Genomic DNA, 288,358 nt, shown 5'->3' on the forward strand with positions numbered 1-288,358 from the left:
CTTATTTTGATGCATTATTGAAGGGGGAGCCAGCAGTGCAAAGAGAAGGCTGAAATGGTCAAAATAACAGGCTGAAAAAATGATCTTTGCAGCAGCATTCTGAACTGATGTAAGTGTGGCAAGATTATGTTTGTAAGTGCCAGAGAAAAGGATGATGCAGTATTTGAGACACAAGCTGATTGAAAGCTTGGATGAGTTTTTAGCTGTGTGGATGGATAAGGAGCTGCATCTTTGATACGTTATGAAGAAAATCTCATTACCTGGATCATCCTGCTTGACCTCTGGGAATATTGGCACAACATCAACACTCTTCCAATCTTTTAGAATGTTTTTGATATTCTAGGAATTAACATCAGCAGGCCAGAGTTTTGCCTTATAGGACTTTAGTATGCAACCTTGCAAGATATGTTTATTTTAAAAATGTTTAGCTCTAGATGTTTACTATTCTCCTTAGTTGCTAATGAACAGAAAGGAACTTCATTACTCTCCTTCCTTCCTCCCCCTTCCCACCCCCCCGCATCCCCCTTCTGTTCTGCAATGTGATTTGTCCTTTTCATATTTGTTCATTTTTTTTAATTGTATCCTTTGGTATATATGGTTGTGACTACTTTCTTCCACTATTTGATCTGAGGAAGTGGGTCTGGCCCACGAAAGCTCATCATCTAATAAACCATCTTGTTAGTCTTTAAAGTGCTACATTGTCCTGCATTTTGCTTCATTACTCTCCTGTCAGTCAAGTATTAGCTGCACCTTCCCCCCCAGCAGACCAGGGAGACGGGGGTGGCGGGACCGCCCAAGTCCTCCACGGCTTTGCTCCGTCTCCCTGGTCTGCTGACCTGGGAGACGCGGAGCAAAGCCGCAGAGCACGCGAGCAGCGGGACAGTCCAGGCGTGCCGCGGCTGTCCCACTGCTGGCGTGCTCCAAGGCTTTGCTCCCCGTCTCCCTGGTCTGAGCAGCAGACCCGGGAGACGGGGAGCAAAGCCTTGGAGCACGCCAGCAGTGGGACAGCCGCGGCACGCCTGGACTGTCCCGCTGCTCGCGTGCTCTGCGGCTTTGCTCTCCGTCTCCCTGGTTTGCAGGGAGACGGGGAGCAAAGCCTTGGAGCACGCCCACAGCGGGACAGCCCAGGCACGCTTGGGCTGTCCCGCTGCGGGCGTGCTCCACGGCTTTGCTCCCCGTCTCCCTGCAAACCAGGGAGACGGGGAGCAGCTTTTCTCGCCCCGAAGGACGGGGGCGGTGGACCGCGGAGCATCTGGGCATCCCGCCGCTCCCGTCCTCCGGGGCGAGAAAAGCCCCGTTCGTAACTGCGGATCCGACATAAGTCGGATCCACGTAACTTGGGGACTGCCTGTACAGAACAGAAATATTCACTGAATGCTTCTGCCTTTTCTGCATTATTGTTGTTACCATCTTCATCATTAGGAACAAAAGAAATTCTGACATTAAAAAAAATCCTCTTTCTTGTCCTTTGCCCTTTCAGCTATGTACTTTTTCAACTGATGCCACTTTCTTCCCTAATGAAGTACGGACAACATAGTGATGAATGTTAATTAGAAGTTATCTCCCTCCCCCCTTTGGGTAACTGGGTTTGGTTCTTTAAAGGATTTGAAACCACAGAGAGAGGAATACTTCTTTTTAGGGTCAAAGAAAGATTTTTTTATTTTTTCTATTTACTTTATAATCAATTTTCCATTTAAATCAATTCACTATTTTTGATTCTTTTAAGACAATATAATATACAAAGAAAAAATAGAAAAACAGTACAGTTAAAAAAACAAGAAATAATAACTTCTCCTACAGATATACCCTCCTGAGTTACCTTTAAACAATTTATGGAGTTAACAAATATATAATACTAGTGTTACGAGAGATAGAAGCATTGCTTAGATTCAGGAGATATTCTTTTCTTTATGTTTTTCCTTTCTTTGGATTTTTTCGTTGCAACTTACGACCAGTGTTCATTCCCCTTTCGGAGCTTATTTGTTCCCCTTTCGGAGCTTATGTACGGCAGCGAGATTCAGCGCCGGGGAGGGAGCCCTGGTTGATCAGACCTGGCTTTTCGGATTCGCAACCCGTCCACTCTTGGTCTGTTTCAGCCAACCTTATATACCCTGTTTTGGTATTTTGGCACTCTTCCACTCGCCTGACAATTGCTGACGCTAGATTTTTGTTGTCTCATTCTGCCCTTACAAAAAACTTTCGTCTGCTCCATTTGGGGTAATCAGCACTTTTGTTGCATACTGCTGTCTGAGTTACTTACTTCCCTAAAAGCGGGGATATTGTTGGTCAACCAATCAAATTTTGTTTTTATTTTTTATCTCCTGTATCTGACAATGCTGCCTTTCCTTTCCACTTACAATTAAACTGGTGCTCATTTGACACATTCTGGGTAGGCCTCAATACCTTCCTTTCACACACCCCTTCTCATTTGTTTATAGGTTTTTTAAATTTCTGCCTTCACTTTTCTAGTGCACCAGCATAGGCTTTAGCCAAAACTGTCCTCTTTCTTGATTATGGCTTTTTAGCCATCTAATAAATTCTTCTTAAAGAACTCCATTTTCAGTCCAAATTATTCTTCCTAATCAATTTTGCTCATAATTTTCCTTTTTGGCAACTTAGCCTTTCTCGGTGGATGAGTGTGTAAGACTGGTTGTGACTGTCCTGAACTTGCTCAGATTGAATGTAATCAGGTCATGATCACTGGTACCTAAACATAATGTATAATATAAATTATAATGTCTCTTTTTATTTGGAAAATTATCATTTAGTTTTTTAGAATCTTTAATGTTTCCTGCTGGTTGCATGAGACCTCCAGCATACATTTCGAAAGTTAAAGTCCACCAAAGGCATTTTGGGGAAACTTAATATGTAGAGTTAAACAGATGTCAATGTATCCTCTTAAATAATCAGTGGACCACATAAATGAAGGCATTTTGTGGCCATTTAGATGACAAGCTTCCCATTCCCTTGGGGTATCTGGAAAGCTAGCATTCCCTAATGGTATGCATTCTACTGCATTTTGACCCCAGAATGAAGCAAAAAAAGCTTTGAGGAGTTGCAGCCGACTTTCCTGGATTTGATGCAATAGAAAAGGGGTGGCAAAGTCAGAGGATGAAGGCTGCCTAATCAGCTGAAGATATTTACAGGAAATATGGGCGGGGGCCAGACCTCACATGCCAATTTTCAAACAATACAAAAGGAACGAGAGACAGGTGGCTTTCCCTGGATCTTGGAATGGAGTGTGACCATAGATACATGCTGGGTTTTCTCTGAACTTCTGTTGCAAGATGCTAAGGATGATTACAAAATTCTTTGTTAGTTACATACAGTTGACAGCCAAAAGTGTTGTCTTTGCATAACCATTTGATTAAACTTGCTGGGCTCACACAATTTCTTACAATATTTACTTGAATATTTGTTTCTATTAAGGTTTAATAACATTTCTGAAAATTAAAACCAGAATTTCTCACAGCTCTGATTAAAAAAAAATAATGGTGCCCTATGCTTTTTAACATGCATGAGTCAATAGCCTACTGAATGCATTACATAATTTATGCAGAACAATTTATATTAAAATCAAACATTTGTTGTGGTGATTTCACTGCTGTAGAGCTAATAGTATTAAGATTGCCAAAGCTATAGGATTAATTATTCAGACTTGAATAGCCAACTGGAAATATTAACAAATTCAGAAACATGGTTTGAACATATTTTTTAACACTCAATGGCAAGTCCCCAGCTGTTATACCATAACTCTGCTAACTGATGCTGAGCTTGGTAGCTGAGGATCTGCATTCTTGTGTTTAAAAGACATTAAATAACTCACTCTTCAGTAATTTGCTATGTTTTGAAGCGGTCCATATACGATTGCATACCATCTCCACACATGTATTTTGTTACTAATTCATTCAGTGGTTGGCAGCTCTACTTCTTTCTACCCAGTAAGTCTTTGGAATGGGGATGCAGTAGCACAAGCAGGATTGCTAATTTTGGTTGGCTGTATTACTGGAGGTTTCATCACAAAATATAATGTAAACGGGGGAATGGTCCAGCTATTGTGGGGAACTTTCCTGGCTTCTTTATCACCCCGGTGAAATGGACCAGCGAAAGGATCTGAGTCCCCGCTCCCACTTCCTTTATCCCACAGCCTCCCTGATCCTGAGGGGTCCCCTTCCACTCTCCTGAGTAGCAGAGTCCTCAAAACCCCAACATGCAGGAAACCCCAGGTTTCTTGGGGCTTAATCCCCACACCGAGGTGCTCTCTTCACACTGCATGCTTTCTTGGCCCACTGATCATTTCATAAGGTTCAAAGCAAATACAATTTATTAAACATCAACTGATTAAAGAGAAAAGAATAAGAAAAAAGGAGAATGGTTAAATGAGAACACACAGTCCTGCTCTGTAGCATGGGGACATCAAAACAGCAGTCTGCAGAGTGTAAGGACAGTTCAGTCTGGGTATGTCTACACTACCCTCCTAGTTCGAACTAGGAGGGTAATGTAGGCATTCCGTACTTGCAAATGAAGCCCGGGATTTGAATTTCCTGGGCTTCATTTGCATAAGCGGGGAGCTGCCGTTTTTAAAACCCCGCTGGTTCGAACCCCGTGCAGCGCGGCTACACGGGGCTCGAACTAGGTAGTTCGGACTAGGATTCCTAGGTAGTCGGACTAGGTAGTTCCGACTAGGTAGTTCGGAATGAGGTGTACCGGTAGTTTGGAATAGGAATCCTAGTCCGAACTACCTAGTTCGAGCCCCGTGTAGCCGCGCTGCACGGGGTTCGAACCAGCGGGGTTTTAAAAACGGCGGCTCCCCGCTTATGCAAATGAAGCCCGGGAAATTCAAATCCCGGGCTTCATTTGCAAGTGCGGTATGCCTACATTACCCCGCTAGTTCGAACTAGCGGGGTAGTGTAGACATACCCTCTCTTCCTTATAGGCCCGTAGAGGCCCTGGATGTGCTGCAGGGGGGCTGCAGGCTGGACACGCTTGCTCTGGCAGTGACCACACAGCCTCACGCTCTAGGTGGTCAGACCCCTCTCCCAGTCTGGCCTGCAGAGCCTCTTGGCTGGTGATATCTCCCTGTCCAGAGCCTCTCCCCCACACTTTGCTGGTCCCAGCGGCTCACCACACCCAGTGGCAGGCTATGCTGCTTTGCCAGTCCCCAGCTCCTTGCGTTGCTTCTCTGTCCCTTTTGGCTCTCTGAGCACTGTCAGTCTGCTGCTCAACACAGGGTCTATGCTCCTTGGACTGTGTGTGCCTGGCTCTGTTGCTGCAAAACTGCCCCTCAGCACAGCTTGCACTCCTTGGGCTGTGTTTGCCTGTCTCTGTTGCTGCAGGACTGCCTCGCCACACAGCTTGCTCCTCTTAGCTGTCTCTCAGCTCTCTCCTTGCTCAGAGAGACCCAGAAAAATCCCAGCTCACAGGGAGGACGGGGCCTGGCCTCTTACTTTCCTCGCTGGCCTGTCCAACCTGTCAATCAGGCCGAGCTGGAGTGTTGGCTGCTTTCCATTGTCTCTGGGGTCTGTCAGTCTCAGGGCCCTGATTTCTCATGGACCCTTTCCCTTTTGATACTGGGAGCTGGTGAACCAAAAACTCCCACAGAGTTTTAGTAAGGGGCTAACAGTCCCCTTATAATAATCTTTAATTAAAGATTAATATTTCAGTTCCTGGAGTTACCAGGGCAATCCTGGAGGACTGGCAACCCTAACCACAAATTCTCTTCTTAGGGTTCTGTTCTTGCAGACTGGAAGACGTGCAGAATCACTCCTCTCCTGAACGGCTGCTAGTGGGAGAGTTCTAGGGAGTCTCAGTAAAAAATAAATACATAAATGTGCTGTTCCCTGAAGAATCTAGCCTACAGTGGTTAATTGGTGTTTGTTAAAGCTGTGCATGAAAGGTAGTATTATATTTTCTTAAATAAGATTTTCTTAATGTCAGATATCCTTTCCTTACTTTTAGCAGAAAGCATGAATAAATGGTCACCCTGCAATCTTTCCTGTATGCCTGCTGCAGTGTGATGGTGCAAAGAACCACATTTTCTTCTGGAGTGTAGCCAAAAACACTGTTGGAAGACTAAATCCTGGATGAAATCCAGTTATTCCTAAATCCAGATTTCCCATTATGCAGTACAACATCCTCCTCTCATGCCACTAGCCCTAGGTTAATTCTGAAACAATATGTGCTAAGGCTAATTGATTTGTGGGGATGGAGATACTCAAGTCCCACTCAATTCACTTTATTCTGCATCTGAAGTACTTTTTGTCCAACTGCCTAACTGATTATGTGGATACAATTAAATTTTAGCATAGTTTACCAACAAAAGGACCTTATGTCAATTAAGAAACAAATTATCTTATCTCCTGTCTACATGAATGTTCCATAAACCAGATTAGAGGGATTTTCTCCTCTCTAGATAGTACATATAATTACAAGATTAATTTCTGGAGGACTCAAGGCTGTCTTTAGTGTGCATTTAAGAGTAAATCCTCTCTAGTTTTCTGTGGCAGTAGCACTTTATGCTGCCTTCTCTCCAAGTAGTCTGTATACCACCTTACTAAAATGGATACAAACCTTAATATACTATCAAGACCTGCTGCTCAAAGTCCCACCATCTTTCCTAAGACACTGTCTTTCTTTCACCCATCAGGTTGTTGTATCTGCAACACTCCAGTTATCTTCATCTTCCTATTGCAGTTCAAAGCTAACATCAAAGGAGAAGTCTAAAAGTGAAACTGCTCTGCTGTGGAAACTACTGTTTGAAACTGTCAGCCCACACTGGAGAAGTGCTTAATGTCATATGGGGCAGGCTTGAAAAAATGTAACAATGGGGGGGAGGGAGGAAGGAGGGAGAAACTTTTTTTAAAAGTCATCTTGATCCACAGGAGCACATATCACTGTGATGCTTTTTCAAAAAAATAGCTTAACATTCTTCTTCAGCTTCTGCAAGGGGTTACCATGTCCTTGTCTATATTTTGACCTGCACCCAGCCTCGCAACGGCACTGGACAAATAAAGAGAAGTGACAGCGATCCCCTTTTCAGAGGCGTAAGCGAGTCCCACATCTGACCTGCTCTTTTGGCCCTTTGAAAGCCTAGCGGAAAGGGCACGTCACATGCAGCAGCTGACCAGCCATTCTGCACTGGGAACGTGACCCGGCTCGGAACACGTTTCAGGGGCAATTAACGCCCCAATCAGCCCGTGCGGCAGCGGGTATCAGAAGGGCTGGTTAAAACCTACGAGCCGCGGTTGCTGGGATGGTGCTGCTGAGCAGTTTATCCTCGTCCACACATGCACTTAGTCCCCCCCCCCCCCACCTGCAGTTCAGCATCGCTGCGCCCCTACGCAGTTCCCCGCATGGGTAGGTCAGGCCTGGGCCCTGAATGTCGAGGTGCCGCTGCGGGCCCACCGGCGAGTCAACCGCGAGTGAGGGCTACGCCGATTTAGTGCAGCTCTGGGCCCCGCAGCGCTGCTCCTCGCAGAGCCCCTCGCTAGTGTCACCCTCCTTCCCGGGCGGGGGAGCGGGGGGCAGCCCGGCCCTGTCTGGACAGCTGGGCTGCGGCCCGAGGTTGGATTTCCGTCTTCAGTGGGAGCCGGACCGCAGCAGCGAGGAGCGTCGCGTTCCTCGCACCCTTCTTGTGTCTGGCAGAGGCCCAAGGCGCGGCACGTTCCATTTCTCCAAGCACAGGGGGAGACGGAACGGTCCGCAAGCGCCCCTTGCCTCTGGAAGGCAGGTCCATAGAGCAGCGTTAGTGGGGTCCGGAGCCTGCTCACCCCAAGAAAAGAGGGCGGCCGCAGTGGCCCCTTGTTGGCGATGCCGGGTGGGTGGAAGTTGGTACGTTCCTGGGGGCGGAGGTGGGGGCGGGGGAGTGAGCGGCGCTAGCGCCGCGACTGTCAGTTGCAAGCGGCAGCAGTCTCTCAACCGGCCCGTTTTCGGGGCGCGTGACCGCAGCGTGAGGCCGAACCCAACGGTCTCCCCTACCCCGCCCGGCCCAGCTCGTGCGGGGCCCCGGGCAAAGCCGCGCGGATCTGGAGTGGGGGCGGCGGCAGCGACAGGTGCCGAGCTAGGACGCAGGCAGCGGCTTCGCCCTCTCCGAGCCAGCGACGATGCCCGCGGTGCAGAAAACAGTGGCCGAGATCCGCTCCAGAGCGGAGGGTGAGTGCCGGGCGCTGGGCCGCGATTACGACTCCGTTCGGCTGCCTCATTGTTCCCTCGTATCTGGAGCTGAGCGGCGGCCACTGGAGCTGTGCTGGCGGGGGTGCGAGGGGGACGGAGATCCATCCGCTCCCCCCCGGCTGCGGCTTTTGCTCTGCGCTACAGTCGGGGACCGAACGGGCTGCGGCTGGAGCGGAGCCTTCTGCCCACGTCCAGTGACGCCCATCCCCGGGGTGTCTGGATTGATGCCCCCCGCTCCCCCACCGGCCAACCTGCCGCCCGTGCTCCTCTTTTGTCTCTGTCATCTGCCTGCCCGCCCCTCGGCTGCCCACTCACCTCATCCTCGCGTGTGCCTCCCCCCCTTTTCCACTGCTCTCTCCGCCTGCCTGTGTCCCACCCGCACACCTCGCGTCCCATGGCACAGATCACAGCTGAAGGACTCTCTGCATGTTGGGGCCTTCAAAGTATTGGAAGGCTTCAATATCTGAGACATAGGTGAGAGGATTATTCTAAGAGGGGTGGGTGAGATTCTGTGGCCTGCACTGTGCAGGGGGTCAGACTAGATGATCATAATGGTCCCTTCTGACCTTAAAGTCTATGAGTCTATGAGTCTTCCCCCTCCAGCGCTCACCGAGCCAGGGGAAAGCCCTGGGCCAGCTGTCAGATCCGCCTCCCTTCCATCGCCGAGTCCATTCCCACCTGAATACCACGCGGGTTTTATGATGCTTGTTCTGGGTAGTTGGCAAACAAGTATTCTCATGGATATTTACAACTGGTGTCTCTGTAACTACACTACAGCAGACAGTTCATGCTGCCATCATTGTTTCTGTAGTGGGCTTGATACCTGGTTAGATTGTGGAACTTTAGTGCAGTGTTTTTCTTCTGTGAATTATGAACTTTTTGATCAAGACTTTTCTTGTTCATTTCTGGCTTTTGCATTGAGCATATTGTCTACCCTTATCAGCACCACCCAACAGAAGATGACTGGGATTGGTGTTACCTTGTTGAAGAGTTATGGCTGCTTATCTTGACTTTCTTACTCTTTAAAGGATGTTGCATGCAATCTGTTAGTTCATACATGGGACAAGGAATGCAGTAATTCTTAATGCATTAAAATATATGAGAGGCATTTCTAGCACAACTTGCCCCTAATGCTGAAGACTGTAGATATTGAGCATCTTGCTTAGTTAGGATTCATAATCACTAGGTTTAAAAATATAATGAACTGATTTATAAAAGCAATGTTTCCCAAGAAAGATGTGCAGTTTTATTAGGCTATATGTGAAAATAATATTAATACAATATTTGAAGTTTTACACACAAGTCAAAATAATGACTTCTTCAGTAACTAATTTTGGAGGCAAATTATTATTTATTTATATTCTATTATATAGTGTTAGAGGCTACATTTCTTTTTAAGCAGTGAGACTGAATCATGATTGCTGTGAAAGTTATAACGTTGAGCAATAGTAAAATTTTATTACTGTAAGTTTGCATTTAAATTCTTTGAATATTTTTAATCAAAGTTTTGCACGCTGTGTGTTGGAGTATCTCAAATCCCTATTTTGCCATGCAGAGAAGCAAAGGTGCATCTACACTGCACCCTTAGCTTGAAATAAGCTATGCAATTTGAGCTACGCAAATTGCATAGCTTATTTAAAGTCACTGTTCTGAAAAGTCCCTTCATCCTTCTTGAACAAGGTATACAGGGATGTTGGAATAACGAGCCCATTATATTTTGAAATAATGAGTTGCTTTAAAGATAAAGAATAGCTATTTCAGGATACTTCCGGGATCCCTAAATAGCTTCACAGTGTAGACGTAGCCTAAGAAAGATTGTTAAGGCTCCACCCTTATTTCCCTGCATGTCTGAGTAAGGCCTTCTCAGATTGCTGCTGCAATAGAGGGCTGGGTTGAGGATGGGTTGGATGGTGTAGAAAAGGGATCTTTTGTCCTAATATTTCTCTCTCCCTGCCCTTTCTAGCAAGAAGCGGGGTACAAGTTATGGCTATATCTGGCCAGGCACACAGAGTAGGGAATAAGATGTAAAGTAACTTACTCCCATCCAAAGTAAAGGGGAAACAGAGGAAGAATTGTGATACACTGTGGCATAATTCCTTCTTGGGTTACGCCTGTAGTGGTGCAGGGTATGAGGTGAGTTTAGTGATACAGTTTAGCTCTCTATAACTTTCTAGTACTTATAGTAATTATTTCCACTTTTATTAGATATATTAATTTTCATCAAGTAATTACAAGTAAAATGTACAGAAAAGTATATGTTCTTTAATAACTTTGTACATGCTATACTTCTGATACTCTATACTCTATACTTCTCTTTTTTTTTTAAACCCTTCTTTTTAGAACTGTTCCTGTAGTTTCTTTGCCCACAACTGAAAGAGAAATTGACTATGCTTAGTATCTTTTCATTCTGTTGGTTTAGTGAAACTAATTGTAGAGCCATTTGTACTGATCTTTTAATATTGTTCGAGCTAACTCATTTTCCAAATATGCTTTGCTTGGACAGTATGGGTAAAGTTGAATGAAATTAGAACCTATACCAAACTTAGGTTTCTTAATAGGTTTTGGAAGCAAGCATTTTACACTATGATAGTATCCATCTATATTTGTAAAGAGAGCTTCCCAGCAAATCTAGCATGAAATATTCACCTTGACTCTGGCTACAGTATGCTTGTAATGGCTCTGAAAGCCCCACCTTCAGTCGTAGAAGGATTTCCTCTTCTCAACCACTGTAGAAGGGTTGAAATCCTTCTGAAAAGCCCTTGTGTAAAAAGGCAAAATTAGAGGGATGTATGTGGCTTTGGTAATTCTTGTATTTTAAGTTTCTAAAATTAAAAGTGATCCTAATATAAAACTAGTACATATAACATAGTGATTTAGTATCTAGAAATCACCTTAGTTAAGCCATGTCAGATGTCTTCAGCTATAAATCTATGGACACTGATTTGTCATTTAAGTTCAGTGGAACATGGTAAGTATAAAATCATGGAGTGTCATTTATCTGACGGTTCTTCATTCAGTCCTTGGAAGGAAAGTATTTTTATGCATGAAATTTTCATTGTTTTGTTTTTGTTGTTCCTCGTTCCTGCTTTAGAGGCATGTGATGGAATATTTGAAATTATTAATATTGATAAGGAAAACCACCGAATACTAATTTAACCATAAAAGACCAAAGGTTACAATATGAAGATGCTTTAAATATGTCTGATAGTTTAACAATAAACAGTTACTACATTCAGTATAATAACAACACTTTGTTATAAGCATGTGATCAACATACTTACAAAAAGGTAAACCAAGAAGTCTGTCTACTCCAGCATAGTCAGGCAGATATTAGCAATAGCCTTCTTTAAAAGTTGATTGTTTATACCCTATAACAAACAAGTGATGTCATTGGCAATTATTGAATTCAGTTAAAAATCAATTTGATACAATTCACCCTTATTTCTAGTCTTAATCCATAAAAGATTCTCGGTCTCTTTTTCCCCCAAGGTCTTCCTTTCTTATCTTCTTCTCCACCTCCTTGCTTATCAGTAGAACACTGAGAAGATTTGGGTTTGTTTATTTTAAGGCAGTTTTTCTTTATCTTATTACTGAACCTTTTTTACTTTATTAGTTACTTTTAGAACCATACATCCTTCCCATACTGTAAGTAACATTACTTACTATTCTCATGACCTTCATTTACTTGCAGATTGGAGCCTACCTGTGAACTATAAGGTGACGATATTTTCTTAACCAAGCATAGGTTAACTTTAATATTTTAATTTTATACTTATCCTATAGCAAGAGTAAAAGCATTCATCTTTTTCTAAGGGAGAAACATTTCCACATTTACCTTGGAATTTTTTCCAATGTTGTTTGGATTCCAAAGCAAAGCATTTTAAATTGGTCCCAACCTATTTGGGAACTCATAAGATTAGATAGTGGAATAGAGTTGCTCCACCTACCTTCTCCTTTTTCTCTTTCCTTCTTTCCATCCTCTTATATTTTGTCTGTCTTTATTCTTAAATTCTGAACAGGTTAAACTAAATCCTAAATCCACTCTGTCATTTCTAAAAGTTATTCTAAAATGGAGTGGTGTTCTCTTTCAGTCTGTCAACCAGATTTGCTGTTCAGTTTGTAAATAAGAAAATAAAACATTTGTGTTATTTAACTTCCACTTTTACAAACTAACCTGAAAGTCACATAGGGTTCTTTCTGTTTGATGCTTTGAAAACAAACTGTATTTTGGTTAATAGTTTTGTTGCTGTGATATCTAGCTCACTCTCCTTTAATGCAATGTTTTTGTAGTAGTAACTAGAATAATAAGTAGTAAAAAAAAGTGTTAATCAGAAAAGGAAGTAATTATTATTCTGAATATACAGGGAAAATTAATTTTAAATAAAAAGGTGCTATTTTTGCATGATACATTTTCAGATTAGCACTTGGAATTTACCACGATAATGTTTTCAGTGCATGTCACTGCACTTCTTTGTGGCAAATGCTTTTTCTTTCAGCTGAGGTATGTAAGGATGGGTATGAAAGGAAACCTTTGTTAAAAATGCATCATTCACCATTTGCTATGGCTATATTATTGCTGATATAGAGAATAAAATAGATGCTTCTTGCAGAAATGTATCTGTCCCCTCAGATTGCGCTACTATTGAGCTATGTCTACACTGCAGGCTTCTTGCGCAAGAACTGTTTTGTGCAAGAGTTCTTGTGCAATAGGTCTTCCACAAGATCACAGCCACACTGCCATGTGCTTTTGCGCAAGAGTGTCCATGGCAGTGTGGATGCTCTCTTGTGCAAGAAAGCTCTGATGGCCATTTTAGCCATAGGGTTTTCTTGCACAAGAAAATCATGTTGCCTGTCTTCACTGCCTTGTGGAAGAGCTCTTGTGCAAGAGGGCTTATTCCTCATGGGAAGAGGAAAAACTCTTCTGGAAGAAACCCTGTTTTCCTACGCTGTACTGTAAATTTACTTGCGCAAGAACACATGTGCAGTGTAGACACCCGTCAAGTTTTTGCGCAAGAACACTTGTTCTTGCACAAAAAGCCTGCAGTGTAGACGTAGCCTTGTAGTATCACAGCTTTCACTGTGAGTGTGAAAATTACAATGTTCTCCCTTCCTGTTGACTGTGAAAGCTTAGCATCACTTCTAAATTGAGCTTCACAATATTTTGTTACTTAGGGCATGTGGTAGAGTTCTCCCATTGGCATAATAAAGGCTTATCTGCAAACAGCAGAAGCTATGTTGGTGGGAGAAGCACTGCACACAAGAACACTTATGTCCGTGTAATTTATGTTGCTCAGAGGGGCAGTTTATTCATACAGCTCAGTGAAATAAATTATGTCAACATAGGCTGTAGTATAGATACAATCTTAGATAGATGTAAAAAAAAGAGAGAGATAGCTTTTCATTCATCCAAATTCTCCTTCAGTGATGAATTTCTTTTTTAATAACTTATGCTCAGATAAAATAGGAAGTAGGTTGCCTTAATATAAGATAGACATCTGTTTAACCATTATAACTCAGACTTCAATAAGCAGTTGGCAATATTTCTTTTTACAGGAGAGGATATGAGGTGATGGGGCACCAACTTATGTGGTGTAAGTTGTTGGGTTTTTTAATCTTTAGACTTTACTTGAATTCTCCCTGGAACAATAGAGTCTTCATATTCAACTGTATATTTGTTGGGTGCAAACTGTTTCAGTTTTACATTTTTTTTTCACTTCCATAATTTAATTCTTTCAGGGATTTTTGTAACTTGTTTGTTTTTACTTGGGTGGAAGGGTTTACGAGACAAGGTCACAGGAAGATTAATCTAGCTGGGGGAGGGGCTAGTGAGACGTAGAGGGCAAAGCATTTTATTTACCTCCGTAGTTTATTAAATGTATGAATTATACTTGCTTGATATAAAAATATTAGGCACTTTTAGTAAAGGATTATTTATTTATTTTCTCAGATTCCTAAAACCACTCTTTCTTTGTGTTTGTGAATCTTTGTAGATTAACTTTTCTTGATAACATTTGAGACTAACAGGCTTTTGATTATTTTATAATGAATTGTAAATTTATCTGGGAGTTGATTAGTAGCCTGACTTCCCTTGACATTAAATAGATTTTTGTGATCCTATCATGACAAAGGCACTTATTTAACAAAATAGTGAGAATGTCATATGTATGTCATAGTTTACGTCAATTTAAGATCTGTTCATAATATGTAACTGTGGTTTCATGCCATGTTGTATTGTATGCCAAACTCCTAAGAAAGTTTGTCTTATGAACTGTGCTTTCACAGCTTTTTTCACCTATTGCCTGATGAAAACCTGGTCTCTTTTGAGTTGGACAAGCCTTGATATATCATGAGTCCTTTAGAGACTTTGATCTTGAAAGACAATTTGCAAAGTCAACCTATATATAGCTCATTGAAGGACCTGGGTCTGAGAATGTTAAGAACATCAGATTTGTAATCCTGGAACAAACCCATAGTAATATTTAGGTATCCTGTCCTTGCATTAGATACTGACAGATGCTTTGAAGAAAGATGTAACTTCCCATGGTTCATCTATTCAGTGCAGTTCTGAATCAGGAGGAGAAACTTCTTGGCAGTCCCTTTCTGATTAGCTTATCCTGTATCAAATGCTTTATTGTATTACAATTTGTGCCTTCTTGGTCTGGCACCCTCAGGCCCTGGTTGATCCTGAACCAGGGAATCTGCAAGACCAGAGGAGGTCAGTACCAGCCTCTCTGCTGCTGCTGGTTGCAGGGCTTCACTCTGCTGGTTGCAGCACCACAGCAGAGGAGCTGGCATTGACTAAGCGGGGACTGGAGTAGGGGTGGTCAGGAGAACAGGCAGGGTGGCTGCCATAGAGTCTGTAGGTACAGATGGCGTTGCAGTGGTGGTTGCCTGTCACTGGCCAGGATGATCTCTTGAGATACGATAGTTTTGCTATTTGTGCTTCCATACCTAGAATTTGTGGGATATGCCAAATGAACCATAGCAGCACTTTGCTTGTATGCAGAGGGAGCACATGGCTCTCCCAATGGGTTTCACTTTTGCGATACCAAAAAAAGAAAGGCACTATGTGAAAGAAAACCAGCAGAATCTAGCAGACCTGTGCGTGGCTGTGCATAGAACCCTAATGGGCCACATGTGCCCCTTGGACTGCAAATTGCCCACCACTGATTTTGACCATAGCAGGAATATGACATGCACAAGGGCTAAGTTGCTGGACTGCATATGGGAGATAAATTTATGATAGAAGTTGCTGGTGTCTGTGGCACATAATGGGCAGATGGATTGGGAAATGATCTCTTCTTGGGTATGTCTACACTACAAAGTTAATTTGAACTAATGCACGTTAGTTCGAATTAACTTTAATAGGCGCTACACTAGCGCTCCGCTAGTTCGAACTTAATTTGAACTAGCAGAGCGCTTAGTTCGAACAGGCTAGTTCGAATTAAGGGGTGTGTAGCCCCTTAATTCGAACTAGTGGGAGGCTAGCCCTCCCCAGGTTTCCCTGGTGGCCACTCTGGCCAACACCAGGGAAACTCGTCTGCCCCCCTCCCGGCCCCAGAGCCCTTAAAGGGGCACGGGCTGGCTACGGTGCCCGTGCCAGGTGCAAGCCTGCCAGAACCCAGCCAGCAGAGCCTGCACCTGGCACGGATCGAGCCATCCACCCGATGCCCCCCAGCCCTCCCCCTCTTCCCGGGACCAGGCTGGCGGCTCCCGGGAGCTTGCCCGGGACCGCAAGAGGCGGGCACCCGCCTGGGCTAGTGCAGACATCGTGGACCTCATCCACAACCTCCGCACTAGCCACAGGAAAGTGGCCGTCTAGGGCAGGAGAGCTGCCAGCCTGGCCACCCAGGAGCAGGTGTACAAGAGAATCAAGGGGGTCCACTGAGACCCCCGACCCTGAGCCCTGAGCTTACAATGGACGTACTGGGTTAGACCAAAGGTCCATCTAGCCCAGTAGCCTGTCTGCCGACAGCAGCCAACCCTAGGGACCCTGGAGGGGATGGACCGAAGACAGTGACCAAGCCATTTGTCTCGTGCCATCCCTCTCCAGCCTTCCACAAACCTTGGGCAGGGACACCACTCCTACTCCCTGGCTAATAGCACTCCATGGACCCAACCTCCATGACTTGCTCTCACTTCCCTTTAAACTCTGTTCTAGTTCTAGCCTTCACAGCCTCTTGCAGCAAGGAGTTCCACAGGTTGACTCTGCTTTGTGAAGAACAACTTTCTGTTACTAGTTTGAAGCCTGCTACCCATTCCTTTCCTTTGATGTCCTCTAGTCCTTCTTTATGGGAACTAATGAAGAACTTTTCTGTATGCACCCTCTCCACCCAACTCCTGCTTTTAGAGACCTCTATCCTGTCCCCCTCCTTCTCCTCTTTTCTAAGCTGAAAAGTCCCAGTCTCTTTAGCCTCTCTTCATATGGGACCTGTTCCCAACCCCTGATCATTTTAGTTGCCCTCCCCTCTCCCAGCCTCTCTCTTCTCCTCTCCCACCTCCTTTTCCCAGTCTCCCCCAGTTTTGTTCAATAAAGACAGATTCCATTTTGGAATCTTTATTTTGTACATTAAGAAGAGGGGCTAGGGAAGGGTAAGTGGAAGGAGGTGAGGGAGGAATGGGGCACGAGCCCCCGATGGGGAGGACTGGGCTGGCTCTGCGGGCTTCTGGGGGTGGAAGCTCTCCTGCAGCCCCCCAATTGCCCCCTCTCCTCAGATGGCAGCCTGCGGCAAGTGCAGCCGGGCTGATGGCCGAGTGCTGTGATGTGCCCAATGTGGGTAGTCCGGGCAATCCAAGCCAGGACTGCTTTGCAAGCGGGGCACCCCTGAGAGCTGTCTGTCCGGGGTGGGGGTCGGGACCCTTTAAGCACAGCCCTCGGCGAGACTGCGACAGCATCTCCACGCTCTAAGTCCTCCTCTGATGCCCTGCCGGCACTGCTTCCAGTCATCCTTAAGCCCGGTTCAGGGTCCACTTAATGTGGACATGCTAGTTCGAATTAGCAAAGATTTGTAAATCTGCGCTTCATTTGCATTTTCAATTTCCTTCATTTACATTCCTCTTTTAAAAGAGGAGTGTAGTTTAGACGCACCCTGAGATTGGATGACAAATGTAAAGAGGAATAGTATCAGAGGGGTAGCCGTGTTAGTCCGAATCTGCAAAAGTGGCGAGGAGTCCTGTGGCACCTTATAGACTAACTGAAGTGTTGGAGCATAAGCTTTTGTGGGCAAAGACCCACTTCGTCAGATGCAAAGAGGAATACTTCATCAGATGCAGATTGTAAAGAGGAATACTGGCTCTGGAAGCCAGTGGAAACAACAAATGTGTGCATGGAGGTGACTGAAGGTGGGGGCAGGGGAAGAAAGAAAGAAAGATCAGTGAAAGTGAGGGAAGGAAGAACTGGGACTGACTAGCCATGTAGACTGGATACAAGAAATTGGGAGGGAAGACTGGGATGCGGAAGCTTGGACTGGCTGAGCAAGAAGACTGAGTCTGGGATGATGATTCTGAGGAGTGAAGTCTGGGACTGACTAGTTAATAGGAGTGGGACAAAAAGCCTGAGGTGGGGCAGCGATAGGACTTGAACAGGGGCAAGTTGGAGAGGAAGAACCAGGAATTTCACTTGGGAAGGAGGCTAGAATGGGCAGAGAAATCTATACTTTAGAGCATGCCCTCCTCCAGCTCTGGAAATGGAATCAGAGTTATTCTACACTACCACTTAAATCGATATAACTTGAGTTGCTCAGGTGTGAAAAAGACACCTCCTTGAGGGATGCAGGTTACATGAACCTAAGCTTTGGCCATATAGAGCATCTCAAGCCAACATTGCTTATACCTCTTCCTGAGGTGGAGTAATTATGCTGATGGAAGAGTGCTCTCCTATAAGCAAAACACATCTTCACCAGATGCAGTACAGCTGCGATGATGCAGCTGTGCTGATATAGCATGATAATGTAGACTAGCCCTAAGGTGCCTGAGTCTCACCTTCCCTCTGATGTCAGCAAATAGCTGCGAAACTCTCTGGAGGGCTCATTAACCTACCAGAAAAAGGCATAACAAGATCTACTTTTTGAAAGCTGATGCTAGACAAATTCAGACTAGTAATACAGCACATAATTACTCTCATTGTAAAAATAATGATTGGAACAATTTACCTTTCTAAAGTATATGCTAGAGATCACTCAGAAGTTATGGACTTTATGCAGGAAATCTTTCATTAAATTATATAGCCATTTTTTTGCAAGGTGTCATAGTAGATGATCATGCTGATCCCTTCTGTCTTTAAAATGCATGAATCTGTGAGCTATTACAAATCTCAACACTTGCACTCTTCCTTGGGTAGTAGAAAGAGAGAACTTGACCCTGTTGTGGATTTACTTGATTTGGTTTTGCCGAGCCAGGTAGTAATTCCATCAGTCTCAGAAGACTTTTTAACATTAATGGTCATACAAGTTCATCCCTTCATATATTTGTTACTAAGAGGTGTCAGAAATGTCTACATCTTGCCTTCTGAATTCCACCTCCACTATTACTTACTGTTGTCAAGTTTCACATCAGTCAGCATCAATAATTTTATGGAGTTGATGATAATTATGACAACAATCCTGAGCAAGGAAGTGTACTAATAATATTGCATCAGGATGAATTGCTTATGACAGACTTGCCACTAACATCTTACAACTATTTCAGAATTTTTCTTTAGAATGTCACAAACACAGATATGACACACACTTTTTTTTTACTGTGTTGTATTCCTGTAAGCAATGTTAATTCTACAGAGTCCGATGCGAGTTTTATCTTTTCATACATCTTCACTAGGATTGTAATGCTACATTCTAATTCTGTACTCCTGTGTAGACACTGGGTCTACAAAGATTTCAGACCATGATTTGAAGATAAAGGTATTTGGGACAAATCTAATGGATGGCCTCATTTGACCCAATGGATTTCCATTACCTATGTCTGATAAGAAGCTGGAGATCATAGGTCTGGATTAATGTATTTGAAATGAAAAAAATATTAATGGGTAATAAATGTACCTTTAGTACATTTTTAGTCGAATGTGTGTATGCGCATTTTATAATTTTAGTAAAACATAATGAAGCATACTTTATGCTGTATTATTGCTTCCTGATGCTTTACTTCCTTATTCATGCCTAACAACGCTTCCTCTGTGTCTTATTGCTTAATTATCACCACTCAGTAAACATGGTAATTCCATTATTCTTGCTGTTTATGGATGTAGATTATATAGATTAGTTAGGTTAGTCTTCCATGTTTGCTCAACTGAAGCACCCGATATCCTACTGGATTTTTTTGGGGGGGGGGGGGAGTTAGGGTCATTTCACCATCAATTCTACAAATATATATATATATATATAGAGAGAGAGAGAGAGAGAGAGAGAGAGAGAGAGCAATGGTTAACCAAAATATTTCTTCTCTGGCATACTGCTCATAATAATTATAATATTATGGCTGTTTATACATTCTATAACTTTGTAAAGCTCAAAACTTTTCAGAAAGCAACATGGTTTTTGCACCAAAAAAATTACAGTTTGTAAATCAGGCAAAGATAGCCTATGAACATAGGCAGAGGAAGGGGAACTAGTAGTTATAATACTCCCTTTTGTACTTTAAAGTTCAATTTTACATTCAATGACAATGTAATGGTTAATGTTACGTGAAAGAAGAGTTTTGAAATTAATATGTGGGATGACTTATGTATTGTGCACAAAAACAATGTTTAACCATAATTCTGAACATTCTCTGTTTACAGTACTTGATTTGGAGATAATTACACCTTTGTAATATATTTTAGCCTAAATTCTGTTAGGTACTTTTAGCCTTAACTCAAATTTAACATAGAATTTGTATGGGATTTTTATAAGGTATGAATTTTTAATGAGTGAATGCTAAACAAGAAACCCAAGGAGAACTAAGGAATATACTTTTGTCTTTATAAAGTCACTTTGTATTACTAAATACGTTGTTTTCATTTAATCTTAAGAAGATACTTGAATGATAGAATATAATGGAAATTATTTTATATTTTAAAGGCTATGAGAAGACAGAAGATATTTCAGAGAAAACTTCACTCGCTGATCAAGACGAAGTGAGAACAGTATTTATCAACCAGCCTCAGTTGACCAAATTCTGCAATAATCATGTCAGGTATTAAGTTTTTATAAAGTATTAATTTTTGAATATTTATTAGCACTATATATGTAGTACCATAATTTTGATTTCCTTTACAGAGACTAAATAAAGACAGTATTCTTGGTCCATTTAACAACTTTAAATAGAAAATAGAGTAAACATATACAGGAAATGGTAAAGAAGAGGAAGATTAAAAAAATAAACATCTTTGCAAATACAAAATTGGTATTCACATATGCATCTTTTTCTGCATAATTTATCCACGGATATCCACAACCACATCCGCAGATGCGAATATCCACAGATATAAAGTGGATATCCACAGATTTGCAGGGCTCTACAAATTAGTCTGATTGTGAGAGAATTTTTAGGTCATGCCTGCAGAGAATGACTGTAGTACCATTGATGTACTTGTGCTAGCTTAGGTATAGCTGGCTCAAGTAACAATAGCAGTGAAACCCAGGCAGTATGGGCTGTGCAAACCCTCTCCAGATCTTGGATTCTTACAACAGTAGCTAGCCTGTGCTTCCATGACTTCTCTGCTATTGTTACTTGAGCAAGCTAGACAGCAGCTAGCTCCAGTATGTCTACACATGCAACAGTCACACTTCTGATTGCAGTTTAGACTAGTGATATGAAATTTTAACTGGTTAACCAGTGGGGCTGGAGCAGCTCCCTACCTACTCCAGGTAGGGGGCTTCTCCAACCCTGTGTGAGGCCTGCTCCAGCACAGTCCCGGCCTGCAGCGGGCAGGAGCACCCCTCAGGCAGGAGCTGCTCTGAAAGAGTGAATATACTTGAAAAGAGATTTGTTTCAACCTGTGTAGAATAGTATGAAGGATAGAATAGGGAGATACAAAAAGAGTATTGAGATAAAAGTGGGTATAGCACAATATTTTGAAACTCATTAGAAAACTACTTTTGGTTATTGGAAAAAAAGGCTTTAGATTCTAACTTTCACTTTAAATTTACAGTGCAGTGAAAAATCTTTGAAAGAGAAGTATTCTGAATACTATTGTGAATTGCTAAATACTTACAAAGAATGCTGTGGGCACATAAAAGTCCCAAATTTTGTATTTGTTTTCAGACTACAGACTAGAAATCTGCATTGTAACAAAATAACTGTTGGATATTTGAATGCAAGTGACCATGCTGGCCATCCTATTTTACAGAGATGGGCAAATACCGGCCTGCAGGCTGGATCTGGTTCACCAGAGTTAGCTCCTTATGGACCAGTGCTGTTGTAGTTGCCTGTGCTTCAACAGGCCTGGGCAATTTCAGCTCCATTTGGTAGCTGATTGCCATTTCTGGCCAATGGGAGCTGCAGGAAGCACTGTCCCAGTCCACGTTGGCCAGGAACTGTAATTTTGCAGCCAACTGGAGCTGCAGTTCCCTGTATCTGTGGAGGCACAGGTATATATAGTGGTGACAGGCCACTAGAGACTAACCCTGGCGAACCACCACTGTTTTATTACCCATCCCTGTTCTTTTACTATACAATCTCTAGCTTTAGTATTGTCACAAGGAATAGTATTTTAAACTGAAGTAGAATTTACCTACGCCAGTATATGTAGCCAGTAACATGTTTTCTTTGTCCCATGCCTTATCATTGTATAGATGGATGGGATAATGAAAATAATGTTGGGTATGTGCTCATAGTTACAGGATGCGCTGGCCCTTTAAGGTAATCTACAAACCCAGGGTGATGCTGTTCTTTGTTTGGCCCATAACAAGTGAATTTGGGGAAATGTAGTTCTCGGGAATGAGAAAAATTAGAAGCTGTTTCTGCTAATAATGTTTGGAAGAAGGAATATAGACAGGTCCATGCATTAGGAGACTAAGAGATCCTGAGGCAGTAGGAGCTGTTTGTTCATTTTTCCACACAAAGTGTTGTTGAAGAAATCATATGACCAAGAGGATGGAATCTCATGGAAGGGTGAAAGTTGGATTATTATAGGATCTTGGGTTTTTTTTATTTTGATGTTTGAACCAATGGCAATTGCTCCTTACTGAATTGGTCCACAGAAACAGTGGACAGACAGATTGGGACCTTACTGTGAAAGAAGGGTCTGACATTATTTTACAAGGACAAAGTTTCTTTCTGGCTACACCCCAGATTTTCTCCTAAAGTGTCTTCTGTATTTCAGTTGAATTGGGTCATTTTCTTGATGGTTTTCTTTCCAAAACTATATAACTCCAACCTGGAGACTGCCCTCCAATACTCTATGGGTATGTCTAGATTACATGTCTCTGCCGACGGAGGCATGTAAAATAGGCTACCCGACATAGTCAATGACACCTTCTATCTGTATAAGACTAAATCATTTGAAAATCTTTTAGACTAGACTTTTCATTTCAGCTGTGGACTGATCTAAACAGTCTGCTATTTCTAGACAAAAGAGTGTCGATCAGAATGTATTGTAGCTTGCCAGCTTTGCACCCCCGTTGGTCTGTCATCTCACTTGACAAAACACAGTCTCCATCTGTGGCTATAGTTAAAAATGTCTCAGTATCTGAAATCTCCAAAGATGCTACCTTGTCCTCTGTACCTTCTCCAGACACTGTTCCTTAGTCTGTGCCACTAGATCTGATGCAGCAGTTGGCAGTGTAGTTGTTTCCTATATGCTGGTATTGCTTCTAAAAGCTCTGTCATCACTATCTGGACAATGCTCGAGCCTCTGAAGTGAAGCACCCATAGGGACACTATTCAAAGAGAGGTTACTCACCCTGTACAGTAACTGTGGTTCTTTGAGCTATATCCCTGTAGGGGTACTCCACGACCTGTCATCCTTCCCTCTGCTTCAAGATTCCTTATGAAACTCAATGGTGGAGAAAATACTGTTTACCCTTGTAGCCTGATATAGCTTTTTGAGGCATGAGATTTGTCAGCAGGATATGTGTGGTCAAATGGACACTGCTAATTACCATCTCCAATCCACGGGGGGTGCAAATGCAGCTGAAGTGGAGCACCCATAAGAGTGTGCATCTCAAAGAGTCACAGTTACTGCACAGAGTGAGTAACTTCTCTTTCTCTCATGTTCTCTAATGGATATAGAACTCTTGACTAGGGATGTTTTAGAATACATGTTTACATGGTTAGCCGATGAGTCTGGGCTCACTGGTTAACCTTCACGGTTACACGCAAGCCCCCTCTCTCCACCATGCTACTACCTCTGTATCAGAGGCAGCATTGGGGCAGGGTGGGGGAAGAGGTGGGAGCCAGTGCTTGCAAAGATCCCCATGAGCGCTGCCACCTGTCACCCCCCCATACTGCCTGATAAAGAAGTAGCAGTGCGAGGGGGAAGGTGGTGCCTCTGTGGGAGCCAGTGATGATTTAAAAACTGGCTTCCCATACGCACTGCCCTCTCTCCCCCGACATGTAAACATATAACTATGTATGGTTGTGGCTAAGCCCATCATCCTCAGAAAAAGAGCCTTGAAGAAGGAGTTTCTTGTTACTCTATCGGTAAATCTTGTAAACTAACTGTAATGTAGGTCTGTACGGAATGAGAGTTGACGCTTCCTAAATATATTCCAGTTCCAACATTTTCCAGCAGCCATTATTTTCTTTTAATCTTCCTTAATGGCTTGATGAAGATGAGTTAGAGTTTTATGATTCAGAAGCAGAATTCTTTATATCAGCTGCTTGGGTTTACTTTGAAAACAGGACCTACCACATTAAGGTCAGGTCTACACTAACGGAGAAAGTTGTACTAAGACACGCAACTCCAGCTTTGTGACTAGCATAGCTAGAGTTGACATAAGAACATAAGAACAGCCATACAGGGTCAGTCCAAAGGTCCATCTAGTCAAGTATCCTGTCTTCTAACAGTGGCCAATGCCAAATGCCTCGAGACAGTGAACATACCTTAGTTTAACTTAATATGACATCCCTGCTTCAGTAAGTTGACAGGAGAAACTCTCCCATTCACTTCCCTTGCTCCTTGCGACCCAGCGGAGTACCAGCGTTGATGGAGGCACAATTAGGCTGTGTCCAGACTCAGGGTTTTTTTCAAAAAAAGTAGCCTTTTTTCGAAAAAACTTCACCTGTGTCTAGACTGCAGCCGCGTTCTTTCGAAATTAAATAGAAAGAACGCGGCTTTTCTTTCGACGGCGGTAAACCTAATTTCACGAGGAAGAACGCCTTTTTTCGAAAGTGCTCTTTCGAAAAAAGGCGTTCTTGAATGCAAACGAGTTTTTCGGAAGAGAGCATCCAGACTGCCTGGGTGCTCTTTTTCGAAAAAGCGGCTTGCTTTTTCAAAAGTTCCGCTTGCAGTCTAGACGCTCTTTTTCGAAAGAGGCTTTTTTGAAAGTATCTTTCAAAAAAGCCTCTTTCGAAAGAGGCTTGCAGTCTAGACATAGCCTTAGTGGTCAGTTTAGTGGGTCCTTGCTAGTCCCACTAAATCGAATCCTGGGAAACCAATCTTTGTAGTGTCAATTTCCCAGTAAGTGGAGACAAGACCTAAGTATGTGTCCAGTATTATGAAAATTAAGTCTCTTCAATGAGACTTAATGCAGTGATGCATTTAGTTTCTTCATCTTTTTTCATGTGAAGAAACTTGCCTTTTTCAATAAATCAGTTCAGAATATTGTGAATTAATGTGTGCTTTCCTTTCTGTCTGTTCTTGTGAAATAGACTCAATTTTGTGCCTTGAACGTCTGTCTGTGATTGCTTGTTGTTCCCAAGGATATATGGAATATTCTGTGAATGTAGGTAGGACTGTGCTATCCTGTATAATGGACTGTGTGCTAGTTTTATTGTTGTATTTTAAAATTTTGTACTTTATGTCTATGATGTCTTGCTCTATTTTGAGGTTACCAGGCATAGAGTTTAACATTACTAGATGAATTAACTTGTCCTTTGTTCTCAATCTCAATTTTACATATACCTAAAATAATTGTAAACAACTGTAAATCTTCTTTAACGTCAACTGTTATCAGGTCAGCTGTCAGAATTCATCAGTGTTTCTTTACACAAAGCCTTTTGATGGTGATTGTTGTCCTCAGGGTCTATAGTATTATTACATATTCTGTTTGGACAGATTGATTTAACATTCATTCATAGTTCAAAGCTTGCAATTCAGACATTTACATTTTAACCTTTCCCCATATGTTCTGTAGGTCTCAGCTGCTGAACTGTCCATCAGACTTTCCACAAAATCCTCCATCCTGTTAATGTGGAACTGTGCTTTAGGGTTTAAGTTTCAACTCATTAAAAGAAATCTATCCCTCATGATTGTGAAGATAAACTGAAAATTGTTAACCAAATATGAATCAGCGAAGTGCTGTTTTCCTGAGCTCTGGTCTCCTCTATAGAATTTTTTTGATGTAATTATGTTGTAATTATGAGTATAAATAGTCCACAACCCTGAGCAATCCAGTTATACCATCCTAACCTCCACTCTAGATAATGCTATATCAGTGGGAGAGCTTCTCCTGCCAGCATAGCTACCACCTCTTGCCTGTCATCTTAGGCTTTGTCTACACTGGCAAATGTAAAATGCTCTGAGTTACAGTGCTGATTACAAAGCACAACAGTAAAACTGCTGGGCTGTGTCTAGACTGGCAAGTTTTTCCGCAAAAGCAGCTGCTTTTGAGGAAAAACTTGCCAGCTGTCTACACTGGCCGCTTGAATTTCAGCAAGAACACTGACGATCTCATGTAAGATTGTCAGTGTTCTTGCGGAAATACTATGCTGCTCCCGTTTGGGCAAAAGTCCTTTTGTGCAAAAGGGCCAATGTAGACAGCTCAGATTTGTTTTGCGCAAAAAAGCCCCGATCGCGAAAATGGCGATCGGGGCTTTCTTGCGCAAAAGCGCGTCTAGATTGGCACGGACGCTTTTCCACAAAAAATGCTTTTGCGGAAAAGCGTCCGTGCCAATCTAGACGCTCTTTTCCGCAAATGCTTTTAACGGAAAACTTTTCCGTTAAAAGCATTTCCGGAAAATCATGCAAGTCTAGATATAGCCCTGTTGTGTATCCATACTCTCAGCTGCCAGCACAGTAGTGTGATCACTCTTGCGGTACTTGCAGCAGCATTCAGAGTGGTGCACTTTGTGCAGCTATCTCAAAAAACACCTCTTCTGCTGCTGCTGAGGCTTGTGGGGAAATGGATGGGGGGAGTCAAGGGTCATAATACATTCTGTCTGAATGCTGTATGTTACATCACTTCACATCCTAGAAACTGCTGTGCTTCCATCCACAGTGGCTTTTGTGCTGTCTACATTGTCTCTCTGGGCTGTGGGAATGGATCCTGAACTGTTGAAGAAAATGTTGATAGGTCTCCCTAACACATCACAAATGGCAGGTGAATAATTCCTTAGGTTGCAAAGTGGTGATGTGGAGTAAGACACTGAGCTTGTCACATGCCATACATGCAACATAAGATTTCTTACAGCATTCACAGAAGTGCTGACCACAAGTGTAACAATGATTTTTGGGTTTGTGAAACAAGCACTGAGTGATGGAATAACATCCTCATGCAAGTCTGGAAGGATGAGCAGTGGCTGCAGAACTTTTATATGAGGAAAGCCACTTTCATGAGACTGTGTGATGAGTTTACTCTCACTTTCTATACAAGAACACATGGATGAGAGCTGTCCTGCCAATGGAGAAGCGCATGGTGATTGTACTGTGGAAGCTAGCTACTCTATAGACAGCTACCGATCAATTGACAGTCAGTTTGGAATGAGATAATCCACCATTGGACTCATGTTGATGGAAGTGTACAGGGCCATCAGTTGCATCCTGAGTGACTTTGCACAGATGGGTTTCTCTAACCACAGAGGGGAGATAAATGGCACACATGCTACAATTCTGGTACCAGATCACATAGCTTCTGAGTACATTAACCGTAAGAAGTATTTCTTCATGGTTTTCTAGGCACTTTGGATCACTGAGGTTGAGCACCTTGTGACTTGACTTTGAATAGCCTAAGACCAGGGCTATTAGATGAGCACAGCACTGGGCCATAAGGCTCAAGGATGCCTTGAGGCAGCAATATGATACTGAAAGCCAGTAATATTTGTTGCAATGTACAGGAGTGCAGTAACTGCAGTGCTAGTGGGGAACTCTGGTCCCTGCCATGCACTTAATACAGTAGTGCCTATTGCATTGTTGGGGGCATGCTTGTTTGTTTTCGTTTATTGGAATAAAGATTGCTTTCAAATTCAATAATTTCATGTATTAAAAAAAACATAGAACACATATGTAGCATGACAGCATTGGTTGCAGCACATTTACAGATTTGTGAATGTCCAGGTATCATGCTGCACGGCTGCTGCAGTTCAGCATGGGGACAGGGATTAAGTGTATTGGGTACCTATGGAGTCTTCAAGGCTGAACAGTGAAAGGGCAGGTTTGGGGACAGGATAATGGTCAAAATGTGCTGGTGGTGAGAAATGGGTGCCTGCCCCTGCTTGTCCTGTTCATTTCTTGTAGGGCACCTGGCACTCTCCCCTGTCAGAAGACAGAATATGGAGCTAGATGGACATTTGGTCTGACACAGTATGTCTGTTATGTTCTTAAAGTGAGAGGGTCACTGCCACCTAAACCATAGCCCCACCCGTTCCCCTCAAGACCCTGCCCTCCTGTCATCCTTCTTTGAGGCCCTGCACCTGCATTTCTCTTCAGGCCCCACTTCTGCACTGATTCCTCCCCTGATGCCTCTTCCTTCTAAGACCCCAACTCTTACTCGCTCCTGTGCTACTTCTCTTGACACTCACCCTTTCAGCTGGTAGAAAATGAGAGGGGCATAGCTCTTTCACTTGTAAAAAAAAAAATTTCTGAATCATTAGAGATGAGAAAATCCTTCTATCTTAGGGTATGTCTACACTACCCCGCTAGTTCAAACTAGCGGGGTAATGTAGGCATACCGCACTTGCAAATGAAGCCCGGGATTTGAATTTCCCGGGCTTCATTTGCATAAGCGGGGAGCCGCCATTTTTAAAACCCCGCTGGTTCGAACCGCGTGCAGCACGGCTACACGGGGCACGAACTAGGTAGTTCAAACTAGGCTTCCTAGTTCGAACTACCGTTACTCCTCATTTTCACGCGCTGCACGGGGTTCGAACCAGCGGGGTTTTAAAAATGGTGGCTCCCCGCTTATGCAAATGAAGCCCGGGAAATTCAAATCCTGGGCTTCATTTGCAAGTGCGGTATGCCTACATTACCCTCCTAGTTCGAACTAGGAGGGTAGTGTAGACATACCCTTATAACTTAACTCTTGACAATATTTACATTTTATATTTCAATATTTCTTTAAAATTCCCAGTGCCTATTTATAACCCATTTGCAGTATTGATCAGCTGCTTTTATGTTTGCTATAATTAAAGTAAGAAACAACCACTTAATAAATTCAGCAGTGCAAAGACTGAAAGTTAAAATGAGAAGACATAGCACCTGCAAAATACAGTAATTCCTCATTTAACACGGTAGATACGTTTCAGAAAATGATCGTGGTACGTGAAAACGTGTTATGCGGGATCAATTTTCCCATTGAAAATAATGGAAAAGGTGGGGTTGTGTTTGTGCTCATAGCTCCAGCCTGCACTTGTTAGCAGCTGGGACTGGAACTTAAGCTTGTGGGAGAAAGGGGACTGGGTTATAGCAGGGATGGGAAGTATTTGGCTCTGGGGAAGGAAAGGAGAGGAGAGGAGAGGGGAGGGGGCTTGCAGCCGGCGGCTGGGTTTCCCCAGCAGGCCGGTCGTCGGCAGCTGCAAAGGGCTTCCCCTGCCTCCTTGAAAAACGGCAGAGGTTTGCCGCTTGCCATGCTGTTTCCCAGCGACCCCTCCTCGCCGGACTCAAGGAGGCAGAGGAAGCCCTGCTCAACTGCCGGCGACCAGCCAGCTGGGGAAACCCAGCTGCCGGCTGCAAGCAGGGGGTAAAGGAGAGTGAGCGAGGACTTCAGCCAGAGGGGGTCGCTGGGGAACGGCACGGTGAGCGGTGAACCCCTGTCACTTTTCAGGGAGGCAGGGGAAGCCCCGCGCAGCTTCCAGCAATCAGCCGGCCGGTAAGGGAAATGGTGTTATTTCGGGGACAGTCGTGTTGTTTGAAAAATTTTCCCTAAAAAAAAAATCTTGTTATCACGAAAATGTGTTAAGAGGGCGTGTGTTAAGCGAGGAACTACTGTAGCGGTGAGATTTCTGGATGAAAAGACTAGATATCCTTTTTTAAAGGAACAGTTCTGTATTTAAGCCATTCTTCAGGAGTCCTGACTTTTTCTTAAAATTGGGCAAATAGTCCTATATTTTCTGTCTCTCGTGATGAGTACTAGCATGTCCTTCTGTTAGCTAAATCCCTGCTTGCCATTTGCCCACCCATCAGTGAGTGAATGGGTCCAGCTATTGGCTGGATCCCTGCTCACCAACCAGCAGGCCACACACCAATGGTGACTGGGGGAGGTGGGATATCCGGGGGGCAATGGTAGGGATGGGTGTGCAAGGGTCTTGACAGGGCAAAGCTGCAGCATTTGGGACCAGGTTCCTCCCTCTCCAGCTCAATCAGTGCAGCCACTGCTGCATGCTGGATCTTAAAGGGGCACGGGCTGGCTACGGTGCCAGGTGCAAGCCTGCCAGCACCCAGCCAGCAGACCCTGCACCTGGCACGGCTCGAGCCAGCCACCCGCTGCCACCCAGCCTTCCGCCTTTTCCCGGGACCAGGCTGGCAGCTCCCGGGAGCCTGCCTGGGTCCGCAAGAGGCGGGCACCCGCCTGGTTTAGTGCAGACATCGTGGACCTCACCCACAACCTCCACATTAGGCACAGGAAAGTGGCCGTCTAGGGCAGGAAGGCTGGCACAAAAATCAAGGTGGGCCACTGAGATCCCCGACCCTGAGCCCTGAGCTTAGAATGGCCGTACTGGGTCAGACCAAAGGTCCATCTAGCCCAGTAGCCTATCTGCTGACAGCGGCCAACACTAGGGACCCTGGAGGGGATGGACCGAAGACAATGACCAAGCCATTTGTCTCATGCCATCCATCTTCAGCCTTCCACAAACAGTGGCCAGGGACACCATTTCTACCACCTGGCTAATACCACTCCATGGACACAACCTCCATGACTTAATCTCACTTCTCTTTAAACTCTGTTCTAGTTCTAGCCTTCACAGCCTCCTGCAGCAAGGAGTTCCACAGGTTGACTCTTTGCTTTGTGAAGAAGAACTTTCTGTTGTTAGTTTGAAGCCTGCTACCCATTCATTTCATTTGGTGTCCTCTAGTCCTTCTATTATGGGAACTAATGAAGAACTTTTCTTTATGCACCCTCTCCACCCAACTCCTGCTTTTAGAGACCTCTATCCTGTCCCCCCTCCGTCTCCTCTTTTCTAAACTCAAAAAGTCCCAGTCTCTTTAGCCTCTCTTCATATGGGAGCTGTTCCCAACCCCTGATCATTTTAGTTGCCCTCCCCTCTCCCAGCCTGTCTCTTCCCCTCTCCCACTTCCTTTTCCCAGTCTCCCCCAGTTTTGTTCAATAAAGAGAGTTTCTATTTTTGAACACGTCCTTTATTTTGTACATGAGGAAGGGGGGCTAGGGAGGGGCAAGTGGAAGGAGGTGAGGGAGGAATGGGGTACGAGCCCCCGATGGGGAGGACTGGGCTGGCTCTGCAGGCTCCTCGGGGTGGAAGCTCTCCTGAGCCCCTCGATTGACCCCTTTTCCCCAGATTGCAGCCTGCGGCAAGTGCAGCCGGGCTGATGGCCGAGTGCTGTGATGTGCCGAGTGTGGGCACTCAGGGCACTCCAAGCCAGGACTGCTTTGCAAGCGGGGAACCCCTGAGAACTGTCTGTCCGGGGTGGGTGTCGGGTCCCTTTAAGCACAGCCCTCGGCTAGCCTGAGACAGCAGCTCCACACTCTTAAGTCCTAATATGATGCCCTGCCGGCACTGCTTCCGGGCATCCTTAACCTCGGTTCAGGGTCCACTCAGTGTGGACATGCTAGTTCGAATTAGCAAAATGCTAATTCAAACTAGTTTTTACGTCTAGATGAGCTAATTCGAATTAGCTTAGTTCGAATTAACTAATTCGAACTAAATTAGTTCGAATTAGTTCTGTAGTGTAGACATACCCAAAGATATCTTTTGGAATAGCTTATTTCAAAATAGAGTGTCCACACTACAGAGAAGCCACAAAATTAGTCCAAGGCAGGCTCCCCTAATGTGGATGCGCTATCTCGATTTAGAGTCCCAGGAGGCACTGGGGAAAAATAACTTAGAATGGCCCTGGTGAGGAGCTATTTCAACATAGCGGAAGAGGTATTATTCCTCATGGACTGAGGTTCACCAATGTTGGAAAAAGCTCTCCGTTATTTCCTTTTTTTTTTTTCTTCCAAAAACGCAATTGCTGTATAGATGCTATTCCGGAATAATGGTGCAGTGTAGATGCACCCTTAGATGTTTCCAGTGGGCATCTTGGGGGGCGGAGGAGTTTCTGACAACTCCTCTATTGTTTGGTTTCCCACCTTTATATCCCTTTTTCCCAAAGTGGGAATTCTTTGTGTTCAAATTTTTATCATCTTGTGTGGAAAAGTACCAGATCTAAAATGGCTTCCAAAATCAGTTGGGTTGACTACATGACTTCTGGAATCAACCACCAAACGGTTTAGGCTTACAGAAAAAATGAAGCCTTTTACAGATCACTGTCTTGAGCATGGGAGTCATTACGTCTTCGGCTCTCATTAGCACATCTAGAATTATAAACAGATCCATACTTTGTGGCTACGTCTACACTGGCCCCTTTTCCGGAAGGGGCATGTAAATTTCACTAGTCGTCGTAGGGAAATCCGCGGGGGATTTAAATGTCCCCCGCGGCATTTAAATAAAAATGTCCGCCGCTTTTTTCCGGCTTTTAAAAAAGCCGGAAAAGAGCGTCTACACTGGCCCCGATCCTCCGGAAAAAGTGCCCTTTCCTACTTTGAAGTAGGAATAAGACCCTCCGGAAAAGGGCACTTTTTCCGGAGGATCGGGGCCAGTGTAGACGCTCTTTTCCGGCTTTTTTAAAAGCCGGAAAAAAGCGGCGGACATTTTTATTTAAATGCCGCGGGGGATATTTAAATCCCTTGCGGATTTCCCTACGAAGACTAGTGAAATTTACATGCCCCTTCCGGAAAAGGGGCCAGTGTAGACGTAGCCTGTATTTCTAATTTCATATTCAGGAGTGATACATGCATGAAAATAGAATATACACATTCAGTATATTGTAACTCTAAAAGTAACACGTCACTTGATACATTTTGCCTAAAGCATCTTTGAGTTATGCACATTCATATTTATAAGCCATTTTTCATAAAGTATGAGGTGGCTGATTTATGTTGTTATTCTTTTTTACTGGGTCAGTCATATCAATGTTATTTGAATTTTTGTGCTGCAGGGTTCTGATTGATGGCTGTTGAACTTCTTGCACATGAGCAGTTTTACTGGGTGTCCCGTATTCAGCATAGGGAAATATAGTTGCCTATTTCTGGAGTATAATCCATTTGTAATGTTCTGCACAGGACATAAAGTCTTAAGGTAGAACAGTTATTCTGTCATAAGAATTCCTTAAATATTTATCTTGAACTTTAAAAACAAGCAAAAATGTAGCCATCTCCATAAGTTAGCATTAGAACACATTTGTGTTTTGGTTTCTTGAATTTTTTAAATAGTTTGTGCCTTAGTGGTGTAATCCTACATATCAAACAAAAGTCTACAAACAAGCTGGCATGAATATTTCTTAGTTTAGTTATTAGGAGTATATAGGCACAGCTGAAATTTAAATAGTATTCAATTGATTGTTGAGGCAACTTTTAGTCAGACACACACCATATTTTTCCTTGTGATAGCCTTAAAGTACATATTTCCAGTTCAAAATAACAGATAATATGAAACTATATAGATAAGTTTGAAATGGTATTATGTGCTAGCTTACTAATGAAGTTGTCTGATGCTTGAGAAGAGAAGTGGGTGAGGTAGCATATTTTATTGGATCAACTTCTGTAAGTGAGAGACGCATGCTTTGAAGCTACACCAAGTGGGCTGCAAGTAGGGATGCTCTCCCAAAAAATACTGAACATGCGGGCTAAAAATTTTTGTCGAGCAAAAAAAACCACCATGTATGTCTCCACTTGGCCCTCTGGCATTTGTCTCTCTTGCTCCCTGCCCCTTGATGCCTTCCCCTTTCTCTTGACCTGCCCCCTTCCCCTCAGCACAGACTCCTTCCCCTCTTCTACCTGGCTTCTGCTTCTGCTTTCCAGGTTGCGGGGCTGCCGAAGCCTTTTTGAATCTGGCAGTCGCCGGCCATGACATCACGACACCACGTCACGCCAGCGTCCTGGCATCTCCTGGCGTCCTGCTCTCCGGCTTGCACTCCGCCTCCTTGCGCCGGAGCTGCATGCAGGCAGCTTGGCAGTGAGAATCGCTGCACTTCCCCCTCCCCGGTGGCGCTCCGCTCCTCCTCCCGGCTAGCAGATTGGATGGGGCCGCGCTGCCGGTAGTCGGCACAGGCTGCACAGTGAGCCCTGCAGGCCGTATGTTGTGCAGGCCTGAGCTACACAGAGCTCTTTATCAGTATTACTTTTGAAATGGTTCCTCCTGCTACTTTGGTACACATAGATAATCTTCAAATGGTACTATGTGTGTGAGGAAGAGTTCTGTATTCCTTGAAAGCTTGTCTCTTTTACCCTGAGACATTGGTCTAATGAAAATACTATCTCACCTACCTGATGTCGCTTTCTTTGATAGGATAATGAGTCTTGTGGATAAGGGAGAAGTGGTGGATCTGGTATACCTACACTTCAGTAAGGCATTTGGTATGGTCTCGCATGATCATCTTATCAATAAACTAAGCAAAGACAACTTAGATGGGGCTACTATAAGGTGTGTGCATAAATGGCTGAATAGCCATTTTCAGACTGTAATTATTAATGGTTCACAATCCTGATGGAAGGGTATAACAAATGAGGTTTCACAGGGGTCTGTTTTGTTCAATATCTTCATCAACGATTTAGATACTGGCATAGAGAATACGATTATTAAGTTTGCAGATGATACCAAGCTGGGAGGGACTGCAACTGCTTTGGAGGATAGGGTCATAATTCAAAATGATCTGGACAAACTGGAGAAATGGTCTGAGATAAATAGGATGAAGTTTAGTAAGGACAAATGCAAAGTACTCCACTTAGGAAGGAACAATCAGTCTCATACATACAGAATGCGAAGTGACTGTCTAGGAAGGAGTACTGCAGGAAGGGATCGAGGGATTATAGTGGACCACAAGATAAATATGAGTCAACAGTGTGATACTGTTGCAAAAAAAGCAAACATGATTCTGCGATACATTAACAGGAATGTTGCGAGCATGACACGAGGAGCCATTTTTCTGCTCTACTCTGCACTGATCAGGCCTCAATTGGAGTATTGTGTCCAGTTCTGGGTACCACATTTCAAGAAAGATGTGGAGAAATTGGGCTTGTTTAGTTTGGAAAGGAGAAGACTGAGAGGGAACATGATAGTGCTTTTCAGATATCTGAAAGGGTGTCACAAGGAGGAGGGAGAAAATTTGTTCTCCTTAGCCTCTGAGAATAGGACAAGAAGCACCGGGCTTGAACTACAAGGAGTAATAAGGAAAGCATGTGTGTAAAACTTGCTGGTACTATAATGATTGTACATGTTTTTGTCTTTGTTTTTTAGCACTGCAAAATACAACATAATTACATTCCTGCCAAGGTTTCTCTATTCCCAGTTCAGAAGAGCTGCTAATTCATTTTTTCTTTTTATTGCCTTACTTCAGGTAAGCTCAACTAAAAAATTCTGAATTTCAAAATATTGAGTGCCGATACAGTTCATAAATTACTATTATAGCTATTTGAACAATTTACAAAAAATATCCATGTATCCTGCTAATTAAATCATATGATACAGCATTATTTAATTAAAAATAAAATACCAGATATTTTTACATCTAATTTTGTAACTATCCTTTTTATCAAAAATATTTCCTTACTTGTAATTTGTATTTCTTGTTATGGATGGACTCCTCCATTGGACTTAATTTAACTGATGGGCTATCAGATCTGGTTTCATTGTAGAAGTCCTCTATCATGAAAAATAAATATTTCAGACTAAAAAAGTGTGTTGTTTATCAACCTGTATTTGGTCAGCGCTGAGGTACATCCTTTACAAAAAGTGCTAGGAGATCTTTGATCACAGATGAACAGGACCTCACTTTGAAGTATCTTCTGAAAGACTGTGCTTCTAGATAATTAGCAGAATGCTGATTGAGAAGAAAACATACAACCTTTATAAGGCTAGGTCTACACTGCAAACAAAAGTCAGAAAAAGATACGCAAATTGTAAACTACAATTTGCGTATCTTTTTCCACTTTTCTTTCGAAAGAGGCTTTTCCAAAATTTGGCCCATCTACATGGCGCCAAATTTTGGAAGAACCTTCTCTTTTAGCACATCCCTTCTTCCTTATAGAATAAGGATTACAGGGTTGAGGAAAGAACAGATCTGCTTTTTCGGAAATTGTTCCGAAAAAGTAGATGCGTTCCTTGGACGCAGCATAGCTGAAAGGCTCTGCAGTCTAGACGTCGCCTCTATCACCAATACCACTTCTTGCAGAAAGATCTTCAGGAAGTGATCAGCCTTGAACCATCTTAGTCACCATTGCAGTCAAAGATGTTGACATTAACTACCAAGTGAAACTCTAAAATCGGGGGATCTTTGGACCATGGATAATGTTGATCCAGAGAGCTCCAGCTAGCCAGGTTCAGGAATTCAGCCCACCATGGGCTGGCAGTGGGGAGTGGCAGCAGGGCCAGCGTGGTGAGGAGCACAGCCCTAGCCAGGGCTGGCAGTGGGGATCAGGGCCGACAGCTGGAAGGGGCGCCTGGACCTCCCTTGGTCTGGAAAACTCCATGGTACAGGACTGCTCAGGTCCCAAGGGTGCTGGACCAGAGATGTCCCACCTGTAATTACAATACCAAGTGCAGCAGAGTGATATTTAATTCTTCTTTTACTTAACTGTTTGAACTCTGATTGGTTTAGAGAGAAGATTGTTTATATGCTTCATTCACCTGAAGGACTCAATACTTTTCAAATCCATTGATTTAAAATATTTCATACTTGTTTTAAGTTGATAATTTAAAAGCAAACCATATAATTGATGTGATACAGTGTATATGCCATATCTAATGACTGAAGTTTGAACTATGGAAAGAAATGCTGATAAATTTGCTTTTATTTTCAACATTTCTAAAATTCTCCTAAATCAGTGGTGATGTATATTAATAGTCAATGTGTACAATCAACAAAAGAGGAAAGATTTCCTCATCTTAGTGATATTGGCTGCAGTGTGTACCACGACACCACAGTTTGGACCTCCCTGTTCCAGCACCCCGGGACCTGAGAGGTGGTAAATTCCATCCCTCTGCTAATGGGACTCTCAGCTCTCTTGGGGTCCATCAGTAAACCTAATGGAGCCTGCTTGCCCCCATGCCAGCTCCCAGCTTTGCTGGCCAGTCCCTGCCACTGCAGCTGTGCTGCTCTGGGGCCATCAGGCTCCACTCGCCTCAGGGCTGCCACGATCCCAATGCCAAGGGATTGCTGTGACTCCGCTGTTCCAGGGCCATCATGGCTCTGCAGTCTGGGTATGTCTACACTACCCTCCTAGTTTGAACTAGGAGGGTAATGTAGGCATACTGCACTTGCAAATGAAGCCCGGGATTTGAATTTCCCGGGCTTCACTTGCATAAGCGGGGAGCCGCCATTTTTAAAACCCCGCTGGTTCGAACCCCGTGCAGCGCGGCTACACGGGGTTCGAACTAGGTAGTTCGAACTAGGAAGCCTAGTTCCACAACGTGTACCGGTAGTTCGGAGTAGGAAGCCTAGTCCGAACTACCTAGTTCGAGCCCCGTGTAGCCGCGCTGCACGGGGTTCGAACCAGCGGGGTTTTAAAAATGGCGGCTCCCCGCTTATGCAAATGAAGCCCGGGAAATTCAAATCCCGGGCTTCATTTGCAAGTGCGGTATGCCTACATTACCCCGCTAGTTCGAACTAGCGGGGTAGTGTAGACATACCCTCTCTGAGGTGCTGGGGCTACTGAGACTCTGAGGCTTCCAGGGCTCCGCTCCCTGGGGCTGCTGGGATCCATTATCCTGGCGCCACTGCAGCTTCCCAGTTCCAGGGCCACCAGGGCTCAGGACATTTGGGCTGCTGCGGCAGCTGTGGCTCCACTTTGCAGGGTTGCCAGGGTTCTGCTGCTGGGGAAGCTGTGGCATTGCTACCACGAAGCTCTGCCGTGGCTCTGCTTTCCCAGGACTGCTGCGGCCAACCCAGTGGGCACCCAGACCTCTGATCTAGAATTATCTATGAACCTGCCATGGAAAAATAAAGTAACACAAGTAAAAAATCTGATTTTGATTTTTTACCACATGATTTTTATCCTGCCTGAATATAGTGCTTTGTAATATACAGCCCTTCTTTGCCTAATTTACATCTCATTCCAAAGAAAATAGGGTATGTCTACACTACAAAGTTAGTTCGAACTAACAGACGTTAGTTCGAACTAACTTTCATAGGCGCTACTCTAGCACTCTGTTTGTTCGAATTTAATTCGAACTAACGGAGCGCTTAGTTCGAACTAGGTTATCCTCATTCCACGAGGATTAAGCCTAGTTCGAACTTACTAGTTCGAATTAAGGGGTGTGTAGCCCCTTAATTCGAACTAGTGGGAGGCTAGCCCTCCCCAGGTTTCCCTGGTGGCCACTCTGGCCAACACCAGGGAAACTCTACTGCCCCCCTCCCGGCCCCGGACCCCTTAGGCCCAGCAGACCCTGCACCTGGCACGGATCGAGCCACCCACCCGATGCCCCCCAGCCCTTCCCCTCTTCCCAGGACCAGGCTGGCGGCTCCCGGGAGCTTGCCCGGGACCGCAAGAGGCGGGCACCCGCCTGGGCTAGTGCGGACATTGTGGACCTCGTCCACGACCTCCGCACTAGGCACAGGAAAGTGTCTGGCTAGGGCAGGAGAGCTGCCAGCCTGGCCACCCAGGAGCAGGTGTGCATGAAAATCAAGGTGGTCCACTGAGACCCCCGACCCTGAGCCCTGAGCTTACAATGGCCGTACTGGGTCAGACCAAAGGTCCATCTAGCCCAGTAGCCTGTCTGCCGACAGCGGCCAAACCTAGGGACCCTGGAGGGGATGGACCAAAGACAGTGACCAAACCATTTGTCTCGTGCCATCCCTCTCCAGCCTTCCACAAACCTTGGGCAGGGACACCACTCCTACCCCCTGGCTAATAGCACTCCATGGACCCAACCTCCATGACTTGCTCTCACTTCCCTTTAAACTCTGTTCTAGTTCTAGCCTTCACAGCCTCCTGCAGGAAGGAGTTCCATAGGTTGACTCTTTGCTATGTGAAGAACAACTTTCTGTTACTAGTTTGAAACCTGCTACCCATTCCTTTCCTTTGGTGTCCTCTAGTCCTTCTTTATGGGAACTAATGAAGAACTTTTCTGTATGCACCCTCTCCACCCAACTCCTGCTTTTAGAGACCTCTATCCTGTCCCCACTCCGTCTCCTCTTTTATAAGCTGAAAAGTCCCAGTCTCTTTAGCCTCTCTTCATATTGGAGCTGTTCCCAACCCCTGATCATTTTAGTTGCCCTCCTCTCTCCCAGCCTGTCTCTTCCCCTCTCCCACCTCCTTTTCCCAGTCTCCCCCAGTTTTGTTCAATAAAGACAGATTCCATTTTGGAATCTTTATTTTGTACATTAAGAAGAGGGGCTAGGGAAGGGTAAGTGGAAGGAGGTGAGGGAGGAATGGGGCACGAGCCCCCGATGGGGAGGACTGGGCTGGCTCTGCGGGCTTCTGAGGGTGGAAGCTCTCCTGCAGCCCCCCAATTGCCCCCTCTACCCAGATTGCAGCCTGCGGCAAGTGCAGCCGGGCTGATGGCCGAGTGCTGTGATGTGCCCAATGTGGGTAGTCCGGGCAATCCAAGCCAGGACTGCTTTGCAAGCGGGGAACCCCTGAGAGCTGTCTGTCCGGGGTGGGGGTCAGGTCCCTTTAAGCACAGCCCTCGGCTAGCCTGACACAGCATCTCCACGCTTTAAGTCCTCCTCTGATGCCCTGCCGGCACTGCTTCCGGCCATCCTTAAGCCTGGTTCAGGGTCCACTTAATGTGGACATGCTAGTTCGAATTAGCAAAACGCTAATTCGAACTAGTTTTTTAGTCTGGATCCGTTAGTTCGAATTAGCTTAGTTCGAATTAACTAATTCAAACTAAGTTAGTTCGAATTAACGTTGTAGTGTAGACGTACCCATATTGAGTAGAATCCACTGGTCATGAGGCAATTTAACTTTATAAACCTGTTCCTGAAAGCATTGAAGCATGTGAATAGCTTCACTGATGGGAATAATTCCTCTGAATACTTTATAAAATATAACCACTCATGCTTTATTCTGCCAGGTCTTTTGAGTCTGTATGATAGCTCTCATAAAGACAACTGTCAACACTATGTTATTAAAGTACCAAACTATCCCTTATATTAAACAAAATAGTTTTACTAAGACACTGGAAAACTCATAGTTCTTCCCTAGGCTTGATGTTGAAATCAGATATAGCATGGGTCATTGTGGTGGGAAGATGGAAGGGAATGTTGTAAAATAACTCACCATAAATTCCTATATATCTATGCCTGCATTTTATAACTCAATTGTCCAAATAGAAATGTTTTTTCAGATTAATTTCATGTTGCTTCTCATTTTATGAAAACAAGCATACATGAAAATAGTAAGCAATTTTCGGCTGAGAAGTAAGAAGGATTAAAAAGTGTAGATGAAGAAAACAGAATTGTACATGAATCTGAATAAAGTGATATTCTTTTGCATTGCTAAGTTATGTTTATTATAATCAGACTGCACTTTGACCTACAAATATAAAATACATGTTTCTTTTTTCTAATAGCAAATTCCAGATGTGTCTCCAACAGGTCGTTACACAACATTGGTTCCTCTATTATTTATTTTAGCTGTAGCAGCAGTCAAAGAAATCATAGAAGATATTGTAAGTATCAAATACAATTACTTCCTAAATAAATAACTTTTAATATTCATGCATCTCCAAAATTAAAATTGACAGTAACAAATAACAAAATGTTTGTTAAGTACATTCGAAGCAGAAAGCCTACTAACCAGCCAGTGGGGTACCTGGATGATCGAGATACAAAAGGAGCACAATAAAGTCATTGCGGAGAAACTAATTGAATTCTTTGCGTCAGTCTTCATGGCTGAGGATGTTAGGGAGATTCCCAAACCTGACCCATCCTTTGTAGGTGACAAATCTGAGGAATTGTCACAGATTGAAGTGTCATTAGAGGAGATTTTTGGAATTGATTGATAAACTTAACAGTAACAGTCACTGGGTCCAGATGGCAATCACCCAAGAGTTCTGAAAGAATTCAAATGTGAAACTGTGGAACTATTAACTATGGTTTGTAACCTATCCGTTAAAACAGCGTCTGTGCCCAATGACTGGAAGATAGCTAATGTAACGCCAATATTTAAAAAGGGCTCTAGAGGCGATCCCAGCAATTACAGACCAGTAAGTCTAAAATCAGTGCCGGGCAAATTAGTTGAAACAATAGTAAAGAATAAAATTGTCAGACACATGGAAGAACCTTCAGGGGGTACCCAAGTTAGTCTGTACAGGATAAACTTAAAAAACAAAAAAAGGTTTGGTAGCACTTTATAGATTAACAGAACATGACTGGAGTTATGAGATTAGGATGTGCAGACCCAAAATAAAGAGGGGAGAAGGGAGAGGGAGGAGGGAAAAAGAGAAGGGGACAGGAAACAACTCATAACTCCGGTCATCTGAAGAAGTGGGCTGTGCCCATGAAAGCTCATGATACCATCTACATGTTTTGTTAATCTATAAAGTGCTACCAGACCTTTTGTTGTTTTTTAAGTCTACATAGAAACATAATTTTTTGGGCAAAAGTCAGCATGGTTTCTGTAAAGGGAAATCATGCCTTAATAATCTATTAGGGTGTGTTTACACTAGCTCATTAATTTGAGCTAGGTAGGCAAATCAGGGAACTGGGGTTGCAAATGAACCCTGGGATTTAAATATCCCGGGCTTTATTTGCATGTTCCTGTCCAGCTGCTATTTTAAATTCCCCCTTAGTCCGAACGAACTGCCCGCGGCTACATGTGGCAGTTTAAAGTTAATCCGAACTAAGTCCTTAGTTCGGATTAATTGTTATTCCTTGTGGAATGAGGAGTAACAGTTAATCTGAACTAACGACTTAGTTCGGATTAACTTTAAACTGCCGCGTGTAGCCGCGGGCAGTTCGTTCGGACTAAGGGGGTTTAAAAATGGCGGCCGGACGGGAACATGCAAATAAAGCCCGGGATATTTAAATCCCGGGTTTCATTTGCAACCCCGGTTCCCTGATTTGCCTACCTATTTCGAATTAACGAGCTAATGTAGACATACCCTTAGAGTTCTTTGAAGGGGTCAACAAACATGTGGACAAATGGGATCCAGTAGATATAGTGTACTTATATTTCCAGAAAGCCTTTGACAAGGTCTCTCACCAAAGGCTCTCACATAAATTAAGTTGTCATGGGATAAGAGGGAAGATTCTTTCATGGATTGAGAACTGGTTAAAAGACAGGAAACAAAGGGTAGGAATAAATAGTAAATTTTCAGAATGAAGAGGGGTGATCAGTGGTGTTTCCCATGGGTCAGTCCTAGGACCAATCCTATTCAACTTATTCATAAATGATCTGGAGAAAGGGGTAAACAGTGAGGTGGCAAAGTTTGCAGACGATACTGAACTGCTAAAGGTAGTTAAGACCAAAGCAGACTGTGAAGAACTTCAAAAAGATCTCACAAAACTAAACGATTGGGTAACAAAGTGGCAAATTAAATTTAATTTGGATAAATGCAAAGTAATGCACAATGGAAAAAATAACCCCAACTATACGTAAATATGATGGGGGCTAATTTAGCTACAGCTAATCAGGAAAGAGATCTTGGAGTCATTATAGATAGTTCTCTGAAAACATCCACGCGGTGTGCAGCGGCAGTCAAAAAAGCAAACAGGATGTTAGGAATTATTAAAAAAGGGATATAGAATAAGACGGAGAATATCTTATTGCCCTTATATACATCCATGATATGCCCACATCTTGAATACTGTGTACAGATGTGGTCTCCTCATCTCAAAAAAGATATACTGGCATTAGAAAAGTTCAGAGAAGGGCAACTAAAATGATTAGAGGATTGGAATAGGTTCCATATGAGGAGAGATTAAAAAGACTAAGACTTTTCAGCTTTGAAAAGAGGCTATTAGCAAGGATGGGTAAGGAATGGTGTCCCTAGCCTCTGTTTGTCAGAGGGTGGAGATGGATGGCAGGAGAGAGATCGCTTGATCATTACCTGTTCAGTTCACTCCCTCTGGGGCACCTGGTATTGGCCACTGTTGGCATACATGATACGGGCTGGATGAACCTTTGGTATGACCCAGTGTGGCCATACTTATGTTCTTATGTTAATATCTATATTCTCAAGTTACACAGGATTTAATGCTTGGTACGTGGAGATTCTCTTGAACAACAGATGAAAACCATGAACGATAGTGGAGATAGTTTTATGAAAATATATATGATACTGTGAGTTGGTATCCATTTGGTAGATTGTACAGGAGTGTGATAAATGTATTGCATACTAATGCATTTTTATCATATGCCTGTAACCTCATTACTTGCCACTAATCCAGCTCCTTAGGATTTATTCTAACTCTCTAAACAGCTTCAAACATAATTTTTGTGTTTTTCTTCTAGAGAAATATTTCCTTCTCCCTCCAAATGTAGAATCCCTTCTTCCCAAAATTATTTCTGAAGTGTGATGGTTTTAAAGTGTAATATCTTCAGGGCTAGAAATGAGAACTTTATATGTCTATAAAGAAGAAATGCCCTGCTTTCTAGTGTGTCTCAAACACCTTTCTGTCAGTATAATTATGTCCATAGTAGAGGAGATGTACCTGTGTAGTTAGAGCTTTGTAAAATCAGTGTGCAGACAAGCCTCAACTTTCCCTCAGTAATAAAAGAAGTCTTTAGTGGCTCATTCTACCCTAAGGGAAGTCTGCTGGAGGGTAGCTGGGAGCTGTTCTTTTCTTCCCTGTTAGGGTGGTATCATTGGGTGTCAGAGGGTAAGAATCTAGGGTGTGTCTAGACTATAAGGTTTTTTTTTCAAAAAAAGTGGCCTTTTTTCAAAAAAAACTTCACCTGCATCTAGACTGCTGCCGCGTTCTTTCAAAATTAAATCGAAAGAATGCGGCAGTTTTTTCGACCATGGAAAACCTCATTTTACGAGGAATAACCTTTTTTTGAAAGTGCTCTTTCGAAAAAAAGCGTTATTGAATGTAAACAATGCTTTTTCGAAAGAGAACATCCAGACTGCCTGGATACTCTCTTTAGAAAAAGTGGCTCTCTTTTTCGAAAATACTGGTTGGTGTCTAGACGATCTCATTCGAAAGAAGCTTTTTCGAAAGAGGCTTGTAGTCTAGACGTAGCCCTACAGTATAAGAGGAGCTGCAGAGTGAGATTAGTGAAAACTGCATGTTGAGTATCAGTCTGTCTTAATTCTTTGCATAAGGCCATCTTAGATCAGTACGTTCAGCCTGGAAGTCTTATGTGGAGTGGGAGAGGGAAGATCCTTCCCCATAATCCCTTTTTATTGCTTGACTGCTGCAATACAAACAAGCTTAATTTTATATCTTTCTTTGAGGTAACTTCTGCCTATTCCTACAAATACAGTGTGTCCCAGAGCTAAGAAACTAAGCAACCCCAAGCAGCCTCACTTCTTCCTTTCCACAGTTAGCTATAACTGTGGGCACCAGGATCCACAAAGTGGGGAAAACCTGATGGAGTCATGAGGAATGACTAGAAGTTCTAGGCTCAGAAACAAGAGAGTTAGAACTGAGATTCCAGTCCACAACAAGACTCCTGGTTCTTGATCTTATAATTGAGGCAACAGAAGAGCAGAACCAAAGCTACTTCAAACATATGACCCAAGTTTGATCACAGACCAAAGGACATTTGGGACATGTAAACCCACTTAGTTAGAACTTTTCTGGTTCCACAATGACCTGAAACTCAGATGAACCTTGTAATCTAAGATCCAGGATCCAAGACTTTGGCTTTTGATTTCCCCATATCAAACCTTGCCCTGACACCTTTTGTAGGAATAGGCAGATGCTACCTCAAATAAAAATGTTCTGAGTGCCCAAATACCTTCATGTTTCACATTGTGTCCACTGTTCACAAAAAGGATCAAGTAAAAGCTATCCTTCTGATCTGAAGTATGTACATGGGTTTTTTTTATTTGGAATCTTAGTTTCAGAGACTGTCCTTGGTGCCACCTGAGAATGGCTTGGAGGCTCACCTGGTCAGTTCCTTTGCCCTAGGGGTTACATTTTCCGTATCTGGCTTCTTTCAGGACCTTTCAGACTTCTTGAAGTACAATTATGCAGATTCATTTTCGTTCCCTGTAACTTATAGATAATGCATGGTGACGCCAACAAAATTCTGCCATCTGATAATGGCTAGACACAGTCATGAAGCTGTAATTATTGCTTACTGTGAAAATGTGCTCATTGTTATCCCTATCCACCATCTTTCCTTTCCTAATCCATGTCTGTTTTCATTCTCCTGTTGCATTTTGCCAGATATATATTATCAGATTTCTGTCCAAGATCAAAGAGAAAGAATCAGAAGATATCACTGTTGAAGATCACATGCTTGCTAAACTATCTTTCATACTTCATACAATGCATCAGATATCTATGTGAGAACTATGGCATCTGGTAGCATAGGACATTGGCTATTTCCATATTCTGAATGCCATGAGCATGTTTTTCTTTAATATAGGAGACAATTGACACTGAACTGTTTCTAAAGAAATGAGATGATTTCCTCTGTAGGTAGAGAATAACAATCTCTTTTTGAGTGATTGTTCACTCCAATTCCACTCTTGGTGTATGCAAAATAAGATTCTTTTTTAATTGTCTGTGCTCCTCATATCCTCTCTGCTATCATAGACGAGGACATAAGAAACTGGATGTCTGCAACCCTCACTCAATTCCTTCCTAAAGCTCCTGGTGGGAGATGGAAAACAAGCAGGCTATGTCTACACTCACGGCTTCTTACGCAAGTGTTCTTGTGCAAGAACTCTTGCGCAAGAAAATGTCCACACTGCCATGTGTGAGCTGTGCTTTTGCGCAAGAGCACCCATGGCAGTGTGGATGCTTTCTTGTGCAAGAAAGCTCTGATGGCCATTTTAACCATAGGGCTTTCTTGCGCAAGAAATCCCTGCTGAGCATCCACACTGCCCTCTTGCGCAAGAGCTCCTGCGCAAGAGGGCTTACACCTGTCAAAAAAGAGCGTAGCTATTGTGCAAGGAGCCCCCTCTTACCACGCCGTACTGTAAATGTACTTGCACAAGAGCAGGTGGGCAGTGTGGACGCTCTGCAGATTCTTGCGCAAGAACGGCCGTACTTGTGCAAGAAGCCGCGAGTGTAGACATAGCCGCAAGATTTGTTTTTTGTGCATCATAGCTTTTTGTACACACTTCATGAACTCATGTAGCTTTATGTTTTTATTTCTTACATTTATTTAGTTCCTTTTGTTTTTGTGGAAAAAAAGAAGCAACCTCACCTATGAGCTCTCTCCTCCCTGCCTCTTCTCCCCTCTCCTCCCCCCCTCCCCCCCCCCGCAGCCCATTCCAGGTTGATACTTTCACATCATTGTGGATTGCAGTTCTCCTGGCTTCAAGACCTGTCCATTGTTTGATTCCACCGTGATCATTAACAGTAACACACCAGATGTGGAGAAGCTAAATGAATTATTTGCATTTGTCATCAGTGTAGAGGATGTGACGGAGATTCTCACGCCTAAACCATTCTTTTTAGGTGACAAATCTGAGAAACTATTCTAAACTGTTCTAATCTGAGAAACTATTCCAAACTATTCAGTAGAGGAAGTTTGGGAACAAATTGATAAATTAAATAAAAAGTCATCAGGTTCATATGCTATTCACCCAAGAGTTCTTAAGGAACTAAAATTTGAAATTGCAGAGAACTACTAACTGTGCTATGTAATTATTGCTTAAGTCAGCCTCTGTAATACGTGACTGGAGGACAGCTAATGCTTATGCCATTTATTTAAAAGGCGCCCGAAACTATACTGGCCGTTACAGGCTAGCAACTTCATTAGCAGGCAAACTGGCTGAAACTATGGTAAAGAACAGAATTATCAGACACACAGATGAAAATAATATGTTTAGGAAAACTCAGTGCTTAGGAAGTGAATTTTCAGAAAGCCTCCTGATGAGTTTTCTCACCAAAGGCTCTTACGGAAAGTGCACAGGCAAAGGATAGGAGGAAAGGTCCTCACATTGATCTGAAAACTGGTTAAAAGATGGGAAACAAAAGGTTAGAAATAAATGGCCACTTGCACTGTGGAGAGAGATAAATTGTGGGATTCACCAGGGGTTTCTACTGGGACCATTCCTTTGAATGTATTCATAAATGATCTGGAAAAGGGAGTAAACAGTGAGGTAACAAAATTTGCAGATGTTACAAAATTACTCAAGATAATTAAGTGCAAAGCAGACTGTGAAGAGTTAAAAAGGGCTCTCACAAAGCTGGGTGACTGATCAACAAAGTGGCAGATGAAAGTCAGTGTTGATAAATGCAAAGTAATGTGTATAAGGAAAAATAATCCTAACTATACATACAAAATGATGGGGTTTAAATAGCTGTAACCTCTCAAGAAGTTGTCATGGAAAGTGCTCTGAAAACATCTCACTGTGCAATGGAAGTCAAAAAAGCTGAGAGAATGTTTGAAACCATTAGGAAAGGAATAAGTTGATAGTGCTTTGAATATTATAATATTTGTTTCTGAATTCTACTTTTTACCTGGTTATCAAAATAACTATTTTAACTCAATTAACAGTTGTGCATTTTTTATTCTAGAAAAGACATAAAGCTGATAATGTAGTGAACAAGAAACAGACACAAGGTAAGAACCATTTTTAAAAATCACTTAATTATACAACAACAAAAATGCAATCTGAATGCTATGTGTATTTTTTATGGTTCTTTGGTTTCAGATTTGTTGGTATTATGTTTCAAATCACAGAGTGTACAACTTTACACTTTTAGATGTTTAGAATATAAAAACCTGATTTATGTGTGTTCAAAATAATGTGTTCTAAATGTTCAAAATAAACACTTTGAATACAAGTAGTTAACAAATACTACTATGAAAAAAAAAGCTTATGCACAGTTCCAGACAGGATGACAGAGTAAGGAACAGCTAACTCATGGAACAATTATGGTTAAGAAGCCTTTTATAGGTCCTGACTCTTGATCCAATAAAGAGGAGTTGAAATAATTCATCATATCCTGTTATTCCTTTATTATTGCTTGCCTGGGAGAAACACATGGGCTGTGTCTACATTGTCATCCCTTTCTGGAAAAGGGATGCTAATGAGACACATCACAATTGCAAATCCGCGGGGGATTTAAATATCCCCCGCGGCATTTGCATTTACATGGCTGCCGCTTTTTTCCGGCTTGGGGATAAGCCGGAGAAAAGCACCAGTCTAGACGTGATTCTCCCGAAAATAAGCCCTTTTCCGGAGGATTTCTTATTCCTACTTTCAAAAGGGCTTATTTTCCGGAGAATCACGTCTAGACTGGTGCTTTTCTCCGGCTTATCCCCAAGCCGGAAAAAAGCAGCAGCCATGTAAATGCGAATGCCGCGGGGGATATTTAAATCCCCTGCGGATTTGCAATTGCGATGTGTCTCATTATCATCCCTTTTCCGGAAAAGGGGTGCAGTGTAGACACAGCCATGGACTTGTGGATCTGACTAAACTAGAGAAGCAGTCCTCTAGAAAGGAGGGCCCCATGGATAGATGTGGTCACACTCGCTTCATTGTCAGGATTGGACAATGCTGCATGGACTGCAAAACTTGTGATCTGGTTTTTTTAGAAGCTTCCTGGAGAGGTTTTGTGGGATGTTTTTCAGCTTGAATTTGAACCTTAGAGGACCAAGGAAATGAGGAAGAAGTGTTTTCCAATATCACCCTGATAAGAAACTGGACACACAGACACTGCAGACTGTCCAATTGAGCAGAGCATAATGTCCGTTGGCATGTCAGTACCTGAGCCAGAAGACATTTTTTTATTCCCCAAACTGCATTTCCTGATTCAATGAAGCTGGACAGACCAAGCAAACAAAAGAGCAGATCCCTTTTCTTCTCTTATGGTTAGGTCCACAGATCCTCAGTTTGAGACATTGCATTTTGTAACTGGTAAAAGTCAGAATCAAAGCTGAATTTATGGCTGATCAAGGGACTAGCCCCCATCTTCTGTAGCTCTCCCCCACTCAGTTTTGTTCTGCATTCTCTATCTATTGGCAGGGCTGTTGAATCCAGATTTACCGCAATAGAAAAAATGATAACACACACACTCTGTCTCTGTCTCTGTCTCTGTCTCTCTCGCTCTCGCTCTCGCTCTCGCTCTCGCTCTCTCTCTCTCGACAGCTGGAATGGTCACAAAGCTACTGTGCCCCTTTTACCTAACTGCTCATATGAAAAGCTAGTAGGATGGCAGAGAAAGTTCCAAATGGGACCTTTGTGGTTGTGTTCCTTCTTTTCTGTATTCTTGCCTGAGGATGTAGGAGAGGTTTATGACTTGTGCACATCAGCTATCTTGTCCACTGGATTGGAAAGGCTTTACTTTGGCTAGAATATATCACAGTGCATAGAGCAGCCAGTAAAATTCTTTTGGATGCTCACTCTCCTGCAATGCATATTTCTCATCATAACCCCCCTTTCTTGGTTGGGTAGTCCATTCTCCTTCTCTTAGTCCTGGAGGAAGTTAAGAATTCTACATGAGGGGAAAAAAAGGAAATCTTCCCCTCAGGAAGTAAATCCCCTCTGCAGCTCTTGATTTTGGTGTAAAAAGTGCCTACATCTCAGAGGCTGCCATCTTGTGAGTTCCAGGCAGCAGATGCAGCATCTCTTTCCAGGCATTCTATCTACTCTCAAAAGGATACAGATAAAGAGATGCCTATTAGCAGAAGAGGGTCATAGGATTCCTTATCTGATTCATGTTTCCAATTCACACCTTCCAAAAAGGAACTAAATTTAGAAAAATGGAAAAGAGATTCAAGAAATTACTTTCAGAAATTTAAGAGATGCTTGTTCTTAAACCTGTTTTTCTTGGAATAGCAGTTTCTCTGACTAAATACTGGAGGACACCAATGCTAAAAGCTCTGTGCACAAGGTTTTCATACATGGAAAAAACAGAATAATAAATGGAATAGAATTATTTGTGTCTGTTTTTTTTGTCTCCTCCTCCTAACATTAATTTTCATCTTTATCTTAATGGACATCACCAAAGAAAAAGAAGGCTAGGAAAACTGTTTAGTCGAAGTCCAATAGAGGAAAAAAGAAGTCAAAGGAAAGTCAGAGTCTTCTTTACAGAAGGAAGATAAATTTTTTGCCTCGAAGGATGAATCACAAGATGAAGTGAAGCAGGAGGATTTTTTTTCAGCTGAAACATTAAGATGTTACTTCAATATTCTGTCAGATGAGCCCATTAGAAAAGATTCTAAGGAGGAAGAAGAGAGACTTGGTACAGAAATTAAAAACATATGTTTTTTCTAACAGGTTCAAGATCTGAACCACTCATTCCTCTTCCTGTCTATTTGGAAAATGTAATGAAGATCAAATAGGAAATACCACCAAATTCTATTAAATTGTTCAGGCATACTAACATCTACATCATGCAACATAGCAAAGCACATTTTGTTTTTCTTCCTAAAGAAGACAGGTTGTTTTCAACACTCATCAGAAACATTGCTGTCCCTTTGTAAGGGGACTTTTTCTCAAAAGAATCCAATGACTGCAGAGAAGAAATGTCAATGTGCCAAATATTTGAAGCTGCATCTTACTTTCTGAGAGCAGCAACATCTTTTAGATGAGCAGTACTGCATAGACTGACAGTTTGGTAACAGACTGCCTAAAAAGGCTAGGAAATAATTGTGGTTAGGCTCAGAGTTAAAAAAAATGTCAGTGGCTTCAGCATTCACAGATAGTGCAGCTCCAGGGATGCTTTGATGTTTTCAATACATGTCCTGGCCTCCAGCATGGTGACCAGATTGCACCTTTAGTTATGATCCTGGAATGATGATATATAGATCAAAATCATGTAATCAGCTTCAAAATATTCTGGTTGTCAGTTATTTGAAGAGTCATTAGATGAAGGGAAGGGGGTAGAATCCTCAGATAATCAAAAAAAGCCCTTAGTGATTCATCCCAACTCCAAATTCAGGAAAAGGAATAGTCTGACTTATTAGGTCTAAATATCTTGTTTTGTGGCTACTCTAGCATGGAAAGTGAAACTACAGCAAAAATAAATGGAACAAGTCTAAGCTCAGAAATGGGAGAAGCCAATCTTCCAGTAGTGCAAATTTGAACACTATAAACAATACCTGTCTACAGTCAAGTGAGTTCCTATAAGCAACATTTGGTGGGGAGAGGAAACTATTAAAATTCAAGGAACAGTGGCCTGGAATTGTAGGACTGAAAGGAACCTTGAAAGGCCATCTAGACAAGTCCCCTGCAGTCATGGCAAGACTAAGCATTATCTAGATAATCCCTGACAAATGATTGTCTAACTTGCTCTTAAAAATCCCCAGTGATGAATATTCCTTAATTCCTGTCAGTAATTTAATTCCAGTACTTAACCAGCCCACCAGGAAGTTTTTCCTAATGTCCAGCCTAAATCTCACTTGCTGTGAATTAAGCCCATTGCTTCTTCTCCTATTCTCAGAGAGTAAAGAGAACGATTTTTTATCCCTTTTTTTGTAACAACATTTTATGTACATTAATGTGTCTCTCCATGTTGGAAGGTTGAAACCTTGAAGTAGTTCAACAATTATACATAATATTATCAAAAATATTGAAGTGTCATTTTCCCCCCTTTTCCAGTATCCTCAAATCCACAAAAAAAGGTTAAATATATTAAATTCTAGAGAACATGTGACGGCCCGGCCCGCGTGGGTGCGAGCGCCCCCTTCCGGCGGGGGAAGGGGGGTTCAGCGGACCCGCCGTCTGGCTGTTTGAGTGCGATCACCCGGCCGCGAGTCCGGACCGGGGATCAGCGAACTCGGGGTTCCTTTTTCTCGGGGCTGGCCCGGGGTTCCGGGCTGCCCGGGGTCCCGGCGAGGGGACGGGGTCGCCTCCGGCGGCCTGCCCGTAAGTCGGGTCCCCGTCGGGACAGTCCAAGTGACAGGGTCCTCGCCCTTTTATCTAGTCATCCCAGCGGGGTTCTGTGGGTTGGGGTCTCGTGGTAGGGAGGGGGGACGTGGGGGACCCGGGCCCGCCCTCTCCACTGGGTCCCAGCCCGGGGCCCTAAGTGGGGGGGGAACAAAGTATCCGTTCCTCCCACGACAGGCGGGGTTTATCCCCGTAACGCGCCTGTCCACGGGCGCCAGAAGGCCCCCGCCCCGGGCTGCTTCCACTCCCCGCTCCCCTCTTCCCCGGCGGGGGGAGTCCCGTAGTCACTTACCCCGCCCGAAGCGCCGGTCTCATCCTGCGGCCGTCGTGAGGGTTCAGGGTCGCTCCCTCGTCTCCTCCAGCGCGGGGGGGGTTCCCCTCGGCGGCTAGGTCGGCGGTGGTGGCGGCAGCTCTCCAGAGTGCCGCCTCGTCCTGCTCCGCCGGGCCGCTTTTCAAGCGGCCCGGGTGATGACGTCAGGGGCGCCCGGGCCGCCCCCCCGGCGTCCTGGCGGCCGTTGACGTCACGGCCAGGGCGTCCCGGCCTGACGCCGGTTCCGTGCGGCTCTGGCCGGGCGGAACGCCGGGCGGACTCCTCGCCCCTCCGATGGGGTTGTCCCTGACCCCTCCTTCCCCGCCGGGGGTTTAGCCGCCCCTCCCCCTGCGGGGTTTCTTCCCCGGACCGCTCTCCCCTGCTCTCCTGGCTGCCTGCCGGTCCGGCCGGTTCTAGTGCGGACTGATGGGGGTCCGTCACAAACATGTTTTGCAAATCAACAGAATAGCAAGAGTTCCTGAGCTAAAGATGTTCTCTTGTTTCTGGTACCCAGGAGATCTGGGGGGATAAGAGAGTTAGTTGTGTGGATTTACCACACAACTCGGAAGTTCATAACGGGGGATTAGATTCAAGATGGAAAACTTGAAGTCAGGAACAATGGCAATATGCCAGGGGATTACTTTACATTAGTCTATTTGAAAGAGGCCTAACTTCATGTTCCAGTTCACCATGGCCACAGGAAATAGCTGTGATTTGCTGATGATACCAATAATTCTCAATGCAATGCTCAGGTAAATAAAGTGTCTGGTGGCCTGTCAGGGGCTAACCCTGGCGAACCATGTCTAGTTCATGGCTGTTGATTGCCCACTCCTGATCTAGATCCTTAGTTCTTGCCTCAGCACAGGGAACTGGAATGATTGGCCTGTTGAGGTCCCCTTCATTCCTACATTTCTATTTTTCGATTATTATCTAACACTATAAAAGTCTTATAAAAATTAATTTTAATTTATATGGCACCTTTTATACAGACTATATATTATAATTGAAATGCTTGACCTGAAATAGGGGAGAACATATAGTGTTATGTAAAATACTGTGTGCATATACAGGTTGGACCTCCCTGATCCGGCACTCTCAGAATGAGGGAGTTTGCCAGACCACGGGAGGTCAAGGTTCCCCTGCAGGCTGTCCTGCTCCCAGGCTCCCAAGACTGGGGTTTCCACTCTGCTGCTGCTTGCTGCCGCCAAAGTTTCCTGCCTGGGTGCTGCTGGCCCTGCTGCCACTAGAATTCCCTGAGTTCCGTTTCAGGGTAACCTGACCACCGCCAGCCCCGCTCAGAAGCAGTCAGCCCCGCTGCTGGTGGGGATTCCCCAGGAATGCCCTGCCAAGACTTCCCTGCTGCCTAGCCCAGCAGGTACCAGAGGTTCTCTGGCCGGGGCTCTCCAGCCACTCCTGCCCTGCCACCACTGGGGATTCCTCAGGTTCTCTAGCTGGGGCTCCCTGGCTACCTGGCCCCATTGATGCTGGGGTTCCCTGGTCTGCCTGGGCCAGATAATGCTGGGGAGTTCCCTGGCCAGGGCCACCATGCCAGCTGGTGCTGGTAATTTCTGGGGTTTCGTGGCTGGGGCCACACGGCTGCCACTGTCTCTACTGCTAGAACGAGTCCTGCTCCTGCCAAGGGTTTCCCAGGATTTCCTGGCCTGGGGCTGCCTGGCCCCACTGCTGCAGGGAGTTCTCCAGCTGGGGCAGGGCTCCTCATTTGCCACCTGGTCCAGCTGACACCAGAGGTTACCAGGCTGAGGTGGGGGCTGCCTGTTTGCCACCTGGCCCTGCTGATGCCGGGGGTTCTCCAGCCGGGCCAGTATTCCCCAGCCGCCATCTGCCGTGCATTTTCCAGCTGGCTCCCACTCCCACCTCCAGAGATCTTTGGTCCAGCAACATCCATGGCCCTGACGGACCACAGAGATTGCTGGACCAGAGAGTCCTGGATTTGGGAGGTTCAACCTGTACTGCTATATTGCATACATATGATTTTCAGTAATAGGGAACACATGAGGAGTTTCACCTGTAAAGAACACTTTTACTGTTATGCAGTCTAATTATGTCTTTGCTTTTCAGTATTGAGAAATGGTGCTTGGGAGATTGTCCATTGGGAAAAGGTGTGTATGTGGTTTTAGGATGTAAATGTTGTTTGTTACTTCATTTGTTGCACTTTATGTATTTTATATCAGAGTATATGATTGTCATATGAATTAATTTACAACTAGGATGGAAAACATTAACATTTTCAATTTTAATAGCACTTTCTAGAATATTAAGTGTATTTAATAAAATGTACTTTTTGGCCCCAAAACAAATTCCCCATTCAGGCCAAATTATCATTTATTGTCAGCAAAAGGTCTGCCTGCATAATATTTCAATGGAAGATTTGAATGAATATTTCAGCTTTTGGTGTATTAGCATATGGCATCTCTGTAAAAGTACTTTAACATTATTAAAATTAATAGACAAAAAAGCAACTCAGTTTTTATATAGTGAGAAAAGATTAGAAAAAAATGTTTTTAAAGTTACATAATATACTTGCAAAGTTTGCCTTGTATTTAAAATACATTGAGACATTGTTGTGGAATAATACTGCTTTGTATTATTCCACAATAATACACTGTTGTATTATTATTGTATTAATAACAATAAAACTGGGAAACACTCAAAATTCTGTTCAAAGCGTTTTTGAAAATGTTTGTCAAAAAACAAACAAACAAAAAAAAGCCTTTGTAGATTTGAATATATCAGTCAGATCTTTTCCCCCGAGTTGAATCATCTAATTGCAAAAAGAAAGGATTTAACTTCATGACGTTCACATCTGTTTTCATGGATTACATACAGGTTAGCTGGAACCAGGACAGACATCTGCTGTGATACAACAGTACTCTGAATTTAGCAAAATTAATTTCCTTTTGTGTAATTAGGCTAAATATAAATCTCGCTATAAAATAATGAGAGTTCTCAATAACAGGAGAAATTAAAGTGGAATACATCCATTACTAGAAATGCACTGAAACAAGGCCTCATTTCAGTGAAATTTGCACCTAATACTTCTAGATCCTTTTGAAAATCATTGCCTAAATTTTGACTTTCTTTTTTGGCAAATTAAGATTTCACAAATGCATAAAAGTTAGAGATAGGTTGTGTGTTTGACTGTTAACCAATTCCCAGTTTTCTTACAGGTAGATGTTGGAGATATAGTTATAATAAAAGGCAAAGAGTATATACCTGCTGACACTGTACTTCTCTCATCAAGGTAGAGATGCCCACTGATGCTTACAATGTAGAGGCTGGTTTCTCTACCCTGCATTAATTTTGTGATTGCTCCAAGGAAATAAGAAATAAACAGAAATACTTTTTACCTCTACCATAATTTTACATTTAATATTGAAAAATAATCAATATTTGGGTACTTAAAATCTCAAAGCTTTTTCATGCTTAGCATATATAATAAATAAAAGAATGTGGACCTGTCAGTTTTCTTAGAATTACATTGAGGGTTCTGCTAATCACTGAGGGGTTTTGATATTACCAGGACCTTTAATGTATTTAAATTTTACTCTGTTGTTTGATATAATGCATGGATCTGTCTGTTCGATTAGAGGTCTACTCCTGCATTTATCCAGATTAACTTTCATTATATGCATAACAAATTCAGTCATTTTTAAAGATACATTGATATTTTGACCCATACAACACAAGTCTCTTTTTATGAATAGTTGCTCATTTTGATAGTTTAAATTAAAACAAAAGCAAATTTGAACATAACCAAGTAATCACCAAACTATCAATCATGAAACTTTACCTATGATTTGATGTTTTTATGAGCAGAGTATTATATAGATGTTGAATAGTATAGTCAAACCAAGATTTGAAATTATACAAAGCTTCTGTCTTCAAACATGAAATAAAAACTCTATTAATATTAATTATAACATCAAAAACATTGCATAAACAGCATAAACAGTTATTTTTATGTTGATGAATATTCTTAGAGGTGGTTTATCATCATTTCCTTGGACAGTTTTATTTATGAAATCCAGATTTTACTATGTAGATGATGCACTTTTTTCAGAATCTGTTTGATCAGGTCATACACTTTTTGTACTACCTATTCTAATGAATACTTTGAAATAAGAATTATTTAAATGCTGCAGAATAATTTATATGCTACTATAGCACCCTATATTTTCTTCATGCATGGGATCAGAACTTCAGAAGTAGGTCTTGCACAGAAGCAGTGACCTGATAAGCTGTGTGGGGCTCCAGTCTCTATCTTTCCCCTCCATCCATGCTCAGATGGTTAAATTCTCTCTTGTTTCTAACTCCATTTCATGTAGGACAGTGGGGTGGTTATTAAAAAACTGCTTACAGCTCTTTGATTTTATGGGCTGGTGTGGACTGGGAATGGGTATATGGATTAGGAAAAGAGCTCCTTCTGTGCTTCCTCCTTTAACTCATTCATTTGGGGATCCATTTTGAGACCAAGAAAGCCTTCCCTTCTTCAGAATGAATGACAATGATCAGGGATTGGATCCATAATTTCAAGTTTGTGTGCCAGAACACTTTCAAGTAGATTGTTTTTATGTTAATGTGGTTCTATAAGCCAAGATGTATTTTAGGTTGCTAAAATGTGGTTGACTCTCTAGAAAGTAGTAGTAGTTTCTGGAGAATTTGAATCAGAGTTCTTGATTACTTAGGGAATTTTTATCCCTGAGATGGTGAAAGTACTTTTCTGCTTTTGAGCCTCAGTGAAGAAGAATGGCCACTTAAGAAACTTCCTTTCCCCAAGGCCACCAAGGGCTGACAGACCTGAAGTTTCCCTCCATCCTGTATTTCTCTACCATGATACAATACTTGCAATCAAAACAAGTTATTTGTGTACTGAATTTCTTCAGAGTCCAGAGAGTGAGTGATGGTTGCACTGTATCATAAGAGAAAGAATGTGTGCCACATGCTTGACAGATATTCTGCCTTCCGCTGCATCTGTTTTTACAGAAAAACAACAATGATCTCACTAGAATAATAGTCTGAGTCTTATATCCAGTCTGTAGATTAGGATCTATGATCTTTTGACCATATTTTATTATTTTTCAAACTATCACATTTATTTTTATGGTAGCTCCCTAAAGGCCAAGGCTCTGCAATGCTGGGCACTGTACAAACATACCATGTAGATTCAGAGGGGTAGCCGTGTTAGTCTCTAAGGTGCTGCAAGACTATTAGTTATTTTTTAAGTTTTTTTCAATAACAAACTAACAAAAAATGTAGATGGTATCATGAGCTTTCATGGGCACAACCCGTGAAGGCACATGATACCGTCTACATTTTTTTGTTAGTCTCTAAGGTTCCACATAGAAACAGTACTCCATGTAATAGGTATTATAATATTTAGGTATCAGTAATACTTAGAATCAAATTTTATACATTGAGTGGATACATTTGATTTTTCTATTTACATTATATATTCTTATCCTCTTACCTTTTCAGAAAAAGTTGAATACTACTTCTAATGCCACAGTGATTTGAGAACATACGATACTCGCGTTTTATTTTAACTTCATTATCAAAGTTTTCTGAAACTTAGAATCTGTATTTTATGAAAAGCAAGCTGGATGAGCAGAAATTAATATATTATCTTCTGCTCTCTGACCTGATTTAAATGGATTTTGAAAAAATTGTTATCAGATATGTCTATTAACATGTATTGTTTTATATAATAATTTCAGACTTTGTCTCTTTTTGTCTTTTTGTCTCTTTGTCCATTTTGATTTTTTCCTGTTACTCATTTTTCTGTTCTAATCATTTAAATTGGGATATGTAGGTGGCAGTAGGGGAAATAGTGAAAGTGACCAATGGGGAACATCTCCCAGCTGATCTCATCAGTCTTTCATCAAGGTTAGAATAAACTGGTTGCACAGGAATTGTGTATGTGGGTCCTCATGTACCAAATTGGAAACATGTAGGTCAGGTTTTGTTTGCATAGCTGTGTTGATATTCCAACTGTCTTAAAAAACAAACATATTGCAGAGGTGAATTTTATAGGAGTAGAAAAGATTTAGTTGATAAATACATTTTACATTTATACATTTTAATAACATATATATATAATGTTATTAAAATATATAAAAAATGTGGTAGCAGTCACAAATACAGAAAATTTTTATCACTCCTCCCTAGTATATTTTTGTATTGTATTCACTGAAATTATTAAGCAAATTTTCATAAAACAGTCTCTTGAAGGCCTGGTAAACTTTGCATGTTATACTTTAGGCAAGTTTAGAGGAATAGATTTGAACCATAGGCAGAACAATAAATAATATAATTATATAACAAATTATTAACATTTGATACATATTTATAGGACCCTCTGCACAATGTTGGATGTTGCACATTCTAGACTGCATGCGATGAAAATATATCTCAATTCTTGTGTGTAGTGACAAATTGCATGTTATTTTGGTATACTTCACCTTTATATAGTATTTTTATTGTGATTGCGCCTTGTTTTGCACTAACAAATCAAACAGCCTGCCTTGCTCTAAATGTAATCTGTTTACTTTGCATTCTGCTAAAATGGTTGCAATTTAGCATGTCTCTTACTTTGCAATGTCTTTGCTGCCTTAGACTTTTCAAAGTGATTCATGAAAGCATTGTTTATCTTTGACTGTTAAACTAATGAAAAATGCTAGAATTTGACTCCTTCATTTATTGAATCAGCCATACAAAAATAGTCTAATTCGAAGTCTGTCATTTGCATTCTTAGAAAAGTTGCCCCCAAAAAAGAGCTGTATTTTTCAATCTTAAAATATAAGGTTTATGATAATTTAACGTCAGATTTTACTGCTAGCATATGGTCAGAATATGAAGAAGTCATCAATACAAATTTAAAAATTCAGTATATTTGCTTCCAAATAAAATACATTTTCTGTTATTCATCATTGACTGAAACTATGCTTTTAAACTTTCTATATTTATTTATTTAATTATAATATTGACATTCCAATTTAATTCTATAAAAAGGAGAATAAAAGCATTTTCTGTTAAAATCTAAACAATTGTAAATCACTGTAGAGATTAAATGCCCATTTATTTACATCCAGTATTTTTAATAAGTTTTTGGGCCCTTACAAAAACAAAGTGAAATTTCTGCCACAGATCTAAATTACTGATTCTGTGTTCCTGTCCAGGAACTGACAGCTGAGTAGAACATTTCAGAAATCTTGAACCATCATTCCTGGCTCTGCTACTTACTCGCCATGTGACCTTAGGCAAGTCACTTGATGTTTCTGTACTTCAATTTTCCTATTTGTAAAATGGGAATAATGTATCTGAAAAGGTCTTGTTAAGAATAAAAAATATTATTTTTTTAGCTAATATTTAAGAGCCTAAGTCTGTTGTCATAGGATATATAGTGTGATGGCAATACATGATGGGGTAATATAATATGAACCACTTATTAGTGTGTGTCTGAATAAATGCATGACTCCAGATGCAATATCTTGCACGAGCTCAAATTTATAATCTCATTCCTTGAGAACAGGACTTACATAAAAAAGAAGTAAGACATCTTTGGAAGCTATATGGTAGTTTTATATCAGTTTTGCATGTCTATTAAAAAGACATATAGTAAGAAACCATTTGCAAATGAACTTGAAATATCTGGAATATTCTGATCAGCTGTTAAATGTAAATTTGTGAGCACATGTGAATCTTGAACAGGTAGCTTTCTCAGAAAACTCCAATTATATATGCACGTTTCTTTATGAATAGATTTGATAAAGAATTATTGGCAGATTTTCTGAAAATGTGAATGACTTAATAATTTTGCAGAAATATTTGTTACTAGCAGATTTTTATCTGGAGGATTTTTTTTTAATTATATGTTAAAAGATTACAGAAAGCTTTTACATGTCAGTATATTTTATATTGTTGTCTATTTAAGATAATTGCTTTATTTTTTTTTTAAATAAGTGAGCCACAAGCCATGTGCTACATTGAAACATCAAATTTAGACGGTGAAACAAACCTAAAAATACGACAGGTAAGAATGTATATATATTTCAATATATTACTTACAGCTATTGTAAATATTTTATTGTGTACCTTTCCATGTATAAGACTAACAAGATGGTTTATTAGATGATGAGCTTTCGTGGGCCAGACCCACTTCCTCAGATCAAATAGTGGAAGAAAGTAGTCACAACCATATATACCAAAGGATACAATTTAAAAAATGAACACATATGAAAAGGACAAATCACATTGCAGAACAGGAGGCGGATGCAGGGGGGAGGGGGGAAAGGAAGGAAGGTAAGTGTCTGTGAATTGATGATATTAGAGGTGGGGAGAGTGGGATGTTTGTGAGTTAATGGTATTAGAGGTGATAATTGGGGAAACTATCTTGGTAATGGGTGAAATAGTTCAAATGTTTGTTCAGTCCTTTTTGGAAAGTGTCGAATTTTAACATGAATGACAGTTCAGAGGATTCCCTTTCAAGAGGCTTCCCTTGTCGACCGCCCTGGTAAACCTCATTCCACGATGCATAATGGGGTGGTCGACAAGGGCTTCCCTTGTCGACCGCGGAGCATCCAGACTACCACGCTGTGCCGCCAAACAGCTGATCGGCACAGCGCAGCAGGCATTTTGATGTAAATGAAGCGGGGATTATTTAAATTGCCGCTTCATTTCCTTTTTTCAAGTACACTCATCTACATGGCTCCGTCGATGGTCCTGTTTCCTTGGTTGGTTAGCTCTTCTGAGAGTCCTCTTCTTCCTTAAACCACTTCTTCCACATCTTTCAGGAGGAAAAAAACTTTTAGCTAAAGAGATGCCACCTTCTTTGGCCTTTACAAAGAACCTATTTCCACTGTCTAGTGAGGATGGATGTTTTGAGTTATGACTCTGTCTTTCATCCCCATCTTTTTCAAGAAGTTTGTGCTACTGTATTACTGGGCAAGATCTGTACCTATGCTACCTGATACCATTCTGCTGACATCTCTATGGACGCCAACATTGAAACTCCCTTCCCTGCTTTTGCAATATGTGCAGTGCCAGACGCAATCTATTGTATAATATATAGGTTAATTTACTATTTTATATTTTGTTTATTGTAAAGTAATTTTATAATATAATGTTACAACAAACTTTATTTATAGGGCTTGCCATTGACATCAGATATAAAAGACATTGACAGTTTGATGAGACTTTTGGGCAGAATTGAATGTGAAAGCCCAAATCGACATCTATATGATTTTGTTGGAAATATCAGACTAGATGGGCATGGGTAAGTAAACATCTGAGAAAAACTTACTCTCTCTCTCTCTCTCTCTGTCTCTTTCTCTCTCTCTCTCTCTCTATATATATATATAATTATTATTAAGGCTCTTGGATTGTGGAACAAATAGCTAAGTCTGTCCTCAGCTAACATAACTTCATTTTCAGCTAAAATTCTAATGTGAAAAGTTATATTTGTGATTCCAGGAACTTTAGATCATATAGTAATTGACTTTCATATAATAATTAATATAAATATAGGCAAAGCTAATTATAAATTCATTCCAAAATGATGTATTTGAAATTTATCTGAATCACTCATCCTACTAATGTCTTCCATTCCTTCATGTTTTACTTGGGGAGTCTCTCTTTTCGAAGTTGGACATAAAAAGGTCTCTCAGCTTGTGTCTAGAATGGACCAAATCCCTTGTGTATCTTGTTTAATTTGACAAAAACACATTAAGTAAAATTGTGCTCAAGAGATTTGTGTCTGTATGTCTGCCTAATTTCTGATTATTTCTCATAAGGTAGCCATTTAAAGATGTGAATTCCTTTTTACTCACCCGCAGCCAAACTCTTTGGTCGTTGACGCAGCTCTCCAAAGGGCTAAATGATCCAAAGATCTTTATGCAAATGAAGCCCGGGAAATTCAAATCCCGGGCTTCATTTGCAAGTGCGGTATGCCTACATTACCCTCCTAGTTCGAACTAGGAGGGTAGTGTAGACATACCCTCAGATATTTGCATTGTGACTTTTCATGTCTGGCATAATGCAAGCCTGGAAGTAGGTCAGACTTGTCCACCAGCTTTAAGGGCTTAGTAGTGCCCCTTTTGCTTTAGTGATTCCTCATAGGACAACTGGAGTGACAGTTTGATATTTTCACATTATCAGTTATAATCTCATCTTTTAACGCTGATTTTAGGGCATCAGTAATCAAAATGTTTTCCCTCATTTTCTCCTCTCCATTAGAAAAAAGAAAATTCAAGGACTCTAGTCCCTTAATGGGATATCCTGCTGTGTTCCTTCTTTCTGTTTGTTCTCCCACCATAGTAGAAGGCAAGGGCTGGCACTAAGAGGTGCTCCAACTGATAAGGAAATCCTCTCAATAGCCTCTGAAGTGAAGCTGTACCATAATAACTCTAGTCTTTGGACCCTTGCTATGCCTCAGGATTAGGCTCTGAGACTGATGACTTGTTAAGACCCCTGAATCCTCTTTTAACCAGAAGTACACCACTGAAGACACTTCCATAAGTGCAAGTCAGCCTTCTTCCATTCTTGGGATATACCAAAATACTGTGCCAGTCAAAAATTTGTCAGGGGTAAGTCAAAATGGTCTTCAAGCTGGTCTATAAAGGGAGATACATCTTACTTTCAAAAAAGGGAGTATTTGAAACACTTGAAAGGTACATGGCATATTTTCTCCCTTTCTTTTTTACGGTCCTAAGATCTAGGATCTTTGGGGATGTTTCCTTACATTTCCCTTCCACTTATGTATCAGATGGTGTGATATGCCATTGCCTAATGGGGTAAGAGCTAAAAAGGAACAACAGAAAAGAGACCAGTGACCTAACTTGGGTGACCCTGCAAAAAAAGGTAGAAGAAGGAAAAAAGCACTTCAGAAAATCTTCAAATTCTTCTTCGAATGGTCCCCATGGATGCTCCATTCATGGTGTCGGGCTCGTCCCGGCACTGCAGCTTGGAGACTTGCATATCTGTGCTCCACCAGACTGTGCATGCATGAGCAGTGGCTCGCACCGTTCGCGCCTTTCATCTGTTTCGTCTGGTCCAGCTCCACTCAGTTCCTTCCAACCGCCCTCGGTCGTGGACGGAGCTCCATCTCTTTCTCAGAGTTTCTCCTTAGGTTTAATCTGTAAATAGTTAATAGCATACCCAGTTACAATTAGTCTTAGCTGTATTATTGTTCATAGTTCTTTAAAAATATATTTCCTCAATGAGAAATAACCCTCTGTCAGAAATGCCTGGTTCCCCAGGTTTTAAGAAATGTATGCTCTGCCGGGAGCCCATGCCAGTGTCAGACAGGCATGAGGCATGCATACAGTGCTTAGGAGAAGCACATGTACCGCAAAGGTGTCAGCATTGTTGTAAGCTGACAGCCAGAGCCCGTAAAGACTGTAAAAGACGGTTAAAAATGCTTCTGATGGATAAGGCATTACAGTCTGCTGATTTGCCTATCCCTTCTGGGCACAAGCGCAGTACTACTGCCATTGAGGCATCTGCCCCAAAAAAGTCTAAGCCATCTCTAACCCGATTTCTCCCAGCGGCTTTTAGCACTGGACGGGGCTTGAAAGATGGTCTGGGCGTGTCAGGGACAACTGCTGCAGGGTCTCAGCGGACTCCGGCCTCCAACGGAAAAAAATCGCCACTGAGAGCGCAATTGGCATCGGCACCGTGGAAACCAACACGGGGCAGCCGGATCAGCGGCACCAGGTGCATCGGCACTGGCAGCAGGAACAGTCTAGATGGCTGCGGCACTGACGCCACCGGCACCGGCAACATTTAAACTGTAGACCACAACCTCGCCAGCGCCGGGGCAGGCACGCTCGGCACTGCATTCCCTTGCACCGCTGCAGGGGAATATCATGGCGGCACCAAAAGAAGCCCTAGCACATACGACTATGCATCCAGGGCTCGTTTCTCCTTCCCCAACTTTCCCTCCAGGGCCATCCTCTTCCCCACAGTTATGTCACCGGCACCACAATCGGGCACGCAGTGTCCCCGATCATTACTCCTGCTATAGGAAACCAAGATATAGAGAGAGGAGACTCTCTCTGTCATAGTTCCCATCTCCACAGCATTCACTGCATTATTCACGATCGCCTATCCGGTCACCAAGGTGTCATTACTATATAAGACTTAGTAGTATGTTATCTTCTTGGCACTCATCCCCAACACACTCAGAACGACACTAAGGTCATTACCATAGGACGTATTATGACCCTCCTTATCATGATCGGACCTCCCGATACTACAGGAGACACACATGTTGCTGTTCATTTCCCGATTCTCAACCCTTACCTCCAGAGCCTCAACATGAACATTCACTGCTTCCTCCTCCAAAGAGCCCAACGATTCAACTGGAGCAGTCGGAGTCAGAAGAGGGACAACTCTCCGATCCAGAGGACCCTCAGCAGGGCACATCACCAACTGACCACTCATCATCCTCTCCAGTTGAGGCAGTGATTCCAGACAACGTCTCTCCGCCAGATGACCTGAAACAATTTCAGGATCTCCTCAAATGCATTGCAGATAGCCAGGAGGTACAATTAGGAGACATTCAAATGAAACAACACCGTCTTTTGAAGAACCTACGCCCACAGCACCAGAGTAGAATCGCACTTCACATCAATGAGGCGATCATGCAGGTTGCGGAGGAAATATGGGAAACTCCAGCATCCGCTCCACCATGGAGTAAAAAAGTGGATAGAAAGTATTTTGTCCTTCCAAGGGCTTGGATTTTTTGTTTAATCACTTCCAGCCTAACTCATTGGTGGTCGACACGGTACAGCATAGATAGAAAGTACCACAATACAGAAATACCCAGAAGAAGAAAAAGATAAGTTAGATATCTCTGGAAGAAAAGTTTACTCTTCAGCCACATTACTACTGTGTATTGCCAACTATTCTGCTCTCCTTTCCAATCATAATTTTGATAATTATTCAAAATTAGCAGACCTTCTACAGCATCTCCCTGACTCAAAATTCATTGCTCAAATCCATAGTGCAAGAGGGATATGCTTCATGTAGAGCCACATTACAAATCGTCATGAATGTGGTGGACACTGACGCACGAGCCACCGCTACAGGGGTGGCAATGAGATCTTCATGGCTATCATCAGTGGTAGTCCCAAAAGAACTCCAGAATAAGGTTGAGGACTTGCCCTTTGACAAGCATAAATTCTTCGCTAGCAAAATGGATGAGGTCTTGCACTCAGGGAAGGATTCTCGAACTATACTTCGCACACTAGGGATGTATACACTCCCCTTCAGGCAAAAGCACTATTATACTTACCAAAGACGATATGATTTCTCCTTCCATAGGCAACAGCCTCGCACCCTGGAACATCAACGATTCCGGCAGTGTCCTCAGCAGAGGCAACAGCAGCCTGCCCGTACCTCTAACCAGCCATCTACAAAACAACAATTTGAAGGTTTAGTCGAGGATGCGAACAAAGCTCTATCTCACTCCTTTTTCAACATTGTCTAAGGCCGTATTACCACCATTGGTCTACTATCACCACGGACAAATGGGTGTTGGAAATTGTAGCTTCTGGTCTCACCATCCCCTTCATTTCAATTCCCCCAACCACCCCACTCATCCCATCCCTTTTCAGGGACCCATCTCACGAGAATCGGTTGAAAAAGAGGTCCATCGCATGCTCACCATTGAAGCAATAGAGAGAGTGCCCAAGGAATTCCAAGGAAAAGAGTTCTTTTCTCAATATTTCCTCACTCCAAAGAAGAATGGAGGATGGAGACCCATCTTGGACCTACGAAATCTAAACCGATACCTCCGGAAACAACACTTCAAAATGGTCACCCTAGCTACAATTATACCAACACTGAACGAGGGAGATTGGTTCGCAGTCCTCGAATTACAGGATGCTTACTTCCACATTGCAATGCATGTGGCACACAGCCGATTTCTTCGGTTTATAGTAGCAGATGAACATTTCCAGTAAAAGTACTTCCATTCAGGATGGCATGTGCTCTCAGGGTATTCTCCAAGACCTTAGCAGTGGTAGCAGCCCACCTACGCAAAGCAGCTGTAACGATCTTTCCCTATCTGGATGATTGCCTCCTCAGGGGTTGTACTTATGCAGAGACATGCGAGTCGGTGAAAATAACAACCCGAACATTCAATTCTCTCAGTCTCATTATAAACATACAAAAATCGTCACTGAAACCGACTCAGAACTTGATTTTCATAGGAGCGCATCTAGATGCAAAGGCAGCTCGTGCATACTTACCAGTAGAACGTTTCCAGTCAATCCAGGACCTAGTAGACATCATCACACATCCTTCAATGATGCTAGTACGCACCTGCTTATAGTTGATGGGCCACATGGCAGCTACCACTCTCATCGTTTGACACGCAAGGTTACATTTCCGATGTCTCCAGCATTGGCTAGCCTCTGTCTACACTCTGGTGAAACACAGCATCCACAAGTTGGAAGTGTTACCACCACACGTCGGGGGTCCCTCCAATGGTGGACCAAACCAGAAAATCTCTTGCAGGGTGTCCCTTTTCACTGCCCCCAACCATCAAAACAAATAACCACCGATGCCTCCCTTATGGGATGGGGCTCCCACACGGACAATCTAACAGTTCAGGGCAGGTAGTCCAAGGCAGAAATGTTCCTGCGCATCAATATACTTGAGCTATGGGCAGTATTTTGTGTATGCAAGCATTTCAAATTGCACATAAGGGGCACAACAATCAGAGTGCTCACAGACAATGTTGCAACCATGTATTACATCAACAGACAAGGCAGAGCCTGTTCTCGATCTCTTTGCACAGAAGTGATTCAGTTGTGGAACTGGTATATCTGCAACAACACGTTCCTCATAGTGTTGTACTTACCTGGAGTCAACAACCTCATTGCAGATTCACTAAGCAGGCAGTTTCCCCACAATCACGAATGGGAGATCCGAACCGACATTCTGTACCGGATTTTCCGCCGTTGGGGCTTTCTATCAATAGACCTGTTTGCAACACAAGACAGTGTGAAGTGTCCAAAATATTGTTCCAGAGCAGGAATAGGTCGTCACTCCTTGGGAGATGCCTTTATCCTTCATTGGGGAGCATCTTTACTTTATTCCTTCCTGCCAGTTGTCCTTGTACCCATGTTCATAGAAAAAATCAACATGGACGTGGCTTGTGTGACCCTCATAGCTACAGCTTGGGCTCGCCAACCATGGTATTTGATGCTTCACCAGCTGTCGATCAAAACACCATGCCATCTTCCTGTTGCCTCGAATCTACTAACTCAATGCAATGGCTCTCTATGGCACCCGAGACCCGAAATCCTGCATTTGACCGCTCGGATGCTAAGTGGTTCACAGCATTTGAGAACCTCTGCTCCGATTGAGTCAAACATGTACTAATGTCCAGCAGAAAGGACTCTACACAGGCCACATATTCTACTAAGTGGACTAGATTTCAGTCTTGGTGCACTGAAAATATCGACCCCCATACTTCATGGATACATAAGATTCTCGACTATATACTAATAACAGGGGTCTAGTATAGCTTCAAAGGGGTCTATCTGGAGCCTCCTTATGAATACATTTAGCAGCAATTACTGCCTTTCGCTGCGATGGATGGGTTTTCCTTTTTTTCTCACCCCATGACAAAATGGTTTCTGAGGGGACTTATGAATCTTAACCCACCACGGAGGCCTCCACTGCCTTCATGGAATCTCAGTTTGGTGCTAGATACGTTGACACATCCCCCATTTGAACCATTGGCTGCAACCTCACTACACCTGCTAACAATTAAATCTCTCTTTTTACTAGCCTTGACTTCAGCACGTAGAGTAAGTGAACTGGCGGCCCTCATGTCATCATCGCCTTATACCATATTTACAAAGGACTCGGTCATGTTAAGATCTCACCCAGCGTTCCTTCCCAAAGTATGCTCGGACTTTCATATCAACGAGCCCATTCTGCTTCCCTGTTTCTGCCCCAAACCGCATACCTCACCACGTGAGGCAACGCTGCATACCCTTGATATACGCAAGACTCTAGCTTTCTATATGGACAGAATGCAAGATTTCCGCAGAACGGACCACCTTATGGTTACACTGGTGGCTCCTTCCAAGGGGCAATCATTGTCCCCCAACACATTGCGAACTTAATAGTGACATGCATTACTACATGTTATTCTCTATGTAATAAACCACTCCCAGCTTAATCTAAAGCACACTCCACGAGAGCAGTGGCCACATCTACAGCTTTTTTAAGAGGACTACCATTTTGGGACATTTGCCAATTGGCAACGTGGTCCTCCAATGAGACTTTCATGAGACATTATGCAATACTGCATCATTTGACTTCAGACTCCTTGGTGGCAATGGCAGTACTCCCTCCTGTTAATAAACCTTAATTCCAAAGTGCATTTCTCTCTTGGGTACTGCTCCGAAGTCACCATGAGTGGAGCACCCACAGGGACCACTCTAAGAAGAGGAAGAAGAAGAAGTTACTCACCTTCGTGCAGTAACGATGGTTCTTCGAGATGTGTCCCCGTGGGTGCTCCATGCCCCGCCCTCCTCCCCACTCCGGAATTTGACTCTTTATCATTACAGATGCTTGGGTGGCTGAGAGGAACTGAGCGGGGCCGGACCGCGCGCAACAGATGAAAGGCGCGAACAGTGCGAGCCGCTGTTTGCACATGCGCGGACCAGGAGAGCACGGCTATGCAAGTCTCCGAGCCGTGGTGCCAGGACGAGCCAGACACCATGAATGGAGCACCCACGGGGACTCATCTCGAAGAACCATTGTTACTGAATGAAGGTAAGTAACTTCTTCCATGATCTTTGGTTCTTCCCTCAAAGAATTGAGGAGCTCTTGGCTTTGTATAATAAAATCTAGCTTTAGGAGCAGACCTTCTAGCCTCTTCTAAAGATTTCTTCCCCCAGACATTTTTGAAACCATGAGGGGGAAGATAGGGGCCACTGTTAAAATCTGGCCAGAAAAATAGGATGAGTGGGTTAAAATCACAAGCAAATGCCTGATAACGAAACCTAAAACAACTTTACCATTCCCCTTCATATCTCCTTTTAAGATCATTAGTTGGGGTTAGGAAATGCTTGATAAAAGGAAAAGGGTTGGTCAACCAAGCCCTGAAAATCTACAGGATCATAGAACCTAGCAGTTTCAACCTTGACAAAGACACAATTTCATCCTAAATAATCTTCTAGACAGGAAGGTAGAAGTGCCAGTTAGAAGTGACTTCAGAGATTCTTCAGCTACTTGATAGCCCTATTGGAAGCAATGTGCTTTGCCAGAGCTACCGTATCCTGTTCCAGTAACCAAATCTTAATCCCCAGAAATAGGACAAATTCAATACAATAGTAAAGAAAATATCTTTAGCTACTACAGTTACAATGGATGAATTCATAGACCTCATGAGGCTGTCAGTAAGATCTCCGGCTACTAATTTAGTTTTCAAGCCCCAAACCTGGTTTAACATCTCAACAATAGGTAACTATTCAAAGCAAATTCTTCTTGTTCAGAGTGAAGTAATCTTTAATGCATACAAATCAAAGTCTTTGCTCTTCAGTCCAAGTCTAAGAAGGACAAATCATTGTACAAAAGCTGAAGTTTCCTTCATTCATATGCAAAACAAAAGTATAAGAGAGAGAGAGAATGGTCTTCCATTATTCTATAGATAATACCAAGATCTGAAACAATTGAGAAAACTCATCTCAGGGAATAATTCCAAATCTATCTGTCTTCCAGTCCAAGCAGTATGATTGCAACAGTGACTGCCTCTGTCCAGAAATAGATCTCAGAGGCAAGATATTCCACATTTCATCTTATTGCATTCAAGTATCACAGATATCCTCTGGTGTTCTAAGCTCCCCCACATCTTTTCTTTATATGCTCTTCAACCTTGAAAAATGATGAGAAACATAAAATCATCCTGCTGGATATCTTGCACCTCCTGTAGCTGGAAGCAATAGAATCCAGCAGGGCCAATGGCCACCGCAGGACCTGGGACAAGGTGTGGCAGGGGGCTGGTTCTGCGCCCCTTGGAAGGGGTCGGGCCTTGGGCAGAAGGGATGGGATCAGGGCAGTCAGCCCTCAAAGCTGCCTGCACCGTGCCTCCACCCCACACCCAGAGCTATGTGGAGCAGCGCTCTGGTCCTCCTGTGGTGATTCAGAGGAGGTGAGGCAGTAGCAGAGGTGGCAGCCAGGAGTCCCAAGTCCTTTTGAATTGCTGGGCCCCAGGGCAACTGCATTCTTTTCCCCCTTGTTGGTGGGCCTGATAGAATCTGTTTATAGAAAGTGATTAGGATTCTGTTCCATAGTCTTCATAGTAAGAAAAAAGATGAGGAAGAGTCCATGTAGGTTTAAGTCTCTTAAGGCTTAACTAATTAATGAAGAAGATAGGATTCAAGATAGAGGCTCTGACTTCCATCACAGCTTGTCTCTTCAGCTGCTCTGCTAACATTGGTAGATCTGGCAGAAACATATTTTCATAGTTTAGTCAAGCCCTTCATTTTTGTGAAGGCATTGCTAGTGGAAATAGATTGAAGAATCTAGGAATTTTTTGGAAAAATTGTCATTGATTCATTCTCACTTGCAGCTCCTAGGCCTTCATGTCTTGCGTAGAGATTAGGCCTTGGGCAAGACTGCTTGGAAGAGCTTAGATGCAAAGTGAAGCAATATGCAAAGGAAAGTGTGGATAGATTTCCTCCTTTTGTAATCTGGACCCAAAAATCATGAACATGGACAACATCCTCTAAGGATGCTGGAAACATTTAGACTGCTACTGTGTAAAGGGAATGGAATAAAACAGGCTTCATTGCATCAGTTTTCTAGAAATGAGAGCAGAAAATTAGCAAGAGAAAATAAAAAATATGTATATTTTCATAATGCTGCTTTATGAAGAATACTATTTAACTGAAGTACATACATTAACCGATACAAATATTATCAATTTGTTTTGCAATCTGAAAGTAAAGAACATACAACTTAAAAAAAATCAGATTACTATACATTTTAAATAGAGGATCATGTGTATAAAGGATATATGTTTGTTTGATATGCTGTATTTGAAATATCCTAATGTGATAGTTCAAATAACATTATTAGAGTCATTTAAGAATTAATTTGGAAACTACATGGCAGAGCGGCATTGCTGTCATTTGTGTATCTATGTGGACAGAGCTGGAAATGGGATTTGTTGTAGGGAATGGTTTCTGGATTATTATTTTGTGTTGTGTGGTGCATAGTTGGTTGTGTCCACATATCTACCCAAGTGACACCATCATTGGACCTGGCCACATAAATGCCCCTCTGATCTATACATTGGCCAAACCGAATTGTTTCTACCCAAAAGAATAAATGACACAGATCAGATATCAAGAACAATAACAATCAGGAACAAGTAGGAGAACACTTCATCCTTTCTGGACACTCACTAACAGAATTGAAAATTGCCATACTTGAGAAAAAAATGTCAGAATCAGACTTCAGTATGAAACTGCAGAGCTGGAATTCATATGCAAATTTGACACCATCAGACTGGGTCTGAATAGAAAATGGGAGTGGTTAGCTCACTACAGAAAGTAATTTCCCCCTCTTTTGGTATTCTCACCTCATCAACTGTTCGAAGTGGGCCACATCCACTTGACTTGGCCTTGTTAGCATTGATCTTCCCCACAGTAATGTAACACTCCAATCTTTCTATGTGTATATATTCCTGCCAAATTGAAGTGTCCCATTTTATGCATTTGAATAAGTGGACTCCAGCCCACAGAAGCTTATGCCCAAATAAATTTGTTAATTTTTAAAGTATCATAGGACTTCTCATTGTTTTTGCTGAAACAGACTAACATGGCTACCCCTCTTAAGAATGGATGAATTTCAGTTTATAAATACATATGACTCTCTGAAGATATTTCTCATGCTATTATACAAAATAAAGGAAAATTTCTAATATTAAGTGTTATTTTCAAAATGCCCATTTAATAGTCTTGTATTTAGTGACGTAGCCAAGATTTTTAAGAAATAATGGTGATTTTGTGAATCCCTAAGTTTTTCAGCACTCAATCTGAGATGCTTAACAGGTGATAAATTATTTTATACTGAAAAAGTATAAAATGCTTTCTTCCAGTACTGTTCCACTGGGACCTGACCAAATTCTACTACGAGGAGCTCAACTAAGAAATACTCAGTGGGTTCATGGAATAGTTGTCTATACTGGACATGATACAAAACTCATGCAGGTTTGTCATTTAAAAATGCATATTTTATAAATTCTCTATTTTGTTAAGTTTTGATACAGTTCTTGTTAAACAGAAGCCATCTTTACTCTTTGTGTCTTTACAATATTTTAAGTTAAAGAGACCAAAGATCTATTTTAATATTGGCTTCAAGAAAACATTTAAAATATAGTCTATTTGTAACAAAGCTGTTTTTTGTGAGTTAGATCGAGTTTTCAGTGACAGGCACGTCCTGTTCCTTTAAAATTCATATTGAAATGGTGATTTTACCAATCTGGATCACTGTCGTTTGCTTGATAACCATTGTTTGATTTTAGGACTGCTTGCTAAACTGTCTTATTATGTGTCTTCCTCATAGCATAGAAGGAAGAATCCTTTTAGAAACAGTGTGAAATTAATTCATTTGAAAGTTGGGGGAGAGGAAAATGTCAAAATCCCAAAATGCTATGACTTTTTTCTGGTATTTCAAATATCACAAGTGATTTGTAGTTGTGAAAATAAATGAATACATTTTGTTTAGTGATATATTATCCTTGTTTTTATTACATTTATTCATTTTCTAATTTGCAAAGGTCAGTGATTTGAAATGGATTGATTCAACTTTAATGTCTGTAAACAAGTTTATTCTGTACTGAGATGATTTTTTGGGATGTTGTATTTTGCTACTAGCTGCTGTTATGATTTTTCTGTAAGATCAGACATAATGCTCAGGATACATATTATGAAATCTATGCTGACATGATCAGATATATAGAATGTGTAGAAAGAGACACAACAAGATAGTTTGAAAACAGTAGAAAACTACTCATGTACCACATTTCATACTTATTTACAATTTTCTTGTATTTCACAGAATTCAACAAGCCCACCTCTTAAACTCTCTAATGTGGAACGAATAACAAATATTCAGATATTAATTTTGTTCTGCATTCTTATTGCCATGTCTTTAATCTGTTCTATTGGTTCAGCTATATGGAATCGGAAGCATGCCCAAAGGGACTGGTATCTCAATCTGAACTGTAAGCATTAAAATAATTCTATCAAATATTTTGTTGTCCAAATCATACTTGCATAAGTTCCTTAATTAAAAAATGGGGCAGTAAAAGATTCATCTTTTGTATTTACATATTGATTTTTATAACATTATCAATTTTCATTTACCATATGTATTACCTAAAAAGATATCGAAGCTGATGTACAGTGTTTCTGGACCATTTAAGCCTCTTGCTAAGTTCAGTGAGTGTTGAAATCACCCCGGGAAGGGAAGTTGGTATTTATACCTCCACCATCTTTTAAGGGTCTATTAAGGAACAACTTTCCTTTCAGCCTCCTCTCCCCCATTCTGACCTCTTCCAGGCCCTTAACTTTTACTTTATTTGTGCCCTTTCCCCAGTACATAAAGTTGTCAGTTTATGCTGCATTATACCCTTCTGTATGAGGGTCTGATTATATCTCAGCCTTCAGCTGCTTGTAGGAAGCATGATCTTTAACAGGCTGCTTTTAGAGGAGGCAGGAAAGAGATAAATCTATAGGAAACCCTATGACACATTTCAATGGACAGCTGGCCTAGCAGCAGGCATGACAGTCTTGAGCCTTCAGTTCCATGAGCAAGAGTCAGAGTAGCTGACTTTAACAAAGGAACTAGATCTAAAGGAAGCCCTTGTGATGTATTATGGCGAGCAGATACTCAGTCAAATGTGCTTCAGACTCTCCTTTAGTAATCATCTAGCATTGCTGACCGCAGCATGGAAACCAGGGTAAAGAGGCAGCAAAACTTCAGTTCATCCTACCCAGATGACACCCACCTCTTCCCCCCTCTTCTTTTGAAGCACCAGACCGTGGATCTGAAATCAAAGTATAGAGCTTAAAGTTTGTCTTTGTCAATAAAGAAACTGTAGGAAAGTAAATTGAAGCTAAGCTCTTAAATTTTGATTTGACTCAGCAAGAAGCCATCTGGGGTTATGGAAAACCTTGATTCCCTTTGCCATTGTACTGAAGGATGAGAGGAGAACTGTTCAAAATGTTTTTAAGCCAAGATGTACATAAGCAGTTCTCTAAATCCAGGAACTCATGCCTTCATATTACAGAAAGTAATCTGAATCCAGCGGCCCTTGTTCTGATCAGTAAAGACTTTGTTGGTTTAAAATGAGGTATATTTTAATTGAGCAAGCAAGCATTGAGCCAGTGTTCAAAGTAGGAATGTAAAAAGTTGTTTAAAAATGTAACTGAGCAACTGCTAAAAATCCTAGCGGTGACATGGTTACATGTGCTGCGGGCTCTGCAGAACAAAGCTTATATATAAATTATGTCAGCCTCCTGCTCCCGGGGAGCCAGCGTGTAACCTGCAGCATGGCGCCCGGGCTGGGCCTGTCATGGACAGGGGCTGCTATGGGCCCTGCAGGTCAGAAGCAGCTCCTGCCAGTGAACCAGAACCAGTAAGCCTCACCCGTTAAGAGTGGGGCTTACCAATTTACCAGTTAACCATTTACATTTCTAGCTCAAAGGCCTGTTATTCATTCCCTAGTATGGGCATTTTTGACAGCTGCTCAAAATAGTCTTTTCATTGGCTTGAAAGACCAGTTACAAGATCAGTATGCTATCTAGAAGATCCATGAATCATGATTCTGGATCTCACATCTGTGAATCTTATCTACTCACAAAACATCCTGGAATGGTGAATAAGGTCTTCCCTTTGGTTACTGTTACTTCTGGCTGAGTCTCCTGATTCGTGACTGCTTCTTTGGCTGTTGGAACTGTACGGGTTGGACCTCCCTGGTCCAGCACCCTTGAGACTTAAGCTGCTTTGGACTAGGGAATTTGCTGGACCAGGGGAGGTCAGTGCTCCCTTGCTGGCTGCCCCCAGATTTCTTGTCTTTGAGGCTCCTTGACCTATTGCTGGTCCTGTTGATGCTGGTGCAGGTCTCCCCACTTTGCTGCCTGCCCACTGTCCCAGGGTCTCCTGGGGTTCCCCATGGGGACCGCTTGGCTGCTGCTGGCCCCAGTTCCGCAAAGTGTTTCCTAGAGTTCCCAGCTGGGGCCACCCGGCTATCCTACCCCGCTGCTAGGGCTGCCTCACTGCTGGTGGGATTCCGTGGGTTCCCCGGCCAGGGATGCCCACGTGGGCCAGCCCCACTTCAGCTTGGGGTTCCCTGGCGAGGGCTCTCCGGTCACCCTCGTCCTGCTACCTATTTTATCAGATGAATTGGAGTGGAAATTACAGAATCTGGGATATATATATAACGGCAAAAGTACTTCCTTGTCAATTGGAGGACCAGTGTTAACTAGCTTCATTAAATCAGGCTGCATGTATGCCAGAATATCTAGTTTATTAATGGGATACTCTCTTGAGAATTTGCCAAGAATTGAAAAGGAGGAAGAACAGAGATTATGGGGTCTGTGCCATCACCTTATACTTCTTTTGATTCTTCTGCTCGCTGTTTCTTCCTCTACTTTTGATGATCCTATGAATTTTCAGTACATGACAACTGTACTGCAACATAACTGGCTAGGAAGAGTTTTTCTTCATTTCTGAATAGGTTTGAGTTATTTTATATTCATCTTGCTGCCGGCATAGTAAATGTATCAGCTGCTTCAGAGAAAGATGGTGGTTCTAAGTTCTGTTAAGATACTGTGCATTGTGAATTAGGGGCATGATTTCCTTGCTTGATGAAAGCTACTGCAAGTTTAGAGTGGCATAGCTACCATGAGCAATGGCAACAGGGGCTTAGCTGAACTGTGCAGAGTATGTAACAACTATTTTCAGGTTGGTTTGTGTTCTGCACTCCGCAGCCTTGTCTCTGCTGTGCTACCTGTGCTACAGGTATCATCATCTGTTAAAGACAGATTACTAATTGTTTTTATTTCAAAGAGAAACTGTGGAGCTCTGACTTAGTGATGAGCATGATTATAAATGGGTGAGTAAAATTGTCAGGTATCCCTAAAAACTCTTCCGGAAAAAAATAATTTAAAAACTTAATTTGTCTAATCACTAGTGATGTAATTAATCACTGGAACTGATAACATGGAAAAGTAGTGCAAAACTGTTAATCAGTTGTGTCATACTATTATTCCAGACTTTGTATGCACATATGTCATGTAAGCATGCTTATTTATGAGATGTCTGGTAAAACCATATATCTGTGCCTTTTAGGGATGTAAAATCCCATTTAATTAGTTAATCCGTTAAATGTTAATTTTAACTGGTTAACTGATTAAATAGGGATGGGCGGGAGTGGCCCCCATGCTGTGGGCAAAGACTGCTTCAGCCCACTGCTTCTGGTCCCACTCTGGGTTGCTGGCTCCCTGCTCACGCAGGCTAGGAGTTGGCAGCCTCACACGGGGCCAGAAGCAGCAGCCTTCGGGGAAGGGGAGAGTTGCCCTCTACCTGCAGTGGGCCGCTCCTGGGTAATGGTTAACCATTTCCCAGTAAGCAAGAACCATTAAACTTAACTGGTGGTTCTTCAAGTAGTGTCCCTGTAGGTGCTCCACTGTGGGTACTGGTACGTACTCATGCCGGCAACTGGAGATTTTTCTAGCAGTGTCCACTGTGCACACGCCATGGCTCCCCCTCGTGCCATTGGTGTACATTAGGTGCATGCATGGCGCAGCTCTCTCAGTTCCTTCTCCACTGTCCATGGCAGCAGATAGAGCTTCTTTCCTTCCTGCTGTTCTACAGAGAAACGACAAAAAAAAAACCAGTTAATTCCACTTAGTTTCCTCACATTTCCAAGTTTTAAGCCCAACCCTATAGCCAAAAAAAAAAATTCTGTTGGCCCACCGCTTTTCATTGCACCTAATGCAGAGATCTCCCTGCCTTCAAGAGGCGTGCCAGGATGCTATGCCTGTCTCTGATGAGCATTCTGCATGTATAAAGTGCCTTGGAGTATTGCACCAAACACAGAAGTGCCCTCACTGCTCCAAATTGATGGCCAGAGCAAGGATATATCACGTCCCTCTATCTCTTCTAACAAGTCCGTCTCACAAATGAGACTATCTCTAGCCCAATCCTTACCCTCGGCACCGACTGCCTCGAGGGTCAGCACTGTGGACAGGCCCAGCACATCGGGCACGGCACTGCCCAAGATGTCGGCACTGAATAAGAGGGCACACTCGTAGCCCAAACAAAAACAAGCAGCACCAGCTGCACCAAACAGCCAATACAAACACTGCTAGACAGTGAAGCAGCCAACTCACTCGGCATCGGCACCCAAGAGACCCTGTGCCGATATGCCACCACCAGACCAATCAGCACTGCCTACTTCCATTGCACCGAGCAATATGAGAACCTTAGCATTGACGGCACGAAGCTCCTGTCAGGAGCTGCCCTTCACTGGCACCAGGGGCAGACTGGCCTGGCGGGATACCGGGAATTTTCCAGTGGGCTGTCCTCCGAAGGGCCGGCTGGCGGCTGCTGGAGGAAGAGGGGGATTGTGAGAGGGCACCGCAGCCCTGCACTTTAAATTCCCCGGCCCCGGCCATGTACGGGGCACGGTGGGGCCAAGGGAGCACATGAGCGGCGTGCTCAAATGCCACGCAACAGCTGAGAGGGGAGATACCTGGACGTGGTGTGACATCATGGCCCAGGACTTCTGGTCGCAATAACCTCCAGTAGACAAGTGAGGGAACTTGCTGCCCTAATGGCAGACCTCCCTTATACAATGTTCACCAAAGACAGAGTGACACTTCGACACTACCCCAAATTTCTCCCAAAAGTTCCCTCTCCCTTCCACATCAGTGAACTGATACACTTACCTGCGTTTTTCACCAAGCAACACACTGATCCATCAAACGCAGCATGGCACACCCTCGATGTCCACAAATTGCTCGCATTCTACATTGATTTTACGAGACCCTGGCGGATATCTCCTAGACTCTTCCTATCCTTTGTGGAATGATCTAAAGGTCAAGCTGTCTCTTCTCAGAGGATCTCCAAGTGGAGCTCTTCATGCATCTACACATGCTACACCATCCACAACAAAGAACCACCGGGCACCATCACTGCCCATTCCACTAGGGCCATGTCCTCTACAGCCACTTTGCTCAAAAATGTACCTCTTCAGGAAATTTGCAAATGCAGCCACTTGGTCATCAGACCACACATTTGTACAACATTACGCTCTGGCATCTTCTATTGCATCATCCATGGATGTCGGACAAGCAGTATTATTCTCTGTCACAACAACAGGTTTCCAAATCCACCTCCATGAGCTGACTACTGCTTTATAGTCACCCAGAGTGGAGCACCCACAGGGAGACTACTTGAAGAAGAAGAAAGAGTTACTCACTTTGTGCAGTAATAGTGGTTCTTCGAGATGTATGTCCCCGTGGGTGTTCCACTACCCTCTCTCTTTCCCCTGCTTTGGAGCCTCATGCTCTACTAGCACGGGTAGAGAAGGAATGGAGGGAGATGTGCCATACACGTGCCTAATGGATACTAACAGCACAAGAGGGTGCCGCGACGTGACAGACAATACTAGAAAAATCTCTGGTCACCGGCACGACAACACACCTGCACCCAGAGTGGAGCACCAACAGGGATGCATATCTCGAAGAACCACCATTACTGCACAACTTCTTACCTATTAACTGGTTAACTAGTTATGCGTTCACATCCCTAGTGCCTTTTGTAAAAACCATGACAATACCATTTCTTATAGTATCTTGTTGCTTTACCTTCAACTATCGGAAGTAAGATGTGTAGAGGAGGTGTTAGGATGTGTTTTTTCCCTCCCCACAAGTTTCACTTTAAAAAAGATTCTCAAATTTAGAAAGTCCATATTTAGAGTAAAAGTTCAGTTGTTCTTTATTTATTCAAATTGGTTTGATCTTCTCTACAAAGCACATGCAGAAATATAGGGATATGTCTAAAGAGGAAAAATTCAGGTAATCTGCTTTTTCAAATTTGGAAAAAAAATGTTAAGTAAATTAAAACTGCATGTGATCACAATCCCTATATTATAGGGGAGGTGGTATAACACATCTCAAAATACCTAAAGAACTTACATGTGTATATTTCACAAAAGTCAACAAATCAACAAATGTTGTCTATTGATTGCCTAATCAAAAGAGTGTTTAATATTACAAATGCTTTCTTTTATTTTAACAGATGGTGGAGCTAACAATTTTGGACTGAATTTCTTGACTTTTATCATTCTTTTCAATAATCTCATTCCCATCAGCTTATTGGTTACATTAGAAGTTGTTAAATTTATCCAGGCATATTTCATAAATTGGGTAAATATGACACTTATTATGACTTACATTTATTTCTAAAACCAAATATTACCACTTGTTCGTAAATCATGATAGGTAGTTCATTTCTATAGATAAAAATCTTTTTATCTTCATTTTTCTTTAATTTTTGCTGATACATAAGTCCACATTTTAAAATATGTAATATTAATCACAGTATCATAGAAACCAGAAATGTTATGTGATCAGATACTGTTCTTTGGAAACTCAGGATTTTTTTCTGCAGCATATTTCCAGTATTTTTCTCTTTCCAATTTTTAAATGTTCTGCCAGTAGGGCTTTGAGTAGACCCCAAAGGAAAACCATTATGTGTTCTAATAGATACATCTATTTCAAGACATTTTTCTGATATTCTGCGTAAATTTTCTTTGTTAATTTCATCCACTTCCTTCTGATTATACATTCTGGTACTACACTGAATAAATTCTCTGCCTTTGTGTGCTTGACTCCAAATATGCGTAGACCAATTATGCCCCCTTCTAATAATCTTTTAGGCAAGCTTTAGGGTTTTGCTCTTTTATTCTTATTTACATTAAACCCCCTTTAGTTTGAGTGGTTTTGAAAATTAAGTACCCACAACTGATAGAAAAATTCCCGCTGTGGAAACACTATTCCAAATTGTATGATCTTGTACCTTGATCAAATATGTAAAAATAAATATCTCTGTGTGCGAGATGTGATGTGTAAAATAAATGTGTGTGAGATATGCATGAAGATTAAAAAAGAACAGCAACTCATCAACTATTATATTTCTGTTGGTTCATTTTATGATAGCACTAAAATGTTATAAGCATTGTACAACAAGAAAAGAAGACAAAATGCACTGCCTATTTGAATATCATTGGGTATGTCTACACTACAGCACTAATTCGAACTAACTTAATTCAAATTAGTTAATTCGAATTAAGCTAATTCGAACTAGTGCATCTAGACCTAAAAACTAGTTCGAATTAGCGTTTTGCTAATTCAAACTAGCATGTCCACATTGAGTGGACCCTGAACCGGGGTTAAGGATGGCCGGAAGCAGTGCCGGCAGGGCATCAGATTAGGACTTAGAGCGTGGAGCTGCTGTCTCAGGCTAGCCGAGGGCTGTGCTTAAAGGGAACCGACCCCCACCCCGGACAGACAGTTCTCAGGGGTTCCCTGCTCGCTTGTCTAACTCGATGAGGGACAGCAAAGCAGTCCTGGCTTGGAGTGCCCTGAGTGCCCACACTCGGCACATCACAGCACTCCGCCATCAGCCCGGCTGCACTTGCCGCAGGCTGCCATCCGGGGAGGGAGATCGATCGGGGGGCTGCAGGAGAGCTTCCACCCCGAAGAGTCCGCATAGCCACCCCAGTCCTCCCCATCGGGGGCTCGTACCCCATTCCTCGCTCACCTCCTTCCACTTACCCTCCCCAGCCCCCCTTTCTGATGTACAAAATAAAGGACACGTGTGTTCAAAAATAGAAACTCTCTTTATTGAACAAAACTCGGGGAGATGGGGAAAAGGAGGTGGGAGAGGGGAAGAGAGAGGCTGGGAGAGGGGAGGGCAACTAAAATGATCAGGGGTTGGGAACAGGTCCCATATGAAGATAGGCTAAAGAGACTGGGACTTCTCAGCTTAGAAAAGAGGAGACTGAGGGGGGATATGATAGAGGTCTATAAAAGCATGAGTGGTGTGGAGAGGGTGCATAAAGAAAAGTTCTTCATTAGTTCCCATAATAGAAGGACTAGAGGACACCAAATGAAATGAATGGGTAGCAAGCTTCAAACTAATAACAGAAAGTTCTTCTTCACAAAGCAAATAGTCAATCTGTGGAGCTCCTTGCTGCAGGAGGCTGTGAAGGCTAGAACTAGAACAGAGTTTAAAGAGAAGTGAGATAAATTCATGGAGGTTGGGTCCATGGAGTGCTATTAGCCAGGGGGTAGAAATGGTGTCCCTGGCCTCTGTTTGTGGAAGGCTGGAGATGGATGGCACGAGACAAATGGCTTGGTCATTGTCTTCGGTCCATCCCCTCCAGGGTACCTAGTGTTGGCCGCTGTCGGCAGACAAGCTACTGGGCTAGATGGACCTCTGATCTGACCCAGTATGGCCATTCTAAGCTCAGGGATCAGGGTTGGGGGTCTCACTGGACCACCTTGATTTTCATGCACACCTGCTCCTGGGTGGCCAGGCTGGCAGCTATCCTTCCCTAGACGGCCACTTTCCTGTGCCTAGTGCGGAGGTCATGGATGAGGTCCACAAAGTCTGCACTAGACCAGGCGGGCGCCCGCCTCTTGCGGACCTGGGCAGGCTCCTGGGAACCACCAGCCTGGTCCCGGAAAGAGGCGGAGGGCTGGGTGGCAGCGGGTGACTGGCTCGAGCCGTGCCAGGTGCAGGGTCTGCTGGCTGGGTGCTGGCAGGCTTGCACCTGGCACGGGCACCGTAGCCAGCCCGTGCTCCTTTAAGGGCTCCGGGGCCGGGAGGGGGGCAGAAGAGTTTCCCTGGTGGTGCCCAGAGTGGCCACCAGGAAAAGCTGGGGAGGGCTAGCCTCCCACTAGTTCGAATTAAGTGGCTACACAGCCCTTAATTCAAACTAGTTAATTCGAACTAGGCATTAGTCCTCATGAAATGAGGTTTACCTAGTTCGAATTAAGCGCTCCGCTAGTTCAAATTAAGTTCGAACTAGCGGTTTGCTAGTGTAGCGCCTATCAAAGTTAATTCGAACTGACGTCTGTTAGTTCGAATTAACTTTGTAGTGTAGACATACCCTTAGTGCGTGTCTACACTGCACCGTTATTTCGGAATAATTGGTGTTATTACAAAATAACAATGCGAGTGTCTTCACAACAATTACATTACTTCAAAATAATAACAAAATAATGGGCGACTTATTCCAACTTCTGTAAACCTCATTCTACGAGGAATAACTCCTCTTCCGAAATAGATATTTCAAAATAGCTGCAGTATGAATGCTTCTCTACTGCTATTTCTAAATAGCTCCTTACCACGGCCATTCTAAGAAATTTCTCTCCAGTGCTTCCTGGGGCTCTAAATTGAGATAGCACATCCACATTAGGAGAACCTGCCTTGGACTAATTTTGAGGCTTCCCTGTAGTATGGACGCTTTATTTTAAAATAAGCTATTTTTGATATATCTTCCGGAATAACTTTTTCTGAAATAAGCATGCACTGTAGACGTACCCTTAGACTCTAAAAGACAAAAAAAAAAAGACAGAGAATGGGTAAAAGGATTAAAAGATTTAAATAAAACAGTTAAGCTGATGACAAGCACATACATTAGAAAGCCAAACAGATTTAAGGTTGGAAATTTCCAGTTAAGGCAGAGTGAAGGCTAAGTTACAGTGGTGACACCATAAGAGGGGAACACATGAAAAACAGTCTGTGTCTTTAAAATTTATTTGAGTCTAATATGAAACTACAAACTTTAAAATGCCTTTAGCATAATCATAAGGCTTTTGCAGATAAGTTGGTACTTTAATATGGTTTATCTTTATTTTCAGTGGTACCCATTTTCAATATATTGATATGGTTACTTTCTCATACACAGATCATTAAAATCATCTGAATGAAAATGGTCTCTAAAATATAAGTCAAGTCATGAAATTAGTTTAAAAGCTGAAAACATATTTCTATTTCAGAGCACCTTTTGTACTCATCTGATTGCCTATAAAGGTTTTTCAGTTGAAATATATGACATAAAATAAACAATTTATAGTCAGGTTCAATATATCTAGGCTTGGAAGTATTAGTTAAATGTCAGTAAACTTCAATTTCACTATATACACACAAGATGACAAAAATGTTTCCATGAGTATAATAATATTTTACAGATAAGCAAAGTCAGAAAAATGCCACAACTGAACTTATTCAAGTTTTATTTAGAGATTTTTATGATTTGACATATAATGTTGACAATTTGTGATATAATTTTATAAGGCTTTAACATTTTGAGTCTTAACATGCAGTGTCATTAAATAATTATTACCTGATTCCCCAACCCCATTGTTTAGCAGTCCCCATAATTTCCCATTATTGAAAATTTAAATTAAACATAGATACTATTTAGTGAAATTATAAAAAAATTGAATTCTGCCAAGCCTATGTATTACTAATAAACAACAACAATAAAGAAGCTAAGTGTTTTATCTTTTCAAAATGTGGAAAACTAGCTTTTAACTACTTATATCTGTCTTTAGGATATAGACATGCATTACGAACCTACAGATACTGCCTCCATGGCTCGTACATCCAATCTCAATGAGGAACTTGGCCAGGTAGACCATATTGCTTACTGGAACTTAACAGCATATGAATTTGTGAACAATTGTTTTTACTTGCACTATTAAAAATGTGAGAGTGGCCTTATTCTTTCATAAATGTTATCAGTCCTGATTTTAATATATTCTGGATAGTAATTATTTAAGTCTATATTAAATTATTAGACATACAGTTTTCATATGAATTTATATCTTCTTATTAAGACCAAGGAATTTTAGCTCCAATTTTAAATATGCACATATGTTTGTATCGTGCACACACACAAAGCTACATTACTAGAACATTAAGTTTAACTCATGCATTCAAACGTTAAGAAATTCCAGTGTGACTTCAGTTTAGTCTCCAGTTACAGAATGCATTATGATCAGTCTTTACTTTCATGATCACATAGCTATTTTTTCCAAAGGAACTGGTTTCATTCAGTGGACAGAATAGACATTATTTACTTAATCAACAGCTATTCAATGTTTTTTATCCTTGTTGTTCAATGGGTGTCCCATTCATCACTGTGGTATGTTGGTGCTTCACATGCATTGATGACTTTTCACTACATCCTTGTGGCATAAGGGAGTGTTGTTCTCCCCATTTTATAGATGGGAAACTGAGGCATGGAGAAATTAAGATCTAAACTATATTTAATTTTGGATTCCCAATTTGAGACAATTAGAATCTGATTTTTCAGATTTTTTAAGTATATAGCACTTTATGTGTTAAAGCACTGCTTCCAAAACATCAACTGCAGATATGAATGAGACACCTAGAAAATGAGTTAATTGCTACATGTGGAAAGTTTGGTTTAAGTGGCTTGACTAGCATCACATAGGGACTTTTGTGGCAGGGGCAGGGATAGAATCCAGTTCTCCACAGCAGTATTCAAATGCTTTAATCGTAAGATTTTTTTTCCTTTCTGCCTCATTCATTATACATCTTCCAATTTGTGCAACAAATGAAGCAGGAGTCCTAACACAACCTTGTCTTTCAACTATAAAACCCTGATTCATCCTCACAACAAGCTATCCTGTGTATTGAATGAGACAGAGTCCTGTGGGGGAAAAAGTATGCAATCATTAAATTAAACACTGTATCACAATGCATACATTTGAGTACTTGACATTGCTAACTTGATAATGTTCATTTAACATAATTTTTGTGTGTGTAATTTCTGAGCTTTTCAAAAACTAAACTGAAAAAAATCAGAAATTGCATTTTGCTGAGGCACCTTGTTAATACATCCTCATGGGAATCTTTGGATCCACCACACAGCGCTCTACTACTGAATTAACAGAATTACAGACGGGTGGGTGTAATATGTTGACACTTCAGGTATATGGCCCACTTTGCCATTCAGTTTCACAGACATTTGCTGATAGCAGAGTGATGAAGAGACTGAGAAAATTGTGGGTTTCATTCTTGGCTCTGGAGGAAAGTACCTCTAGAGGTCACAGACTTTTCTTCCATTCCCCTGTCCCGTTCCCCAGTCACTGCTTTTGTTACTTCCCTCCAAACATATTCCTGTTCCAATTCTGTCTCTTCTCCACCCCTGGTACTTTGTCCCAATCCCATTTTTCTCACCCTGCGCGTCTACAGCTCCATTCTTCAGGCTTTTTATCCCAACCCCATGCTTCTTGCCCAGAGCCCAAGACTCCCTGTCCCATTTCCATCCTCTCAGGTCTGTGGTTCTCAACTGGTGGTCCACGGTGACTTTTTTGGTGGTCCACAGGAACATTGTCCAAAGTCACACGGCATGAGCAAGTGCTGCCGTTAGGCTGTTTTATGCCGTTGTGGCAGGGTGTTGCCCTGCCCAGTCCCTTTAAGGGGCCAAGGAACTGGAGGGAGGAGAGCCCAGCTGAGGGCTATAAGAACAGCTCCTGGGAGGAGAGAGAGTTACCTGTCTGCTGCTCTGGAGGAGAGAGCAATTAAGATCTGACAGCCAGGGAAGAAGAAGGCTCCCTGGAGGAGGGCAGCACTGGGGAGGCTCAGGCAGGAGGAACCCAGGCTACACAGCCTGAAGTCCGGTGCTGCCTAGGAGGCAGTCATGAAGGGCCGGGGCGAGCAATGAAGGCAGCCCTAAAGGGCCGGGCCACATAGGAGGTGACCATAGCTAGAAAGGAGGCAGCTGCAGTAGTCGGGGGGGAGGCTGAGCCAGGGAAGCCCCAGCCCATAAGTCCAGGAGGCAACCGGGTAGGCAGAGGCGCGCCTGTGGCCAGGGAGTAGGGGCCTGGAGATCCTGCGGCCTGCCCGGAGGGGCTGTTAAGGGGCTGGCAGGGGGCCTGAGGCTAGGACAGTTCGAAGGGAGTTAGGAATCCCCAAGGAGAAGAACTTGGGATCCCCGAGTGTCGGGAGGACCCTGGAGGAGAAGTGGACCATAACAACATGGACTATACTCCCCCGGAAGGTGGGTGCAGAGCAACTGAGGAGTGGTCACTGCCAGAGGTCAGTGCTGTGAAGCCCCCACCACACCCAAATGTGGCATGTCCGAGCAGCCAGCCACTTCCCCCAACTGTCCACCCTGGAAGGAAGAACTGGGCAGAAAAAAAAAAGTGAGGGAACCCGCTACACCATGTTCACAAGCACGCGGCGCATCATCCATAGCGTCACCTAGGACGCAACTGCATTGTATTGCCAGTAACTTCCATCTGAGGCTCTGAGCGTCAGTGTAGCTGCCGCCATCGTGCTGAATGGTTGCCATGTTGTTCATCCTGTGCTACATGTACTGTTTTACAGGTGTGGTGTAGTTTGTTTATAATGGCAACGACAGGAAGAAATGTCAAGCACAAGTATTCAGAGGATTACATCAAATTCGGCTTCACTTGTCAAGAAACAGGCAGCATGGATTTGCCACAATATGTTATTTGTTTCAAAGTCTTGGGGAATGACTCAATGAAGCCGGCTAAGCTGAAACTCCATCTCAAAAAGTGTCACCCCAACTTGTTGCAAAAGGATGAAGATTATTTTGAGCGGCGGTTATCAGGTCTGAAACAGCAGCACCTCGACTCAACAAGACAAGCAATGCAGTGTGCACTTCCTACGTTGTTGCAAACAAAGTTGCACAGGCCAAGAAGCCTCATACCATTGTAGAGCAACTTGTGCTCCCCTGTGCAAAAGAGATGGTGCAGCTTGTTCTTCGTGAGGAAGCAGCAAGGAAGCTGAATGGTATATCTGTCTCAAATGACACAGTATCGAGACGGATAAATGAGATATCACAGAACATCAGTGAACAAGTTGTAGATGAAATAAAGAAGTCTCCACTGTTTGCCATACAATTGGATGAATCGACTGACGTCACATTGTGCTCTCAGCTATTGGTGTTCGCACAATACATGGTTGAGGGAAACTTCAAAGACGAGTTTCTTTTTAAGACTCTTGCTACCACCACAAAGGCTCAGGATGTGATGGAAATTGTTAACAATTTCTTTGACGTACATGATCTGGATTGGGTAAATCTTGTGGGTGTCACCACTGATGATGCACCTGCCATGCTGGGCTCAAGATCGGGCTTCCAAACGCTGGTGAAACCAGAGTTCATTGCTTCATTCATAGGGAAGCTTTGGCATCAAAAATATTGCCTGATCAACTGAATGCCATTTTCAAAGGGTTGGTGAAAGTGGTGAATCACATCAAGTCATCGGCTCTGAACACCAGACTGTTAAAAAGATTTTGCCTGGAGATGAGTTCCGACTTTGAAGTGTTGCTGTTCTACATTTCTATACAGTGGTTGTCAGCAGTGAATGTTCTCAACAGAGTTTTTCAGTTGAGAGAGGAGTTGGATTTATTTCTCCAAGCTCAAGGGAAAGAGGAATTCCGAAACGTGCTGACGAAGTCAAATTTAGAACTTGTGTATCTTGTCGATATTTTTGGAATCTTGAACAAACTGAATCTTCAGCTGCAAGGGAAAGGTGCAAATTGGTTCTCTCACCAAAGCATCATCAAGGCTTTTCTTGACAAATTGGAACTCTGGATCGTAAGAGTCAAAGGCAATAATTTGGTTCAATTTCCATATGTGGATGCCATGCTCGGGGGAAAGAAAGCCATTCAGACGCAAATTCTTGATCATTTATGGAAGCTACAAACTGAATTCTAATGATACTTTCCAGAGGTGGACAAGACAAGGGATGGATTATCTTTTATCAGGAATCCATTTAAAACAGATGTTAATAATGTTCCAGAGGATCTGCAGGAGGAATTCTTGGATCTGAAAAATGATTTTGCGGCGCAAGTCTACCATAGAGAAATTTTGGGTCAGCGTGACCGTGAGTTACCCAAATCTGTCAGCACATGCAGTCAGATTTCTTTTGCCATTTGCATCAACTTATATGTGTGAGACTGGATTTTTGTGTTTGTTGCACGTTAAGTCCAAACAGAGGAATCAGCTTGCAGTGGAAAGCGATATTTGTTGTGCATTATCAAGTACCACTCCAAACATTGAAAAGCTTGTCAGTGAGAAGAGAATCCAAAAATCTGTTAGTAAGAAATAAATTTCAAACCAAAATGTTTGTTGTCTGCTCTTTTTTTATCATGTCTCAAAAAGGAGGTGGTCCACGAAAATTTTTTGATTGGCCTGGTGGTCCGTGGACTGAAACGAGTTGAGAACACTGTATTAGGTCCTCATCTGGCTTGTCTTTCCTCCTTCCAACTTGACTGTCTCACTGCCTACCACACCTTAGTTCCAATAGCTCTTTGTCCACTTTTTTTCTATGGATTCCTTGTCCAGTCTAAGTATCCCCTCAGCTTCTAGTCCAGTTTCTTTGCCCAGGCATAGTTCCCCATCCCAATCATGGCTCCATGTTAAATCTGTCATACCAGCCCCCTTTCCTTGTTCCACACACTAGCTTCTTGTTCTAGTCTATTCCCCCAGCTCTAAGTCTGATTCTCTGTCCAGCTAATTCCAATCTCACATGTATGCAACCCCAACTCCAAGTTTCTCTTCTCCACCTCCTCAGCCTCCAGTCCAAGGTTCTGCTCCTTCCCACTTCCAAAGCTCCTTATCCCAACCCCTTCCCAGCTGTGCCTTACCCCTATCCTGCAACATGTGTGTCTTTGGTCCCTTCTACATTTGAATCAGGCACTGAGAACACAGGAGTTTAGCTTGGGTTTATTCACATATTTTAATTGATGATTTGGGTTTAGAAAGAAGTTTCCTCATAAGGATATTAGTACAATAAGTATAGTTAGAAGGACTGACCTTTGCCAGAAACATGACCCTATACTACTTGTGCCATTAATTTCAGGCAGTAGTGGAATTTCTTATTAAGTTTGCAGATGATACCAAACTGGGTGGGGTTGCAACTTCTTTGGAGGATAGGGACATAATTCAAAATGACCTTAGCAAGTTAGAGAAATGGTCAGAGGTAAACAGGATGAGGTTTAATAAAGAGAAATGCAAAGTGCTCCACTTAGGAAGGAACAATCAGTTCCATACATACAAGATGGGAAGCGACTGTCTAGGAAGGAGCATGGCGGAAAGGGATCTAGGGGTCATAGTGGACCACAAGTTGAATATGAGTCAACAGTGTGATGCTGTTGCAAAAAAAGCAAATATGATTCTAGGTTGTATCAACAGGTGTGTTGTAAGCAAAACTCGTGAAGTCATTCTGCCGCTCTATTCTGCACTAGTTAGGCCTCAGCTGGAGTACTGTGTCCAGTTCTGGGCGCCACATTTCAAGAAAGATGTGGAGAAATTGGAAAGGGTACAGAGAAGAGCGACAAGAATGATTAAAGGTCTAGAGAACATGACCTATGAAGCCAGGCTTCATGAACTGGGCTTGTTTAGTTTGGAAAAAAGAAGATTAAGGGGGGACATGATAGCGGTTTTCAAATATCTAAAAGGGTGTCACAAGGAGGAAGGCGAAAATTTGTTCCTCTTGGTTTCTGAGGACAGGACAAGGAGTAATGGGCTTAAAGTGCAGCAGGGGAGGTTTAGATTGGACATTAGGAAAAAATTCCTAACTGTCAGGGTGGTCAAATATTGGAATAAATTGCCAAGGGAGGTGGTGGAATCTCCCTCTCTGGAGATATTTAAGAACAGGTTAGATAGACATCTGTCAGGGATGGTGTAGACGGAGCTTGATCCTGCCTTGAGGGCGGGGGGCTGGACTCGATGACCTCTCGAGGTCCCTTCCAGTCCTATTATTATTCTATGATTCTGCAATCTGTGGAGCATATTTCCATTTATTGAATCAAGCCCAATCTGTACATCCATTTTAATATATTTTGCAGTTGGAAATTATAGATATTAAGCATGTATTCATAAGATTTATGTTATAAGTCAAATATTTTTATACTTAGTAAAATGAGTAAAGTAGTTAATTGTAGAAATGGCTAAAGTATGTTAACATCTATGAATTGTTAAATATAGAAATATGTACAGAATATACTATTGTAATGAGTTTTAAAATTTATTTAGGTCAAATACATATTTTCTGACAAAACTGGTACCCTGACTTGCAATGTCATGCAGTTTAAGAAGTGCACTATAGCAGGAGTTGCTTATGGGTAAGTGTTTAGATTTTAATATCAAATTAAAGTTGCTAATTTTTCTTTAATTTCCTCCTGGCATTGGACATAGTTAAGAAGATCTTTTTCTCGTGGTTATGAAAAGAGTTGTTGGTTATGAGGCTAATATTCTTTATCTAGTCTCTACATAAAAGAGTTTGCAGTTCAAAATCAATAATACTTTTACTCTTAAATCACTTAAATATTTTAGAAATCTCACCCTGGCATGCATCAGTATGGTTTTAGGACCCTAACTTTTAAGCATTGAAAATTTTGTCCTTTGCCTATATCATACAAGTTCACAGCTTTATTAATGTAATGAAAGTTAAATAACTTTTCATTGTTAACACTAAAGCCATTTTGTTTTTTAGTAGTAAAGATTTTATATCACTAAGAAGTTTTTAGTAAAAATATAATCTTAACTTCAGATTCTGAGAAATTTAGATATTTGCTTTCTTTAATCACATGAGATAGTCCCATTGAAGTTAATGGACTATTTATGTGAGTACAAAGTATGTGCCTAGTTAAGAGTTTGTGGCATTATAATTTTAATTTTTAATTTTCCATTTTCATTTTATTTATGTATTTATTTGTTTTGGCTTGTAACAGTTTTGATTATTCAAATATGATACCCAATAGTAGTGAAAAAATGAACAGTTTTTGCAACTTAATTTATTTTAAATTTTAATCTAAAGTTACAGTAGCACACATGTTCATAATAGCTATTCATAACTCAACATGATTTAAATCAATCTTTTTAAAAAAAATGAAATTACATTGATATAAATTGATCCCTGTGGCCTCCTCATATCCATGCCATCTCCCTTGCATGAGACATAAGCATCTTTAATAGAGCTTCTCCTTTGAAAGGATTCACTGTCCATAATATATCAGAAAGCCAGATAATTTAGGGGCATCTCAGAGAGCAACATCCCTGAGAATTTTCTTTCTTGATTGCTTTCTCCTTTCAGAGCAGATTTGATGAGGGGGCTGGGCAGAGAAATAAAACTGCTCTATTTCATCTGTAGCTTCTTGAAAATACATCACTAATGATGTGGTAAATAATTTCACCTATGCTATGAGAGGTTGAATTCCTTCATACTATACGGTCATTTGTGAAGTTCAGCACTTTCAGGACACTTTGCAGAACAAATACGTATTTAATTACACATATTTTCAAAATGAGTGCTTTTATGATATAATGTACATGCAGAATTAACTAGTGTAAACCAGTTTGCAAGGTTAGGAGCACATCTTCAGCTAGTATAAATTATATAGTTCCACTGACTTCAGTGAAGCAATCACTACACCAGCTGAAGATCTGCCCCATGGTTTCTGTTTTGACTTAGTTATACAGTATTTTGTATTTATGTAAGTGTCTTGGCATCTCTTGAACTAATGCATTGAAAATATCTTGTGCTGTAGGAAATCTCTAATTTTCTCTGATATTAGATTTTCAGGTTTTTTTTAACCATAGTAATGGGCTAATCTGAAGTCTAATGAAATCAATGGGAATCTTCCATTGACTTAAATGGGCTTTGGATCAGGCAGTTTGTTGGATACCCATTCATAAAGATAAATCAAGCATGAATTAACTTAGCCTGGTTGCATATTATAGAGCCCCAACAAACACTCTATATTTTACTGCAGCATTTTCTTTTTCCTGATATTTTGGCACTATCAGTTCTTTTGAGGTACTCTAAAATGTTTTCTCTTTTAGAAATTCATTTCCTTTACTAACTTTTCTTTCATATGTGACCTGATTTTGTAGCCTCTTTGTGATTATATTTTCCCTCTATTTCTATCCTTTCTTTGCTTTTTGTGCAGCCATTGTCCTGAGCCTGAGGATTATAGTTGTTCTTCAGATGATTGGTAAGCATTAAAGATTGCTTAGTATCTCTTTTGTTCAAAATTCATAATTTAGTATTGTTTAAGCTGTGACATTTTAAAAATGCACAGCTTAGAAATATTGTGAACAGGTATTCAAACTTGCACACACAGATTGAATTTTATATGCATTTTTACTGAGTCAATATTTGTTATTGCTAAATTGTTATTATTTGGGGCCAGAATTACTCACGTTTTATATGCAGATGAGAAGGGTTAAGAAAATTTGACCATTCCATTTGAATCTAAACTTGTCTTGCCAATAATATAACTTTAAATTGTCTATTGTAGAGAACAAGGTAACTGATAGGGTCATTGCTGTTGAGGATTTTTAATGTAAACTTTTCAAAGTATGATAGATACATGTAAAAACAAGAGTCAGATATATTTCTGTACTCAGTTATTCAAGCATTAGAAAAATAGTCTAATAGTTGAGAGGAAATATTAATATAACAAACCATCTCTCTATATTGTAATGGTTTATTTTTTAATGGATAGCTGTTAATATCAGCACTACATATGTCCTCATCTCAAACAATATACATTAAGAAGCTCAAAACTATGTTCAAGTAAAATATTGAGAGGTGAAATTCTGACCCCTGTTTGAAGTTGATAGTAGTTTTGCCATTGACTTGAATAGCTACAGCACTTCACCTAAAACACTACAACATTTTGTTACAAATGCACAGCATTTCCTGTTTTCAGTAGGAATAAATATTGTTGCTAGATTATCAACTACTTGTTTGCTAATTTAAAAATAATGAATTACTTGAACTGGATCTTGAAATAGAATATTATCTGGTGAACCATAGCCCACTCCTGAAAACACATAGGGTATGTCTACACTAGCCCCCTAGTTCGAACTAAGGAGGCTAACATAGGCATTCGAAGTTGCATATATTTAAATATCCCAGACTTCATTTGCATCTTCCCAGGCGCCGCCATTTTTAAAAGTCCCTTAGTCCGAACTCCGTGCCCGCGGCTACACGCGGCACGGAGTAGGTAGTTCAAATTAGAGATCCTAATTCGAACTACCTTTACTCCTCATGGAACGAGATGTACCAGTAGTTTGAATTAGAGATCCTAATTCAAACTACCTACTCCATGCCGCATGTAGCCGCGGGCACGGAATTCGGACTAAGGGACTTTTAAAAATGACGGCGCTCGGGAAGATGCAAATGAAGCCCGGGATATTTAATCCCGGGCTTCATTTGCAACTTTGAATGCCTACATTAGCCTACCTAGTTCGAGCTAGGGAGCTAGTGTAGACATACCCAAATGTACTTGACTTAGCACATATAACTAGTCTCATTGAAGTTAAATGGAACAACTAATATACTCAAAGTTAAGCAAATATTAAATGTTCATAGGATCTGGAATTTTAAAGATATTTGTAGTTTGATTCAGTGACTGCATGCTTTATAGACTTTTCAGAAATGTAAAACTTTTTCAGTCTTAAATCCAATCATGACACATTTTCTCTGGTATAATCAATAGAAAACTCACAGATCTTAAAATAGAATATCTTACTGCTTTCTACATGTTTAGTTTTGTACCTGAGATGTATTGTGTCTTATTGGAGAGAGATTATCTCTACAAATAAACTGATTAATTTATATTTTCTTTTAACGCTGATAAAATATTTTCCGGGTTCTGATCTTTCCAGTTATTGATGACAGAACATTAAGGAGCATTTATTTTTTTTCTCATTCAAACTATAGACAAAGATTCTAACATTATTATATTATTATGTTAATGTTTGAAACTTCAATCACCTTGGTCACCTTGATTGATCAGATTTCAACCCATTAGTAAATTGCGCCAATCACAACACATCTTCCATTCTCGTATCCTGCCCTTCCTTCTCCATGTGTGGCAATGTCTTTTCACAATAAAATTTTCCCATCTTTTTGGAGATTAGCTGGGTTATCATTTCAGTTCCTGTGGGTACCTCTGGGTGACAGCTGCAGTCCATTGATTGTCAGTGAATCTTGCTATTAGCCCAGCTCATTGCATTTTACTACACATGCTCTCAACAATTACATCTTGCACTCCACTCTGCTCTCTGATCACTTCAGTGAGAACTTGCTTGTGGATTGAAATTCCCAAAATTCTTCTTTCCATTGCTCTCTTTGTGACAGACAGTTGCTGCTCCACTATCTTTGTTATTGCTCATGTTTCACTGTCATACAACTGTACTGGCAATATTGTTGCATTGAAGAGGTTGGCTCATTTTGCCTTGTTGATTTTTCCTTGATAGAATTGAATACACACCAATCTGCTTTTTTTGCTATGTGAGAGTTCACCTTCCTAATCATGGCCCATGTTAATTACTTGGCCCAAATAAACATAATACACAACTTCTTCTATTTTCTCTCACTTGATTGTTATTTGGGATTTTGGAAAGGTATCAGATCTCATCAATTTCATTCTGGAACAGTTTATTTTCAGTCCAAAACTTGGCTGCTTTTTGTATTGCATTCTTGCAGCTTTTTCTGTAGTTTGATAGTATTTTCATCAATCAACATATCATCTTGCAACTCTAAGATGACTTAACTGATTTCCAGTAATGCTGTTTCCACCCTTTCAATTCATCCACCTAATTACCATGTCGAAGCAGGTTGTGAAGAGTTTACTTGTTTCAAACATTTCTTACTTGGGATGCCAAGGGGAGTATCAAATAAAGTTATATTGTATTGCAGTCAGAATTTGATTCCTTTAATAGTGTGATAAGGTTTGTGTTGATGCCCTGCTCTGCAAGTGCTTTCAATCCTGCATTGATCTCTGTGCTGTCGAGTGCTTTTTTGCAGTCGATGAAGGTAATACAGAGTCTGTGAAAGTAAGTTTGTTGTTATTTTGGGGACATGTTAGTTTGTAAACGTGACATTAGGCATATGGGACAATAGTTCTTTACATCATAACCTTTCTTGTGCAGCAGAATGTCATTGTAATCCTTCCAGTTAGATGGTATCTTCTGCATTTCCAAATAATGGCTAAACCTCTGAACAAAGTTTTCCCAGAGATCTTGGCGTCCAGCTATTACCATTTTGATTATTAGTCCATCTTTACCTGCGGCACCTTCATTTGGTGAACTATCTGTCAAATTTCACGGACCAGGCCTGGGAGTACATGCTTGTTGGTCTGTGAGCTGTTGATACAGGGCATTTATTTGAAATGTGAGCAGTTCATGTAGAAATCTTTGCAGACCACTTTTATCTCTGTTCTGTCAATTACTGTTTTTCCATCGCTATTCTTCAATGCCACTATTGTTGACCTGCACAGTGTAAAATCCCATTTTGCATTTTGAATGTTCAGCAATCTTCAACCATCTTTAAGAGCCTTTCATTTCAGTAGTTCTCAAAGTCCTCCTTTAGTCTTCTTCATATCAGCTTGCAGAGGACTTCTTCATATTGACTTGCAGAGCTCTTCATATTCCTCTGCTTCTCTAATAAGTTGCATATTTCTTCAGCGATTTTTTTCTTTCACTCCTTTCAGTCTTCCTTTCTTGACTAATTTCATGCATTGCCTCAACTTATTAATGAAGCTTTTATAATTCTGAGTTTATAAGACTCCAGTCTTCCTTGGAAATGTTCACTTTCAATATTGCCACACTGAATGTTTTTGGCTGCTGTCTCTGATTTGCCATTTGCGATGCTTTCTTCACTACCTTTTTTTGTTGGTGAGCTGTGCTCTGAGCAAGCAAGCAATAATCACCACCAGTGTTAAATTATGGTACTCCTGAGATGTCTTATGCAATGTGTTGCTTATTGATCAGAATATAGTCAGTCTCATTCTTGTTCTTCACATTGGGCATGATCCATGTCCACTTCCTTCTTTCCTTCTTATTAAACCAAGTGTTACCAATGAATATTTATTTTGGCTCCACCAGAGTTGCCAGTTGCACTTCTCGTAGGCTATGTCTACACTGGTGGGTTCTTGCGCCAGAAATATGCAAATGAGGCTAAGCGTGGCATATCACTGAGCCTCATTTGCATATCTAACGATCCGCCATTTTGCGGACGAAGCTCTTGTGCCAGAAAGAGCTGTCTGAAGTGCCCCTTCTTGCGCCAGAAAAACCCTTTTGCGCTATGCCGTTATTCCTTAAAATAATCAGCGTAGGGGCATGGAGCAAGAGGATTTTTCTTGCGCAAGAAGGGGCAGTGTAGATGCTCCTTCTGGCACAAGAGCCTCTTCCGCAAAAATGATGGCTCATTAGATATGCAAATGAGGCTCAGCAATATTCCACGCTTAGCCTCATTTGCATATTTTGGCACAAGAACCCACCAGTGTAGACAGAGCCCCCGATTCTGTTCATTGATGCCATAACTTCCAATGAACTTCTAATATTTTTCCCTCATCCAACTTTAGCATTGAAATCGCCCATTGGTTATGTGGATTTTTTGAGTGACAGTTCCCTTGAGCTCCTGATAGAATTCTTCTACATTGTCACCTTCACTTGTGCTTGTGGAAGCATAGATCTGAATAACTTGGAGGGTGATGATCTTGTTCAGTTGAAAGTGTAGCTCTCCAATGTGCATGACTTGAACTTGTAGGAGATGATTATTGGAGATCATTCCTTATTAATAATAAATCCAGTTCCTCCAGTGGTTCTCATGACTTCTCCTTTTCCCAACATGTTGGTACTATCATCTCTCCAGTTCACTTCCATCTCCTTTCTTTGTTGTGTTATGCAGAGATGGAGAATGTCACAGCCTGTCCTTGTTTTCTGCTCCCTTATATGGTTGGTCAGATCAATCTGCGTATTGCAGTTATAGATGCATGCTGAGAGGTCAGTCCTTTTTCTGAAATTCTCTCATAGATTCTCTCATCGACTGAACTCCTCACCACCATCGTAAAATGGATTGAGGAGTTGGGGCCTATTTATTTGTGTTGTTTTAGCCATTTCTTCATCCATCCATCAGTGTGCTGTCAGTGGTGCATTTATCTCCTCAACTTAGCTAGCATCCAACCTCAGCAAATAGGACCTCTGTCCTCTCCTTGGGCTGGTAGTCTCACACCTTAATAGCATGGTTAAAACTACTGAAGAATACACTTTGCTATCCTTGCTGTCAGATGAGCCAAAGTGACTCCTATTCACATTGAGATATTGAGGTAGGATTTTGCAGCAGGAAACTCCAGTAATCCCATCTGAGCACTTGGTTCTTGAAGTTCTAATTCTGAGTGAATGGAAACATTTTGCAAAATTCCATCTTTCACTGTAAGATTTTAAAAATGTTCCTCCAGATGTGATATTGCCCTTTGTTTTTATCTGTTGGTATGCTAGAAACTGTTCTTAAGAAGTGGGGGCAAAATTCTGAACTTCAGGGGAACTTGGATTTCATCTTTGGTTTAGAAATAATCATGCTTATTATGATAGTGCCTAAGAATCAAAAATGGGCACCACTTTGCTAGGCACTGTACAGGCACAGAATAGAACAAAGCATTCCTCAAAGAGCTTATATCCTTAATAGTACAGATACAAGGTGAGAAAAGGAGTATGTCTAACACACAAGCAGAGTGAACAATCTGATGACAGTAAACATGTTAGTTCCATTCATTTTTGTGGGATAGTGAGATGAGTTTAGTTAGGAGGAGGTAAGCTAAATGGGATGTGGAAATAAAAGGAGAAAGGCCATTGAAGGGAAGACAATGTGAGGGAGAGAGACGAGGGGCAGATGTGGAGTGAAGTTGAGGTGAAGAGACTGGAAGGCAGAGGGATGAAGTATGCAGCCAATCAGCACAGGGCAGAGAAAGTACAGTCAGTACTCTGAAAAGTTGTCTAAATGTCATAGAATCATAGAACCATAGAGCTGGAAGAGACCTCAGAAGGTCATCAAGTCCAACCCCCTGCTCTAGGCAGGACCAATCCCAACTAAATCAACCCAGCCAGGGCTTTGTCAAGCCGAGACTTAAACACCTCTAGGGATGGAGACTCCACTACTTCCCTAGGTAACCCATTCCAGTGCTTCACTACCCTCCTAGTGAAATAGCTTTCCTAATATCCAACCTGGACCTCTCCCACCACAATTTGAGACCATTGCTCCTTGTTCTGCCATCTGTCACTACTGAGAACAGCCTCTCTCCATCCTCTTTGGAACCTCCCTTTAGGAAGTTGAAGGCTGCTATCAAATCCCCCCTCACTCTTTGCTTCTGCAGACTAAACAGACCAAAATCCCTCAGTCTCTCCTCATAAGTCATATGCTCCAGCCCCCAAATCATTTTGGTTGCCCTCTGCTGGAACCTCTCCTTTTTGTAGTGGGGGGCCCAGAACTGGACACAATACTCCAGATTTGGCCTCACCAGACCCGAATAAAGGTGAATAATGACATCTCTGGATCTGCTGGCAATGCTCCTTTTCATGCAACCTAATATGCCATTAGCCTTCTTGGCTACAAGGGCACACTGTTGACTCATATCCAGCTTCTCATCTACTGTAATCCCCAGGTCCTTTTCTGCAACAGTCAGATACTGGTTTAGCAGTTTCTGTAACTAATGTTTCTGGCTGGAGCATAGATGCTAAAATTAGGGGTGGTACCGCACCTCCATGCTTGAAGTAATAACAGCTCTCATACATGGTTTCTGCCTTCAGCACCACCACCACCCCCCAATATAAAAATTGTTCCAGCATCACTGGGTTGGAGTCTCTGACTGACTGACTGGTTCCTCTGTGCAGTTTTCCTTAGACACATGGTGGAACGGGGAGCACATTCTGGTCCTAGTAAACCCAGATTGGGTATTCTCTTCTAGGGGGTAGCCCCAGCTGGACCCCATTTTAGCCCCTTATCTCCAGTACAGCAGTCCCTGCTTAGGCTTCTTCTGCAGATAATTTTACCTGGGGTGGGGGAGAAGCTGGCCACAGCAGCCCGGCAGAATCAGTGCAACTGGGGCCACATGGGCTGGGGCTGCAGCAGCCTGATTCGACAACCTGTTGTTTGGCAGTGGGGTTGGCCTGCAGACTGCTCAGCCATGCAGAAGGAACCGAAAACAGGGAGGGGCAGTGGGCTGAGGGGCTGGTATCAGGGGACCTACGCTTGTCCAGTAAATTCCCTCCTCTGGAACCGGTCAGGTCCCAAGGGTCAGACAAGAGCAGTCCAACCTGTACTAATTAAAAGGACCACAGATTTAGCTCAGTGGTGAATGTGCCTGGCCAGGTTTGCACAGTACCCTATGAACTCCAGGGATATTAATATACATGTCCCTAAGAATGGTCCAGCTTGGTCAGCATCAGAACTTTCCATTGCCCCCAGGCCAGACTAAGACATTGTTTCTGTGACTCCTCTGTTATACACTGATACAAACAAGTAACATATTACTCTTCTAATGTGATTAATTACCACCCTGCACCTTATATCTGTTGGTTCAAACAAAACATCTCCATCCATTATTCTGTCATCCGCACCTTATCTTCATGATGGATCAGTCTGGCTATATAGCATCCTTCATGTGTTTTATACCGACACACATATTGGGGTGTTTTTTTGCTACCCTTCTTCAATGTGTTTATGAATATCTAATACATAGTACTTCTTAGGAATGCCTGTGTTTTAGCAATACCAACCATGTTTTTCCCATGTTCATGTATTGGACAACAATCTTTCAAACATGTGTTTACCTTATAGCTGGGCCTGACTTCTGCTGATAGCCTGACTTGGGTTCAGGTCTCAGGCCTTGTATCAGGTTTTATGCTTCAGGCCCTCTTTCTGTTACAGAGGTTATGAGGGTTAGAAGGGACATAGTTGGAAACTCAGACATACTATATGGCTGTGTCTAGACTGGCAAGTTTTTCCAGAAAATCAGCCGCTTTTCCGGAAAAACTTACCAGCTGTCTACACTGGCCGTTTGAATTTCCGGAAAAGCACTGACGATCTCATATAAGATTGTCAGTGTTTTTCTGGAAATACTATGCTGCTCCCATTCAGGCAAAAGTCTTTTTCCGAAAGACTTTTGCACAAAAGGGCCAGTTTAGACAGCACAGTACTGTTTTCCGCAAAAAAGCTCCGATCGCGAAAATGGCGATAGGGGCTTTTTTGTGGAAAAGTGCGTCTAGATTGGCCACGGACGCTTTTCCGCAAAAAGCGCTTTTGCGGAAAAGCGTCCTGCCAATCTAGACGCGCTTTTCCAAAAATGCTTTTAACGGAAAAGTTTTCCGTTAAAAGCATTTCTGAAAAATCATGCCAGTGTAGACGTAGCCTATGTGTATTGTAATGGTCGTATTGTTTGGAAATTTTGTATTTATGATTAATTAAACTTTAATACTATTGCTGAATTTTTATATTTTTCTTAGCTTATGGTGCATACTCACAAATGTTTCACTATTAAGAATAATTGTAGATACTATCATCTACTCAGTGTGGACAAACCCCAGCACGTAAGCGGAGTCCCAGTGACTTCAGTGAGATTGCACAGGAGGCTTTTTATACCCACGTGGAACTCAGAATGCAGGATTGGAGCCTATAATTTTATTTGGGATTAATCTTTACTGTGTCCCAGTTCCAGCATCCAGCAAATGGCCAACTCTCAGTAGCTTCTGTGTTGTAATTTTATATATTAAGAAAGTTATTTAGATTTCAGAATTATCCAATAAATAATGGGTTCCATTCAGTTACTCTTTGTGCTTGTGTACATTTGTCAGTTAACATTATAGTATCATGGCTATAAATAAATGCAAAAATTATGTTTGGCTTTAGTATGAGGCTATTGAATTTTAAATGAATGATTAAGAAAATACTAATGATGTTCTTTTGACTTCTCTACTTCATTTTTGTTAGTCAGGACTCACAGGTTGGAGAAGAAAAACCATTTAGTGATCCATCGCTGCTGGAGAATCTACAAAACAATCATGTAAGTGCAATAGAAAAGATGATCTTGTTTTACAAAATGAAAGGAGTGATTTCAAAAAAACAAAAAAAGAGCATCTTTTAAAAGAAATTAAATTATATATATATATATATATGAAACCAACCTATATTCTATGCAAATAATAGCCCAGCTTTCTGTTCATGAGAAGCTGTATACTCATTAGCCATGGACGTTTAATTATACTCATTAGCCATGGACATTTAATTATAATTAAACCCATGTGTTCTCTGAGATGTCTTGTGCACATATATATTCCATCGCTGGTGACTTTGTGTCCAGTGTATCCGAGCTGGAGACTTTTGGTGAGCAGGACCCATTAGAGGGGTACATGCAAGTTTTGTGACTTCCTGCCTCCACCTAAGAAATAAAGGGTTCTAGCCCATTCACAGTTTCTTCTTCCTGCTTGTAATTAAAATTGGAGATCCTAGTAATGTTAATCACATGCTCAAGTGCTTTGCTGGATCAGATCTTATAACAGAAACTAGTGAACATGTACCTCTTTTCTAGAAAAATTCAGAGCTATGAATATAAGAAAGACAGGAGCTGCCCCATTTTGAAAGTGAAACTGAAAAGGTTTCTAAAATTGGTGATTCTCTATATAGTTATACCATTTCTTCTTCCAGACTATTTCTTGAATGAAGTCATTTTTTTCAGAAATGTTTCATTCTGTACAATATAGGGGATTGTTGTTTTTACAGTTGAACAGCCTCACTTTTAGTGGAGTTCTGTCTTCTCATTTGCACTCAAAGGAACCAAGTTCCTGTAGTAGGGGAGTGCCCAATTACCACTCTGTCTCAGGCTGCACCCTTTCCCCCAGCCTCCATCTTGCTTCATGTCTTCCTGCTTCCTCTCTGCCTCTTCCTACCCTATTCTGCCACCACATCACCTCTTCCTGCCCCCACTCCTATCCCTGTCCCCAGGGTCTCCTGTATACCAGTGAACAGCTTGATCATAGTAAGTGAAAGATTCTGGGAGAGAAGGGGAGGAGCTGATTGATGGTACAATACTAGCCTGCACGGGAGAGGGCTGAGAGGACAGGGGGGAGGTGAGTCATAGGGCTGACAGTTAATGACCACTATTTTTTTCTGTGGATGCTCAGTCTCAAAGCATCCACAGAGTTGGTGCTTATGTTTGCATTTATATAATAATCTTCTCTAAGTGTCTTTAGTATTGGCAACTAGACATCTTAGAAATCCATTTGGGAAATTATGGTTTATGTGGGAAAAACAATATAACTTCTCCTAATCTTGTTTTGAGAAATGGCTAAAATACTTTTGATAAAAGTGTCCAAAGTAAATCAGTCTGAAATAGACAGGCATGGATAATTTCTGTCCAAATAGTTAAAGTTTGGCAAAATTATAAACAACTGAACTCAGAGCTGAATTATGGAAAGTGTCACAGGGTTCACACATTACTAGGGTATGACTTTCTGGCTGCTCTGGGAATTAGCTCTTTCCTGATCCAATATTGCCTTCTGCTGCTGATTGTGCATCCTGTGTTCTCCCTTTCCCTGTGACTCAGGTTGATCTCTCTTTGGGTATGTCTACACTACAAAGTTAGTTCGAACTAACGGACGTTAGTTCGAACTAACTTTCATAGGCGCTACACTAGCGCTCCGCTAGTTCGAATTTGAATCGAACTAGCGGAGCGCTTAGTTCGAACTAGGTAAACCTCATTTTACGAGGATTAAGCCTAGTTCGAACTAGCTAGTTCGAATTAAGGGGTGTGTAGCCCCTTAATTCGAACTAGTGGGACGCTAGCCCTCCCCAGGTTTCCCTGGTGGCCACTCTGGCCAACACCAGGGAAACTCTATGCCCCCCTCCCGGCCCCGGACCCCTTAAAGGGGCACGGGCTGGCTACGGTGCCTGTGCCAGGTGCAAGCCTGCCAGCACCCAGCCAGCAGACCCTGCACCTGGCACGGCACAGAGCCACCCACCCGATGCCCCCCAGCCCACCCCCTCTTCCCGGGACCAGGCTGGCGGCTCCCGGGAGCTTGCCCTGGACCGCAAGAGGCGGGCACCTTCCTGGGCTAGTGCGGACATCGTGGACCTTGTCCACGATCTCCGCACTAGGCACAGGAAAGTGGCCGGCTAGGGCAGGAGAGCTGCCAGCCTGGCCACCCAGGAGCAGGTGTGCATGAAAATCAAGGGGGTCCACTGAGACCCCCCGACCCTGAGCCCTGAGCTTACAATGGCCGTCCTGGGTCAGACCAAAGGTCCATCTAGCCCAGTAGCCTGTCTGCTGACAGCAGCCAACCCTAGGGACCCTGGAGGGGATGGACCGAAGACAATGACCAAGCCATTTGTCTCGTGCCATCCCTCTCCAGCCTTCCACAAACTTTGGGCAGGGACACCACTCCTACCCCCTGGCTAAGACCACTCCATGGACCCAACCTCCATGACTTTATCTCACTTCCCTTTAAACTCTGTTCTAGTTCTAGCCTTCCCAGCCTCCTGCAGCAAGGAGTTCCACAGGTTAACTATTTGCTTTGTCAAGAACAACAACTTTCTCTTACTAGTTTCAAGCCTGCTACCCATTCCTTTCCTTTGGTGTCCTCTAGTCCTCCTTTATGGGAACTCAGGAAGAACTTTTCTGAATGCACCGTCTCCACCCAACCCCTGCTTTTAGAGACCTCTATCCTGTCCCCCCTCCGTCTCCTCTTTTCTAAGCTGAGAAGTCCCAGTCTCTGTAGCCTTTCTTCATCTGGGACCTGTTCCCAACCCCTGATCATGTTAGTTGCCCTCCCTTCTCCCAGCCTTTCTCTTCCCCTCTCCCACCTCCTTTTCCCAGTCTCCCCCCAGTTTTGTTCAATAAAGACAGAGTCAATGTTGGAAGAAACGTTATCTTTATTTTGTACATCAATAAGAAGGGGGGCTAGGGAAGGGTAAGTGGAAGGAGGTGAGGGAGGAATGGGGTACGAGCCCCCGATGGGGAGGACTGGGCTGGCTCTGCGGGCTTCTGAGGGTGGAAGCTCTCCTGCAGCCCCCCAATTACCCCCTCTCCCCAGATGGCAGCCTGCGGCAAGTGCAGCCGGGCTGATGGCCGAGTGGTGTGATGTGCCCAGTGTGGGTACTCCGGGCACTCCAAGCCAGAACTTCTTTGCAAGCGGGGCACCCCTTAGAACTGTGTGTCCGGGGTGGGGGTCGGGACCCTTTAAGCACAGCCCTCGGCTAGCTTGAGACAGCATCTCCATGCTCTAAGTCCTCCTCTTATGCCCTGCCGGCACTGCTTCCGGCCATCCTTAAGCCCTGTTCAGAGTCCACTCAATGTGGACTTGCTAGTTCGAATTAGCAAAACGCTAATTCGAACTAGTTTTTAGTTCTAGATGCGTTAGTTCGAATTAGCTTAGTTCGAATTAACTAATTCGAACTAAGTTAGTTCGAACTAGCGCTGTAGTGTAGACGTACCCTGAGTGACTTGGTTTGGCCAGTATGGATCTTCCTTTTTGAGCTATCATAGTCTTTCTATACAAATTGTCTTGAATAGTTTCCCCATTCACTACCAAATGATGCCAATTCCCAAATAGCTGGTAGTGGAACCCAGGCCCATCCTCTACTCTGGACTCCAGCTCAGGAACCCCTAATCAGCAGCCAAGGTTTGCCCTATTTTGAACCTTGTTGCCATGTTCCTGAGCCTCTAGGTTCACTTACATCCTTCTGTGAATAGGTGCCAATTCCATAGGTGTTCTGCAACTGGAGCACCATCAGGAAAAGATAGTGGGTGCACAGCATCCGCAAGTGGCTCTGCTGATCAGCTCCCTGTGGTTCAATGGTGTGCAGGAGACACTGGTGAGGGAGGAAGAGTCAGAGCAAGGCTTGGATTCTTGGGACAGAGCAGGAAGATGTGGAGAGGGAGCAGGGTCTGGGGCAGAGCAGCAATCAAATACTCCTGGGAAATCAGAAAAGTACTTCTGCCTCTGTGATGTCCAGAAAGGCCACTGGCTCTCTTGCTGCAGCCCCTTCTACTGCCCCTTTCTGGCTTTTTACTAGCCCTGCCTGTTCCTTCTGAGCTGAGCTCCATCTTCATTCAGGAGTTACTGAGGTCACCTAATTTCCTTCTGCTACTGCTTATCCAGTTAATTGGCCCCTTTTCAGCCTGATTGATATCTTCTAAGCCATTGGTCACCAACCAGTAGTTTGGGATCTACCTGTAGATCTTGGAGCCTCTGACAGTGATCCTGACTGGTTTGGCGAATAAGCTATCAAGCAATAGCACTTCAGTTGCCCCTCCAACCCCTGTCATGCTGCTCCTGCCCTCTGCCTTGGAGCTGCCCCCTTGGGAGCCTCCTGCTTGCTGGGCAGGGTTTGAGAGGGAGAAAGAGAGGCACTGATGTTAATGTCCCTCCTCCCCCCACTTCTGTACCTGATCTTCACACACAGAGAGAAGGGGATGGAGGGAGCCTGGCAATGCAAATCTCTGTCACTCTCACACACTGTGTGGCTACGTCTATACTGCGCTGTTTTGTGCAAGAAATATGCAAATTAGGCAAAGAATAGAATATCGCCATGCCTCATTTGCATAATTAATGAGCAGCCGCTTTTTGCGCAAGAGGCTTTTGCGCAAAACCCCCTCTTGCGTAAAAAGCCATTCTTCCTGAAATAAAGCAGAACGGCTCTTGTGCTAAAAGGGGGTTTTGCGCAAAAAGAAGCCATGTAGACGGCTCCTTTTTCCGCAAAAGCCTCTTGCGCAAAAAGTGGCCACACGTTAAATATGCAAATGAGAAATGGCGATATTCCACGCTTTGCCTTATTTGCATATTTCTTGCACAAAACAGTGCAGTATAGACATAGCCTTTGTGTGTCTGTCATTCTCACACACACATGCTGTTCTTCACTCTCAGCTCCTGACCCAACACATACGTGGAGGGTTGTTGTTACTTCTTTTACTGCTTGGACAGTGTGTTATTTGTGATTTTTGACTGGTCTGTGCATTTCATTATTTTCATTTCTCTCTTATGCTTATATTTAATTCTTTGAGTAGTAAGTTCTAAAATTCCTAACCTAGTATGGTTGGAGTTATTATCCCTGTGGTAATTGCTGCTCCTGGAAGTGGCTGACATGTCCTGGCAGCCCTTGAGAAAGGCAGAACCAGGGGGTTTCCAAATGCCATCCTTGCCTGCAGACACCATTCCTGCAGGTCCCATTGATCAATAACAGGGAACTATGTCCAGTAGAATCTGCGGGCTCAGTGCATGTAGATGAGAGGCAGCACATGGTGCCATGAAGCCACTGCAGTACAAGCCAACTGCTTTCAGGGGTGGTGCAGGGCCAGGGTAGGAGTAAGCCTGCCTTAACCCCACTACTCCACCATCCAGAAGCCATCTCAGTTAAATGGTGCCCAGCCAGAGCCTGCTTCCTGAATCTCTGTCCCAGCCCTGAACCTCCTCCTGCCCCAGATGTGAGTTCCCCTCCACCCAAACTCCTTCCCCTTGTGCCCCGAAACCCCTCTTGGACCCCAATCCCCCACCCTGGGCTAACCCTGGAACCCCTCCCACAATCCAAAGTCCTTCGCCCAAGACCAGAGCCTGCACCCCAACCCCAGCCCAGTGAAAGTGAGTGAGGATGGGGGAGCAAGAGGGAATGAAGTAAGCAGGGTGAAGCCTTGAAGAAGGGGTGGAGCAGGGGAAGGGCCTCAGAAAAGGGGCAGGAAGGAAGTGGGGCAAAGGAATTTGGGTTTGAGATAGATCTTACATTGCACTTAAATTGAAAAAGTGATCTTATGATTAAAAAGGTTGGAGACCACTGTTCTAAACTAGCATGAGATGAACACTCCATTACACTTGGGCAACATTAACTATAGGCTTCAATACTTGCAATGACTGACTATTGTGACCGAGCAGGTTAAAGGACTTGGAGGAAGGGGAGAAAGGCTGCTCTAGCAAAGGGAACAGCAGCAATCCTGGCTAATTAGGAGCAGCTGAGAAAGGGTGGATGCAAATCAATGAAGAGCCAGGTGAAGCTGATTGGGGCTGCCACAGGGGCCTCTTTAAAAACCCTCGGAGGGAGAGGAGGAAAACAACCCAGTGTAAAGGAGACTTAGAGTAGAGGAGCAGGAGGAACCACCAGCCCTGCTAAAGGCTACCGGGGGAGGTGAGCAGGAGGTGTTGGAGCCCTACCTTACCCCCACCCTTTGGGGGGGGGGGGAAAGAGGGCTTTCTGGTCATTTGTGACTGGCCCAGGGCTTCAGCCCATACAACATCCTTTATGCTAAGGGCCAGGAAGGCCCAGGGACAAAAACTCTACAGGTGAGGGCCCTGCTGCAGCCCTCAAAGGGTATGGCTACACTAGCCACCCTAGTTTGAACTAGGGTGGCTAATGTAGTCATTCAAACTTGCAAATGAAGTCTGGGATTTAAATATCCCTGGCTTCATTTGCATGTTCCCGGGTGCCGCCATTTTTAAATGCCTGGTAGCTCGAATTACCTGCCCGCTGCTACACGCAGCACGGGCTAGGTAGTTCGAATTAACACTCTTAATTCAAACTACCATTACTCCTCCAGAGGAGTAACGTTACTACTCTGGAGGAGTAATGGTAGTTCAAATTAAGAGTGTTAATTCCAACTACCTAGCCTGTGCCGCGTATAGCAGTGGGCAGGTAATTTGAGCTACCGGGCATTTAAAAGTGGTGGCACCCGGGAACATGCAAATGAAGTCCGGGATATTTAAATCCCGGGCTTCATTTGCAAGTTTGAATGACTACATTAGCCACCATAGTTCGAATGAGGGTGGCTAGTGTAGCCATACCCAAAGTGTAGGACAGTGGTCAGAACAGTGGTTGGGGTCTCAGGAGAGAGACTGACCCTGCCACACTATATAAAAGGAAAGTATAGCCGCACTTTGAATAGACTTAAAGCAAATCAGGTGAATGTTAAAAATGATTTGTGTGTAATGTCAAGAACCAAAAGAATATAAATATTTTAAACATATATTGTTTTGAACATGAAAGGAGATTTTCAATGACTTAGTGCTATTTTTACAACGCACAGATTAATTGTTAATTTTTCCTTTTTTTTTGTACTAGCCAACTGCACCTATAATATGTGAATTTCTGACAATGATGGCAGTTTGTCATACAGCTGTTCCAGAAAGAGAAGGTGATAAGATTATATATCAAGCAGCATCTCCAGGTAAGAGCCTGGTAATTACATATGAACAGTAAAACAAACACGACTGTTAATTCAAAACTTGATGTCTTGTTGGTCTCCCCCTTGTCCAGAAATTTAAATAAATGTGCAAAAGTAGTGATATTTAGGATCTGTCTTATAAATTTTTACACCCTTATACAGCACTGATTTTGATTTTTCCCAATCCGTATCTTAAAGAGGATTTATAGGAGTCATATAAATTATATAATAACAAAGGGTGGTTTGCAATCTGCATTACAACATCCAGACACATATGCTGTAAACAGTTGAATGGGTTGGAGAATGCAAATTAAATTCAAAGTCATGTGTTCAGGAAGGCATGTGTTCATTTCAAAAGACAAGCTAATACCCGTTTATGATTCTCTATGATGTTTTATATTAATAACATGGACTTAGCAAAAATCACAAAAGAAAATAGCACTATGCAGTAATCATCAGGAATTAAAGTAAAACATGATGATTCTGGTGATAAGACAAAACATCAAGATAAAACAAGACAATATTTAATACACTAGTAAACCATATTTCATACATTATTTTCAAATAGATTCATACTGATTTTTTGCATCAATGTTTTATATGACAAAGTTTTAATTGTATTGTTTATTTGTATTAAAACAGTGGCAGTCAGATGAGAGGTCTGTAGGCATGGCAGAGATATCATTTTCTGATTTTTCTCTAATGTAGTTAAGGAACATGTGATGTGTGTGTATATAATCTTATTACTCACAGTTACCCATGTAGTATCCTTTATACTATGCTAGTATGTTTCTATAAATAAGACAGACATTTCTATCACAGTGAAATGCTTCATCAGCTTGAGCTGTAGAAAAGTGACTCATAGTGATGTATACTGAAATTGAAAGTTAAAATGCATTCAAGTGTTTTGGCAGTTTGAAAATTATTAACAATGGATTATAGAGTGGCTTGCTCACAGATGTAGTGAAGACATGCCTTAAGACACTGGGGTGAAATTTTCATCAGTGGTTTGGTTATTATATTGTCTCTTTCAACCTAATTGGTGAATTATTTTTTTTCAAAGAAATGAAAATCTCTTGCTGTACTACCTTAGCAAGAATGTAATCACAGAATTGCAGCATTGTTCCAATGTTAGATTTACATGTTAGTAAAGAAAATTTTAGGGGAAATGAGATATTTAGTAAGTAGGGTTCAGTTTTCAAATTCATTAAGAAATCCTTAAAAGCTCTATAAGTAAGAAAGCATAGATTATAAATCTTCTGAAAAGAAGAGGACAATTAATAGGCATTGGTCAGTGTGATGCCAGTAGAGGCTATTCAAAAATGTTAGAAATAGAGAAAAAAATGTACTCAAAATAGGGAACCCAAGGAGGCATTTAAACAAGAATATTTTTAGAGTTAGTTATGGTTTGAGGAGGGAAACATAAGGATATCAAAAAAGCAAAAATAATCAATAGTAACATGGGATTCTACAAATATACAAAATGAGAAAGAAAGGGAGGAAAGTAAGACTACTGTTAAATAAGGGTAAAATTTAAAATGATTCAGAAATAGCTGAGGTTCTGAAATTTTTTCAAGAATAATAAAATTTTATTAGTGAGTAAATTATTTATCTATTGATTAGGAGCAGGTAGAAGAATAATTACAAAATTATAACAGGTACGAATCTGCCTATTTCTCTGTTATCGATCCCATGATATTTAAAAGGTATTTAAAAGTTGAAAATTATTTTTCTTGATAGTTTCTCAGTTTATAAAAAAATGGAAATTCTTTTGTTGCAGATGAAGGAGCATTGGTCAGAGCAGCGAAGCATCTTCATTTTGTATTCACTGGAAGGACACCTGACTCTGTAATTATTGAGTCTGTAAGTTTATTACAATTATGCTATTATTTATTATTAATATTTTCATTAATATGAAATAGGCTGCATATAGTTTCCGTAGGTTTATGCCAAAATGTATTATTTTAAGCTTAAATTTCATTAACAAAAATGTCTTTTTTCCAGCTTGGTCAAGAAGAAAGATATGAATTGCTAAACGTGCTGGAATTTACAAGGTAAAAGCAAAATAAGTATTTGATGTTTTTTGTTTTCTATTTTTAAAGTGTCATTTTGCTGATTTTTTTCCCCCTTTTAAAGATAAACCAGTGGGTTTAGATAGCATAAGTTCAGATTTGAAAAAGATTGAAGTTTTATATTTTATTAGAAGCTTTTATTATTAGGAGCTTGTATAATATGTGGTATGCTTTAGCATTATAGTATATATTCTAGCATCATAGGTAGAGCATATAGCAATGCTTAATAGAAAAGGAAGTGTAGTCTGATTTTCATTGTAAAGACTAATGTTCATTTTCAGTCTAATGCAATTGTATAAAATATTCCCATTCTCAGCTTGAAATTTGGTACTTTTGTTTTCATTTTAGAAGTTTTTCTTAGAATCTTGAGCAAAAGTGTATAGTTAATGGGGAAAAAGTGGGGAAAATACACTTGTCATTTTGAAAATGATTTTTTCTTTTTTAACCCTTACCACATCATTTTTAGTGATTAAAAAAGCTTGAAATTTGACTAGGAAGTTGTCCCTTACTGCAATTATTTTTGTGATACAGTAAAACTCCACTGGTCCGGCATCCAAAGGTCCGGCACTCCTGATAGTCCGGCACCATCTGGAGCCCAGATGTGCTTCAGGCAGCTGGACAATTGGAGCTGCTCTGCCTCCGGCTTCTCGGATTCAGCCACTGCTGAAACTGACCAGCGGCTGACTCAGGGAAGCCAGGGGCAGAGCAACTGAGGTGCTGCCAGGTTGGTCCCGTAGTACTGCCCCTCGGCATTGCGGGATCAACCCGGCAGCACCCCAACTGCTATGCCCCAGGCGTCCCCAAGTCAACCGCTACTGAAACTGACCAGTGGCTGACTCGGGGAAGCATCCCCCCACTCCACCCCAGACCCCTCATAGTCCGGCATATCTGATAACCCTTCCGATAGTCTGGCATATTTGACAATTCGGCACCCTCTAGGTCCTAAAGGTGCCGGATTATCGGAAGTTTACTGTACTATGAAAACAGGTTTTAATTTAGCTGAGTTGTGATTTTTAAAGTAGTTCAGACAAAGCATACTGGCCCAAATTTATAAAGGTCCTCAAGCATTGCTGTGCTTAATATTGTGATGCCTAATTGTTTTTAGGAGCTAAATCACATTTTCAGAAGTGATTTAGGAACTGGAGTTTAGGCCAAATGCCTAAATCACTTTTGAAAATTAGGGTTAGGTCCATTTCAGTACTGAGTGCAGCAACTTCTAAATACCTTTAAAAATCTTGGCTGGTATCTTTTGTAAATTGATGGTGTGCTATTGTTCCTTTGGTTCTGTGGGCAAGCGTGTATGTAAACTAAGTAGAATTTTTCATTCAATAGGTGATCTTTCAATGTTCTACAAGAGTTATGTATGTGTGCATAAGGAAGTTAGGTACAATTTCTTTTTCAAGGTACATTTTGTTCACCCTGGCACAGTGTGGATGTGGAGGAATTTTATAAATGGAGGAAGTATTGCACTGACCTCAATCTGACCTGGAGGAAAGAGAGAAAAGGCACAAACACAAACACACACACATACTCACTCACATAAACACACAACTCACACTGGAGTTATGGTTGATTTGATTAAGGAAAAGGACCAGAAAATGCAGGAGTATGAATTTGGAGGCTGGGAATAGTGAACAGACCAAACCAGGTTTCAGGGAAAGTTGCTTCCAAGGAGAGGAGGAAGGATTATAGGAAGAGAATTGGAGAAGAATGAATGGAGTGAGAGCACAGATGAATGGGCACAGGGAAGAAGGAAGGATGAAGGAGTGAAGGGAGAGAAACTGGTGGAAGAACAAAGTGAGAAAATATTAATGTCTGCACCACAATTAAAGTGGAGGCAGGGTTTGTCTGGGCTTGCCAAAAGATGAGAACTGGGGATGGGGGTTAGACACTTCTGCAAAGAGGTGAGCAATGGGCAGCCTTGCAACACTGATTCACTCCTCAGGAATGTGAAGTCCAAATGGCATAAAGGTATAAGCCCTGGGAGGAGAAGCCTCTTTGTTACATGCAGCAAGCAAGCCAGCATTCACCCCCCTTCCCTAGTGGAAGTGAATATCAGGTTGGTTTAGGACCTGCTGTGGGCATTATGCTAGTTTCTCCTTTTTAAGAAGGGACCGGGAAGGAAGTTTTCCTGCACCACCAGATAGGCTTAGGTGGAGTGAGGTTTCTTTTCCTTTCCTAGGGTATGTCTACACTACCCCGCTAGTTCGAACTAGCGGGGTAATGTAGGCATACCGCACTTGCAAATGAAGCCCGGGATTTGAATTTATTTGGAACGAGGTGTACCGGTAGTTCGGAATAGGAATCCTAGTCCGAACTACCTAGTTCGAGCCCCATGTAGCCGCGCTGCACGGGGTTCGAACCAGCGGGGGTTTAAAAATGGTGGCTCCCTGCTTATGCAAATGAAGCCCGGGAAATTCAAATCCCGGGCTTCATTTGCAAGTGCGGTATGCCTACATTACCCTCCTAGTTCAAACTAGGAGGGTAGTGTAGACATACCCCTAGCGAGTGCCTTTCCTGATAAGAAATAAAGGTGGTATAAATTATTTTGTAAGGTTGTGCAGATGTTCAGCAGAGGTACTCCATAGGGAAGGCATTCAGGGACCAGATAAATGGCCTGGTAAAGGACTTAAAAGAAGGTACTGGATAAAGGAACTGAATGGGGAAGAGATTTTGGGGACTCCTATGATTGGTGCAGCAGAGAGTCAACCAACCTCCCCCCATTCTCATAGCCCACCTTTTGGGGTGGCTAATGGTAACGTCCAAGCTATCGGTTGGCTGGGGCACCTGGATAGAAATGAATAGGGACTGCTGGAAGCCCCAGGGTATGTCTAAACTACGGTGCTATTTCGAATTATCTTAATTGGAATTAACGCATCTACACACAAAATCTACTTTGAAATAGCGTTTTGCTATTTTGAAATAGCGCATCCACACTGAGTGGACCCTGAACCGAAGTTAAGGCTGGCCAGAACCAGTGCCGGCAGGGCATCAGATTAGGACTTAGTGTGTGGGGCTGCTGCCTAAGAGTAACTGACCTCTGTGCTTAAAGGGCCCCTACCCCCACCCTGGACATACAGTTCTCAGGGTTCCCTGCTTGCTTGTCTACCTCGATGAGGGACAGCGAAACAGGCCTGTCTTGGAGTGCCCTGAGTGCCCACACTCAGGACACTACAGCACTCGGCCACATGAAGCCAGAGCTGCCCCTAGGCATGCTGGTGCATCTCGTGGGGTTGTTCCCATCAGGCCGGCTGCACTTGCTGCAGGTTGCCATCCAGGGGGTCCATCAGGGGACTGTCAGGATCCAGGAGGCCCTGCAGGAGAGCATCCACCCCAGGGAGCCCACCGGGAGCTCGTGCCCCATTCCTCCCTCATGTCCTTCCACTTCCCCTACCTAGCCCCCCTTCCTGATGTCAAATAAAAGACAAATATTCAAAAATAGAAACTGGGTTTATTGAACAAAACTGGGTGGGGATGAACCTTTGGGGAGACTGGGAAAAAGAGGTCGGAGAGGGGAAGAGAGGGTGGAAGAGGGGAGGGGAAAACCTGGGAGGAGGGAGCTAGAAGGGGGAAGCAAGGGGAAGAATGGGGAGGGGAAGCTCAGGGCCCAGGGTTGGGGGGTCTCTCCGGACCAACTTGATTTTCATACAGACCTGCTCCTGGGTTCGCATGTGGCCTTTGGTGACAAGGCTGGTAGCTATCCTGCCATAGACGGCCGCATTCCTCCATCTAGTGTGGAGATCATGGACGTTGGGGGCATCCCCCCCAAACCTGAATAAGGTCCATGATCTCCACCCTGGACTAGGAAGGTGCCCACCTTCTCCAGCCCCTGTCAGACTCCTGGGAGCTGGCAGTCTGCTCCTCAGGAGCAGTGGAGGGCTGGCTGCCAGTGGCTTGCTGGCTCATGTTTTGGGGCCGCTGGGCAAGGGGCCCCGATGGACACTGCTGGCTCTGGGCTGGCAAGCTTGGAGCTGGCACAGGCACTGTGTCCAGAGTCAACCCCTTTAATGGCTCCGGGACTGAGAGAAGAGAGTAAGTTTTCCTGGTTGTGCCCAAAGTGGCCACCAGGACTCCCTGGGAAGGGCTGGAGGCCTCCTATTCCGAATTAAGTGTCTACTAGCTATTTCAAATTAAACTCTCTGCTATTTTGAATCAATTTCGAAATAGCAGTTTGCATGTATAGATGCTAGTAAAGTTAATTCAAAATAATGGCTGTTATTTCGAATTACCTTTGCAGTGTAGACATGCCCCCAGGGAATTATTTGAAGAAATATGGTTTTGCCAGCATTGTACACTTCATCTTCTGGGTAGTCCGAGACATCTATATAATAAAGTTGAGACCTGATTAAAATCTATAGTAAGTGTCTCCTGTCCTTCTTTTGGAAGACCCAAACAGAAATCAGGTAAACGTCTAGACTGTACGCCTTTTTTGACAGAGGCTTTGTCGACAGTATCTATCGACAAAGCCTCTGTTGAGAAAGAGCGTCTAGGTTACATTATGCGAATGGAAAAATCGATCCGCTTTTTTGAAAAAGAGCATCCAGACTGCTTGACGCTTTGTTGAAAAAAGAAGGCACCTGGAAGTGCTTCTGGTAGGGAATGGGGGCAGCCTTTATTTCCAGGTGCTGCTGCCTGCTCTTTGCAGAGACTCATGCTTAAAGGGATCCCCCTGGACAGCCATTGCTCTGCTCCTGCTTCTGGCTTGCCTATCTCCTAGAGGGACAGCAAAGTTGCTGCAGTGCTTGCTCTGGTTGCCCTGCTTCCTCAGACACCACAGCAGTTTATTTGCAGGGGTTTTTTTTCTGCTTTTCACCTTTTATTTGGCCATGGGGCCTGAGCTGCCCCTGGGCAGGTGATGGCCCCACACTGCCATACTGCAGCTTCTACTGCATCTGCATGACTCTGTCATGAATCTCCTCCCCATATGGACCCAGACCACACCAAGGAGACCCTCCTATGGGATGCAGGAGCTCTGCCCTTGCCCCCAAACTTTTTTGGGGACAGGCATGCGGGTGCCACAGATCAGGGATGGTGGTGGGGCGGGTGTGGTGCTCCCCTGTTAGGTAGAGGGTCCAGCTGTGGAGGAAAAGAAGAGGAGACAATCAATGTCTGTGTGCACCCCTGCTGTCCCCAAGGGCATGCCGTTGCTGGCAGGGGCTCCCCTTTGGACAGGAGCCTCGGGGGTGTTACACGTGACACCGCGAGTGAGTTGGGCAATGGCCTGAAAGACTCACAGGGTCCCCACTGTGGCAATGGGACTAGATGGCCCCCCACACTGCCAACGCGCCCGTGTGTGGTGACCCCTCAAAACTGATGTTCCCTCCCTGCTGTCAACGCATGCCTGGGAGGCCTCTGGGGTCTGGTGGACCAGCTCCTGGGAGAGGGTCCTTGCTGCCTCCTCCTCCTCCTCCTGGTGCAGCTCCCCTGCCTGGTTTTCCTCCCTCATGAGTTGGTCCATGATGTGGTGGAGTAACCCGGACTCTGTCACACACAGTGGAGTCTGGAATTCCCCACCGCCCAGGATTTGCTCCATCTCCTCCTAGTAAGGGCAGCTCTGTGGGGCTGCTCCAGAGCGGGAGCTCTGGTCCTGGGCCTTGGCGTATCCCTGCTGCAGCTCTTTGACTTTGGCCCTTGCTTGTGCCATGGTGCAGAGCTGATGCCCTTTGGTGGCCAGTCCCTGGGCCAGGCGCTCATAAATGTCCACATTCCTTCAGCGTGTTTGCAGGGCCTGCAGGGCTTCTTCCTGGAACCAGAGCTCCAGCAGGTTTTTGATTTCTGGCCCTGACCAGGCTGGTGCCCGCCTTTTGGTGTCCCTGGATGGGTTCTCATCTCTGTCCCGAGAAGGGCCAAGGGGCCTTGAGGCTGGGACATGGCTGGCATGAGTGCTTTGGCTAGCTGCCGGACAGCAATGACTGTTTGGGTGCCTGTGCCTTTAAGAGGCTGTGGCCAGGAATCACAGAGGTGCTGTACATGTAAAGGCTAGGCTGTCCATAAGAGCTTCTTCCTGGAGACCTTTTTTGTCAACAGAATTGGCTCCCTGCGTCTCCACACACCCTTTTGTCGACAGATCTGTCAACAAAGGCGTTCTTCATCGTAAAACGAGGTTTACCGCTGTCGACAAAACTGCCGCGTTCTGTTGACTTACTGTTAACAGAACGCAGTGGTAGTGTAGACGCAGGTGTAGTTTTTTCGACAAAAGACCTTTATTGTCGAAAAAACCCTGTAGTCTAGACACATCCTGGGAGACTAGCCCAGCTGTAAAAGGAAATGTATCTTGAGGAAGATGATTTGAGAAGAGAAATAATTCTATTTAAAAAGGAGAAATGCATATAAAAGTTATGGGATGTGAAACGGGGACAATGAAAAAGATGAAAAGTTGCAAAATATAGCTGACTGGAGCATAGACAAGGAAAAGAACAAAATAGCAGAGCAAGTTATGTTAAAGTAAGTTTATAGAAAATGTTCTTCATCATTTTGAATTTCATGCAATTGCCTGATTTACAATTTAAAAACATAAGTATGCAGACTTCCTTTGCTTTTGGCTGGAGCCTCAATCTCTATTGAGTCTATATATCACCTTCATTTTTGTTCTGAGAAGTTCAGAGGTATGTGGCACAAAGTGTCTTTGCAACTCACTGGACAGTTACAAGTGCAGTATTTATATAGAATTTATATAAGTCTACCTGTCTCTTCTTCCTGTTCATCTTTACCTCATGTATAGGTTTTATAAACATTTTGAAAACTTGGGGGTTGCCAGGAATAGTTTTTAGATAATCACTTGTACTTTTTGGAGAAATGAAAACTACTTACCTGAGAGTCGTCTTCTCTGAAAAAATAAATTATAGTATCTTACCACTCATACACCCATCCTCTTACCTCAGAATTCTGTCTTTTGTGGCCATTTTATTTTCCAGTTCTTTAATATTTGCTTAGACTTAATGTAGGCACTAGGGGTCACTATTATTCCACAGCAGTAGGGCAAAAGTTTTCCTATTGGATCCAACTTCCAAATGTTGAGTTATGCATCTGCCCAACATTTCTGTGAGAGGAGCATGCACCCTAAGGGTATGTCTACACAAAGTTATTTCGAAATAACTTTCCTAGCATCTACATAGCCAAACCACTTTTTCTAAATTAATTTGAAATAGCGGCATGCTTATTTTGAATTTGGTAAACCTCATTCCATGAGTAATAATGCCAAATTTGAAATAGCTAAATCAAAATAAGTGCTGTGTAGACGCTTACGAAATAGGGGCCTTCCCAGGATGCCCTGGTGGCCACTCTGGGCACAACCAGGAAAACTCCTCTTTCTCCCCTCCTCCCCGGAGCCCTTAAAGGTGTAGAGTCTGGCCACCGTGCCTGTGCCAGCTCCATGCCTGCCAGCCCAGAGCCAGCAGTCACTGCCCCTGACTCAGTGGCCCCAAAATGAGCCAGCAAGCCACCGGCAGCCAGCCCTCCACTGCTCCCCAGGACCAGTCCCCTAGCTCCCAGGAGCCTGCCAGGGGCCGCAAAAGGCGGGTGCCTTCCTGGTGTAGTGTGGAGATCGTGGACCTGATTGAGGTTTCGGGGAGTCCTCCAATGTCCATGATCTCCGCACTGGGTGCAGGAACACAGCCATCTACAGGGGATGGCTGCCAGCCTGGCCTTCAAAGGCCATATCTGCACCCAGGAGCAGGTGCGGATGAAAATCAAGGAGCTGCGGCAGGCCTATGCCAGGGCCACGGGGAGCAGCTCCCAACCAGGGGCTAACCCAGACACTTGCCCTTATGTCAATGCCCTGGACCGCATCCTGCAGCAGAGGGCCCTGACCAGGGCATCGGGGAGGAGGAGGAGGAGAGCCAGGAGCCACAGCAGACCAGGTGGAGAGTGCTGAGCAGCCAGGGCCCCCGAGCAACCCCAGCAGGCCTGTCGCCGGTGTCATCCGACGCCAGGGAAGCTACAACAGGTGAGTGCCATCACTGTCCCCTTATGCGTGGGGAGGGCGGAGATGGAAACCAGGCACTGTGCACGTGGGCCTTGATATCTACGGATCATGCATCAACCCGTGCATGTTCGAGCATGTGCCACACTACCCCTGGGCATATGGCCCCAGCTGGCTGCCACACAGGGGCCTTACCCTATTAGCCACACGCATGTGTGAGGAGACATGACATTCTCCTGACTCCAAGGTGGGACACAGCAGGATGCCCTCCCTCCACAAGGCCACTCTACATCTCCCCACACACAAACATAATATATATAGCACAGGGCCATGGGTGTGGTCTTGAGGTAGCTCCCACTGCCAGGGATAGCAGTACATTCCGAACATGGCCTCTGTGCAAGCACTTCGGCTCTGATGGTGCAGGGCACGGTCATCCTCGCCTTGTAGAGGGGGGCTGGGCTTCACCCACTGTGTCCCCAGGGATAATCGACCACTTCTCTTGTTTCTGCACAGCCGCACCAGCTGCGCGTGCAGGGCGCGCCACCCCACCTGGGACATGCTCCCATACCTGAGGGCTCTGCAGGACCACCCATGCAGTGGAGGGGTACCAGCAGCAGCACTTGGGGGCACTGCAAGCCCTGCGTCACACCCTCCAGCACTGGGTGCAAGAAGACCTGCAGCTCTGGCGGGAGCAGCTTGCCCAGGGCTGTGACATCTGCCAGCACCTGCAGACCCTGCTGCAAAGCATGCTGCCTCCTGCTACTCCAGTGCCTGTTGCCTCCCCAGCTATCACTCCTCCTCCCACTCCTTCTCCCCTTCCTGCTTCTCTCTCCATCTCCTCCCCACCCTACATCCCCTCCCCATCCCCCCAGGGACACCGAGGCCCCCACTCCCGGGGAGCTGGGAGACATATGGCCCTGTGAGACCCCCAACCCTGAGCCCTGACTTCCCCTCTCCCTTCTTCCCCTTGCTTCCCCCTTCCAGTTCCCTTCTCCCAGGTTTCCCCCTCCCCTCTCCTACCCTGTCCCTCCCTTCTCCTGCCTCCTTTCCCCAGTCTCACCAGAGTTTCGTTTTCCCCTCCTCCCCATTTTGTTAAATAAAGAGAGTTTGTATTTATGACTCTATGTGTATTTTGTTTTACACCAGGAAGGGGATTAGGGAGGGGTAAGTAGAAGGATGTGGGGGTATGTCTACACTACAGCGCTAGTTCGAACTAACTTAGTTCGAATTAGTTAATTCGAACTAAGCTAGTTCGAACTAATGCATCTAGAACTAAAAACTAGTTCGAACTAGCGTTTTGCTAGTTCGAACTAGCAAGTCCACATTGAGTGGACTCTGAACAGGGCTTAAGGATGGCTGGAAGCAGTGCCGGCAGGGCATAAAAGGAGGACTTAGAGCATGGAGATGCTGTCTCAGGCTAGCCGAGGGCTGCGCTTAAAGGGTCCCGACCCCCACCCCGGACACACAGTTCTAAGGGGTGCCCCGCTTGCAAAGAAGTTCTGGCTTGGAGTGCCCTGAGTGCCCACACTGGGCACATCACACCACTCGGCCATCAGCCCGGCTGCACTTGCCGCAGGCTGCCATCTGGGGAGAGGGAGTAATTGGGGGGCTGCAGGAGAGCTTCCACCCCCAGAAGCCCGCAGAGCCAGCCCAGTCCTCCCCATCGGGGGCTCGTACCCCATTCCTCCCTCACCTCCTTCCACTTACCCTTCCTTAGCCCCCCTTCTTATTGATGTACAAAATAAAGATAACGTTTCTTCCAACATTGACTCTGTCTTTATTGAAAAAAAACTGGGGGAGACTGGGAAAAGGAGGTGGGAGAGGGGAAGAGAAAGGCTGGGAGAGGGGAGGGCAACTAACATGATCAGGGGTTGGGAACAGGTCCCAGATGAAGAGAGGCTACAGAGACTGGGACTGTTCAGCTTAGAAAAGAGGAGACGGAAGGGGGACAGGATAGAGGTCTCTAAAAGCAGGGGTTGGGTGGAGAGGGTGCATTCAGAAAAGTTCTTCCTGAGTTCCCATAAAGAAGGACTAGAGGACACCAAAGGAAAGGAATGGGTAGCAGGCTTGAAACTAGTAAGAGAAAGTTGTTGTTCTTGACAAAGCAAATAGTTAACCTGTGGAACTCCTTGCTGCAGGAGGCTGGGAAGGCTAGAACTAGAACAGAGTTTAAAGGGAAGTGAGATCAAGTCATGGAGGTTGGGTCCATGGAGTCCTATTAGCCAGAGGGTAGGAGTGGTGTCCCTGCCCAAAGTTTGTGGAAGGCTGGAGAGGGATGGCACGAGACAAATGGCTTGGTCATTGTCTTCGGTCCATCCCCTCCAGGGTCCCTAGGGGTTGGCCGCTGTTGGCAGACAGGCTACTGGGCTAGATGGACCTTTGGTCTGACCCAGGACGGCCATTGTAAGCTCAGGGCTCAGGGTCGGGGGTCTCAGTGGACCCCCTTGATTTTCATGCACACCTGGTCCTGGGTGGCCAGGCTGGCAGCTCTCCTGCCCTAGACGGCCACTTTCCTGTGCCTAGTGCGGAGATCGTGGACGAGGTCCACGATGTCCGCACTAGCCCAGGAAGGTGCCCGCCTCTTGCGGTCCAGGGCAAACTCCCGGGAGCCGCCAGCCTGGTCCCGGCAAGAGGGGGTGGGCTGGGGGGCATCGGGTGGGTGGCTCTGTGCCGTGCCAGGTGCAGGGTCTGCTAGCTGGGTGCTGGCAGGCTTGCACCTGGCACGGGCACCGTAGCCAGCCCGTGCCCCTTTAAGGGGTCCGGGGCCGGGAGGGGGGCATAGAGTTTCCCTGGTGTTGGCCAGAGTGGCCACCAGGGAAACCTGGGGAGGGCTAGCCTCCCACTAGTTCGAACTAAAGGGCTACACAGCCCTTAGTTCGAACTAGCTAGTTCGAACTAGGCGTTAGTCCTCGTAAAATGAGGTTTACCTAGTTCGAACTAAGCGCTCCGCTAGTTCGATTCAAATTCGAACTAGCGGAGCGCTAGTGTAGCACCTATTAAAGTTAGTTCGAACTAACGTCCGTTAGTTCGAACTAACTTTGTAGTGTAGACATACCCTGAGGGAGGAATGAGGCACAAGCCCCCAGTGGGGCAGACCAGGGAGACTGTTAGTACTCCTCAGAGTGGCAGCTCTCCCGCAGGGCCTCCTGGATACTGACAGCCCCCCGATGGACTTCCCGGATGGCAGCCTGCAGCAAGTGCAGCCAGGCTAGCAGCAACATGTCCAAGAGAAGCACCAGAGTGCCCAGGGGCAGCTCTGGCTCCATGTTTCAGAGTGCTGTGATGTCCCAAGTGAGGGCAACCAGAGCATGCCGAGACAAAAATGCTTTGCTGTCCCTCATCGAGGTAGGCAAGCAAGCAGGGAAACCTGAGAACTGGCTGCCCAGGAGACTGTGGGGGCCCTTTAAGCACAGACCTCAGTTACTGTTCAGGGCTGCTGCCTGAGGCTAAGTCCTGACCTGGTGCCCTGCCAAAACTGGTTTCGGCCAGCCTTAAATGCGATTCAATATCCACTTAGTGTGGATGCACTATTTTGAAATAGCAAAATGCTATTTTGAAATGCATTTTGTGTGTAGACGCATTATTTTGAAATAAGCTATTTTGAATTAACTATTTCGAAATTAGATGTTTCAAAATAACGCTGTAGTGTAAACATACCCTAAGAGAAGTAATCTATTACAGTTTTTCTAAAAAGAATAGTTACAGATACTATAAGGTGTGTTGTTTTCTTGAAACATAGGGAGCTGATCCTACATATATGTAACTTTCACAACCTTTTGCTGCCTTCCAGCATAAGCTAAATAAAGGGTTATGTTTTTACTTCTATTCAAGTGCAACACACTACTGTTCCAAACATTCACAACTAATAGTTTTAAAAGGATAATTAAAAAGAGAAAATCTTTTATTATGTTTTATTTAGTGCCGTGGATATGATTTTTAGCCATACCAGCATATGAATACTTGAATTGCTGTAGAACTCAGGCATTTCAAATTAGTTTCCTCAGATGGGGAGTGTTGGTAATCCACAATGCCATATTATAATTCAGTCACCCATGAAGCAACTGATTTTTGTGGAGCATCTGAAATCTTATTGGCTTAACACTTTAGCTATTGTGGTACACTGAAATAAGAGATTCCAGATTCTTTTGTCTTTATTATGCAATGCTATTCTAATTTTTACATCGTGAGAAGCCACAAAAGCTGATGATGGTTTATGGGGCATCAGCTGCTCCTCTTTGACACATGTCAGTTGTTCTAAGGTATTCTTATTCATAGGTGCACAGCAAATCATGTTATCAAATGAGCGAGTTGCTACTAATGCTGGCAGTATGAAATAATGCTTTAACCATTGGTCCACATATCCAGGCAGTTAAGCGTGGCAACAGATCTTAGTTTTCAAAAACCCTCTCTCTCCACGGGTATGTCTACACTACCCCGCTAGTGCGAACTAGCGGGGTAATGTATGCATACCGAACGTGCAAATGAAGCCCGGGATTTGAATTTCCCGGGCTTTATTTGCATAAGCCGGCCGGCGCCATTTTTAAATGCCGGCTTGTTCGAACCCCGTGCCGCGCGGCTACACGCAGCACGGGCTAGATAGTTCGGACTAGCAAGCTATTCTGAACTATCTGTACACCTCGTGGAATAGCTTGCTAGTCCGAACTATCTAGCCCGTGCTGCGTGTAGCCGCGCGGCACGGGGTTCGAACAAGCCGGCATTTAAAAATGGCGCCGGCCGGCTTATGCAAATAAAGCCCGGGAAATTCAAATCCCGGGCTTCAATTGCACGTTCGGTATGCATACATTACCCCGCTAGTTCGCACTAGCGGGGTAGTGTAGACATACCCCGCGTAGTGAGGTGCACAGCACCAGTAGTAAATTAATATAATAGTGTGTAAGAAAACAATTTCAAAAAGAAAAGACAGTGTTATATTAAAAAAAAAAGGGATTCCAATCTGAATTCTCAGCTTAGTTCCCTTACTAGAGGCTTACTCCTGGCACTAGCAGAGCTCCTATTGACTTGGTTGGTACAGAATAAAGACCAAAGAACAAGCTGTATAAGCCCCCTTCTCTGAGAGATCGGTCAAGTTATCTGATTGTAGACTCCATGGCTACATCTACATTGGCATGATCTTGCGCAAATACTCTTTAACACGAGTTCTTGCATTAAAGTATTTGTGCAAGAGAGCATCTACACTGACCTGTGCCTTTGCGCAAGAGATGTGCTTTTGCACAAGAGCATCCATGCCAGTGCAGACGCTCTCTTGCGCAAGAAAGCACCAATGGCCATTTTAGCCATCGGGCTTTCTTGCACAAGAAATTCATGTTGCCTGTCTACACTGGCCTCTTGCACAAGAACAGTTGCACAAGAGGGTTATTCCTGAGCGGGAGCATCATAGTTCTTGAGCAAGAAGCCCTGATTTCACACATTAGAACGTCAGTATTCTTCCGCAAGAATGCCCCGCCAGTGTAGACAGGCAGCATGTTTTTGAGCAAAAGCGGTTGCTTATGCGCAAAATCATGCCAATGTAGACACAGCCCATGAGTAGTTATACTCATCCAGTAAGAGAACTATGAAAAAGTATGGTTAATTTGACTAATAAAAAGATTCACAATAGCAAAAAAAAGGAAAAAGAAAAATACGTGGAAAAATAAAAATAATTTTGCAAAACAAAAAACTGTCTATTTTGTTCCATATTTTTTCTATACAATTTGAAAAATAAGTAATTAATTTTGCATGAAAAGTTTCAATTTTGGAAAAAGCCATTTCAATGAAAAAAATTGTTGAAAAATTTGAGCCATCTCTCCTGAACAGTGACAAAACTAAGACAACCATATTTACCAAGAATGCCTTCCACTATGGATTGTTCAGCAGAAAACAAAAATTTCCTTATACAGTAAACTTCCGATAATCCGGCACCTTTAGGACCCAGGGGGTGCCGGATTATCAGATATGCTGGACTATCAGAAGGGGGGGCTATGAGGGGTCTGGAGTGGGTTGGGAGGGGATGCCACCCCAGACGCCTCATAGCCCCCCCTTACGATAGTCCGGCTCTGCCCCAGGCGTCCCTGATTCAGCCGCTGCTGGTCAGTTTCAGCAGCAGCCAAATCGGGGATGCCTGCAACAGGGCAGCTGGGGTGCTGCCGGGTTGGTCCCGCAGCGCCGAGGGGCAGCGCTATGGCACCAACACAGCAGCACTCCAGCTGCTGTTGGGGACGCCTGGGACAGAGCAGCTGGGGTACTGCCCGGTTGGTCCTGTAGCGCTGCCCCTCGGGGCTGCAGGACCAACCCGGCAGCACCCCAGTTTCTCTTGCGGACCCCTGGGGCAGAGCAGCTGGAGTGCTGCCGGGTTGGTCCCGCAGCCCTGAGGGACAGCGCTACGAGACCAACCCGGCAGCACCCCAGCTGCTCTGCTCCCAGCTTCTCTGATTCAGCTGCTGGTCAGTTTCAGTAGCGGCTGAATCCCGACGCCTGGGGCAAATCAGCTGGGGTGCTGCCGGGGTGGTCCTGTAGCGCCGCCCCTCGGTGCTGCGGGACCAACCCGGCAGCACCGCAGCTGCTCTGCCCCAGGGGTCCCCAAGTCAGCCGCTGCTGAAACAGATCAGCGGCTGATTCCAGGAAGCCCCGGGCAGAGCAGCTCTGCCCCGGGCTTCCTGGAATCAGCCGCTGATCTGTTTCAGCAGCAGCTGACTTGGGGACCCCTGGGGCAGAGCAGCTGGGGTGCTGCCGGGTTGGTCCCGAAGCGCCGTCCTTTGGTGCTGCGGGACCAACCCGGCAGCACTCCAGCTGCTGTGCCCCAGGGGTCCCCAAGAGCAGCTGGGGTGCTGCCGGGTTGGTCCTGCAGCCCCGAGGGGCAGCGCTACGAGACCAACCCGGCAGCACCCCAGCTGCTCTGCTCCCAGCTTCTCTGATTCAGCTGCTGGTCAGTTTCAGCAGCAGCTGAATGGGGGAAGCCTGTCTGGCTGCCCCAGCACTTCCGGGTTCCTGATGGTGCCGGACCATCAGGAGTCCCGGAGCATTGGATGCTGGACTAATGGAGTTTTACTGTACTACAATTGAAGCATTTTAGAATAGGATTTCTGCTGCTGTAGCTCAACTATAAGTTATACATCTCTGGACAAATGTATATGGAGAAAAAATAACTACAATATTACAGTAAACTGGTGACTGTGTGGTTCAGTGACTAAGCAGTTCCAGTCACCAAAATGACTTGGCAAATGCTGGAATGCCCTTAGGTTTATCAGATTCCTATGATCAACTAATGATAAAACAGACTCTCTGTGGTGAAAAAAGTAGGGGTAGAACCTGACCTCAGTTAGGAGGATCTTATCTGAAGAGTTTTATATTTGCACACATTGAGAAATAAAGTTTTCTCAGATTATTTGAATCTAAAAACATCTGGGGATGGTTCCACAAATTTCATGAAGACTGAGAGTTTAAGTGATTATAAAAATTATTGCTGAAATGCATGTTGAATTCATCCAGTACAGTAGGTCTTGACTTCTGGGATAGGCCTAAAATGTGTTGGGTTATCTTAGGGAATGGAAGGAGACAGTAGGGTGATATTCATACCCATCCCCACCTCATTTTTATCCCAAAACATGAATTTTAATGAGATCCTCATTTTAAATATTCCCTTCAGTGTGAGGATGTCCTTGTAAGTTGGGTGAACTGAAAAATTTATGTTCTCTTCATGTCTTTCTTGGCTGGACTAAAGCTAGTTAATATCGTCCAGCTATGAATTAGTAATATAAGCAAGGTTGGAAGTCTCATTCACTGTTTTTTGGTTGTTTTTCTTTTAATTTTCAAAACTGTATGCCTAAAGTAAGGTTCCTAAATCCATATTTAGGCTCCTAAATAAAACCAACTTGAGGTACTGAGCATCTTCAGCTACTGTTGATTTCAAGAATTCACAAATAGTGACCAAGAGCTGGAATACAGAGGGATATATTAATCAAACTTTAGACCAATTGTATTCTACTGTATGTGTGTACATATATATGTAAAATGTATTTCTTTTACACAACAGAATAGGAAAAAGTGACAATGCACACAGAACTCATATAAAATAAAATAGCTGTTATGCTTCACCATCATACTCACTATTTACAGGATTTATAGGGACAGTACCTGTAGAACCAGACGTTCTGCAGTTCACTCCATTTTATTTATAGTTTTAAAAACAGTATTGAGAAACTCTTGGACTTAAGAAAATTAAACTAATATGGGAGGGAATCAAACTTTCATTAGAAAACAATGAAGTCAGTTCCACGGGAGGAGTTCCTGTCTTTTAACATTCCTAACAGATCTGTACAGATTTCTAGAAGGAAAATCAAGCCGCACATTTCTCAGATCCACTTAGATGCAGGCAGTGCTTTTTTGTGCCAATACTCTCAGAGGAAAGTTGTTGAGTTCTGACTGGAGGTGCTGGTACTGCATACCGGGCAGTACCATCACAAAAAAAGCATTGCTTGCAGGGGTATGTTATCAGAAGACTTAGTCGCCCTGCAGTCTCTTGTTGGTCGTTCAGACTATGGCTGAACCGCTAGGTAGTGCAGGGTATGTTGGAAAGCAGACTGTCAACTCCTTCCTGGACAATATTTTAATAAGACCTTGGACAATAATTCTTTCTATTAGATATCAAAGAAAACTGTAGAGATCTTTTATGTATATTTATCTATGGAGATGGTTCATATATGTTTCTTCTCCTATAGAAAAGAACAAAACATGCTTTTTCCCAACAAATTTGATCTAGTGTTAGATGACTGATAATAGACAGAGGTCACCTCAAAGGTTGGCGCTGCCTTTCAGTGATGTCTGTCTTCATTCTTCATCTTCATTATCAGTCTAAGCACTCCGGAGACAAAGGTTCAAGAAAATTAGACTTATTTGGAAGAAAGACCTATTCATCAGCATCACTGCAGCTTTATCCTTGGTCATCACCATGACCGTGCACAGAACTTCATGGCTGCAAGACTCTGTGCTTTGCACTTCTTTTAGAATGTTAGTCGAGTACAACCTCTTGAGGATGCAGACTTATTTAGTGTTTATAACACACTGCACTATCTCAGATTCCAGGGTCATTTCTGGGACAGCTAAATCTCAGCCCCAAACTATGTGCCTTTAAATATCTGAGGCAATCTAGGCAGAAGACACCTGCTTGTCTCCAGCACAGATTTTCTGATACCTGCACATGAAGAAGCCAGGGTTTTCTTGGAGGAGACTGTCTTCCTTGACCAATGGTTATTCTACACTTGCTTCCAGGCAAAGGTTTGATGCAGGGGTCAAAGCCATGCCTGAGCTACTCAGGACCCAGCCCTGCCTTTTGAGCGCCATCTAGTTGTCTCCTATCAGCCATAGCATATGATAACAGGTAAAACCTATGAGACGTGCCCTGCCCTGCTTCCGAGCATGTGCGCACCCCCACACTCTCACCATCATTCACAGTCCTTCTTCAGGTAACCTCACAAAAAATAGTTGAAGAAGTGGCTTCTACACATCATTTAGAAAACATGGAAGAGGTACCTCTGGAATATAAAGGAAGAGGTTTCTATTCTCAGTATCTCCTTATGTCTAATCAAAAATGTGGTATTTGTTGTGTCCTAGATCTGAGACACATCAACAAATATATATACAATAGTTGATTCAGAATGATAATGTTTGCCTCCATCATTCCTTCCTTTCAGGCTCAAGACTAGTTCATTGCTATCGGGTAGATGATGCATACATCTATTTTACCATCCAGTCAGCCCACAGGAAGTAGCTGTGATTCACAAGGGAGCCTAATCACTACTAATATAGAGTGCTAACATGCGTTCTTGCCACAGCACCAAGAGGGAGATAATCCCTCATACAGTACTCTCCACTCCAACTTCCTCTCCACCGGAACAATTGTTGGCATTACCTACCCATCACAGAACCAAGAAATTACCTTCTCTATCACCAAGTCCAGAATTCTCACCTGAAATACGGGCACCATTCCCAGCACACTCTGGGTACTCCCGTACCGGCCATGTTTCTCCACAATCAGGACATTACTACCATCATGATCGTCGGTCATCCAGCTACACCACCTATTATAGAGAGAGGTCACGGTCTCCAAGATTACCCACATTTTCGACCCATTCTGACTATTCCAAAGGGTACCATCACTCGACGTCGCCCTATTATCATCATAGGTCATCGTCTCACCATCACCCATGGCCTCAGTTACACTCCCATCCCTCTCTCACCCGAGAATATTCTGCTCCTCCCGCATTTTCAAGAACACCAACTCCGTCTGGGTTTCCTTCTCACACTCAACAACCTCTTCCCACTGGAGAGCCCGAACCTGATAGATCGCCTACGGACCAATCTTCATCGTCCCCAGATGACACAGTTTTTCAAGGAGACACCTCACCCTCGGATGACCTACACCAGTTTCAAGAGCTTTTTAAGAGAGTGGCAGAGAGTCAAAAGGTGCAAATGGGGGATGTGCATTAGAAACATCATCACCTCCTCTGTAATATCAAGCAGTGTCACCAGCCCAAGATCTCGTTGCCGTTAGACGAAGCTTTTCTTGAAATAGCTGATGATATTTGGCAGTTGCCTGCATCCGTCCCACCCATGAATAAAAAGGCGGATAAAAAGAATTTCGTCCCCACCAAAGGGATGGAATTCCTTTTTACTCATCCACAGCCCAATTCGTTGGTTGTGGATGCCGTACAGCAAAAAGCAAAGATGCTCCAACATAAGCCTACTGCTGCGGACAGGGATAGTAAGTGCCTTGACTTATTTGGCCACAAAGTATATTCTTCCACAACAATCAGTCTGCATATGGCCAACTATTCAGCACTGTTGGCGAATCACAGTTTTGACAATAATGCTAAACTTGTATCGCTGCTTCAGCACCTTCCAGAATCCAAACGGGACATCTTGAAGGCAGTAATACAAAAGGGCTACGCAGCCTCCAGAACAGCTCTACATATTGCCTTGGGTACAGCTGACACTGCAGCGCGCACTACTGCTACATCGGTCGTTATGCACAGAGCATCTTGGCTGCAGCAGTCGTCTGCCCCCAAGGACCTGTTATCAGAAGTCGAGTATTTACCCTTTGACAAACAGAATCTCTTCTCCGATAAGACAGACCAACTCCTCCACTCAGGGAAAGACTCCAGCACCACGTTAAAAACATTGGGCATCTACACTCCACCGTACCATCGGAAACGATACACTCCCTACCAAAAGCAAAGACCCCTTCTCCAGCAACCTTCTCCGTATAGGCCACATGAACAACAAAGGGGTAGACAATGCCAACAGCGAAGACGTCCACCACCCAAAGCGTCTTCCCAGCAGGGTAATAGACAGCAGGTTTGATGCACCAGTCGACGGATTGAGAACCATCCTACTATCACTGGTCTGAGTGCTACAATCCACCACCGCTTGATACCATACCTCCATTGATGGGCCTACATCACCACCGACAAATGGGTCCTTCAAACAATTCGCCTTGCTTACACCATCCCATTCACGTCATTACCTCCCCCCTCTCCCACTGCCCTGTCCCTTTTCAAGGACCCATCTCACGAGCCCTTGCTCAAGCAAGAGGTTACTTGTCTACTCGCTGTCGGAGCGATAGAGCCTGTTCCAAACGAGTTCAAGGGCAGAGGGTTTTATTCCCAATATTTCGTAATGGAAAAGAAATCAGGGGGATGGAGACCAATACTAGATCTCCACGGTCTCAACCGTTACTTACAAAAACAACAATTCTGAATGGTTACCCTGGCTACAATCATCCCAGCACTTCAGAACGGGTTCACATCCCTCGATCTCCAAGACGCATATTTTCACATTGCGATTCATCCAGCACACAGGAGATTCTTACACTTTCAAACCAGCGCAGACCATTTCCAGGACAAGGTCCTGCCGTTTGGTCTCTCATCGGCTCCACGGGTTTTCTCCAAGACCCTTGACCGCGTATCTTCGTCGTCTACCCGTAATGATTTTTCCGTACCTCGACAATTGCCTAATCAGAGCTCAATCATTGCACAAAGCACGCCATGCTACATGCTCTTCGAAGCGCTGGGTCTCATTCTCAATATCCCAAAGTCCTCGTTGGAACCACACCAATCAATACAATTCATCAGCACTCGTCTCAACTCTACACACAAGCATGCTTTATTACCGATGGAAAGTTTCCAGGAAATTCAGGGTTTGATCCAGATCTTGCTCCTCAGCCCAACGGTTCCCATACTATGGTGTCTGCAACTTTTGGGACACATGGCTTCCACAATGTATGTCGTCAAACACGCAAGGTTACATTTTCGCTGCCTTCGACATTGGATGGCAGGGATACACAACGTACATATGACAGTAACGATTCCTACCCACATCAAAGCTTGGTGGACAGTTCCAGGCAATCTAATGTCAGGCGTACCCTTTCATCGCCCTCAGCCGTCAGCACAGCTTACAACCGATGCGTCACTCATCAGATGGGGTGCTCATCAGATGGGGCACGAACAAGTACAAGGTCTATGGACTCCCGATGAATCATTGATGCACATCAACTTTCTGGAACTCAGAGCAGTGTACAAAGTTTGCCAACATTTCCTTCCCAGCATTTGAGGACAAGTCATATGAATCCTTACCGACAATATGACGACCGTTTATTATATAAATAAGCAGGGTGGAGCCAGATCCTACTCCTTGTGCGCAGAAGCGGTACATGTATGGAACATGTGCAACCGTCACAATGTTTCTCTAATTGCAGAATATCTCCCGGGCCAGCACAATGTTACAGCCAATGCCCTGAGCAGACATTTTTCTCTCAACCACAAGTGGGAGTTACATTCCACAGTGCTTTCTGCGATATTTCAATGTTCGGGATTTCCATCAGTAGACCTATTTGCCACTCATCAGAACGCGAAATGTCCTCAGTATTGCTCAAGAGCGGGAATTGGGTGAGATTCGAAAGGGGATGCTTTCCTAATCAACTGGGGATGTCACTTACTGTACGCATTCCCCCCACACCTTTGATACCCAGGGTCGTGGAGAAAATTATACGAAAAGGAGCCACGGTGATCCTAATAGCCCCCTCCTGCCCACGGAAGACGTGGTAAACTTACCTCCATCATATGTCAACATGTCAATATGGTAGTTATACCTCATGAATGTTTGGATTGGGTTACCCTTCTCCCATCTCCACCTGCAAAGATATTAATCATAAATGCAACAAGAACAGATTGGAGTAAACACCTAAAGCCTCTCTTTCAAAAGGACTTAATTCTTCAAATAAGTGTCCAAGAACTATGAGCAGACAGTAAGGTTGTTAGCATGTAATTGAACAGTCATGTAACCACATCAAATTTTAGCAGCTACATGACTATTCAATAGTACCCGGAGGCAGGGCCAGCAGCCAGTGTGCTCCCAGATCCACTCCCAGGAATCCCCCTACCCGCATGCACTGCTTCTCTATTAGAGGCAGTAGTGCGGGGTGTTAGGCAGGAGCCTGTCCATGAGGGGAGCCTGTTTAAAACCGGCTTCTCACACAGACTGAGGAACTGATACAGAGGCAGCAGCATGGAGTGGCAGCAGCCCCTGTCTATGGGGATGCAAGCTCTCTGCAGATAGAGGCTTTTCCTTGGCAGCAGCCCCTGTCCACAGGGAACTCAGACCCCGACAGACAAGGGCTGCTGCTGCGGAGCAGCCTCTGAGTGTGGAGGGTCCAGACTCGCCACAGACAGAGGCTGCTCTGTGGGATCCCGGTGCAGCATCTGTTCGTGGGGGGGGGGGGGGGTTGAGCTCCCCAATCTCCAATAGAGGCAGCAGCATGGGAGAGGGCCAGTGGCACTGCAGAGCTGGTGTGTGGTCCTGCCTGTCCCCCCTCTCAACTGCCTCTATAGGAGGCAGCAAGGGGGTGGGAGAACAGGTGGGTCAGCAGATCTGGCACACACAGAGATCCAGCTTAAAAACCAGCTCCCCACACCTATCAGTTCTTCCCTGCCCCCCCTTTTCCTCCATGCTGCTGCCTCTGTCTCAGAGGCATCAGCGCAGGGGTGGGAGGTGGGCAGGCGGATCCACACTCCTGCTTCCTCCACCCCTTCTTTATCAGACATGGGAGGGGGAATGTGTTTAGTTAGCAGGATTAACTAATAAACTCAGGCTTATTGGTTAATTGTGTAGTTATCTATACATTGACATCCCTACTAGAGAGATTAGCTTCCTCCGTGTCATGCAGAATTCCATAGTTCAAATTCTTAAGACAACTCATCTGCAGTATACTTTATGAACAAGCAAAGAGGCAAGCATGCATCACCTCTATATTTGGAATCAATCACATTATGAACATGGTGTCAACAACATGGAATAATGCCAATTTCTTTTCATCCTCCAGGATTCAACAATACTGCTAGACAGACTAAGGATACAATCCATTACTAATAACAAATGGTCTGGGTCATCATCAAACCAGTATTTCATCAATAACCAAATCTCATTATAGACTTGTTTGTCCCCAAATCAACATGAAATGTACAACTTTTTCTTCACTGTCATTGGGGATCTGGATGTAGGCAGCTGTGTCTAGTGTTCAAGAGGGACTGAAATGTAGACAGCCAGGTCTGATACTTAATGACGTGGTTCAGGAGGTTCATGTTCTGGTTACCAAAAATCACGCAGGAGTTAAATTAACTAATTTGGATGGAGTCAGGTACAGTTTGGGTCATCAAGAGTCAGAATACCAGGAATCATTCAGGTCACAGTCTGTAGAGTTCTCAGCAGCAGCCAAATAGAACCCAGTTGTGCAGACAACTTTTTGTGCATCTCTTTGGGTTTGGCCTGTTTAATCAGTGGTCAGTGTTCCTCCAATCAGAGCCCGAGAAGCTTCTCTGAGATAATTTCAAATTTCATGATCTCTGCACTCAAGGTTTGTCTTCACTAAACAGTTAAATAACTGTTGCTGCCATTGATACAGCAGTGATGATTTAGCAGGTTTTGAGAAGACAATCTAAGTCAATTGGAGAGCACTATTCCATCATCTTCAATACTCCATCTCGGTGCTCTACCATCAATATAGCATGTCAGAGATGCTTCTTTAAGTGAATGTAAGTTACATTGTCTTAAGTTACACAACTTAACTAGTGTAATTTAGATCAACTTACAGCTTTAGTGTAAATCGGTTATTTAGTCAGTTAGTAGTGAGGCACTAAGTAAGAGCAGGGAGTCAACTGGGAAGCATGTGGACTCAAGGTTCAAAACCTGTGGGATCATGACATGGATGGCATGAGTCCAGGATCATTACACTGTGTTCTCCGTATTATGGGATCAAGATTTCACATACACATTTCCACGAATGTGGAATGAGGAGTAACGGTATGAGGAGTAACGTGGAATGAGGAGTAACGGTAGTTCGAACTAGGAAGCCTAGTTCGAACTACCTAGTTCGTGCCGCGTGTAGCCGCGCGGCACGGGGTTCGAACCAGCCGGGATTTAAAAATGGCGACGCCCGGCTTATGCAAATGAAGCCCGGGAAATTCAAATCCCGGGCTTCATTTGCAAGTGCGGTATGCCTACATTAACCCGCTAGTTCGAACTAGCGGGGTAGTGTAGACTTACCCACAGAAACAAAGGTCAAAACTTCCTTCAGACCCAGAGTGACTACAGCTGACATTCTGAGGGTTGGTTGGTTAGTTGATTGGTTTAGTGCTACTGACAAAGATTGCTGTCTACAGGTAAGACCTCACCCTACATTTATTCCCATTGGTGTGTCAGGGTATGTCTACACTAGCCCCCTAGTTCAAACTAGGGAGGCTAATGTAGGCATTCGAAGTTGCAAATCAAGCCCGGGATTTAAATATCCCACGCATGATTTGCATCTTCCCGGCCGGTCGTCATTTTTGAAATTTACAAGTCTGGTCTAACTGCCCACATCTACACGCGGCAGGGACCCGGTAGTTCGAAGTAAAGCCCCTAGTTCGAACTACCTGTTAAACCTCCTTGCAGGAGGCTAGTGTAGACATACCCTCAGACTTTAATTTAAACCAATCTATTTTGCCTGTTTTCTTCCTCAAAACTCATTCCTTCCTGAGAGATAAGAAGCTCCACACTTTGGACAGTTCAAAGGTTTTATTAAACTACATTAACAGGACAAGGCCTGTGGTTCTCAAAAATACTGTTGTTTGTATGGATCACTCCATCTTCAGCTTTTCTGAGACCTCTTTATATAGAATTCTGGATTAGTGAGGGAACGGAAAGATGGTTTTGGTGGCTCAGCCTTTTATGGTATTGGGTGGGAGAACAGAAGAACATAGACTCATAGACTCCAAGGTCAGAAGGGACCATTATGATCATCTAGTCTGACCCCCTGCACAGTGCAGGCCACAAAATCTCACCCACCCCTCCTAGAATAATCCTCTCACCTATATCTCAGATATTGAAGCCTTCAAATACTTTGAAGACCCCAAGATGCAGAGATCCTCTAGCTGTGATCTGTACCCCATGCTACAGAGGAAGGCGAAAAACCTCCAGGGCCTCTGCCAATCTACCCTGGAGGAAAATTCCTTCCCGACCCCAAATATGGCGATCAGCTAAACCCTGAGCATGTAGGCAAGACTCATCAGCCAGACACCCAGAAAGTTCTCTATAGTAACTCCTATCATCCCTCCATTAACCTATTTCCCACTAATAATGAATGGTCAATTAGTTACCAAGATCATGTTATCTCATCAAACCATCCCCTTCATAAACCCATCTAGTTTAATCTTGAAACCAGATAGATCTTTTGCCCCCACTACTTCCCTTGGAAGGCCGTTCCAGAACTTCACTCCTCTAATGGTTAGAAACCTTCGTCTAATCTCAAGTCTAAACTTCCTACTAGCCAGTTTATATCCATTTGTTCTTGTGTCCACATTGGTATTAAACTTAAATAATTCCTCTCCCTCCCTGGTATTTATCCCTCTAATATATTTAAACAGTGCAATCATGTCCCCCCTCAGCCTTCTTTTGGTTAAAGTAAACAAGCCAAGCTCCTTGAGTCTCCTTTCATAAGACAGGATTTCCATTCCTCGGATCATCCTAGTGGCCCTTCTTTGTACCTGTTCCAGTTTGAATTCATCCTTCTTAAACATGGGAGAACAGAACTGCACACAGTATTCCAAATGGGGTCTCACCAATGCCTTGTATAATGGCACTAACACCTCCTTATCCCTACTGGAAATACCTCGCCTAATACATCCCAAGATCGTATTAGCCTTTTTCACGGCCATGTCACAATGGCGGCTCATAGTCATTCCATAATCAACCAGGACTCCAAGGTCCTTCTCCTCCTCCGTTACTTCCAACTGATGTGTCCCCAGCTTATAACTAAAATGCTTGTTATTAATCCCTAAATGCATAACCTTACACTTCTCACTATTAAATTTCATCCTATTGCTATCACTCCAATTTACAAGATCATCCAGATCTTCCTGTATGATATCCCGATCCTTTTCTGAATTGGCAATAGCTCCCAACTTTGTGTCATCTGCAAATTTTATTAGGACACTTCCACTTTTGGTGCCAAGATCAGCAATAAAAAGATTAAATAAAATTGGCCCCAAAACTGATCCCTGAGGAACTCCGCTAGTAACCTTCCTCCAACCTGACAGTTCACCTTTCAGTATGACCCGCTGTAGTCTCCCCTTCAACCAGTTGCTTATCCACCTCTCAACTTTCATATTAATCCCTATCTTTTCCAATTTAACCAATAATTCCCCATGTGGTACTGTATCAAATGCCTTACTAAAGTCGAGGTAGATTAGCTCCACTGCATTTCCTTTATCTAAAAATGCACAATGCAGGCATGCACAATGCAGGCATGATCCAATGGAAATTGCTGTTGAAAAGTTCTGATGTTGTGTGCCAAGGGTGTATGTGCACCTAGAGTGGGATCTCACAGGTAACAACATCTTGCAGAGCCACAGGTGTAACAAGGGTAAGTAGTTATCTTTTCTTCAAGGAAGACTCTGCATATTTCCACCTTTAGATGCATCCCTTAATGCCTCTGAGATTCAAGAACTTTTTATAAAGCAGTATCCTTTGGTGATGGGTAAGTGTTCTCTCCTCACCCAAAATATTTGAAACTAGGATTATAAAAGGTATGGGCATCTGAACCATTCCACTTTCTTCTTTTCAACAATCAGCTGTGGGTATGAGAACCTTCTGTTCATCCCTGGAATGAATTTTGAGGGTTTGAGACAAAATTCCCTTAGCATGTATATTACATTATAACTTATGTAGTTGCACATTTTGGTCCAGATCATCGGGTGTTGTCAAGGTGTACACAATGCAAGACCCAAAAGCAACTTTGATGTCTTCCACCTCCCACCCTAATTCTGAGGGCAGCTGAATGCTGGTTCAGTCCTCAGCATAAGTTAGAACATTCTCAGGGCTATTTTAATTTGTCTGCTATTAAAGGTTCTGTAGGGTTTCATTGTGCTGGCTGGAGATGGCCAGAACATAGTTCACTCTAGGCAAGCTCCCTTCTTCCCCCAACATACCTCCAACATATCCCATTTATCAATACTTGAGGCTAATTGAGTGCATCTTGCACCTAAGGTGACACCTCAAGCCCATAGAAGAAAGGAGCTGAATTGGTCAAGGATGCATTTCCTTTTTTAGTATCTTGCTCCAAATTTTGTATGCTATGAGAGGGCACTCATTAGGTGTTATTGGGTACTTCTTCATTGAAGGCTCCTACATCTCAGTGTGCCCTGGAATGTTATCTACAAGTGGAGATGTACAGAGAGAACACTCTCAAATGGTAAGTAACCAAATTTTATTCATGTGTGTCCTTAGTTTCATGAACAAGAAAGAAAAGCCAGAGGTAGGACAAGTAGATGCAATTATTTAATTACCTCTCATTTATATATAATAAGTATGATGAGTATCTATAAATATATGTGCATATAAATGCAAATTTTTCAAGTTTTTTATTTTGAATTAATGTATGAAAAAGTTGGTGATGATGATAATGAACCGTAATGTTATCTCTCTTCCAGCACTAGGAAAAGAATGTCTGTGATTGTTCGCACACCAACAGGAAAATTAAGACTCTACTGTAAAGGAGCTGTAAGGTTTATTTTATTTAAATTACCATAAAGGAATTTTAATTTCAGTTAATTTATAAATAAGAATGAGAGAAAATAATAGAAATGGTTACAGTGTGAAATTATTGCAAAATAAGCCAAAGTCAGATCATCTAAAATGATCAAATATACTTATTTTAATCGTGAATTTTCAATTTAATTAGCTAAATTAGGGTATGTCTACACTACAAAGTTAGTTAGAACTAACAGATGTTAGTTCGAATTAACTTTCATAGGCGCTACACTAGCGCTCCGTTAGTTAAAACTTAATTCGAACTAACGGAGCACTTAGTTCGAACTAGGTAATCCTCATTCCACGAGGATTAAGCCTAGTTCGAACTTACTAGTTCGAATTAAGGGCTGTGTAGACCCTTAATTCGAACTAGTGGGAGGCTAGCCCTCCCCAGGTTTCCCTGGTGGCCACTCTGGCCAACACCAGGAAAACTCTACTGCCCCCCTCCCGGCCCCGGACCCCTTAAAGGGGCACGGGCTCGCTACGATGCCCGTGCCAGGTGCAAGCCTGCCAGCACCCAGCCAGCAGACCCTGCAAATGGCTACCGTGGAATGAGGAGTAACAGTAGTTCGGACTAGGAAGCCTAGTCTGAACTACCTAGTTCGTGCCGCGTGTAGCCACACGGCACGGGGTTCGAACGAGCAGGGATTTAAAAATGGCGGCACCCAGTTTATGCAAATTCAAATCCCGGGCTTCATTTGCAAGTGCGGTATGCCTACATTACCCTCCTAGTTCGAACTAGGAGGGTAGCGTAGACATACCCCCAGTCTCTTTAGCCTCTCTTCATAGGGGACCTGTTCCCAACCCCTGATCATTTTAGTTGCCCTCCCCTCTTCCCTCTCTCTTCCCCTCTCCCACCTCCTTTTCCCAGTCTCCCACAGTTTTGTTCAATAAAGACAGATTCCATTTTTGAACACAATTGTCCTTTATTTTGTACATCAAGAAGAGGGGCTAGGGAAGGGTAAGTGGAAGGAGGTGAGGGAGGAATGGGGTACGTGCCCCCGATGGGGAGGACTGGGCTGGATCTGCGGGCTTCTGGGGGTGGAAGCTCTCCTGCAGCTCCCCAGTTGCCCCTTCTCCCCAGATGGCAGCCTGCGGCAAGTGCAGCCGGTCTGATGGCCGAGTGCTGTGATATGCCCAGTGTGGGTACTCCGGGCAATCCAAGCCAGGACTGCTTTGCAAGCGGGGCACCCTGAGAACTGTCTGTCCGGGGTGGGGGTCGGGACCCTTTAAGCACAGCCCTCGGCTAGCCTGAGATAGCAGCTCCACGCTCTAAGTCCTCCTCTGATGCCCTGCCGGCACTGCTTCCGGCCATCCTTAAGCCTGGTTCAGGGTCCACTTAATGTGGACGCGCTAGTTCGAATTAGCAAAACACTAATTCGAACTAGTTTTTAGTTCTACATGCGTTAGTTTGAATTAGCTTAGTTCAAATTAACTAATTCGAACTAAGTTAGTTCGAATTAACGTTGTAGTGTAGACGTACCCTTATATATTAAAATTATGTGCCAGAAGAAAGAGCTAAATTATGTGTTAGACTACATGCCTCTCTGGGAAAATAAGAACCCACCCCATTGTATATCTCTGCTTGGGATATCCAAACACTGTTCACTTAGGGTATGTCTACACTACCCTCCTAATTCGAACTAGGAGGGTAATGTAGGCATACCGCACTTGCAAATGAAGCCCGGGATTTGAATTTCCCGGGCTTCATTTGCATAAGCGGGGAGCCGCCATTTTAAAAACCTGCTGGTTCGAACCCCGTGCAGCGCGGCTACACGGGGCACGAACTAGGTAGTTCGAACTAGGCTTCCTAGTTCGAACTACCATTACTCCTCATTTCACGAGGAGTAACGGTAGTTCGAACTAGGAAGCCTAGTTCGAACTACCTAGTTCGTGCCCCGTGTAGACGCGCTGCACAGGGTTCGAACCAGCGGGGTTTTAAAAATGGCGGCTCCCCGCTTATGCAAATGAAGCCCAGGAAATTCAAATCCCGGGCTTCATTTGCAAGTGCGGTATGCCTACATTACCCCGCTAGTTCGAACTAGCGAGGTAGTGTAGACATACCCTTACTTATTCCTTCTCTGGGAATGGAAGAGAAGTGCTGGGGAATTGGTGAAGCCTTAACTCCACCCCTGTTTACTAGCCCAAGTAGCTGGGGAAGAAAACAAATAGGAGCTTACTGGTAATATTAAGTCAACAGTAAATTATTGTTCTCCTGAAGGCTCTGTCTACACTGCAGAGCTTTTTTGGGATACCAGAGTTATCCCAGAAAAGCTCTGCTGCATTCAAGGAATGCGTCTGCTTTTCTGAAAAAAATTCAGAAAAGCAGATGCATTTTTTCGGCATCCCTGTAAACCTTTCTCTATGAGTAAGAAGGGATGTGCTGAAAGTGGGGGGGGGGGGGGGGGGGGTTCTGACATTTTTGTCGTCTGTAGACAAAATGTCAGAAAAGCCTCTTTTGGAAGAAAATCAAAAAAAGATACACAAATTGTGGTTCACAATTTGCATATCTTTTTCCGACTTTTCCCTGCAGTGTAGACATAGCCTTGGAGCAAGGGAAGAACATATGTCTGAATCAGAAATTCACAATGCATCATAAAATGGTGCAGTTTGCATACCATGTGTTGTAAGTAATTCATCAAAGGAATTACTGATACATAATCTGAAATCCAGTTTTAAAACCCCTTCTTCAATGTTTATAAAAAAAATGAATACAAGATTGAGGATATTCCACATTTCCCATCCTTCTAAATGAAAATGAATGAAATAATGTCATTGTGTCACTCAATGCACAGCTTTTTTTGGCCAAATAGAAATAAGAATAAAAGCTACTAAGTATCAGTTTCACTCTGTACTTAATATTGGGGATGAGGAACATGAAGGGAAGAGCAATATGAGTAAAGTAGGTATGAAAGTGTAGAGAAATAAAAATATACAAAACCCAAAATAATTCCACAAGGTTCAGCAGTCTACAGCCCTTCAGAGCTCAGAAAGTCCTCTTCTTTTCTCCTCTTCAGAACAGAAATATACTTCTATTTGTGTTGCTTGGTCCTGAAGTACTTTGATGTAGTGTTACATATTTTTCTGCCTATTTTCCAGAATTTTTATTATTGTTGCCACATCAGTGAAACCTACTTGCTTTGTTTTATTGTACCTTCATTCTGTTTGCATTGTAGGATACAGTAATTTATGACCGTCTGGCAGAGAGTTCAAAATACAAGGAAATTACTTTAAAACATTTAGAGCAGTTTGCTACAGAAGGTGAGTAATATTGCTTGATATAAAACTAAATGTGAAATAAAACTTCTCAATTTCCATAAGTACTATAAAGGTTAGCTTGTATTATATATTGTTAGCCTTGATTATACATATATCTGTTAAACCCCTATAGCCTCCAAAATATGTCCCTTTCCTGAAGAGTATATGTTCACAAATAAGACAGATAAAACAGGTTTCTACCTAACTAGAAGCTTTTCAAATTCAGCTGTGCAGTTCACATGTATTATGGAGATACCGTAGGGATTCCATGAAATAAGGTTCCATTCCATAAATTGATCTCTTCCAACTTTTGACTTTTGGGAAGGAGAAGAAAGAGGTTAGAGGGGATGGGATAAGAATGATTTAGGAGCCACCACTGACAACTCCCAGGCTCAGGTTACAGAAAGCATCAGCCATTGTATATGTGCAGGAGGCTGTCACACTGAAATTCCCACCACCATCTCACTTTTGGTTCAGTGCCCATGGAAACTGAGGCCCACACACAGGATTACTACAAGATAGTAGAAATCACATGCAACATAACAAAGCAAATACAATCCCTTATTTCATCACATCTCTCTCCTCTTCGAGACTGAACTGAGCAGGGTCACTTAGCAAGTGGTCTGGGGAAGTTCAGGGCCCCTGCTCTGTGATAAAGCAATGGCTATGACATTATCACAGAGAGGCCATGCATCTATCCCTTGAGAGTTATGTGTGCTTTAAGGCTGCTTTACATCACAGGAGTGAATCCATTACTAATAATCAGTGACTGTAGGAGCCAACTGCCCACACTCACCTCATCTGTCTTGTCTCCTTATTCCCAGGGATCTAACACAGTCTTTCTCAAGATGAGTCCTCTTTGTTTACCCAAATGTATGTAGCCACAGAGCCGTGCTACTCCCATTGGCTCTGGTACACTGTTTCCCACGGCTCCTGTTGGCTGAAAACAGCAAACTGGAACCAATGGGAGTCATGAGGCACCGTGGCTACAGATTCTGCAGGTGAACAAAGTGGCATGATCCTGCTAGTGGCTTTCCCAAAGCAGGCCCACTTTGAGAAACATTGATATAGTAGAATCATCTCTCTAACCATTATTATGTGGCTATGGGAGGGATATAGGTGCCACATTTGGGTTCACAAATAAGAATCTGTGATCTGAAAAGGCAAGAAGTGCCTACTTTCATCAAACAATAGACACTTTAAACAAAATTAAAAATCACTAAAAAACGCCGTACTTTAGATGCAGTCAGAAAAACAACTTTGGCAATAGAAAATACTGATAACTCATATACCCTGTAGCTCTTTTATAGCACTTTTCATCTGTGATCTCAAAAGCACTTTACAAAGGAGGTGTAAGTATCATTATTCCATGTTAAACTGAGATATGGAGACACAAAGTGACTTTCTGGAGGTCACTCAACAGGCCCTTTGGTAGAGCCAAGAATAGAACCCAGGTGTCCTGAGTCCTAGTCCACTGGGCCATGCTACCTCCAAGATACTTGTGAGATTTTTCTGTGACTGATAGAGGAAAGCAAGTCAGGTATGGGTTATCACATTCTACAGTAGAATTAGTATTCTAATTCATCCATGAAACAGGAAAAGAATAGGTAAGGAGGAAATAATAAGGCTATTACAGGAAATTCAACTGCAGATTTTCGCCCTTTTAACTTCATATAATTTTAATAAAATGTTGTTTGTAAGTTCTTTAACAAAGTTAGCTTTTAATTAGTTTTTGATTTATTTTACTAAATGTTCATGTAACACATAAAACCAAATTAAGTTATCCATATTTAGTTGGGGAACCCCATTGGGTTGTAATGGTCCTCCCCACTAGGTGCCCTAACACTGAATGTGAAGCATAAATAGTCTATTGTTAACTCCTTTTGCAAAACAAATTTCAGGATTTTTTGGTTGTGTGGTAGGAAATGTAAATTAACTTCACTTGTTCCAGAGGAAGTCTAGAGTGCCTTTTCCCTGCTTTGTTCCCAGATGGGACTATGGCTCCAGGAGACTCTTATCCCATTCACAATAGTATCTCTAAGGAGTGCAGTAGTGATGGACATGGTTAGTTTAGTTGCTGACCTGATGGGTGGCATTATCACCACAGCCAGGATTCTGCTGGTATTACTCACTCATGCTCTCCACACAGGATGCTCTTCTCCCTCATCTCTCTAGGCATTTCCTCCCAGTGAGGGAGAAAAAGTAGATCTGTATATCTTGATTACTTATATGACCCCTATTGCCACAGTAAGTGAGTGGCTCATAATCTTGCATATCTTTATCCTCACAATACCCCTCTGAGGTAAAGTACTATTATCCCCATTTTACAGATAGAGATGTGAGAGGCTAAGTACCTTTCCCATGGTCATACAGAAAGTCTCTGGTGGAAAAAGGACTTGAACCCCAGTATTATTAATCTTGTCTCTCAGTCTGTCTTTTGAGTCCATGCTCTCATAAGAACGGCCGTACTGGGTCAGACCAAAGGTCCATCTAGCCCAGTATCCTGTCTACCGACAGTGGCCAGCACCAGGTGCCCCAGAGAGGGTGGGCCGAAGACAATGATCAAGCGATTTGTCTCCTGCCATCCCTCTCCAACCTCTGACAAACAGAGGCCAAGGACACCATTTTATCCCCTGGCTAATAGCCTTTTATGGACCTAACCTCCATGAAATTATCTAGCTTCTCTTTAAACTCTATTATAGTCCTAGCCTTCACAGCCTCCTCTGGCAAGGAGTTCCACAGGTTGACTACACGCTGTGTGAAGAAGAACTTTCTTTTATTAGTTTTAAACCTGCTCCCCAATAATTTCATTTGGTGTCCTCTAGTTCTTCTATTTAGGGAACTAATAAATAACTTTTCTTTATCTGCCCTCTCTACACCACTCATGATTTTATATACCTCTATCATATCCCCCCTCAATCTCCTCTTTTCTAAACTGAAAAGGTTTCGCTTTAACCTCTCCTCATATGGGACCCGTTCCAAACCCTTAATCATTTTAGTTGCCCTTTTCTGAACCCTTTCCAAGGCCAAAATATCTTTTTTGAGGTGAGGAGACCACATCTGTACACAGTATTCAAGATGTGGGCGTACCATAGTTTTATACAGGGGCAGTAAGATATTCTGGGTCTTATTTTCTATCCCTTTCTTAATAATTCCTAGCATCCTATTTGCCTTTATGACCGCCACTGCACACTGCATGGAAGTTCTCAGAGAACTGTCCACGATAACTCCAAGATCTCTTTCCTGATTTGTCGTAGCCAAATTAGCCCCCATCATACTGTACGTATAGTTGGGGTTATTTTTCCCGATGTGCATTACTTTACACTTATCCACATTAAATTTCATTTGCCATTTTGTTGCCCAATCACTCAGTTTGGTGAGATCTTCTTGGAGTCCCTCACAGTCTGCTTCTGTCTTGACTATCCTAAACAGTTTTGTATCATCTGCAAACTTTACTACCTCACTGCTTACCCCTTTCTCAAGATCATTTATGAATAAGTTAAAAAGGATTGGTCCCAGGACTGACCCTTGGGGGACGCCACTAGTTACCCCTCTCCAATCTGAAAATTTACCATTTATTCCTACCCTTTGTTTCCTGTCTTTTAACCAGTTCTCAATCCAAGAAAGGACCTTCCCTCTTATCCCATGGCCATGTAATTTACACAAGAGCCTTTGGTGAGGGACCTTGTCAAAGGCTTTCTGAAAATCCAAGTATACTATATCTACTGGATCCCCCTTGTCTGCATGTTTGTTAACCCCTTCAAAGAACTCTAACAGATTAGTAAGACAGGATTTCCCTTTACAGAAACCATGTTGACTTTTGTCCAATAAATTATGTTCTTCTACATGCTTCACAATTTTATTCTTTGCTATTGTTGCGACTAATTTGCCCGGTACTGAAGTTAGACTTACCGGTCTGTAATTGCCAGGATCACCTCTAGAGCCCTTTTTAAATATTGGTGTCACGTTGGCTACCTTCCAGTCATTAGGTACGGAAGCTGATTTAAAGGATAGGTTAAAATCCACAGATAATAGCTCAGCAATTTCCCATTTTAGTTCTTTTAGAACCCTTGGATGAATGCCATCCGGTCCCGGAGATTTGTTAACATTAAGTTTTTCTATTTGTTCCAAAACCTCCTCTAATGACACTTCAATCCGGGACAGTTCCTCAGATTCATCACCCACAAAGGACAGTGCAGATTCAGGAATCTCCCCAACGTCCTCAGCCGTGAAGACTGAAGCAAAGAAATCATTTAGTTTCTCCGCAATGGCTTTATGGTACTTGATTGCTCCTTTTATAGCTCGATCATCTAGGGGACCTACAGGTTTTTTAGCTGGCTTCCTGCTTCTAATGTACTTAAAAAACATTTTGTTGTTTCTTTGAGAGCTTTTGGCTAGCTGTTCCTCAAAATCTTTTTTTGCTTTTCTTATTACATTTTTACACTTGATTTGACAGTGTTTATGTTCCTTTCTATTTATCTCACTAGGATTGGACTTCCACTTCTTAAAAGATACCTTTTTGTCCCTCACTGCTTCTTTTACATGGTGGTTAAGCCACGGTGACTCTTTTTTAGGTCTCTTGCTATGTTTTTTAATTTGGGGTATACATTTAAGTTGGGCCTCTATTATGGTGTCTTTAAAAAGTTTCCATGCAGGTTTCAGGGATTTGGCTCTAGTCTCTGTGCCTTTTAATTTCTGTTTAACTAACCTCCTCATTTTTGTGTAATTCCCCTTTTTGAAATTAAATGCCAGGGTGCTGAACTGCTGAGGTGTTCTTCCCACCACAGGAATGTTGAATGTTATTATATTATGGTCACTATTCCCAAGCGGTCCTGTAATGGTTATATCCTGGACCTGATCCTGCACTCCACTCAGGACTAAATCGAGTATTGCCTCTCCCCTTGTGGGTTCCTGCACTAGCTGCTCCAAGAAGCAGTCATTTAAGCCATTGAGAAATTTTATCTCCGCTTCTCTTCCTGAGGTGACATGTATCCAGTCAATATGGGGGTAATTAAAATCCCCCATTATTATAGAGTTCTTTATTTTGGTAGCCTCTCTAATCTCCCTCAGCATTTCAATGTCAGTATCGCTGTCCTGGTCAGGTGGTTGGTAATATATCCCTACTCTCCCTTTCTTCCCCTTCCTTTCTGTGTGGAGTGTTTGAGTACCTGAGTGCAAGTTTAAAATTTCTGTACTCACTTAATCTTATTGAGCTGATGGATTTTAAAGTTGCCCTGACACACTCATGCACTCCACACAGAAAAAAACAACAGTGGTCCTTGCTCCCTGAAAGTTTCCTAATCTTCCTCTCCATTATTCTTAAACCTTGTAATACCTTGTAACATGCCCATCTTATTAAAATCACCGTGATCAACATCCACTCTTTCTAAGAGAAATCTCTTACTTTCAGGAACTTACTAGTTTTACCTGTTTGCACCATTTATAGAGTAATTATTATAGTACATCTTAAACTTTGTGCAAAAACCCTGTACCTCAAAACCTTATAAATAGGATTAAGAACTAACAGAAAAAAATATATTCAAGAAACTCTTTTTTGTTTGTTTCTCCAAAAAAACTTCACTTATGTCCACACTGCAATTGTGTTCTTTTGAAAAAAAATCAAAAGAACAGAGGGGTTTTTCCGACATTGGTAAATCTCTTTCAAGGAGGAAGAAGGCTTTTTCTTTTGGAAAAAGCCATGTGTGGACAGGGAAGAGGGAGTTCTTTCAAAAAAAGAAGAAAGAGGAAAAAGCACAGGAGCCCTGGTGGCCACACCATCCATAGTGATCACAGCTTAAATGCGAGATAGCATCCATTCAGTGTGGATGCTATCTTTCAAAAAAGCAGATCACTTTTTTGATGCACTTTGGCAGTGTGGACATTCTCTTCTGGAAAAGCGTCTTCTAAAAGAAGCATGCAGTCTAGATGTAGCCTGAGAGTATTACACTAGGAAGGAATACTAAAGTAGAAATAGGCTATGGAAATAAACAAATCTATTCAGATAGGGTATGTCTACACTACAAAGTTAGGGTATGTCTACACTACAAAGAACTACATCCGTTAGTTCGAACTAACTTTAATAGGCGCTACACTAGCGCTCCGCTAGTTCGAATTTAATTCGAACTAGCGGAGCGCTTAGGTTGAACTAGGAAGACCTCATTTTACGAGGATTAAGCCTAGTTCGAACTAGTGGGAGGCTAGCCCTCCCCAGGTTTCCCTGGTGGCCACTCTGGCCAACACCAGGGAAACTCGTCTGCCCCCCTCCCGGCCCCGGACCCCTTAAAGGGGCACGAGCTGGCTACGGTGCCCGTGCCAGGTGCAAGCCTGCCAGCACCCAGCCAGCAGACCCTGCACCTGGCACGGATCGAGCCACCCACCTGATGCCCCCCAAGCCCTCCTCCTCTTCCCGGGACCAGGCTGGCGGCTCCTGGGAGATTGCCCGGGACCGCAAGAGGTGGGCACCCGCCTGGGCTAGTGTGGACATCATGGACCTCATCCACTACCTCCGCACTAGGCACAGGAAAGTGGCTGACTAGGGCAGGAGAGCTGCCAGCCTGGCCACCCAGGAGCAGGTATGCATGAAAATCAAGGTGGTCCACTGAGACCCCCGACCCTGAGCCCTGAGCTTACAATGGCCGTCCTGGGTCAGACCAAAGGTCCATCTAGCCCAGTAGCCTGTCTGCCGACAGCGGCCAACACTAGGGACCCTGGAGGGGATGGACCGAAGACAGTGACCAAGCCATTTGTCTCGTGCCATCCCTCTCCAGCCTTCCACAAACCTTGGGCAGGGACACCACTCCTACCCCCTGGCTAATACCACTCCATGGACCCAACCTCCATGACTTGCTCTCACTTCCCTTTAAATTCTGTTCTAGTTCTAGCCTTCACAGCCTCCTGCAGCAAGGAGTTCCACAGGTTGACTCTTTGCTTTGTCAAGAACAACTTTCTGTTACTAGTTTGAAGCCTGCTACCCATGCCTTTCCTTTGGTGTCCTCTAGTCCTTCTTTATGGGAACTAATGATGAATTTTTCTGTATGCACCCTCTCCACCCAACTCCTGCTTTTAGAGACCTCTATCCTGTCCCCCCTCCGTCTCCTCTTTTCTAAGCTGAAAAGTCCCAGTCTCTTTAGCCTCTCTTCATATGGGACCTGTTCCCAACCCCTGATCATTTTAGTTGCCCTCCCCTCTCCCAGCCTCTCTCTTCTCCTCTCCCACCTCCTTTTCCCAGACTCCCCCAGTTTTGTTCAATAAAGACAGATTCCATTTTGGAAGACACGTTATCTTTATTTTGTACATGAAGAAGAGGGGCTAGGGAAGGGTAAGTGGAAGGAGGTGAGGGAGGAATGAGGTACGAGCTCCCGATGGGGAGGACTGGGCTGGCTCTGCGGGCTTCTGGGGGTGGAAGCTCTCCTGCAGCCCCCCAATTGCCCCCTCTCCCCAGATGGCAGCCTGCGGCAAGTGCAGCCGGTCTGATGTCCGAGTGCTGTGATGTGCCCAGTGTGGGTACTCCAGGCAATCCAAGCCAGGACTGCTTTGCAAGCAGGACACCCCTGAGAACTGTCTGTCCAGGGTGGGGGTCGGGACCCTTTAAGCACAGCCCTCGGCTAGCCTGAGACAGCATCTCCACGCTCTAAGTCCTCCTCTGATGCCCTGCCAGCACTGCTTCCGGCCATCCTTAAGCCTGGTTCAGGGTCCACTTAATGTGGACATGCTAGTTCGAATTAGCAAAATGCTAATTCGAACTAGTTTTTTAGTCTGGATCCGTTAGCTTAGTTCGAATTAACGTTGTAGTGTATACGTACCCAAAGCTAGTAGTGTAGCAGTGTAATGAGTAAATCTTTTTAGCTGCAATGATGTCAGAGTTGCTTAGAAACTTTCAAAAATGTATTAGACAGAACAGCTGAAAGGTAACACAATGTGAATGTCTGCCTTCCATATCTAGGGTATTTGTTTGAATCAAGGCTATACAGCTAGTTGCTGAAAAGTGTTTGTTAGTGGATAATCCATATGAAATGAGTTCAGGGTCTCAGTCTAGTTCTTAGTGGATAATTGTCTTCCTCCAGATCAACAGCATAATTGGTAATCTCAGTAGAGAGATTGGGGGTTGAGCTGACATAAAAAATAAATGTTTGTTCCTCCTCAAGACTTAATATACTTCCGTGTCCTTGTAGGGAAGTGGGCGCTGCTGTCCTGCATCTCTGATGTCTTTTTCTCTAAACCGGTCTATCAGTGCCTTTTCACAAGTACTGAATTCACTTGTTTTTTTAAAGGTTTTCTCCACTCTAATGCATTAAAGAAAAATTCAGTATTTATGATCACACCAAATTTAAATGCTGCCAATGATATTACATTATTCCTTTCATGTTTCCGTTCATGTGGCAATACAGTATGTTCTTGGCATTTGCTACACGTATTTGCTGCATCGTTCAAAAATGAAGTGGCTAGCATTGCTGGCACTTACATTTAAGCATTTAATAAATTTCTGTGTTAATATACATCTATGTGAATGGAGAACTGTATAATTCTCTGTGGTCTTGTTGCAATCCAGCAAGAAGCAGACTCTTGAGTAAGAGTCTCAATTTTTCATCAAGATATTTTGCAAATTAGCTAGTAAATTTATTTTAAAAAATTTAAGTTTGGATTCTGGAGAATAGCAAATTCCTTGAAAAATGCCAGCTCTGTAGATATTCCACATACACTGGTTGCTGTTTTCACATTTCGTCATCTGATTGGTTAACTGTGAAAAGATTTTTTTGAAAGATTTTAATATTCAAGTTATACAATCCTTTTTACCTTTTTCTCTCCCATTTGTTTTTCTGGACCTAGCTCATGAAGTTTTTCTTATGAGAAAAATTCAGTCCATTTCTCAGTGTAATCCTTTTGCCATGTGGTACTGACAGTAATAGGGCCCGGATTCAATATCTATTAACATTATAAACAGAATTGATTTAAGCCTCCACCCATTAATTTGGAAAAACTCAACACTATCCCTGGGCACCTCTAAAAGTCAATACTTTCCAACTCATAAACCCAGTCTGTTTATAAGCGTTTGACTAATGTACTTACAAATGAGCTAATCGCAAGAGTACATAAACCTATACTGGTTAGCATTATTAATTAATCTCTTAAGAGTTTACGTTTTATACCCTTTAATAAATACGTGATGTCATTGCCAGTTACTGACTTCAGCCAAAAAACATTTGAGACAGTTCACCCTGATTTTCAATATTAATCCAAATAAAATATACAAGCTTCTTTCTTCCCAAGGCCTTTCTTCCTTACTTTTCCCCCTTCCTCCCTCTGATCAACAGCTTTTTTCATTGCACCTTATTTCACATAGTTGATAATACTGCTGTGTGGAGATACAAGGTCCATGCTGTCTCCTTTTGAAATTTATTCTTTTTCTCTTATTGAAAGCCATTTTCAGTCACCCCTGATTTCCTTTTAGAAACTTCTCCTTATTTCATTAGTTCTTTGATGTAGGGAGACTGTCTGCTTCATTCCTTTTGACCTGATAAGGTATTCTCTCTACTTCTGAGTTAGGCCTTTTCATTAGAACACGTATACAGTAAAACTCCATTGGTCTGGCATCTGATGGTCCGGCACCATCAGGAACCCGGAAGTGCTCTGGGCATCTGGACCATTGGAGCTGCTCTGCCCCCAGCACCCCCGATTCAGCCGCTGCTGAAACTGACCAGCGGCTGACTCCGGGAAGCCCGAGGCAGAGCTGCTCTGCCCCGGGCTTCCCGGAGTCAGCCGCTGGTCAGTTTCAGCAGTGGCTGATTTGGGGACGCCTGGGGCAGAGCAGCTGGGGTGCTGTCGGGTTGGTCCGGTAGCGCCGCCCATTAGTGCTGTGGGACCAACCCAGCAGCACCCCAGCTGCTCTGCCCCAGGCGTCCCCAAGAGCAACTGAGGTGCTGCCGGGTTGATCTCGCAGCGCCAAGGGGTGGTGCTACCGGATCAACCCGGCAGCACCCCAGCTGCTCTGCCGCCGGCATCTGGATTCAGCTGCTGCTGAAACTGACCAGCAGCGGCTGAATCGGGGACACCTGGGGCAGAGCCGGACTATCGGAAGGGAGGGGCTATGAAGGGTCTGGGGTGGCATCCCCCCCACACCACTCAAGACCCCTCATAATCCCCCCTTCCGATAGTCCGGCATATTTGATAATCCCTCACCCCCTGGGTCCTAAAGGTGCTGGATTATCGGAAGTTTACAGTACATTTCCTTAACCAAACGTAAGCTAAGGAAATTGTTCAGCCCCTAGCCATAGCCAGCCCTAGCCACCATGAACAGAGGCTCTTACTGCATTTAAAATGCAGAGCTGTAGCTTGGGTGACTCCCGGAGCCAGTGTGAGCCAGACTGCTCCGTCCAAGCTCCAGCCAGCTCCAGGAGCTACCCTTGCTGCAACTCTGCAGAGCAGCTCCTTGTTGACTAATCATGTAGTCAATACAGATTGTGTCAACTACACGATTAGCCAGATAACTGCAATTTAACATCTTTATGGTGCACACACACACACCTAACTTGGGCTATGTCTACACTACCCCCCTAGTTCGAACTAGGGGGGGTAATGTAGTCATACGGAGTTGCAAATGAAGCCCGGGATTTGAATTTCCCGGGCTTCATTTGCATAAAGCCGGCCGGCGCCATTTTTAAGTGCCGGCTAGGTCGGACCCCGTGCCGCGCGGCTACACGCGGCACGGACTAGCTAGTTCGGATTAGGCTTCCTAATCCGAACTAGCTGTACACCTCGTTTGGAAGCCTAATCCGAACTAGCTAGTCCGTGCCGCGTGTAGCCGCGCGGCACGGGGTCCGACCTAGCCGGCACTTAAAAATGGCACCGGCCGGCTTTATGCAAATGAAGCCCGGGAAATTCAAAGCCCGGGCTTCATTTGCAACTCTGTATGACTACATTACCCACCCTAGTTCGAACCAGAGGGGTAGTGTAGACATACCCTTGGAATGGATATGAGGAACACATCTCAAAGAACACCAGTTATGGAAGGTAACCATCTCTTGTTTGAATTCCCTCAACAGGCATTTCCATTAATCTTAACTGTATATTTCCTGGGTTGTGAGATAATTACAACATTTCAGTATTGCATTTTATTGTAAATTACTGATACATTACTCTCAAGCTTAAATCCATTTTAAATTGTTTTGGTCTATGAACATATATATATATACACACAGACACACATATTATATCCACACAAATAATTACAAATAAAGAAAACCCATTTGTCAAGTTTTCTGCTTAGAAGGGTTATTAATTTTCCAGTTAATTGTGATCGTGTGAATAGAGAACACTTTTTTGGTATACAATGAATATGTTTTTTTATAAATTAGGATTAATATTTTGTAAATGTCTTGTACATACTCCATTACTTAAATGAGCCCCAGTGCATATGCACAAGTCAGATAGGTGCGCATGTGTTTATGTAAACCCATCTTTGTACATGATATATTGTATATGCAGCTCACACAATTTAATATTTTGAGATATTTGAGCCTAATATTGTAGGTTTTTAAAAAAATCTGTAAATGTGACAAGAAAAAACAGATTTTTTTATAAATTGGAAAATCAACTTTTCTTCACAAAAGATAAATTAAGTTCGATAAAATAATGCTTACTATTAATATTGTTTTAAAGTTATATTTCCATAATTTACAAATTGTGAGCACGGGATCATTTGAAATGAATTACCTTGAAAATATTAATTCTTCATATTATTGCATATGGTGGGACATAATTCATAATTTGAAGATTCATTGTTAGTTTTTAAATGTTCTGATTTTGCACATATATATGTTAAGACAATTATAAAATAAAGATGGATATCTTAGAAAAAGCTATAAATTGTTTCTTGCTGATTTAAAGTATTAATTTAGGAAACAACAACTATCATAGAATCTCATAGACCACTAAAACAGGAAGGGACCTTGAGGGGTCATCAAGTCTAGTCCCCTGCTCCCATGGCAAGACCAAGCACTTTCTAGATCATCCCTGATAAATCTCTGTCTAAACTGCTCTTAAATATCTCCAGTGATGGAGCTTCCACAACCTCCCTAGGCCATTTATTTCAGAGGCAACCACCCTAGGCAATTTATACCACCCTGATAGTTAGGACATTTTTCCTAATGTCCAACCTAACCCTCCCTTGCAGCAGTTTAAGCCCATTGCTTCTTGTCTTATCATCAGAGGCCAAGTATACGAGTAGGGGGTCGGTCAGCCCGCTCCAGTCAGATGCAGGCGTGGCCGCCCCCCCTCATGTTTCCCCACTCAGGGTAAATCCTCAGTCTCCTTGGTTTATCCTCCCCCAGCGCCTGACGCGGGTTTTGTGTGTTATTGCCGGGATGTGAGAGTAGGGGGGCCCGGGCCCACCCTCTCTCACGGGCCCCAGCCCAGGGCCCTAAGGACAGGGTCACTAGATCTTGCCCAGCCGGCGGAGCTAATGCCTGCAACTCACCAGCTCACGGGCTCCAAGCCCCGCCCTGGGCTACTTCCTACCTCCGAGCGACTCCGTTCCCGGGAGTTTCCTCCCCGGGCATCCTGCCTTCCAAGCTTCCCTCTCCCTCGGGGGTCCCCTCTTCCTGGTTACCTCCTCCTTTCCCCTGGCGTCCTCCTCTCCAGTTGCCTCCTCCTTTCCTCTGGGCGTCCTTCCACCCGGCTTTAAAATCCCACACCGGCGTCGTGCTCGGCGTGACATTTCCAGCCACCCACCCCCCAGCCGGCGCCTAGCTCTGCCCTGTCTCAGGGCGCCGGCCGGCACGTCTCTCTGGCTCTGCCCCTGCCTCTCAGCTGAGTGGCGGCAGCCGTACAGAGGCCGCACACCGCCCGCGCTTCCTGGTCGGCCCCCAGGAGTGCAAGCGGGGTCAGTGCAGAGCGGGTCTGCCTCCGCGGGGTGGAGGCTGCCCGTCCTGTCACACCAAGCAAAACAATTTTTCTCCTTCCTCCTTGTAATACTCTTTTAGATACTTGAAAACCCCCTCAGTCTTATCTTTTCTGAATTAAACAAGCCCAGTTCTTTCAGTCTTCCTTCATAGGTCATGTTTTCTAGATCTTTAATCATTTTTGTTGTTCTTCTCTGGACCTTCTCCAATTTCTCCACATATTACTTGAAGGCTACGTCTACACTGGCATGATTTTCCAAAAATGCTTTTAACGGAAAAGTTTTTCCGGAAAAGCACGTCTAGATTGGCAGGATGCTTTTCCGCAAAAGCATTTTCGCGATCAGGGCTTTTTTGCGGAAAACAGTACTGTGCTGTTTACACTGGCCCTCTTGCGCAAATGATTTGCGTAAGAGGGCTTTTTCCCAAACGGGAGCAGCACAATATTTCCGCAAGAACACTGATGATCTTACATGAGATCGTCAGTGTTCTTGCGGAAATTCAAATGGCCAGTGTAGACAGCTGGCAAGTTTTTCCGCAAAATCATCTGATTTTGCGGAAAAAGCTTGCCAGTCTAGACACAGCCGAAATGTGATGCCCAGAACTGGACATAATACTCCAACTGAGTAGATCAGAGCAGAAGAATGACTTCTTGTATCTTGCTTTTTTTGCAACAGTATCTCACTGTTGACTCATATTTAGCTAATGATCCACTATAACCTTTTCTGCAGTACTCCTTCCCAGACAGTTGCTTCCCATTCTGTAAGTGTGAAACTGATTGTTCCTTCCTAAGTGAGTACTTCATACTTGTCCTTATTAAACTTCATCCTATTTACCTCAGACCTTTTCTCCAGTTTGTCCAGATCATTTTGAGTTATTCCCCTATCCTCCAATTCACTTGCAACCCCTCCCAACTTGGTGGTATCTGCAAACTTAATAAGCATACTCTTTATGCCAATATCTAAATCGTTGATGAGGATATTGAACAGAACCAGTACCAAAACAGACTCCTGTGGTAAACATCAGGGATTTGTTCCCATTGACTATATTGATATTGGTATGCTGGTACACGTAGATAATACAATCTTGTATTCTTGAAGCAATGTGCTTTTGTGACATTCACCAGTGAGTTTTTCTTTTATCTGTTTATTCATAGCAAATGTAGCTTTCTAACTATATATTGTTAGCACCACATGGAAATTACTAATTTCTAAATGTTGATTGCTATTCTTACAATCTGTTTACTATTTAGGTTTAAGAACTCTTTGTTTTGCTGTTGCTGAGATATCAGAAAGTGAATATCAAGAGTGGCTAGATGTCTATCATCGAGCTTCAACATCTGTACAAAACAGAGCCCTGAAACTTGAGGAGAGTTATGAACTAATTGAAAAAGTAGGTAGAGATGTCTGGTTTTATTTATGTTCTTGTCATTTTAGTACATAAAGCTCAAATTTTCATTTAAGGTTAAGACTTGGACAGAATATTATTTATGTGGTATGATTATTATAGTTTTCAGAGTTTGATTTAGAACATCATCTGATGAAGTAAAGTTTGTTTCAAATGACTTTATTTATTAAATGACAACAATAAAATAAGTATTTTTTTTAGCTGTACATTTTCTATAAAGCATATACTGTGATGATTTATGTCATCCTCTGTGTTTTAACTTATAGCAGAGGTCAAAATAATGTGTTTTGTGAGTAATAATTATCCTTCTTTTATATATTCTCTCTGTAACATCATTACAGCAGTGAGCAATAACCAGCTTGTGAGCCAGTCACAGTTCACCAAGGATAGCCCCTGGCAGGCCACCAGCACTTTATTTACCTGTACCTCCACAAGGGTGGCCACTTGAAGCTTCCATTTGCCATGGATTTCTGCTTCCAACCAATGGGAGCTGCAAGAAGTGATGTGGACTGGGACACCACTTCCCACGCCTTCCATTGCCCATGAACAATGATCCATGGCCAACGGGAGCTTCAAGCAGCTGTACCTGTGGAGGTACAAGTAGATAAAGCACCAGCAGCCCAGTAGGGGTTAACCATGGCAAGCCGCATCTGGCTTATTACCCAGCCCTGCAACAAGACATGGTGTAACTTTCTGAAGTTATGTAGCACATTAAATGGTCTTTCCTCAGGATCTATCACATATTGTCTAACCTGATATCCCTGCCTATTAACAAGGCTGCCTGAAATGCCTGGGTGAAAGCCATGTTAGAGCTAGGTGCTCTGTCAGTCATGGCTTCAAGACACAAATGAAGCTGAGGGAAAAGCACCTCCACCAATATATCTTCATGGCTTTTAGACCAGTGTTGGAGCCATCTCAAGGTATGTCTACACTACAAAGTTAGTTCGAACTAACAGACATTAGTTCGAACTAACTTCCATAGGCGCTACACTAGCGCTCCGTTAGTTCGAATTTAATTCCACGAGGATTAAGCCTAGTTCGAACTAGCTAGTTCGAATTAAGGGGTGTGTAGCCCCTTAATTCGAACTAGTGGGAGGCTAGCCCTCCCCAGGTTTCCCTGGTGACCACTCTGGCCAACACCAGGGAAACTCTACTGCCCCCCTCCCGGCCCCGGACCCCTTAAAGGGGCACGGGCTGGCTACGGTGCCAGGTGCAAGCCTGCCAGCACCCAGCCAGCAGACCCTGCACCTGGCACGGATCGAGCCAGCCACCCGATGCCCCCCAAGCCCTCCCCCTCTTCCCGGGACCAGGCTGGCGGCTCCCAGGAGCTTGCCCGGGACCGCAAGAGGCGGGCACCCGCCTGGGCTAGTGCGGACATCGTAGACCTCGTCCACGACCTCCGCACTAGGCACAGGAAAGTGGCCGGCTTGGGCAGGATAGCTGCCAGCCTGGCCACCCAGGAGCAGGTGTGCAAGAGAATCAAGGGGGTCCACTGAGACCCCCGACCCTGAGCCCTGAGCTTACAATGGCCGTCCTGGGTCAGACCAAAGGTCCATCTAGCCCAGTAGCCTGTCTGCCGACAGCGGCCAACACTAGGGACCCTGGAGGGGATGGACCGAAGACAGTGACCAAGCCATTTGTCTCGTGCCATCCCTCTCCAGCCTTCCACAAACCTTGGGCAGGGACACCACTCCTACCCACTGGCTAATACCACTCCATGGACCCAACCTCCATGACTTGCTCTCACTTCCCTTTAAACTCTGTTCCAGTTCTAGCCTTCACAGCCTCCTGCAGCAAGGAGTTCCACAGGTTGACTCTTTGCTTTGTGAAGAACAACTTTCTGTTACTAGTTTGAAGCCTGCTACCCATTCCTTTCCTTTGGTGTCCTCTAGTCCTTCTTTATGGGAACTAATAAAGAACTTTTCTTTATGCACCCTCTCCACCCAACTCCTGCTTTTAGAGACCTCTATCCTGTCCCCCCTCCGTCTCCTCTTTTCTAAACTGAAAAGTCCCAGTCTCTTTAGCCTCTCTTCATATGGGACCTGTTCCCAACCCCTGATCATTTTAGTTGCCCTCCCCTCTCCCAGCCTGTCTCTTCCCCTCTCCCACCTCCTTTTCCCAGTCTCCCCCAGTTTTGTTCAATAAAGACAGATTCCATTTTGGAAGACACGTTATCTTTATTTTGTACATCAAGAAGAGGGGCTAGGGAAGGGTAAGTGGAAGAAGGTGAGGGATGAATGGGGCACGAGCCCCCGATGGGGAGGACTGGGCTGGCTCTGCAGCCCTCCAATTGACCCCTTTCCCCAGATGGCAGCCTGCGGCAAGTGCAGCTGGGCTGATGGCCGAGTGCTGTGATGTGCCCAGTGTGGGCACTCAGGGCACTCCAAGCCAGGACTGCTTTGCAAGCGGGGCACCCCTGAGAACTGTCTGGCCGGGGTGGGAGTCGGGACCCTTTAAGCACAGCCCTCGGCTAGCCTGAGACAGCATCTCCACGCTCTAAGTCCTCCTCTGATGCCCTGCCGGCACTGCTTCCGGCCATCCTTAAGGCTGGTTCAGAGTACACTTAATGTGGACGCGCTAGTTCGAATTAGCAAAACGCTAATTCGAACTAGTTTTTAGTTCTAGATGCGTTAGTTCGAATTAGCTTAGTTCGAATTAACTAATTCGAACTAAGTTAGTTCGAATTAACATTGTAGTGTAGACGTACCCTCAGTCATCTATGAAATGCTTTCCAAGAGCTCCCCCAGCCATGTAAGCTGAAAAATACAAAAGATCCCCACATCTTGAACTATCCTCTTGAAAACTAAGGGAATTAGTCTCGACCTCAGAAGCACAAGAAAATACCTGCATGCACCTCCTTGAAGCTTAAGGTGCATGACTTCCACAGAGGGTCTTTCAGGTACCGAAAATAGAACATGGCCTTCAGTGTTCCCAAAAACCAGTTTGTTCTGAGACACCTGAGCCATTGACTCAAGTGCCCTCTAAGGAATCACTAAGACTGACTATTTCTCTAATGGAAACAAAACAGTCTTTTCTGGATCACCACAGGTCAACAGCCCATATCAGTACCAACTATGCCAGAAGCTCATGACACAGCTAGAAAAATATCATGCTTGTCTGTATGAAATGAGGTCACTGGCACCAATGCATCCTTCTAGATTTTTGTCTCTTATCTCTGACACCACCTGTTTCATGCTAGGTATCACCACAATTCCACAAAGCCAGCACTGAATAACATTGGGTACCTATTAAACCATCTATGCTCTCTAGTACCATACAGCACAAGTAGGTTCCAGTCAAGGTTATAAAGTATCCCTGCCAATTAACAAGGCTATCTTGCAATTGATCAGAATAATCTCTTAGGGTATGTCTACACTACAAAGTTAATTCGAACTAACAGCCGTTAATTCAAATTAACTTTAATAGGCGCTACACATGCAAACCGCTAGTTCGAACTTAATTCGAACTAGCGGAGTGCTTAATTCGAACTAGGTGTAAACCTCATTCTACGAGGACTAACGCCTAGTTCGAATTAAGTAGTTTGAATTAAGGGCTATGTAGCCACTTAATTCGAACTAGTGGGAGGCTAGCCCTTCCCAGCTTGCCCTGGTGGCCACTCTGGGCACAACCAGGGATACTCCTCTGCCCCCGTCCCAGCCCCGGAGCCCTTAAAGGGGCATGGTCTGGCTACGGTGCCCGTGCCAGGTGCAAGCCTGCCAGCACCCAGCCAGCAGACCCTGCACCTGGCACGGCATGAGCCAGCCACCTGCTGCCACCCAGCCCTCCGCCTCTTCCCGGGACCAGGCTGGTGGCTCCCAGGAGCCTGCCCGGGGCCGCAATAGGTGGGCACCCGCCTGGTCTAGAGCAGAGATCGTGGACCTCATCCAGGTTTGGGGGGAGGCCTCCAATGTCCATGACCTCCGCACTAGGCACAAGAAAGTGGCCATCTAGGGCAGGATAGCTGCCAGCCTGGCCACCAAAGGCCACATGCAAACCCAGGAGCAAATCAAGGTGGTCCTGTGAGACCCCCAACCCTGAGCCCTGAGCTTCGAACATAAAAACATAAGAATGGCCGTACTGGGTCAGACCAAAGGTCCATCTAGCCCAGTAGCCTGTCTGCCGACAGCGGTCAGCACCAGCTACCCCGGAGGGGATGGACCGAAGACATAACCGAGCTATTTATCTCGTGCCATCCATTTCCAGCCTTCCACAAACAGAGGCCAGGGACACCGTTCTTACCCCCTGGCTAATAGCACTCCATGGACCCAACCTCCATGACTTTATCTAACTTCTCTTTAAACCCTGTTAGGGTATGTCTACACTACCACCTTAGTTCGAACTAGGGTGGTAATGTAGGCAACCGGAGTTGCAAATGAAGCCCGGGATTTGAATTTCCCAGGCTTCATTTGCATATAGCCGTGCGCTGCCATTTTTACATGTCCGCTAGTGCGGACTCCGTGCCGCGTGACTACACGCGGCACGGACTAGGTAGTTCGGACTAGGCTTCCTATTGAAACGAGGAGTAACGGTAGCTTCATTGCTCTGAGTTGGGGTGGACAAAGTCCAAGACTCACCACTCTGGGAAGAGGGACCAAAGCGGAAGTTTAAGAGCTTCAGCCCCAGACAAGGTGATTGCAACATGAGTCCTGCTGTCTAGGACTCAAGCCCTCAGACTTTGTCTTTGGCGTTGGGCAATGAGAGTAGGGCTTTAGCTCTGGACCCCACCAAGTCTAAGCCAGCCCAGGTGATCCCATTCGAAGGGGATCGTGAAAACTTTATAATCCCAATCTACAGTTTGAGAACCACAGGTCTAGAAGTATATAAAATTTCTGTTGACAACATTTGTGGATAACACAAAGATTGACAAAATGATAAATGACGAGGGAAGCGTAGTCACACAGAATGGCCTGGATTGCATGATAAGATGAGACCATTCAAACACAATGCATTTTAAAATAGCCAAATTCATGGTCCCATATGTAGGCACAAAGAATGCAGTCCATATGTATAAAATGTGGGACTGTTTCTTGGGGAGCAGTGACTCAGAGAAAGATATAGGAGTCATAGTGCACAAATTGCACATGAGCTCCATGTGCAAAGCTGTGGCTAAAAGGTGTAATGCAATCCTTGCATGTAGGAATAGGAAAGTATGGGGAAATGATTTTACTCCTGCATGTGGCATTGATGAGCACAGCACTGAAATACTGCACATAGTTCCAATGTCTGCAGTTTTTGAAAGATATTTGAAACAGTGGAGAAGGTACAGGGATGCACAACAAACATTATTTAAGGGCTAGGAGAAAATGCCTTACAATGAGAGATTCAAAGAACTCGGTTTGTTTAATTTATCAAAACAATAAGCTTGAGAGATGAAGTGATTATCGTCACATGAGAAGATACGAACTAACCTAATGCAGAAAGGCATAGCAAGCCCCAATAGTTCAAAGTTAAAGCCAGACAAATCAAAATTAAAAATAAAGCCCTTTTTAATAGTGAGGATAATTAACCATGAGAACAAATTACCAAAGGAAGTGATGGACTTTTCATCTTTAGAAGTCTACAGACCAAGAATGAAAGCCTTTCTGAAATGTATGCTTAAGTCAGACACAATTTATTCAGCTCAATACTAGGTGAAATTCTAATTTGGTGAAATCTGTGGTCCTAGTTATACAAATCATATTTAGTGATCTAGCTTATAAAGACTTCAAAAGGAAGCTTTCAAGACTCACCAACATAGTCTGGAAAATGCTTTTTCTGTACGCCACAGTGACCAGTACAGTTTGAGAGATGTGTGAAGAGTCCAGAAAAGTATATATTAAAGTTCCTGTTTGAAAGTCTCAACATTTCACATAGGTAATTTAAAATTGAAATCCTTTAATTGTGTCTCTAATTCTGTGTTTTCACAGAATCTTCAACTGCTTGGAGCTACAGCCATTGAAGACAAGCTGCAAGACAACGTACCTGAAACCATAGAAACTCTAATGAAAGCAGATATCAAAATTTGGATTCTTACTGGGGACAAACAAGAGACTGCTATTAACATTGGTATTGTGTTTTTATTTTGAGATGTAGTTTGATTTTTATAAGAATCTAAATTTTAATGACAATAACATCCAAGATGTGAAAGAATTAGAGCATAAATGCTTTCAAATAAGTGGGGTATATTGTAGAGGTAATACTATTATTATGTGGCATTCTGAGATTTAAATGGTAACTGCAGCTGGGGAAGTTTAAGACCAATTTCTTTCATAGTACAGCCCTAATTTAGAATTTTCTGGCTTTCTTCTGAATGCTGTTCATTTAAAAATAGTTTTTGAAGGATTTTATTCATTTGTTCCATAAATAATTCATACCTATCTACAATCAAATCCATCTTAAGAAAACTTAAGTCCTGGAAGTTCCCAACATTTTTTAAACTATTTCTTTCTAAGGTTTGGTTTAGGAGTTGGTGCTGTAAAATTGTGGCCAGCCTCAAACCACAGAACTCCTGCAAAGCATTTTATTGAATTCGCACCAAAAAGATAAATAGGAAAAAAACTTCACATTTCCTTCTAGCGCTACAAGAAAATATATTTTTTTAAAAGATGAAGTACAGATTGATGTCACAGGGTTTTTATTTTTTAAGCATTTTTAAGTAGATTTGTACTCTTATGGTGTGGACCACATGAGGGTATACTCACATGGAAGAGTTCTGGAGGCATCACTATAGTTGGTCTCATCTTCAAAACTCTTTTCTCAGGCAAATATGCTAATTGATATTAATGAAATTGGTTATGGGAATACACTTCCTCACGTGCATAGGATGTTTGCTAGCTCAGACCTAAAGAAAACAAAAACAAAAATAGATTGTCACTAAATTAGTAAACTTTGTATTTCTAGGATTGTTATACAGTTGTTATTCTTCTTGCAATATTGAACTGTTCTGGGTAGTCTATTTCTATTCCTTGTTCTTAAAGGTTAAAATAGTAGAATACCAAATCAATACTAATATGAATATGCAATGTCACATAGATTTTATGGATATTTTGATTGAAAATTTCCAGAAATCCTGGAAGAATCATTTATGCAATGAAAATACAGTTCTGTTCGAGGAGTAACATCAAAGGGATGAAAGTATTATCAGTACAAATATAATGAAAATACAGTTCTGTTCGAGAAGTAACATCAAAGGGGTGAAAGTATTATCAGTACAAATATTTGTTTTGAAATTATTTTTATATTCTATATTCCAAAACCTGCTTTTCGTGTGATTAACTACTGAAAGGAATAGATGAGAATTTTCTTAAGCACACACATTTGTGTCTAATGTACAAGCATATGTCTAACATACAAACATAAATATCCTAGCTGCATTAGCACCTGGGTATGTGTGCAAAAACTCAAATGTAGCTATTTATGCAGACAGACACCTGAATTGCAGACTCCCATTGGTTTTTGTACATGAAAGTTACAGGATTTATAAACATTTGTGCACAATTACAAACTAACTATGTTAAACTTAATTAAATGGCTATGCTATCATGTCAGATATTTTACTAATATTTTCAGTAGGTCAGAGTTAGGCCAATATTGAATGTTTTTCAAAATGATGTCTTTAGTTTAAAGAAGAAATATTTGGTTAAATTTTAACTGTTTTAGAGTAGAGCAATTATTTGTAACATTTTTTAACAGGTCACTCATGTAAACTTTTGAAAAAGAACATGGGACTCATTGTTATCAATGAAGGTTCTCTTGATGTAAGTAAAATCTGCAAATTCTTCAATATGAAAAATGATTATGAACTCCATAAAAACATTGGGGGTTTTTTTTCATTAAAATATCCAAATATCCTTTGTGAGAGGAGCAACTTTAGCATATATTAATTTAGTCTAATGTAGAAAACTGTTAGAAACTATTAAAACTAACAGTTAATTCTTTGACTTGTTTTACTGAGTTTTTGGTTAGCTAGCCAAAATAATTTGCTGTTTATTATGCTTCATGAAAGCTTCATAAGAAAAACATTGTGGTAGAGTGCTGCTGATTGGATGGAGCTAATTTGTGTCTGTTTTTCTAAGGAACATTTAATAGTTGGTAAAGCACTAATTAGTACTTAAGTATGGTATACCTTAAACATTATTCTTAGAAAACTCAAATGACTAAGCAAATATTGAAATGTCAACAATAAGAATTTGATTTATCAACTTTATCAATCATTTTAATCTCTGAAACTTAAGTAAGTGTTTGGGCCAAATTTACCCCTATTAAAATCAGATGCAGATCCACTGACTAGTGCCATGTATGTATTTTGAAATCCATATGTAATAATAGTGCCAGTTACCATTTTCTATACCTCAGATTTACTGAATACAACCTTTCTAAAAATGTGGTTAAATATAGGAGAGATAAAAATGTTACTTTAGTTCAAAAGAAACTCCCAAAAAGGGTTTTGATCCCTATGAGCATTTTCTCCCTTTAGATTTTTAAACAACGTACCATATTTTATACATTCCAGAAGAAGGTCTTCAGATCAGGAAACATTATGACTTTTAAGTGAGAACATCTCCTGGGGCCGAAAGGGGTAAGGAATGGAACTATTGTCTCCCTCTAAGGGATCCCTGGATAAAATTAAAACCACAGAACAGAAAGAAATCTTGCATTTGCATAGTTATGTTCACATCACTTGAAGATGGAGAGAAGGGATTATAGAGTAAAGAAAGAGAGAAACTAAGGGAGAGGGAGTTATCAAAGAGAAACAAAATGAGAGAGAAGAGAAGCGTGATAGCCATTGTTTTAGTAGTAGTATATAGAGGTAGTATATAGATGAAGGATACCCAACCTAGTGAAAAAGCCAAGAAATTAGAAACTAAACAATTATTTCTTCATATGTTGCTGCCGTGGTGCTGCAGAATTGAAGACTCCTTTGAGTCCAGTATCAGTAAGGCCTGTGTGAAGGAGCAGAGAAACTGCTGCTGGGGATTAAAGAAAACCTGTGTGCTCAGCTAGCCCTGCCCTTCTATATCTGCAGCCAGTAGTAGGCCTGGAGAGGGCAGAAAAGAAGGGAGCCTTGGGGATGACTAGCAAGGAGGCAGGAGCTCTGTTTGCCTGCCTGAAGGGACAGGTCAACAACCAACCAGCCAACACAGAAGCTGGGGGCAAATATGTCTTCCCTTGACAAGGGGAGCCTATAGCTAAGAAACTTTAATAGTAAATCATCATGGAAATGGATCTTGAATCCCTACCTGCCCCCAGCAGAGAGACAGACCCATAAACCCATGTTTAGGGGGTTGAACCACTCAGGATCCTGATGAGAGTAAGGATCCCCCTCTAATCCCTCTGAACAACAACCTCACCACTAGTCCACCTGACCACTAACGGTTCAGTCACCGCCTACAAGGTTCTGATTTCCCCCTGCACCTTCTTATGCAATCATGTCTGGCACATATACAACTGCCCAGTTTTCATATACAAATTCAGATTCTACTAAGGAGTTGCACCCACTACTTACTGCTCTGGCCAACCCCCTTTCTCTGGCCGTTTTCATGGCCATAGAGTCTGATGAGGTCATTCTGTCAAATGCAGGAAAATCTTTTGAGAGAGAGAGCGAGAGAGAGAAAGATGTGAAATCCCGTTTGAAAATTTGCTCCCTAGGAAAAAATATGGTGACTACAGAGGTGCTATGGAGTTCCTTTTCTGACAATAACTCCACAAAAAGCACTTATCAGTATGCAAGCATGTTCCACAGCAGGGGTGGGCAATAATTTTTGTAGGGGGACCACTTCACCAATGTCGATAGTGGTTACAGGCCACTATCATAAGGAACAGGGCCTCAGTGGGAAGAGGTGGTTTTCTCTAGGCATTGCATAGAGGGGAGGACTTTGTGTGCTCCCCCATGGGGCAGGGGAGCACAGGAGGTCTCTCCCCATCCCCCACTCAGCCCTTTCAGGGGTGCGCAGAGCCCCAGAGGGAACCAGCGGTTTCTTCTGGTGCCACGTGCCCCTGGCTGGGGGTGGAAACTTTGCGCGCTCCTCCATCCCTGAGTCTTGATTGGCCTGGGGGCATGGCAGGGCGGGCTGGGGGCCAGATGAAATGGCTTGGCGGGCCAGATCCAGCCCATGGGTCATAGCTTGCCCACCCTTGTTCCACACTGATGTCAGGATGAAAGATCCATGATCACATAGAATATAAAATGTCCTTAAGTGGTTTTTTTTTATTATATGAAGGTATATATTACCAGCTGTGGAGTACTGCTCACCTTTATCAATTGCTGAACAAACACGTTTTCTGCAAAAATTGTCTAGGATCCAAATTAGTGACTGAATAAGTGTAAATGTAAAAAAACACATATATTTTACTTTTTAAAATCAGCTGACGCTATATTCCCTACCTACCTTCCAAGACCCGAGTCCAGGATTACATGTGCCTTGCAAGAATTCATTTAGAGCTGGCCCAACAACATAACTAAACTGGGCAGTCACCTACACCTGGGTGCCAAATTAGACAGAAGTGATCGTGTTCCTATTTTTAAATATATATTAATATATTATCTCTTATAAAAGTATCAAATATTGTACTTGTAAAACAGTGCATCATTGCCATGTCAGAAGTTAAGTTATATTATTTATTTCATATTGTGGAGCACAGTTGTGTATGTAAATACAATTAGAATGAAGTTGAATGTTTTGGCAAACTATGAAAATGTAATTTATGTATTTTTTCCTAAATTAATAATAATATCTAAAATATTTGAAGACGCGAGCATATTTTACTTAGATATTTGTATGTAATAATCAAAAATGTTTCAGAAACTTCCAAAATAAATTTAGATAACTAATCTAATGACCTGAGTTGGGGGAGGGGCATTGTCTGGGCTTGCCAAAGGAAGGCAATTGAGCTTTATGATGGAGGGGGAGGGAAGGAAGTCTGAAACTGATGCAAAAAGGTGGGTGATGGTCGGCTTTGCAGTGCTTACTCACCCCTGGGGGAATGTAAGTATAGAAGACGTTAAAGATGCAAGCACTGAGCATTGGAAGCCCTTTCTTCATGCAGTAGACAAGCCAGCACCACCCATCTTCCCTCCCTTGGAAGTATGAATATCAGGTTGGGTTAGGACCTGCTCTGGGCATTGCTCTCCATTTTATGAGATGCATGAAGGAATTTTTCCTTCACCATCATATTGGCTTTTGTGGAATGAAGGTTTATTAACTTTCCCCACAACAGATGTCAGGGATGATGCATTATGTTGAGGAGAAAAAGTGGTAGGTCATATGAGACGTGTGGCTCAACTTATTTCGTAAGTGTGGGATGGGTATCCAGTGCAGGTACTCCATAGGGAAGGCATCCAGTAACCAGATAAATGCCTTGTTAAAGGACTTAAAAGGGGGCTATTGTTTAAAGGAACAGAATGACGGCGAGAGGGGTTCTGGGGATCTAAAATTGGAATGGCAAGGAGCCAGTCCCCCTTTCTAATAATCTACATTCATCTTCCTATGAAGGGGTATGGATGGAAAAGTCCAAGCCATGGGTTGGTTGAGGGGCCTGGAATGAAAATGAAAGGAAGCAGGTGGAAGTCGTGGATAGTTATTTGAATAAATATGGGATTGCCTGCACTGTATATTTTTATCTGCTGGGTGGTCCGAGACATTTAATAATAAAATCACAGCCTGTTGAAAGCCATATCAAGTGTCTTCTAATAACAGATTAATTACAGTATATGTTTGGTGATTGAAATACATCAATTGCTGTTTACTACTGCATTAAAAAGTGCATCATAATTTAATGCAGCAACAAATTGAAATAAAAATTTTTTTGTGTGTAACAGGGAACAAGAGAGATTTTAAGTCATCATTGTAGTACTCTTGGAGATGCTTTGAGGAAGGAAAATGACTTTGCTCTTATAATTGATGGCAAAACACTGAAGTATGCCTTGACATTTGGTGTAAGACAGTATTTCCTGGATTTGGCTTTGTCATGTAAAGCTGTTATTTGTTGCAGGTGAGGTTTAAGGTGTGTTCATATTTTTTGTTTCTAAAAATAAAATTCTGTCTAGACATAGATTCATTTCTTGCACCAATTTTATCGAATATATAGCTAGATAGATAATTTAACATCAGAGAAAGATTATAAAAGGTCAAAGTCAATAAAGATTTCGTACAAATTAATTGTATATTTTGTTGTTTTCATGATCACATAATATTGCACAATGGAAGAGAGTATTGTAATCCATACCATAACACAGTTAACAATCAAAAGAGGGGTCCAGGTTCTGGTTCAGAGATAACTAATCTTTACCCAACATACTATAGGGTCAGTAATATTCAGGCACAGATTTCCCCGAGGTTATCTATCCACCTTTAACTCCAACTCCTTGGCATTGCTTAGAGATCTCTTCATAGATAAGAATGTACAAGAGAACTTCTAAGACATTTCATATAAGCCTGGACTCATACCCCGCAAAAAGTACAATGGAAATATACTTTTTGCTAAGACCTTTTCTTCACAGAACCCATTCTCCTGATGACATACACCAGTCTATTCAAATTGGGAGCTCGCCATAACAAGGGTACTTATTCACGATTAGAGAAGCTTCAAAGCATCAACCTAGAGATAACAGCTTTCTCTCTTGGTTTCCTCCAGGGTCCATGCTGCCAGTGTTTTGGGGCTTCCAAGGTTACTTCCTTTTTCTTATACACAGAGGAACACAGATTCAATCAGCCAGCCTCTGTGTTTGCTGTCAATGCCAGGGAAACTCTTTCACCCATATAGTTCAGTTTCTTCACCAAACTGGAATTGCTAGTCTTTAATTTGGGTGGTGGATCCCATTATTTTAGCTATCAATACGCTCTTTAATTGATCTCTCCATTAGGCTGAATGAAAGGTATCTAGTGCTCTTGTCACCTCCACTGAGTTGCCCGTAATCAAAAACATATCTGCTTACTAACTACCTAAAATAATAAAGTGTCAGGGCATTACAGTTTCAGTGTTTGAGTTTAATGAATACATATAAGTAATCAAAGATTAATTAATCTGATTGCTTTCTGATTAAGTATTTTATGTCATGTAGCTGAAAAAGAGTGTTATTACTGTAAACAATCCTGAGATTCATCAGGAATAAAATGAAATTGTGTATATTTTCATCTTTTGTATATTTTGAATCTTTTTTAATCAGAAAAAGATATTTCTGTAATATTTTTCTAATGGTCTTAATTCAGTTACACAAAGATTGGAAATAATATAAGTGTCTGAGTAATAGCTGAAACTATATTAGCAATATTACATACAAGAGCAGGAACTCCAAGGGTGTGTCTACACAGCACCTTAAGCTCGAAATAAGATATGCAATTTGCGCTACACAAATTGCTTATCTTATTTAAAGTGTATTTTGAAGTACTTTATTTCATAATTTCGAAATGCTCCTTAACCCTCATAGAAAGGAACGTCGGAATAAGCTGCCTGTTATTTCAAAATCTACTTTGGAATAACAGGCTGCTTCAATAGACGTAGAATAACTAATTTGGGATACTTCCAGTATCCTGAAATAGCTCCACTGTGTAGGCATACCCCAAGAGATTAGGGTATGAAGAAAGTATAAAATACTCATCCTGTGATTCACATAACCATTTTGTTAGGAATATAATCATCATGTGAATCACCAGAGTGACCGAACAGATCATTTGGTGGTATCTGTCTAATAAACAGAATTTAGATTACCAGGATTAGAGAGCTAGAGGTATCAGTTGGGATCGAGAGCAAAATGTAAAATATGTTTAAAATCCCTGAAAATAGAGTGAGCAACATGGGGGATTATTATTTTATTTTAATTATTTTTTCAGTTATTTTTAATTACATTCTGGTTTATGTTAAAACTTTTATTTTCAGAATTTTACCCATTTTCTTCATATTTTTCTGAAAGGGTAGATTGAAAAAGAAAAAAAGGAATAATACAAGAAGGAAGCATCTATGCTGAGGCTGCAAGAAAAATTGTTCCTCTATGAAACTAAACTATGAATCATCTGTCATACTCATGTAAAAAGGACCTTGTTTTAGCCTTCTGTATCAATCTGTTCCATAGCAGGACAAACAGACTCTCTAGACTTGGCTGTGAGGCATGCTTCCAGTTGGGTAAAGAGAACATTTTATTAGTACCAGGAGTTTGTATTGGCAAAGAACTTGGCTAATGCATGCAATCATAAAAACTTTTAGTAGCTGGATCCTTATTTTTAAACATTAACTTCCTTTACATAACTTCTGCTCTTGTAAATTTTTTTCAAAGGGTGTCTCCTCTTCAGAAATCTGAAGTAGTAGAAATGGTAAAAAAACAGGTAAAAGTAGTAACACTGGCAATTGGGGATGGAGCGAATGATGTTAGTATGATACAGACGGCACATGTTGGCGTTGGTATTAGTGGAAATGAAGGGCTACAGGCAGCTAATTCTTCAGATTACTCCATAGCACAGGTAAATCATTATGCTGTCAAACATATTAAAACAGAATGCTTTTCTATCGTGACCAATTTACATGTTTCTAAACTTGTTTTTTCATTGTTTGCAGTTCAGATATCTGACAAACTTGTTGTTGGTTCATGGTGCTTGGAACTACAGCAGAATAGCTAAATGCATCTTGTACTGTTTCTACAAGAACATAGTCCTTTATATTATTGAGGTAATGGTATATCAAATATTAGCCTTTCAAACTCTTAACTTTTAAACATTGCATGATTTTCTGAGTTTTAAAATAATTTTAAAATTATCACTCAAGAAAGTAAATATTTCATATTAATAATGAATGGCTTACTTTGTTTTATTGGATTCCTTTTTGTTTTTATTAAAAATATATTCTTAGTGCAAAACTTCGTCATTTATATTTGGGCATAACTATTGCATTGTTCCTATTAAAATTATTTCTGTGTAAGAAATTATTGTTTCCTTATCTGAAGAATAAAATTATTATATCGTCACCAATTAAGCCAGAAGCGCAAGCACATGTGTAAGCCTCGTAATTTGAGATTTACCAATGTTGAAAAAAAACCCTGCATTCTTTCGATTTAATTTCAAAAGAATGCAATTTCAGTGTGGACGCAGGTGAAGTTTTTTTGAAAAAAGGGCGTGTTTTTTTGTTTTTTTTTAAACAATGTAGTCTAGACATACCCTAAGAAACTAGTTACATGTAATAGCTCACTCTTAAAGTTGTTCTAATAAGCTTCTTTCACATACTGGAAAGTCTTCCAGCCTAGGTCCAATCCTTCCTCAGTTCAGTCTTAGATGTTTCCAGCAGTCATCTTGGGAGAGATAGCCAGGGAGAACGCCCTCCCCACACTTAAATAGGCTTTACGTAAGGCAGGAATCCTTCATTCAATCTTAACTGTTCTTTTGCTCTTGTGGAAAAATACAACACCCAAGATGGATCCCAGCATCAGGCGACATGGCCACATATCTTGGTAGAAGCTGCCATAGCCCCTCCTCCCAGAATTACAGGAAAAACAATAGTAATAGAGATGTAGCCATGTTAGTCTAGTCTAGCTGAAACAAAAAACAGAACTATGTAGCACTTTAAAGACGAACAAGTTGGTTTATTAGGTGATGAGATTTTGTGGAAGAAAATAGGCATGACTATATATACCAAAGGGATACAATAAAAAAAAGTGAACACATATAAAAAGGACAAATCAAATTTCAGAACAGAAGGGGGATGGGGGGAGAAGGTAAATGTCTGTGAGCTAATGATATTAGAGGTGATAATTGGGGAAGCTATCTTTGTAATGGGTAAGATAATTAGCTTCTTTGTTAAGACACCGGTGTAAAGTGTCAAATTTAAGCATGAATGACAGTTCAGAGGTTTCTCTTTCAAGTCGGGTGTTAAAATGCCTTTGAAGCAGTATGCAGGTAATCAAGTCGTTGAGAAAATGCCCTTTTTGGTTGAAATGCCAAGAAACTGTTTTTAATTTTGTGATACTGTCTGATATCCATTTTGTGTGCATTGATTCTTTGGCGAAGCGTCTGAGACGTTTGTCCAGTGTACATAGCAGACGGACACTGTCGGCACATGATGACATAAATTATATTTCTGGATGAGCAGGAATACGTGTTCTTGATCTTATAACTGAATTGGTTAGGTCCAATAATGGTGTCAGCAGAGTAAATATGTGGACAAAGCTGGCAACGGGGTTTGTTGCAAGGAAAAGTTCCAGGGTTGGTATTAGTGTGGTATGTCCTGTGGTTGTTGGTAAGAATCATCCTGAGGTTAGGTGGTGTCTGGAGGAGACTATGGGACTGTCTCTCAGAACCTCTCGGCCTGTAGTATCCTGTTCTAGTATAGGTTGTAGTTTATTGATAATGTGTTGGACGGGTTTAAGTTGGGTGCTATAGATGATGACAAGTGGTGGAAAAACAAGTGTTGTCACAGATCATTATCCTGAGTATTTGACTATTAAGTTCCTTAAGTATTACTAATGTCCCTCACTTAGCATGACTAAAATAGTAATACAAGTTTATACTGCATATTTCTAACTTCAAATAGAGGCATAATACATGCATACAAATTGAATAATCATATTCAGTAGATTACAACCTTTCCAATGATATATGAAGTATCTTGTATAAAGCATTGCCCAGTTATTTCATATTCATATTTGTAACCATATTCCCATAAAGAATATGGAATGCCGCACAACACCTTGTCTCTTTCCAACTCCATTCCTGGATTGAATTCCTGAATGAGGCAGCAATTCTGTGAAAAAATAATACAAGATCTTACAGTTTAGACTATATCATACCTAGAGTTGCTTGGGAAATTTTTGAAAATAGCCAGTTCATCAAAACCAAGTCTTTTAGCAAGAAAGGTTGAGTTTGATGAAATTTTCATTGGGAAGGTTTCTTCAGTATTTCTGATCAAAATGAATGAACAAATGAAACTCACTCCAAAAAAGCCAGGTGATTAAAGCAGTCACCTTGGATTTGAAAGACCTAGGTTCAAGTCTCTGCTCCAAATCAGGCATAATGAGGGTTTGAATCTAATGTCCTGTAACCCAAGAGTCTATCTACCAAACTGTTGACTTTTCTGGGGTCTGTTTCTCTCTCGGTATATGTTTTTACTTTGAACTGGAGGTGTAAGTTCCAACTTGAGATATACCCACACTTGATGTGATTGAGCAAGTGCGCTAAAAATAAGAGCAGAGCTGTGCTACCAGAAACATTAGCCATGTCAAGTAATATACATCCAAGCTGCAACATATGTACTTGGGGTTGCTAGCATTTCCCATCACCATTTGTGCATGTAGCCTTTCTGTTTTTATCAGGCTAGCTCAGTCAGAGGGTATGTCTACTCGAGCTGACAATTGTACCCCAACCTTGAAGTGCAGACATACGCTTCCTCTCTCTTGCTCTCTCTCTCTCTCTCTCTCTTTTGTTTTTCAGGAACAATTCCAAAAGCTCTGTTTCATCCCCTCCAAAAATGGGAGAATTTCCAAAATCTCAAAAATGTTTGCAAGATGGTATAAATGTTTTCTACTGAACTCTAATGAGGCTATATATACACATTGTTAGGGATATTTACACATTCATGTATAACGTTAAAGTTGGCATCTTATGACTTTTCAGTGCTTAGCTTTGCAACACTAGCATTCTTTTAACATAATTTTATATGGATATTTGTGTAGAAAATTTTTTAATTAGATTTCCTCTCTGTCTCTCCTCTTTTTTCAGAGCCTTTCTTTCGTTATGATTTTTTCTGCAACTTTCATCACGTTTTTCTCTTGAATGAAATACAAACCCAGTGATGTTTATTTTTTATTCAAACTTCTGAATTCACAATGTTTGTAATTAGGAAAAACAAGTTTGTCCATTCTAAAGCGCAGTCAGTTTGGGGTTTTTTTAACTTACATTAGATACAAATTAATTTTAATAAAGTGTTAGCTGAGGCTAATTTTTTTTTAATAAAAATCCTCATTTAGTAAAAACTGTCATCTGCAAAAATCAAACCACTTAACTTAGATGCTTAACATTTGGCTCTCTAGGTTTGAAAATTTGCCTTAATTTCTGCTTTTAAAAAGAGAAAAAACTTTTATCTTTTTTCATAAACAATACATCTGTTGAGGATTTTAAACTTTATAATTTTGTTTTATAACATTTTATAAACTTAATAGGATTTGTCTTCTACTTAAAAGAAAATATAACCAAAAGTAATAGAGTGAAAAATTCAAGGGTTTTGAGAAAAGGTCAGAAAGAAAAATTATAATTAAAAAATTAAATGCAGTCCTATCTACAATTTTCATACTTAAAATGTGTTATAAGCATGCAAAGTGAAACACTCAGGGTTATTTGGGATTTACAGGTACTCAGCATCAATATCAGACTAATAGATTGAACATCTCTAGTCTAGCTCCTTTGGGATTTGACGTATGCCGAACCAGTGAATTTGCTGAATCATAGGAGGTCAATATTGTCTAGCAGCATTATCAACATTTCCATAACTTACTGCACTCTTAGAAGACATATAGGGGTAAATTAGAGCTAACTAACGGCACAGAACACTGAGAGCCAGGACTGATTGCTATAAAAAAAACTTCATGGGACCACAGGAAACTTGGCCACATCCATGATAAGTGGACATCCGTATAACTGAAATCATGCCAGACCACAGATGTTGCTGGACTAGAGAATGCTAGACTAGAGAGGTTCAACCTGTATTTTGATGCCTAACTTTGTGTATAAAAATTTGAAAAATGTAACCTAATTGATATATTAGTTCTATGGATAGAGCCCTGATATAAAATCTGCATTTTATATCAGCAGATACAGCTAAATAAATTGCCAAGGGAGGTGGTGGAATCTCCCTCTCTGGAGATATTTAAGAACAGGTTGGATAGACATCTGTCAGGGATGGTGTAGACGGAGGTTGGTCCTGCCTTGAGGGCGGGGGGGCTGGACTCGATGACCTCTTGAGGTCCCTTCCAGTCCTATTATTCTATGATTCTATCTGTAGATCATGTTTGTACTGATGTGGATCCAAATTTTATATCCAGAGCCCTTCTGGTCTGCAGATATCCATTTTGTATCCGCAGAGTAAGTTTGCAGATCGCAGATCAGATGTGGGTAAAAATTTGGTTCCACACAGGGTTCTGTGTATGTACCATATTTCTTATTCCAGAGAAAATTAGTTGCTGGTATGTGCCAGAAATGGGCATTTTTCAAATCTTAATTTGAAAATGCATTGTTAATATCTATTAATGTTAACTATATATATATATATTGTAACTTAATAGAAAAATACTGTCAGGCTAGAATCTCTCTTTTCAGTTTTTTGTACTGATGGGGCATGGGAGCACAGTTGAATGACCACTTGTAAACTGTTGTTTAATCTGGAGAAATGTTACATTAGGAAAATTTGAAGCTTTTGCTACCACACATATTGGAACTTGTCTTGGAATTTAAAAAATAATGCTATGAGCGGAAAGTCTGAAATTTGCTTTAAAATAAGTTTCTATTAGTTGCTGAGGGTTTTAAAGATAATCTAGTAAAATCTGTCTTTGTTACTATTTATTTAATCTAGGTTGTTGCAGAATAGTAATTTTAATTTTAATTTAAATACTAAGTTTCAGAGTAGGCATTTGTGCAGGGTTATAAAATAATGTCTCTCAATGTTCTTGATTTAGCAAACTACTTAAGTATGTGTTGAACATGAATAGCATTACTCATGTGCTTAAAGTTTACCATGTTCTTCAGTTCTTTACTCAATCTAAGCTTAAAGCAATACACCCATCCATTTAAACTCCTATTTATAGTATTCTATAAGAGGTCTGTAATACTTATTCCAGTTTAGAGCCCTTTTTCTACAGGTACTCCAGCATGTACCTACTCTTATGTATGTGAGTATCCCCATTAATGTTAGTGGTTGTACTAATGTGATTAAAGCTAGGCATATATTTATGCAGCTTGCCAAATAAAGGTTGAAGGCTTTGAGTCCATATTCAGTGAACTACTGTGGGTCCCTGGACCAATGCAGTCTCAGACCCCTCATAAGCATTGTGGGTCTATGTTAGCAATTCTAATGCAAGGTTGGGGCGTAACACCTGGGTTGAGAACTTAGCTCACATTTTTTTAAGGTATACTGATATTTCTTGTTTCTCCAGTTCATAATATGGGGCTATCAGTCAATGGAAAAACTCTCTTTGACTTTACTATCCCAGTTTTTTAAGACGTTGAATGTTGGTTAATAATATTTTGATGTTTATTAACAGGTTTACCATATTATCTTTATAAAAGATGTAAATGGAAGCTTTTTATTAAACTGAGACAAAAGAAATTCAAAGAGAAAAATGGGCTAGGTTCTGATAATTCATATCTGCAGTCCTGACTTGTCTTCTTGCCTTGAGTCCAGTGCCCATCTCTCTAACATTTTTTCCTGCATCTATGTCCATCATCTTATACTGAATGTCATTATAACGGAACTCATTATTTTCATCCAAAATCCCTCTCTACTTCTCCCTTTTCTTAATCAGTTATACATATCATTCTTCCTTTCACTCAGACCCATAACCTGGAGCTTACCTTTGACTCCTGATTCCCTTGCCTCGCACATCCAGATAACATCTAAATCTTCTTTCTAGATTATATTTCTTAGACACCAATATCCTGAAGAATAATTTCCCTTCCAGTGTCCACCTTGATCAAATAAAACATTCCTTCCCGTGAAAATGAGTTCCCTGTCACCAAAACAGCTCTCCATGGGTCTTTATGCCCTCTTCCTCTGCTGATGCTTCCCCTGTAGAAAGTGTGTATGTGTGTAAGTACAGGAATGTGTCTCTGTAGAGTTTCAGTGCTGCTAGTAATGGATCATAAACAAAGTGTGTGCCCTTTTTCCCAATCTGACAGGGCAATTTTAGTACAGATGGCCCTTATCCTCTCAAACTACGTATACACTGAGTTTTCTTGGCAAAAAAAATGCTAATGAGGGACTCATTTGCATGTGTCGTGATCTCATTTGCATATTTTCTACCAAACCATTTTCGCGCAAAAACAAGCAATGTGGACATTTTCATTTTGCACAAAATAACCTTTTGCCGCAAGATCTTTGTGCCTCAAAAAAGGAGGTATATCGATCTTGTGGGAAAAGGGTTTTTTGCACAAAAAGAAAATGTCACACAGCTTGTTTTTGCGCAAAAACCCCTAATGCAAAAACGGATTGCAGAAAATATGCAAATGAGATTGCAACTCATGCAAATGAGTCCCTCATTAGCATACTTTTGCCGAGAAAACTCGTAGTATAGACGTAGCCTCATTGGATAGCAGTTCTCTTTTATGAGCTGTGGGGGAACCCACTCTCAACTGTGAGACCACGTGAGTCTTCTCATCTGTCTTACAAATGGAAAGGATTCTACTCCTTTTAACTCAGATTTAGAGACATTCTGTCTTCTCAGATTACATATGTCATGGAAATCAGTATTGGGTAGCCTCTCAAAAGGGTCCCCTATTCAGTATATATCAATGGATGCAAATAGCGTTTTGGAACCTTGTGGTGCCACAGAACTTCTGGTGTACCTGTACTGCATGATCTGGCTCAATTTATTATTTTCTTGAAGATTTTTCTTTGAGGACAGTATGCTATGTACCTGCCTTAAAATTCTAGATCAAACCAAGATAATAGTGTCCCTTAAAAAAATCTCTTAATACTTTTATTGTAAACCTAAATAAAAATTTGAGCTTTATAGATTTAAAATGGCTTTAAAAAATTCTGAGTGAGTCTTATTTCACAAGGAAACAACTATATTTGAAAATTAAAAATAGATTTAGCAGATTTAAAAAATAAAAGCACCTACATTATAGAGGGAACATATTCTAACATTTATTTAAAATGGGACATACATTTCTGTTTTTTCTAGAGGTAAAGAGGTAATTGATGTGAAATTTTCCATGGGGTTCAGTTTTGTTCTATTTGAATTTTCTGTATAACATTTGTTTGGCTTTTCTTCATAATTTTTTTCAGTAAATCTTCGAAATCAGACTCTGTCAAAAGTTTTCCATTGGCAGCTTTAGTTTTTCTTGTTGACTGACATCTCTTAAAAATAGTGCTTTGGTAGAAAAGCTGATCCTGAATAGATCTGGCACAGTTTTTAAAAATGGGTTTAAGGTCATGTTAAATTGGCAGTCTACTATACATTTGAGAGTTTGTCTGTCTTTCTGTATTTCTGTGTGTGTTCAAGAATTCTTCATAAACAGCAGGAAATGGGCCAACAAACTTGGTATACATCTTCCTTTTATCATAACTTACAGCAAGGTAAGTGTTTAGTAGTGCTAGGAAAATGGGATGTGTCTGAAATGGGATTTCTTCTCATAAAACCATATAGAAAGGGGACAGAATCACCAAGCAAGTGAAAGGGGCTGGCTGGGGTCATGCCTCCCCCAACCAGCTCTTCCCTAGCCCTGAGCCTCCCATTCCTCCAGGTACCTTTTAGGGAGGGCAGAGGCACAAAAGCTCCCCCTCCCACCCTGATTCATAAGGAGGCATTGCCACCTGTTCTCCTTCATCACAGAGCAATGGGAAAGTGCACAGTTTGGTCCATTTCTCACTCTGGCTGAAGGTAGAAGGACCTGGACCTGCCCTAGCCAGGGGACATGCACGCTTTTGCAGCAGTGCCTGATGGAGCTGCAGCAGCCATGGAGAAGCACTTCTTATCTGTCCACAAGCTTCTGCGGTGAGAGATGGCTGGGGTAGTCCTGTCTCCACTGGCCAGCTTTCATACTGAAACTCTCATCTCCAGCCCCACTTCAGAGCAATGATTTAAGTGAAGCATGTATATTTTCATTTTATTTTCCAAAAACCAAAAATGAGTTAAGGACCCAAGCCACGCTAGGTAAATCTTCTAGTGAAGGTATAACTGAAAGTTTATGTAGTCTTAACACAAACCTACTTGTTGATTGGAACCAGGTGCATATAAGCCTAATTGATGGAAAGAAGCAGCTGAGCACAGATAATATCTTCTTCCTCAGGAGCAACACTTTTCTGTCAGGTTTTATCTTACAACAAACAAGGGTTCACTTGTAGAGGCTAACACACAAAGGTTCACATATTGCTGCCAATAGATACAATATTCTTCCTTAGTGACTGCACTTCTGTCTCTACTTTATGCAAGTCCCTATTCCCATTCAGCTTAAAATAACCCTAGGAAATTATCCCTGACCATAATCACAGCTACCGTATACCACAGACCAGGCATATCATTCTTAATTCTGGCCCTCTAAAGATGTGAGTTGTCATTCACTCTATTTAACTGATTTTTGGAAGCACACCTTAACTAAATTAGTTCCTCTTAACATTGTTAAACCAAACGTCTACAGCTGTTAATGTTGGTGAAAAAATAATATGGCAAAAGAATGTATGCAGAAGAATAAACGGAGGGACAGAGTTAAGGTGGTGGTGTACAGTTATGGTAGGTTTTTTTTTTGTTTGTTTAAAAATCTAAAATAACATGGCATAAGCCTTGTGATGCAGTCTTTAAGTGATCACATACTATTTGTTCTTCAGAAGCGCTGCCTTATTCAATACATAGGATGGACAGTGTATGGTAAAGACAATTGTAGGAAGGAAAATTATATTCTGTTTTGATTAAGGCATTAGAATAGTACCAGGAAAACTCAATTCAATTCCTGACTCAGACACAGACTTACTATGTGATTCTGGCTAAAATTATCTAAGACTCTGATTAAGGAAAGCTGAAGTCTAGCTCTGTTTGCCAACTTTGATGAGATTAAGCACATACTTAAATCTTTTCCTGAATATAGATTCATCCCTTAACAGGGGCTACACTGCCTGCCTGAAAGAGAACCAAATTACAATTGCAGGGGCAGCTTTAATTCTAACATTTCCTAACATTTTTCAGTACTTGATTTTGAAACCTTAACATAATTCCATGTATGAGAGTATAGGAAGAGCTAGTATCTACCTGTATATTTTGGCTGCCTTTTGCATTGTTTGGATTGAAACACCTTCATTGTTTGCAGCAGACCTTTGAAGAGGAAATCCTTTGGGCCAATGAACTACTTTTCTTTGTCCCATGAAATTCCAATCAGTTTTAGTTGAGAACTTTTGAAAATAACTTTTTTTCCTATGCACTGACTGAGACAAGGATCCTGGTGGGGAAAGTAGTATATAATCATGTCATTAAAGATTTGCATAACGCAAATGCACAAGGGAGCAGAATTAAGGTTGCGTGGTGTCATTAACAGAGGGAGTGCTGACCAGCACCCGGTGATTAAGGGGTTAACTCAGGTACCTCGTAAAGTTGTTGTCCAGGGGTTCAGGATAACCAATCAAGATAGAAGGTTGAAATTTGAATGGATATAGGTTCCCTGCCTGATTTCTTTGTGTGGGAGAATTAAACCAGGAGTTAAGAGACACAGAATAATCTAAACCCAGGCGGGACTACCTGGAGTAAGGCTACTGTTGAAACTCATTATGTTGATTTAGATGGCTATCCAGTTTTTGGTACTCCAAAGGAAGGGATATAGTGATCAAATAAATGGATTGATAAAGGATTTAAAAGAAATCTTAATTCTTCTTTAAGAGACGTCCCTGGGAGTGTGCCACAGCAAGTGTTGATGCATCCCAGCACCGCAGAGTGGATTCTTCTTAGTAGTGCATTGGGGACACTCATGTGCAGCATGTAAGGTGCACGGGTGCCATTCGGCACCACTGTGCATGTGTGGCCACCCTCCCCTCAGTTCCTGTATACCGTCCCCAGCTCAAGATGGACCTCCACTGTGTTCTTCGTTCCTCAATAGTTTCTGTAGATAAATAGCTTAGTTTAACTTCCAGGTTCTTCTCCTTAGCTCTTACCAAGTTGTTCGCCTAAAAAAAAAGCCATTTGTTGTTTTTCCTGCCACTTATGGCTACTCACCCGAGATAATGGACTCAGCTGGTTTAAACCTTGCACAGATTGCAGAGAGGCAATTCTGGCCTCATATGGCCACGCCAAATGTGTCAAGTGTCTCGGGGATCCCATATTCAATGGGACTGTCCACACTGCGCTAAACTTAAGGCGGGCACACAGAGAGTCAGAAATCTCCATTTGAAGATGCTCATGACTGAAAAGGGGCAACACCCTTCCTCAGACCTGGGCACTCAGGAGATTCCCAACAATAAGGGGGACAAAGTTAAAAATTCCCCAAGAGACATGCCTCCTTTCTGCCACAGGAGTATCAGTCACCTAAACAGCGTTCAAATGATAAACAAGGAAAGCCAAGAAACCACCACACCTCAGCTTGTACAATAACTCGGCACTTCTGGTGCTGACTGCGCTCTCCACCAACATGCCTCACACAGCACTTATACGGAGGCTACAGGTTCCTCAGTGCCTGCCTCACTTAGTTCAGCACTGAGCATGGCGCCGACCAGCATAGCACCTAAGATCACGGAGCCGAGAGTATTTACCATCATCCCACCATTGTAGGTGATGGCAAATACTCAAGTTGTGATCTCTGCACTAGAGATACTGCAAACCTCGGCACCGAGTATGACACCAATAGCCACAGTTCCGTTTACTCCTGCACCTGGCTATTTGCACCAGAGAGACCTTGCAGTCTCGTCAACTTCTAACTATCTATATCTAGGCCTGGACAAACTATCCTACTCAGCATCATCCAAATACATGTCATCACCTATATTATTATCTAGTGATGATGATGATGAACCAGGGTTTTTTTCACTCCAGCTGTTGACAGGCACAGAGACATCAGGGCATTCACCCCATGCCAATATTGCCCATCCTACCAACGTGGATATGCCCGCATAAGCACCATATCCTTGGATATCACCACCAATGCATTATCCACCACAATGGCAGTATTGAAGCCCACGGACTCAACATCACAAAAAGAGACTATTAAAGAAAAAGCACGCTATAAATGCACTTTCTCTCCTGTCCCAATCCCCCCAGTACATCAGAAATACTGTGTTCTCCCAAAGGGGTCAAAGATCTTATTCACACATCCGCCACCAAACTCCTTGGTAGTTTACACTATTCATCAAAGAAATAAACAACAGCAAAATCATTCTATGCCATCGGATAGAGACAACAAGAGACTTGACATGTTTGGCAAAAAGGTTTATGCCTCAGCTACATTACAACTAAGAGTAGCCAACTATGCTATACTCCTCAGCAAATATGATTTTAACAACTATACAGAGTTCAATACTTTTAGTGATGATACACAGAGGCAAAAAAGCCACAGTTTAGAGTGGTCATTGTGGAAGGCCAGGCAACATCGAGGACAGCCCTGCATGCTGTCCTAGATGTGGCGGACACAGCCATCAGAGCAACAGCTACTGCAGTTGTTATGAGACGAGCTTCATGATTCAGTTCCTCCTCCTTCCCTCGAGAAATCCAGTTGTCCGTTGACAATCTACCATTTGAGGGCAAGAGGCTCTTTTCATCCAAAACTAATGAGGTCCTCCACTCCATGAAGAACTCTCAGGCCATGCTTCACTCCTTTGGCATTCATACGCCTGCAACAAGGAGGAGGCAATATACATGCCAACCATAACAAGAGGCCCAGATTATCCCCCTTCACATGCCAATACCAAAGGCAAGAATACCCACCACATCAACAACATTGCACAGGTCAGGGGCCCAGGATTAAGCCGCAACATCTACATGGACCAAAATGTTTTCCACCAGGCCAGGATCTGGATAGGGAATGAACTGAGGGGAGGGTGGTTGTGCATGTGCAGTGGCATGCATGGCCCGAGTGCACTGCTAAGAAGAATCCACTCTGAGGTGCTGGGACGCACCAACACCTGCTGTGGAGCACCCTCAGGGACGCTTATCTTGAAGAATGTCAGTTACAGCCAAAAGTAAGTAAGCTCCTCTTAAAAGAGTAAAAACAGGGGCTTTGGTTCCTATCACTGGAACATCAGAAACTTAGTTTTTAATTTCTGAAATTAAAAGGTACAGTACCAAAAGTAGGAATAAATGGTCAGTTTTCAGAATGGAGAGTGGTAACTGTGGTGTCCCACAGGGGTATGTACTGGCACCAATCTTATTCAACATGGAGAAAGAGGTAAACAGTGATGTGGCAAATTTTACAGATGATACTAAACTGCTTAATATAGTGAAGTCCAAAGCAGACTGTGAAGAGCTTTATAGAGGATTTCAAAAAAAATGAGGTGACTGAGCAATAAAATGGCAAATGAATTTTAATGTTAATAAATTCAAAATAATGCATATTGGAAAACATAATCCCAACTTTATGTCCAAAATGATGGGGATTAAACTACATGTACAAAACGATGGGGACTATTATCACTTAAGAGAGAGATCTTAGATTCATTGTAGATAGTTCTCTGAAAACATCCACTTAATGTGCAGCATCAGTCAAAAAACCAAACAGAATGCTAGGAATCATTTAAAAGGGGATAGTAAATAAAACAGAGACTATTTTATTGCCACTATATAAATATATGGGGTATGCCCACATCTTCAACACTGCGTGGAGATGTGGTCACTTCATCTAAAAAAAAATACCTTAGCATTTGAAAAAGTTCTGAAAAAGAGCAACAAAAATCATTTGCAATGGCTTTCATATTGAGGAGAGATTAAAAAGACTGGAACTTTTCAGCTTAGAAAAGAAGGAGACTAAAGGGGAATATGATAGAAGTCTACAAATTCAGGATTGCTGTGGAGAAAATGATTAAGGAAAAGTTATTTACTTGTTCCCATAACAAAAGAACTAAGGGTTACCAAATGAAATTAATAGGTAACGGGATTAAAACAAACAAAAGGAAGTATTTCTTGATGCAACCCACAGTCAACCTGTGGAACTCCTTGCCAGAGGATGTTATGAAGACCAGGACTTTAACAGGGTTCAAAAAGGAAATTTATCTAGGATAGGTCCATCAATGGCTATTAGCCAGAATGGATAGGAATAGTATCCCTAGCCTGTTTGTCAAAAGCTGGGAATAGGTGACAGGGAAGGGATCACTTGATGATTACCTGTTCATTCCCTCTGGGGCACCTGTCATTGGCCACTGTTGGAGGACAGAATACTGAACTAGATGGACCTTTGGTCTGACCCAGAATGGCTATTCTTATGTAATGTAGTTCATAGCATATAGGTTTTACCCTTGAAACCTAGGCCAATCCCCTCTGTTAGAACCTTCATTCTTCTTAGTGTCATTGTTGCGTGTAGCATAGGTGGGGGCAGGAGAAAGTCCAAGCATGTAGCCCCTGCAGTTTCTTTTATACCTTCATTCCCCTGGGCTTGGAGAATGCAAGTTCAGGCATGTCTTGTGGGGATTCCTAAGTCCTCAAGCAAGAGTGAGCAATTCAGCAATTCCTCTGATATGGCCTCATGCAGGTGAGTCATTGAATTGAAGCTCTCTTGCTGAACAATGGGTGTTAATGATAGTTTTGACATCTTCCCTGTGCATTGATTATTTTCCTTGCTGTTGTCTCTGGTGAGCTAATCTCTGGCTGATTCCCCAATTTACATTTTTAATGGCAACCATACAACACAATCTCATAACTTCATATGCACTAAAATATATGTATTTAGACAGAGGATTTCAGCAGTTCATAACCTTTCCCCTATACTTCACGTGGCATGCTTTATATGAAATATCACAATTATTTACAGATGAGAAACATAGGAGGTTTAAGGGGACTCCCCCATAAAATTTCACAACCACATCCTTTGTCTCCTGTCTTTGTTCCAGTATAACCAGACAACAGAAGAAGCACCTTAATGTATTAATGCAGTAAGCTGTGGTGACTTTGAAGCATTCATTACTGAAAAACTACTTGATGATGTGTATTTTATAAATTCACAAAAAATATATTCACATAGTCCATACTTGAAAAATCAAAATTCAAAATAGTCTACATAACAGACATTATTAAAGTCTGGCTTGCTAGCTATCATACACTATTGTTCAGGGGTTGCTCGTTTTCAAGCAGTAGGTTAAAAGGTTAACCACATAAATAACAAACAGTTTAAGGACATTAGTTCATAAAATTAACAAAGAAAAGGAACTTCATTATTAAAACTGGTCATAATTCATCGTATGATATGATTTTTTAGTCCCATATTGTTGCAGTAACTGTCCACAACAAATAGATATGTTAAATATAGCTTTAGTCTGAAATTTTTTGCTGAATAGTTCAGAATTTTGAGAGTAATTTAATTTAATTTTTGTATGTTAATAATTGCTACTTTGTTTTCTTTTTCTTCTCATGAATCAGATATTTGTTTTTATGTGTGCAAGTATTCCCTCCTCTCATGATAAAAGAAGACCAGTTTGTTCACAAAAACTGGTCATCTGGAGGCAAGCCTGGGTACATGTAGATAAATGGTAAATTTGTAGCAATTCATGCTTCCATAATGAGGTTAAATGAAACGTGAACTGTGGCAAAGTCTATGAAACACTGCTTCTAAAATCCATTTGACCAATATGTCAGACTTTTTTATTAATATTTTATTGCTGTTTCACTATCTGTACTGATTCAGAATGTTGAGTTTTGTTTTTCATTAAATTTGATATGTTTTATATTTATAATAATAGAAATCTTAGCTTTCTAAGCTACCAATAGTGTATTAGGTTATTTTTTTGACCTTTTCATAAAGTAGATAGCCTTAAATTGTGAATAGAAATATTCTTTAAATTACACTTTATTGTTGTTCATTTATATTCAATTGTATGTGATATAATGAATAAAAACATAAGACAAAATTCCTTCAGAACCTGATTTTTCATTTTCCTGCTTATGTTGGCCTGTTCAATGAGTACTTCAGTACTGAGTAAAGTATCAGCTAAAATAAGAATGGCAGAATTATACCCTAATGAATCTAACTTCATGTGAATCTGTAGGCAGTAAAGGATAATACTAATGTGAGAACCGTTTTCTAAAATACTCCTTTCTATTACTCTTAAGTACTTTGAAAGTAAAGTTCAATTTCAGGGTGTGAGTTTCTTTCTGTTGTAAAGCCTGGTTGTGCAATGAGCCCTATGTGGGAAAAAAATAAAAGGGGGGTGATCTACTCATGCAGTTGGTAAAAAAAAATTAAGGATTAAATACAAAATTATAGTGCAAAATTATTTGCACTAAAATATTTCAGGAAATCAGGATCTTTACTATTATTCATAAAAAGTTAGATTCTAGTTGTAGATATAAATTCAGTTACATGAGTCAGTCTCATATTATGTAAGGCACATTGTTTCTGAAACTGGCTTTCTTTTAGAAACAGGTTCAGATTTAGACAAGAAAGAATTTCTAACACATGTGACTAGTTATTTCCTATCTTACTACTGTGAACAAAATATCTGTTGAGATTTATCAGGAAAAAAATTGTAAATATTCAAGCCTATTTAAGGAGTGTCTTAAAAACAGCCCTTTAGTAAAGCAGAACTACAGTGTATTTTAAAACTCTTTGTAAAACATCTAAGTCCTATATCTCTCTTTCTTTTCAGATCTGGTTTGCTTTTGTTAATGGCTTTTCTGGACAAATTCTTTTTGAAAGATGGTGCATAGGTCTTTACAATGTGGTAAGGTTTTGAGGGGGTTAATCATTTAATTCCTATTTTGTTTAACAGTTTTTATTGAAGTATTTTAATTCTTTATGAAGTTTTTAGTTCTCAAGCTGTATCATATATATTTTTTATTTATACATTAGATGTTTACAGCTCTGCCACCATTGACTCTTGGAATATTTGAGAGATCCTGCCGAAAGGAAAATATGCTGAAATACCCAGAATTGTACAAGACCTCCCAAAATGCACTGGACTTTAACACAAAGGTAGAAGACAATTGCATTAAAATTAGAATAAACTTAGAAGTCATGCAGTGTAGTTATTCATTTCATTCCTTTGCCATACATTCTCATAAACTTAAAAATGTAGAGGCTTTTTTAATAATTGCCATGAATCTTCAGTGACTGGAAATAATTGTCCATGAAAAACACTAATCATATTTATCCAGTTTTTTTATATTCTGGCAAACATTATTTTTAAAAAAAACTATTTGTTTTTGTCTGCTGGTAATAAAGCTGTCTCCTTCAGGCAGAAGTGATTTGTCCGTTTGGTCCCCAAATCTTATGTACTTGAACAGTTGTGTGGAAATGGATTACTGACCCATGTGGAGAAGTAGAGCAAAGGACAATAAGAGCTGTCATTAAATTGGTAGGCGGAGGAGCCTTACACCATTCTTCATTAATTTTGGGCTGTGAAAAAATATGCTAGTCCTGTTTTAACAAGGAATTTAAATTCTGTAGTTGGAGCTCAAAGGATAATATTGGTGAAAACATGGAAAAATTGAAACGGAAAGTTGGGCTTAGTTTTAGAATAAATACAATTTCTTGCAGATTTACACAAATAGAAAAATAATATAAATATAAAAAGGCAATCTTTGAAACTGTAAACTTATGAATATAATTAATTTTTAAATACCAAGTTTGTATATTATATGCCATAGAATAGCACAAATCTGAAAACTCTTTTTGACATATACACATGGCTGGGCAGCACCCTTCAGTTGTTATGCTGGTTGGATTTTTGTGTATGTTTTGAATAGTATTGGATAGCATCAGATAGATTAAGTATACATTGGAGTAACCATTATTAAAAATAGAGACATTTAAGTTCTCAGTATGTGATTATCAATGTCTGCATATAATATTTGGTAATAGATACTGTATGATATAACGTAACATGATCAAACCTCCACCTAATGTAAATTGGTGTAGCTCTGTTTAAGTAAATAATGAATGTATATCTATTTAAACCAGTTGAGGAACTGGTCCATTATACCTAATGCAACATTAAGTTGTAAGTGGGCCTTGTTAGCATGAAGATGTGAGAATTTTTTCCTTTTACTCTTCCTTTTTTTCCCCTCTTGAGTAAAACTGAAAGAAGTTGCTAGGAAAAGTTTTTAGGGGGGGACTACTGTTTTATTATAAATCTTTTACAAAAAATTATAAGAATTGGGGTTTAGTCACATGATCCATTAGTAAGGTTGTATAAGCACCTTACTATGATATTAGCAAAAGTAGTACTTATAGAATTCTAAAACATTCATGTGTGTATATGGGAGCTGTATTCCGTGATTGTATTACTTTCTCTCCATATCCTATATTAGGTTAGTGTGTATGTTTGCATTAATAAATCATTTCCAAGTACCTCATATTATTTGAGACTTATAGCTAAATAGGCCAAGACCAAAAAGAACCATGGTTAAAGTTATTTTGAAAAATCACATGACATACCACATAATAATTCCTGAATTTTCAGTTAATTAAATTTTCAGTCACTTAAATTAGGTCAGTTATGTCCATATATGGTGTTACATATAAAAAAATTGTATTTTGTTTCTTATTTTATCCTTCAGTGTTCAGAGTTGTCCAGGAGTTAAACACACAGCTCTTACCAAAATTGTGTGGCCTATATCCCTTGCAATGTTACCGAGCAAATGTCTACAAAATACCTAAGTAAAAACAGAATAGTTGGTGTGGGTTCTCAGTGTGGAAGAATTAGAATCATTGTTGCACTGAATGATGATGCATAGGTTTATTATGGTAAAAAGGGTCAGAGGCTATGAGGTCATGACAGAGGTTAAAGGATTAGCATGTGACAATAAGTATTGATCAGGAAAATGGAAAAGTAGAACTAATTTTTCTTGCACCCACCTGTGCTTTCTGTCAAATAAAAACTTGTGGTAATGACATGGCAAGATGGAGAGACAAAGGTTAATGAGTAACACAAGTTCAAATGTGTAAAGTATTGGAGCATAAATTGTATCATACAACCCGATGTTGCTGGGTAAGCTAACAAAGGTCATTGAAAGTTAGTGGAAAATGTTATGAGGCAGGCAACTTTATTTATATTGTTTGAACAACTTAACTTAAACAACTAAACTTAAACATGTCACTTTTATACAATAAATGTTATGTGTGTAAAAAAGCATTTCCAATGATAAAACATGATTGTTGTCTTGAAGGATACCAGAGTTTAAAATCCATTTTTCTCTATACCTTAGTCATGTAATTCATACCTATATGCAATAGGCTATAGAAAGCACCAATAGTATATTTATGCTTATTCTTAATAATAGCATGATTCCTACGAACAGTATTTGTCTTTTTAAAATGCTAATAAATTTGGTAGTAAAATTAGAGTCATTTAGCACAAATGTAACAGTTTTACACATTTAATAACTTGTCTGATGTCAAATAAGAAAGCATTATGGAAAGTTTATTATGAATTAAAGTACATTAAGAAGAAACACAAGAAAGATTATTTTTAATTTCCATTTGTATTAGATTTTGTATTTGAAATATGTACACTGGTTTGTATAGAAATGTTGGGTTTAACTGTCCTTTTATCCAAATTGTATACCAAGTGAGAGAGGTAAAATGAAATGAAACATTACATACTGTTTAATGCACTATCCAAGAAATGTAATAATGTTTGCAGTTGTCTGTTTTGTTGTACATTTTTCATCATAATCAAAACACTATTTTGTATATATTTTACAATTTTGAAATAATAGTTAAATTTAAAAGTGACAATAAGCACCTTTTTTAAACATAAAAATAAACACATGACCCATGAAGGGCTTGGAGACAGAAAGTGCCTGTCAGTTATATCAGTTCACAGTGGTGGCCTGACAAAAACACCTTTTGTGAATCTAACTGAAAGATAAAAAGAAGGGTCATGGTTCACAGAGCTAGTTTATCACAAATGGTTCTCATGGATTTTTGTTTTCCCTTAGGTTTTCTGGGTTCATTGTTTAAATGGCCTCTTCCACTCAGTTATTCTGTTTTGGTTTCCACTAAAAGCCTTCCAGTATGGTAAGTAAGTAAAACAAATACAAACTATTGTATAACCTTATTTGAAAAATAATAATTTCCAAAATTATACTAATACATGTTAACATGTTTACATTATTCTATTTTATGTAATATTTTTAGAACTAAAGCAGCCTATGCAATCTAAAAATTTTGATTCAAATTTTGGGAAAGAAAGAATATAGTACATTTTGTGCACAAGTGTGGGAGATAACTGAATTTATTTTAAAACAAATTTTAACAGTTTTTGTATGTCCCTATGATTTGATAGCTTACTTGATTATATACAGTTTACATAATAGTCAGTAGCGTTGTGTATTTGTATAATCTGTTTGACTGCCCTTAAAGTTTGGAAGACTGTATAACATATTAATCATTTCACGTCTGTACTTTTCAGGGGTATGTTAGCTCATCACTGTGTAGAGGACTGGGGGAGGGCATGGCAACTGTGAAGGTGATTGGATTAAGTTGGGTGAATACCACAAGGAGGACAGCTGAGTTTGGTTTCTACATTATGCATCTTTCAGACAAGGAGAAGGAGAATTGTAGCAGCTGTGTGGAATGGGTTTGGGGATGTAGAAAGGTTCTGATATTTAGAAGGAGAAAATAGAAGGGCCACAAACATTGGGATCAAATATCTCAGGAGAGCTTCAGCAGCCAGGGTTGGGCTACTGATGGAGAAAAGTGAAAGAGGTAGGCCATCTACTTAGGTTATGTGATGCAGAGTGGAGTTATATTACTGAGCACATCAATGTAGGATAAAGGTTCTGGTGGGAGTTGAGAAGTTCAGCTAGCTGAACAAAATGTCTGAGATGCTGTGGGAGTGCTCTTGCAGTCCAAGTTTGCCACAAAACTGACACACTGGTGTTATTATTGTAGGCTACTTTCTAAATATTCTGGATAGTCATTAGAGAGCTTGATTTTAAGTCCCCTGGTATGTGGGCATTTGTAAATATCTTTACTTTCATGTGTACATAGGCTATACAGATGGTCACTTAGGAGTGTACACATTGGGGATATGGGCATTTGCTAAAATGCTGAAGATCAGACCTTGAATATCTAAAAATGCAACCAAAGCATCTGAAAATTAATTGAGCTTCCAAGTAATGTTTTCCTTATGTTGCTTCTCTGCTTTGTTCTGAGATTCCTCTTCCATCTCATTTCTTGGTCATCTTTCCTCTTTTGTCATGTAGAAGATTCTAGACTACTTGCACTGTAGCATCTCTTATCAGGAAGCATGGAGAAAAAGAATAGTTAAAGGCTTAAAGTCTCCACCCCTTACATCTCTTTTTATTTATTATTATTATTATTAGTTATTTTTGTCTTCTGAAGTCTAGCTTTCAGTTCTTCCAATTTAGCTCTCTTCATTCAGTATAGTAATTTCTTTTTCAGATTAGGACATAAGAGCAAGATTAATACTAGGAACATATAGGGAGAATAGGGACAAGTTTAGGAAGCATCCAGCTAGAAAAGACCAGGACCATCTGGAGGCACTGCACCAGTTTGCAGGTCCCCAGTCTCTGATGACTTTTGGAGAACATCTAGTAGATTTCCTGTGGGAATGTTCAGGACCTCACTTTCAGGAAGAATGTACAAATGAACCCTTCAGAGGATCCTGTGGCTAGTCAGCAGATTCCCACAGGTGGAAAAAATATCTGGGACAGAATGCTGGGCTAAATGGACATTTGGTCTAACCCAATATGGCCATTCTTATGTTCTTATGGAATGTACATCTATATTTCCATACCATATACTCATACCATTCCTTCTATCATCTTCCTCATCACCCTCGCCTTCCCCATCATTACCAGTGGCCAACATTCTGGCACCTGCCAAGGACTACATCTCCTTCTCCTACTGGCCCTAAGCTGGGATGCCACTTCTATAATATGTTATTCTGGAGTTATGATGTTGGATACATATTCAGTAGGGAATGTTTCTTATTCTCCTTATTTTTATTTCCTCACCTTAATGATGTGAAGAGTCTTTTTCCTATAAGTCAGTATATCATTGATCTCAACTTGTTATTACCTATGTCAGTTCATTACCCTGGAACTTTTGTGGCTGTATATCACATTTGCTATTTCTGTCCTACCCAGTTACTCAATCTGCTCATAACCGGTTGTTTCAGGTTTTTCCAAGTAATGATGTACCTGCTAAGTTTGAGGGTATTCTTGGAAGTCTCTGTTTCTGTCTTACCATCTGTCCAGGAGTAAGGTCCAGAATATACGCAAGTCATCTTTGCTATCTGGGTGAAAGGTCCCAGGCAAAAATATTAACCTTGCCTTACATACAGGATGCAAGGTTAGGTAGCAAAAAATGGATTGTGCAGTATACTTTCTACTACAGACTGAATCTACCTGCCTTTTGAATTCTGTGTATTTCATTCTCTCAACCCAAACTGATTAAAAAGGAAAAGAGCACCTGTCTCTTTTTCCCTCTGTATTGGCCATTATTTCCTTCCTTACTATCACACACATTTCCCTTCTTTTTCTTCCCATTTTTCACCCCCTAGCTCCTTTTTTTCAGGTCTTTTTCTGTAAATACACAGATTCACAAAGTTGTCCAATTTTCCCCATCTCAAATAACAAATACCCCCAAAAAAGAGTTAAAATGCTAGGACAGAAGAGTACATTGAGTGAAGTTTTTGTGTTTGTAATTTCTTTGTATAAAAATGTATTTTGCTTTTATGGAAAGGTTATGTTTCCTTCATAATTCATGGTTGGAAAGTTCTGAAGGGTTAAGGCATTAAATAGTAGTTCTCCCTGCCCTGACCAGTCACTGGTCACCACTACTGAAGACGACCTAAAAGACTCAAATTTTGCCTTCTCTTGTGTTGGGAGCACCAGAGCCAATAACCAAAACAGAGAGTCCCGAGTTAGACTATACTTTTACAAAAACAGAATTACCCATAAATAAACCCTTTTTTACCAAATCATCCTGTTTTTCTTGCAGGTACAGTATTTGGCAATGGCAAAACTTCAGACTACCTGCTCTTGGGAAACATTGTTTATACTGTAAGTCTTGCTATAGTTGTCTGGTGTTCTATTCGCTGATGTTTTTTCCTAATCTATCTCTTTTTATTTTGCCACCACTTCATTTTATTTATTCATATACATACTTAACTAGAAGACTTACCCAGCATTGCCCATGTCTTTCAGGACAGGGAGCTGGTAGTATGGGGGGTGCAGGAGTCAGGTCAGGGCCTTGGGGATGTGGTAAGCTAGTGCAGGAGGTTGGGAGTGGAGGGATGCAAGAGTGAGGGTTGAAGAGTGAGAAGGGGCTCGAGGCAGGGGGGTTCCCATCTGTCATGAGCCTTTTCTCTCCTCCCCCAGCCTCTCTCCAGCCTCCATGGGACCCTTTTTCTCACCCAACCCCCTCCCCCAGCCACCAGGGGCTGTTTCTCCCCCTCCCCATATGCTCCCCCAGTTGCCAGGGGGCTTTTCTCTCATCCTAACTCCTGCCCCACCCACCAGGACCCTTTTCTCTCCCCCCAGCCTCATCCCAACTACCAGGGGCCTTTTTTCTCTCTCCCAGCCCCAGTGCTGAGGCCAAGGGCCAGGATGGAGAAAAGTGTTTGGGGAAGTGGGCTACTTACCCAGTGTGCTGGCAGGTGCGATGACAGAGCCCCAGCATAGCTGGCCATAGTGTTGCTCTTTTTAAGAATTCTGGAAGTACACTCCCCAACTTATCCCTGTCAGATACTGGAAGCCACTTCAGATTCTTAACCATGATTTTTTCATATGCATTACCATTAAATGTTAAACATATGACCTTTGTGGGACTTTTCAATTTGAATTCCTGTAGTTTAAAGACAATCAGACTTATTAAAGAAAAATAACAAATTTATCTCCTTTTTTAATAGTTTGTGGTGATAACAGTGTGTTTAAAAGCTGGATTAGAGACTTCATATTGGACCTTGGTAAGAAAATACTTATTATTCATGCTGTCAAGTACACTAGGGAAGTATGTGATAGATTAAATATCCTTACTACATTCTTATTAATTACCACTAACAGTTATTACATTTATCACCCAGAGCACACTACGCACTTTACAGTACCAAGTAAAGATACAGTCCATGCCTTTAAGATTTTGTGTATACTCTGAAATGAAAAAATATTGTGGGCCAAAAAAATGAACAGTGATGGAGACTTAGGACAAGGATTAAAATAATATCACTGTCTATACACCATCGCCCAAAGGTGCTGACTTCCCCTCTACCTCTGGGTGCTCAATCCCTCCCAAGCCTGCCCCCACTCCACTCCTTCTCCCAAACCCTGACCCTGCCTCTTATCCATCCCTGCTCCACTCTCACCTCACCCCATTCCACTCCTTTGCCCCAGTATCTTTTCCCAAGCATATTGCATCCCTGTTCCTCCCCTTTCCTTCCCAGAACCTCCTGAATGCTGTGAAATAGCTGTTCATAGCAGGTGGGAAGTTTTGGGAGAGAAAGGGAGAAGTTGGTCAGCAGGGCCACAAGTGGGTGAGAGATACTGGGGGAAAGGAGGCAGATGGGGTACTTGGCTGCCAGTGGGTGCTGAGTGCCCCCTAATTTTTCCTCGCAGGTGTTCCATCCCCAGAACACTCACAGAGTCATTGCCTAAGGATTAGAATCACTAAAGCATATGAGAGTTTTTTAAATTTACTTTTGAAAATAAATATTATCTTGCTCCAACAAATGGGCATTAGTAGTTTTACCATTGGCTTAGCAGACACAGAGTTGAACCACTGCTGGGCATTTTTGAAAATCCCACTTTCCGTGTCAGAATTGCACAATGAACTTCCAAGGGAAAAGACCATTTCTCTCAGAATGTTCTGTGTAGAACTGAACTCATTGTAAGCACTGAATAAATACTAAATATGTTTTAATTGTTCTGTTTGGCTTTTTTTTCCAGTTTAGCCATATAGCAATATGGGGAAGCATTGCACTTTGGGTAGTATTTTTTGGAGTTTACTCATCTCTGTGGCCTGTGATTCCTATGGCACCTGACATGTCTGGAGAGGTAATATATGTCTTTTAACTAACCTTCAAATTTCTGCATAAAATGTGGTTGAATTACTCACTTAGAGTTTCGTTTTGTTGGATTGTATGGTTTGCCACAATGACAGGAGAGGATTGTGAGGATTTTACCCAATATTTGAGAGGATTCTTTTAACACTGCCATAATGTACTAGACAAACTTCTGACATACTTGTGTATCTGATTCTTAATTGAAAAACTGAAAGTTTATGCCATAATAAAATTGTTAGTCTTTAAGATTCCACTGGAGTCCTTGTCTTTGCTGAAACAGACTAACACTATCTGAAATAAGTCTTATTTGCTGTTTTGTTATTATCTCGTTAAAATAACAAAGGTCTATAACCTTTTATACAAAATTAGTTCAGCAGAAAAGAGTTCTCTATGTAGCTACATTGCATAGCAAAATTGGAGACCAAACTTAACTTAGATGTAAGATTGATAATACCTTGGCAAGTTAAAATTTTCAATGAAAATGTTTCACACAACTATGGGACTGTTTTTCACATAGTGTTTGAAGGTTTGTGGTTCAAATCCTGATGATGATGCACACTAGTGAGTCATTGCACTAACACATAATAAATTTTGTTTTACCTTTCTTTTTAAAAAAAATTAGGATGTTAAATATAGGTTAAATTAAAGTTATTTATTTAAAACTGTTGAAAGAAGTTAATTTGTGCACTGGTTGAAGCAGGGAGTTTGTGGGAAAAATAATACCTAATAATGTAATTATACTTAAAAAAACAACAAAAAGTCTGGTAGCACTTTAAATAGTCTGGTAGCACTTTAAAGCTTTCGTGTTCACAGCCCACTTATTCCAATGTTATTAAAGACTGCTTTACACACAAGGATTGGGGAAGGGGAATTACAGTTGTATAAATTGTTTCCAAACCTTTGCCGCTTGAATAACTTCATTTTAACATTTGTTGTATATGGGATAGATAGATAAAAGAGAGAGAGGGTGGAGTGGTGTCCCACAAAGTAGCATTACCTTAGGAGGGCTGCATTACTCACATTGTATGTACTGTACATTAAAGTGTTTTGTTTTGGTAGTGATGATTGTTTTGTTTTGTTTTTTTATTACATATATGGTGCTGTGTGTTTAAATTAGAAAAGGCAAGGTCAGAAAATTGTGTATTGTACTTGGAGCAGAAAATGGTGAGCTTTGTGAACCTTTATTTCCTGGGAATTCAAGATGAAAAGTGAATCCTAGCACATCTACCCCTAATATAGGTAAAATTGTTGACAAGAGGAACAGGCAACACTGGTGAGCAATGGATTTGGTCCCCTCTGACTCAAGCACTAAACATCTTTATCTCTAGCATTCTTTATGCACTTTATTTTATTTTGAACCTTTACAGTTAAGCACATTCAATTTCATTTTCCACCTCTTGAGTCTGTTCTAGTAAGTAAAGCTACTATAACCTTTTTAGTCTTAGGCATAGATTATAACATGATAGAGCTTGAAATATTAAATGTCATAGGAAATAGTCATAAGATCTGTTTTCTACCATAAGAGATTATACAAGTAGCAGTAAACCTTATAATTTCGGCTGAAGGAACTTTGACATACATAATATGGGAGAGAAAATGTGAAAAATGTTTCAAAATTTCCTCTGATCTCACAGCAACTTTCCAGTCTTGGTAATATGATCTGAACAATGCTTAACTGCAGTGACAATAAACTTTTCAATAAGCTTCACTGTATTTGTTGCCCAGAAATACTGAATTAATACTTCCACGCTAGAAAAATCTGCTTTACAGATCATTTTCCTGAAATTTTGCCTGACAGCACTGTGTTTTTATAAATTATTAGAAAGGAAACACAATTCTTTGCCGTCACTTGTGGTTAGATTTATTAGGAAGATTATCTGTTTGACTCCACTACAGACAACCCAGACATATCCTGGGATTTTCACTTTCTCTAACTTAAAAAAGGGAAAAGAAAAATGAGAGAGATGTTAGATGCCTAATTCTTATAATTGTTCATAATTTACAACGTTTTTAATTTCGATAGTATGCAGGCTTCCCCCAAAACTTCTTCTTGACCTTGATCATCCCAGAAGCATAGATGAGCATGGAATGTGGGTAGGAGAAAAAGGTCTGTTGTTATGGGGAAGGGCTGGGAAAGTCTGCTTCCAACAGTCTCTCTATCGCGTGTCTGAACCAGCAGTTTCTCAAGCCAATGCTGCTGTCTGCCTCCCAGCAACACTGTCTTGAGTACTCGGTCACTGCAACTCTCGTAGAACCACCAGCACCTCTTCTCCCTACCCTTGCTTCTACTTGCAACTCCACCCCACCAGTCACTTTCCTGCTGCCCAGCAGCAACCAGAACGTCCTCCCTCTCTTATTTGTATGGAACTCTGACCTATTCCTTTCAGAGCTCCACCTTCAGCTCACATCATGTGGCTTCCAGCAGTTTGTTTACTTATGGCAGCATACACATACACACACACACCCCTTCTTCTCTAACCCTGCTCTGATCAACTATCTCCATTTACTGCCCTTCTCCCAACTCCTTTGTTGACCATTGCGTTTCCCACTCATTGACTACATGCTTATTTCCCTACCCCCGTTCCACCACTCACTGCCTACCGACTCCTTTACTCCCTTCCATATTCACTGCCCACCTAGAATCTCGCCCACAACTTCTACCACCATAAAAATCTATGCACTTTTTACCATCTGGAGGTGTGGCATCCCATCTTTGATGAGCTTCATAAGATATTGACAGTCTGCTCTTGGGTTATCACTCTGAACCAGGAAACATTGCTGCATCCAAGTCTAGGCATTCTGCTCCTAAAACGTAGCTCTTGAAAAAGTAGAGATCTGTAGGACTGTTGTTGCTGTGCAAGTGACATATCCTCCTGGAAGCCATCCATCCAAAAAAATTCAAATTCAAATTGGAAAAGATTTGTGGTTTGATGCAGCAAGCACCAAGTGAACTTTTTTTCTTATGCTGCTTGATTACCTTCATAAACTGTCTGATGCTAGCTTAGAGACTAATTCCATCCAAGTATATCAGTAATGTGCCCTCCTAGCTATTTGCTGAAGATAGACAAATGAGCACCTGTTCATCAGGTTCATTTGACCCTTAAACACCTGCATCAAAAAGCTTCCTGCATCATGGTATATGAATATGGTCCTGAAAAAGATGATGGAAACTTTTTTTGACCACTCAGTTTCTTTGACCTTAAGTTTCTTACACGTTTTTTTTCCTGGTGACAGCAACTTCAGCAAGCAAGTTTGGTGGTTCGTTGATTGATCCAGATTTTACAAGGATAGTGTGGTGCTGTAGGCTCATCAGCGATTGCTTTCCAATGTAATGACTGTTTTTCATTTTAATAAGTCTATTTTTAAACAATTTTTCCACCTTTATGTATGTATGTCAGTGAAACCCTTCTCCATACATTGATGTTAAAAAGTCAGGGTTCTGCTTGGAGCACACTAACGCTCTTGGACAGGGCCAGCCCGAGCCATTCGTGCGCCCCGGGCCCTGGGAGCGCTGCGCTGACCCAAGGAGTGTGGCACATGCGCGGTCCCGCCCCTGGGCGCAGCACATGCACAGCCCTGTCCCCGGGGCACTGGTGCATTTGCGGACCCGCCCGGTCCGGCAGCCCCATGCGGCGCCCCCTACAATGGGGCTCCCTGGGCAGCAGCCCAGTCAGCCCATAGCTTGGGCCATCTCTGCTCTTAGAAGGTCAACCAAACTTTCTGACATCAGTTCACTTGACAATTCTGTTAGTAAGATGAGCAAGTAGTTGTCTAATTGAATTTCATATTTCAGTGACTAGCTTGCCTGATCTACAACTAGAAAGTCAGGTCAAGATTCACAAGGCTCACCACAAACTACTGCAAGAATATTCTTATCACATGCCTCTATAAATCTATTTTAACTGACAATATAGAAAATATGCCACTCGTATTCCAAAATAAGAGTCTTCATAAACAGACTTGTACCAAAACAACTAAAGGCACGAATAATGCTAATTATTTTAATTAGTATTTAAAATGTAAATAATTTTTAACTAATGAAAGTATTTAGAAGTTAAAAGTTGATTCCCATATACATGAAGACAAGTCCTTACTTACACTGAGGCACTCTGATTCAAGGGTAACAACTCTGTTGGAATGAAATCTGTTGGAACAGTATCTTAATAATTTCCCCACATTTCTCTTTGTGTTTAGTGACCGCTACATAGGGTTCAGAATTCAGGCTAAATGCTAAATTATATTTGTCCCCAACATACTTGAATACTCTCTTTGACTTTCTGCTTATTTAATATTTGTATTATAAAATATATACAGAAGCCTGGAAAGGTTAACCAAAAGAACAGGAACAAGAGCTTGCATTGTATTTTGAAACTATAGTATTTTCTAACTGTATAACCATATGATATGTAGCTAATCTGGTTTGCTTAAACATCTTAAAGTCAAGTCCGTATCTCTTTATCTTTGTTGTAGCATTTTATTTTGTAGAAACATTTTTCCTTTGCCAGACTGTCTGAAAGTCAAAAAAGCTATATTCCAGCATAACAGTGTCAGGTGAAAAAGCATTGTTAATCTACAATGCAGTGTATTGCCAGGTGGAAACACTGTCGGTGTTTTTCTGTATTCCACATTACAGCTTTTGGGAAAATATAGCTGATCTTGTAGTAACTTATTTGTGGTATGTTTCTGTAGCTAATCTAGTTATGTTGGAATAAACCTCTACATTTAAAAGTTTCCTATGTATACATAATTCTAATCAAAGTCCTTATTGGTTGTTCATGTTTCAATAGAGTAAAATACGATAGGAAACAGACATTGTATAACAGAAAGTTTCTCTAGCTCTCATGAAGATTTTTTTTTTATTTAGAGGAGAGCTAATGAAGAAAGCAATTTGGTTTAAATAATGATAGAATAGGAAAAAATTGCTATGATATAGTTAGCTGGTATAGTTGTCTCCCTCTCCTCAAATAAATATGGACATGATTTAATAGGAGATCTTTTTTAAAAACCTGACTTGTATTTTGTTCACATGAATACAACAATTTATGAGGCAAAGCATGCTCCAAGAAAAGTCATGTGCTGAATAAACTCATGCTGCCTGCCTTTCATAATTGTCTGTTGGTTAGTTATATATTCTTTAAGTGAGAATTGAGCTTTTCTATTTTTGCCATTGTGATTAGTAAACCAGATTAAAAATATAAAACTTACTGCAACAAGGAACAATTCATATTGAAATTAATAAAACAAAGTTCAGTATCTCCAGAACTCTTAGTTTTTTTGTGATACTGTAGATGTGCACTGTAAAGTTCTCCAGAGCACCATCTGTTTCTGCTCCATCTGGCCTGAGGGATCTATAAAACTACTGAAGGAAATTGAAGTTAAGGAACAAGCATGTGTTTTACAGAATTTCAGATCATTTGATTGAGGTTTGTAGAATCCCTGTGAAAAACAATAAAACTCTTTGTTGGACATTTTAGCTGCGCCCTTTAGGAAAGATATTACTAGTCTATATTAACAGTATTAGTTTCTGAAATATTGCTTCAGTCTGTATTATCTAACCTAATTTATTATCTTACATATGGACTTGCATTATTAAAATAGTCCATATTCATCTTTTAATTATTATTCCATAAACAATAAAATTTACTTCTTGAGAAAGAAAAATGTAGATGTTTATCAAAGGTTAAAGTACTTAGACAAATACCCTCTAGGGAAGAACTTATTTGCAGTCTCACATTTTACCTAAGAGAGCAAAGCACAAAATTCAGACTAATAAAAGATGCTGTGACTTGATATTTCTACTATCCTTACCATTTTAAAAATATCTAAGGACATTATTAAAATCTCGCTCTTCAGGAACATAGGCTAAATAAAAGTCATACTTATAACACTGTAGTTTTAGGAAATAACTTCACAGTATTTTTCCTAAATATTTCTGGAAAAGAGAAAGATATACATCATTTACTGCAGTAAATCAGGTTTTAAGGACATCTTTAAACTCCAAAATGTGCAGACTGGTGATTTTCCCATTAAAAAAAAACAAAAAAATTGATATATTTCTTTACTTTCAAATATTTTAAAATCAGATATAAAATATGCTGTGTGCAAGTTGAACTATGTAGCACGATACAGAATTTTTTGTAGCTTATAACTAACAAAGCAAAAACAGCATAAACCACCTAAATAAAAATGTTACTGGTTTGGATAAATGTACTTTTCAAAAGATGGTGTAGATTCACTGTTCCCTCTAAGGTGCATGCCTGCATGGGCATGCACCAAGAATTTGAAGCCAGCCCACATCCTCACCAGAGCAGTGGCTGCTCAGCTGTCCTGGAGTGAGGCTGCATGGAAGACAGCTACCCCACCCCAGGAGCAGCTGGGCAGCCACCATGCAGCGTTGGCCCTAGCTTCAGCGCTGCCCCAGGACTGGAGCTGTGGCCACATTATGGGAAGCAATTTCTCCAGTGGCCCCCACCAGAGCCAGAGCTGTGTCGCGGGTGGCCAGTGGCTGCTCCAAAAGCCAGAAGCAGCACCATATGGAGACACTGCTTTCAGTTAGCATGGGGAGACATCACAAACAAAAGGCATGAGTATTGCAAGGCAAAAGGCATGATGCAGACGTATTTTAAACCACCACAGTTACAGTAAGTAGCCATTTCTTTTAATCTGTGCTAAAGGAAAATACTCTATTCCCTCGTTATCTTGCACAAAAGAAAAACTTGGAAGAGTTTATTTACAGTTTAACCATGATATATTGAATTGCAGTTAAATGAAACATTTGGCTAAATAGAGTTAATTTATGCCCCCTGAAGATTGTGCTTTGCTGACTTGTGCTTCAAAACTGCCCTCTGGGAAAAGACATGAACCCAAAGAATGGCTGTCCCCACATCATCCTGTTTTGGGTTGAATTTAGAGTGCTTTGACAAAATTCTCGCTTGTGTTTTCTGGGCCTCTCCACAAAACAACCTCATGTTTTGCAAGATGGCTTGCTGTCTTTTCTAAATGTCAAACCTAGACTGCAAATTGACCTATCCTGGCTTGTGTCTGGAAATCTCAGACATTATTAAGGCTTCAAAATCTGTATTTCAGGGATAGGGAATCCAAGACATAGACTTCAAAAGCCTATAGAGTAAGGTTTCCTAATTTTCCAAAAGATTCAGGCAATCTCCGAGACCTTTTGATATTCAGGGTTGTTCATATTTTATATGCTATTAATTTTTCTCTCCCTTATCAGTTATTTCTGTCAGTTTCATTATTTATGGATAAACACTCAGCTTTGACCAACTGAAGCCTCAGTTTGCATTAAAAATCGTTTTGTTTGCTCTACCAGGCCCTCACAATATCCATTTTGACAACTTCTAATATCATTGCCTCACAGAAAGTAGTTATTATTGTAAATGTTTTTGTTGCAAAACAGTTTCAGAATTAATCTCCATTTGAGAACGTCACTCTCTTCTAGTTGCCTTGCCATTTATTTCATTACAATGCCTTGACCTAGGTTGGCATATTTATTTTGCAAGCATTGGCAATCAGAGTTGACATCAATGAATGTTAACATCCCTACAATTTTTGGAGCACCAAGTTATTCATAAACTGATTGACCATCACATAACCAAGATGCTACGCTACAAGTCGGGGCTGGTATACCATACTTAGTCCAGCCATGAATGTAGGGGATTGAACTTAGATGATCTCTTGAGATCCCTTCCAATCCTACAATTCTGTGATTCTAAGTAGAGGCTACAGCCAACATTCTAAAAATGTAGTGTTGTGACATTAGCCAGTTTAATGTCCTAGTGCACTTTGAACCACTTTAAAGCCTTATAAGTGTTTAATCCAGGGGTGGAGAACCTTTTTGGGGGGTCAGGGGCTGCTTATCCACAGAAAAATCAAGTGGGTCCAGGCTAGTAGATTTTGTGTACTCCAGCCCTAAAGGGAGGAACAGCGGGGGTAGGGGGGCAGTGCAGGTTCCCAAATGCTATAGGGCAGCCCTGAGCCTCAGGTGCCAGATCCAGGCAAGATAGGTTCCCCACCCCTGGTTTAAGCCTAGGATGTTTTAAACATTTAAAGCTCTGAGGATGTAAATATTGCCTTTTGTTCCCTTGCCAAAGTGAAGAGCCGTCCACTGTAATGGTCATGATTCCAATTTAATTTTTTCACAGCATGATTGAAGAAATTAATCCAAGTTTCAGGTACATTGTCTGCTTCTTATGGGAATTGTAATGTGTTGTGCTTGCAGATATATTTTTTTCAGCATCTGTCCATAAGTATAGGCAGTTTAACCTTATTAAAACAATTTTGTAACAATATAAAGTCTAAAAAATACTTGCTAACTGAACCTGAACATGCAGTAATATACATCTGAGTCATTACACTGTATGTATCATATCCTTCAGGTCTCCTCTTTGACCAGTTCCCCCAATGTCAGTGGAAAAAAATGGGCCTTGTGGTATGCTTAGATGCCAACAATTTCTGATAAACTTAGGTGGGGGAGTGACCTCATGGAGAATATACCTTGATCAGCCTATTCCATTTTAAATCAAGCAAGCTTTGACTTGAACACATCTGCTTTTTCTTCTTTGTCACGTCCACTACCTGAGCTACTACTAATACCACTACTTTGATCTAATAAGACTCCGACAAGCAAACTTGCATTGCAAATGGTGGACATACTCCCTCTGTCAGGGATCATGCATAACTCTCATTATTGCATTTTGGTGCTTCCCCTTGCTGATCAACATTATTTGTTTCTTGTCTGCTTTGAGCATGTCAACTAGCCTTCAACTAGCCCCTGTTTCAGAGATATCAGGTCATCCATTCCACCATACCAGCCTGCACAGAGAAGAAAGTGATGTGGAGCTATGTATTTTGTCATACTAAATATATGACAGCCCTGTTTTCTCACTAGCCTTCCAGTGACCTGATTGTCAGTCTTCCTGTTCAGATGAACAAGTTGGCTGTTAGGATGATCACTTATTGAGAGACCTTGTAGTAAATGAGCAGCTGCCCAAAATTACTTTGTGTAGAAAGGAGCAAAGCCAGTGACTCATTCAGTCTTCCTCTGATTTGCAGATGTCAGCAAAATCTTGTGATCACTGATTATAAAAGCTTCCTGTGGATTTATTGAAATCATCAACAATATCCATAGTGTTGTATAGCAACACAGTACAGGTCTTTTTAAAAACAGCTTATTGTTCAAACTTAGCAGTTATGTGGGGGGATGATGTCTTTTTACTGTATCTGAAACTGATGGCATGATACAGTACGTTGGTACTTAGGGTCAGCCATAATAATAAGGATGCCTGGATGAAAGTCCTGATTTAACAGCTCTTTTTATTCTTTGTGCCTGGGAAATGATTGTTTTAGTATTCTTTCTTCTATAACATTTAAAAATATATATGATATGTGTTAATAACTAGTGGGTACCATGGTGGCACACATCTGAATGAGCACACAAGACCTCATGATTGGTGCACAAGAGAAAACTCATTCCACTCATAGGTGGAAAATCTTAAAGGGAACACTGGTATAGATCAGTATTTTTCAACTTTTTTTTAATAAAGTACTCCTTTTTAAAATTAAGTTTTCTCTGCATTTCAGTTGGGTTGCCGTACCCCCCAGACTTCTCTCGAGTACCCCTAAGGGTACTCATACCACTGGTTGAGAAACACTGGTATAGATCACAATTTTTGTAACATATTGTAACTGTATATGTAGAAAAAGTAGATTGGGAGATATCAGATAACAGTATATTGGAAGATATCACCAGGGCAGGTTGAGGGAGAGGGGTTCAGCTAGTGCCCATGGCTTCCAGTTACCAGCTGGCTGTACCTGTCCTCCTTCCTGCTCAGAGCCTATCTCCCCACTCCCAGTGCAGTTTCATGAGGCATACCGTAACGGTCGACAGGCTTCCCTTGTCGACCGTGCCGTGTCTAGACTGCCGTGCTGTGCCGGATCAGCTGATCGTTGGCACAGCATGGTGGCCATTTTTATTTTAATAAAGTGGGGTTTATTTAAATCCCTGCTTCATCGACTATTTTACATGGCTCCGTCAACAGAGCCATGTAGTCTAGACGTACCCTAGATGCAGAGTATGATGCATTAGCAGCAGCCAACAGATACATTCTTCCTGTTCCTGTTTCTTGTCTCATTCTCACCTGAGCTGACATGACTACCAAGGAATCTGGTAGAGTATGGGCATAAAAATATTTAAAATCCACAGAGGGATTTGGTACCTCCTGTCCATCATTTTTATAATTGGAGGCTGGAGTTTGTCATAATAACTCAACCAGTTCCAGAAGGTCCTCAATGACTGGAGTAGCAAGATTTTCATGTAGAGAAGAATGTGAGATGTCCATTAATATGTGGGCTTTTTGCTAGAGTCTCTTGGGATCTCCAACACCTCCATTTTACAAAGGAGATCCTGAAATGCCCAATAGTCATCAGGTGAAGATGTTAAGAGTGCCATCACATCTTCATCAGGTAACAAAGATGATTTGTGAGCAGTTATTTCAGCAGGTTGGTGCTGGAGTTGTTCTTCCTCAGAAACTTGTGCTATTGATATGTGTAGCAGGAATATGAGATGATTGTTGTTCAGGGTGATCTTTAGGTGACTCTTGTGGAGAAGACGATCTTGCTCTTAATACAGCAAAAAGTTATGTTTTGTAGCATGATGAACACACAGCAATGCCTAATAGGGCCAGCAATGAGCTCTGACCAGGGCTGTCCTGAGGCATATGCAGTTGTGTAGGGCACCTGAAAATGCTCCTATGCAACTGCATATCCTGTGTATGCTTAAAGGACTGCCTTCTCCCTGTCCTCTCCCACCCACCCATTTGCTTCTCTTGGCCACCTGGCCACCAGCTGAGGACTCCTGCCAGTGACCAAGGCAGAGATGAAACTGGATGGTGCAAGCTGGAGGGAGGAGGAAGCTTGGCTGTAGTCCCTCATATAATTGGGCTCCCTCAAGTCCCATCCCCTGCCTCTTCCCTGAGCCCTAGGAGTCCTGTCAGACCTGGGGCAGCACTGTTGCAGGGTGCTGTACATACTGCTGCCCCCTTCAACCCTATGTGCTTGCCCCAAACCCACCATTATTCAGATGTGTAGGTCAGAGAGCATGGGAGTCCCAGACCATGCTGGGCAGGAAGTGACACCAGCACCCAATGGATGGCTCCCTGACACACGGGTGCTTCTTACTTCATGTAAGTCCCCTTGGCTTGGGCTCAACAAAGCAACTGGAGACTCCATTCCCCTTCCCCATTACCTCCGCCAGTACCCTGGGGGAGACTAGATCTCCCCCAGTTGCCTCTACTCCCTTCCACCCGCCAGTGCCCCTGGTCTAAAGGAGGATATGGGTCAGGTCCAGTTTGGTTTGGGGAGGGATGTGGCTCGGGTCCATTTTGGTCTGGTGAGGGATGTGGGTAGGGTCCAGGGGATTGGACTAGTCTTTTGGGTGCACAGCTGGTCCTGATCTTAGTCTCTCTGCCCAGGAGGGGAAGGACTAACAAGTTGTATGCGAACTTGTAAACTAGCAGATGAATAGCTCTTTGTACAGAAGAGATCTAGCTGTTTTTAGTTCTTGTCCTTAGGAGTATATTTGAATGTGTCTGACACTGCCAGATTTGAATGATACTGTAAAATAAAATGTAATAAAGTTTTTCATATTTTTTATTTTATTTTAAAGTGTTTAAGCAGTTTTAATTTATAAAAATTGAATTCCTAGGATTTCGTATGAGAAGTGTGACAGATGAGATAGTGAGTAGTGCATGACTGGTATTTTGCCAGCTTTGGCTTTTGGCAGCTGTTTTTTCCCAAACACACACACACACACACACACACACACACACACACACACACACACACACACACACACACACACACACACACACACACACACACACACACACACACACACACACACACACACACACACACACACACCAGGGCCCCCTGCATGCAGGTCACTTCCCCCACCTAAGCTGTGTTATGAGTTATCAGAAGGTACTGCTTTCATGCCCTCTCCTTAGGCAGCCCAGGCAGGGAAAGTGACCTGGATGCAGGGAGCTCTGGTGTTGCTCCTTACTCCACCCCGCCTTTCCCCAAGCCACCTAGAGGTGTTCAGGGCAGAGGAGCAGCAGTCTGGGGGTAAGCAAGCAGCAATGCCAGTTTCCTCACATGGATGCAAGGAGGGGGATGCAGACGTTAGTGAAGGAGCATAGAGATTATGGGGAGCAGGCCTGTCTGTGTGAGTGCTGCCAGTTGCCTGCCCCTCCCTGCGCCCCAGCTAGCAGAAAATAGGTGTCGTTGGGCAGAGGAGCCATACAGAGAGGGGGAGTGTGGCTTGCTCTCTCTCTGCACTGGCTGTGAGGGACCAGCTCTGGTCAGCAGTGGAGGGGCTTTGCCTGTGTTGGGCCGAGCCGGTGGGCTGGTATGGAGCAATCTGCCCCCAAGCGGGCTTTATCCAGGGTCTGACACACTGCAGTCAGGAGGACACCATTTTATAATCTTGTGTAGAACCCCATAAATGCTAAGGATAGCCCTGGATATGACCCTTGAGTCCTTGCAGCTACTAAAACAACCTTGACTTAGCCTTAAACTGCTCTTTTTAAGAGCAGTAGAAAAAGGAGAATAATCGCTGTCTTTTAGAAGTATGTTTAACATGTTTCATGCATCTTTACAGAAGTAGTGCAGGGATCTACCCCTTTCAATTTGGGAGAAGGCAAAAAGAGCAAAGATTGCAGGAGAATGCCCCTGGGATATACAATGCAGCTGAAGATATAATATCTATCTGCTAAAAATTGCAATATAGCTGCAGCAGCCTGGGCGATAGCATCAGCTAGCCATTCAAATACATGCCTAGTGTCTTGGACACACATGTACTCAGGCTGCTCATGCTGGCACCCGCACTGCCACTTAACACTGCATATTCTTAGCTTGTTAGCTTGATGAAGGTTAGTGTGAGTATGTCTAACCAAGCTGGAAATTACAGCTGCAGTTGTAGTGTAGATTTACCCTGAGAGCCCTGGATGCTGAGGGCACTTTTTGCTGAGTACTGCTCCAACTCCAGTATATGCTGGCTCCCTGGGTTTGAGGCAGATCTCATAGCATACATCTGTACTGTAAAAAAGTGTAGCAAGTCTCAGAGCTCAGGTTAACTGATTTGGTATCACAGGGCTCCTTTTTCAAGGCTAAAAATAGCAGTGTAGATGTGCCAAGGCTCTCTGAGACTCCCCTCTACCAAGTCTCAGGGCCTGCTCTTTTTAGCTCTGAAGCACAAGCCTCATGTGCCTGAGTCTGCTGACCTGTGGTCTGCTCTGAGATTCTTGGATGCAGACTTGAGGCGTTTTTGTTCGTTGTTGTTTTGTTATTGTTTCTGTTTTGTATTGTTAAAAGTTTTCAGTGTAAACTTTCCCAGAGATCTGTTCAGGCAATACAATTCTAATTTAGCAATTCTGAATTTTCAATTTTGGTTAGAAAACCAACAGAAACTGCATGTTTGATGTGTCCCTCCCCAAGACAGATTATTTTGAGTTCCCATCATTGAGAGGTACAGCTGTCTTACATGATGAACAATACCAAGTCTTACTCCACACCAGGTACCTTTTTGAATCAGTATGTTTATGTGTATGTTCATCTTTTTAAGCTGTAAATATAAAGAAAGGGCTATAACAAAATAATGGAACTAACTACAGTAGATTTCCGATAATCCGGAACCTATGGGACCTAGGTGGTGCTGGATTATCAGATATGCCGGACTATCAGCAAGTACTATAAGCTGGTTATATATATAGTGTATACAGTATATACTGTATATAAAGTGTTCTTAACCCTTTTTATTGTACATACTGTATACAGTATACTGTAATGTTTTAGTTTTTTTAAGCCTTTTTTACCCTTTTTGCTCAGTTCAGCTGCTGCCGCTGTTACCTTGTGACTCATTTTTTGCCGAAGCTCACTCACTAGGCTCTTGCCATTTTGATGCCGGACTATCAGGAGTGCTAGACTGTTGGATGCTGGACTATTGGAGTTTTACTGTACCTGAAAGGACAAAAATGACCTCTAACCTCACTGCATGGACAACTAAATGCAAAACTCTTCTGTCCAGCTTAGCTTTGCCCTAGTTAGTTATTTAACAAGTGTGTGTACACGCACACACACAAAAGCCAACTATAAATTAATCAAGTTATTTCTCTGTAGATGAGCAAGAAGAAAGAGAAAGAAACTGTTCTCAATTCTATCCTTTAATACTTGAGAGACATTCATATACCAGTACAACAGTGATGATAACTAGATTAAATAAATTGAAAAGGCTCTATAAAACTTTCTTCAGAATGGTTTTATTGCTGTCTCCAACTTTGTTGCCTTGCTTTTCTGAAGCAGTATCACCATCTTTGAAAATTATTTGTCTGAACATACATGTAATGTTTCATAAATGTAGTAAAGAGAAAGGAAGTATTCTTATTTAATCATTTCCACTTAATATGTAATTTTCTGATAGCACATATTGTTTAGTGTTCTGTCAGCAAGGTTTTTAATATTCTACTGAATTAAAAAGTTATATGGTAACAATCTTCTGGAATTCTTTTTCACTACACAAAACTCAAACAGTAGCAGGAAAAAAATCTGTAAAAGCTACATTTATATGTTAATTTATATTTTTAAAAGTCTTAAGAGTCAACATTTGCAACATATCCATCCTACATAGACAACAATTTTTCCCCAGTGACCTGTTAGGCCAATAATTTACTAGGTTTTCTAATTCTTACTTCAGATTATTTCTGAATTCCCTTGGGAGCCACTTTTATGGAAGATTCCATTTGGTTTCACAAGGCCTAAAGGGGGGGAAAAACTTGGCATTGACCACAAATCTCACACATTAGGAACAATTTGTAAAACACAAACAGAGGCAGCCAGAGTCCATCCCCAGAACAGGCTGCTCCTGTTAGTGCCATTGTCTGAAAAGGATTGGTTTGCCATTTCCCAGATGACCTGCCTATGTGTAGAGAGATGTGAAAAGTTAGAGACAAAAATGGTTTCTACAGAGTGAGTGGGGAGCTTTCTTGTACAGAAAGGAAGGAAATACCTCTGTGGGATTTTATTTTTTCCCTCTTCATCCAAAAAATACAAAGAGGCTCTCTGTCTTTAATGCGAATGTCGGCTTTAAATCTTTTAGGTTTGGATTAACTCTGCAAAAGAAAAAAAAATCTGACAGGCTTTCAAATATGACGCAGAAAAACTTTTTTTTCTCAATTCGTGTTGTTCATTTGTAAAGCCAAAGGCTGGATGGACTGAATAGTAAGCGCCAGTTGTTGCTTCATTCATAGTTAGCATTACAATGGTCAGAATTAACATCCTAAGACCTACATTATCACTTTTGCTGTTTCACTAGGAAACATTTAATAGGGTAGCTAAAGCAAGAATAGTGCTTGATATTATCCTAAGCTAAAAATATTATTAACATTAATAATATGAAGTGAGGGTCATATTCAGATCAAATCAAATTGTGTTTTTCCCCTGCCGTTTTTTTGTTAGGAAACTGTTGGTCTATATGATTGTTACTTACATTTTAAAAGCTTTTACAAAATTTAGTTTTGATAGGCATTTCCTATTATATTGGTTTTAAGAATTGAGTGTGTCACCAAGCGTGTCAAGAGTCATGTTTTGCTTATAATATCAAGTGACTTTTATGTGAATACTTTTTTTTGTTTTGTTATAGAGATCTAAAACGGTCTTTTCAGTTGAATTGTGAATTGTAAAGTAATTTTAATCCAAGCATTATTGTTCAGAGTTTATAAAATTGTTTATAGTAATTATTGTGGCTAATAAATAAAGTGCTTAGAGCAACCACCATCACTGTAACAGCTACTATATAGGTATAAAACATGGATGTGGATAAAAAGGTACATTTGCTGAGTATTCAGCTTAGATAAAATTTTAAGATTTATAATTACTTGCTTTTTCTGTACTATCAGTAATATACCATGTACAAACCTAAATAAACTTCAATTTATATGCACTCAAAAAGTGGGTTTTTCTCAAAAAATCTTATGATACTATATGTATTTTTGTTAGTCTCTAAGATGCCACAGGACTACTCATTGTTTTTAAAGTTACAAACATGGCTACCCTTCAGACTCAAAAAAGTAGGATTTTAAGCCACTTATTCAAAATATCTGCATTTCTCTCATAATTGATAGGATTAGTAAAATTTCACAGTATAGTATTTCAATTATGTACTGCAAATTTAAGCTTTAAAAGTAATTAGACTTAAATAAATGAAATCAAATAATTCAAATACCATTGTGTGGCAATGTTACTCAATCACTATAACATATAATTATATTACAAACAACTGATAATAATTTATTAATCATAGATCATTTTCTTTGCAATCATAATGCCTCTGATGTAGATGCTTAGAAAGTGTTAAAGGCAAATCTATATTATTTAATGCCCTTTACACTAATTTTGTATAGAGAGTATTGCTTGTTTCTCTTTGGTTGTAACAGGTGTACACAAACAAGTTAATTGACATGGATGGGAGAAAGTCTGGTTTCTAGTCTGACAGTAAAAATAAAAACTAAATTTACACCTAGCTAAGACCCAAAAAGTGTGTTGTTGGAAAATATTTTAATTTTTCAGTAATGTGTGTTATTTTAAAATGGCTTTTGTTTAGCTGGTATTTTAAAGAACTGCAGAAAAGGAGACAAAGCATATATATTTTCTTATTATTTTTGCAGTTCTGAATTATAAACAAAATATTATTTAAGCAGTAGTCTGATAGTTGGTGCTACTGAGAGATTCTCAGCATTCTTGATGGAGATGTATAACAAGATAATTTTAAGGACAAATATCTTTTGGTAATCATAATCCTATGCGAAAGGTTGATAGCAAATAGAAATGCTCTTAGATGTTCTCAGAGATTTAGCAGTATTTTAAATTGCTATAGCTTATGTTAATAGTATTCTTTAGCAGTATTAGAAATGTGATGTTGTAAAGCTGGATATTGGGGGAGGATTTTGTTTTTGTTTTTAAAGAACTTAATAGTTTGAATTTCCCAATAAGACTTTAACATGAGTAGCATTTATTTACTTATGAAGTGTATGAGGACCTTTCACCCAGAATGAGTAATGGCAGCTCCTGTGAGTAAGGTTTGAAGAATGGGAATAAATAATTTTTATATTGCATTAAAGAGTCCAGCTAAGTTTTGGTTAAATTTGATTTTCCTGTTTTGAGCCAAGCAAATGTTTTGTTGTTCCTTTATAATGGTATCATTTTTTGTGATTTATCTATCCAGGCAGTTATGTTGTTCAGCTCTGGAGTCTTTTGGATGGGTCTTTTATGTATTCCCATCACAGCTTTGCTTTTTGACGTAGTATACAAAGTGTAAGTATAGAACTGTTAAAAATTAGAGGGAAAATTATTACCAAATTTTAATTTTTCTGAGTATTGGCCAGTTTGTTTAAGAAAATGTGAAGAGCTTAGGTGATTCTTTCAAATTCTGAATTGCTTTGTTTGTAGTTTACATATCTTGATACAAATGTACCACTACTTTATTTTTTAATATTTTTATTAATCAGAACTTTTAATTGATAACTTTTGCTATTTGTGTTTCACATAACAGCTGACAAAATGGCATGATTTATAACTGATGCCTCCTTAATATTTCTGCTTTCAAAATTTAAGTTGAAATCACTTGGCAAAAATGAATTTGTTAATGTCTATGTTAGAGTCTTTAAAAAACATGTTTTCAGCAAGAGTAAATCTGAAAAACATTTTATATTCCAGAATCAAGAGAGCTACTTTTAAGACTCTGGTAGATGAAGTTCAAGAGTTGGAAGCAAAATCTCAGGATCCAGGAGCAGTTGTGCATGGCAAGAGGTACTGTAAAATACCTGTAGATTGTGATTCTTAAAAAAATAATTTTTTGCTGTTGAATGTTTGTAGGGGCATTATACAAACTATCAATAAACGAAGACTCTCATCTTTCAATAAGATGCAGACACATGCATCCATATGCATGGGACTCTCCAGATACAAGAATCCATCTTTTTTAAAGTTCGGGGCCTAAAGATAGAATTATTTATGAAAGGTTTTCAACAGAGTTTGTTCATTTGTGGCTGAACCAAGCTCTGCCACATTTTGGACAATCGTGGATTAAACCAAATACTAACAGAACCTGGTTTTAAAATCTTGTTTTGCTGCTTTGGCAGTGTTTACAATGGAGACAAAACCAGTTAGAACTTGGTTCATTCACAGCTTCATGTATAAATTTTGCCTAAAGACAATTGTTAAACTCAGTCAAAAGCCTTTCATATTAAGGATCTATAAGAAAACAACAAAATCTTTGCAAAGTTTGTTGACATTAAAGAAAACAAATTGACTTAGATATGTAATACCACTCCAAAAAACCTCTGTCTTTCTTCATCTATTAAATCAAGGAAAAGAAAACGCACTAGACAAACCTAAAAACAGGCAAGAAATAAATCAAACTTAAATCTCCACAAAGTGCACTCCCCCAACTACTTTCACTCTTCCCGTGCCAGGCATATAAGGTTGAAAAGGAAGAAGGAATATTATTTCAGGAAACTTGAAGAAATAAAAGGTTATTCAAAAGTTAGAGAAGAATGGCAAAGAATTATACTAAAGAAACTGAAAGCACAAACAAGAACATTTTGCTGCCATAGCAGAAAGAAGGATGAAAGGAATACCTTTGCCAAAGGTCTGGGAGAGAGCAAATCAGTGTGCTTCTTTTGCTGCTGAGTCTTGCAGCACTGTTTCTGTCTCTCCTGTGTTTCCATACTGCTGATCTCAGTTCGGTTGTCTGGGAAACAGACACCTCTCCATCACATTGAGTCTCCTTCTAGGTCCCCAGTGCTTGTTACAGCTCAGGTGAACCTCACTATGCTTTGGAAAACTAATAATCGTTTTGCCCTATGTAAGCATGTGGTTTATATTAGCTAGTGTTTTTCTGGGAAGAGTTTCATTCCTTCTCTCCAGTCAACCATATCATCCTCAAAGTACATCTCTTGTGTCCAAAAGTATTTTCTTCTTCCGCTCCTGTTATTAGGATAATGTTTTTACAAACAGGTTCATTTTCTTTTATCATTGAAGATTATCATAAATCCGTAAGACTGCTCTAGAACTATCTTACAATCTAGTTAATATGTGAACTTACATTAGTCTTAAGAAGGCCTCAGGAAAACATTTTAGAGAATTTTTTCACTAGCTACAAAGACATCCTCATTAGCCCCATTCATCATTGCTTAGTTTTTTGGTTTAACAATTTCTTGTTTTAATTCGATGCCTTAATTCTGGCTGCACAGCTGATCCTCATATTAATATCTACTCACGTTACATAGTGAAAATGTCATTCTCTATAGAAGAAACTCTTTATTTGAGAAAATGGCAGTCAGGAGCCTTTGATCTGGTGGCCCAATCTGCTTACTTCTGCACAGAGTTTCATTAACAATTTACACTGGACCATTGTAATAACCAAATGTAAATCTTCTATGTCATAACAGCCTATATGCAGCTTAGCTCTGTACAGAGTATTGAGGAACACATTAATATCAACAGACTGGAAATGAAAATCCTCATATTGCACTGAATCTGGTTCTGGTTTATTCAGAAAATAACAAGGAACAAAAAATGTTGCCCTCGTTAGGTATGCATTACTTACACTAAAATGGACGAAAAAGAATTTCAGAACTGTCCGAATAATCATCATATCCAGGAAATTCAATTGTAATTGCCTCAGCCATTCCAAAGGGAATGTAACCTCAATCAAAAAATATTTCACCAGATTTGAAGGATGTGGAGAACTCCAATAATAGACTTGTTTGCCATGAGACACAACTGCAAATCACTTCTATCCCACTTCTATCACTTCTATTCCCTAGGAAAAATGGAGATCTACTAAAAATAAAGCTTGATATATTTTATGTTCCTTCCAATCTTGTCTGTAGCTTCCTGTCTTTTTCTCTTATTCCCATGGTCATGTGTACAGAGGAGAAGTGAAACCAACTCTGATACCCAGTATTGGTTGCAGAAAAAAAAGAAAATTTCTTATGAATGATTTTTCTTCTCTGAAGATAACCTCTTACATGACTCTGACTGTTGGGTTTCATAGCTCTAGGCTTGCCACTCATTTCACTGGAGAATTAAGACTCCAATCATTCTGATCTTGTGAGGGCTACTTAGTTACAGTTGTGTGGTTTTAAAAATGGCATGTCAAAGATTTTTATTCTTGGGGTATAACATCTAGCACAAGGCTGACCAGTTATTCCTGGCACATTTCTTGTATATTCTCTACAGCATTTTGTTCTGTCATTCTCTCATTTTTTCTAGCGCTGCTTTAGCATATCGTTGGTGTCTTCAGATTCGTCTAGACTGCAGAACTTTTCCAAGATACCAGAGGTATCCCAGAAAAACTCAGCCGTGTCCAAGGAATGCCTCTGCTTTTCCAAAAAAAAGATCTGAAAAGTGGATGCGTTTTGTTGGCATCCCTGTAAACCTCGTTTTACAAGGAAGAAGGGATGTTCCAAAAGAGGGTTTTTTTCCAAAATTTAGCCCCGTGTAGATGGGCCAAATTTCAGAAAAGCCTTTTTCAGAAGTAAATCGGAAAAAGATACGCAATTTGCGTACTGTAATTTGCATTTCTTTTTCCAATTTATCTTTGTAGTCTAGACATAGCCTTAGTGCTCTACTTTAGTTCAATAGAAAAATGTGTGTGTTCACATTAAAATCTACATTAATTTTCTTAATGTGGAGGTATGAAGCACTGCCTGGTTAGAAGAGAACTGTAAAGATGTAGAGGTGATAACTGAGAAATTAATTTCCTTTTATCTGCAAACAAAAGAAACTAAAAATACCACCTCACAAATAAAAGTAGTTCAGATACTGACTCTGTTTGAATATCATCTATTCTAACTAAATGTTAACTATTTAAATTCTGAAAAAATTGTTTCACTGCTATTTGCTGAAATAGAAATTAGTTGCCCCATTTATCCAGCACAGATTGCAATACTTTTCTTGCCCCGGTATTGCATGTATTTGATTAACTTTTTCATAGCAATAAGATTGCAAAGTTACAGAAATGGTATTTTTCCTACTGAACATTCTTTTGAATACGCTGATAAGATCTTTGCAACTATCTTTAAAAATTAGGATTAAAATGCCGAATAGCATTGTCTAAAATGTTTAATATTTGAGTGATCTTTTTACATTTGAATATTATATGTTATAAAATAATGGTCTTTAAGAATGAAATAAATAAATCTCTAGAGCTAGACCTCCTATTTTTCAGTCATGTTCTCATCCTTCTCTATTTTTATTTAAACAAACCTAAAGGGAAACTCTCAAAGAAGCTATAAAAATGTCTCACCAATTTTTACTTCCAGTGCTTATCTGAAACAAAAAAAGATTTTAAAAATATAATGTTTGAATTAAACATTAATTGAACATGAATTTGAATTTTACTTAAAATGTGGTCATAGTGTGAAAATTAATTCTAAAAATAACTTTCTATAAGTTTCTTTTTTTTTCATTTCAGTGATTTTCAGTATCAGATTTCTTAAGTTTGAAGTCAAAAGATATTTTAATTGTGATTATTGCGAACTCTGTATGAGTGTTCTCATTAAATGTTACATCTCTCCCACTAATATTCTGCAATCTGACTTTTCTGCCCAGCTGTCAAGTAAAATTTTATCTTGAACTTCAGTACACCTAGCAGTAGTTCAAATACATTTTTGTCAGCAAAGTAAAAAAAAATAGATCGAGCGTGAAGGTGCCATAATTACACAGTCACTTTTCTAACTGAAAAAAAACTTGAATGTTTGAATATCACTGACCAGAGAAGCCTGTGGGAGCCTAAAGTATGCAACTGCCTCAGTAAAACAGGTAGTTTGCACCATAGGCAGCTTGGTTTTATCATCAATTAATTATGACTGATATACCAAGATGCCTCTTGTATCTAAAACTGAAATGACTAAAGATAAGAATTTTAAAAATAAATCATTATTTCAGACCTTCATTGCCACATTGCCCTACCTCACATGCAACTCTTAAAATGTGTACTATTTCAGTATTAATGTAATTTTTAAATAAAATATTTTACATAAGTAAACCTTTTTACTGGCATAGAATTGGACATATGTGAACAGTAACATCACTAGTTACCTTGACTTGTGCAAGCATACTGAGATACCTGTCTATCACAGGAGCCTCTTTTTAATATAGTCATATTTTTTATGGAAGCCACTTTTAAATATTCTTAAACTAGAAGTGTAATGAAAATATATAAAGCAATAAGCCTTTTAGAAGGTTAAAATTTGTAATCTGTTCTTGCTCATCTTAATTTACATGTAATAAGATGAATTTAATTACTAGTTGTTTAAATCTTTAAACCACACATGATAGAAGTTATTTAAGAATACACACATTTCAGGTACCTGAATGGTGCTAATGTTCAGCCAGCACTTCCTAAGGCACCTAATTAGCACAAATGCTGAGATCCTGTCATCTAGCATTGCTTAAGTATCCCTTCACATTATATTATGTTTGGTTCTGATGTAGTTTGTTTTCACAGCTCATTTTGAATGCCAAAAAGATAGTTACAGGTAAAGAACATTATCCTGAAATCCTTATACAGGTGAAAAGTAATGCAGAGCTGGGTCCCTAAGTATTTGAAAATACAGTATGGGCAGCTTGAATTTTGTTTTGGGTAGGTTGAAATTCCTGATGTGCACCATCATTATTGAGGTAGTGTGTGTGTGGTTTAACAAGGAGCAATGCTTATGATATTTAATACAAAATCATATAAAAAAGAAAATTAACACTAACCTTAGAGTACACATATAATCAACCTTTCTAACAGTTCAAGCTAGTATTTGCTACTTCTGACTCGTAAGAGCCAAAACTGTACCACATAGCAAAGATCTAGCCTTAATGCAATACAATAAATCATGTATTAATTAGTAACAAAGATCTGAAAAAATTATTAAGTTCAGCATTTTAGATATCTGCAACACTCCAAAAAAATCTGTTAAAAGAACCTTTTTTTCTTACCTTATGCCATTAACACCTATGTTTGAAATTTAATCATACAAATGTCCTCCTGGCATACACACACCCCATGCAGTCTGCCTCCCCTCACCATCCCCAACCCAGCCAGACAGGACTGCAACAAGTGAGTCATACCCCAAATAAACTACCCTCTGCCTACACCTCACTGCACAGATGCCAGCATACACACACACCCTCTATCCCCCACTTACCCCATGCAGTCAGCCTCTTATCTCCCCCTTCCCAGGAGGCTTGAGAGTGCTGAATTTCTCCCTCTCTCTCTCTCTCTCCTCATACAGATGGAACTCTCCAAAATCCCTTCTCTTTTGCCCCCTCAGCTAGCTCCATTTAGCTGCTTGTTTCGTGAGATACCCTTCCCCCCACCACTAGTCACCTGAGCTCTCTGCCTGTATGGGAGCTTCAAACTTGTAGTGGAGCTCAGAAAACAGCTGTGCAACTGTGCAGGTGCACAATTTACAGGGAATTTAGCTGACCATCCCCCCTCCCAGAATGTGATCCAGCTGCTTGTAGTGGCTAGTGTGAGGATCTGCCTCAGAGTGTCCACTTTCTTTCCTGGACTTCTTGTAGGCCTACTGGAGCTCTTTTACATGTGGACCTGGTTGAGAGTCTGCATATATCCTGTCTCCACCAGGTTGGTGGCCATAAGGCCGTAGATATCAGTTGGTCTCCTCCACCGGATCTCAGTGAAGTCCAGGATCTCTGCACCAGTCCAGGTCAATGTCCTCTTTTGTCCCTGGCCAGGGGCAGGGAATGCTGGAGTCATTACAGTAAACTTCCAATAATCCAGAACTTTAGGGACCTAGGTGGTGCCAGATTATTGGATATGCCGGAGTACCAGGAGGTACTATAAGGGGGCATACTCCCAACCCAACCCTCCCTCCCCCACCTTATGCTCGAGTCCAGGAGCCGCCGGTACAGCTACGCATCTCCCTCCAGGCGCTGGGGCACGTACACTGAGCAGACAACTTTTTAATGAGCTGGCCAGGACACCGTGTGCAACCCAGTCCCCCTCCCCTCCCCTTCCCTTCCCCACAGCCAAACACCTCCCCACCTTGCTGTCACCCACTCCTCCTTCTCCCCCAACCTTATGTCTGGGTCCCAAAGCAACTGCCTGTGCTCAGCGACCAGCTGCTAGCACGTGCAGGCTGAACGCTGTGTGCGCTGGGGACCGTGAGCGGAACGGCGTGGGCTGTGAGCGCACATGAAGCTCACAGCGGCCCGACTGTGAGAGCGGCTGACCTGAGCAGTTTCTGGGTTCTAGTTGATGCCAGACTATCAGGAGAGCCGGACAACTGGATGCCGGACTATTGGGGTTTTACTGTATTTTGAAATAATCAGCCCCTTATTTCAAAATAACAAGCTTGGTAGTGTGGACGCTCAGCTTGTTATTTTGAAATAAGGGGGATTATTTTGAAATAACTCCCTAGTGTGGACCAGGACCTAATGGCCACAGGGACCTGGCAGCCATTTCCTGGGTGCTGTGGTAAACACCAACTGGGATCCTGCAGCCAAAACTTCCTCCTGCCACACCAACACTTTGCCCCAGGCCAGATTCCCCTCCCATATCCAAACTCCCTACTAGACTCCTCAGTCTGCATCCCCCCATAAATATCAATCTCCTTACCCAGCCCTGAATTCCTCCTGCCTCCCAAATCGTTCATCAGCTACCACAGCCCACACCCACAGCCAGAGTTCTCACCCCTACTAGGGATGTTAAATTGTAGTTATTTGACTAATTGTGTAGTCGATAAGGACTGCTGTGCAGAGCCGCAGCGGGGATAGTTCCAGGAGCTAGCTCAAGCCAGGACTTAGTAGTCCTGGCTTGTGCAGGATCTGGAAGCCACCCATAATGCTGCTTTGCATTTTAAATGTAGTAAGAGCTGCCGGGCTTTTATTCCATTTAAAATGCACAGCATCCTGGACCAGCGCAAGCCAAGACTGCTCAGTCCCAGCTTACGCTGAGTCCAGCAGCCACTGTTCGCAGCGGCCAGCCCTGTCCACTACAAACAGGGGCTGCTGCTGGTGCAGCCTCTGTTCCGGCAGCCAGGGGCTGTTGCTGGAGAAGTCCCTGTGTGCAGCCAGCCCGGGCCGCCAAAAATGGGCTGGTTGGTGGCAGCAATCCCTGTCTTCAGGGGAGCCCAGCTCCTCACTGGGATCCCCACATACAAGTGCTGCTTCCAGAGAAGCGGCTGCCCATGGCGAGCCTCGGCCCGCTGTGGGCCGAGGTTGCTTCACAGCAGCCTCCTCTAGCCCTCCCACTCCCACCCGCTGCCTGATAGAGGCAGGGGAAGGCAGGTGGCACTGCGGAGCTGGTGCTGGGGGGAGGAACCAGCTTTTAAGCCAGCTTCCCCCAGCACCAGCTCCTGCCCCCCCCCTTCTCTATCATAGAGGCAGCAAAGGGCAGGGAGATGTGAGTAGTTGATACTCCAGTTGACTATTCCCTAACATCCCTAACCCTTACACATCCCAATCTCTTGATCCAGCCCACAGTGCCTCCCATCCTGCACTACAAACCCCTCATTCTTGTCCCAAATCCAGAGCCCACACCCCCAGCTGGATCTTTCACCTTCCTCTCACACTCCAACCCCCACCCCAGCTTGGTGAAAGTGAGAGTGGGGAAAGCAATCCATGGGGGATGGAGAAAGCAGGGATGGGACCTCAGAGAAGGGGTGGGGCAGGTGGTTCAGTTTTGTGAATTTAGAAAGTTGGCAACCCTACATGCACAGTGCAGGTGTTGGGGCATAGGAAGGGAGTAGGCATTGAGGCAGAGGGGAAACAGTGCAAGGGTTAGGTGTGAAAGGAGGCTGGGAAGTTCATGGGAGTCAGGGGCACCAAACTGCAAGTTTGCCCAGAGTGCCATTTTCCCTAAGGCTGGCCCTGCTTCACGGGACATCTTAACTTAGCTTACTAAAGGTTCCCAAGATTGCCACGAACACTCTCATAACAAACAGTTTCTTCCAAGGTCTAAGGTTTCAGCAGGCAGGATGAGTTCAAAACATTCGTTCTGAATTTTATCTGGGCACCCTGGGTCATTCTGATAAATCAGTTAACATACAGAAGACAAAACATTCAGCACTGTGGTGTGTGACACTGAGACCCAGTTCAGGGTATAGTTCCTGTGGTTTGCCTTAAAATACCATTCCCAGTCCTCATTTACATTCCTTCCCAATTTCTGCAGTAAATCTTACAATTATCAGAAAGTATATTTATGTTTTTGCAAGCTCTCTATGCTATGACCAGTCCATCTATTTTCTTTTAACTAAATTTGGGTTTTATCCATAGGAAACTATAAGAATTGAGAAATAAAGATACACTATATGGAGACAGCTTGGTTGTACCCTGAAAACATCAAACCCTGAAACATTCAACCAGAACCCATGTATCCGATTGATTAAAACTCAGTCATCCTCCCCACCACCTTCTTTTTTCTACCTGTGCTCACGAGCTGTCTGGATCATAGTCCAGTCTATTTTGCAGTAGCAGCACAAATAGTAATGATGTGCCACTATAAGGGTGTGTCTACAATGTAGGGCTTAATTCGAAATAAGCTACACAAATTGAGCTACATCAAAATAGCGTATCTTATTTCAAAATAGGGAGCGTCTACAGAGCACTTATTTTAAAACAGAGCACTCTTCCTCCGATTTCCCTTACTCGTTATACTATGAGGGTTACAGGAGTCAGAGTAAGATGTCCTCTAGCTTGACAGTATTTTGACACTATTTCAAAATAACTGCCTGCTGTGTAGATGCGGATTAAGTTATTTTGGAATAATATTGCAGTGTAGACATACCCTCAGTTGTAAAGAGAGAGGAGAGTGCATGTATAATATATTATCTATAGGTATATCCACAATTAGTTCTAGTTTAATTTTCAGATTGCCTAAGTGTACTCCTAAATCTTTGAAAACCCTTTGTGCACAAAAGAGCATGTGCGTATTAGTTGCATTGTAAATCCATGCAAATACCTTCAGAAACGTATCTTACTCTTTACTCAACCTCTCTGAAAACAACCTGGTAACGTGCAGTGCTCATTTAGCAAGGCAATCAAACACCCCCAGTCACCAAAAAAGTGTTGATATCTTTTATCTGAATATGAGCTGAAACTTTACAATGTTAATCACTTTAATTTAACTGCAGTTATCATGTACTTCAGATTATCAAACATGTTTGAAATCTGTTAAACCCTAGAACACAGGGCAGATTGTTTATGTTTGTCTATAACTTAATGGATTAAGTTACTTGTGCTTGAAACTTCTTGAATTACTTTTACAATGTACTTGTAGAATGATTTCTCTAAAAAAGGGCAAATTACCAAAACAAGCCATGTTTCTCACCATCAGGCCACAACCCCAGACTCAAATCAAAACCAATCTTAATCAGTATCAAAACTTCTTGGCAAGCCTGTTTTATGAAGGGCTGGATTCTGTAAATTACACGTCTTATATTAAGGAGCAGTGTGGAGCTGCAGATGCTGAAAGCACCATAAGGAGCAAAATGGCCATTGAGAGTTTCCCAGTGCTTACCAGAAGTGCACGCACTGTAACGCCCTGCATGGAGACAGCAAACGAACACACACATCTGGCTGACATACAGGGGCAAGGCCTTACCTCCATCTCCTTGCTGTACCTCCCATCCCCTTTGGGCAGTGATGGACAACTTAAGCTAGTGATGGGACACATGAGTGGCCTTCCTTCATCTCAGTAGATCACAAGATTTTCGTAACCAAGATGGTCTCCTGGGATAGGGTTGTTCTGCTAACAGGGCTTGCATATCTAGAATTTGTGGGATGGGACTATAGCATCATAGGTAGCACTTTGATTGGATGCAGAGAGTTAATATTGGCTGTCACAATTAATATTTTGTGCAGTCAGCACATATCTCACTTCTTGCACCCTTGCTTTACATGTGTGTCACTTTAGTAGTACCAGTAGGGAAAAAACTATGCAAATGGCAACCAGCAGAATCGGGCAACCCTGTGCATGGTCAATGGTAAACAAAATGTTTTGTGTGCCACACACAGAGCCCTGATGGCCTTCATGCAGCCCGCATACTGCAGGTTGCCCACCGCTGCCTTTGGGGCACTTTCAATGGGCAAGGAGAGAATTGTCCCTACATTTCTTAGTGTAAGGGCTGCAATTTTGCTTGGCCTTAATGCAGGATCATGCTAAGTTCAGAGAGTCTCCGTCCTCTTCACTTACACTGCACACCCCAAAAAGGCCAGAGAAAATCTGGCACTTAAATATTTTAATAGCATTGTTAGTTTATTTGCATTGTGGTTATACCTAGAGTCTCCAAAAAGGAATTGCAGCTCCAGTATCCTAGTAACTGTATAATAAATAACCAGAAACCAGTCTCTGCCCAAGAAACTTACAAACATAAGCCCAGATTTTCAAATATTTCTGTTTGCTACCATTTTACCATATGTCTAAAAAACAAGTAGGTCAGATACAACCTACATTTATCACTGTTTTTCCTACATTATAATGGACAGTTTTAAAGTTTGCTAGTCTACGTTTAAAGTCCAGTGGGAAAACTCTACATTGTCATTCATAAATTTATATATATCACAAATTTCCACCTTCTAGCTTAACGGAAAGAGCTCAACTACTGAAGAACGTCTTCAAGAAGAGTCACGTGAACTTGTACCGCTCTGAATCTCTGCAGCAAAACTTGCTTCGTAAGTGTTCCATATTTTAAAAGAATAATAACAGGTTCTGTTACAATTGTTTGTCATAAAATGCATATCTTGATTTCTGCTCAAATATACTATTAAAAACACTTAACAAAATATCAACCTAAAACAAACACCAAAAAAAATGCCTAATATACTGTTCTGTTTTAAGAAAGGTCAAATCTTTTTACTCTGTATGGTGTTAAAATACTAAGTTTGAATTATGAACAGACTTTATTATTAAGTTTGATGATGTAAATTATGGATCATGATCCTAAAATTGTTTTGATTTTGATTTTCCCAAAGAGGATGAAAATATATAAATAAATATTTACATATAAAATTAAGGGTTTTTTCAGATCTGACAAAAACAATGTATGTGACTGCATTTGTAATCTAATATATAAAGGAGAATGTTTGTAAGTTTGTGCGTTTGTAAGTTTGTAACTTGAACACTAGAAGAGCCACCACAACCAATCTTTGCACGGGATAACATTTCATCCAGGAGAACACTGAGAGCCAGGACTGGCAACTGTAATCAAACTTTATGGGACTTCAGGAAACTTGGCCATATTGATAAGTGGACATCCAGCTAACTAAAATCATGCCAGGCCACGGATGTTGCCAGACCAGAGAGTACCAGATTAGAGAGGTTCAATCTGTAGCATATATGGGATAAGTTTCATGTCTGAAATTTGGCATAGAGTGATAAGGCTTGTTCAGAAAGGACAGGCAAGGTAAAAAGGAAGGAGGTATTGCGTTATACATCAGGAATATATAATGCATGTTCTGAAGTCCAGAAGGAGGTAGGAGGCAGACTTATTGATAGTCTCTGGCTAAAAATGAAAGTAGTTACATCATAGTAACTGTGATCACCAAATCAGGAAAAGGAGGTGGATGAGGCATTTCTAAAACACATAACAGAAATATCCAGAACCCAAGACCTGGTAGTAATGGAGGATTTTAATTACTCAATAATTGTTGGAAAATATGTCAAAACTCAGAATTTGCTGCAAGTTCTTAGTGTGTTCAGGGACAACTTTTTGTTCCAGAAAGTGAAGGAGCTGATGAGGACAGTCATTATGACCAGCTGTGAGGAATTGATAGCAAATCTGAAGGTGGATGACAATTTGGGTGAAAGTGATTGTGAAATAAAATATAGGAAGAATAGTATGTCTAATATACCTCTATCAGAGCTCTTTAGTGACTTAAAAATCAAAACAGAATCCTACAAAAAGTGACAACATGGACAAAATGCTAAGGACAAGTACAAAAGAATAGTACAAGCATGTAAGAACAAAATTAGAAAGGCTGAGGCACAAAATGAGTTACATCTAGCAAGGTATATAAAAGGTAGTGAAAAGGTAATTTAAATACATTAGGTGCAAGAGAAAGACAAAAAATAGGGTCTACTATTTAGTGGAAATGGAGAAGTAATAACTGAAGACGTCAAGAAAGCTGACATATTTAAGGCAAAATAGGCATTCATCATCACTAAAAGGTTAATGGTGACCAGATATTCAATATAATTAATAGTAACAACAAGGGGTAAGGAATGGAAGCCAAATTAGGGAAAGAACAAGTTAAGAATATTTAGATACTGTATTTTCCGGCGTATAGGGCGACTGGGCGTATAAGACGACCCCCTATCTTTTTAATTAAAAGATAGGGTTTCATCTTATACCCCAGCGCCCCTCCGCCTCCTTTGCTCCCGGTGTCCCTGGTCTGCTGGAGATGGTCCCCAGCAGACCAGAGGCATCGGGAGCAAAGCCGCAGCAGCTTTGAAAGCCTCGGGGGAAGCCGGCGGCCGGGCATCCCTGGCGCGCCTGGGATGCCCGGCCGCCGGCTTCCCCCGAGGCTTTCAAAGCCGCGGAGGGGCTCCGGCGGGGGGCACCCCAGGCGCGCCTGGGATGCCCGGCCGCCAGCTTCCCCCGAGGCTTTCAAAGCCGCGGAGGGGCTCCGGCGGGGGGGCACCCCAGGCGCGCCTGGGATGCCCGGCCGCCGGCTTCCCCCGAGGCTTTCAAAGCCGCAGAGGGGCTCCAGCGGGGGGGCATCCCAGGCGCGCCTGGGATGTATACCCGGCGTACAAGACGACCCCCGATTTTTGGGGGATGTTTTTTAACATCAGAGGTCGTCTTGTACGCCGGAATATACGGTAGTTAAATGTATCAATGTCATCAAGGTCTGGTGAAATTCATCATAGGGTACTTCAGGAAATAGTTGAAGCAATCTCAGGATTTACCTTTTGAGAATTCCTAGAGGACAGATGATGTCCCAGAGGACTAGAAAAGATCAAACACAGAATAAAGTTGACCTTGGGAATTATAGACCAATCTATACCTAATTTGGATACCTGTAAAGATACTAGAACAAAATATTAAGCAGTTTGTGAGATGTTGTCAAGAACCAGAGTGTGCCAAACCAATCTAATTTCCTTCTTTGATGGGATTACTGATATATTGGATGGGGGGAAGCAGTAGATATAGTATCTTGATTTTAGTAAGGCTTTTTTCACTGTCCCGCATGACATTTTCATAAATAAGATGTGGCAATGTGGGCTAGATTAAATTATTATAAGGTGAGTTATAACTGGTTAAAAGACCATACTCAAAAAGTAGTTATCATTTGTTTGCTATCAAATTGGGAGGGTATTTCTATGGAGTCCCACAAGGGTAATTCTGGGTCTGGTGCTATGTAGTGTTTTCATTAATAACTTGAATAGTGGCATGGAGAGTATGCTTTTAAAATCTGCAGAAGTCACCAAACTGGAAGTTGCAAGCACTTTGAAATTAGAATCCAAGATGACCTTGACAAATTGTAAAATTGGTCTGAATTAAATGAAATTAAATTCAATAAAGTAAAGTGCAGTATATTACACTTAGGAAGGACAAATTAAATCACAAGTACAAATTGGGGATTAACTGGCAAAGTATTAGTACTGCTGAAAATGATCTGAAGTAAATCATAAATTGAATATGATGCAACAATGTGATGCTGCCTTGAAAAAGGTTAATATAACACAACTGTTAATATACACAAGAATGATATGTAAGACATGGGGGGAAACTGTCCCACTCTGTTTGGCACTAGTGAGGCCTCAGTTGAAGTACTGTGCCCAATTTTGTGTGCCACATTTTAGAAAAGAGATGAATAAATTGGAGCATCTAAAGGAGAGCAACAACAATGATAAAGGTTTAAAACAGCAATTTCCAACCACCAGTCTGTAGCCTGCTGCTGGGCCATGGGGGCTGTCAGAGCTCAAGCCAGCTGTTCCCGGTAGCTCACATCTGGGTGGTGGCTCAGACAGCAGCAGTAGGAGGCACCTTCCTCCCTCCTCCCCACTCTGCACATGGGGGAGACATGCTGGGGAGGAAAGGGTCACTCCCCCTGCCCACACAGCCACTTTTGCCCATGTCAGTAGGAGGTGCCTCCCCAGGACTCCGCTTCCTCCTCTTCCCAACCCGCATGGCCACTTTTGCCAACAGTAGCACTGGGGCTGAGGCAGAGCAGGAGGCACCTTCTCAGGGATTCTCCCCTCCCCCGCTAGTGCGGCCATTTTTGCCAGTGGCAGTGCTGGGGCTGAGGCAGTGGCATGAAGAAGCAGAGCAGGAGGCACCTACCTTTCTCCCTCCCTCCCCCCATAATGGCAGATAGCCAGGGCTCAGCATTCCCCCCTCTGCCCATGGGGGTGCTAAAAACACTTGGGAAGAAGGGGACATGAGGGAGGAAGGCCAATTTCCCTGCCTACACAGCAGTAACAGCCATGCTCCCTAGAGGGGGCAGCCTTGCTCTGGTGAGTTCAGGGGTGGGGTGGAGTGAGGGCATGGCAGGGTTTTGAAGCAAGAGGGTGTTGGCATGGGCTATAGGAGTCAGAGGTAAAAGGGTCAAAGGGCATGGAACATAGGAGTGGGGGTCAAAAGCTACTAGGCACTAGGGAGCAAGAGATTGGGTTGGGGCTAGGCGGACCGGCAGCATTTTATTTGCATATTCATTATTTGCACAATAAACATGCAAATAAAATGTTATCAGTCTAACAAACGATTGTGAATGGGTTTGCCAGTCTACCTCATAAAAAAGGTTGGGAATCACTGGTTTAGAAAACCAAACCTGTGAGCAAAGGTTAAAAAAACTGGACATGCTTAGTATTGAGAAAACAAAATTAGGTGGCCGTGATAATAGCATGCAAATATATTCAGGACTGTCATAAAGAGGAGACTAATCAATTGTTTTCTGTCTCCACTGAAGGCAGGACAAGAAGTAATGGCCTTAGTCTGCAGCCACGGAGATTCAGACTTGGTCTACACTACACCCCTTTTAGTGGAACAGCTGTGTCAACACAGCCATGTTGCTTAAAAGTCAGGCAGTATAAACACTGTGGGTGCGTCTAGACTGGCAAGATTTTGCGCAAAAGCGGCTGCTTTTGTGCAAAAAATTGCTGCCTGTCTACACTGGCCGCGAGAATTTGCGCAAGAGCACTGACATTCTAATGTAAGAATTCAGTGCTTCTAGCGCAAATACTTTGACGCTCCCACTCAGGGATAATCCCTCTTGTGCAAGAATACTTGCGCAAGAGGGCCAGTGTAGACAGGTACCTTAATTTTTTGCTCAAGAAAGCCCGATGGCTAAAATGGCCATCGGAGCTTTCTTGCGCAAAAGTATGTCTATACTGGGCACAGATGCTTTTGCGCAAAAGCATCCGTGCCAATTTAGACGCTCTTTTGCGGAATTACTTTTAACAGAAACACTTTTCCGTTAAAAGTACAGGCAGTCCCCGGGTTACGTACAAGATAGGGACTGTAGGTTTGTTCTTAAGTTGAATCTGTATGTAAGTCGGAACTGGCGTCCAGATTCAGCCGCTGCTGAAACTGATCAGTTTCAACAGCGGCTGAATCTGGAGGCCAGTTCTGACTTACATACAGATTCAACTTAAGAACCCCAGGCATCCCCAAGTCAGCTGCTGCTGAAACTGATCAGCAGCAGATTCCAGGAAGTCCGGGGCAGGAGCTTCCTGTAGTCAGCCACTGGTCAGTTTCAGCAGCAGCTGACTTGGGGACAACTGGGGCAGAGCAGCTGGGGTGCTGCTGGGTTGGTCCAGTGGCGCCCAGAGCGGCGCTACGGGACCAACCGGCAGCGCCCCAGCTGCTGTACCACAGGCGTCTGGAGCAAAGCCGCAGAGCACGGGGGCAGCGGGACAGCCCAGGCGCGCGGTGGCTATCCTGCTGCCCTCGGGCTCCGTGGCTTTGCTCTGCTTTGCTCCCCGTCCCCCTGGTCTACAGACCAGGGGGACGGGGAGCAAAGCGGTGGAACACCTGTGAATGACAAAGACTTTGTCACACAATTGCCAGTGTTTTCTGGAGATACAAAGCCTTAGATTAGATGTTAGGAAACTTTCTAAGTATAAGGCTTAGACTACACTTACCAGGAGATTGGTGCTGCAGGGATCGATCTCCTGGAGGTCGATTTTAGTGGGTCTAATAAAGACCCACTAAATTGACTACAGATTGCATTCCAATTGACTCTGGTACTCCACTAGAGTTAGAAGAGTAAGGGGAGTCAACAGGAGAGTTTCTCCCACTGATCCCCCCCCCCAAAATGGAGACACTGCAGTAACATGAACTAAAGTACATCGACTCCAACTACGCAATTCATATAACTGGAGTTATATACCTCAGTTCAGCATTGCCCCCTAGTGTAGATCAGACCTAAGTGTGGTTCAAATCTGGAATAGGCTTTGAAGGAATGTTGTGCAATTCCCATCATTGGAGGTTTTAAAAAACAGACTGGACAAACGTCTGCTACTGTGCAAAGAGCTAGACTTGATAACTTCTCAAGTTTCCTTCCAGCCCTACATTTCTATGATTCTGTGATGTATATTCACCTTTAATTAAATCTGTTGCCTTTTGATGAGGTCATTTGATATTCATTCCTTGGATGCTGTACAGAAAATTTTTTGTTGTGCTCTCTGAGTCTTCCAGTATTATGAAAGAATTTGAGTTCTTCTCTTTCCACCACCTTGGAAGATGGTTTTCTTAGTATTTAAAAGAGTGATTTTGCATTGAAATTTGAAGTCTTCCAATTTTATAGAATATCTGAAACTAATCAAAGTTTAACTATTCTGTTTTGTATCTGCAGATGGCTATGCGTTCTCTCAAGATGAAAATGGAATAGTTTCCCAATCTGAAGTAATAAGAGCGTATGATACCACAAAACAAAGACCAGATGAATGGTGAAGGAATACAGGTTGAGACAGAAAGCCCTTAGAATTACTTTAAGTAAGACAAACTACTAGACCTTTGCTAGGATCTGCTAGCAGCAAACAGTCACAAAGATTATAGGAAGATCCATGATGATCTTATTCCATAAAGTTTGGATTAGTGTATTCAATAGACATAAGCACTGTGCAACTCTACTGTAACACACCATCTCTTTATAATTTAACAAGTATTTGCTTTGTCTTTGTAAACAGAGAAAATTACCTTGTGTTTTGGCAGGTCGCTTATTTATAATGAGGCTGAATCAGTATTGCTCATATGCTATATTAATTAATGGGACATAATTAATGGTCAAATTACCACTATACATAGATTATTAACATTTATACAGGTTCATAAGTCCATTTAAAGTACAGTTGGTTGGTATCAAACCTTTGATTTCAATAAGTGCTGAATAACCAACATTTTAGTGGTGTTAACTCACCATATAAAGCAAAATTTCAAACCAAGGTGTTTATAGGTGTTTGTGTCAAACTAGCCTACAATATATGCTTGCCAAAGAAGTTCCATAATTGCAATTCTCAAAAATCTCCAAGGGTTATTTGCAGAGAAGTTTAAAAATCTTGATGTTAGAACTGCATGTTTGATTCTCCATACTTGATAAAAATACAGCATAATGAGCCTAATTCAAATTGCCTTTATGGCATTTGCTTTTAAATCTGTGAAACTTTGCAACCTTTGGTCTGATACAAGCTTTTTGGTTTTTTATTGTTTAATATAAATGCCACCTTTTAGTATAATGCTCATATTTACAAGTTTTGTTCAAATTACAAAAAAAAAAGCATAAAAATTTAGCCATTTTTCAATGTTTGTGTTTTGTATGCACATTTGGTCAGAAAAGTTTGTCCTAATTCATAAAAACAGATTAGATATCTGTGTGATTTGTCACCATCTTTATTCTAAAGTTATCTGGAACATGCCTTGCTAATGCAATGTAAGTTCTGTAGCTCTGTGTGGCATGTACTGTTCCATTTGCACCAGAGGCAGTACCTACTATGCACTCAAATATACTTTAGTAGTAGTAGTTCTTTATAGCTTATTTGAAACATAGCAAACCTCCATACTCTCAGCTTTTAAGAAAAATGGAGGGAAAATTGCACAAAAGAAAATAGAATTTTCCAGTTTGTTCAGCTCAGCGGTGTATCAGTTGTACTTCTCACCAAGAGAACACTGTAATAAGAAATTTTAAAGTATTAATTACATTTGGTATGTATCTGCCCACTATCAAATGATGGCCTGATTTCTTCAAAGGTTACATCTATTTATGACAATGGCACAAACACAGGCCAGTTTAACTTATTGTAAAAGTTTCAGTCTGTTTTAATACTGACCTAAAAAGTCCACTGTAATGATTCAATTTTAAATGTATTTTATGTGGAGACAAATGCTGCTTCACTTTTAAAATGTTCAGACTAGCAGAGATTTTCCATTCTCCTTTCAGGTTACTAAGATCTTTATTCTTATTACTTTTTGTCTTCAAAATCATCCAATCTAGATTGTAAATAACAAGCAGTATAGCTCTTCAGCTAGTCCATGTCCTACCAATCATTTCTTGACTATTCATCAAAAATAAAACTTTGTCCCCTTGCCTTTCAGTCCTGTGCAGATGCCACCTCTCACTTCACTGCATCACACAATTTCCTTACCTCTCATTTTAAGAAAATATACAAATCACATCATATATCAAAGCCCGTGCAAGGAAAATACTTTATGAAAGTACATACTTAGGAAGACATATTGATGGAATGGCCCTCCACATTTCATAATAATATTATGCATTCTCTTCCCTCCCTTTTCCGGAGTGATCTTTAAGTGCAAAAGAAACAGAATACACAGGGACAAAGAAAATGTATTCCACTACAAATAGCACTGCTAGTCAGTCATGCAGAGAAGAACTGCCTTCAGAAAAGCCATTTAATGCATAGATAAATAGATGGCTCAATATGGGAGGGCCATACCACTTGACCTAAGGCGAGAAAAAAATTGGGGGCATGCCTTTCTTAAAATATGGATCCCCTATTTTTGACATTAAAGAATGACTGCAATACAATTCTGAAATGACATCCTCAGTGTACTTAATATAAAAATTAAATTCATGACTCTCTTTAAAAGTAAATGCATTTTTAAAAATCTTTTTTTCATTGTAAAATGCATAAAAATTTTGATTTGGAAAAAATTATGTAAAGCAAAGAAATGTAGTGTAAACCATTGTGTTGTGAAGAAATTTACCAGCAGCTTTACTTATTTTGTTTTATCCTGCTCTAAAATAAAGTGTGCTATATTTACAAGAATTAATAAAATTAAGATGCCCAGCTACCTACAGTTGGTGACAGAAATGACATGCAGTTTTCTCCCATTCAATTTTGCTTTATTGCTAAGAAGGTAGAGGAATTTTAGCACATCTTGTTGAGCGCCTGGACATATATTGGCATTCTGGCTAGTGATGTTACTTAATGTTATATATTGCTCTATTTCCAAAGCCAGGTATAAGCTCACCGTGTGTCATCCTTGCGCAATTACACATTTTAATTTTAAATTGTGCCCCACAAAATGTATTTTGATTTTGTTTTGATATTGTACTTTCATTCCCCAGTAGTTAGTCTGTTTTGGATATATTTTTGCACCTCCTAGATGTTGCTTATTGTCTGATGGTAATCAATTATGAAATAATAGTCCTGCCTAGAAAGTTATTTTAAAAATGTTTTTTTTTTACTCTGTATACAGTTCTAAATATAAGATCACCTCAGCAAAAATGTCCCTGTGAAAATCAGAGGGTTTTTTTTTTTTAAAATCAGTTTGGGTACACAATACAGTTTATTTGCACATTGTTAAAGTGAACAGAAATATAGTATATTATTTATTTAGTATACCATGTGTTTGTTAAATTGAGCCATTGGTTATGCGTGTATTTATTTTAATTGAAAAAACTAGTCAAATTACACTAGCTAATCATAATGCATTTATTCTGATCACTTAAACCTTTAATTTTGTGTGAATAAAGTCCAATATGGAATTCACATGGTAATTTGCAGCCTGCTTTATGTGCACTGCATAACAATTGCAAACTATCATTAAAAATGTTCCTTCAATTAAGCCACAACAATGCCAGTTAGAAATCAATTGGTCTTGTATTCATATTATTTGAGTTACTAATTGGAATGCAACATTTATTGAAAAGGTAAATTATTCTTTAATAATTTTATTAAGCCTAATCACCATTTATATTTGGACTTTCTTTTGCTATTCTTGATTGTAGGCTTATTTGTGGAAAACAGCCTCAGTAGATTTATAATAAAACATCTTTCTATTTGTGTAAAAATTATAAAGTATTCTGAGACAGTAACAGATATCTAAAGATTCCTATAAAATCCTCATCACAAAAATACATTTTACAAAATATCACAAGGGGCTTCCTTTGTTGCCTTAACCTTCAATGGGAATATATAATAAATTGAAGGAAGAGAAAATAGCATCTTACCATTTTTTATCTTGATTTATACTGTGTAAAAGCATCTGTAGTTTTGATGAGTTAATCATCCCATCTGTGTTATTAATATTTTAAAGCTCCATGGTTTGTTGCAGTTTTTATGTTTCTGCTTTTGTGTATCATTCACATTATAATGTATCCAGAAGTTAATGATTTGAAATTCATGAATTGGTCAATTCTAACTTAGTACTGGGTATGTTTTTTCTTTGCAAAACGCAACAAATGTTGTTTTTCTTGTTCTATAAATGTTGCCTGATACATCTTCATTAAACAAGGAATATTTTAGCACTCAAAAAACTTGTGCCTGATCGCTCAAACTCTTTCTCCCATTGGCTTCAATAGGGCTAGTTATATGAATAGAGATTAATTGTGTGAGGAAGAATTTGCAATATTGGGCCCTTTGTTTTTTAAGTACTTTGAATTAAACACCATATTTCCATGCATACAATAATAAGTAATTGCAAAGCTGTGATCAGAACATGTAAACTAAAATCATGTTTTAATGTTTCCTTATTCTAGACTAGAAGCCATAAATGCATTAATATTGTTTTTCTCGTTTGACTTGATTTTTTCATAAAGTATTTCAGTGTTTCATAAGTATAAACTGCTGTGAAAGGCAGCCACTATGTAAAAGCAAAGTTTACATTCAATGTAAGGTAGGATTTTCCAGCTCCACTGAACCATTACTGCTGAAACTGTTGTGGAAATTGTGAAGCTGCATGAATGGAGAGTTTTTGACTCAGTGTTTATGGTAGTTTTTCTCAGGTTTAGTTTTAAATGAACATTAAATGCCCTGTGTGTTTTATCAAATTTTAGTAATGCTTTCAGTTCTATGCAGTGTTACATGTAATTGGCATTTTGTGAACGTGCATGTTTTGAACTGCAAATTTTAAATGTTTTGTCTTTTCATTGTTATTAAAAAATTGAATAAACTTTGCCATTAACTAAAAAGCTTTGAAGGTTTTGGTTGTAAGTTCTACAAGTTAAGTTCAAAGGAAAACTTTTTCATGTACATTTCATTATTTCCATTTTAATATAATGAAATGAAGCCTACTGGAAGTGAAATAGCCTCCACACAAGTACCTAAACACTTTTGTACTACTCTAGCAAAATGAGAAAATAGCAAAGTGTTTTACAACTTTTAATAAACATGATTGTTGGCAGAGGCCCATTCATGCTCCCATTGAAGTCAATGGGATGTTTGCTTTAATCATTGAAAAGGGACCATGGAAGATTGCAACTACCAAGTGAAGCATGGTCTGAGGATACTTATAGTAAAAAAAAAAGGAAGAGCACCCTTTCAAACAGGAAAGCTTTTCAGCGGAGAGGCCAAGGATGAGACTGATTAAAGGGAAGTCTTGTTTGACTTTTCCGAGGGCTTGGTGTTAAAGGCCATATCGTCCACAGACACTGTGAGAAGATGTTTCTCCCTCAATGGTATGTGCCACCTGAATAAGAGTGGGAGTATCTGGGCCAGAACTGAAGTGTGGTTGTAATAGGTATTAATGCTTTACATACACAGGGGATGTAAATTGATCAGAAATGAGAACGTGGCAAATAATTTAAAAAATGCACCTATTTTTCAGTTAAAGTACAAAACAAGTTTAACACTGACCAATTTGGTATTCTTTCAGGGGTATATTTAGGAAGCAAGTAGCATTCTCACTGAAATTAATGAATCCAAATCTGCACCCTTACTACAGTAAGTACAAAATATTCCAGTTCAAGTCAGCTGAGTTACTTCAGATTTCCAAGAGAGAAATTGGAAGCAGAATTTGGCCAATATGTTTAATATGGCAGTCAAGTTATAGATACGAGCAAGTGTAGCAAGAACTTTGCACTGTCAGTTTTATCAGTCCAACTCTGTTTTTCAAAAGCAGCGAGCATTCACAACTCCAGTAGAAGTCAATTGGAGCTGCAGATGCACAGCACCTCTGAATCCATAATGTGAATGAATCTGACTATTAAGTAGGCTTCATTATCCTGTCACTGATAGTTATTTGTGGACAACTAGTGGTCTGCAGCTTGAGCTCAGCTCTCCCTTCCTTCCTCCCCCCTATCCCCTGACAGCACAAAGCCAACACTGGTGTTCCAGCCTCGCAACCCACCTGCAACATTGGAGCTCCAGCACTGGCTTGCTGCTGAGGGGAGGGAGGGAAAGCCCCTAGCCTTGCTGCACGACCTGTCTCATGGAGAAAAAGTGGAGCCAGAAGCGGCTCCGCACATTGCCGCTCCCCATCCTTTGGCTGGGGGAACAGCAGCGCACAGATGTGCTGGAGGCTTTCCCTGCTGCTCCCGTTGCCCAGATTCTGACTAATGGGAGCAGCAGGAGGCTGTGTCTGGGACACAATGTCTGGGAGTGGTGTGGGGCACCAAGGCAAGTAAGTGCCCCCCACCCACTCATGCCCAGAGTCTGCACCCCCAACTTCACACACACACACACCCCTGATGAGACCACATACTCCTAGCCTGCTCCTGCACCCTTCCCCTGATCAGACATCCTACCCCCACCTTACTCCTGCACCCTCCCCCCTGGCCAGACACTCCAGCATCACCCCATCCTGCACCCCCAGATCCTGCATCCCCATCCCACTCACTGACAGCCGTGTCCCACACACTGAACCCTTCATTTATGGCCCCAACCCAGAGCCTAGGAGGGGTCTACAAAATCCACTAACCCTGGAACCCCAGAAGAGTTAATCTGGCCTATGAAAAGACCTGACGCTCAGTCCTCCCTGCCCCTCTCTCCATCCCTCCCATGGGGCTGGAGTGCCAGTGGAGGGAGGTGTCTCAGTTGAGGACCACATCAGTGAGGACTGGGAGGTTTTGGAGGGTTTGGGGTTTTTTTACTTTTCACTTCTGTGTCCCCCACAACTGATTTTTTATGGGTTAGTGGCTCCTGACCCAAAAAAGGTTCCCCAGGCCTACCATAAATAAAGACAATGTTGAAAGCTTTTGAGTTGGGCATAAATTAATATTTTACTTTATTTAAAATGAAGTTTGGTAAACTAATCAAAGTTACAGAAAGTTAAAGCTCTTAATCTATTTAATAATTTCAGTTACTATCTCTGTGCTTACTAGTTAAATTAAACTATTCTCTCTAGCTGCAGCACTAGTAAAATGGCTCAGGCCTAATTATATAATTAATGGCGAGTTTCCATTAGCAGCGGGTGGTCCACGGAAAGGTTTGCATTGAGCCAGGTGGGCTACAGGCCAAAAAGTTTAAAAACCACTGTTTTAGACTGATGTCACTCCACTGAAGTTAGTGGAGTTAATTTACACTAATATAAGTGAGAGAAAACTCAAACCCACAATGCTGATTAATCTCAATTGCAATGTTATACTGTATTAACATAAGATATAGTACCCTAATTAGTGTTATGCATTTTATTCAAAGTGCACCAACTAACCCCTTCCAAACAAACACTTTAAATGATCGTTAAAACCATGTCACAAACCTGAATGTGATTTACCTTTTATTACAATAGTTTAGGAGATTATTATAGTTTATGAATTTTTAACGTCTATATTGTCATAGCTATTGATCTTCCTCTTCACTGGGAGTGAAATTCACCATTCCTACACGTAGCCTAAATAAATCAGACTTTGTGCTGGAGATTCTACAGGGACAGGGAAATTCAGCCTTTAAACCACAAGCTGGCCGTGATCATTGTTTCAATTCATGGACTTGAATAATGACTTGTTGCCCACACATAGGGCTTTGTGCCATTAGAGCCATATAACCATGGCTACAGCAATCCAACCCCTCTTTCCTCTTGTATTTGCAGCCAGTACAGAATTCCCACCTCAGGTGGCATTCAGGTAATTCAAAGGCTCATCCTCACAACTGTTTCGTCTACACCTCTTATTTGTTAAGGTCTGTGGGCTCCATCTTGCAAGATTCCAAGAACCTCACCCCAATCCTATATTAAAATACTCAAGTGTGTAAAGCTGAGCACGTACTTTGCAACATTAGAGCCTGAGTGCTTAACATCTTGCAAGATTGTGCCCTATGTGGCACAGGTGTCCTTTACTCATAGTAGCTGATGCTTAAACAGTGAAACTAGCTGTGTGAGTAAGTTAAGTAATTCAGCAAATGGTGAAAACTCTGACCCTATGTTATTAATGCATTCATACTTTAAAATCAGAAGGATCATGATCATCTAGGCTGACATCCTGCATCATACAAGCCCACCGAATTTTATGAAACCTATGCAGCTATGACTACACTTGATCCACAAAACATTTGTCATTCATGGGTGCTCAAGGTCACTGATGGGGGGGGGGGAGCAAAGAAAGCGACTGACACAGGGCCCAGCAATTTAAAAGGGCCTGGGACTCCCAGTCACTGCTGCTGGTACCTTGGCTGCAGTTGAAATACCCAGTGTACATAACCTGCAGCCCAGCAGCATTGAAGGGCTGGCTGGGGGAAGCTAGCCCCAGCTTCGCCTCTTCTACACAGGGCTCCAACCCCTATAGGTCCTGGTGAAGTCTCTTGTCAGTGCTGTGGGTGCTTAAACATCCCTCCCATGCACAACAGTTTTGATGTGGCAAGTACAAATGTGAACACACACCAGCTAGCAAAGTGAAAGTAGCTTGTTAGGGATAGAAATATTTTGTCTGCAAAATTGCTGACAAAAACCATTTACAAAGGCTGACTTTCAGCAACAGGGCTGTGCAATAGTGCATACTTTGACAGACTCCACAACATCCCTACATAAATCATTCCAGTTGTTAATTGCCTTCACTATTGTACCCATTTTCTAGTCTGAAATCATCTAAATTCTCAGCTTCCAACCACTAGATTCTGGTATGCTTTGTCTGCAAAACTTGAGAATCCTTTACTATCAGAAACCCTTTCCTCATGTATGTGCTTATAGATCATGATCAAGGCTCCACTGATCCATCACATGGTAGTGCCACTCTGGTACCTGTGTGAAAAGATCATACAGATTGTTCCTAAACAATAACAAAGTTAATTTACTAGATAATTTTTGCAGAAAATATTTAATGCTTTAGGCTATATCTATAGTACCAGGTTTTTTTATTTCAAAATAATAACTCCCGAAATAACTTTCGAAATAAGCTCATTACTCTTCAGAAGCAGTTCTTATTTTGAAATAGCAAGCCCATTATTTCAAAATAACAGGCGTGGTAGTGTGGATGCTCACCTTGTTATTTCAAAATGAGGGGAGTTATTCAGAAATGACTCCCAAGTGTAGACATGCCCCTGTTCCTCTTCAAACAAAACTCCTGCAAAAGTCAGAATCCAGTCCTGTAGGACATTAACAGAGATGTGCAAAATTCCACCCGGCCCCTTTCTGGAGAGAATTTTTTTCTTTGATAAGTGAATAGTGCCTTATTGTAAACTTGCTAAGAAAATTTACCAAGACATGAAATCATAAATTATTTTTAGTTGTATCCATGATTGCATTATGATTTTAGGTGTGAATAGAAGTTATACTCCATACATTTTCCATATTAGCTGCATATTAGATTTAAAATGTCAAGAACTTGTATATAGAATTAAGAGAACCTTCTTCCTCTTTCCCTGGCCTAAACAGTTCTACTAACACTACTTTTCTAGTAGATTAGCTATTGGCACTTTATGTTGACAATGCATTGAAGAAATAGATGAAAAGATTTAAAAAAATACAATTGAAAAACTAGAATATATTTTAAATAAAAGTTTAAAAAAATCAAAATATGAATAAAACTCAGAAAGGTCTCTAACCTGCTCCCATTAAAGTCAATCCTGTTGATGTCACTGAGGGTAGAATATGAGTGAAGTGAAATGTTAGAACAGAAACAAATGTTTCTGGAGAAACTGACCACATTTTTAATGTAAAACAGATGGATATCATTTTAACTAAATTCCTTCATTTTATACTAATTTAAATATTCTTTTGATAATTAAACTTGCTCTAACGGTTGTGTAATGGAACTGTAAATTATAATAATATTTCAATAAATGCCAACTTGTACATCAGGGCTACGTCTAGACTGGCATGATTTTCCGCAAATACTTTTAACGGAAAAAAGCGTCTAGATTGGCACAGACGCTTTTGCGCAAAAGCACTTTTTGCGGAAAAGCGTCCGTGCAAATCTAGATGTGGTTTTGCGCAAGAAAACCCCGATCACCATTTTCACCATCGGGGCTTTTTTGCGCATAACGGGTTCTCAGCTGTCTACACTGGCTCTCTTGCGCAAAAGCATTTGAGCAAGAGGGCTTTTTCCCCGAACGGGAGAGTCATTGTATTTGCGGAAGAACACTGACAATCTTACATTAGATCATCAGTGTTCTTGCGCAAATTCAAAGCGGCCAGTGTAGACAGCTGGCAAGTTTTTCCGCAAAAGCAACTGCTTTTGCAGAAAAACTTGCCAGTCTAGACGCAGCCCAGCAGATCTGGTTTGGCTAAGATAAGCAAATTCTGAGTAGAAACACAGGGAAGCCAAACAGAATGACTCTATCCATACATAGAAATACATGCAAGATTGGGATCCTGATTGGATTATTTTTCCTTTCCCTTGACTTGTTTTTGTGTTAATGTTTGGGGTTTGTTTGTTTGTGTTTGTTGCTTATTTTAGAAGGGAACAGAGGAAGAAGTCCTATAATGGGATATTGAAAATTCAAGCAGTGTAGTAAACAATTTCTTTATTTTTATATAAACTTTAAATGTATCAGTTACGATAATTTGTCTCAACTGAATATTCAACATTTGTTTTAAACTATATTAAAACTTCAGCAGCACAGGTGTCTGTAAAATAGCTTGTAAAAAAATGTACTACTATTTTTAATGTATAGAAAAAATGAATATATTAATGCAGAATCCAAATGAATATTGACTAATAGGCTCTCAGTTTGTGGGTGATAATTTGGAGAGAATTATGACCAAAAATTAAAATGTAAACCACACAGTTTATTGAAATAAAATAATTCAGTATGACAACGAAATAATTAATATTGTCAATGCTGTACATACATTTTAAATTATGAATCTGTCTTTACATTTTATACATTACTAATTTTACAAATAGAACTTGAAGACCACTTTGTCCAATTTGTATTTATTGCAGAACCAAAAACTTACAGTAAATTCTCCTTTCACAAAAATGCTTTGAATTAATTATGTGTTTGAATTTTACATTGACAATCTCTTAATGACATTACTGTGCAGGTTGTACTTTTTCCATATATAATGATCTGACTGCTGGAAGCTTGGGCTTGTTTTAAACTAAACCTAACCAGCATTAAAATATCTGGCCCTAGCTTTCTAACACCTTACGGTAAGTAAAGTGTTAGAAAAAACAAAGTTTCTGCTCTCTAACCTCATTTATATTATGTGCATGTTAAAGAAATGATTCTGGTATTTATAATCATGTACAACCCCCACGCCATTTTATAGCTTTCTTCCCTCAATCCCAGGTAAGGATCCTGCAACCATTATTCACTTGAGCAGTATCATTGCAGTAAATAGGACTAGTCTGGTAAGTAAATGGCTGTTCAAGAGTTGCTGAGTCAGATTTGTTGTCACTGAGTTAATATCATTTGGCCCTCAAAATAATTTATAACTGTAGTTATGTTATTAAAAATTGTACCCCAAATTGGTATTCCACATTTCTCTGTAGAAATTCTGCACACATTAGAATGAATTATCAAAAGGTCACTTTGAAATAATAAGTTTTCATGGGCTGCAGTTCCATTGGTCAGATGCATGGAAGCTTCAGTTTGGTAGGGATTTATATTGAGATGGAAGTGTTTACATCAGTGCTAACAAGGCCAATTAACTCCCATCTTTGTATAAATTCCTGCCAAACTGAAGCGTCCACTTCATGCTTCTGAGGAAGTGAACTGTAGCACTCTAAAGCTTATGCCCAAATACATTTGTTGGTCTTTAAGGACCCCTCATTGTTTCTGTTGAAACAGATTAACACAGCTACCTCTCTGAAACTTCCTGAAAGCAGTGACTGTTTAAAATGTTTCATAATGTATATGCAGTTGTGACCCAAGTACAAGGAAACTGTGTTACAACTAAAATATTTGTACCAATTTCTATGCAATCTTGCATTTTAAATGGGCAACTCCCCCATTCACATAGGATTGAGTTCCATAGCTACAGAACATGTTAATGTGAAATGTACACAGTAGCAGTGTACCTCCTATGGCTATATTACTCTTGAAAACTCGTAGCTAAAAATCTGGGCAGCTCCTCCCAGCTAGAGAAGGTTCTGGTTGAAGAGGATAGCCGAAATAGGGTGATGACACCAAAAATCCAGCTGGTTGAGTTAGGTGGATAGAATGGCCTGTTTGTAGGCACCCAGACGTGTAAGGTGAAGGTGGAGATGCCACTAAGCACCCAGACTCTGCCCTGGCAAAAGAGAACCTGCGGATGGAGCCTCCAGTAGAACTCGAACTGGTTGCAGTACTGGACTGTCGAGACGGTGTCCGGAGGCCGGTGGAAGTGAGGATCATTGGAAGAGTCTCGATCTGATAACTTCGAAGAGAGAATCGTATTGGCTGCTGCGATGGTTGTTTAGGTCTTAAACACGTGCAACAATAAACAGCTACCAACGAGCCCACAATAATGAAGGCGATGAATATGGATCCAACAATAAGGAAAGGAACGTAGATCGGCTCTGAATAAAACAAAATTAAGTACATTTTAACACCCCGAAACAGCCAGTCTATTTAACTATGCAAAGTTTACAAAAGTCCCACATTATTTTTAAATTCCCACCAACTACCGCGCTTGTTAAGATACTCTTTTCCTGTGTTGCAATTAGAACTAAGTGTAAACTACGTGCCAGCGGTCCGTATGATGTGATTACTACGTGAGAATTTCACAGATCGTGCAATAAGCTACATTTGGCTTTTAATTAGCCTTTAGATCCTGCGCTCAGAAATCGAAATTCTTTCCTGTTGACAACTTTAATGAAATTATTATGAGTCCTGAGTGGCATGAGTCCGCATCGTCCTGTTTGCTGCCTGAGTGGAGTTTTCAATGGTCGGTTCAGTTGGGTTTCCCCTTTGTTCAAATCTAGAATCATTCTCCGTTTTTCCAAGTTTTTTCGGAAATGTAATGGTGCAGCTTAGAACTGCTTCAACACCACCGGCTAATTCTGCGACAGCTCCGGTCCCTGGTGAAGCAGAAAGCAACTTCGGAGCGATCGATTTTCAGCAAAATCTCTTTCAGCTCGTGGGTCTATCCAGGCGAGAGCGAGATACTCCTGGAAGCCTAGGCTGGTGCTTTCCACAGTTCAAGTCCGGAAAGGGAAGCTAGAGCTGCCGCGGACACGGCGTTCCAGCTGCTCCTCCACCCGGCTTCTAGGAGCTCGCCTGTCGGGGTTACGGGATTTCAGTGTTTGGGCCGCTTGTGTTGTGGGAGTGATTGAATCCTTATTGCCCGCGGCTCCTGACTGGCTCCCCCCGATCCTAGCAGCCCTGCCGCGGTCTAAAGAGGCAACCAGAGCCGGGAGCCCCGATTTCTCCCGAGAGCCGCGGGGCTGCATCTCGCCAGGGGTGCTCCAGCCCCAGCCCCAGCCCCAGCCCAGCGTTGTAAACCCCAACCGCTTTTGCCAGCCCCTCCGCGCGCCCAGCGGCGCGGGACTCGGCTTCCCGTCGGGCTGCAAGACAGAGCGGCAGCTGAGCCCGACAGCCGGCTGGGATCGGCTCCCCAGCCCGGCCCCGGCCCCGGCCCCGGCCCGCGCCGCTCGGAGACCCGGGAGCGGGCGCTGGGGGCTCGGAGAGCGTCTGCTCGGGCTGCTCTCCGCGCTGCCGGGGGAGCCGCACTCAGCCCCGTTCGCGTCTGCCGCGCCCTCCAGCATCGCCCCGGCCCCTCCTCTGGCCGCGGGAGCGGGGCTCGGCGCTGTCCCCCAGCAGCCGCTCGAGACGCTGCCTCGGCTCGGTCGCCAGCCCCCAGCGCAGGTTACGCGCCCGCTCAGCGCCCGCCGGGTACTCACGGGCCGGGCCGCCCGGGCTCTGCGGCTCCGGGTCGTTGGTGCAGCCGCCCTGCTCCAGCCGGGCCTCGGCGGCGGCGCAGCAGTAGCGCAGGGCGCAGGAGCCGCAGCAGATGGTGGCGTCCGGCGTGTCGAAGCCCTCGGGGCACTGGAAGCCCGGGTGGTAGCGGCCCTGCCCGTCCAGCCAGCCGTGGCAGTACTCGCCGCCCGCCGCCCGCGCGCCCCCGCCCAGCACGCCCAGCACCAGCCAGCGCAGCAGCAGCCCGCGGGCCCCCATGGCGCGGCGGCTCCTGCTCGGGCGGGCGCTACCCGCAGCGCGGCCCCATCCCCGGCGGCCAGGCGAGCGGGCCCCCCCCCCCCCCGGCAGCGCGGGACGCGCCTCGGGCTGCTGCGCCGCTCCCCGCCCGGCTCAGGGCGGCCCGGGCCGGGGGCCGCTCCGCCCTCCCAGTCCCCCGTCCCCGCTGCGCGCTCGCCTCAGCCTGAGCGTCCGGGCCCGGGCCCCAGGGAGCCCCCAGTGCCCCGGGAGCGGCCCAGCGCAGCCCTTCGCCACGTCCCCGCCTCCGGCCCTCCCCTGCTGCCCCACACCCCGTCCTAGCCCCCACCTGTCACCCCTCCGCCCTGGCCCCGCTCCCAGCCCTCCCCTGCTGCCCCACACCCCTTCCCAGCCCCCACCTGTCACCCCTCCGCCCTGGCCCCGCTCCCAGCCCTCCCCTGCTGCCCCACACCCCTTCCCAGCCCCCACCTGTCACCCCTCTTCCCTGCCCCCATTCCCAGCCCTCCCCTGCTGCCCCACACCTCTTCCTAGCCCCCACCTGTCACCCCATGCCCTGCCACCGTTCCCAGCCCTCCCCTGCTGACCCACCCCCTTCCCAGCCTCCCACCTGTCACCCCTCCGCCCTGCTGCCCCTCATCCCTTCCTAGCTCCCCCACCTGTCACTCCTCTGCCGTGCCCCTGCAGCCCCATGCCCCTTCCAAGCCCCCCACCTGTCACCCCTCCACCCTGCCCCTGCTCCCAGCCCTCCTCTGCTGCCCCACACCCCTTCCAAGCCCCCCACCTGTCACCCCTCTGTCCTGCCCCCATTCCCAGCCCTCTTCCTGCCCCACACCCCTTCCAAGCCCCCCCACCTGTCACCCCTCTGTCCTGCCCCCATTCCCAGCCCTCCTCCTGCCCCACACCCCTTCCAAGCCCCCCCACCTGTCACCCCTCTGTCCTGCCCCCATTCCCAGCCCTCCTCCTGCCCCACACCCCTTCCAAGCCCCCCCACCTGTCACCGCTCTGCCGTGCCCCAGCTCCCAGCCCTCCCCTGCTGCCCCTCACTCCTTCCTAGCCCCCTGCCCTCACCCATCACTCTTGCAGTGAGGCTCTGCACTCTTATTCCCAGCCCTCCCACCCTCACCTGTCACCCCTCACAGCCAGACCACGTCCCCTCCCCTGTTCCCATCCTTCCCCTCTGCTTTCCCACACTGCTTCCTAGCCCCGCTGCCCTCACCTGTCACCCTTATAGCCAGGCCCTGCCCCTCATTCCCAGCCCTCCCTCTACTGCCCCACCCCCTCTTCCTGGCCCTCTGCACTCACCCCTGAATTTGCCCAGCCTTTCCCATCTCCCTGATTGCCCTCCCCATGCACCTCCCCTCCCAGCCCTTCTCCTTCTGTCTCTCATCTCTGCACCCACTCAATGTTTACTTACCTCCCCAACTGCCCTCATGCCTGCACCTCCTCGCCCAGCCCTTCCATACCCTTCCTGCAGCCCTCAGCCCTCTACCTCCCCTTCCCCAACTCCTTTTCCTGAACCTTACACTCTGCCCTCGCCTTCCTCCCAGATCTTGCCTGCATCTCACCTTCAGGATCCTCTCTCCTCTTTTGCTGCTTTATTGCAGCTTTCACCACTCTGTACCCCTCTTTTCCTCTTCCGAGACTTCACCTCTCAGTTTTCATTATTGACCCTTCACTCAAGGGGCTTGCTATCTCTTCCCAAAGCCCTGCCAGCACCATTTTCTCTAGCGCCCCAGCCCTGCACCCCTCCCCATTGGATTACTGAAATACAATTGTAAGTAATACAAAAACAACAACAAATGCCAGATCCAGCTGAAGTATGAGGAATGACCACTTCAGTAACCAATGCAGTTTGGGCAACTATGCAAATGGAGAGACCCAGAATAATTAAATGCTCCATTCATAATGTGCTTGAAGAAGTACAAAATGCCATTGGGCTGGACAACAAAATAAGGGGTTTTGTGAGTTTAAAATACCCAATTATCAGTGCTGAATTATTTTTGAAATTATGCAGCCAAAGATATTCTTTGCTGCAAACTCATATTACTGGAGGCTGTCCTTGTGCCAGAACATCACTCTTTGGGACATGGATTCAAAGTTTTGATTGGAAAACAACAGAGATGCTCAGATTGGAAAAAAATATGCTGGCAGCTATTTTAATTGTGAATATGATTTATGAAATTAAAATGAAATTGTAAAAAAATGTGTAAAATGCAGGCCTGGATAAGAAGTTTCTTATAGATGATAGGATTTTAAGAGCACCTATGAAAAGAGAAAGCAAGGAGCTGCAAGAATAGGACTTTGAATTCAATATGGCTCAACTGCTATCCACTTTTGAAATAAAAGCTGACCCACTCAAATGAAATGAACAAAATATCCTAAACTTAACAGTTAGTTTGAAAGACTAATTCCAGCAGGAAGTCTGATGAACACCTGTAAGCATAAAAGTTTGGTAGGAGAATAGAGATGAATTTGCACAAAATCCCTTATCTCAAAAAGGAGGTACAGGCAGTCCCCAAGTTACGCGGATCCGACTTATGTCGGATCTGCAGTTATGAACGGGGCTTTTCTCACCCTGGAGGACGGGAGCGGCGGGAAGCCCAGATGCGCCGCGGTCCACCGCCCCCGTCCTCCGGGGTGAGAAAAGCTGCTCCCCGTCTCCCTGGTCTGCAGGGAGACGGGGAGCAAAGCCTTGGAGCAAGCCCGCAGCGGGACAGCCCAGGCGCGCCGTGGCTGTCCCACTGTGGGCGTGCTCCAAGGCTTTGATCCCCGTCTCCCTGGTCTGACCAGCAGACCAAGGAGATGGGGAGCAAAGCCTCGGAGCATGCAAGCACTGGGACAGCCACGGGGACTGCCTGTATATAGGATCTTGTGCAAAAGGGGGTTTTTGCACAAAATGGCCCCATCTACACTGCTTTTTTTGCACAAAAACTTCTCCACAAATAGGATTGGAAGAGACTATGCAAATGGCAGCATGAGAAATGCTAATGAGCGCTTTATTTGCATTGCCTCTGCCGACAAATTCCTGCAGTCTAGATATAGCCATAAAGATCTTGAAATCAATATGGATGATATTCTGGAAATAGCTGCTCAGTATGTAGTGGTAGTCAAAAACAAACAAACTCCTAATAATGTTAGGAATCATTTGGAAATGAGGCAGAAAATATAATGCTATATCAATCCATGCTTCACTCATATCTTTAATGTTACATGCAATTCTGGTTACTGCATCTCAAAAAATATTATTTCAATTATAATTGAAAAGCTACAGAGATGTGCCACAGCTCAATATGAGAACCATTAAAAAGACTTAGGTTATTCACCTTGGAAAAGAGACATCCAAGGGAGGATAGGATAAAGGCCTATTAAATCATGAATGATGTTGAGAAAGTGAATAAAGAAGAATTATTTACCTAACACAAGAACCAGGTGTCACCTAATGAAATTAATAGGCACCAGGTTTAACACCAACTTAAAGAAATGCTTCTTCACACAATACACAGTCAAACTGTGGAACGCACTGCCAGAGGATTTTGTGAAGGCCAAAGCTATAACGAGGTCCAAAAAAAGAATTAGATAAGTTCATGGAGGAGAGGTCTATCATTGGCTATGTGTAACTAAGTACTGTAGAAATACTTCTTTACACTACTCAAGTACATTTCTTCGGTATTTGTACTTTACTCAAGTAATTTATTTTGTGATACTTCAACTTTTACTCAAGTGGGTTTTTTTAAGAAAATATTGTACTTTTTATTCCATTGCCATTTCCGGAAGCACTTAGGGTATGTCTGCACTACCACCCTAGTTCGAACTAGAGTGGTTAATGTAGGCAGTCTGGGTATCAGGAAGTGCAAGAATAGCAGCCAAAGGGGTTTCTTCTGCCCATATTTGAATACTCCTTGTCATGGGTGTATCTACCCTGCACTGGGCCACTGAGGCCTGACCAATCACTGTGGGCCCAGGAGACCACACTCCCCTCCCTTGCTGCATATGCTCCAGGAGGAGAGAATAGATAAAAGGAGGCAGCCCAGCTCAGTCTGGGCTGATGGAGGAGGAGGAGGAAGGATGGTGTATGCAGGTTCCTGCATAGAGCCAACCAGGGGGTGCTCAATCCACTGCTCTGTCCTAGGCCCCATTCTTATTTCACCCCTTCCCCAACCTCTTCCTCTTCCTCTTCCTGTCTAGATCTGCCCACCAAGTCCTTGCCCCTGCTCCACCCCCCACCTTGCCTCCATCCACCCCTTCCCCCACCCCTGCCTCACCTCTTCCCTTCTCAGCTTTGCCCCACCTCTTCCCCCAAGCCCCAGCCCCTACTCCATCCCACCTCACCTCCATTCCACCCCTTCCCCCACTCCTGCCACATCTCTTCCTGCCCCCACTCCAACTCCTCTGAGCATGCACCATCTTCACTCCTCCCCTGCCTTTCTGGAGCTTCCTGAATGTCACAAATCAGATGCTCATGGTGATCTGTTAGTTCTGGGAGGACAGGGAAAGAGTTTGTCAGTGGGGCTGCTGGTGCACAAGAGGCACAGGGGAAGGCAGGGAGTGGATGCATATGCCTGGAGAGATGTCTGCAACTCTCCAAGAGGTAGAAACTGTGGCCTTAGACTGTGCTGAGATGATCAGTCAACAGTGGGGACTGATCAGCTCACCAAGCTGTTGCAGTCGAGGAGATGCCTGATATCAGTCTTGTGATAGGAAGTGGTCCAGGGAATGTGCTGGAAATGGATGTTTATTCCTCTAAGAGGAGATTTCCCAGCTTCATAAGGTCCCAGGTCAGAACCTGGTGCAGTGAGGTGGCACATCAGTTCTCCTACTCACCTCTCTTGCACTTCCTACTAACTGTGGCTACTGGGGGCTACAGCCACAGACTAATTGGCTCCTCTGCCCTGCTTAGGGACTGCAGACTGATTGCTATGCTGTGCCCAGAGCAGAGGACCAGAGCCCCAACTATTATTTCTTGTCCTAGCCAGGAGGCTTAGTGACCATAGACTTTTGTGCTCTGCCCTGCCCAGGACCTGCAGGCTTCACTTGGCCCTGCCAGGGGCCCTGAGCCTTCCGTATTACAATTGTCTGATTCCACAGGAAGTCCTGACAATTGTTTGACCAAGTATACCTACCCTACGCTGTGCCAATGGAGGTGGCCCTGCCTGACATGCAGGACACTCTGCACCTGATATTCACATAGTAATATGATTATGGTACAATTATGGTGCATCTTGTATAAGTTGTGTCATGTAAAGAGTCAATAGTAAAGTTATGATTTGGTGAACGTGATTATCCTATGTGCATGTATTATTTTGTAATCTAGAGATATGAATTGTCTGTGCATCTATATTTCAAATGTGTGTAGTCTAGGTAACATCCACAAAGCTTCACATATAGTCTAGACTGCACATTATGAATGGCCTATTCACATTGAATGGGCCACAGTAGAGCTTATCCTCACCTGTGGATGCTTCAGTCAGACTCTGGGTAGTGGCTACCATGACTCGTGGGACCATACAAGGTTTTGTGACTACATCTCATGATACTGAATTCCATTTTGGTACCGTACGTCCCACAAATGGGGCTAAAAACTTGGTTTAGGACAAAGGGACTCCCACTATTGAAAATAAGCTATGAAAGGAGGGAAATGACCTAACCAGAAGGCTTCGCTTTCCCCACAACTCAACACCTGGAAACAGCTCTGGAAGAGTAAAGTCTTTGAGTTAAGGAAGTGCTGGAAAGAAGGAGGCTCTGCCTGTGTATGAAACATCGAAAAACTCCTTGTACTAATAGAGTGAAACACTGATTCAAATCCTGTGTAGTGAATAACAGACTGTGTTTTGTTTATTTGCTAAGCAATGTACTTTGATCTTTTACCCATTACTTATAATCAGTTAAAATCTATCTGTAGTTAATACATTTGTTTTTGTTTTTCATTTAAAATAATGTGGTTTGAGCAAAGTGCTTGAGGAGAAATCTCATCTCAGGAACAAGAGGATCCTTGGCTAGGGTGCTGGAAGGTATTTTTGGCTGGAGTGTCTCTGTTGTCTGCTCATGCAGTGGCTGGCAGAGCACTGATGAACACCGCTGAGTGTGGCACCTGCCAATGGATGTTTGTGCGAGGACAAGCCTGGAAGGCTTGCAGTTTGTCAGAACATCGCTGTATGAAAGGAAACTCAGATTGGTAAAACAGAGGGCTCAGTGGTATTCCAGTTCCAGATTGCATCCCGAGGAGTTGAGGGCAGAGAGGGGGGGCATCACAAGGATATCCAGGTGTAAAATCAGAAATATAGAAAGAGGAACAGTATGAAAATAATTACTGAAACAGTTTTGGACTGCAGTTTGCCTGTGATCCAAGGCTGTTACGGATTTTTCAAACAGGAAAAAATTCTCATAGGGCCTGTCTATGTGGAAAGTTGGTGTGAAATAAACTTGGGTTAAAAGCACAATAGCTATTCTGCATTAGATCTTTGTATGAACACTCTTATTCCATGCTAAAAGTGCCTTGTATAGTTTGGCTTAGTCCACTTTAAAGAGCACTGCTACTACTTTATTTTTTTTTACTTCAGCTGTTGCATAATATGTCAACTAGCAATATAACAGAACATAAAAAGTACTATAATGCCAAACAGTTCCCCCAGTGTATGTGGAAGAGAATCAGATTTCCAACAGAAAGGTCATTGAAAATATTTTTTGCAAGTATTAATGAGTGAGGAGTTCCTTTAGTGGGGGTCCTGATGATTGGTGAAATGCTGTTATTCCACTAGTAGAAAAAGGATGAGAGGGTCCATAGGAACAGCTGTGTCACTCCTCAACCCTACAGGCTCCCCTCCACTTTGGAACATTAAGTGACAGACATGGTGTGGGCTGGAAAGGGACTGGAAATTAAATAAAAATTGTCAAGAAAAGGAAATGAAGTAGGAAAAATTAGAGGAAGTCTAGGAATTGAAATTGGTATATAGAGTGACACTGTTAAAGTAAAATTCTGGATTGCTTTAATAAATTCTTGATGTAATAAAAACTCCTTTGGTTCAAGAAATATGGGCAGAAAAGGGGCATGTTTAATGACCCTAAAATGACTGGCTCCCCTCTCATGATCCAGAAGCACCTTTCAGCTTTATTGATTTTTGCACAAGGAAAAAATCTTCTGGGTTTCCAGGAACAATGGCCTCTAACAGGCCAGGAAAGATGCACTAAAGATAACCATTGTTTATCCTGAGTTAGCACCTAGGCACTACAATCCAGGATCTGGGGGTATGTCTACACTACCACCCTAGTTAGAACTAGGGTGGTTAATGTAGGCAAACGGAGTTGCAAATGAAGCCCGGGGTTTGAATTTCCTGGGCTTCATTTGCATGTTGCTGGGTGCCGCCATTTTTAAATGTCCGCTAGTTCGGACTCTGTGCCCGCGGCTACACGCGGCACGAACTAGGTAGTTCAGATTAGGCTTCCTATTCCAAACTACCGGTACACCTCGTTGCACGAAGGAACTGGTAGAGGAGGGAAATAAAGCTGGCAAGATAGAGGAAGTAGTAGAAGAGGTGGGTTAGTGATGGTGCAAAGTGGCAACACAAGAGGGTTCCAATCCATGTGGGAAAAGCATTAAGAGGGAATAAGTGTAACAAGAAGGACAATTGTAGTAAAGGTGTATCCCACTAAATTACTGGTAAGAGACTTATTTTCAGTGCCTGGGTCTTATTTACAAAAGGCCACATGGCAGGTACCAGTATCTACTGATTGTAATGGCTGCGGTTATATCTGCAGTTTATTTTTAAATCAAATGCAAACAAAATGTATCATCAACCAAAACAAACCACCACAAACTAAAATAACACCCACAAACAAAGAAAGGCTGAAGGTCAGGATACATAACATAAGAACTGCCATACTGGATCAGACCAAAGGTCCATCTAACCCAGTATCCTGTATGCCAACAGTGGCCAATACCAGATGCCCCAGAGGGAGGAATCACAACAGACAATCCTCACATGATCCCTACCCTGTCACCCACCTCCAGAGAAACAGAGTCTAGGGACACCATTCCTCCCCAACCTGGCTAATGGCCATTGATGGACCTAACCTCCATGAATCTATCTAGCTCTTTTTTGAACCCTGTTAAAGTTCTAGCCTTCACCACATCCTCTGGCAAGGAGTTCCATGGTTGACTGTGCGTAGATGAACCAAGGGTAGATGAACTGAGCCCTCTAACAATTCATATGATTGTTCTGGTTCTTGCTGGATATTTGCCAATAACTGCCATCAAATCTTAAGTGATCTCCTGTGCCTCTTGTGTGGATTGGTTGCCAGGATGGTTGTGACTTCTGAGGTTGGAATAGCTGGTGTAACATTACTGGGGCAGGGTTCCAATTAACTCTTGCCTCTGCTGGTACTAACACATTATGTAATCATAAAGTCACGTTGCTATGGCAGTTTTAGATAGCATATTTATTTTTACAAGTTTTAATGAAATATTAAGAGAGAAAAGAAAACAGGCTTGCCATAAGCCACCAAATAATTTAAAGTCATAAGTGTGATATTCTGTCCTTGATTCATTCTGTTCCTGAGTTCATCTTGCCTAATATTTGCTAGTCTTTGTAGATGATATTAAGACTATCTCTGTGTTAAAAACATAGCCTGGAAGGAATGTATGATCTTTAGAAGCCTGATCCAACTCTCACACAAGTCAACATGAATATTTTCATTGGCCTGGGTGGGAGTTGGTTCAAGCTCTGCAGAAGAGTCAAGAGCATATTTTACAGGTGCTCCTTAAATAGCTATTCTTTATGCTGCAGATTTCATATTTCAAATTTGGCTAGAAGCAGTGGAGAGGTAACAGCTGTGGTAAAAGTCTCAAAAATCATTGGAATTATGGAGGAAATGCTGAAAATCACAGCTGAGTTTACCAATGAAATTAACACACTTATGAAGAAACAAGACTAATGGTACATACGTCTACACTGCAAGCTTATTTCAGAAAAGCTGTTCCAGAAGATATCTTCTGGAATAATTTATTTTTAAATAGAGCATCCACACTACAGGGAAGCCTCCAATTAGTCCGAGGCAGGCTCCCCTAATGTGGATGCACTATCTCAATTTAGAGCCCCAGGAGGCACTGGGGAGGAGTAACTTTAGAATGGCCCTCATGAGGAGCTATTTCGACATAGCAGCAGTGGAGCATCCACACACACCTTCTTCCAAAAGAGCATTTTTGGAAGAGGTGTTATTCCTCGTGGAATGAGGAACGTTGGGAAAAAGCCCTCCATTAATTCCATTTTCTTTCAAAATAACGCTATTGCTGTGTGGACGCTAGTATTGTTTTTCCGGAATAACAGCTGTTATTCTAGAAAAATGGTTCAGTGTAGAAGCACCCTAAAAAGAAAAAGAGAAAAGTTTTCAGCACTCTGTTTTCACTTTGTGTACTTCCATTCTCCACTTGCTACAGGATCTAAGTGCAGATCCAGGAGTCTTCAATTTTGTTTTTTGCCACTCCACAAACATTAAGACATTACAGAGGCTGCTTTGGTCCCTTAACTGATTCTTCTGGGCTCTTTTGGGGCCTAGTACTTGGAACTCTCAATACAAGTCCAACAGTTGGATCCTTTGTGTTCCTACCATATGGATGCTGCTGCCCTCTTTCTGCTCCCTTCTTGCAAAGTCTGATGGCAGTTCTCTTTCACGCCAGTTAAATTTGCACAACTGTCACTTGCATTATTACCCATCTTTAGTCACTAAAATGGCACAAATCATGGGCCCAATCCTACAAGCACTTACACATGTACTTAACTTTATGCACATATTTAGCCACATTAAAACCAAAGGAGCCACATATTGATATGGTACTTGGTCCTGCTGTGAAGGCAGGGGACTGGACTCGATGACCTTTCAAGGTCCCTTCCAGTTCTAGGAGATAGGCAATCTCCATTAATTTATAATTTATATTCTATCCACTACAGTGGATCTGTCTTGCTCAGTGATAAAAATCAGAGGCAAAGGTCATCCCACATATAAAATGAAATATGAATGCTTATAACATGTAGGAGCCTCCCAATGAACTGCCTACTGTGTGTTTTCTTGCACTTTTCCATGCAAACTGGTATTGGCCACTAGTGGTTGTAGAATACTAGACCAGACAGGCTGCTGGTTTGACCCAAGATGGCGGCTCCTATGGGCTTTTCCCCATTTCCTACAGTTTCATCTGCATTGGTGCACAATAGCTACCTTCAGCATTTGGTACTTTTGTATACTGCAAACTAATTTGCAATTTGCATAGCTTTTTCTGAAAAAAAAAGGCCATGAAGACATAGCCTCAGTATGTCAGACTTCAGCAAGGCTGACATAATTTGATTCCCTCACCTCTCCTAAATGTCTTGAATTTCAAATAACATAAAGGCTCAATCAAAAGTTCCCCTTTTGAAAACTATGTGCGATGCCAACAAAGTTCCCTAAATAAATGTAATCTGAAGAATCTGGGCTTGCAAAATCTGTAGCCTCATTCTCGGCCTACAGTTGGCAAAAGTTTATTCTTATAGTTAAGCCCAAGAGCAGGGGATGAGAGGGGAGATGGGACAAAGGGAGGGCAATTGTCCTGGGGCCCAACAATTCAAAGTGGCCCAGCACTCTGGCTGCCATTTAAATTGCTGCCAGATTGCTGCACTGGAGCACACTCCAAACAGCGCTAAGGGCTGGGGGTTGGGGCGTGCGCCATACTCGGGGCAGTGCTTAGGGCCAGCTGCCCTCATCTCTGCCCCTTCTGGGAGTGTGGAGTCTGGGCAGCATCATGAAGGAGAGTCGCCTGCCAGACCACCTAGTTATAGCATCTTTTTCAGTGATAGCTGGCAGTCAGGGAGTTCACAAATGTCCTTTGAACATTACTTATCATTGCTTTGTCATCGGGGCTCAGTTCCTCTCTCTCGCTCTGCTTGCCAGAAGGGTTGTATAACCACCTTCTCCCTATTTTCTGTATCAGAAAATGGACAAAATAAACTGGAAATATCAACAAAATGGTCTTATAAGTTCTAAAAATGCATGTTTAATGTTTTTATTTTTTCAACTATTTCAAAGAATTTCTTTGAACTGTTTTGTTTCCATTACCTTTGATTAAAGTCACAAGCCCTGATGACCTGTACACCTTATACCTCCTTCCATAAAGATAATGGGCCTCTACCAAATTTCTGACCATCACTGAACAATTTCTCATCCTAATCGGTTGATGTCACTGGCAATGGTTTTTGTCCCAAAGTTTTATAGGCATACCAAAGAAGTGAGGTTAGCTTCTTTGGCTATCAAATGAGCTGTTGCATATAACCAAGCCATTTAGAAAGTCTAAGGCAGCACTTGTGGTCTTAGGAGAAAAAATTTGAGGCCAGGCCATCTCTGCCAAGATTGTCTAAGCAAATAAGATTATGCATTCAATTAGCCTTATTTTGATAGCTGGAAAGATTCTGGAAAAATTACTGAACAATCCATTTGTAAGTACCTAGAGGATAACAGGTAAATAAGTAATAGCCAATGTGGATTTGTCAAAAATCATGCCAAACCAACCTGATTTCCTTCTTTGAAAGAATCCCTAGATGAAAATGGTATAAAGTTGTTGCACAACTGGTTGAAAAACAATACTAAAGGAGTGGTCATGAAGGGTTTGCTGTCAAACTGGGATAGCCTGGAAGACATATATAGTGGGATTCTTTAGGGGTCTGTCCTGGGTCAAGTACATCATTAATGACTCGGATAATGGAATGCACAATATGATTATAAAATATGAGGATGACCCAAAGTTGGGAGAAGTTGATAGCACTTTGTAAGATAGGATAGAACTCAAAACGATCTTCATAAATTGGAGAATTGGTATGTAGCCAACAAAAGAAAATTTAGTAAAGATAAATGCAAAGTATTACTCGTAGCAAAGAAAACTCAAATGCACAACTACAAAATGAGAACAACCGAATAGGCAGTAGTACTGCAGAAAAGGATCTGGGGTCTATAGAGAATCACAAATGAGTCAACAGTGTGATGCGATTGCAAAAAAAGCTATCATCATTTTGGGTTATATTAACAGGAGTATCACATGTAAGACACGGGAAGTAATTGTCCTTCTCTGCTTTGCACCAGTGTTCCCTCTAAGTTGACACGCAGGACAGATTCAAATGCTGCCCAGATGATTAGCAGAGTACCCACAGCTCCCAGAGCCAGCAGCATGTGTTTCTATTGGTGGTGCACATCGGCCCATGCCTGGGTATACATAACAAAATTTATTCCACACACGGATGAAAAAGCTTAGAGGGAATAATGCTTGGCACTGGTGCATCCTTGGATGGAGTATTTTGTCCAGTTCTGGGTACTACACTTTAAGAAAGGTATGGACAAGTCAGAAAGCTGAAGACAAGTTGGAGAGAGTCTAGAGGAAAACAACAAAAATGATAAAAGGCTTAGGAAAAACCTTACCTGTGAATTATTGGCTTAACTCTGCAACAAGCTAGATTTAGGTTAGATATTATGGGAAAATTTTCAGTTATTAAGGCTATTCAAATACTGGACTGGGCTCCCAAAGAAGGCGTGGTATCTGTCACTGGTGGTTTGTTAAGAACAGGTCAGATCACGGATGGGCAATATATGGCCTGCGAGCTGCCCTGACAAACTGCCAGATCCAGCCCAGCACCATCCTGCAGTCCCCTGGAGCACATGACATGCAGAGATGCACATGACCCGACAGCCAACTGCTTTGAACGGTGTGCAGGGGCGTGGCAGGCAGGGAGCCCGCCTGACGGTCCTGTAGTGCTGCTGGTGGGGAGCTGCTTAAAGTAAGTACCTCCTGGCCAGATCCTGCACCTGATATCACATCCCCTTCCTCCCCTCAACTTCCTGTTCTGCCTCACAACCCAAACCCTCTGCACCCCTACCTGTATCCCTGTCCCAGGTCACAACTCCCTTCCAGGCCCTGAACCTCCTGTTATGCCCCTCCCCCAGGTCAAATCCTCTCCCGCTCCAAACCCTGCCAAAATCACAACCCTAACCCTCCATCCGAGGTCACAACTCCCCTTCCAGACACTGCACTCCAGTCTTCTTCCCCAGGTCACAGCCAGTGTTCCCTGTAAGCTGTGCACTAGTGTGGCCACTCAGGGGAGTTTCAAAGCTGACTAGCAGGGTGCTCCCAGCTAGGTTGTTTATTTCTATTGGTGGTGCACATGTCTTGGTGCACATAAAAATGGATGGATGGAAAAGATTAGCGGCAACATTGATCACAACCCTCTCCTTGACCCAAATTCTCGCCCAGACACTTCATTCCCTCCTGCACCCCAATCCTTCACATGAGCTGCCTTCTGCACCCAGCCTTTATCCCAGACCCCGCACTGCCTCTATTAATGTCATACAAGGCTGCAACCTTTGGCCACTTACCAAATTCTTGTAGTGGACCCCGTTCAAAAATTATTGCCCACCCCTGCTCTAGATGGAGGTGTAAGAACCCCACTGTAGGGCGATGTGGAATAATCTGCTCCCTGCCACTGCCACATCCAGTCTCATCCTGAGCTCTAATAACTGACGATTGCTTAAGCCCTAACGCAGGGAATTTTAACCTCCCTTCCAATTTACCCTTCGGGTGGATTTCTCTAGGTATTTTTGCTATCTATATAAATACATGATCCCCTTTTGAACCACTGGGCCTCACTGGGTGTGTGTACATGTCAATGGAAACCCAGACTCAGACTTAAGCCCAAATTCCTTTCTGTCTACACACAAATCTGTCAAACTCAGGCTTGGAACTAGGACTCTGAGGGGGTGAAGGGTCTGAGCCTGAGTCAAGCTGAGACCTAGGAGTCAGCCCTATTCCTTTGCCGTGTAGTGACAGCTCCTCTGCTCAGGTCCTGGGAATTCTCCAAAAAGCAACCCACAGTCCCATGAGCCAACTTCCTTTGCTCTCTCAAGCCCAAGAATCTCCAGTCAATCCAATGAAAACAGAAGTAACCTGCCATGGTGTAGTGCACAGCTCAATGAGGCAGCGTTCAGCCCTTTCTCTGTCTGACCGCTAAGCTGCAAACATGCCGTCTGTGTTTGTAATGGAGACTGACCAGAAGACGCCTTTTGCAAAGTGCCCTGCTTTGTGGCCACGAGAGCACAGCCAGATTTTGGTAAGTCTCTGGTGACAGACCAATGAGGTAATGGATTTTAGTCATGACCATGCATACCAGCCAACAGTAAAGAAGCTGGTAGCATTGCAAATATACCAGACTGGAAACTGGCGCAGGGAGAGGATTATGCATCTCAAGGCAGAGTTCAAGAAAACCCAGAACTTCCCCTTGAGCAACCCACCAACATCACACTCATCTTATGGGAGTTTGATTAAGTGAACAGAGCCAACCATGGTGCACAATGAGCTGGTCATCTGGAATGGAGCCCTGCTGACCACAGAATCCAGCCTGGGGAGAAATGAGAGAAAGCAGCCAGTGCAGAGTGAGGCCAGAAAAGTGACTCTTGCTGAAACTGGCTCCCAGGGGAGTATCTGCCATAGGAGCAGCATCAGCATTTCCTGGGGCCATACTCAGAAGAGCTGCTTGAATCCCGCCTCTCCCTGCAGAGAAAGAGCTTGCAGCAGAACCCGCAGCACACACAGAAGTCATCCCTGAGCCTGGTAAGTTTCTGGCTCCATTTTAATACAGCAACGGGAAGAATTTCCAGTCTAGAACCAATGCAGAAGTTATGAGAAGCCCTGACTTAGCAGCATGTATCCACTAATAGCAGATTGGATCCTAGCAGGTTGGCTTCTCTCACCACTATGTAGGGAAATTCGGACAATAAAATGCGCTAGCAGTGATTTTTTTTTTTACTGGAAAGAGAGAGTTTTTTGTAGGGCATTTCTGTTGCTAAAAGATAACCTTACACTGCCATACCTGTAAATGTTCTGCTCTCAGCAGTGCAACAAGCCACCAGAAGCAGTGAACTGGGGGAGGGAGGCAATGATAATGTATTCCACTCACAAATCTAGTCCATTTCAGTTAAAAGGTCCATGTAGTCCCTATGTGCACAAAATCATTTGTGTCAAATTTAATAGGGATTTGAAAATGCATCCAGAAATGTGTCAGATGGGTGGAGAGATGGCTGTGCCGTTCTGTGTGTTTGCACACAATCATAGCAGGCTAAGCCATGTGGAAGCAAATGCAGCAGCCTGTGGATTTCTTAATGAATTCTGACCCTATCTAGGGTGGTAATACCTCTAAACTTTTCCGGAAGCAGGAGCTTCAGATAGATAGTCCCCTTTGGGGGAAGGACAATGAGCAGTGTGCCCTTTTAGCCAAGAAGGCTAATGGCATATTAGTGTACATTAGGAGGAGGATTACCAGCAGATCCAGAGATGTCATTATTCCCCTTTATTCGGCTCTGGTGAGGCCACATCTGGAGTATTGTGTCCAGTTCTGGAGCCCCCACCACAAAAAGGATGTGGATGCATTGGGGTATGTCTACACTACCCTCCTAATTCGAACTAAGAGGGTAATGTAGGCATACCGCACTTGCAAATGAAGCCCGGGATTTGAATTTCCCGGGCTTCATTTGCATGAAGCCGGCCAGCGCCATTTTTAAATGCCGGCAGTTCGAACCCCGTGCCGCGCGGCTACAAGCGGCACGGAGTAGCTAGTTCGGATTAGGCTTCCTAATCTGAACTAGCTGTACTCCTCGTGGAATGAGGAGTACAGCTAGTTCAGATTAGGAAGCCTAATCCGAACTAGCTATTCCATGCCGCGTGTAGCCGCGCGGCACGGGGTTCGAACTGCCGGCATTTAAAAATGGCGCTGGCCGGCTCATGCAAATGAAGCCCGGGAAATTCAAATCCCGGGCTTCATTTGCAAGTGCGGTATGCCTACATTACCCTCCTAGTTCGAATTAGGAGGGTAGTGTAGACATACCCTCGGAGAGGGTTGAACAGAGGGCAACCAAAATGATTAGGGGGCTATATGACCTATTAGGAGATGCTGCGGGAGTTGTGTCTGTTTAGTCTGCAGAAGGGAAAAGTGAGAGGGGATTTGATAGCAGCCTTCAACTTCCTGAAGAGAGGTTCCAAAGAGGGTGGAGAAAGGCTGTTCTCAGAAGTAAGAGATGGCAGAACAAGAAGCAATGGTCTCAATTTGTGGTGGGAGAGGTCCAGATTGGATATTAGGAAAAACTATTTCAGTAGGAGAGTGGTGAAGCACTGGAATGGATTACCTAGGGAAGTAGTGGCGTCTCCATCCTTATAGGTGTTTAAGTCTCGGCTTGACAAAGCCCTGGCTGGGTTGATTTAGTTGGGATTGGTCCTGCCTAGAGCAGGGGGCTGGACTTGATGACCTTCTGAGGTGTCTTCCAGCTCTATGGTTCTATGATTCTATGGGTGTGTCTTGACTACATGGCTCCGTCGACAGAGCTTTGTAGATGAGGCAGGATGACAAAGGGAAATGAAGCAGTGATTTAAATAATTGCCACTTCATTTAAATCAAAATGGCCACCGTGTTGTGCCAATCAGCTGTTTGTCAGCACAGCGCGGCAGTCTAGACGGGGAACTGCCGACCCCAGAACCCTTTGTCGGCAGATCCTGTAAGCTACGTTTCACGAGGCATACAGGATCTGCCGACAAAATGTTCTTGGGTTGGCAGATCCCATCTAGACTGCCGCGCTGTGCTGACAAACAGCTGATCGGCACAGCGCGGTGGCCATTTTGATTTAAATGAAGCAGCAATTATTTAAATTGCCGCTTCATTTCCCTTGGTCATCCTGCCTCACCTACATGGCTCCATCGACGGAGCCATGTAGTCTAGACACACCCTATGATTCTATGAGAAGACCTGTGTGGGAAGGGTGTATTTTCCAGGGTCAGCTCAATAGGTGACCTGCCCATGCCACGCAGAGATATAATATATTGTCATGTATGCTAACTGACTATTGTCTGCTTATACTGCAGGTTTCCCACCAGCAGCTTGGAATAACATCTCTCTCTCTTTGCCAGTTGGGCACCACAAACATGCTCCAGAATGTGGAAGGCCTGAAATGATAGAAAATCTTCTGTAGCACAGCCCCTGATGGCACGCTTCCCAAGTCCAAGTAGTTCTGTAATCTAAGGGGGAAAAAAAGCAACTGTGAATTGTTCATTCATCATTGTGTTGGCCCCTCTTTTTGCTGTGGTTAATGTGGCTGTGTCCAAGGAGCGTCTTGTGGCTTGACACATTCCCTGCACAATGTCCTGAAGTTCAGTTTGGAAAAGTAACATTTTATGTTCTTGAAATTCCACAAGTATTTTTTCTGTGCTCCTGCATTGAGCTATTTGAGACAATGAGCCTGTGTCTTGTCCTGATCCAGGCCCTTCACGTCTTTACTGTCTGCAGCTTCTCCACAAGCTTGTCCACTCCACAGTACCAGACTGGGCTAATGAATCTTCCCACACTAATCCAAGAGGGAGTGTCCATGACAAACTCAAAATAGATGTTCTGGCCACTAATAACAGCAAGAGTTTTGGCTCCTGATGCATCACCCATTCCATGGCCTGCGACTCCTCTATATACTCTGTGCTGCAGTCCAGAAGCAGCTTGGAAGACTCCATGGATGGGTAGCCATGAATGCCTGGGCAGGACAGATTTCCCACATGTAACCCTTCATACTCACCCTTTTCTGTTGGATGCCTACACCACATGCACAGCAAACAGGGCAGAAGGGAAAGGACAGTAGGGGGAGGGCCAGATCACACATTACGATTGGGGTGTCTGAACTGTACTTGCTTTCACTGTTTGCAGCTGATCTAGCACTTTTACATTTTTTTTTTCTGTTACTGGTGTTCTGATATAGAAATGGCAGCTGGCCTGCCTGGCAGTGGGTGAAAGTTGTACGCGTCTAATACAAATAAAGTTTATTGTGTCATTAGGAGAGTTTATGTCTATATCTGCAGGATATCATACAGAGTGTATGTAAAATAATAAAGATTAAAAACGTGGCCAGGGACAATTAGGAATTAGTAAGCAAACACCATTCCCATAGAGTTAGGTACAGCAATCCTTCAATCATATCCTTATAAAATGAGGGGGTGGGATGGTTCACAGCAAGGATTCATATAAGTGGTCATGTCATTCATAAGTATACTGCATGGCACTCACAGTCCCACCCCTCCCCAAGCACTGAACCAACCCCACCCTTCACAAACGCATCCCCCTTCTACTGAGCCATGCAAGACCATGATGTCTGAGCACACAGCCCTGACTTCTGTGGCCTAGGAACATTCTGCTCCTGGTGTGGTTGCTGCATTTTCTGGCTGAAGGTTCTGATCTGGAGGCCCCCCTGCTGACATCGGTCCACTCAGGAGGAAATGGCGCACCTCTGGCTTCCCAAAGGGTGTGAAGAGCACGGCAAGACAGCGCTGATGACACTGGAGTCCAAAGGGGTCTGTGACACTGGGCTTTCAGTCTGCCAAAAGCAAATGCAACAACCGTACTACGCCTACTGAAAGAGTAATTAAACCTCCTTTTGCCGGGGCCTCTGAAATCAGCCAATGAAAAAGGAGGTATGTGGAGTCCCCCAGCTGTGGGGAGAGTAACTCCCTATAGGACAGTGTTGTTTGATGGGGATGGTGTCCTATCCTGTCCATGAATTTAAACGGATGAAAAAAAATTGGCATCATGAACGTTCCCCATACAGGCCACACTGACATTCGTAAATTGACCTGTGTGGTACACAAAGGCCAGTGTAAGAGTGGAGTAGCACCCATTACAATGTATATACTTGTGCTCTTTGGGGAGGGCAAACTATGGGCCCATGAGTCCTATCAGTGGTCCCAGCACAGTAAGGAAACCCAATTCTCTCATAGCCAGCAGTTAACTTCAGGAATATATGATATACCTGCTCCCTTGCAGCAAACCAACCACTTGCCTCAGAAACCTCTATCACCTGACCGAGGATCAACTTCCTAACACCAGCCTGGTTGGCAATAGACTGATATCAAGCTGGAGCAACCACACAGTTCCAGCAACCCACTTCCAGACTGGTGGTGGTAGTCTTAGTTCTGTGCCTTTAAATCAGCAGGTCAAGGCAAGCTGCTCACAGGGATGCAGAAATGTAGCCTTCTTTATGGAAAGTTGAAGACCCTGCTGCTAGTCATCCCAGGTCTGTCTGTGCTTATGGCCAGATGCGCCAGTCTATGCAGGGGACATCAGCAGCTACACCGAATGTCATATGCAGCATCAGCCAGTGTGAGGCTGCCAGGCCTGTTTTCTGACAGTCTGTCCAGAGGCACAAAGAGGGGCCCCCTGGCAGTTGGAGGGCAGAGGGCTGGAACATGAGGGTAAAGGGGAAGATTCTCCCAGGAGCTGTGAGGACTGAGACCTGGAGACACAGCGAGCAGTCCCCAAGCACAGGGAAGGGCCCAGGGGGAGCTGGGTGTGCCTGGGGGGCCTAGATCTTGGGGCATAGGTAGAGTTCCCATGGGAGTGAGGAGAATAGGGCCTAGGCACATGAACCCCTGGGAGTGGGGAGGTTGGCACAGGGAGGGGACCATGGGGAGCTGAGTGGGCATAGTTTGAACTAGGCTCAGTGGTCACAGAGAAAGGCCCCTACAACCTGGGGGAGGGGATTGCGGGCTATAGGAAGGCTCCTTGGGAGTTGGAGGCTAGGCCCTGGGGACACATGGAGAGACCCCTAGGAGAGGGGAGGCTGGGGCCTGTGGGCAAAGGAAGAAGCCCAAGGGAACCAGAGGAGCTGGCATCTGGGGGCACAAGGAGAGGCCCATTAGATACTAATCAGGGTGGGACCTGAAGTGACAGGTACCTCTCAGAGAGCTGGGGCAGCTAAGATCTGAGGGCATGGGAAGGGGGCCCCAGGGAGTGAGGGGAGTGGGACCTGAGGTTTCAGGGAAAGGCCCCTTCAGGAGCTGGGAGGGATTGAACATGGGGTCACAGAGAGGGGTCTCCTGAGAGTGGGGGTGCAGGCACATGGGGCACAGAGAGGGGCCCACAGGTACCTGGATGGGCCACCTAGGGGTGAGGGTGCAGGGTTAGCGTTAGGGTTAGGAATGGAGGGTGATGAAATCCAGTGACACGTGGAGGGAGTCCTCAGGGAGTTGGGGGACTAGCACCTGGGGCCTCGGAGGGCCTACTGAGAGCTGAGGGGGCTGGGACCTGGGGGCACAGGGTGGAGCCCCTTGAAGCTAAAGGAGGCCTGGGACCTAGGGAGGACAGGGAGAGGGCCTCTGGGAATGGGACTGGGACCTGAGTCACAAGGATGACAAGGATCTAGAGGACTGGGACTTTCCATCATAGGAGGTGTGCCCTCGAAGCTTGGGGGCTCAGCCTTGGTGGTGGGGGAGGGAGGCAGGACCTGGGGCTGGTCACTGGGGCCCAGGGACAGGTCTCTTAGGAGCAAGGTGGGCATGGAGGATGGAGGTGGGGCTCAGACCTGAAGGGCAGAGAGCGCACTCTGATACTTGTGGGGATGTGTCTGAAGGTAGAGGGAAGAGCCGGTAGGGAACTGGGCAGCTGGTTACTGAGAGCATGGGATGGGGCCCCACTAGGAATGGGGGGGTGGATGCTTGGAACACAGGAAGGGGACACCCTGGGAACTGGGCAGGTGGGACCTGGGGGCATTTGAGCTCCAGTGGGAACTGGGTGGGCATGCGGGGTGGGTTCAGAACTGGGGGCACATGGGAGTGGGGAGGATGCTGGGTTGAGAGCACAGGAGAAGCCCACTGGGAGCTGGGTGGGAATGAATGGGGGGATCTGGAGACATAGGGACTCCTAGGAGCTGGGGGGGAGGGGTAGGTTCTAAGGGCACAGGGACAGGCTCCCAGTACCTGTGTCATGTTATTGGATTTTAATATGAGCAGGCAGGTAGGTCACTGTTGCACCCACCGGTGTGTGTTTGCCCCAAATTTGGTACAAAGCGGGCCATGTGAGGAGTCAAACAAAAGTTTATGCTGTGCTGACTCTGTCCAGGCTACTCATGTATTTGTGCAAGCTGTGTGCGTAAAGTTATGAATGTTGGCTTTGTATTTATATTGTGCATGTTTTCTGCTGGGAGAGGCTGTTGCTTGTTACTGCATGGACAATGGCTCTTGAGTGTCGCCAATTGAAACCTGAGGAACACACAATGGCCCCTTGCCTAAAAAGGACAGAAACTGATTTGTGGGTCATGTAACCAGCCCATTTTGGGATGCACACGCACCCCGGAGAAAAAGATTATAAAAGTACCAGGAGAGTGCCTCCATTTTGTCTTCACTCCTGCTCCTGATTCCAGAAGCACTCTGCTATGGAAGAGAACCAGGAAGAATCTGATGGTCCATCCTGACATAGGAGGTACACCAGAGACTTTTAATTTGGCAGTTTGTAACATTTCTGCTATAAGCCTGCATCAAGAACTGGGTGTTTGATGTATGTGATGTATTCCCTTTAACAATCTCACTCTCAACCTTTTCTTTCTTTTATCAATACACCATTAGATTTTAGATGCTAAAGGATTGGCACAGTGTGCTCTGTAGGGTAAGATCCGACATGTAAGTTGACCTGGGACTGTGGCTGGTCCTTTAGGACTGGGAGAACCTGTTTGGAGTGGGTGAGATTGCTTCTATAACCTCTCACCTGTATAAGGTGTGGGCCTGATTATGGCACAGGGAACACTGAGGTGTCTAAGGCTGTGTCTAAACTGCAGAGTTTTTCTGGGATACCACAGATATTCCGGAAAAGCTCTGCCACGTCCAGGGAATGTGTCCACTTTTTTGGAACAGCTTCCATAAAAGTGGGTGCATTCTATCAGCATCCCTGTATTCCTCTTGGTGAGAGGAATTAGGATGTTCTGAAAAAGGAGTTTTTTCTGAAATTTGGCGGTTTGCAATTTGCGTATCTTTTTCCAGTATAACTCTGCAGTCTATACGTAGTCTAAAGGGTTCTGCTGGTGAGGCTTCTTGCTGGCCAGAGTGGCATTGAAGGTCTCCCTGCCTAGCTGGTCATGTGCATGAAACTTGAAGCATTTGAGACAGTGCTACCACTGAGGCCTGAGACCTAAGCCTTCTACCTAGTTGTTTAAAGTTGGCTTGCAGGCTCATTCTTTCAGTGTGTACCATGACCACAGGGTTATGCTCCAGAAGTCATCAGAAGTCTATACAAATGTCTGATGAAGTCTGCTACCTTCTCACCTGACAGGGACGTCTCCAAGCAGTTCTTACAGTTATCACATACTCAATTATCTACATTCCTAGTGATAAATCTGTGTCACCACTGACAGGCTTTGTCTCACCATTAGAATTTCAACCCCTGGAGAGACTTCCGGGATGCCTGAGGAGCTGTTAGTGTCCACTATCTCAGGGTACGTCTACACTACAACGTTAATTCGAACTAACTTAGTTCGAATTAGTTAATTTGAACTAAACTAATCCGAACTAAAGGATCCAGACTGAAAAACTAGTTCGAATTAGCATTTTGCTAATTCGAACTAGCATGTCCACATTAAGTGGACCCTGAATTGGGCTTAAGGATGGCCGGAAGCAGTGCCGGCAGGGCATCAGAGGAGGACTTAGAGCGTGGAGATGCTGTCTCAGGCTAGCCGAGGGCTGTGCTTAAAGGGACCCGACCCCCACCCCGGACAGACAGTTCTCAGGGGTGCCCCGCTTGCAAAGCAGTCCTGGCTTGGAGTGCCCGGAGTGCCCACACTCGGCACATCACAGCACTCGGACATCAGCCCAGCTGCACTTGCCACAGGCTGCCATTTGGGGAGAGGGGGCAATCGGGGGGCTGCAGGAGAGCTTCCACCCCGAGGAGCCTACAGAGCCAGCCCAGTCCTCCCCATCGGGGGCTCGTACCCCATTCCACCCTCACCTCCTTCCACTTACCCTTCCCTAGCCCCCCTTCCTCATGTACAAAATAAAGGACACGTGTGGTCAAAAATAGAAACTCTCTTTACTGAACAAAACTGGGGGAAACTGGGAAAAGGAGGTGGGAGAGGGGAAGAGAGAGGCTGGGAGAGGGGAGGGGGAAAACTGGGAGGAGGGAGCTGGAAGGGGGAAGCAAGGGAAAGGAGGGGGTGGGGAAACTGAAGGATCAGGGGTGGGGGTCTCGCCGGGCCGACCGCCTCCCAGCACGGCGAGGGAGGGGGCCTCGGTGTCCCCGGGGGGATGGGGTGGAGGGTGCGGAGGTTGAGGTGGGGGGTGTGGACATTGAGGAAGAGGTTGTGGGGGTTGAGGAGGAAGAGGTGGGAGGGGGGCAGGAGTGGGAGGAGGGACAGCAGTTGTGGGGCAGCAGGCGCAGGACCAGCACGGGGCACCATGCTCTGCAGCAGGAGCTGCAGGTTGGTGCTCAGCCCTCGGAGCTCAGCCAGCAGCTTGTGGCGGACCTGCAGGTCTTCCCGCATCCAGGCCTGCAGTGTGCGGTGCACGGCTCGCAGGGCCCCCAGGTGCTGGTCCCGGTACTCCTGCTCCGTGCTGGCGGTCCAGAGCAGGCCGCGGGTGCGGGAGCATGTCCTGGGCGGGGTGGTGCACCCTGCACGAGCAGCTGGTGCAGCTGTAGAGAAAGAAGAGAAGTGGTCAGTTCTCCCTGGGGACACAAAGGATGATGCCCAGCCCCTTCCCCCACCCTGCAACGTGAGGGTGACCATGTCCTGCACTGTCACAGCCGCTGTGCTTGTACAGAGGCCATGGTCAGGATGTCTGGCTCTCCCCTGGACTGGGAGCTGCCCCAAGACCACACCCATGTCCCTGTGCCATGTATAGTGTGGCCTGGGCAGTAGGGGGGAGGCGGACATCTCCCCGCCTCCGTGTAGAGGGGACATGTGAAGGGAAAGCATCCTGCTGGGTCCCACCCCGGGGTCGGGAGCATGTCAGGTCTCTTTGCACAAGCATGTGCCTATTGGGCCATGGCCCCTGGGTGTCATGCAGCTGGAGCCACCTGCCCAAGGGTGGCATGGCACGTGCTCACACGTGTACAGGTGTCTGCGTGATCTGTGGAAAGCATGGCCCACGCGTGTGGTCTCTGGTCTCCCTCCCGCCTCCCCCCCCGAACTACTTAAGTCAAAGTACTTACCCGGTACGGTCTCCCTGGATGCTGGGACATCCTGCGGTGGCCCCTCCGGTGTGCCCGGGTCAGGGCCCTCTGGTCCCGGCTCGCTGCCTCCTGGGCTGGTGCAGACCGCCCTGCCCCCCAAGAGTTGGTGGAGGGCAGGGAAGTAGGGGCAGGTGTCATCCCCTGCAGCGGCGCCGCCCCTGGTGGCCCTGGCGTACCCCTGCCGCAGCTGCTTCACTTTAATGCGCACCTGCTCCCGGGAGCGCCTGTGTCCCTTGCGGGCCATGGCAGTCGCTATGCGGCCGTAGACGGCCGCGTTCCTCCTCCTAGTGCGGAGATCTTGGAGATTGGGGGCCTGCCCCAAATCTCAATGAGGTCCATGACCTCCGCACTAGTCCAGGGGGCCCCTGGGTGCTTGGGGACTGGGCAGGGGACGGCTCGCTGCCACTGGCTGCCTGGCTCATGGTGGGGCCACTCGGTCAGGGGCAGACACTGCTGGCAGGGCTGTCTGTTTCCAGTGCCGTCTGGCCAGAGTCTACCCCTTTAAGGGCCCGGGGCTGGGGGAGAGGAGAAGAGTTTTCCTGGTTGTGCCCAGAGAGGCCACCAGGGAAACCTGGGGAGGGCTGGCTAGTTCGAATCCCACTAGTTCAAATTAAGGGGCTACACACCCCTTAATTCGAACTAGTAAATTCGAACTAGGCTTAATCCTCGTAAAATGAGGATTACCTAGTTCGAACTAAGCGCTCCGTTAGTTCGAATTAAATTCGAACTAGCGGAGCGCTAGTGTAGCACCTATGAAAGTTAGTTCGAACTAACGTCCGTTAGTTCGAACTAACTTTGTAGTGTAGACATACCCTCAGTCAGAATAGTTCCATATATAGGTAATATGGCACCTCGGTACCCTTCCACCATGACACTGGCATCCTCAAGTGGAAAATCAGGGAAGTCAGTTCTGAGGTGGGCCTGCTCCACAATGTGTCTATAAACAATTTTGTGTGTTTCTGCTCTTCCAGTTAATGAATTCTGGCCTCAGGATGCTGTACCTGGGCTCGCATGGCCATGAGCTGCTTGTACCAAGTGTAAACATATGCCATTGGCCATGAAACAAGCAGTCAAACATTGTGCATTCTGTGCCCACCCTGGGTAATTGATTGCTGGTCTTCTACTTCCATTACTAGATTCCGTTAGTGACATTTACTTTTTGTGTCTGTTAATTATTTAATTATTCAGGGGAAAAATGTATTAGGGTATGTCTACACTGCACTCTAAAATCGAAATAAGATACGCAATTTGTGCTATGCAAATTGCGTATCTTATTTTGATTTTATTTCAAAATAGGCTACACAACACCAGAGTTTGAAATAAAGGTTTATTTCGAGCCATCCCTTATGGCCATTCTTACGTTCTTAATAGTTCAACTTCGAGCCTGCTTTCCTCTAACTGCCATTCAGTCCAACCCTCCTTGGGACCACTCCATCTGGTGCCTCTCCACACTTGAGGAGGGCTTCTTGCTGCCTAGCTCTGTAGCTATAACCACCCTGAACAACCAGAAAATCCTTGACTCCTCCTCCCTTGTCCCCCCTCCATCTCCCTCTTGCCCCCCAGCTTAACAACTAGTCTCCTGCAGTTCTGGCTTCAAAAGACTCTCTTTACAAAGGGACATAAGCATTGCAACAAACAGCATTGCAACACCTAATATTTAAGCTCCTGGCTGCTTGCTGGAATTTACAACCTCTAATTAGGCACCCAGGTATTCCATACAATGCGGGGGGGGGGGGGGGGGGAGAGAATTAGGTGTCTAAAAAGGGATTCACAGAAACCAGCAGAGTCAGGAGCCACCTTAGCCAGAAGTTGCCAAAAAAGGGGTTAGGTCAACCTCTATCCATAAATTGGAGTTAGGCACCTCCCTCTAGCCTGGAGTTAAAAGCCTATCTCTGCTGCAGATTCACAGCCATAAACATGCTCCAGGTTGTTAGCCAGGTCAGCCCTTTCTCAACAAAAACTGAAGAGGAGGAGAAAGTTATGCTGATACACCCCTTATACCCACTAACCCTGCACTAAACACTGTGATACTGGTAAAAGGGAGGTTGGCCCATCACTACTATTTGTACAGGTTAGGCCTGATCTAAGCACATCTGGGGGACCAGACCCCACAGGCAAGATAAGCAGAGGAACTGCTAGTTTGTGAATCTTACTGGGGCTTAGTCAAGAGTTAGGTGCTGAGCAGTTCAGCAGGTTTGCACACACTCAGCATCAGAAATGTAGGCACCTGGGGACTTTTATGGTAAAAACTTAGGGGCTGAGGCCTAGACCTGTAAAGGTATTTGAGCACATAATTCCCACTGAAATTAATGGGAGATAGGCACCTGAAAACCTTTTCAAATCCAACCCTTAGATGTTTCAGGCACCTACAGGGTTAGACAGCAGCTGAGCTGCCAGCGGTGCTTCAAATGTTGGATTTCCATGCCTAAAGTGGCAGTTAGGCACATACAGCCCTCCTTGTGAACCTAATCCAAAGAGCCTAATACAATACTTAGTTCAAAGGGCTCAGACTGGTGTGAGCACAGAATCTGGCCCTGAGTCCAAAAGGTTCTGTTACATTAGCCTGATGCTATAAAGCAACCTAGAAGACTTCCATCTCTCAGATTCTCCCTCTAACACCTTTTACAAGCACTGGATTCATCTGGGGGAAAAAACGTACATTCCACTACTTTATAATTTAATGCAGATGAAATTTGCACTCACAGTAGACGCAGTGCAAACAACTGTGAAGTTTATGAGTCTTCTGCACACATAAACAAGAAAAGAACTAAGTAATTTAGGAGCCTGGCCTTTGAATGTGGAACAAGTGTTGACTATATCCCCTGATGTATAAGCACTGAAAAGTCCCAAATCATTAAGGAAGTAAGAATAGACTCAAAACATTTTGGAGAACACGTTACTTTTACTGGAGAGCAGTAATGTTTCCATTAGTATTTCAGTTAGGTTTTCAGTTTGATTTAAAATACTCACATAGACTCTGTGTACCCATGTGTTTGGGGAATTAATAACTTAATTTCTAAGAATTACTTAATATTTTTATATATGACAGCCTAAGGAAATTTTCTTTTCTTATCTACATTTCAATCTCTTGCTTGGATTTTTTCTGGGATCTGACCTATAAAAGCAACTAGATTTATGATATACTAAAATTTAGAACAGACTTAAAACAAATATTAACATATATATGAAACTGATAGCATTTAAAATATTGTCTCAGACCTCATTTGATGTAAATGTGGTACTTTTATATCAAATGTCAAATAAATGGTTCATATATAAGCTCACACAGAAAAGTAGCTGCACATCGCCACCTACTGTGCACTTCAGGGATATTGTTATATTTAGTTTATTGTTGAGAAAAGATTACCCAGTAGACATCCTTTCAGAGTTTTATAAAACCCCTTTTCTCCAATTTAGGATTAGATGCACCTTGGTTTACTGCTGGGGCCTTTGTGACAATATAGCCATGTCACCATTGTTGTGTTTGGCAAGAGAATTAACAAAGAGGGGGAAGGCAAGTAAATAGCAAGTGATTTTATTTTATTTCTATAAGAGACTATGACAACCACCTAACCTCAGGATGATTCTTACCAACAACCACAGGACATACCACACTAATACCAACCCTGGAACTTTCCCTTGCAACAAACCCCATTGCCAGTTTTGTCCACATATTTACTCTGCTGACACCTTCATTGGACCTAACCATTTCAGTTACAAGATTAAGAACACATATTCCTGTTCATCCAGAAATATAATGTATGCCATCATGTGCCAACATTGTCCGTCTGCTATGTATATTGGACAAACTTCTCAGACACTTCACCAAAGAATCAATGAACACAAAACAGACATCAGACAGTTGCACAAAGAAAAAAGTTTTTTGCCATTTCAACCAGACTGGGTATTGTCTCAACAACCTCACTACATGCATCCTGCTTCAAAGAGACTTTAACACAAGACTACAAAGGGAAGTCTCTGAACTGTTATTCATGCTTAAATTTGACACTTTATAAATGGGCCATAACAAAGATGCTAATTATCTTACCCATTACAAAGATAGCTTCCCCAATTATTACCCCTAATATCTTATAGACACTAACCTCTGCCCCCCACCCCCTCTCAGTTCTAAAATCTGATTTGTCAATTTTATATGTGTTCACTTTTTTTATTGTATCCCTCTGGTATGTATGTTCATGCCAATTTTCTTCCACAATTTGATCTGAGGAAGTGGGTCTGGCCCACGAAAGCTCATCACCTAATAAACCATCTTGTTAGTCTTTAAAGTGCTGCATAATCCTGTCTTTTGTTTCAGCAAGACCAGACTAACCTGGCTACATCTCTATTAAAAATATACAGGGACATTCCAGCCACTTCCAGGAGCACAATTACCACAGGGGTAATTACTTCAGACACTACGGGCTCGTCTACACTGGCCCCTTTTCCGGAAGGGGCATGTTAATTTCACCTATCGTAGTAGGGAAATCCGCGGGGGATTTAAATATCCCCCGCGGCATTTAAATAAAAATGTCCGCCGCTTTTTTCCGGCTTTTAAAAAAGCCGGAAAAGAGCGTCTACACTGGCCCCGATCCTCCGGAAAAAGCACCCTTTTCCAGAGGCTCTTATTCCTACTTTGAAGTAGGAATAAGAGCCTCCGGAAAAGGGCGCTTTTTCCGGAGGATCGGGGCCAGTGTAGACGCTCTTTTCCGGCTTTTTTAAAAGCCGGAAAAAAGCGGCGGACATTTTTATTTAAATGCCGCGGCGGATAGTTAAATCCCCCGCGGATTTCCCTACTACGATAGGTGAAATTAACATGCCCCTTCCGGAAAAGGAGCCAGTGTAGACGTAGCCTACCGGTTAGGCATTTTAGAACTCACTACTCAAATAATTAAATTTAAGCATAAGAGAAAAATGAAAATTATGAAATTTATAGACCAGTCAAAAACCAAAAATAACCCACTTTGCAAGCAGTAACAGAAGTTACAACAACCCCCCATGTATGTGTTAGGGCAGAAGATGAGAGTGATGGACAGTGTCCGTTTGTGAGAATGACAGAGTCACACACAGTGTGTGAGAGTCACAGAGATTTGCCTTGACAACCTCCCTCTGTCCCCTTCTGTCTGTGTGGAGAGAGGGTACAGGAGTGGAGGGAGGAGGGACACTGACATCAGTGCCCCCCCTTCTCCCTCCCTCACCCTGCACAGCAAGCAGGAGGCTCCCAGGGGGGCACCTCCAAAGCAGAGGGCAGGAGTAGCATGACAGTGGGGGGAGGAGCAACTGAAGTGCCAGCGTTTGATAGCTTTCTGGCCAAATCAGTCAGGATCACCTGTCAGAGGCTCCAGCATCTACCAGTAGATCCCAAACTACTGGCTGGTGACCACTGATATAGAATCATGAACTTTTGTGGGTAAAATCCACTTCAGATGAGTTGTTCAATTCCCAGCATAGACAAAGCCTCGTGTAAGTCATTTGTTCAGAAAGCCCTTTGACATATCCCCCAGCATTCTTCAGTCTCGGGCTCCACCTCTAGCCTACTCATGTTATTTTTGATAAATAAGAGCACTTTCAATGTTTCTGTTTGTTTTTGTTTATAATAAATATATGCAACCAAGAGCCTATTCTTGGTTTGATCTGCCTTTGCCAAACGTGTTATAAATCAAATCCAAAGAAATCCTCCTTCTTGCCTCTATCTCTAGAGATGGCAGTCCCAACTGGCTGTGTCCTCATTCTTCTTCTCTTTTCCCTCTGTCTCCCTTAATCTCTGGTATGTAATCACATTGCAAGGATAGTTCTGAATACCATCTTTCTGCTGATGTCTCAAGAATCTGCGTCTCTGATCTGGAGCTATCTTTTCTGATGTCTCCTGAATGGCCTGTTGGCACTTAACACGGAATGTAGCCAAAGCTCCTGATGTTTCCCCATAAATGGTCCACACTAACAGTGGTCAACATAGCCACCCTCCCCATTTCGGAAACCCCATAATCTTGGGTTTATTTTTGACTCAGCCTGGATGTGTGGGTCAAAGAAGAAGGCTATGTCAAGATTTTCATGCTTCTTCCTGTACAGCATGTCTGAGAGCTGATCTTTTCTCTCCATACACTGCCAAAAATCTCCTCCAAGATTATCTCATGCTTTGCCTGTCGTAATCTCCTCTGTGGACTTCAGGTTTATGACCCAGTTCCACTCAAGCTCAATCAAAACACAGCTGTTATGATCATCTCTTGGCTCACTGTTCCATTTCTTCTCCCTCTTCAAGTCCCCCCCCCATGACTCTCCCTCTTCCACTTTGTCAAACACAATCTTCTTGTGCTAATTTATGAGGCCCTCAACAATTTAGCTTCACCTTTCCCATTCAGCCTATTCTTTTAGTGTTACTGTGCCAGCTTTGATTTCCCATGTCTCTGCTTCTGCAGAGAATCACTTTCATGCTTTCTCCCAGGCAATCCCTACATGGTTAGAAACTTCCACTGAAAATCTGTAAAAAACATTACTCTGCCTCCTGCTAACTCCTTCCTCCCAACTCACCCCTTCCCAAGTGTAGTCAGTGAAGTTCAACCTGATCATGGCAAGGCAGGTGACAGGCTATGATCATTGCTTTACTGAATAGCCGAGTTGTTCAGATCCTTTTGTAATTATTACCCTGTTGCTCTGCTTCCAGCACCCCTAACAGCTTGTTTCTGTCATCTATCTATTGAGCCCTGTTGTTTAAACAGTAAAGTTCTTTGGGGCGTAGGCTGTCATTTATTATATGTCTGGACAGTGCTTAGCACAATGGGCCTAGTCTGCTTGTGCTGTTTAGGCTCTACTAGAATATAAATGCTAAATAACACAATAATGAATATCTCAACACCATAATATTAGTTCTCCAATCATGATGACAGTTTAAATGTGGTAGAATCCTGAGCTCCTGTTAGTATTTCTTTTAGAGGTGGTGCTAATACTTGTCATCATAGGCTATATTGCCTGGTTTATCAATGTTTGGGTCCCTGGATTAAATTTATCTCCACTCAAATTAGGTGATAAATTGTTATGACTGTATTTGGACATCTCTCCTTATGCTTTTGGCTCATATCCTAGCCATTTCTCCAGCATCAGAGAGTCGACTTTAGTTCTAAGTCGTTATCTACTTAGTTCAGATTTTTAGTTTCTAGATCTGGCTGGGTAATCTAAACACATCCCAGGTCCAGATAACTGGCTTTGATTTATAGTATGATTTTAGAATTGATTTGATAGTTGTGATGCTTTCCTGGATCTAGAGGAAGATTTTCTTTTTCTCCCTCCTTGATTTATGGTCTTACTGCAAATCCCACCATTTAAAATGCTAAGACACCACAGCTAAAAAGTATTCATATTTTTTTAAGAGTTACAGTTTATTACATATTTCGGAGTGGTTTTTTTTTCCTTTCCTTTTTCTCTAAAACTATCAGGATCTTTGATTGTTTCATTATTTCTCACATTCCATCTGTTATTAGAGCTGGATTCAGAATTTGTCTTTCTTGGTACATACCATTCTTGGTGGTTTCAATCTTGGACAGTATCATCTCCCTATATTACCCAGTCATTGAGCATTCTTACCTGCAGTACCCATCACAGCTTTAATAGCACCATGTTCCTTCCACTCTAGCAAATATCCTTTAGCCACTGCAGTCGCTCTGCTGTTAGTCACATTTTTAGCCCAATAAAAATTAAAATGCTTGGCATCATATTTATCAATGTCTCATTTTTCAATTTAAACTTGTAATCTAAATTTCAAATGTGTTCTGAAGCCTCTATTTAGTTTCTAACTACTAAGGCAGCTATTACAATTTATTTTTGTCCAACACAATGTGAATATTTAGTGCCTAACAGAAGCCTTGCTTGAACTGAAGGACATGTTCTCTGACTTGAGGTCTCCAATTCAATCTGGGCTTCTCACCAAACAACATTTAGTCTCAGTTATTAAGGCTCGAATCAGCAATTGTAATCATCTAGTCTGACCTGCACGCTGCAGATCACAGAACCTCACTTATCTCCTCCGGAAAAAGACCCATAATGTCTGGCAAGTTACTGAAATCCTCGGATCACAATTTACAGACTGTAGAACTGAGGGCATGTCTACACTAGGAAATTATTTTGAAATAATAACTCCCCAAATAACTATTTTGAAATAAGCATTATTCTTCATGGAAAGCAGGAGTTATTATTTCAAAATAACAAGCCCTCTATTTTGAAATAACAAGCCTGGTAGTGTGGACGCTCTGCTTGTTATTTTGAAATAACTCTGTACTGTACACCAGGGCTGAGGGTCTTACTCTCTAGTGCCCCCTCTCTGGCCATTGGAGATTTTTTGCTGCTAACATTGTAGATGGATCAATCTCATCACACCATCTCTTCCATACGCTTATCAAGCTCAATCTTGAAGGCAGGTTTTTGCCTCCACTGCTCCCTTTGAATGGCTGTGCCAGAACTTCGCTCCTCTGATTGTTAGAACCCTTTGTCTAATTTCAAGCTTAAACTTGTTATTTAAACTGATGACCAGTTTATATCCATTTATTCTTGTGTTAACATTCACACTTAAGTCAGATAACTCCTCTCTCTCCCTGGCATTTCTTCCTCTGATGTATTTATAGACAGCAATCATTTCTCCTCTCAGCCTTCATTTTGTGAGGCTCAAACAAGGCAGGTTCTTTGAGTCTCCTTTCAGAAGATAGGTTTCCCATTCCTCCCATCATCATAGCAGCCCTTCTTTGCACCTGTCCTGGTTTGAAGTTGAAAGGTCTAATCCTGACATAAATGCTGCAAGTATTTGCACAATGAGACCCAGTAGCAATACTCTCCCCACCTTTTAATGCAAAGAAATGAATTTACTTTACTCCTCATCACAGCCCTGAATCTAAATCCTTTGGGGCTTGGAGCATCTGTAAGGGTGTGTACAGTACCTAGCACAACTGAGTTCTGACTCCTGACCAGAGCCCCTAGTGCAAATACATGATAATTAACATTGCCTTCTCAGGACAGTTCTTTGTAGCATGCCCTGCTTTGGGATGGACAATGGTGGGATGTTGTCATTCTACAGTATCATGTGTAACATAATCAGCTCATATGATGGCTGTGACTGTACATTCAACCACAATTATTATGCAAGAAAATGGCCATTTAAGCAACTATGCGTGTACATATATTTGCGTGTGCAACTGTGTTCACAGGGTTCTGAAATTCTGTGAGGGTGCCATCTTGTTATCCATCTGACTAATGTATAGGCCATTTCCATTCTACGTATCTGATGGCCATTGTTAGATTAATAACAAAATGTCTACTTAATTCTGCAATTAGCAGCCTAACTACTCTCATTGTAGAATCTCAGAGAAGTAGCCGTGTTAATCTGTATCGGCAAAAACAACAAGGACTCCTGTGGTATCTTGGAGACTAACAGATATATTAGGGCACAAGTTCTGTGGACAAACAGTTGTATAAATTTAAGCCCTAATAAATCTGTTAGTCTCCAAGGTGCTAAAGGACTTCTTGTTGTTTTTTGCCTTCATTTTACTTATCTGAGTATGGATTTCAATACCACTGATCATGTAAGGAAACATTAAAATTATGTCAGAGCAATACTGATCTATCAAAGATAGTTTAATTAGTCTTAATTAGGTCAGATATTTTCCAATGAGTATCAATCTGTCTTCTAGCGTGTGTCATCTGCAACTGTTGCTAATCCCAACACTGCAAGCATCTAGTTTAGTTCCAATAGCTGCAAAAGCAAGCCAGTGGCCTCACCCTTGCTTATGGTCCTGATTGAGAGCAGCCTGCACAACTCATCCTCCTTACCCCTCCTCATATATGCCATGAATCTCACTGTGTGATTCCTTAAGGCAGTGTTTCCTGAATGGTGCTCTGCGGAACCCTGGCGTTCCGCAAAGTGGAACTCAGGGTTCCACAAAAAAAATCTGCTCCCCCCACCCCCTGCAGAACCCATTGGAAGCTCCCATTGGGGCTTTGCCAGCGGGGATGGGCTTCTGGGGGTGTGCAGATTGGCTGCTCCACCACCCACTGTGGCTGCCCTACCCCCACGCACGGCGTGGCCCCTTCTCACCCCCTCAGGACTGCCCTGTCCCGGTGCCTTGCAGCCGCCGCCTCCTTGTGTGCAGGTGGTAGGTTTTACAGCGGCTGCTGCTGCTGGAAGGGGTGGCTGGAGCCAACGAGCCGCTCTCGGACTGTGGCATTTTGAAACTGCCACCTGCGTGGAACCCGGCTCAGGCTCTGCCCTCCCCCCCACCTGGGGCGTGCTCGGGCTCTGCTGCCTGCCATGTGCTGCTGCTCTCTCTCCCCTGTGCCCCTCCCTAGACTACTGGGGAAGTGGCAGAGTTTGATCTGGTGGAGAAGGTTGGGGTTTCTACTCCCCCCCCCCCACCAGCGGGAAGCATGACCTGGTGCTGCAGATGCACTGGGTTCCCCGCTGCATGGGGGGGGGGAGGGGGAGGGAACAAGAGCATGCTGCCTGGAGGCTTTCCCTGCAGCAGCAGGGTGCCAAGCCAGGTAAGTGTCCCCCCTCATGCCCAGACCCTGCACCCATATCCCTCTCACCCCCCCCCACCAAGAACCCGTATTCCCAGCTTGCTCTGACACCCTGCCCCAAGTCCCCTCTTATACCCTCCCTCCTAGCCAGACAACCTGTCCCAAGACCCTCCTGTACCCTCTCTCCTGGCCTGACACCCTGCCCCCAAACCCACTCCTGTACCCTCCCTTCTGGCCAGACAACTCTGCCCCAAGCTTTCTCCTGTACTCTTCTTCCTGGCCAGGTCATTGCAGATCATCTTTGTGATTTATACACAAACATCATTAAATATTATCCAACCATAAATGACAACAATAACTGGATTTGAAATCCATTAAGTATAACAGGAAAGCCAGTCAGTTTTTCTATGCAAGATTATGAAAACCTAATCGAAATCACTTCAGGTGGTCAATTAATACAAAAATTTAAAGAAGTTTCTCTGATTACGTTTTGGGGCGTCTTATGTCAAGAATATTCAGCTTTGTCAAGATGTGCAATTCATCAGTTGTTAACCTTCACCAGTACATACTTGTGTAAAACTGGGTTCTCGAATTATGCAGCAACAAAAACAAAATACAGAAATCGACTGAATGCAGTGCCAGATATGCAATTCTAACTTTTTAGTATTAAACAAAATATAAAAAGAATTTGTCAAGAAAACAAGAAAAACCACTCTTCATGTTGAAAAATGCCAATATAATTCATATTAGTTTTTGAGCTTTATTTTTTTGTACATATTAAATGTGATTATTGTTTTTAAATATGTGCAATTAAACATGACCTTATTTAGCATTTGTTCATTATTATTATCCTCATTTATTTGTGGTTTATTTTTTCAGCTCCATATACTAGACTGTCTTCCTGGGGACTTGGGAGGGGATGTGTCATGGTGAGGTCCGGTGTCTCTTTTTTTTTTTTTTTTTTTTTTGCTCAACAAATTTTCCCTAGGGGGTTGCTCGAAATTCTTCCGCGTTTAAAAGGGCTCTGTGGCCAAATAAAATTGGGAAACACTGCCTTAAGGCACAAACTCTCAGGTTGATCCCCTTGACCAAGGCCAGTGCCATCTCACTCCACTTAGAGATGGGTCTTAAAGGGTTAGGTAAAATCTTAAAATGTACCAAAAGTGATTTAGGAACCTAAATCACTTTGGCCATTTTGAAATGTTCACCCTCTGTCTGGTCTGCAAAGCTCATATCTCCCTTGCTCTATGTCTTTAACTACTACATTGATTTTGAAGTTCTTCTGTTTACTTTTATATATATCGTACTCTTGCTTCAGCTTTTCTAATTAATTTGCAAGTGTCAGAGGTGGATTACAGTGAAATGGTGTGAAATCCACCAAAGCAAGGCATCAGCTCTCCTGCTCCCCCAGACAAATTCTGGGCCTCAGGCCAGCCCTTCCTCAAGGATAATCTCCCTCCCAGCTTCACAGATGGACTCTTCTCTTTCTCCCACTATTCCCTTTCATGTGAGACAACTCCACCCACCTAGCAGGAAATTAATCAACCAGACACCTTCTGGTCCCCAGATACATGGATCCCATGTAGTGTTGCTTGAATCCTCATTCCAGTTCACTCTGATATTCTGATCAAGTATTGTTGGGGATTCCACTTTCTAGGTTAAATTCCAGTTCCAGCAATGGAAGGTCTCTGTTTGAATTCAACCAGTTTCAAGCAGAGAAGACCTTACATTCATCCCTTTCATATTTTGCCTTATCTCTTGCCAGGCACATAGTTTGTGCTAAATCTGATGGATTTTAGTTGCAAAGTAGCCTGACATTTTTTCACATCAGGCTGAAGGCTGTCTGGATTGACTGAACTTTTTATCATCCAGAAGAAATCTGCTGTTTTAGACTTTAAGGCATTTATTGAAATACCGGATATTCTGGGAAAACTATGTGCCACAAACTCTGAGTGCCATTGACTGATAACATTTTATATCTCTACATTGTCCAGTCCAGAGAGCGTAATCTGGGAAAAATATCAGGGGGAATGACATGGAGTAATTTAGGTAGAAGTCAGAGCAATTTGCAGACATTCAGTGCAGACAAAACTGATGTAATAATAGAATCCTAGAGCTGTAGAACTGGATGGGAACTCAAGAAGTCATCAAGACCAATCTTGGACTTATGGTGGGATAGAGGCAGCAACTCTTCCCAAGAAAGAAAATTAACATATTGTGTGTTACCAATATTAGCAAGTTAGTGGCCTGATTAGATTTGCAGCTGCTTTTAAACAATCAAATTTTAGCAGTGACCAGGGCTGCTATTTTCCATTTGCATCTGGCCAGAAAACTGCAAATATTTTCTTTTGAATACAAACCTTCCTTCTCTGTTTCTCAGCTCAAGATTGCAGGATTGCAATGTGCTCTGCACCAAAAATCCACTGAGAGCTGAAGTTAGTGAAGAATATTGTAGCTCATTTGTGAGTACAAGACCCCCAGTATTTGTCAGCCAGTATTTGTCCACTGGTTTCCAGGTGAAGCTACAGGGCTTGTCTATCCGGTGTGGAAATGAGCGCCAGTGGAATTTAAATATAGACCAATGTGCTGCATATTGACTGGCTTTTATGCACCCTCCCAGTGAGCACTGACATTGAAATGGACTACAGCACTTCAAGAGTGCCAGCATATATTTTGCAGGTCAATTAATACACAACATGATGCACAACAGACTTCACAGCCTACTGATGCAAATTGTTGCAGTGTCAAGTCCTACGATGGTGGTCTTCGACCAACCTAATGGCAAGACCCCTTACCATCCCATTCCATACTCTATAGTTGGGGTCAGCAGAACAATCATGCTGGAATTGCTTTGATATATAAGGGACTGATCCAAAACTCACTGAAGTCAGTTGAAAGATTGTCATTGACTTAATGCCTAAACCAAAGCATACTAAAGAGAGGGGGCTGCTCGCAGGACACTGATTGCAAGTGAGTACACATCAACTTAATCTGAATTTATTTCAGACCATCTTCAGGGCATCTAATAAAAGACATCCTATTGCAGTGCATCTGGGGAGAGCGAATATGGCTAGGGTGGGTGTTATTTTGGGGGATTAGAGGGGTGGGGAGATGTTGATGTATTGTTATTTGTTTTACATTCTGCTGGTTTTGCATGTGGGCAGAGTAAAATTTATGATATCCTTGATTATTCCGTTTTCCTGCTTGAGAAACTGGGTTTTGTAAATATGGTAGGTAAATACATTGATGTTACTCTGCAACAATGGCAGGCAACCTGCAGCCCAGTGGGGTAATGTGATTGTGGACCACTGGACATTTTGCTGATATTGACCACTCTCAGGCATTGCCCCCCATAGCTTCCAGTGGCCACAGTTCTCTATTCCTGGCCAATGGGAGCTGTGGGAAGGGGCTGCAGCGATGCACTTGCTGCCACTTCCCACAGCTCCCATTGGCTGGAAACAGAACCGTGGCCACTGGGAGCTGCAGCGGATGGTGCCTGTGGAAGGTCAGTGCCAGCAAAATGGCTCACAGCCTGCAGTCAGATTCCCTGATGGGCCATCGATGGCCCATCACTGTTCTAAAATTTCAATTGGCTTTTGAGGTGACATTTGATTTGTTTTAATTCACCAGCGTGCAGCTTGTGCTCCTCAGGCAGTCAAGAAAAGAATACACCATTATTTTCAAACAGTTACATTGCCTAGAATCACAGGTTCAAACTCAGAGGTGTTCATGTGCCAAAGCAATAAGTCTCTGTTAAAACACCAGAAGAGATTAGATCAGATAATAAGAGAAACTTACATAAAGCCCTTTATTGTCATTGTGATACATATCATGTACTGAGGCATCTCTAATACCCAGTTACAACATGATGTGTTACACTGACAATGGGACAAGAATGGTTTTTGAATCTAATCTGTTAGAAGCTAGACTAGAGGAAACCTATGCCCCCCATGGAAGACAGCTGAATTCCACTGACTTCAAACTCTTCACCATGAGTTTGAACTTTTGTGAACAGGAAAGAAGGGAATTTATGGGATTACAGTTTAGCTGTCCATTAGTCATTTTTGGCTGAACATGGACAAGATATCTAAATGGCTTTTACACCATAACTTTTTTCTGGGCATTTATTTTTTGGGAAACAATATCACAGATTGTGTTTTTGGGAAACAACATAGCAGAAAGTAGATCTAGCAGATAATTGCAGTGTGACAGAATACTTAAAACAAGTGATACAAACTGTAGGGGGAAATGAAATAAAGGGATTTGTGTTATGCAAATAGGCTAAACGTATGTTCAGAGTATGTACATGTTGGCTGTATTAACATCTGTCACGGTACACAGGAGATGTCCATCAGAGGAACATGGCTATTTGTAAAGCCCCTACTAAATTTCCTTACTCGGCCTCCTTTAGGAGTAAAAGCCCTATAAACAGAGGTGCCAAACTCCAGAGTTCCAGGGAGTGCTCAATCCACACTGCATCCCAGGTCTTGCTCCCACTTTACTCCTTCCCCCAGGCTCTCACTCCATCTCTTCCCCCTCCCACCAAGCACCTCCTGCATTGCCACTGAATAGCTGATCATTGGTGGATAGGAATCTCTGGGGAGAGGGACGAGCTATTCTACAGGGCCCGCTCATGGATGGGAGGTGAAGGAACTAATCCACAAGGCTGCCAATGGGTGTTGAGTACCCCCCAATGGATGCGCCATGCCCAGAGCACTCAAGGAGTCAGCACTTATGTCGTCAGATTGCCATATACTAGAAAAGACTCCTAGATTTCCACTGTGATTATTAGGCTGTACCAAGAGGAAAAACATTTATTCAGCTCACACTGTAGAATTGCCGCATGTCTGCTGAAACTATGCTACAGTCCCAAGTGCATTGACTGTGGAACTCCAGTCGGAAGAAATGTATTCCTTTGTTTTGTCCTAACATTTCATTAAATAGAAACAGGAAACTGTCCCTCAGAAAGGCAATTTTAATTTTGCATTTTATGGGCTAACCTGTAGCATTTAACCTCATGTGGACAGTGCCGACCTGCAAGGGGACCATATCCCTCTTTTTCTCTTCCTTTCTTTGGGACAATTTGAGCCCACTATGGAAGACTGTAGTTAGCTGTGCCTGATCCTTGCTCAAAAGGACAGGAGAAGTATTATTCTTCCCCCTCATCCCAGAATTAGGCCCATTCAAGAATCCAGTCTCAATTATACAGTGTATGATTATATGCCAATCCTAACTTATTTGAATCCAGAGAAGGATTATTTCGGGGGGGGGGGGGAGTTGTATCATACATGGTTATAATTTGAATAATCTGGGAAACTGAAACTAATAATCAATTCAACAAATATTCTGCATATGGCCCTATATTACATCATTATGGCACCACTCAGAACATGTCATAATATGAGCTCCATCATATAGCCTTGACATAAAATCAAATTAAATCGATCTTATCACATAAAGATTAGCATGGTGGTAAACATGGACATCAATTTGAATCATTGTCATTCACTTCAAGTCACAATTCCATTTCATCTTCCTTATCTCAAAAGGACACCACCAGGAGACAGACCTATTACAAATTGTTTTTGCCACATTCCAGTAAATGTGTGCAGACTGTAAGTGAAGCTCATATAAAGAGCCTTGCAGGAGAAGCTCATATTTGTTACAAGCAAAAGCTTATATAAATCGAAGGCAACTGTATCCCATAGGAAGTAGAAATGTTTTTGGTGCAAAACAGAGCATGGAAATGCACTTCTGCAGCTCTTAGATAACAATTTTAAATCGATATTTTTTTTAAAAAATGTCATTAAATGCAGATGAGCAACTCCCTTATGTTATAATCTTTTCATTTTCTTTTGCTGATCATTTATCAGCTATGTTGAGAGTAAAGGTAAGTGACTAGAATGTGAAAGTAGGAGAGGAAATCTGCAATAAGAAAGAAACTAATGTGAAGGGTTTGTTTTTTCAAAAAGCCTAGTACTTCCTCCTAATTTTTCATTAGTTTATGGTCAAAAAATGTGAAAGACAGCACCAAGAATCTATGTCTTCTGTTTGCTTTTATGCCTGGAGTGACACTGAGCCAGTGAGGGTTAAAAGCAACCTGCAGTCTAAGTGCCTCAAAAATCAACCTTTAAGAACATATTAGATATGAAATGGTAAATTGGGTCATTCCTTGTAGTTAGATATCAAAGTCGTGTTAACTAGACTAAATTCTTTGAAATGTAAACCTGTGTTGTGAAAAAATTGGAAATTGTATTTATAATTGTATTTGTCTGTGTTTACCTATTTCTGTTAGAAGATTAACAATGTGATCTCATTAGCTTGTAGATGATAAATTTCTGTTCCTGACTTCTACTATATTCTATTGATTCAGAGATCAAAAAGGAATATTAACATTGAGATGAAACTTGTGGCTTAATAATACCATAATCTACTACAAACTTCAAAGAGAACTATAGACAATCTATGAACTGCTTGCATGGTTAATTATCTTATTCTAATGAATGCAGCAAGTTATCAGAGTATGCTAGAAAAGAGGGATTTACTTCAAAGCAGAAATGTGCATTAACTATTCTTCATTCAATGAATGCCTAGTAAGGTCCCATGCCACCCAGACGTTTATCAGCTGAGCATCAGTTGTAAAAGAACTCTAAAGCCTGATCCTTTTTTCATCTCAGAGCTGCTTAAACTTTTTCAGGTGAACTTCAAGCAACAAAACCAAGGTCACTACACCTATGATGGAATATTCCTGCACATTTTCATGGAAGAATTTGAACAAATTCCATACATGGACTACCTATTGGACTATGACATAAGGAAATGGTTCTGGAAGGACTTTTATAAATCAGCATCCAATCTCTCTCTATTATGAGACTGTCTAAGAACTTTGTTCCTCTCTGTGTGTATAATTATTTTTTTAACCACAGTAACTATTTTTTTCTTTTTAAAAAAAATCATAGATTAGATTAAAAGAATTGCCTGTATGCCTGTATTAGGGTAAGATCTGAAATAGTAAGTGACCTGATGGGTAATGTGTTTGATCTCTTAGGACTGGTAGAACTGTACAGATGGTCAATAAGATTGTAAGTCATCCTCACTATATTTGGCCTGGATTTCTGGGTGGGAGCCAAAGACTGGATTGTCTACGAAGAAATATTATTTTGAGGTTCTTGGTACTAAGTATTACAAAAGCTGTTTAGTGACTGGTTTGGTAGTTCTAAATCTGAGAATAAGCCACCAGTTTGGGGGATTTTCTGCCCCATTATTTGGGGTTTGACCTGACTCAGCATTCTCAATGTGATCCCTCAATCAACCAGCCTGATACATTAGCTGGAACTAGATCTTGAGGCGTTTAAGCAAGGACAGTCCTCTTTACCTTGTATACTCAAGTGTCGCTCTCTATATAAACAATCAATAATTATAATATAATAGAAGACCCACATTCTTAGCTTTTAGCATTCTCTGTCTGATCTCGGGCTTGACCATAACTGTCTCACTGCTTGGTCATTTGTCCATTACTGATCAACTTCAGGATCCAATGTATTAATTATTATTACAGTGTTTAATTTGTGTGCTCAGGCTCTAAGGAGTCAGACTAACTGGTACCAATGGTACCTTCTGGAGTTGGAACCAATGAATGAGATGACATAGTCCCTATTCCAAGGGGCATATAATTTAGTTCATTCAAATGCAAACAAATAGTCCAGAGATATGTAATACATAAGTGACAGTATATTAGATTTATGCAGATTAAACAAGTCCAAATCCCTCAGCCTCTCCTCATAAGTCATGTGCTCCATCCCCCTAATCATTTTGGTTGCCCTCTGCTGGACCCTCCCCAATGAGTAGTGCATGATGGGATTTCTAGACCCGGGGACAACACTTCTGTGTTAAGATACAGATAATGCCAGAGACATGAGATGCCTACTGGTCAAGGCAGTAGCCAGAAATCAGAAATCAGAGCTGAGGGCCAGAACATTAGTCAGATGCAATGCCTGAACCAAGAGGCACAGCTAGAGTCAGGAACCGGATGTGAAGTCAGACCAAAGTCAGGGTTCACAAATTGGATCAACAACTCAGAAATAGGTTACTGGAATGAGACCAGGCAGAGGCCAGACTGGAACAAAGACGCAAAGGTGCTCTCACAACCATATTATCATAGGGTTGCAAGAGACCTCAGGAGGTATCAAGTCCAACCCTCTGCTAAAAGCAAGACCAATACCAACTAAATCTTCCCAGCCAATGCTGTGTCAAGCTGGGACTTTAAAACCTCTAGAGATGGAGATTACACCCCCTCCCTAGTTAATCCATTCCAGTGCTTCACCCCTTTTAGTAAAATAGTTTTTCCTAATATCCGACCTAGACCTCCCCCACTGCAGCTTGAGACCATTGAACCTCATTGTGTCGTCTGTCACCACTGAGAACAGCCTCTCTCCATCCTCTTTGGAACCTCCCTTCAGGTAGTTGAAGGCTGCTATCAGATCCCCCCTCACTCTTCTCTTCTGCAGATTATGCTAGCCAGCTTTCTATCCACCTTACAGTCTGTCAAGGCTCCTTCCCCACTCTGGCACGATAAATGCAGAAGTGGGGGCCCGCAAAACTACCCCAAAACCTTATCTTTCCAGGCTTTGGTATAAAACTTCCCTCCAAAATCTTAAAAACCTAGATTTTGGGGATAAGATCTGCTGCCACCACCCAAGTAATGATAAGAACAATCAGGGGAGATATCACTTGGGAGATCTCACCCCTAAAGTAAAAACCAGGACACAAAAATTAACCAGTATCAGGTTAATAAAAAGAAAAGAGAAAGAACTTATATTATCACCACAATATTCCTGTTGCAAGCATAATGGTTAGATGGAAAAGTCACAAATTAATATATTTGTTGGGGGGGTACCCCACCATGGGCCAAGAGGTTAGCTGCAAAAGAGAGAAAACCCCATTTCTAAATGCACAGTAATCAGATTCCCATTCCCAAACCACAAAACAATAAAAACTCATGGATTTATCTAAACTTTACCCTACTTAAAGACAGCAAAGAGTCTTTTCTTGGAGGGAGACATAGTGTCTGTCCCCCTCAGTAGCTGGAGAGAAACTGCCCAGGGACAAAAGAGGGAAAAACCAATAATTCCTTTGTCCCAGTTTGAAATTCCTACCTACATTCCTATTGGTCGACTCTACCTGGCTTAGGTATAGTTAACCCTTTAGTCCCCAGGCTGCTGGCCCTCTCTCATGATCATGACACAGTCCATTTATCCAACTCATACTTCCTTAACTTGCTGGCAAGAATATTTTGTGAGACCCTATCAAAAGCTTTGCTAAAGTCAAGGTATATCACATCCATCACCTTCCGCATGTCCACAGGGCCAGTTACCTCAGCATAGAAGGCAATCAGGTTGGTCAGGCAAGGACTTGCCCTTGGTGAATCCATGTTGACTATTCCTGATCACTATTTTCTCTTCCAAGTGCTTCAAAATAGATTCCTTGAAAATCCCCTCCATGATTTTTCCAGGAAATGAGATGAGGCTGACTGGTCTGTAGTTCCCTGGATTGTCCTTCTTCTCTTTTTTAAAGATGGGCACTACATTTGCCTTTTTCCAATCATCTGGTATCTCTCCTGATCTCCACAAGTTTTCAAAGATAATGGCCATCAATGACATCTGCCAACTCCTATAGCACTCTCAGATGTATTCAATCCAGACCCACTTTTCTAAATAGTTCCTAAATAGTTTTTTCTCTGATGAGGGCTGCCTGCCTCCTTCCCATACAGTGTTGCTTAGTGCAGTAGCCTGGGAGCAGGGCCGGCTTTAGGAAGCGTGGGGTCCAATTCGAACAGTTTCGATGGCAGCCAGGATTTTTTTGTTGTGCAAAAAAAAAAAAAAATACCGCACACAAAAAACACCTGTCACAACTACAGGGCAGAGTCATGTCCCGCCTTCCCGCCAAACCCCGGGGCCGACCCCCTCTCCCATAGTGCAGGGAAACCACTGCACTTGACTAGCCCTCCTGCAGCGCAGGGAAGCCACCGCTGTCCTCCTCCGGGGCTGACACCCCCTCCCGCAGCGCGCCCAGCATGCCAGCACACTTCCAGTTTTAGGGGACAGGGCCCTCTTAGGCGCGGGGCCCAATTCGGGGGAATCGGTCAAATCGGCCTAAAGCCGGACCTGCCTGGGAGTTGACCTTATCTGTGAAGACAGAGGCAAAGAAAGCATTAAGTACTTTAGTTTTTCTCTCATCTGCCATTAGGTTACCTCCCTCATCCAGTAAGTGTCCCACACCTTCCCTGATCACTCTCTTATTGCTAACATGCCTGTAGAAACCTTTCTTGTTACCCTTGTTATCCATTCATAGCTGCAATTCCAGTTGCACTTTGGCCTTCCTGATAACACCCCTGCATTCTCAAGCAATATATTTATACTCCTCCCTAATCATCTGTCCAAGTTTCCACTTCTTGTTAGCTTCCTTTTTGTGTTTAAGCTCACCAAGGATTTCACTGTTAAGCTAAGCTGGTCACCTACCATATTTGCTTTTCTTACTGTGCATAGGGATGGTTTCTTCCTGTGCCTTCAATAAGGCTACTTTAAAATCCTGCCAGCTCTCCTAGATTCCTTTCCCAGGCATATTAGCACCCCTAGGCACAACCATGAGCAAATGATTTGAGCAGCTGCTGAACGAGGGCATTAGGGTTCCAGATACTTATTCTGCTGGAAACCTGATTCCTGACAGGTAGAACATAAGTTCTTTATTTAGACTGTATGTTCTTTGAAACAATAACCATTTTTGTTCAGTGTTAGTACAATGCCTAGCACAATGGGTCCTAGAACTACTAGGTGCCGTCACAGTACCGAGAAGGAACAATAATTATCTGCTATCTTCTACATTTTGTACCACAAAACGTAGCTGCAAGCCTCAGGAACCTAGCACATTTGCAATTTAACCCTCAGTTGAGCAAAGATTAGGCAGCCCAGACCTTGAAGTTCCTATAACAATATACAGCAGCTTACATTACTTATCACTTACCAGCAGTTATCAAACAGAGGTATCAACAATTCTGTGCTTATTTCCTATTTTAAGTAAGCAGGAAGTACCCTCATGTTTACCTATTTAAAAAATCAGTCCATTGCTCCACATAACTGTTTGTGGTGTTGCTGTGAAACACAAACACATTATAGACCTAAAAATAAAAAAATTGCTGGTTAATTTAAAAAATAGTGCAGAGCCTTTCTGCAGGAAATATATGCAGAGCTAGAATGTTGATCCCAAAGAATTCTGGAAGATTTTATTAAAACTGCTTATAAGTAACTATTGAGGATAGTAGTAGAGGTTCAGTTAACACAATATCGAATAATATAGTTAATCTTATTTGATTTTACTGTTAACAGCTAGAAGTATGAGGATACTTTTTGTTGGGTTTAATATTAAAGCACTGATCTGAAAGGTATGACTTTCTTGAAGAAGTAGTACAATTTCAAATACACTTAAGTAGCCCTGATGAATTATCCTTGAGGTCCGATTTAGTAAGATACTATGTGCT

The 288,358-nt window shown here is 42.5% G+C and overlaps 2 protein-coding genes and 1 long non-coding RNA gene across 8 annotated transcripts; 1 reads left to right on the plus strand and 2 right to left on the minus strand.

Moving 5' to 3' along the window:
* Positions 1-7,870: 7,870 nt before the first annotated feature.
* On the plus strand, positions 7,871-233,037 carry ATP8A1 (ATPase phospholipid transporting 8A1). 6 transcript variants are annotated; one of them, XM_006111916.4, is made up of 37 exons: positions 7,871-8,151; positions 20,226-20,340; positions 34,978-35,077; positions 40,255-40,353; positions 47,333-47,378; positions 54,041-54,081; positions 57,792-57,865; positions 59,942-60,011; positions 61,126-61,253; positions 72,108-72,219; positions 73,070-73,235; positions 79,322-79,449; positions 83,650-83,727; positions 90,135-90,223; positions 92,051-92,095; positions 100,879-100,951; positions 107,989-108,094; positions 109,872-109,954; positions 110,096-110,145; positions 137,098-137,167; positions 140,374-140,458; positions 154,601-154,740; positions 160,662-160,800; positions 162,427-162,491; positions 166,553-166,725; positions 169,004-169,187; positions 169,282-169,392; positions 185,188-185,262; positions 185,391-185,513; positions 188,483-188,561; positions 191,514-191,575; positions 192,424-192,480; positions 193,457-193,564; positions 210,866-210,954; positions 211,357-211,449; positions 222,242-222,333; positions 228,460-233,037. In XM_006111916.4, the coding sequence occupies exons 1-37, from the start codon at positions 8,103-8,105 to the stop codon at positions 228,555-228,557; spliced, it is 3,495 nt and encodes a 1,164-aa protein (XP_006111978.1). In that variant the 5' UTR covers positions 7,871-8,102; the 3' UTR covers positions 228,558-233,037. The 6 variants fall into 6 exon arrangements, with proteins under 6 accessions (XP_006111978.1, XP_075786624.1, XP_006111979.1 ...); XM_006111917.4 differs by lacking the exon at positions 57,792-57,865 and adding an exon at positions 55,150-55,223 and having other exon boundaries at positions 7,872-8,151; XM_075930509.1 differs by lacking the exon at positions 92,051-92,095.
* On the minus strand, positions 62,988-65,395 carry LOC142829654 (uncharacterized). The gene is made up of 3 exons (XR_012904312.1): positions 65,274-65,395; positions 64,280-64,473; positions 62,988-63,111 (listed from the first exon to the last, which is right to left on the minus strand). It is a non-coding gene; the product is annotated as an uncharacterized LOC142829654 (long non-coding RNA).
* A 7,240-nt stretch (positions 233,038-240,277) lies between the features above and the next one.
* Positions 240,278-242,586, minus strand: SHISA3 (shisa family member 3). Its single transcript, XM_075930511.1, has 2 exons — positions 242,047-242,586; positions 240,278-240,723 (listed from the first exon to the last, which is right to left on the minus strand). Exons 1-2 carry the CDS (start codon positions 242,318-242,320, stop codon positions 240,278-240,280), a joined length of 720 nt encoding a protein of 239 aa, XP_075786626.1. The 5' UTR covers positions 242,321-242,586.
* Between the last annotated feature and the right edge of the window lie 45,772 nt (positions 242,587-288,358).

Source organism: Pelodiscus sinensis, chromosome 5 (assembly GCF_049634645.1).
Source record: "Pelodiscus sinensis isolate JC-2024 chromosome 5, ASM4963464v1, whole genome shotgun sequence".
Lineage (NCBI taxonomy): Eukaryota > Metazoa > Chordata > Testudines > Trionychidae > Pelodiscus > Pelodiscus sinensis.

What these genes read in the sequence shown, in the direction of transcription:
- ATP8A1 (XM_006111916.4), top strand. Translation starts at nt 8,103, where the DNA reads ATGCCCGCGGTGCAGAAAACAGTGGCCGAGATCCGCTCCAGAGCGGAG. An exon ending in GAACAAGAAACAGACACAAG is followed by an intron (nt 47,379 to 54,040) that starts GTAAGAACCATT and finishes TTTGCTTTTCAG; the next exon opens with TATTGAGAAATGGTGCTTGG. An exon ending in AACGTGCTGGAATTTACAAG is followed by an intron (nt 110,146 to 137,097) that starts GTAAAAGCAAAA and finishes TCTCTCTTCCAG; the next exon opens with CACTAGGAAAAGAATGTCTG.
- SHISA3 (XM_075930511.1), bottom strand. Translation starts at nt 242,320, where the DNA reads ATGGGGGCCCGCGGGCTGCTGCTGCGCTGGCTGGTGCTGGGCGTGCTG. An exon ending in GAGCCCGGGCGGCCCGGCCC is followed by an intron (nt 240,724 to 242,046) that starts GTGAGTACCCGG and finishes TGTTTTATTCAG; the next exon opens with AGCCGATCTACGTTCCTTTC.